Here is a 247,135-nt window from a genome sequence, read left to right on the forward strand (position 1 = left end):
CGCCCGGCTTATTCCTGTATTTTTTGTAGAGACGAGGTCTCACCACGTTACCCGGGCTGGTCTCGAATTTCAAGCCGCAGTTTCTTTATATGCAAAACAGAGAAAACAGGAGTCTGGTAATGTCTGAATGAGATTGTGACCGGCTCGCCACAGGCCCTCAATTAGTGAGCAGTATTATTATTTTTATTTATTTATTTATTCATTTATTTATTTTTGAGCCAGAGTCTCGCTCTGTCGCCCAGGCTGGTGTGCAGTGGTGCGATCTCCGCTCACATCACCCTTCGCCTCCCCAATTCAAGCGATTCTCCTGCCTCAGCTTCCCGAGTAGCTGGGATTACAGGCACCTCCCATCATGCCCAGCTAATTTTTGTATTTTTATTAGAGACAGAGTTTCACCATGTTGGCCAGGCTGGTCTCAAACTCCTGACCTCAGGTGATCCGCCCGCCTCGGCCTCCCAAAGTGCTGGGATGACAGGCGTGAGCCGCCTCACCCGGCCTGGTGAGCATTATTAATGTCAGTATTCCCTCCTCACCTCCCTAACCCTGAAGCCTCAAGGGTGCAGGGATTCCACTGGCTGCACCCACGCATCCAGCCCCCAGGAGTGCTCACACCACCGCTTGCACAGACAGGGCCGTGCACTCCGTGTCTCTGAGGTGACTCGACCTCCCTGGGAACTGCTGGCCGCCTGAGAAAGATGCACAGGCTGACCTGTGGGGCCCCACAAACCCCATGCCCCTAGCCTTCTATTCCTCCATGATTAAAGCTTTCAAGGAACACGTGCTGCACCATTCCTGTGTGCCAGCTCTGGCCAGACACAATTCGCACTTTCTGCACGCTTGCCTCACTTAACCCTCATTTTCCCAGGTCTTACCACATGAGGTTCCAATGACAGGAACAAAAAACACCTTTATCTGTCTGTGTCCTGGGGCTGTCTAACCAGAGAACACAGGTGCAGCCTCCTGGCTAGTCAAGAAGCCAGTCCCTTCTCTCCTGCTCCAGCGTTTGTCCCCTTGTCCCACAAGGCAGCACACTCCAGACTGTTCACTTCCCTCCCACAGACCCAGTGTGAGACAGCCTCATCCTCTCCCGGGGACTCCTGCATGCTCACTGCAGAGGTGAGCACCCCACCCGAGACCTGGCACCAGGATGCACAGCCTCTCTCGCCACATATGTGTGCCCATCCTAGATCAGGCACCAGGCTGCACAGCCCCTCATGCCAATGTCACGGGGAGGGGGGCTCGTGATGCAGCCCTTTTACTTAGTGATAACTCCTCTTCCCATAGTCTAGGCAAGAGCCTCATTCTCTGTCTACTCAGTGACATTCAAAGTGGTCTCGTCTCTTCTGTTTTTGCTCCTTGGTCCAAACAAGCTCATATCTTCTTTCTTCAAATGAATTATACAGGGATTACTAATAGAGAGACATACAGACCCAACGATTATCTAAATAAGGTGGTCTTCATTTAGCTAACAGACTCCTTTGCCTCCAAGGAGCTTGCTGTCTAGAGAGGGGGGCAGATTTCAAACGAATAAACGAACACTTCTGGGCACTCCCTGTTGTCTCAGACGCCACCAACCGAGTAAATTATAAAGAAAGTGTTTTCAGTTCACAGTTCTGGAGGCTGGGAAGTCCAAGAGCGGGGTGCCAGCGTTTGGCGAGGGCGGGTCATCTCGGCAGAAGTTAGACAGCAAAAGCAAGTGTGCCCGACAGAGAGTGAGTCACCAGCATCAGACTCACTTGACAACATGCTCTCACGAGACCAGATTCACTGATGTAGGGTCACAGCCCTACAGGGTCGTGGGTTGTCCCCTGTCGCTGTGCTAAGGTGCTGGATCCAAGAAGTTAAAAGACAGGACACAGAAGGACTGGAAAAGACAGCTGGGCTCGGGGGGGGCCACGCCACCTAGGAGCAGAGACAGGCGAGGCCCCGAACGTCCAGAAGCCTCTGAATTTATTAAGTATAGGTCGGCGGGAAAAAGTGAGTGAGGTCATCTTTAAGGACTGATAGGGTCAAGACATTGACATAAGTGATAAGCAAGGGGTCCACCCCATTTGGTCACTGAATCTAGAAGGTGGGCAGTTCTCAGCAAGGGGTCCACCCCCATTAGGTCACTGAGGCTAGGAGGTGGGCAGTTCTCAGCAAGGGGTCCACCCCCATTAGGTCACCAAGGCTAGGAGGTGGGGAGTTCTCAGCAAGGGGTCCACCCCCATTAGGTCACCGAGGCTAGGAGGTGGGCAGTTCTCAGCAAGGGGTCCACCCCATTAGGTCACCGAGGCTAGGAGGTGGGCAGTTCTCAGCAAGGGGTCCACCCCCATTAGGTCACCGAGGCTAGGAGGTGGGCAGTTCTCAGCAAGGGGTCCACCCCATTATGTCACCGAGGCTAGGAGGTGGGGAGTTCTTAGCAAGGGGTCCACCCCACTAGGTCACCGAGGCTAGGAGGTGGCCGTGCACAGTGAAGCGTGCAGTGTGCAATATCTCTTATCTAGGGACAGGCTGCTTCTAAGGAATTCTATAGGAGATGCTTTGAGCAGCAACAGAGCTGACCAGGTCTACAGCCACCTGCCGGCAGCTTCCAGTGATTTCTATAGGAGGATGCTCTGAATCAGCACAGTAGCTAGAAAGCTGACAAGTTAAACAGTCACCAAGGTGCGATTATATCGCAGGAGTTTTAAGCCCTCGGACGCTGGCGGGATTGCCGGTCTGAGGGCAGCCCTCCACAAGAACGACGCAAGGTACTACAACTCCTTTATCAGGAGGAGGGGCTCTTGTTCCAAGCCTGCCACACAGCGAGTATCTTTACAATACTGAACGCGGCCACCTGGGTCAAATATTCTTGTCCTGGTGTAACTGCTTTTCCCTTAAATCATGCTCTGCACCATGTCTGCTCTAGACATTCCTCCGACTATAAGCAAGATATGCTTATATATGTGTAGCTATTTATCCCTTAATTCATGCTCCACGGTGTCTGCTCTAGGCATTCCTCTTCCTCCGACTGTGAACTAAGATATAATTATATATATATATATATATATGGAAATAACTGAGTAGTAAGATATTCTTCAGGCACTAATTCTATAAACTATGATTATATATAAAGGATAAAAGGGAAAACTGAGCAGGAACACTTTAAGATATTCTTCAGGCACTAACTGTGCCGGGAATCTGCTTAGCTCTCCTTCCTCAGTGCCTAGATGGGGGGTTACCCACAACTTCTGCCAAAACAACATTAATCCATTTGAGAGGGCTCTGCCCTCGTGACAGAATCACCTCTGCTCAGGCTCTTATTGACCTTGTACATCCCCCACCACTGTTGCATTCGGCTGCCAACACATAAGCCTTTGGGGACACATTCAAACCCTGGCAGCCCCCGCTGAGATGAAGAGGCAATGAGGACCTTTGCCTCGAAAGAGGAGCTGCCAGACACCCTTCAAGACTTTCCAAGAGGGAACCAAGCTGGTCCTTTGCCCCTCCCCCCGACTGATAGTGGACGACCGTATTCCTTGGGAGGGGAGCTGCCCAGGTGACAGGTCAACAGGTTATGAGAACACAAGCTTGTCTTTAACTCCACCTGTGTTTCCCCCTTCACACCCCACCCCCACCCAGAAGACGCTTCCAAGAAATGGAGGCTGCCTGCAAGACGGCCTCTCTCTCCCCAGCAGCACGCTGGTTGACAGCCCGTAGCTCCAGGAGCAGTGTGTGGGGCTCCGGAGTTTGGGAGCAGGAGCCCTGAGCAGGGTACTCAGCCACAGCGCGACTGACACTTTCAGCCAGGTAGGCTCTAGTGGGTGCGGGATCTGTCCTGTGTACCACAGGATATTTAGCAGCATCCCTGGCCTCTACCCCTAAATCCTAGTAGCACAGATCCAACCCCCAGCTGTGACAATAACAGATATCTTCAGGCATGGCCAAATGTCCTCTGGGGGTCACCCTCCCACCGCCACCCTCCCACACCCACCCCACCCTTAGCCCAAACCACGTGCCCTGAACCTATTGTGTATTTCTAGCCTAGAGAATTAGGGGCAGGGGAAACTGCTCAGTGCTCGCTGTAGTGGCCTAAGCTGGGGAGGGGCAGAGCAGGCCTGCCTTCTCACCCTTTCACCAGGGAAGTTTCCCAAAAGCTAAGCAGACACTGGTAGAAAGCAGGGTTCAGGCAGCCTTGAAGAGACACCAGGGGCAAGGGAACCCCCCACCAGAGGCTGAGATGCACCTCTGGACCGGACACTCAGGGGATTGGTGGTCGGCTGAGGGTGTATTACAAAGGCTCTCCTGGGAAACCCTCCAAGGCCATCTTGAGAGGATTGAAGCCGACGGATGAAGGACAGAGAAGAGAGCCCTCCTTCCACGTGCCAGCACCTGTGCTGCAGGGAAGGGAGAGGGTAGAACTGGAAAAACGAATGAAAGTTGGATTTAGGTCTGGTACAGTGGGTCACGCCTGTAATCCCAGCACTTTGAGAAGCCAAAGCAGGAGGCTCAAAGCTCTCCTGAGTCCATGCATTTGAGACCAGCCTGGAAAACATGGTGAGACCCATGTCTCTACTAAAAATAAAAACATTAGCAGAGTGTGGTGGTGCATGCCTGTACTCCTGGGCCAGGCAGGTTGGGGGCCGGGCAGGTTGGGGCTGAGGTGGGAAGATCATTGAACCTGGGAGGTGGAAGCTGCAGTGAGCCTTGATTGTGACACTCCACTCCAGCCTAGGGGACACAGCAGACTTTGGCTCAGAAAAAAAAAAAAGGAAAGAAAGAAAAAGAGAGAGAGAGAGAACAAGAAAGAAAGAGAGAGAGAAAGAAAAGAAAGAAAGAGAAAAAGAAAAAGGTGGTAAGTGGAGAGAGAGAGAAAGAAAGATGGAAGGAAGGGAGGGAGGGAGGGAGAAAGTTGGATTTATACACCTTGTACGTTGAACGATGGCCTGAAAAATATATGCCGGCATCCTAACTCCCAGAGCCTGTGACTGTGCCTTTATTTGGAAATGGTCTTTGAAGACATAATTGAGTTGAGGCTCTCATGATGAGATCATCCTGGACATCTAGCAGGCCCTAAATCCATGACATGCATCATTGTAAGATGTATATAGAGACTAGAAGGTGGCCCTGGGAGGATGGATGCAGCAGGGATTGGAGTGATGCAGCCACAAGCCCAGGACACCTGGAGCCCCCAGGAGCTGGAGGAGGAAAGGAAGGTTCTCCCCTGGAGCCCCCAGGAGCTGGAGGAAGAAAGGAAAGTTCTCCCCTGGAGCCCCCAGGAGCTGGAGGAAGAAAGGAAGGTTCTCCCCTGGAGCCCCCAGGAGCTGGAGGAAGAAAGGAAGGTTCTCCCCTGGAGCCCCCAGGAGCTGGAGGAAGAAAGGAAGGTTCTCCCCTGGAGCCTCCAGGAGCTGGAGGAAGAAAGGAAGGTTCTCCCCTGGAGCCTCCAGCGGGCGCACCGCCCTGCTGACACCTTGATTTCAGCCTTACGGCTGCCAGAACTGTGAAAGAATGCATTTATTTTGTTTTAAGTCAGCCAGTTTGTGGTCATTTACTAGGGCAGCCCCAGGAAAGGAAGGCAATAGGAAACTAGAATTTGCTCTAGAGTGGAGACAGTCTTCAGCAGAGTCTACTTTTCATTCTGACACTTTTTTGATTTTTGAAACAGACTCGCTCTGTCGCCCGGGCTGGAGTGCAGTGGCATGATCTTGGCTCACTGCAACCTCCGCGCCCCCCCCCCAGGTTCAAGTGATTCTTTTGCCTCAGCCTTCCAAGTAGCTGGGATTACAAGCACATGCCACTATGCCTGGCTAATTTTTGTATTTTAGTAGAGATGGGGTTTCGCCATGTTGGCCAGGTTGGTCTTGAACTCGTGGCCTCAAGTGATCTACCCGCCTCTGCCTCCCAAAGTGCTGGGACTACAGGCGTGAACCACCACACCTGGCCACAGACTGCTTTATCTTCTATACGCTCACTGAACAATCAACAACACAGAAGACTTTGGGGACCAAATGTTGGTGGGGCGGGGCGGGGCAGGGTGCGGCTGTGGCAGGTGCATTTCCACACACACAGATTAATGATTTCTGCAGCAGATGAATTGATTGACAGGTTCAGTTCTGACACTATCTGGAGAAGGAATCAGATCCCAGAGGCTGAGTGCCGTCTCCAAGCCTTTCCCCCACTTCAGACACCAATCACAAGCCTTGTTCCACCTGTGCATCTGATGACCGGCTATAAATGGGGGTTCGGTGAATTAGAAAGAGTGGCTCACAGAACTCAGGGAAGCACCTACATTTGCCTGTTTATCATAAAGGATATTACAAAGGATACGAAAGATGGACAGGGTGAGGTATGGGAGACGGGGCACAGAGCTTGCATCCTCTCTGGGGGCACCTTTCTCCAGGAACCTCCACATGCTCCGCTATCTAGAAGCTCTCCAAGCCCTGTCCTTTTGGATTTTTATGAAAACGTCATTACACAGGCATGATTGATTAAACCATTGGCCTTTGGTGATCAACCAGATCTTTCGCCCTGATCCCGCCCTGGAGGTTGTGGGGGCGGGGGCTGAAACTTCATTACATAGCCGTGATTGATTAAACCATTAGCAACTGGCGATCAACCTGAACTTCTGCCCCATTCCCTCCCTGGAGGTTGGGGAGGAGCTGAAAGTCGCACCCCCTCTCATCACAGCTTGGTCTTTTGTGACCAGCTCCCATCCCTAGGAGCTGGGATTACAGGCTTGAGCCACCGTGCCCACCCCTCAACCGCTTTAAAAAATTTTTCCTTCTGTTGATGAATCTGTGAAACTTAAAAAAAAAAATTTCAGGCTGGATGTGGTGGCTCACATCTGTAATCCCAGGACTTTGGGAGGTTGAGGTGGGTGGATCACTTGAGGTCAGGAGCTCAAGACTGGCCTGGCCAATATAGTGAAATTCGTCTCTACTAAAATACAAAAATGAGTCGGGTGTGGTGGCGCACACCTGTAATCCCAGCTACTTTGGAGGCAGAGGCAGGAGAATCGCTTGAACCTGGGATGCAGCAGTTGCAGTGAGGCAGAGGCAGGCAATCGCTTGAACCCAGGAGGTGGTGGTTGCAGTGAGCTGAGATTGCACCACTGCACTCCAGCCTGGGCATGGCAGCAAGATTCTGTCTCAAAAAAAATAAAAGATTCAAAATAAGTGTTACATGCATGTGGCAACAAAGCCAAGCATCAGGAAAGAACACGTAGTGAAAACTGTCTTTTCCTCTCCCTTGAAACAATCATTTTGCCCATTTCTTATGTATCTTTTAGCAGTATTCCAGACACAGAGATACATGCAGAGATGGCACGTTTTTATACGCATGTGTTTATTTGGTATTTATTGAGTGCCTGCTGTATGCCAGGCACTACTTTAGGTGTTGGGGGTATAGCTGTGAACAAAGTTTCCAGCTTTACGGTTTCTAGTATAGAGAAATACGGTACACAAATAAGCAACCAGCTGTACAGTCACGCAGTGATACATGCTGTGGAGGGGAATAAGGACAGCAAAGGGACATGGGGGATGGTCAGGAACAGCTTCTCTGATGAGGTGACATGCGAACAAAGCAAGGACCGCTAGGGTTAGAGTGTTCCAGTGCCAGGGAGCAGCAGGTGCCGGAGAAGGGCAAGGAAGTCCCAGGCTGGGGTGAAGCACCGGTTGGGGAGCAGATGTCAGCAAACCCCATGCCATGCCTGCTGGCTGAACTTCCTCTCCGGGAGCCATCGGGACTTTGTTCCATATCAGCCTCAAGTGAGCTGCCTCGTTCTTCCTTAGATGTGGCCAAGGAGTCCGCCATATGGATGTAGTGCAATTACAGAGTCTCTTTTCCTTTTTTTTTTTAAGGAAAAACTAGTCACAGAGTCTTTCTTTTCCTTTTTTTTCAGGTATGAAGTGAAAATCAGGAAGCGGTTGGAGTGAGTTCTCAAAGGAGGAAAAGGGAAGTGCAGGCCTGCTGGTTGTAAGGTTTGTTCTTGCCGAGTTTAAAAGGAAGAAACTGAGGCCAACGCAAGAAGATCCAATATGAAGGGTTTATTCAGGCTCCTGGGCGAGGTTCTGCGGTCCGACAGGAGGGGCCGGAGAAGTCGCACAGACTCCTCTCAGACGTGGGGTTTTATAGGGAGTGAAGTAGCTTGATTGGTTGTGGGAGAGCAGGACTACTATTGGGTAAGGTTACAAGCCTTTGTTTGCATACAGGACTTGGCTGCTATTGGTTAGAATTATTTGGCTACTATTGGCTAGAAAGACTTGGCTGCTATTGGCTAGGAAGACTTGGCTGCTATTGGCTAGAATAGACCCCGCTTGCATACTGGGTTCTTTAAGGGAAAGCCAGGCTGTGCGAGAAGGGGAGAAGGGAACATGCCAGAGCATGTCCGAGCTTTCGGGGGAAAAAAGGGGGGGTGGTGTGCATCTGAGCTCCCGGCGAGGCAACCGGCCTTACGCTGGTCACAGCCGCAAAGCCTGGGACCAGAGCAGACGTCGCGGCCCATGTACCTCAAGTCTAAATATTGTTACCCGTTCAGTAACTTTTTTTTTTTTTTTTTTTTTTTTTGAGACGGAGTCTTGCTCTATCACCAGGCTGGAGTGCAGTGGCGCAATCTCGGCTCACTGCAACCTCCACCTCCTGGATTCAAGCAATTCTTCCACCTCAGCCTCCCAAGTAGCTGGGACCACAAGCACGTGCCACCATGCCTGGCTATTTTTTGTATTTTTAGTAGAGACGGGGTTTCACCATGTTGGCCAATATGGTCTCGATCTCTTGACCTCATGATCCGCCCGCTTCAGCCTCCCAAAGCGCATTCAGTAACTTTTAATAAAACCGTTAGGTAAAATATGTACTGTTCTCCTACCCTGACGAATAGACCTTCCTAACAACCTGGAAGATCAGATTTAAATTTAGAATGTTAGATTCTTTGGGCTTCTGCGGCCCACCCCCCGGCCTGCACCTCCCCTCCTGCTTCCAGCTCCAGCTCTGAGATGGTCCTGTGAGCACATGGTGTGGGTGCCTCAGCCCACTCACACAGTCTCCATCCACGCTGCCCTTGGGCCGGGGGGTGCTCAGGAGGAAAGGCTCAGGCAAGAGGCCCACACAGGCCTTACATGCAGGCTGGGCTATTTGAGCAAGAAACTCCAAGATCCCAGGTACTTGGACTGTGGGCTGGAAGAAGGGAGGCAGGATAGGCTCTAGGTGGGTAAGACCCCTCGATTCCACGTGATTCCTGCCTCCCAGGGAGGATGCAGCTGGAGTGGAGTCGGAGCAGGATCCAGTGAAGCACAAGACTCAGGGTATCTTTAAATTATCACAGGAGCGCAGCATGGGTCACAGTTAACTTTACACAGTCAGATTTAACACTGTATCTTTAAATTATCACAGGAGCGCAGCACGGGTCACGGTTAACTTTACACAGTCAGATTTAACACTGCATCTTTATCACAGGAGCGCAGCACGGGTCACAGTTAACTTTATACAGTCAGATTTAACACTCATCCTTAATTAAATCCGTTTACATTTCTCTTGACTGCATGCGTGGTCTGTAAGTGTATAGATTAAGTTTTTACACATTTTAACTTTTTAAAGTAGATTTGTGTACATTTCATGGTGGTAAGTTATTTTTAAAAACTAGCATTGGGCTAGGTGCAGTAGTTCATGCCCATAATCCTAGTGGCTGGGGAGGCCAAGGCAGGAGGATTGTTTGAGGTGTTCAAGACCAGCCTGGGAAACATAGCAAGACAGTCTCTTGTAGAGAAAACTTTCTAGAATTTTCCTTGATACGAACATTCCTGACAGCTCCTGGTGCCCGTGCTGTGGGAGCACAGTTCATTCTTTCACTGATGTTTGATATCCCATGTGTGAATATATTGCTTGTTTCTTTTTTTTTTTTTTTTGAGATGAAGTCTCAACATAGACCTGTCTGTACAAAAATAAAATAAAAGATGTAAAAATTAGCCAGGTGTGGGGCAACAAGCAAGACCCTATCTCTGAAAATAATAGACTAGTACTACATATATTTTATGCATTCATGACCTACCTTTTTAATTTTTTTAAATATTTCCAGGCTATGCAGCTCATCTTCTAGTTTTTTCAAATTGTTATAAATCTCCAAAGAATGTTCCAATATATGTGTTGAAAAAATCCACATATAAGTGGACCCAAACACTTCAAACCCATGTTGTTCGAGGTCAAATATATTCCATAAATGCTGAAATTAAGTTGCTGATAAATGCAAAGGTGGTTAATACCCTTAGCATCCTACAATGCATTAAAATGTAATGTTTTAGATTATCTTTTCTTCAGGATAGAAATTAATTGTATCTTTGCCAGACAAAATTCATTTGTATTCTTGTAGGTAAGAGTCACTTGCATTACTGCAAGTTTTTTACAGCTTAGCTTTTATCCCTATGGAGTTGTAGAATAGCCTAGTTATTAGAAAGATAAGTAAAAGTGCACCCCATAGAATCATAATCCCCAGGAGTTAAGAGGACGGCACCTGGCGTTCCACAGAAAGGACACACAGCATTTTCTTTTGCCTATTTCCAAACCTTGGACAATATTGCCCTTGACAGTGTTGGTGACCTTCTTTTGTTTCTTTGGAGATAGAATCTCACTCTGTCACCCAGGCTGGAGTGCAGTGGTGCAATCACAGCTCACTGCAGCCTCCACCTCCTACGGTCAAACCATCCTCCCACCTCAGCCTCCCAGGCAGCTGGGACCAGAGGCACATGCCATGACTCCCAGCTTATTTGTGGTGTTTTGGTATTTTTTTTTTTTTTAATGACAGAGCCTCGCCTCTGTCACCCAGTCTGGAGTGCAGTGGCGCAATCTCAGCTCACTGTAACCTCCACCTCCTGTGTTCAAGCCATTCTCCTGCCTCAGCCTCCTGAGTAGCTGGGACTACAGGCATGCACCACAACACCACGCTTATTTATGTATTTTTAGTAGAGATGGGGTTTCACCATATTGGTCAGGCTTGTCTTGAACTCCTGGCCTCAGGTGATCTGTCTGCCTCAGACTCCCAAAGGGCAGGGAATACAGGTGTGAGCCACCACGCCCGGCTGAGCTAATTTTATTTTATTTTTGTAGAGACAGGGTCTCACTATGTTGTCCAGGCTGGTCTCAAACTCCTGGGCTCAAGTGATCCTCTGTTTTTGACTCCCAAAAGGCCAGGGTTATAGGCATGAGCGACCAAGTCCGGCCCTATCTGTAACCTTCTGAAGCAGCTCGGCTCTCTTGCAGGATTCATATTTTTGTTCACTGCTGAGGGAATGTCACCCCTTCTGACTACACTTCATTTGGTCGCTGAAGGGTCTCTGAATCTTTCTCAGCTTTGGGTCTGGTTCCTAGATCACCATCTTCTTTAATGAGTCTCTCCCATTCATCCTCCACGCTCAGCTCAGGCATCACCTTCTCTGACCTGGATCATGGATTCTCCCAGAAAGGAAAGGAATTCTCGTTCTTCTGAGGCTGGACCAGCTCTATGGTAACAAACATAAGCTCAGGCTAAGGCCTAGGGATTCAAACAGATTGCTCCTACAGATAATTTGTTTTTTTTTTTTAGCCTATAGACGGTGGTGCTACAGCAAGGCAGGCCCAGAGCTATCAGGCCAAGGACCCCCTGCAAAAAATGAAACAGTTCAGATCAGAGAAGAAATCATGAGGTCAGTGAGACCGGCCATCACTCCCCTTTTCCGTTCCTGTAAAAATGTTCTACAAAACAGCTGGGGCATGCATGAGTCAACCAGAATCTTCAGGTGAGAGAAGGCTTTCATGGAAAACTGAGCGCTAAAGAATGAATAGGAATGAGGCCGGGAGCGGTGGCTCACGCTTGTCATCCCAGCACTTTGGGAGGCCGAGGTGGGTGGATCACCTGAGGTCAGGAGATGGAGACCATCCTGGCTAACACAGTGAAACCCTATCTCTAGTAAAAACACAAAAAAATTAGCCGGGCACAGTGGCACCCACCTGTAGTCCCAGCTACTTGGGAGGCTGAGGCAGGAGAATTGCTTGAACCCAGGAGGCAGAGGTTGCAGTGAGCTGAGATTGTGCCACTGCACTCCAGCCTCGGCAACAGAGCATCTAAAAAAAAAAAAAAAGAAAGGAAAGAATGAATAGGACTTAATGAAAATTAATTAGAAGGGAGTAACGCTCATGCAAGCAGGCACTGGAATAGGAGGGAAACTAAGCCCAGTTCCTGCCTTTCTCTAGCAGAAGTAGGAATTCCAATCTGGAAAAGCTCATCTCATCAACTACACAGACTGGTTTGGAGGGAGCCGGAGGAGAGGGCTTAGAGACAACACTACACCTCACTGCGGCTACGTGGTTGAGAGATCACGGTAGTGCCACCCTGCAGATTGCTGTGGATGTGGAGGAAACAGAATGGATGCCTGAAATGTTCAGTTGGTAAAACACAGAAACTGACAAAGTCGGCCAGCGCAGTGGCTCACACCTGTAATCTCAGCACTTTGGGAGGCCGAGGCCGGTGGATCACCTGAGGGCAGGAGTTTAAGACCAGGCCTGGCCAACGTGGTGAAACCCCATCTCTACCAAAAATACAAAAATTAGCCAGGTGCAATGGCACCTACCTGTAATCCCAGCTACTGAGGAGGCAGGAGACTCTCTTGAACCTGGGAGGTAGAAGTTGCAGTGAGCCAAGATCATGCCACTTCACTCCAGCCTGGGCCTTAAAAAAAAAAAAAAAAAAAAAAAAAAAAACAGGATATTTTTTTCTTTCTTTCATCTTTCCTTAAACAAGCATGAACCCACCATCCAAACCAAGACATTGGACAAAACCATCTCATCGTCCTGTGTGCTCCTCCCTTCCCCCTTCCCCCGTTCCCTGGCCCCCACCAAGAGGTCTCCACTGTCCCCGTCCTAAAGTTCACACTTTTTATCACATTGTAAAATGTTGCAGTATCATAAATACATGTATGTTAAACAGACTTTCTTTATTTTTTTTTGGAGACGGAGTTTCGCTCTGGCACCCAGGCTGGAGTGAGTGGCACAATCTCTGTTCACTGCAACCTCCACCACCCAGGTTCAAGCAATTCTCCTGCCTTAGTCTCCCGAATAGCTGGGATTACAGGCACACGCTGCCCCGCCCAGTTAAAATTTTGTATTTTCGTAGAGATGGGGTTTCACTGTGTTGCCCAGGCTGGTCTTGAACTCCTGAGCTCAGGCAATCCACCCACCTCAACCTCCCAAAGTGCTGGGATTACACGCTGAGCCACTGCGCCTGGTCCTTTTTTAAATTTAATATTGCTTCCTAGGTCATCTATGTTGTGGTGGCATAGTCCATCCTTTCCCTGATGTATAATATTCCACGTGTGACTACAACACTGAGTCGTTCTGGCTTTTTGCTACTATGAGCTTTGCTGACATGAACATTCTAGTCAGCTTCTCATGCCCATATGTGAGAATTTCACTTAGGTGGATGGGTGGGTGTGGGTGTGTGTGTTTAAATATATTTTCTTTTTCTTAAACATTCAGTTGGTACCAAGCTTGGGTATATCTTAAGGACTGGGAGTCCCAAAGATTCTCCCATCCTCAGTACCTTGGCCTTGCCTTCCAGTCAGCTCCTGTCACTGTAGCACGATGTTTGCCGCAGACCCCAGCAGCATCCGAATGCAATGGTGCCCAGCAGCAGGAGAGGAAAATGTCTCCTCTTCCCTTTACCACAGAGCAAACCTTCCCCAGGAGGCTCCAGGAGATGTTCTCGAACACTCATTGGCCAGGAGTAGGTAACAGGTTCCTTCTCAAACACATCACTCACACAGAGATGGGATGACCATAATGGCTCAGACCAATAGAGATTCTCTCGAGAGGTCAGCGGGCAGGCTGTAGGTAGGCACAGGGACCAGAACAAGACCAGAGCTCTGCAGGAAGGGGGCAAACGGTGGGTGGGCACCTGCAGCCACTGGTGTCTACTCCATCTCCATGCCCCGCCATTCACCTCCACATGCAGAAACCTTTTTCCTGCAAACACCTGTGACCCTGCATTCACCTCCACATGCAGAAAGCTTCCTCCTGCAAACACCTGTGACCCTGCATTCACGCCACATGCAGAGAGCTTCCTCCTCCAAACACCTGTGACCCTGCATTCACCTCCACATGCAGAAAGCTTCCTCCTGCAAACACCTGTGACCCTGCATTCACCTCCACATGCAGAGAGCTTCCTCCTGCAAACACCTGTGACCCTGCATTCACCTCCACATGCAGCGAGCTTCCTCCTGCAAACACCTGTGACTCTACATTCACCTCCTCATGCGGAAAGCTTCCTCCTGCAAACACTTGTGACTCTGCATTCACCTCCACATGCAGCGAGCTTCCTCCTGCAAACACCTGTGACTCTACATTCACCTCCTCATGCGGAAAGCTTCCTCCTGCAAACACTTGTGACTCTGCATTCACCTCCTCATGCAGAAAGCTTCCTCCTCCAAACACCTGTGACTCTGCCATTCACCTCCACATGCAGAAAGCTTCCTCCTCCAAGCACCTGTGACCCTGCATTCACCTCCACATGCAGAAAGCTTCCTCCTCCAAGCACCTGTGACCCTGCATTCACCTCCACATGCAGAAAGCTTCCTCCTCCAAACACCTGTGACCCTGCATTCACCTCCTCATGCAGAAAGCTTCCTCCTGCAAACACCTGTGACTGCCTGAGGCTTTACTCCGGTTGCATTTTTGGCCCAGATAAAACAAGTCAGAAGTGCCGCAGAGTCAGTGCCTCCAGAAGGCACCTTTTCTGAGAGGTGATGGATAACACCAGCTTCAGCACCTCTCCCTTGGGATCACTGACATGTTCTTCACCATCTCCCAGAGTTCTCCCAGAGGACTGAGCTGTGGCTGCACACAGAGGGAGCTGGCAGGATCATGAAAACTGTATTAACTGTCCTGCCTTCCCCACCTCACATATCTACTCCTCCACCCACGTTCCTAAGATCCTCTCCCAAATAAACTCTTCGCACTCAATTCCTAGTCTTGGAGTGTGCATTCGAGGGAGGCTGAACAAACACAGCCCACACAGCAGCCAGCAGTCTCTGCTTCAGGTGGGTCTGAGCAAGACGGGAGGCTGGGCTGGATGTTGGAAGATTTTGGGTATAGGATGTGATTGCGGCTGTGAGTGTAGATGAGAATACCTTAAGAAAACATACAGACAGAGCTTCAAGAACAGAGTCCTTAGGCCAGCTCGGAAGAAGCCCAATGTTCCGTGGCTGAGAAAGTAGGATTTACCTGCAAAGGAGACGGAATGACCAGAGAGTCATGAGTTTGATGTCCCAAAAGCCAAGCAGAGGCAACATTTCAAGGTGAAGCAGCAGTCAGGAGTGTCAAATGTTGCTGGCAGGTCAGGTACAACAAGGACAAATGCTGTCCATTGGACTCGGTGACTTGAAAGAACAGTGGTGACACTGTAAAGCGGCCCTGGTAGCGCAATGGTGCAAGAATTACAATTGTAGTGGGCTGAGGAGGGATGGGTCAGTCAGAAGTCAGAGACAGCAAAGGAGGCCAGATGGAATCATGTACAATTAAAACCCCTGTAAACATTTACATAAGCTTTCCTCGCATGGGCGGTTTATGATTATTTATAAATAAAATGCATTCATAAAACGCCTCTCTTTGCTTGAGGTGACTTTTCTCTTTCATAGCTCACTGGCTGGCTCAACACAGCCTCGACACAACCTTCACTCAACTCAGACGAGAAATGATCCCACTGTCTCCTGCCAGCTAAGCATTCAGGCAAGAAGGACCAGCTGAGAGCAAAGATGGGCAAGAGGGCTGCCAGCCTTTCCAGCCACCTGTCTGCAAGTATCAGGGTGAGTATGAAAGAGCATCTGGAATGCAAACCCCAGACACCCCAAGGCAGCTGGTCACCCGCACAAAGGACTTCTGCCATAGACCTTTCACTTCGCTCCTAAAGACTAAAGCAGACAGGCCAGAGGCAGACACTGCACAGTCGCTGCATGCTGAGCTGAGCTGGACACGTCGGGGAGCTTGCCAGGAGATGGGAAGACCGAGGACACACATCCAAACTCACAGAAGAGCCCCTGATAAAGCAAGGCGTCCACACACACCAACGACTGTCATTTACTCAGTGCTGACTGAGAGTATAGATTTGATGTAATCCCCATCAAAATCTCAAAGGCGATTTTAAGAAATAAACAAGAAGATTTGAAAATGTACATGGAAAAGCAAAGGCTCTCGAATAGTCCAAACGATCTTCGAAAAGAGCACAGCTGGAAGACTTGTACTATGTGATACCAGGATTCACCACAGGCTGAGTGTGGTGGCTCACACCTGTAACCCCAGCACACTGGAAGGCAAAGACGGGAGGTAACTTGAGCTCAGGAGTTTGAGACCAGCCTGGGCAACATTGGGAATCCACTTCTATTTTTTATTTTTATTTTTTTAAAAAAGATTTACCATAAAGCTACGAGACAATAAGTCAAGATAATGTGATATTGGTCCAAGGATAGACAGAACAATAGAACAAAACAGAGTCCAGAAATAGATTCACAAACATAAAGTTAACTGATTTTCTACAAAAGTATAAAGTCAGGCCAGGTATGGTTGCTCATGACTGTAATCCCAGCACTCTGGGAGGCCGAGGCAGGTGGATCACTTGAGGTTAGGAGTTCGAGACCAGCCTGGCCAACATGGTAAAACCTCATCTCTACTAAAAATACAAAAAAAAAAAATTAGCTGGGTGTGGTGGCGGGCACCTGTAGTCCCAGCTACTCAGGAGGCTGAGGCAGGAGAATCGCTTGAAGCTGGCAGGTGGAGGTTGCAGTGAGCTGAGATTGCACCACGGCACTCCAGCCTAGGTGACAAGAACAAAACTGCATCTCAAAAAAAAATAAAAATTTGAGGTAGATGATGAACCTAACATAAAACCAGAAGCATAAAAGCTTCCAGAAGACAACACAGCACACTGCCTTTGCAATACGGGGTAGGCAAAGATTCCTTGGACAGTATCCAAAAAAAAAAAGAAATGGTAAAATGAATGGAAAATTGAGAAAATCTTTATCAGAATCTTAAATTACTGCTTATCCAATGATACCATTCAGAAAATGGATAAGTTACAGACCTGGAAACACATCTTTGTAGCTATGTATCTGCACCTGTATCCAAGTTATATACAGACAACAACAAATCAACAGTAAACAACCACATTACAAAATGGCCAGAAGACTTCAATAGACACCTAAAGATATGCAAATGACAGTCTGGGCGCGGTGGCTCACGCCTACAATCCCAGCACTTTGGGAGGCTGAGGCGGGTGGCTTGCCTGAAGTCAGGAGTTCGAGAGCAGCCTGGCCAACGTGGAAAAACCCCATCTCTACTAAAAATACAAAAATTAGTCGGACATGGTGGTGCACACCTGTGATCCCAGCTACTTGGGAGGCTGAGGCAAGAGAATAATTTAAACCTGGGAGGCAGAGACTGCAGTGAGTGAAGATCGCGCCACTGCACTCCAGCCTGGGTGACAGAGCGAGACTCCATCTCAAAAAAAAAAAAAAAAAAAAGATACAAATGGCCAGAAAGCACATTAAAGAGTGCTTGACTTCATTCACCATCAAGGAAATTCAACTTAAAACCACAGAGAAATACAATTTTGTACCCACTAGAATGGCTAAAATAAAAGACTGATTTTTCAATGGGTACTGGAGGACTACTGAAGGGAGAAGGGGATGGGAGGTGTGGCCTGAGAAACTCCCTACTGGGTGCTGTGCTCCCTACCTGGGTGATGGGACCACCCATTCCCCAAACCTTCAGCATCATGCATCATACCCACGTAACAAACTTGCACATGTACTCCTGGAATCTAAAAGTTGAAATTAAATAAAAGATAAAATAAGTACCATTCCATATCTTTAAAAACACACACACATCTCAGTTATCTACTGCTGCATAACATATCACTGCAAACCTTTGTAACTTAAATAACTACAACCATGGTATTATCTCACAGCTTCTTTGGGTCAGGAATTCAGGAAAGGCTTGTCTGCGTGGGTCTGGCCTGGGTTCTCTCCTGCTGCTGCTCTGCAACTACAGCTGGATGGGAGAAGTGGGGGCTAGAGGAGCTGAGGCGTTGTCCGCTCCCTTCACACATCTTGGAGACCCTCCACGTGGTCTAGTTGGGGATTTCTCAAGGTTTGGCAGCCTCGGGGTCCTCAGATGACTCAGTGGGAGGCTCAGGACTCCTACAGAAAGCAAGTCATGGGCTAACAAGGTGGATGGATGCCGCCTTTCCTTTATGACCTAGACTGAGAAGTCACACTGGGGCACTTCTGCGACAGACTATTGGTTACAAGCAAGTCAACAAGCCTGTTAGATTGAAGGAGAGTGGACTTAGATGCTGTGTCTTGCTGTGGGAATGGCAAGATTCTTGAAGAGTATGTGGGACAAGAGATATTATATTACTGCAGTCATTTTTATGTTATTATTTTGAGATGGAGTCTTGCTTTGTCACCCAGGGCGGAGTGCGGTGGCGCAATTTTGGTCCACCACAGCCTCCGCCTCCCGGGTTCAATCGATTCTCCTGCCTTAGCCTCCCAAGTAGCTGGAATTACACGTGCATGCCACCATGCCCAGCTAATTTTTGTATTTTTAGTAGAGACGGAGTTTCACCATGTTGGCCAGGCTGGTCTCAAACTCCTGACCGCAAGGGATCCAGCCACCTCGGCCTCCCAAAGTGCTGGGATTACAGACGTGAGCCACCCTGCCCAACCTCTGCAGCCATTTTCAAATAATATAATCTGTGGGGGATAAACCTGGAAAGAAAAGCAGGTGACACATCATACCAGGACCTGTAAGCCACGCCTTTTTTTCTAAGAGAGAGAGTCTTGCTTTGTTACCCAGGCTGGAGAGCAGTGGTGCGATCATGGCCCACTGCAGGCTCGAGTTCCTCCACAGGTGTGCCTCAGCACAGATGGTTAATACTTGTAGAGATGCGGTCTCACTATGTTGCTCGGGCTGGGCTCAGGCCATCCACCCATCTTGGCCTCCCCAGGGGCTGGGATTACAGGCAGGAGCCACACAAATTTAGATCTTGACATGAACTGTGATGAGGAACCTCTGGAAGACGTTTTATGTTTTGTTTTTCGTCACTGGAGAGTTTTAAGCAAGAGAGTCAATTGTCTGGTTGTCTTTAAAAGTTTGTTCTAGCAGCCGTGTGGATGGAGTTCGTGGGGAGGGGTCTGTTCTAGCAGCCGTGTGGATGGAGTTCATGGGGAGGGGTCTGTTCTAGCAGCCGTGTGGACGGAGTTCGTGGGAAGGGGTCTGTTCTAGCAGCCGTGTGGATGGAGTTTGTGGGGAGGGATCTGTTCTAGCAGCTGTGTGGACAGAGTTTATGGCAATAGGTCTGTTCTAGCAGCCATGTGGATGGAGTTCGTGGGGAGGGGTCTGTTCTAGCAGCCGTGTGGATGGAGTTCGTGGGGAGGGGTCTGTTCTAGCAGCCATGTGGATGGAGTTCGTGGGGAGGGGTCTATTCTAGCAGCCGTGTGGATGGAGTTTGTGGGGAGGGATCTGTTCTAGCAGCTGTGTGGACAGAGTTTATGGCAATAGGTCTGTTCTAGCAGCCATGTGGATGGAGTTCGTGGGGAGGGGTCTGTTCTAGCAGCCATGTGGATGGAGTTCGTGGGGAGGGGTCTGTTCTAGCAGCCGTGTGGATGGAGTTCGTGGGGAGGGGTCTGTTCTAGCAGCCGTGTGGATGGAGTTCGTGGGGAGGGGTCTGTTCTAGCAGCCATGTGGATGGAGTTCGTGGGGAGGGGTCTGTTCTAGCAGCCGTGTGGATGGAGTTCGTGGGGAGGGGTCTGTTCTAGCAGCCATGTGGATGGAGTTCGTGGGGAGGGGTCTATTCTAGCAGCCGTGTGGATGGAGTTTGTGGGGAGGGATCTGTTCTAGCAGCTGTGTGGACAGAGTTTATGGCAATAGGTCTGTTCTAGCAGCCATGTGGATGGAGTTCGTGGGGAGGGGTCTGTTCTAGCAGCCGTGTGGATGGAGTTCGTGGGGAGGGGTCTGTTCTAGCAGCCATGTGGATGGAGTTCGTGGGGAGGGGTCTATTCTAGCAGCCGTGTGGATGGAGTTTGTGGGGAGGGATCTGTTCTAGCAGCTGTGTGGACAGAGTTTATGGCAATAGGTCTGTTCTAGCAGCCATGTGGATGGAGTTCGTGGGGAGGGGTCTGTTCTAGCAGCCATGTGGATGGAGTTCGTGGGGAGGGGTCTGTTCTAGCAGCCGTGTGGATGGAGTTCGTGGGGAGGGGTCTGTTCTAGCAGCCGTGTGGATGGAGTTCGTGGGGAGGGGTCTGTTCTAGCAGCCATGTGGATGGAGTTCGTGGGGAGGGGTCTGTTCTAGCAGCCGTGTGGATGGAGTTCGTGGGGAGGGGTCTGTTCTAGCAGCCATGTGGATGGAGTTCGTGGGGAGGGGTCTATTCTAGCAGCCGTGTGGATGGAGTTTGTGGGGAGGGATCTGTTCTAGCAGCTGTGTGGATGGAGTTCACGGGAATAGGTCTGTTCTAGCAGTCATGTGGATGGAGTTCATGGGGAGGGGTCTGTTCTAGCAGCTGTGTGGACAGAGTTCGTGGGGAGGGGTCTGTTCTAGCAGCTGTGTGGACAGAGTTCGTGGGGAGGGGTCTGTTCTAGCAGCTGTGTGGACAGAGTTCGTGGGGAGGGGTCTGTTCTAGCAGCTGTGTGGACAGAGTTCGTGGGGAGGGGTCTGTTCTAGCAGCCGTGTGGCTAGAGTTCATGGGAAGGGGTCTGTTCTAGCAGCCATGTGGACAGAGTTCATGGGGAGGGGTCTGTTCTAGCAGCTGTGTGGATGGAGTTCGTGGGGAGGGATCTGTTCTAGCAGCCGTGTGGACAGAGTTTGTGGAGAGGCTTTGAAAGCACAGACCATTCAGGAGAGGACCCAGAAGACCCAGGGCCAGAACTGGCAGTTGGCCTCAGCCTGGGTAAGTGTAAGGAATAGAGAAGTTCTTCAAAGTTTTTATCTTAAGCCTTAAAGAGTAACAAATTCTTACTCTAAAGTCCCAATCCATGATTAGCCCCTGTATTCCAGCCCAGCTGCTCTGACTCTCTTGGGCATGCAAGTCCCAGCCCACTGTTCATGCCATTCCTTATTTGGAGCCGCTTCCTTGACCATCTGGTGAGCATCTTCCTCTTTTCTTTGTTCTCTCCCCCTTTGTCTATTTAGGAAAGTTTTAAGTTATTAGCCAATTGAATAAAGTATAGAATGTGAGGTCCTGCTCCAGCCAGTGGAGGCCGGATACAGTAGCAGGGAGGACGTGTCAGGTTATAAATAGTGCTGTCTCCTTTGTTGTGTGCACTCTCATGACCAGACTACTGGAGAGCAGTGCCTTTTCTGCAGAAAGTAAAAGAAAGCCTTGCTGAGAAGCCTTTTGTCTGAATGCTGATTCTTCCCTGCAACATCGGAAGATAAGCACTTACTCCCAACAGTAAGGGACGAGGGAGAGGGTGGGGGACATGGAAGGCCGCCAGGTTTCCGGCCAGTCCAGCAGTTTTGTTCACTGAGATGGAAAACCATGGAGAAGTAAGTTTGTCTGGGACACACTGGCTTTGAGAGTCCAGGGTAGATGCATGAGACTGAAACTTAGGTGATAAAAATTGAGGTGAGAATACACAGCATTTACAAAGGTACAGGAGGCCGGGCGTGGGAGCTCATGCTTGTGATCCCAGGGCTCTGGGAGGCCGAGGTGGGAACATCAATGGAGCCCAGGAGTTCGAGACCAGACTAAAACCAAACACCAAAATTCTTAGCCAGGCTTGGGGGTGGGAGGCCCAGGTGGGAGGATAGTTGAAGCCTGGGAGGTGGAGGTTCCTGTGAGCCATGATAGCGCCACTGCACTCCAGCCTGGGCAACCAAGCAGGACCCTGTCTTAAAAACTAACAATTAGGGCCGGGCGCGGTGGCTCACGCCTGTAATCCCAGCACTTTGGGAGGCCGAGGCAGGTGGATCACGAGGTCGAGAGATCGAGACCATCCTGGTCAACATGGTGAAACCCCGTCTCTACTAAAAATACAAAAAATTAGCTGGGCATGGTGGCGCATGCCTGTAATCCTACTGACTCAGGAGGCTGAGGCAGGAGAATTGCTTGAACCCAGGAGGTGAAGGTTGCGGTGAGCCGAGATCGCGCCATTGCACTCCAGACTGGGTAACAAGAGCGAAACTCCATCTTAAAAAAAAAAAAAACTAACAATTAAAAATAAAATTTTTAAAAGGCAGTCGGGTGTGGCGGCTCACACCTGTAATCCTAGCACTTTGGGAGGCCGAGGCGGGCGGGTAAGTTGAGGTTGGGTGTTCGAGACCAGCCTGGCCAACATGGCAAAATCCCATCTCTACTAAAAATACAAAAATGAGCTGGGAATTGCCTGAACCCAGAGGCAGAAGCTGCCATGAGCCACAACTGCACTACCGAACTCCAGCCTAAGCGACTGAGCAGGACCCTGTCTCAAAAAATAGCAATTAAAACTAAAATGTTGAAAAAGCACAGTACTAGACCACAGGCGTATCAGCCCAGAATTTAAAATCTCCCTGCCCACCACCCCTCTGCGCGGTCAACTGCCCGAGGTTTCCAACACAGAAGCACGCATGCGCACACCACTGTGCCAGAGGCGGCCCACAGAAGTACGCACGCGCACACTAGGTGCCGAGGGCTCCGACAGAAGCACGCATGCGCACACCACTGTGTGCCGAGGTTATCAACACACAGAAGCACGCAATCGCACACCTCTGTGGCTGAGGTTTCCTACAGACAGAAGCACGCACACGCATACCGCTGTGTGCCGAGGACTCTGACAAAGCACGCATGCGCACACCGCTGTGGCCGAGGTTTCCGACAGAAGCACGCATGCGCACACTGCTGTGTGCCAAGGTAGCTGAAAGAAGCACGCATGCACACAATGCTATGTGCCGAGGTCTCCGACAGCACACATATGCACACCACTGTGTGCCAAGGTTGCCAACACAGAAGCACGCATGCGCACACCGCTGTGTGCCGCGATCTCCGACAGAACACTTCTAGGTGCCGAGGGCGCCAACAGAAGCACGCATGCATGCGCACACCACGGTCTGCGGGGCTCCAGGCAGAAGTGTCCTGACTGCGCAGGCGCGGCAGGGGCGGTCGCCATAGAGACGCGTGGCCCTAGCCCGGCCGTTCGAACGCAGAGCCGCCCACCCGTTGGCAGCTGGTCTCGGGAGTCCCCAGGGCGGGTCGCGGCCCAGCGGGCTGATGGACCGCTGCGGTAGGGTGGGGGCGTCGGGGTATGAAGACGGAGAGGATGACGATGGCGAGGAGGAGGAGCGGGAGGGCGGCGCTGCGGAACCCCGGCGGTCTAGACTGCCCCCCATCACAGGCGGTGCCTCCGAGCTGGCCAAACGGAAGGTGAAGAAGAAGAAAAAGAGGAAGAAGATCAAGGGTTCTGGCAAGGGGGACGGTAAGAGGAGCAGCTGGTACCGCTGCGTCAGCTCTAGTACTGGAGATTCTTCCGGGACCCTCCACTCCCAGGGACCCCCATTTATCTGGAGACCCGTCAGACCGGAAACAAAAGCTCAGCGGTCCCAGACAGAGGTCCTCCTGCTCTCCACACATGCCTGTCAGCAGCACAGCGATGCCCCAGCTGCACCCATGGAGACCATCCACCAACTTTGCAGTCCCTTAGCCCCACACAGAGAATCCCACAGACATCCACCATTCCTAAGAGCCTGCCAGTCCCACACAAAGACACCCTCTCAACTTCCTAATCCCTCAGCCAAAACTGGCAATCTTAAATGTCTGCACCTTCCCCACAGAGGCCCTCCTCACAAGACACTGACGCTACATGAAAGAACCTCACTCTAGTGTACAGAGAAACGCAGACTCCTGCCTCTCCTCCTCACACCTCGTGCGTGAAGGCTACTGCCTCTGGATGTGCTGTAGGCCCCCACACCCACAGATGTGTGTATAAAATGTCCTCATGCACGGACTCCACCCCACACCCACCAAGGGACTGCACAAACCCCATTACACCAGTCATTGTGACATCCTCCTATACTCCCGAAACCCTCGACAATTCCCCCGTTCATATCAATGTAACACCATCACAGGAAACTAAAGGGTAAACTTTGGGAGGCTGAGGTGGGAGGATCACTTGAACCCAGGACCTCCAGGCTGCAGTGAGCTATGATCACACCCCCGCACTCCAGCCTGGGCAACAGTCGAGACCCTGTCTCTCTAAACAAACAAAAACAAGAAAAACTAAAGCATGAGTCCCTGTCGTGTACACACATTCACACTCTACACTCTACACACACACAGACTGTTCATATGTTACGCATTCACCGTCATGCACACGCATTCACACTCTACAGCCTGCACAGACTGTTTATACATTATGCATTCAACCTGTCATGCACACACATTCACACTCTAGTCTACACACACAGACTGTTCATGTGTTATGCATTCACTGTCATGCACACACATTCACACTCAGTCCACACAGACTGTTCATATATTACGCATTCACCATCAGGTACACACATTTACACTCTACAGCCTACACACACACACACAGACTGTTCATGTTATGCATTCACCCTATCAGGCACACACATTCACACTCTACAGTCTACACACAAACACAGACTGTTTATATGTTATGCATTCAACCTGTCATGCACACATTCACACTCTACAGTCTATACACACACAGACTGTTCTGTGTTACACATTCACTGTCAGGCACACACATTCACACTCTACAGTCTACACACACACACACACACTGTTCCGTGTTATGCATTCACCCTGTCAGGCACACACATTCACACTACAGTCTACACACACACAGACTGCTCATGTGTTATGCATTCACCTGGTCGTGCACACACATTCACACTCTACACACACACACATACAGAGACTGTTCTGTGTTACGCATTCACCCTGTCAGGCACACACATTCACACTACAGTCTACACACACACACAGACTGCTCATGTGTTATGGATTCACCCTGTCAGGCACACACATTCACACTACAGTCTACACACACACACAGACTGCTCATGTGTTATGCATTCACCCGGTCGTGCACACACATTCACACTCTACAGTCTACACACACACACAGACTGCTCATGTGTTATGGATTCACCCTGTCGGGCACACACATTCACACTCTACAGTCTACACACACACACACACACACACTGTTCATACGTTATACATTCACATGCGCGGTCGTATGCAGGCAGGAATTGCAGTGTCTCTCAGAGACACATTCACAAACACACAGCACCTGCTACAAACCCCCCATCCCTACATCTCACCAAGCTCTTCTTGTAGAACCCCTAGATATCTTGACAAGGGGACTAAGCACCCACTTTGAGGAGAGAGAGTGCAGCAGTGACAGAGAATGCAGGTGCTCGTGAGTGCTGTGAGTCCACTGTTACCCGTCTGTTCCACCTCAGTGGCTTTGGCTGTCAGGGAGATGGCCCTAAGCTTCAGTTCTGGCCTGGCCCTCTGTGGCAGAGCGGGCACCAAGACAAGCAGGAAGCAGGAGTGGCAGCCTTGCCCACATCCACCATGCAGTGTGGGAAGGGAGCAATAAGAAGATAAGTAGTTCTCAGGGAGAAAATTCTGCAGTTCAGGTCAAGAAGCCCTATATGGCTGGGCGCAGTGGCTCACGCCTGTAATCCCAGCACTTTGGGAGGCTGAGGCAGGTGGATCATGAGGTCAGGAGTTCAACACCAGCCTGGCCAACATGGTGAACCACTTGTCTCTACTAAAAATACAAAAATTAGCCGGGTGTGGTAGTGTGCATCTGTAATTCCAGCTACTTGGGAGGTTGAGGAAGGAGAATCGCTTGAACCTGGGAAGTGGAGATTGCAGTGAGCCGAGATCATGCCACTGCACTCTAGCCTGGGAGACAGAGCGAGATTCCATCTCAAAAAAAAAAAAAAAAATGCTGGGCGCGGTGGCTCAAGCCTATAATTCCAGCACTTTGGGAGGCCAAGGCAGGTGGATCATGAGGTCAAGAGATCGAGACCATCCTGGTCAACATGGTGAAACCCGATCTGTACTAATACAAAAAAAAAGTTAGCTGGGCATGGTGGCACGTGCCTGTAATCCCAGCTACTCAGGAGGCTGAGGCAGGAGAATTGCCTGAACCCAAGAGGCAGAGGTTGCGGTGAGCCGAGATTGCGCCATTGCACTCCAGCCTGGGTAACAAGAGCGAAACTCCGTCTCAAAAAAAAAAAAAAAAAAACCATGTGTATCTGCAAAAAGAAATTTAGCAGTTCAGTGTCCTTCTGGTGTAGCTTTTCACTGTAGAAATTACAGTGGCATGGCCGGGCGCGGTGGCTCACACCAGTAATCCCAGCATTTAGGGAGGCTGATGTGGGCGCATCAGAGTGTTAGGAGATTGAGACCATCCTGGCCAACATGGTGAAACCCCGTCTCTACTAAAAATACAAAAATTAGCTGGATGTGGTGGCGGGCACCTGTAGTCCCAGCTTCTCAGGAGGCTGAGGCCGGATAATCGCTTGAACCTGGGAGGCAGAGGTTGCAGTGAGCTGAGGTTGTACCACAGCATTCCAGTCTGGGCAACAGAGCAAGACCGCATCTCAAAAAAAATAAGAAAGAAATTACAGTGGCATGTACCTCATACCGTCAGCAGGGGACACTAGATAGTTTTTAGGGAATAGAAAGGTAGGGAGACGTCAAAAGATCATTTTTTCTTTTCTTTTTTTCTTGGGGAAGGAGATATTTCTCTCTCCCCTAAAACACAAGGATGAGCTGATGAAAGAACCACAATTTGTAGCATTTTATGTGCATGTTAAATAATTCTGTCATGCTATTGATGTAAAAAAAAATAAATAAATAACAGTACAAGCCACACGACAGAAGCATTTCTGGCTTGGCATAGTGTTGCTTTCATCAGTCAAATTTAGGAGGCTTTTCTGTTCTCCGTTTCTCCCATCATAGACTGTCTAGACGAGGGCACAGTCACAGACTCCCAGACCTGGGAAACAGCCGTGGGGAGCACGCGGTGAGGGTGGGTGGGAGCAGCACAGCTGGTGGAAAAACAGGGCACTGGGGCCAGCCCACACTGATCCCAGCTCTGCTGTTCGCTCAGAACGTTGGCAGGTTCCTGGAGTTTCCTCACCCGAGCAACAGGGCCTAGAGCCTTTACCCAGAGGGCCTGGCTCAGTGTCTGCTCAGTGAACTGTTCCTCCCACCCCAGAATGACTTGAGCAGAAGCACACAGGAAATGGGTGGGCATGAGGCCGGTGGGCTTGGCAGCCTGAGCCCTGGGTAGAGGCCCCCCCTTCCATCTTTGGTGATTTGGGCACCATCCCAGCAGGCTAAGAGCAGACCTCGCCCCACCACTAACCTCCTCGTCTCCTCAGCAGACAAACATCAGAGCCAGAGCCCGAAGAGCCGGCCGCTCTCCCCATCCTTTCACGACATCTTAAGTCCCGGTGAAGACCGTGGCCGGAGACCAGAGCACAGACAGAGCAAGGTAGAAAGCAGGCACCTGCCTCCCGACTCCTCCACCGTCAGCCTCTCCGACTTCGCTGAAGTAGCAGAGAACCTTTCGAACCGGATCAATGAGAGTCTGCGCTGGGATGGAATTCTTGCCGACCCAGAGGCAGAGAAAGAGAGAATTCGCATCTACAAGCTCAACAGGAGAAAGCGCTACCGGTGCCTGGCCAAGGGTTTCCACTCCAACCCCAACGCCGAGGAGACCCCCGAGACCCTGCCCCACCTCTCCAACAGAGACGGCAGCTGAAAGCCAAGCCCCCAAGCTCCACTTCGAAGGAAATGTTACCCCACAGCTTCTACACTCTCTTCAGCTCCCACTCTGCTGAAGTCAAATTCCACCCACGACCCTGACAAGCTTGTAATTTCTCCTTACCACAAGTTTATTATGTAAAAAAGTCATCCTAGGAGGAAATGAGACCTGTATCTGAAGGAAGCCGACGTTTGGTGTGTGGATGAGGCCGACTCTCCCGTCACCAAGATGCCCTCGGGTGCCCCGGGAAGCCGCCGTTCCTTGAGAACAAAAGCAACTTAGTGAACAGAGTCCTTTCCAGAATTCCCTTTTTCTTAAATAAGCTGACATCTGTTGTTTAATTCCTCACCACAGCTGGATGTCTTATCGTCTGCCCCAAAAAGACAAGAAAGTGTGTAGATATTTACATCTTGAGTCTCAAACTCACGGTGAAACTCCTCACACGGCGCCTGCTTCCGTAGGCCCAGGACAATGCCCTGAGCCTCTTGGAGCCTTTTCTGTTTTAATTAAATACACGGCCTGGCTTTATCTGGCCTCAAAATAAGTGGGTTCCAGAACTTCATCCCTGGAAAGTTACTATGGGAAGTCCCAAAAGGAATACCGCTTCTCTTATAAACATGGTCCTCTCTTAACCCCCATTATAAAAAGCCTCACTACCCTGCTTCTCCTAAATACACATTCCTCCTGCTGCAAATACCCAGTGAGGGAGGGCCGTGTGTTCTCTTAGTTTGTGTTCTCCCAGAAGCAGACCTGGAGATGAGGATTCAAATGCAAGTAGATTATCCGGGAGGTGAAGAAAAGGTGAGAGGGTGAGAGAGAGAAGGGAGACGGCCAATCCTGGGACTTTTCTTTTTAGACAGGATCCCACTCTGCTGCCCCTGCTGGAGTGCAGTGGTGTGATCACAGCTCCCACTGCAGTCCGCCTTCTGGGCTCAGGCGATCCTCCCATCTCAGCCCCTTGAGTAGCAAGAACTACTGGCAAGTGCCAACACAGCTAATTTTTAAAATTCTTTGTAGAGATGGCAGGGGGTGTCTCACTATGTTGCCCAGGCTAGTCTCGAACTCCTGGCCTCAAGCAATCCTCCCACCTTGGCCTTCCAAAATACTGGGATAATAGGCATGAGCCACTGTGCCTGGCCCCCACTTCCAGGGACTATGAGGCCAGCTTTCATACTGGGCAACTAGAGCTTAGTTCCATAGGGAAACCCACTTCTAGAATTATCCCACCTGAGGGTGAGGAAGCTGGGGGGTATTTATACTCCCCCAAAGGCACTGGCTGAGGGCTGGTCGTGTGTGTGTGTGTGTGTGTGTGTGTGTGTGTGTGTGTGTGTGAAAGAGAGAGAGGGAGAGAGAGAGAGAGAGAGAATATCCTGGCATTTCTAGCTGAAAGGTCCAAAGAAAGAGGGTGGTCTCTGGGGAAGTCTCAGCTACCTCAGCAGCACCATGGGTCTGAAAGGGATAACATGGAGAGCTAAGATGAGATCCCTGACCTTCAAGAGGTTACAGTGTTTTGGGGTAGACAACAAATGAGTGTACAGTATACACAGGAGAAATTAAAAGCTGATACAAATGTCACAGAATGCTCATTTGAAAGTTAAGTGAAAATGGCCGGGCACAGTGGCTCAGGCTTGTAATCCCAACACTGGGAGGCTGGGACACATGAGCACCTGAGGTCAGGAGTTCGAGACCAGCCTAGCTAATGTGGTGAAATCCTGTCTGCTAAAAATACAAAATTAGCTGGGTATGGTTGCAGATGCCTGTAGTCCCAGCTACTCGGGAGGCTGAGGCAGGAGAATCCCTTGAACCCAGGAGGCAGAACTTGCAGTGAGCTGAGATCTCAACACTGCACTCCAGCCTGGGCAATAGAGCGACTCCGTTTAAAAAAAAAAAATAGTTAAGTCAAAGAGGACATCTTGGTCCTTGCTGGCCCTGGGCTGGCAGAGCAGCCCTCTTCTCACCCTTCCTTAAAAGGTCAGTTACAGAGTTTCCACATTTGCCCTCGTGCCCTGTCCAAATACACTGAAGAAACGTTTGGAAGAGTCCTCTCCTGCCATGGAGAAGGGTTAGCAAACAGGAACAGCCCTCCCCTGTGCTGAAGCCAGGCCTGTCTTCCCTGCTGTCCATGGAGAGGAGCAGACAGGAAATACTCCAGTGCCAGCCATGGGACCTTACTGGTGCCCCAGGGTGTCAGGGTAAAGGCAGAGAGAGAACAGGGGGCAGCCCTGGGGCGGGCATCTCATGTGCCCCCCAGTTCCACCATAGCAGCTGCAGCACAGGCCACGAAGGAGCATGAGCAGGCCCTGGGCTCAGACGGTCGCTTAGCAGCGCCTTCCATGATGGTGAGAGGCAGGGACGGAGTCCGTGGTCGTCTCCCAGCCATGAGGTAACATTCTGGGAAGGTAGCTAAGATGGTGAGCTTTGAATTAATCAGAGCTGAATTAATCTCTTTCCCACCACCTGCTGGCGTTGTGCCCCAGAGAGCGGCTTCATCTCTCTTGGCCTTAGTTTCCTCATCTCAAAACAGGAAGGCAAATACCTACCTTAGTGCTGTGAGAATCAAATGCAGGGAAGCATCTCACCCGGCGCCTGGCACGCAGGAAACAACTCTCAGAGTTTTCATCAGTGGTATTTCAGGCTGGTGTGGCCACGTGGCTGCTAGAGAGACTGCCTGGTGTCATGGTGGAGACCATCCTCCTGGAAGGGTGAGCTTCATGAGAGAAATCTGGCTTCAGAGGCTGGCAAGAGATAGAATTCACACAAACCACAGGAAGAATGATGGGTCCGAAGCAGGAGAAAGTGGAGCAGGAAGGAGCAGGCCCGAAGGCCGGCGCTTAGTGTGTAAAGCTAGAATGCAGCTGGGACGGAGGCTCCTGGGAGCACAGAAGCCGCTTCAACTTAAAACACTTGAGGTTAGAAGTTTTCAGGCTCTCTCTCACACCCAGGCTGTGGCAGTGAGGACTCCTTCAGGGCGAGAAACAAAAAACAGTGAAAACTGCCTTACAGACCAAGGGGACTCACTGACTTCAATGTGTGTGTGTGTGAGACAGTCTTACTCTGTTGCCCAGGCTGGAGTGCAGTGGCGCGGTCTCGACTCACTGAACCTCCACCTCTCAGGTTCAAGCCATTCTCCTGCCTTAGCCTCCCAAGTAGCTGTGATTACAGGCACCACCACAATGCCCAACTAATTTTGTTTTTGTTTTTTTTGAGATGGCGTATTGCTCTTGTTGCCCAGGCTGGAGTGCAATGGCGGGTTCTCAGCTCACTGCAACCTCTGCCCCCCAGGTTCAAGCAATTCTCCTGCTTCAGCCTCCCAAGTATCTGGGACTACAGGTGCCCACCACCACACCCAGCTAATTATTTGTATTTTTAGTAGAGACAAGGTTTCACCATGTTAGCCAGGAATGGTCTTGATCTTCTGACCTCATGATCTGCCTGCCTTGGCCTCCCAAAGTACTGGGATTACAGGCGTGAGCCACCATACCTGGCCAATTTTTGTATTTTTAGTAGAGATGGGATTTCACCATGTTGGCCAGGCTGGTCTCGAACTCCTGACCTCAAGTGGTCCAACCCAGCTGGAATGGTTGATCTATAAAGCCAACAGTCCAGGGTTGGCTGTGGCTTCAGGCATGGCTGGATCCAGGAGATCGCACTGTGTCATCAACATGTCTCTCTCTCTCCGTATTTCACCTCTGCCTCCTCCATATCAGCTTTATGTTCAGGCAGGTTCTGATCACAGAATGGCAAAGACGGCCACTGACATCCTTATAATTTTGTAATGAAAAGAGAGTTACTCCTCTGTCCCTATCCAGTGTCCATATCAATCCCAAGGTCTCTGGCCTGGCAGAGGTCATATGTCCATCACTGGACTAATCACAGCAGCCAGACGAATGCAGTGTGTGATGGCTACAGAGACCTCGAATGCAGAGCAGGGCAAGGCAGCCCAACAGGAAGCGTCAGCTAAACAGATTGTTACAGAAGCTATCCTGAACCTAGCCAGGCACAGTGGCTCATGCCTGTAATCCCAGCACCTTGGGAGGCCGAGGCCGGCGGATCACTTGAGGTTAGATGTTCGAAACCAGCCTGGCCAACATGGCAAAACACCGTCCTACTAAAAATATAAAAATTAGCCAGGCGCAGTGGCACACACCTGTAGTCTCAGGTACTTGGGAGGCTGAGGTGAGAGAATCACTTGAACTTGGGAGGTAGAGGCTGATCGCGCCACTACACTCCAGCCTGGGCAACAGAGCAAGATTCCATCACAAAAAAAAAAAAAAAAAAAAAAGAATCTATTCAGAATGTCTCTGTCCCTCTCTCTCCTCTCTTTGAGATGGGGTATGGTTCTGTCACACAGGCTGGAGTGCAGTGGCACGATCTCGGCTCACTGCCAACCTCCACCCCCTAAGCTCAAGTGATCCTCCCACCTCAGCCTCCTGAATAGCTGGGACTACAGGCACACACCACTATGCCTGGTTAATTTTTGCATTTTTTGGTAGAGACTGGATTTTGCCAAGTTTCCAAGGCTAGTCTCAAACTCCTGAGCTCAAGCAATCAGCCTGCCTCAGCCTTCCAAAGTGCTGGGATTACAGGCATGAGCCCTGGCGCCTGGCCAATCCAGAGTCTGTATAGAATACAGAGTGATTTTTCCAGCCTCAGCAACCAGAGTGAAACTCCATCTCAGGAAAAAAGAAATAGAGTGATTCCCCGGAGAAATGACAACTAGACGAGACTTGTCCATTGCCTTCCGAATGAAGAATGATCCATTTTAATTTTTACTTTTTAATTTTTTATGACCCATCCAATGACCTATCAAGAATTACTCATTTTTATTTATTTATTTTCTTTTTTTATGCCCCATCCAGTGACCTACCAAGAATGATTTGTTTTTGGTGAGGCGCTGTGGCTCCCGCCTGCAATCCCAGCACCTTGGGAGGCCGAGGCAAGTGGATTGCTCAAGTCCAGGAGTTTGAGACCAGATGGGTGACACAGCAAAACCCCATTTCTACAAAACGTACAAAAATTAGCAGGACATGGTGGCACACACCTGTAGTCCCAGCTACTTGGGAGCCTGTGGTAAGAGGATCACTTGAGGCAGAGGTTGCAGTGAGCTGAGATTGAAAAAAGATGTATTTTTAAAAGCCTCTGACCAAGGGCCATGGGAGTGGCTTGTGTAGCATGAGTCCTTCTCAATTGAGCTGGATTCCCTACATGTTTATCTCCAAGCTACAGCCCTTGGCCCATGCTAGGGACTCTATAAAGAGCATTCTGTAACTGTGGGCCCATGAGCTGTTTTGAAGCAGAATGTGTCAGCCCATCAGCACTGTTCAGTAATAACATCTGGGTTTATGATTTGCACCTGAGTTCCCCATTAACGCAAGTCATGTAGCTAGAATGTGCCCACATGACTCCCAGCATGAGAAGCCTCTGCGTGTCCTGGGACTGAGATGCTTCACACACACACAGGTAGCGCTTTGAGACTCAGGCACAAAGTGCTCCTGTGTAAGCTAACGAACATCCACGTGGGTCCCACGGGAAGACACGCATGGGGACGTGACTGTCTTTCTGCGGGTTGGCATGGAAAATGTCCCCCAGGGATCTCCGCCCCCTGGAATTCATGCTCATCTCTTGAATGTTGGGTTGAAACTATTGGCCTTTCTAGCGAACAGAATATGGCAAAAGTGATGGGATGTCACTTCCAAGAGGAAGTTAGAAAAAGAGGTTGTGTTTAGGAGGAAGAGGAGCGATAGGTGGGTGCAGCACAGGACTTTAGGGCTCTGAGACTATTCCGCATGATACCATGATGGGAGTTACGTGTCGTTATACAGTTGTCCAGATCCTTAAAATGTACACCAAGAGTGAACCCTCTTGGTCTGTAAACTACGTACTTGAGTTTATAATAAGGAACCAAGGCCAGGCGCGGTGGCTCACGCCTGTAATCCCAACACTTCGGGAGGCTGAGGCGTGAGGATCACTTGAGCCCAGGAGTCCAAGACCAGCCTGGGCAACATAGTGAGACCCTGTCTCTACAAAAAATAGTTGTGCATGGCGGTGTGTGCCTGGAGTCCCAATTACTTGGGAGGCTGAGGCGGGAGGATTATCTGAGCCTGTAGGTCAAGGCTGCGGTGAGCCATGATCCCGCCACTGCTCTCCAGCCTGGGCAACAGAGTGAACTCTGTTTCAAAAATACAAAAATAAAGTCTATTTATTAGCAAGAGACAGAAAGAGAAAGAGGGAATGGGAGGCTCTGGTTTCCAAGTGACGCATTTTTTTCTTTTTGAGACACGGTCTCACTCTGTTGCCCAGGATGGAGTTCAGTGGCACAGTCACAGTTCCCTGTGGCCTCAACTTCCCCAGGCTCATGTGATCCTCCTACCTCAGCCTCCTGAGTAGCTGGGGCCACAGACACACACCACCACACCTGGCTAAGTTTTGTATTTTTGGTACAGACATGGTCTCACCATGCTGCCCAAGCTGGTCTCAAACTCCTGGGCTCAGGCAATCCTCCTGCCTCAGCCTCCCAAAGTGCTGGGATTTACAGACCATGCCCGGCCTGACACACTCTATCTCCTTCCTTCTCTCAGGGCTCTTGGTCTGGGGAAAGCCAGCTGTGGTGCTGTGAGCAGCCTGAGGAAAGGTGCCCCCATGGAAAGACACAAGGTCTCCACCCAGCAGCGTGGTGGGCCTGAGGCCACAGGAGCCACCTGCAAGCCACTGGAGCCCAGCTGAGCCTTGAGATGCCTGCTTCTGTGAGAGACCCCGAGCCAGAGGCAGCCAGATTCCTGCTCCACAGAAACTGAGATAACGTTGTTTAAAGCCACTGCGTTTGGAGGTAATCCTGTTACACAGCAGTAACTAACACAGGTGGGCTCCTCCATCAGTCATGATTCTCACTGAGTTGTCTCGCCCTTAAGCTGAGGGCTGGAAAGCCCAAAACCCAACATTGTCGTAAGAAACAGTGTGTTACCTTGGCACCCAAAGACTCCCACTGCCAATGCTCAGAAACGATGCTGTGTCCCACAAGGGTGAGGTCACTGCTGTGGGAGTTAAGAGCCAGGTAAGATTGAATGGCCCTGGCCAGGCGCAGTGGCTCATGCCTGTAATCCCAGCATTTTGGGAGGCTGAGGCAGGCGGATCACTTGAGGTCAGAAGTTCGAGACCAGCTTGGCCAAGAGCCAACATGGTGAAACCCCATCTCTACTAAAAATACAAAATTAGCCGGGTGTGGTGGTGCATGCCTGTAATCCCAACTGCTTGGGAGGCTGAGAAAGAAGAATTGCTCGAACCCAGGAGGCAGAGCTGACATGGCGCCATTGCACTCCAGCCTGGGCGATAGAGCAAGACTCAGTCTCAAAAAAAAAAAAAAAAAAAAGCACTGAATGGCCCCTTTAGCTTCATTATTTTTGTCAATGACACGTCAGTAAAGCTGGGGGGGAAGAATGATGGGGTCCGCTTCCTATGTTAACACCCGGAGTCATATGTAGCTATTTGTATTATGGGTTGTTTTTCTGTTTGTTTTTGAGACGGAGTCTCACTCCGTTGCTCTGGATGGAGTTCAACAGTGTGGTCTTGGTTCAGTACAACCTCCACCTCCTAGGTTCAAGCGATTCTCCTACCTCAGCCTGCCAAGTAGCTGGGATTACAGGCGCCCACCACCATACCTGGTTAATTTTTGAATTATTAGTAGAGATGGGGTTTCACCGTGTTGGCCAGGCTGGTCTCGAACTCCTGACCTCAGGTATCCACCTGCCTTGGCCTCCCAAAGTGCTGAGATTACAGGCGTGAGCCACCGTGCCTGGCCTGTGTTATGTTTTTATGGCATGTGTTCTGTGTCTTGCCTCCACCTTTAATTGTAGCTATGATATTTTATGGCATTTTATAGTTTATAAGTTCTTGTATCTCATTTGCTCCCTTTGCAGTAGAAATTGTTATTTCCATTTCACAGCTGAGGCTTAGGAAGGAGGTGATTGCTGGAACTACACAGCTGAATTGCTGTAAGGTCTCCAGTTCTCTTTTAGGAAATACATATCAAGCAGCTGCTAAATATGCTGTTCTCTGCTGGTTGCTGCCAAAATACTGACCAGAGCAGCTCCTGTCTGTGTGGTACCTCCCCTGCCCAGGCCTGGTGCTGGCCGCTGAACACATGACTTTATCTCAGCCCCATGACAATGCTGGATGTGCAAGATGCTGTGATTCCCGTCACACCCAAAGAAATGGGCATAGACTGGGGAGTGCCCTGCCCAGGGTCACCGGCAGTAAGAGGAGGAGCTGGGGTGTCACACCCAGGCAGCTAGTTCCAAAGTCCCTGCTCTTAATGACTGCACGGTGGTGTCTCAGACCTCAGCAGGTGGGAGCCAAGCCACACAACCCCCACCGCAGGGGTCAACAGCAACGGGGGGGAAAGACCGCAGCGGCACTGTGGCTCATCAGTGGGGTCACGGGAACCAAAGCAGTGGTGCTGGGAGAGAGAAGGGCTCCTGGGAACTGTGGCTGGAAGGGGATGTGGGACCTGGGGCCACAGAAACCTCCACCATGCCGGCACCCGAGGCCCCCAGAGTGACAGGGAACATTCTCTCAGACCTCCTGGCCACACTGTGTGTGTGTCCATGCTCTCTAAGCTGGCCTCTGACACCAGTAACACCCGCTCTGACCACCACTGGACAGGCCTGTACCCTGCTGCACTGTCCCCGAGCCATGCTCCCAGGCTCTGCTGCACAGCCTCAGCCTGCAGCTCCTGCTGGGCCTGCCATTGAGGATGGGAGTTGAAGCCTGCGCTGTACAAGACGTGGGCCTGGGACCAGAAGAGCCAGCACAATGGGGGCTGGTTAGAAATTCCCTGGTCAGGCTGGGCACGGTGGCTCAGGCCTGTAGTCCCAGCACACTGGAAGGCTGAAAGGGAGGATCACTTGAGGCCACGAGTTAGAGAGCAGCCTGGGCAACACAGCAAGAACCTAACTCTACAAAAAAAAAAAATTAGTTGGACCTCTCAGCTACTCAGGAAGTTAAGGCAGGAGCATCAACTGAGCCCAGGAGTTCAAGGTTGCAGTGAGCCAGGATCACGCCACTGCACTCCAGCCTAGGCGACAGAGCGAGACCCCGTTTCTAAAAAATAATAAATGTTCTTTTGTTTTTGTTTTTCAGATGGAACTCCTCTCTGTCACCCAGGCTGGAGTGCAGTGGCGTGATTCTGGCTCACTGCAACCTCCACCTCCTGGGTTGAAGCAATTCTCCTGCCTCAGTCTCCGAGTAGCTGGGATTACAGGTACATGCCACCATGAACAGCTAATTTTTGTATTTTCAGTAGAGACGGGGTTTCACCATGTTGGCCAGGCTGGTCTCAAACTCCTGATCTCAGGTGATCCACCCACTTTGGCCTCCCAAAGTGCTGGAATTACAGACGGGAACCACTGAGTTTATAATAAGGTACCAAGGGCAGGCACGGTGGCTCACGCCTGTCATCCCAACACTTCAGGAGGCTGAGGCATGAGGATCACTTGAGCCCAGGAGTTCAAGACCAGCCTGGGCAACATAGTGAGACCCTGTCTCTACAAAAAATACAAAAATTAGTTGTGCATGGTGGTGTGTGCCTGGAGTCCCAATTAACATCTTTTTAAAAGAGGCTGGGCACGGTGGCTCACACCTATAATCCCAGCACTTTGGGAGGCCAAAGTGGGTGGATCCCTTGAGTCCAGAAGTTCAAAACTGGCCTGGGCAACATAGTGAGACCCTGTCTCTACAAAAAATAAAATTAGCCAGGTGTGATGGCACATCCTATGGTCTTAGCTACTTGGGCGGCTAAGGTGGGAGTATGGCTTGAGCCTGGGAAGTCAAGGCTGCAGTGAGCCAAGATCACACCACTGCACTCCAGCTTGGGCAACAGAGCAAGACTCTCTCAAAAAAATAAATAAAATCAACAAAATTTTTAAAAAAGAGGTGGGTCGTAGTGGCTCACACCTGTAATCCCAGCACTTTGGGAGGCCAAGGCAGGCAGATCACAAGGTCAGGAGTTCGAGACCAGCCTGACCAATACGGTGAAACCCCATCTCTCCTAAAAATACAAAAATTTGCCAGGTGTAGTGGTGCGTGCCTGTAGTCCCAGCTACTCAGGAGGCTGAGGCAGAAGAATCGCTTGAACCCAGGAGGCAGAGGTTACAGTGAGCTGAGATCAGTCCACTGCACTCCAGCCTGGTGACAGAGTGAGACTCCATCTCAAAAAAAAAAAAAAAAGAAACTCCCTTGTTAGTGGATTCTCAAGTCCTCCCTGCAGACCAGATCTACTGTAAGAGAACCTGTGGTTTAACAAAGTCCCCAGGGAACTCCATGCACATGAAACGTGAGGGCTCCAGTTACTGGGAGACAATTCCCCACTTGGAATTCTTGCCCTACTCCGTTTCTGTCACCACAGACTCCCTGTGATTCCAACTCTCCTTTACACGATGAATAGCCTTGGAAGACAGAGATCACGTCTCCCTTCAGAGCAAAAGGCAGATTTGCTCCAATTTTTACAGAAGATTTCGGCTCCTCTGTGTAACCTAAGCCCTTATGTCCTGACGTTACCTAGAGCCTCTTCGTGTCACCTTGTGGGAAATGATTCTGAGGAAATTAGCACAATTGCAAACACCTGGTTACCGCTGCTGCTGTGACTAGTAAACATCCTTTGTCTCCGGTCCCAGAGTCTCCTGTCTTTAGCTAACATCCATGAAACTGTGGCAGGCGGCCGGGTGCGGTGGCTCATGCCTGTAATCCCAGCACTGTGGGAGGCCGAGGTGGGCAGATCACCTGAGGTCAGGAGTTCGAGACCAGCCTGGCCAACATGGTGAAACCCCATCTCTACTAAAAATACAAAAATTAGTGAGGCGTGGTGGCGGGCACCTGTAGTCCCAGCTACTTGGGAGGCTGAGGCAGAATTGTTTGAACCCAGGAAATGGAGGTTGCAGTGAGCCGAGGCTGCGCCACTGCACTCCAGCCTAGGTGACAGAGTGAGACTTTGTCTCAAAAAAAAAAAAAGTTTTAAAAACACTGACTAGTCCCTCATTAGGAGAGACATAGCCTCATCTGTTTGGTATTCATCCTTCCAGTCTTTCTCTATTAATGTATCTACATACAGGAAAACAAAATTGCCAGGTGTGTTGGCTCATGTCTGTAACCCCAGCACTTTGGGAGGCTGATGTGTGAGGATCAGTTGAGGCCAGGAGTTCAAGATTGTAGTTAAGATAACTGCACCCTGCACTGCAGCCTGGGTAACAGAACGAGACTAGAGCTCAAAAAAAACCCCAAAATGCCAGGCATGGTGGCTCAACCCCAGCACTCCTTGGGAGGCCAAGACAGGAGGATTTCTTGAGGCCAGGAGTTCAAGACCAGCCTGGGCAACAAAAATGAGACCCTGTCTCTACAGAACATTAAAAAAATGAAAATTAAAATTAATAGAAAAACTACATATATATATATATTTATATTTAAATACTTTTCTTAAAAATATGGCTTGGTGTCCAGGTGTGGTGGCTCACACCTGCAATCCCAGCACTTTGGGAGGTCAAGGCAGGTGGATCACTTGAGGTCAGGAGTTCAAGACCAGCCTGGCCAACATGGTAAAAATATGTCTCTACTAAAAATACAAAAAAATTAGCCGGGTGTGGTGATACACAGCGGTAGTCCCAGCTACTCAGGAGGCTGAGGCAGGAGAATTGCTTGAACCTGGGAGGCAGAAGTTGCAGTGGGCTGAGATCGCAGCACTGTACTCCAGCCTGGGCCACAGAGCAAGACTCCATCTCAAAGAAAAATAAAATAAAATAAAATAAAAACATATATATATATATATATATATATATATATATATATATATATATATGTATGGCATGGACATCTTTCCAGATCACTAAACTGACATCCACATCATACTCTGTAATGTTTGCCTAGCATTCCACTGTATGAACTATGTATTCAATTCTCTATCTGTGGACATCTAATTTCTTTTTTCTTTTTTTTTTTGATCACTCTAAATGACTTTGCAATGAATATCCTTATATGCACATTTTAGTGCAATTTTCTAGTGTTTCAGATATGTTTTAAGGAGTGAAATTATAAGCCTAAAGACAATTAAAACAATAAACACTCACATAGCTTTAACTCACGCCAGGTGCTGTTCGAAGCACTTTGCGTATATCAACTCATTTAATCCTCACAACATCTGCAGAGAAACAAACTCTCCTCATCCCATTCTACAAGGAGTTTAAGCTTGCCCAAGGTCACACAGCCAGTAAGTGGTGAAGCTGGGATTTGAACCAGGCATTCTGGCTCAAAGTCTGTGTGCACTCACTCTACTATGGGTTACTCCCAGTTTTAAATGCCCTCTTTGCCTTTCCTAAGAGCCAAATGGTATCGGGGCCAGGCGCAGTGGCTCATGCCTATAACCCTAGCACCTTGGGAGGCCAAGGCAGGCAGATCACTTGAAGTCAGGAGTTTAAGAACAACCTGGCCAACATCGTGAAACCCCGTCTCTACTAAAAATACAAAAATGAGTCAGGCATGGTGGCACATGCCTGTAATTCCAGCTACTTGGGAGGCTGAGGCAGGAGAATCGTTTGAAACCAGGAGGTGGAGGTTGCAGTGAGCCAAGATCGCGCCACTACACTCCAGCCTGGGTGACAGAGCAAGACTGTCTCAATTAAAAAGAAAAAGAAGAAAGAAATGGCACTGAGACAATGTGAGGATCTTTGATTTTGTGTCCCCTATGTAGATACAAGTGGTAGTAACATCCTCTTGCAGTTTAGTGCTGAGAAAAAAACCTGTCTTTTTTGTTTTGAAATGGAGTTTCATTCTTGTTTCCCTGGCTGGAGTGCAGTGGCGCAATCTCGGCTCACTGAAACCTCCACCTCCCAGGTTCAAGTGATTCTCCTGCCCCAGCTTCCCGAGTAGCTGGGATTACAGGCGTCACTTCCTCACACTAATGTAAAAAGTTTACAGGAGACCCTTGTTTTGGACTAAGCTCCTCCACTAGGCCCAACAGGCCAGACCGGCCAAAATGAAGTCACTCGTGGTAGGTACCCCGTAATCACCCTGAACTTTAAAATGCGTCAGTTTTCCAGGAAACAGGAGATTCACAGCAACCGACAGAAAGGGTTTCAGTGCCTCTATCACATAGGTGTCTTGTATTAATTACCCCGTCTCCTTCTGAAAGTAAATGGATATAAATTAACACAGGAATAAAACGAAGGAAACATTTACACTAGCTTTTTGGACGCTTCTTGCTTTGTAAGAACTCTTGGGGTCGGGAAGGTGGTGTGCTGGCATCGGGAACACCCTGTGAATTGTCTTGCCAGCTTAATTACCTAAACAAAACCCAAAGGCTTTTGGAGAAAAGGAGTAATTTGTAATTACCAGCAATTGGTTTGACACACCCGAGGCCCCTGTTCTCATTCTGAAAAGGAAGCCAGCAAACATAAAGAACAAAAACCTCCCACTTAAAAAAAGCTCTTCACGCTCTAATGACTTGATTCAACAACTACACCATTGTGAGCTCCAAAACGGTGCTTAGTCTAACAGCCACATGTTCCCTCACACCGCCATTCTCACCACCACCAAAGCCTACAGTTCTCCAAAAAATTACCAATGGCTGGGGACGATGTGAATGATGTTTATTTTTGCTGATATGAATTTATTTTATTTATTTTTTGAGACAGAGTCTCATTCCGTCACCTAGGCTGGAGTTCAGTAGTGTGATCTCAGCTCACTGCAACCTCCACCTCCTGGGTTCAAGTGATTCTCCTGTCTCAGCCTCCCGAGTAGCTGGGACTACAGGCACATGCCACCACACCCGGCTAATTTTTTGTATTTTTAGTAGAGACTGGGTTTCACCGTGTTAGCCAGGATAGTCTCCGTCTCCAGACCTCAGGTGATCCGCCCACCTCGGCCTCCCAAAGTGCTGGAATGACAGGCGTGAGCCACCATACCATGCCCAGCCGAATTTTTAAAATTTTTTTAAAGGAGCACTTTCAGGCTGGGCATGGTGGCTCACACCTATAATCCCAACACTCTGGAGACCGAGGCCAATGAATCGCTTGAACCCAAGAGTTCAAGACCAGCCTGGGCAACATGGTAAAACCCCGTCTCTACAAAAAATACCGAAATGACCCAGGTGTGGTGGTGCGCACCTATAAGCCCAGCTACTCAGGAGGCAGAGGGTCCGATAAGCTGAGATTGAACCACTTCACTCTAGCCTGGGCAACAGACCAAGACCCTGTCTCCAACAAGCAAGCAAACAATGCACCAAAGATGTGGACAGCCCCTTCCCCGGACAAACCACTACATTCCATATTTTCTATCAGCAACTTTGCTTTAGAAATAACAGGCATTTGGCCAGGTGCAGGGGCTCACGTCTGTAATCTCAGCCCTTTGGGAGGTCGAGGCAAGCAGATCCCCTGAGGTTGGGAGTTCAAGACCAGCCTGAACAACATGGAGAAATCCCGACCCTACTACAAGTACAAAATTAGCCGGGCGTGGTGGCGCATGCCTGTCATCCCAGCTACTCGGAAGACTGAAGCATCACTCGAACCCAGGAGGCGGAGGTTGCGGGGAGCCGAGACTGCACCACTGCACCCCAGCCTGGGCGACAGAGCGAGACTCCGTCTTAACAAAAACAGGCATTTCACATCTTCTGTCAACAGCCGAAGAGGTGTGTTTTCTGTTTTCACACAGCTGTGAAGAACTGCCGAGACGGGTAATTTATAAAGGAACGAGTGTAACTGACTCACAGTTCCGCACGGCCGGGGAGGCCTCAGGAAAGGTACAGTCACTGCAGAAGGCGAAGGGAAAGCACCGACCTCCTCCAGGAGCAGCCGGAAGAACGAATGCGGAGACGAGGGAAAAAGCCCCTTAAAAAAACTCATCCGATCTCGCGAGAACTTGCTCACCATCGCGAGAGCAGCCTGGGGAACCGCCCGCACTATCAGATCACGCCGCCTGGTCTCTCCTTTGACACGTGGGATTGTGAGGGTCACAATTCAAGATAAGATTTGGGTGGAGACAAGCCTAACCATACCAGATTGTTATCATCTTTGCCTCAACCAAATTCCTCCTGTATGTAGCTAACCTCTACCCATGGACACACCCCATCGTGATCTAAAACATTTCCGTTTCCGTTGAAGGTATCCTCATGTTCCTTCCCAGCATCACCAGCCATCATACACACAGATCTCGGCAATCATTATTCTAATTTGTTTAACCTTTTGCCTGTTTTAGAACGTCCTAAGTGGAACCACACTACATGCACTACATGCATCATGTCTAGGAGAGTCATCTGCAATATTACATGAATCAGCAATTTGTTCCTTTTCATTGTTAAGTACTATGCTATTATACATATATATATTTTTGAGATGGAGTTTTGCTCTTGTTGCACAGGCTGGAGTGCAATGGTGTGATCTAAGCTCACTGCATCCTCCACCTCCCGGGTTCAAGTGATTCTCCTACCTCAGCCTCCAAGTAGCTGGGATTACAGGCGTGCACCACCACACCCGGCTAATTTTTGTATTTTTAGTAGAGACGGGGTTTCACCATGTTGGCCAGGCTGATCTCGAACTCCTGACCTCATGATCTACCCACCTCGGCCTCCAAAAGTGCTGAGATTACAGGCATGAGCCACCGTGCCTGGCCATTCACTTCCTTAATTTCCAGACTATACCAAAAAGGGTTGAGATTCATCATATTATTAATTATTATTATTATTGTTAATTGTACTTACTACTTTTCCTCTTGGGAGCACCAGCTTAATCTGAGATACTTAGAAATGCTGGGGACATTCCTTAGTTTCAACATCTTTTTCACCATTCCTCTACACATACCACACCCGCACACCCCTATAGACTTAATCTTTTGTGCTTTAAATATTTCCCCCTCAAAACCTTGGAACTGCTGATTAGTCAATTCATTTTATGGAACATTTACACCAGGCCTAATTGGCAAAATTAGCCCTGGTTGTTACTCTAATCAGTCAAATCAGACATAATTTCTATTAAAAGGGGGCTGGAAGAAATTATAGAAATTACACTCTGTGTTTGTTTTGCAATGGGCAGACCATACAAATCCACTCTGGAGGTTCAGGGAAGCTGAGAGGCTGAAGAAAGAGGCTGACAAATTTAGTTCCTCTGAAAGAAACACTGAAGCTGGCACAGTGGCTCTCGCTTGTAATCCCAAAACTTTGGGAGGCTGAGAGACAGGAAGATTGCTTGAGCACAGGCGTTCGAAACCAGCCTGGGCAACGTAGCAAAACCCTGTCTCTACAAAAAAATTTAAAAATTAGCCGATGTGGTGGCGCGTGCCTGTAGTCCCAGCTACTCTGGAGGCTGAGGTGGGCAGGTTGCTGTGTCCAGAGATTCTTGGGCAGCAGGGAGCTACGATTGTGCCACTGCGCCCCAGTCTGGAAGACAGAGGGAGACCCTGTCTCAATAAAACAAAACAGAAAAAAACATCTAGTAGAGACTCATGGGCAGAAGCCTTGATGTCCTGGGCAGCAGCAGGAGGAGATGGTGGATCCCCGTGCCCTCACCCCCAGACCCAGGCCTTGTCCACCACAGGGGAGCATTGTGTGGGACACCTGCAGGGAAAGGCAAGAACCCCACGTGAACCTGTCTCTGTGGGATTTGTGGTGAGTATGTGTTCTGGGACAAGGAACCACAGATAACAGAAATCTTAGAGGCAGCCTGGAACTGGGGTGAATCACAGGTCAACATTGCAGATCAGCTCCAAGATGGCAGCCTCCAGCATCCAAGATGGCGGCTTCCAGCATCCAAGATGGCCTCCACCTTGGATGGAGCAGCATCTCTGGGACATAATTACTTCCCAGTCATCACTCAAAGACAGATACACACAAAGCCTAGCCATGAATTGGATGCCTGAATGAAATATGGGGCCTCCCTCCATTTTCAATGTTTCTTGTTGACTCTCTGCTTTGCCCAAAGGGACTGACGGTGTGCAGGAAATGCCACCCCAAAATCCGGTACCTTGGCATGCTGTGTTTTAAGCTCCAGGAAATCGAGAAAACAGCAGAGGCAAAGGGCTCTCTGGCCTTCCCTCACCCTTTTCTCCCCTGAAGCAAGACACAGAAATTATTTATTTTTATTATTTTATTTATTTAGTTAGTTAGTTTTGAGATGGAGTCTTGCTCCATCGCCCAGGCTGGAGTGCAGTGGTGCCATCTCGGCTCACTGCAACCTCTGCCTGCCGGGTTCAAGCGATTCTCCTGCCTTAGCCTCCCAAGTAGCTGGTATTACAGGCACCTGCCACCACGCTGCCTAATTTTGGTATTTTTAGTAGAGATGGGGTTTCACCATATTGGTCAGGTTGGTCTTGAACTCTTTACCTCAGGTAATCCACCTGCCTCAGCCTCCCAAAGTGCTGGGATTACAGATGTGAGCCACCACAACTGGCCCCTTTCCTCTTTTTAATTTTTGTAAAGATGAGGTCATGCTACATTGCCAAGGCCGATCTCGAACTCCTGGCCTCCAGAGAGCCTCCAGCCTTGGTCTTGTGACGCGCTGGGATTATAGGTGGGAGCCCACGTGCTCAGCCGCCCTTGGAAAATCTTATACTTGTAGATTTATATTGTTAAATATAATCACGTCTTAAAATTTCTCAAGATGAGGAGCTGTTTTTCTCATTTTGCTTAACGAAACATAATTTTACTTAAAAATAAGCATCTCTCGAAGTTTTGTTTTTCAGATAATTTATTGTTAAATGGAGAAGTCGCAAAGCGAAAGGGAGAGCAACAGGTGTCAAAGGTCAACTGAAAACATCGCGTCTGTCAAACGCTTTCTGGTTTCCTAAGGTCAGAAACAGGGGAAGTGTCAAATAGAAAGGTATTCGCTCAAATTGAAGGCTTTTTAAAAGGTCTGTGGTTTGAAGGGAAAACAACTTTTCGCTAAAGGTATCCTTATTACCTGAAAGCCATGATTTAAGAGACCGAGAAAAAAGCTTTTTAATTAACAAATAAACAGTGTCTCTCACATACACTTAGGAATGTGTGTTTTTAATCAGTGGGTCTGAAAGCTCACTGCTTCCACCTTGCAAACGAACAGTGAACAGACGCCTCCGACCCACCCTGAGAGGTTCCATTTTCCTCACACGCTTCCTTTTCTGCAGCTGTCAGCAAAGCAGGTTTGGAGAGAAAGAGGGTTGGAAATAACTATAGCTGCTCCCTAGTGAATAACTTAACACAGTAACACCTGGTTTTCCATTTGCATTACACATTCACAATTGCTCACTCCCACTTACTTTACTGATGAATTTCAGACTGTCTCCACCCCTAGCGTGATTTGCCTGAACTTAACAGTCCCCTAAGACAAAAGAAAAAAAAGTCTCCTAAGGACACCGGAGAACATGTGACTCCCACGCCTGCCGCGCAGCGGGTCCTATTTCCACTAAGTGGAAACGGGGCAGAGCAAGGCCTTGAGGACCCTGTAACATTACCTAAAAATTACACTGACCACTTCACAGCATGAAATCAGACAAAAATCCACTGTTATAGTGGCACTTGCTCTATCAACCACAGGAAGCATTTTTCACTCTGCACGTGATTATGAGGAGACGCTGGGGCACCGAGTGCCCCTCACTGGGTCCCAGCTGAGCTTCACCCCGGAAGCTGGAGCCACCAGGGAGGCCGCAGGCCTTGTCCACGGCGCCGTCACGTCTGTTAGGGGCACAGCAGACTGGGCGCTGCTGTCCAAAGAGGACAGCGTGGCTCTCCGCCTCCACCACCGCAGACGAGGCATTATCCCTGCAGAGTCCCCGCCGTGGCTCCGGGCACCGAGTCGGGGCAGATGGAAGCCGTCCACGGAAACCGGAGCCACGGCGGAGGCTGAGCTCACGGCGCTCGGCAGGCCTCGGGCACTTGACATAATCTGGGTGGATTCAAAGGAAGTATCTAGTTTGTTCTTTCCAATATTGGAAGAAAAAAGACCGTCCGCCACTTTCCTTACTCAAACACCGCAGGGATGGGCGGAAGGTTCTAAGGAGCAGGGGCCGGGGAGCGCGGGCGGCCGGAGGCAGGGCCGGGGCCTCGAACCCTGGTCCCCGCCCCGCCGCTGGGCCGGGTCAGCCGAATTCACACCGACCTTGGGAACATCTTCAGTTGACTCCAGCTCCCCTACTGTCGCTTCCACTCGAACAGTGGCATAAGAGGGGCGCAGGTCACCGCGACAGCGGCCAGGTTTGGGCGCCATTCCCTACTCCAATTCAGCTTAGCTTGGCTGGTGTCGGGGGTCGGGGACACAGATGTCCTCGCCTTTTTTTCTTTTAGAGATGGAAGCTCACTATGTTGCCCAGACTGGTCTCGAATTCTCGGGCTCAAGAGCGCCCCCTGCCTCAGTTTCCCAAGTAGCTGTGACTACAGGCACGAGCCACCACACGGGCCTTCACTGCTTTTTGCATTAGTCCTAAGGCACTGGCAGAATCCCGCCAATGCTCACGCCATCGAAGTCCTAAGAATGAGTCAAGCCCGGCCCCTCTCAGGATAACCTGGTCTTCATCCGCCTCTGCCTCCTCCGGTCAGAGCCACCGGTTCCTGCCCCGGGTGTCCTCTCCCCTCATGAACTCTCAAAAGGTGTGTTTTCCAAGCATACTCTTAGAACGCTGTTTCTCTCAAAAAAAAAAAAAAAAAAAAGCCCTCCACTCCGTTTTGCCTTGTGAGAAAATTGGAAAGTATTCTGAAACCCCAAAACATCAGGAGAGCCTCAGAAGCCTGCGGAGACGGTCACCAGATGCCAAGGGTTCCAGGGGTTTTGCCAAAGCCCACGCTTGGAACTGACCACGAGGAAGCAACCGGACCAAAGCCACCGCTCCCAAACCTGCCGTCCATCGGCCTGGCCTTCCCCAAGCAGGCGACAACAGGGCCAACCTTTTTTTTTTTTTTTTTTTTTTAAGGCATCTTATATTGTGGTTTGGGTTTTTTTGTTGTTGTGGTTGTTATCTTGAAAAAGATTTAGGGAATTACAAGAGTTCAGGTAACAGGAAACACGAAAGGAGGTGGGAATTTAAACACACAGGACGGAGCTCAGCTCTCCACGGACTGGACCCCACGGCGCCACCGTTTACTGAATTAGCACCACTTTTGTGCGGTGAAGACCCCGCGGCTGAAATTCCTTAAATCTCACTTTCCATCCTCATCCCTGAGGAACTGACCAGTGGACGGGGAGCATCCCTCCCTCCCATCCCAGACTGCTGCTGCTTTCCGGCCGTCCTCATGGCCTTTTTATCGCCTCATCAGATGGAGACTTTGAGGAAACACCACAGCAGCAAAGCAGGACAAACACTCCTTTCAAAACCAGCTTGAAATTAAAACACAAAGATCTCAGTCATTATGAGATGCAGTGATTTGTTTTCTTCCCCGGACTTGGAGGTATCTCTAGGTTAGACTTCTCTGGGGCTAGAATGACATGAAGGGCAAGGCCACTGGGCTTGGCCAGGGTAGCTGGGGGCAGTGGAAGAGTCGTCCAACCCCAGCGCAGCCTGCCAAGTCATCTGTGAGGTCAGGGGCAGCGGAAGAGCCGGTCCCCCATGCCTAACCCTAACCCCAGCCCGGCCTGGAGAGATCGGGGGCAGGGCAGCGGAAGAGCCGGTCCCCCTATCCCTAACCCTAACCCTAACCCCAGCCCAGCCTGAAGAGGTCAGGGCAGGGCAGCGGAAAAGCCGGTCCCCCAACCCTAACCCCGACCCCAGCCCAGCCTGGAGAGGTAGGGGCAGGGCAGCGGAAGAGCCGGTCCCCCAACCCTAACCCCGACCCCAGCCCAGCCTGGAGAGGTCGGGACAGGGCAGCAGAAGAGCCGGTCCCCCATTCCTAACCCTAACCCCAGCCCGGCCTGGAGAGGTCGGGGTAGGGCAACGGAAGAGCCAGTCCCCCTATTCCTAACCCTAACTCCAGCCCCAGCCCAGCCTGGAGAGGTCAGAGCAGGGCAGCAGAAGAGCCGGTACCCCCAACTCTAACCCTAACCCTAACCCCAGCCCGGCCTGGAGAGGTCAGGGCAGGGCAGCAGAAGAGCCGGTCCCCCCAACCCTAACCCTAACCCTAACCCCAGCCCAGCCTGGAGAGGTCGGGGCAGGGCAGCAGAAGAGCCGGTCCCCCCAACCCTAACCCTAACCCTAACCCCAGCCCAGCCTGGAGAGGTCGGGGCAGGGCAGCAGAAGAGCCGCCCAGCCCCAGCCCAGCCTGCCGAGTCAGCATTCATCCGAGAGGTCGTCGCTGCCCAGGAGCTCCGCGGCTTCAAGCTCCACGCTGGACAGAAACCGCCTCAGCGTCTTGCGGCAGTTGTAATCCAAGGTGGTGGTGTAGACGGTCTTGGGGTATTTGCCGTAGATGATGGTGGTGCTGAGGAAGCGTGCGGGCTTGTGGCGCGGCTCCAAGCGCACCTCAGCCTTGTAGTTGCGCCACGTGCAGTTGGGGAGGCAGGTGACCGTCTGGCTGCAGGAGGCCATGGCCAGGCCCAGGGGCAGCTGCACGCCATCCACGAAGTGCCGCTCCGAGTCGTACGTGACCGAGGATGTGTACCTGGCGGGAGACACAAGGCCGCGTGAAGCCGCTCCTCTAGCCAGGGGCTCGAGGTCCCTACCGTGACCTGGAGTCATCTGTGGCTGCACATGCAGAAACGTGGCCGCTCCAGGGAGCAGCAGCACAGGGTCATAGGGTCTAGAAAACACTTACTGTGTGCCAGGAACTCTTCCAAGTACTTTCCAATTTAATCTTCCCAACAAGCCTGAGAGAGGAACCGAGGTGCGGAGGTGAAGGTCAAGGTGCTACTGAGTGGTGGCGCCGGGATTCAAACGCAGGGTGCAGGCTTCCAAAGCCCACCCCGCATCCCTTCAGCCACTGCGGGCAGCAGCCCTGGGTCCCGCTCCCACTCACATAAGCTAAGACCTCTGCCAAGTCACTGCACTCCCCCAGCCTCCGTTTCCTTTCCGTAAAGGAGGCCTGATAATAAACGGGTGGAGCGTTCCACAGAGCAAGGCAAGTGCTGTCACTGTAACTATTATGTAACGAGGTGGATTCCACTGCTCCATGGGGTGGGGGCCGCTTTCTGTCTCCTCCAGGGATCAATCAGCTCTTATCTATCCATCTATCTATCTGTCTATCATCTATTTTTTGAGATGGAGTCCTGCTCTGTTGGTGGGAGTGCAATGGTGAGATCTCGGCTCACTCCAACCTCCGCCTCCCGGGTTCAAGCCATTCTCCTGCCTCAGCCTCCCAAGCAGCTGGGACTACAGGCACACACCACCACACCCAGCTAATTCTTGTATTTTTTTAAGTAGAGATGGAGTTACACCATCTTGGCCAGGTTGATCTTGAACTCCTAGCCTCAGGTGATCCGCCCACCTCAGCCTCCCAAAGTGCTGGGATTACAGGCGGGAGCCATCGTGACCAGCCTTATTTTTTCTTTTTCTTTTTTGTTGTTGTTGTAGGTAAGGCTGCTAAATTTTTTCTTTTTTAAAAAAGAGAGGTTCTCACTCTGTTGCCCAGGTTGGAGTGCAGTGGCATAATCGATTCACTGTAGCCTCAACCTCCCAGGCTCAAGCAATCTTCCCACCTCAGCCTCCTGAGTAGCTGGGACTACAGGTGTGCACCACCCAGGGAATTTTTGTATTTTGTGTAGAGACGGGTTTCACTATTGTAGCCTGGGCTGGTCTGGAACCATCCTCCTGCTACAGTCCCCCAGAATGCCGGGATTACAGGCGTGAGCCACCGTGCCTGGCCCGGAAGTTAGTTTTCTTTTCTTCCTTTGAGCTGGAGTCTCACTATGTTGCCCAGGCTGGAGTGCAGTGGTGAAGTCTAAGCTCACTGCAACCCCCACCTCCCGAGTTCAAGCGATTCTTCTGCCTCAGCCTCCCGCGTAGCTGGGACTACAGGCGTGAGCCACCATGTCTGGCTAATTTTTGTATTTTTACTAGACAGGGTTTCACAATGTTGGCCAGGATGGCCTCGATCTCCGGACCTCGTGATCTGCCTGCCTTAGCCTCCCAAAGTGCTGGATTACAGGAGTGAGCTGCTGCACCCGGCTCAGAAGTTAGTTTTCCTATAGAAGCAAACTTTCATGCATTTTACTGAATTATTATGGCTTTGTAGATACCAAACTGTGTAGAAGCGTCACACACAGACACATCTAACAGCACTGCCCCCAAGCAGCCCCTACCCATGGCCGGGTGAGTAAGAATTAGAATTCTTTTGTGATTCGGATGGAAAAGTCTCGCCTCCTCAGGTAAGTAGTGAAGGGCCGGTGGGAGCAGACGTCATGAAGTCACGGCCCCATTTTCTTCAGAATTCAAGCCTCACAGACACAGAAGGCTCAGCCGCTCACCTCCAAGCGGACGAACCTCTGCTTTGTTCCATGTCAAAGGGCCTTTGTGTTAATGCAACTGAAACTCCAGCTATGAAACCACCAGGTACCAAAAGTAAAACTGCTGTCTCTAAAGAGGCCTGTCCTTAACTGAGCCTCTGAATGCGTCTTTGCCCCCAGGTACTCCTGAATGAGACGATTCCCAGGGGAAGATTGGCACTTGCCTAGTGAAACTGTACCATGGGACAAGGTTGAACTACCTCACAGAGGGGTTTGCAGGTCAGGGAGTCGGGGGCAGCAGCTTCTGGAAAGAATTCATTTCTGACAGAAATGTAAGCCTCTGATGGCCACGGTATGTGACGTGCAGAATAGAAGCTGCACAGCTTTACACATAACACGATCTCATATAGTGCACTGGTTAGAATGCCGGGAAAAAAGAGGGCCCATCAAACTATTAATCGCCTTTGGCGTACTTCTGCAATTAACTGTTTTTAATAACAAGCATTAATATCTCGAATGAAAAATGAACTCTTAAGAACAGAGTGAAAGTGGGGCCTGCGGTATTTCTATATTTACCTTACTTCCTTTGGTGGTAAGGGGTCAAACTCCACTCCTTCGCCAAAGGACAGGGGGCACAGCCTCAGTGCACAGCCGGGAGGCAGAGGCAGAGATGCTGGATTCTTAAGGACAGAGAAGAACGCAGTTAGAGCTCTTGTAGGCCATTTCTTTCTTTCTTTCTTTCTTTTTCTTGAGATGGAGTCTCACTCCATTGCCCAGGCTGGAGTGCAGTGGTATGATCTTGGCTCACTGCAGCCTCTGCCACCCAGGTTCAAACGATTCTCCTGCCTCAGCCTCCTCAGTAGCTGGCATTACAGGCATGCATCACCATGCCTGGCCAATTTTTTTGTATTTTTAGTGGAGGCGGGGTTTTGTCATGTTGGCCCGGCTGGTCTCGAACTCCTGACCTCAGGTGACCCACCCACCTCAGCCTCCCAAAGTGCTAGGATTACAGGTGTGAGCCACCGGGCCTGGCCCCCGAAGGCCATTTCGAAGCATGGCCAACAGGAGGCTGTGGCTCTGAGCCTTCAGCTGATGGGCCTGGCTGGGATCTGTGTCCCCCCTGCTGGGCACACCAGAGAAGCACTGGGCAGGGAGCCAAGAGGTCTGGGTTCAAATACCAGGCTGACCACGACTGTGCTGTGTGCCTCAGAGGAGTCACATCGCATGCCCTGTGACTGTATCAGCACAGCAAGGCGACGCCCCCTTCCCCTGCTGAGGTTGTGGGAAAGGAAAGGAGCTTCAGCCAGCCGCCACCCCCGGCCACGCGGTGGGAAACCTTGGTGAGCTGAGGCTCACCTCGCCAGAACCCTCCATTCCATAGCGCTCCGTCTCAGCAACACTCTAGGAAAGGTCAAAACAAAAAATATGCAACCAGGGAACTTTACGTTTTTCAACTAAAGATTCAATCTGGCCAAGTGCAGTGGCTCACACCTGTAATCCCAGCACTTTGGGAGGCGGAGGTGGGAGGATCCCTTGAGCCCAGGAGTTTGAGACCAGCCTGGCCAACATGGTGAAACCCCATCTCTACTAAAAATACAATAATTAGCCAGGCGTGGTGGCAGATGCCTGAAGTCCCAGCTGCTCGGGAGGCTGAGGCACGAGCATCACTTGAACTGAGGACGCAGAGGTTGTAGCAAGCTGAGATTGTGCCCCTGTTCTCCAGGCTGGGTGACTGAGACTGTGTCAAAAAAGAAAAAAGACAGACACCAAATGTTCTCCCTGTCACCCTCCACCATCCAGCACGCTCAGCGAAGCAGAGCACAGCAGCACTTCCGGCCGGGTCACTGCGTGGGACTCTGATTAACCAGGAAGGTTCTAGAAGGCGGTGCTGGCTTTCACCAGGTTGCAGGAATCCGGGCCTCCGTGTTAAGCGGGCAAAGTTAAACACGGTGCAGAGTCTGAGCCCAGAAGCCCTTTGTCAACCAGGGCTCTCTCATTTTCTTTACCTAATTTGAGAGAAGGATGTGCATTTGGGCCAGTGCGTCTCCCAGGACAGAGGAGGAGGCAAACGTTTCTAGAAGGCTAGAAGGTTGGCTCTGAGACCAGGACTAGGTGTTAAGAGTGGGGCGGGAATGTGAAAGCCAAAGGGGCCCAGGATGGGAGAGGCAGAGGATCCTGAGGGTCCAGATCCTGGGCCTGGGTGGAGGAGGGGCTGTGGGTGGGAACCAAGGTCAGTGAATTGTGTGTGTGTAGGGGGGTGAATCGTGTGTGGGAGGGTGAATTGTGCGTCGGGGGGTGAATTGTGTGGGAAGGTGAATTGTGTGTGGGGGGATGAATCGTGTGTGGAAGGGTGAATCGTGGGTGGGGGGTGAATCCTGTGTGTAGGGGGGTGAATTGTATGTCGGGGGATGAATTGTGTAGGAGGGTGAATTGTGTGTCAGGGGGTGAATTGTGTGGGAGGGTGAATTGTGTGTCAGGAGGTGAATCGTGTGTGGAAGGGTGAATCGTGGGTGGGGGGTGAATCCTGTGTGTAGGGGGATGAATTGTGTGGGAGGGTGAATTGTGTGTCAGGGGGTGAATCGTGTGTGGAAGGGTGAATCGTGGGTGGGGGGTGAATCCTGTGTGTAGGGGGATGAATTGTGTGGGTGGGTGAATTGTGTGGGGGGGTTGAATTTGTGTGTGGGGTGAACTGTGGGGGGGTGAATTGTACGGGGGTGAATCGTGTGTGTGTGGGTGCATCTTGGGAGTGTGAATTGTGTGGGTGTGTGAGTGAATCGTCTGTGGGGGTGTTAATCGTGTGTGGGGATGAATCGTGTGTGGGGGGGTGAATCATGTGTGGAGGGGTGAATCGTGTATTGGGTGAACTGTGTGTGGGGGTGAATCGTGTGTGGGGGTGAATCGTGTGTGGGGGTGAATTGTGTGTGTGGGTGAATTGTGAGGGGGGGAATTGTAGGGGGGTGAATCGTGCGTGGGGGTGAATTGTGGGAGGGTGAATTGTGTGGGGGGGAATTGTGTGTGTGGGTGAATTGTGTGGGGGGGAATTGTAGGGGGGTGAATCGTGCGTGGGGGTGAATTGTGGGAGGGTGAATTGTAGGGGGGTGAATCGTGTGTGGGGGTGAATTGTGGAGGGGTGAATCGTGTGTGGGGGTGAATTGTGGGGGGGTGAATTGTAGGGGGGTGAATCGTGCGTGGGGGTGAATTGTGGGAGGGTGAATTGTAGGGGGGTGAATCGTGTGTGGGGGTGAATTGTGGGGGGGTGAATCGTGTGTGGGGGTGAATTGTGTGGCGGTGAATTGTGTGTGGGGGGAATTGTAGGGATGGGCTGAATCGTGTGGGGAGTGAATTGTGTGTGCGGGTGAATTGTGGGGTGAATTGTAGGGGGTGAATCGTGTGTGGGGGTGAATTGTGGGGGGGTGAATTGTAGGGGGGTGAATCGTGTGTGGGGGTAAATTGTAGGGGGCTGAATTGTGTGTGGGGGTGAATTGTATGGGGGATGAATTGTGGGGAGGTACATAAGGTGTCAGCATTAGCTTCTGCAAACAGTCCCCACATAGTGACAGCCGGCCCTGCTCCCCCCGCCAGCTCTCTGGCTGCCAGACTCTCCCCAACAGAAGCGGGCACCTCCCAGGTGTCCCCATGAGAAGGTGGGTGCTTCTGTGAACCCAGCACCGCCTTCCAGGCAACCCTAGGGCGCTCGGTTCTCTCGCCTTCTCTGCTTCCTTCCATCCCTGCCCACCCTGAGCACTGCCTTTGCTCCAGGCTGGGGCTGGGGTGACGCGGGGCGCGGGGGTCGGAGAGAGGGCAGCAGACACATGAACGAACAGTCACTGTGGGAGGGGGACGCAGCCGTGGACGCTGGCGAGGCCTGGGGAGCGTCAAGGAAGGCGGAGGTGACGCGAGCAGGGCACTGAGGGACCAGCACGACTCCTCCGGGGAGAGGCGAGAGGCCCTGGGCGCGCGGGCGGAGGGCGCAGCGGAAACGCGGGGGGTGCGCGTCCTGTGGCCGGGACAGGTAGACGACGAGGCCAGACGCGGCGGGACGGGAGGGCACTGAGGGCCGAGATGAAGCAGCCCCGTCTGGGAATGGACGTGAGGACCCCGCCCTGATGCCCAGCCAGAGTCAGGGTGGAGCGCGACACCACCAGCACCGGGGAGCCCCCACGGGGTCCCCAGGAACAGCGGCGCGCCGCCGACCTCACCCGGGGAGGGCTGACATCCCACCCGTGGCTGCAGCCCCCTTGGGGCGTCGCTGAGACCGTGGGCAGGATATGGGTTCCGCAGCGACATCGGCGTCCGAGCGACTCCCAGGACTACAGATTAGGGGGAGCTTTTTCCTTCCATGAAAACTTTAAAGTAAAATAAAAGGTTCCACCGCCCAGAGGCCTCCCAGCCATCAATTTCCCAGGGTTCCGGCAAAGAGGGGCCTCGAGGCCGCAGCTGGGGCGGGACCTTTCTGGGAAGGTCGGGGAGGCGGCCTTCGCTCTGGGGTGGGGATCGCGGGGCGCAAGCGCTGCGGGGGGGCCGGGAGGAGGCAGGAGCCCAAACCGCGGGGTGTCTGCCAGGGTCGGGGCGGGCCAGGGTTCCCTCCAGGCGCCCCCCGCAACCCGGCAGCCCGGGGGCCGCCACCGAAGAGAGGAGATGGCTCTGCGCTCCCGGGGCTCCCGTGCCTCCCGGGCGACGACAACTTTCCAGCCACCGTCTCCAGCTGGCTCCCGCCCCGGGCTCCCTGCAAGGAACGCGCTACCGACAAAGCTCCGAGGGACCCACAGAGCTCCGAGACCGGGGTTCCCGGGGACCCACAGAGCTCCGAGACCGGGGATCCCGGGGACCCACAGAGCTCCGAGACCGGGGATCCCGGGCCTCACAGCCGCCGCGTTCGGGGAGCAGGAGCCTGCGAGGGCCACTCACCGGAGCCGTGGGGGTCGCCGCCACGTCGGGCTCCAGCGCCCCCGGGGCGGGAGCGCGCTCCCCGCCGCCTCCGCCGCCCGCGGCCGCCGCGAGCCCCCAGTGGCTGGGGCTGGGGCTGGGGGGGAGCCCCGAGTCCGGGCTGTCCAGGACGCCGTCGCCCTTCTTCCTCGCGTCCACGAGCTCCGGCACATCCTGCAGGCTCAGCCGGCCCACCATGGCGGCGCGCGACGGGGTCCGAGGCACAGAAGCCAGGGTCTTGGGCGAGCGAGGGGCGCAGACGCGGGCCGGGGCCGCCGCCCGCCCGGCCGCCCTCCCGCCCTCCCTGCCCCGCTGCCCGCGCGCCGCCCGCGCGCCGCCTGGGTCTTGCCGCTGCCAGGCCCGCCCTCGGCCCCGCCCCGCCGGCTCTATCCCGCCCTCTGCCACGCCCCTCCGGCTCCGCCCCGCCCTCGACCACGCCCTAACCGGTGGGTGGGAAAGACCCCCAGCCCGGCCTGGCCCTCCACCTGCTACAGGTGAAAGCGGGGACTCTATCGCGCCGGGTCCCTGGGGGCACGTTGACCCCTCGCTCTGTCCCAGCGGGACCCAGGAGGCGCTAATAGCTTCAGACCCGACGGTCAGGGGGCGGGGGGAGCAGGAGCCTGCTGAGGTGCAGAGGCCCGGGGAGCCCGCAAAGCAACAACTGGAAACTATTAATCGTTAATGCGCTTCGTATGGCCGCAGCCGCTTGTTGGCTCAGCAGGGCGGGTTCTGGCGCTCATGCCTGTCCCGGAGGAAGGGGGCCTTCGCGGGTCCTCAGGGGGCTCCGCAGGCCCCAGTCACCCCCTGGCCTGGGCGCTCAGCTGGACACCCTGCGGCTGGCGCAGACCCCGCCTCCAGTGGACAAGTGGACACGCCTACAGTGTCCACCTGCATGTGGACAAGCCAGCAGGTTGACCGCGGGCTGCTTTTAGGGCCACGGGCCGCCCAGTGGGGACCACAGCTTTTTACTCACGGGCCAACCGCTCTGCCACCGCCCCCCGCCCCCACCAGGAGAATCCCTTCTGAAAAAGAGACAGGACTTCTCCTCTCCCCTTGGGTTTGACCACGAAGCCTCATTCCCAGTGGGAACTCTTCTCCGTAGCTGCGGGTGTAGGGCTGTAGGTTTTCTCACAGATCTCCAAGGTCTGCAGCAAGTGCAGGGAGGCCCCACTCCCACCGGCCACCCTCCTCTGGGGTTCTGATGGGTGTAAGCTGAGGGCCTGGAGCTGGAGCCTCATCCAGACCCACAGGGCAGATCCGAGGAGGCGGCACGCCCTGGATGTCCCTGGCTAAGACAGTGGAAGCCCAGTCCACATCCTCGCAAAGATAAGGGATATTTGTCCTACTTAAATTCAGAGACTCAGAGCAGGTAGATCTTAGAGACTGACTGGCAAAGTTCCGTCCTCTTACCTCCCTTACTGTCACTTTCACATAAGGAAACAGGGATTTCACTTGTCCCAAGTCACACAAGTGATCCAAGACAGCTTGCTGCAAACAGAAAGCCAGCATCATCCCTCCACGAAGGGAAAACCTGGCACCTGCCTGTGTGCTGGGAGGTGGTCTATTCATTCAGGGTCTGAGGGATAGATGACAAAATCCATAATGCACAGTCCTGGTTAAACCGTCCGTGCAAGTGTTACCAGGAAGGGGTCCCGATCCAGACCCCTGAGAGGATTCTTGGATCTCTAGCAAGAAAGAATTCAGGGCAAGTCCATAAAGTGAAAGCAAGTTTATTAGGAAGGTAAAGGAACAAAAGAATGGCTAACAGACCCAGCAGCCCCGAGGAGTGGGTTATTTATGCCTCCCCTTTTCAGAGCATAGAGGGTGACTTCCTGACATTGCCATGGCATTTGTAACTGTCACGGCGCTGCGGGAATGTAGCAGTGAGAATGACCAGAGGTCACGCTCGTTTCCATTTTGGTTTTGGTGGGTTTTAGCCAGCTTCTTTACTGTCAAACTACGATGAGGAGGGAGCCAGTCATGGTGGCTCACACCTATAATCCCAGCACTTCAGGAGGCCGAGGCAGGTGGATCACTTCAGGTCAGGAGTTCAAGACCAGCCTGGCCAATGTGGTGAAACTCTGTCTCTACTAAAAATATAAAAATTAGCCAGGCGTGGTGGCACACACCCATAGTCCCAGCTACTCGGGAGCCTGAGGCAGGAGAATCACTTGAACCTGGGAGGCAGAGGTTGCAGTGAGCAGAGATCCAGCCACTGCACTCCAGCATGAGCAACAAGAATGAGACTATCTCAAAAGATATATACACATAATGAGGAGGGACATCAGGTTTGTCCGCTTTTGTCCAGTCTGTCCGACTGGGGGCCACATGGTGCCGAGGGGAACCCAGAGAGCACCTGTGGCCTGGCCAAGGCACCTCCTTGAACTCACGGCGTTTCAGCCCGCCCAAGCCCTTCTGGGTGGGAGGGACAGCGATGCTCTCTGTCCCCAAGTAAGAACCGTGCATCTCAGACCCTGGAAGCCAGGACTGCATCCACAGTCCTCAGCGGCGAGTTCACACGACTCATCTACTTTGGATTTTCTGAACGGCCTTTCTCCTGGGCCCATCATCATCCTGTGTCTTATCTAGATGTTTTCCAAAGGAAATTGCTTAAAGAAACTCAAGTCAAATCCTGAGAAAGGGCCCATTCTACCTTTACCACCTGTGAAGACAGGACTTGTCTTGAATGACAGCTGAGGTGCACCTAGAAAGCAGGGGTGAGTCGGGAGGAAGGAGTAAGCCCCAAGGAGACCAGAGGCCTGAGCCAGGCAGGCCTCTTCTCAAAGCTGTCCTTCCAGAGCGGGGCACCAGCACCCCACCCCCGCCTGGGTCCCAGATATGCAGTGTCCTCAGAGGACTTGGCTTCTGGCTGGAGCCCCCTCCCCGCGGGGTCTGAGAAACAAATGGTGCCACACAATGAATGTCAATCCCGCAGCTTTGTCTTTTCTGCATCGAATGCAGCCGATGCCCAAATGGGAGGTAAGCCAGACCGGAACAGCGCAGGCCCCCACACTGCTGCTGCGCGTTCTTCAGTTAGAAGAACAGCCTGTCTTCAGACAGCGGATCAAACACACTGGCCCCGTGTGCTGGCTGTGCCCCATGCCTGTCTTCAGTGAGCCCCGCCAGACGGTGGATTAAAGAAACACCTGCGCCCCCGCACGGTGGCTGCGCCCCAGGTCTTGGGTTGTTCTGTGGCTGGAGTAAAGTGGTGTGGTCTTAGCTCACTGCAACCTCCACCTCCCGGGTTCAAGCGATTCTCCTGCCTCAGCCTCCCGAATAGCTGAGATTACAGGTGCCCACCACCACCATGCCCAGCTACTTTTTGTATTTTTAGTGGAGATGGGTTTTCACCATGTTGGCCAGGCTGGTCTCCAACACCTGACCTCAGGTGATCTGCCTGCTCTGGCCTCCCAGAGTGCTGGGACTGTAGGTGTGAGCCACCGCGCCCGGCTGGCTTCTTCCCAGATCTCTCAGTTGGGAGACCACCAGTTTGTTGGAGACATGGGGTCTGGTCAACCCCAGGTGAGGACACAAACTCAGATGGCAAGTGCAGTTGGCATCAGTCAGCCCAACATGCCCTGTGTGGGCATCCCCCGATGCCAGTCAAAGGCGGCTCCACTCTGGAGGCCTCCTCTTTGTGAGCTAAGAGCTGATTCTCCAAATGCTCCCTAGTAACACAGAAAAGGACCTTCCTTGTCTTCTGCAAAATAAAATCCAGATGGGATTTTGCAAAGAGCCGGGCACATGGCCTCCTTGGAACTGCACCAATGCACTTGTGCTCCTGGCTCTGTTCTGTGTATTCACACTGGACGAGGACTTGCAGGCCAGAAAAACAGCCCTTGGTGAGCAACTGAAGGGACGACCCTTGGCTCCTGGGCCGAGAGATGTGCTGGAAGGTGTGCTGTCAACATCTCTGGGAGCAAATGTTGGCCCGTGTGGCCCCACTCCACAGGCAGGTGCGGGTCCCCACGGTACTTTAGGACGCCTTGAGAGTTCAGGTCTGTGGGGGCTGCCCGGGAAGGGATGGAGACCAAGGGCCTTTGGAGGCAGCCAGTTTGCTCCACACAATGACAGGTGACCAGCTGTGCTCTTCCCGGGAGCCACAGGGCTTAACGCATCCCTCTTCCAGCCCCAATTCAGTGCAGAGTACACGCAGGCTGGAGGCAGCTGTGGTTTGCAGCCCACTACTTGCTGCGGACATTTACCCACTTTGAAGAAACATGTTTCAGTTTCGAGTCTTTACTGAGAATCAGCCAGGGGTGGGGAAGAACTTGGGGTGAGGGGAGGGTCTTCTCTCTTCCCCGGCCACATCGGCCTGGGGTCCACTGGGGCTGCGTGGATGCCTCTCTCCCCACTCCCCTGTCGGACCCCCACCCCGCCCCCAACCGCTGACAAGTACTTCTGGAAGTCCCCGAAGGTGCCTTCACATGCTCATGAATAAACCTGGTCACACACATGGAATGCCTGCTGTTAGTTTTCTTTTCTCTTTCTAGCCCTCCCTGCCTGGCCTCTGGTTCTGCTAACGTGTGTGACAGTGGACCTCCACCGGCCTCCAGTAGGGTGCCCTGCTGAGAGCACCGTCAGCCCCTGCGGCTGCTAGAGAGAGGGCAGCCCTTTGCCAGGCAGCGCACAGAGCCCTTGCACTGCGGCCAGTGCCGGTGGTGGTACAGCTCACAGGCGCAGACTGCGGGTGTTCTGCTGCAAAGTGCCTCTCGCGCCTCCGGGTTACAAGGACGGGTGGTCCTGAAGCACCGTGGCTTCCTTTATGTCTGCCTTCTGCTGTAGGAGTCAAACTTGAGCCCTGCAGGCCTAGATCAAGACACAAAGATTGATTTTTAAAAACACCCCTTGGAGGGCCGGGCGTGGTGGCTCATGCCTGTAATCCCAGCACTTTGGGAGGTTGAGGCGGAAGAATCACCTGAGGTCAGGAGTCTGAGACCAGCCTGGCCAACATGGTGAAACCTTGTCTCTAGTAAACATACAAAACTTAGCCTGGCGTGGTGGCACGTGCCTGCAGTCCCAGCTACTCGGGAGGCTGAGGCGGGAGGATTGCTTGAGCTCAGGGGAGACCAGCATAGGCAACACGGTGAAACACCATCCCTACAAAAAATACAAAAGCTAGCCTGGTGTGGTGGGGAGCACCTGTAGTCCCAACTGCTCAGGAGGCTGAGGTGGGAGGATCGCTGGAGGCTGGGAGGTGGAGGCTACAGTGAACCAAGATCACACCAGTGCACTCCAGCCTAGGTGGCAGAGAGAGACCTGTTTCAAAAAAAAAAAAAAAAAAGAAAGAAAGAAAGAAAATAAAAAGAGGTGGGAAGAGAAAGAGAGACAGAGAGAAAGGCAGGCAAAGAGGGGAGGGGAGCTTGGCCCAGGCAGGAGGCACCGCACACCAGGCGTGGGAGCTCTGCTGGCCCCTTGGCTCATCACTGAGGAGCAGACCACACCTTCTCCGTACCAAATACCACCTGCTTCCTGGTCAACCTCGAGAGCTCTTTGGCGGCTGCACACAGACCGCCTCTGCCTGCCTAACCCGGTGGAATAAAGGCAGGGTGGAATCCAGGCGTGTTTCCTTGAGTTCACCGAACACTCTTGGGTCAGACCGTAAAGGAACCCTCATGGCAGAGCTTGTGAGGTCATCTTTTCCCCCTGACTTAGCTTCCCTGGGTAGAAAGCACTGCAGGCTTGGCCAGGGGCCCAAGCTCAGTCCCTTCTGGGGCCCGTCAGCTCCATTCCTGGACATGCAGGTTGTGAAGGTGCTGCGTTGGTGATGAGGGCAGGTGGGAGTGGGTGGCGGGCTCAGTCCTGCAGTGTTCCTGGCGGGAAACGCCATGCCAGGCACACAGGCGCGAGCTCGTGGGTCTCCTTTCACACCGCAATGGGTATTGTTTGCTGACTATATATCCTGGCAGAAAAAAGTTTAACTTGTTTTTAGTTTTTAAAAATGAGCTCGCTTCAGCTCCCAGACCCCCAGTTTCTCGCAAGATTGAAAGACTGTCTTCTAGCTCCGTGGCTTCTTATCTTCTGGATGATGACTCCGTGGCTCTAGCTTCCTGTCCTTCCCGATTGCCTGGGGGCACCTGGGAGGCTCATTGAGCATCATGGTGGCGAGGCTGGGAGGCTGGCGGTGAGGGCCCAGCCATGGTCACCGCCCCACCTCCCTGGCCTCTACTGAGGTCCAACTTGTTCTGCTTGGCCATTGAGTGACTCTGCTCTTGTTCTTTAAGACAGAGTCTCCGTGGCCCAGGCTAGAGTGCAATGGTACCATCTCAGCTCACTGCAGCCTCTGCCTCCCGGATTCAAGAAATTCTCTTGTCTCAGCCTCCAGAGTAGCTGGGATTACAGGCGCCCACCACCACACCCAGCTAAGTTTTGTATTTTCAGTAGAGATGGGGTTTCACCCTGTTGGCCAGGCTGGTCTCTAACTCCTGACCTCAGGTGATCTGCTCACCTCAGCCTCCCTAAGTGTTGGGATTACAGGCATGAACCACCACGCCCGGCCATTCCCAGCAATTTAATTTAATTTTGAGACAGAGTCTTGTTCTGTCACCCAAGCTGGAGTACAGTGGCATGATCTCAGCTCACTGCAACAAATGATTCTCCTGCCTCAGCCTTCCAAGAAGCTGGGATTACAGATGTGCACCACCACACCCGGCTAATTTATTTAGTAGAGACAGGGTTTTGTCATGTTGGCTGGATTGGTCTTGAACTCCTGACCTCAGGTGATCCACCTGCCTCAACCTGCCACAGTGCTGGGACTACAGGAGTGAGCCACCGTACCTGGCCACACTCTCTGCTCTGGTGTCCACTGCATTCTGGTTGTCCCAAATCAAGGTATCTTCCAAGGTGCTGGTCCTTTCGCTACTTCTGGGAGCTTGGGAGCTCTTAGCAGCCATCACCTGCCCATGATGGGGTGGGAGGGACTCTGTGTGGTACACAGAAGCCTCCACCTTAGGCCTCTCTGGCTGGCAGCACCCTCAGGCCCTCGTTCTCTGCCTCCTGGTGCCTTACTGAGCACAGAGCTCCATGGGGGCTTCAGTCTCCAGGGTAATTGCTGGAAGCTAGGCAGTGGCTACTCCTCAAACGGATGGGGGTTCCCCTCCCACTGGGGCTCAGCCCAGCGTGCTGGGCTCCAGCTTTCTTCTCGGGGACCCACCAGCCTTTAAGCCACTCTGGCTTTTGTCACCTGTGGGGCAAAATCCACTTTCTTTCTTTTGAGATGGAAACAAATGTTGGTGTCCAGATGCCGCTTCCCCATGATGAGTGTGGATTGTGTGCAAAATCCTCTAGGATTCTGGTTCTTAACATTTAAAGGCACACTTTCAGAATAAGAAACCAATGAAAACAGCATTCCAACATTCTTGCATGGATAGCATGGATTCCAAGACTTTTGTCTGTACTGCAGAACTACAGAGGTCTGTACAAGAATTCAAGGTACTCTCCAGATGCTGTCTGCACCTGAGCACGGTGCATAGCAGATGCTCACCTGCTGCTGCAGAAAGGGGCAAAGAACATAAAACAACCACTTAACAGCAAAACGTGACCTCACTACCTGCACAAAGGATGCTCGCTGGTGTCCGGAGCAAACCCATAAATCGCGAGGGAGGGAGGCACGAGGGCTTCGCTCAACAGACCTTGAACACAAACACTTTCTTGCAAGACACAGTTGGGTCACAGCTGGTCTTGTGCAATGAAAACCAGAGAGGAACTTCTTACTGGGTTTCTACAGATAGAGACGAAAACTACATCCTCCATCTCAGGAAGCAGGAAAACACCGGGGTGAGTGAGGCTGTGCGCTGGGCCCCACACACAGCCCACGGGAGTGTGCACAAACCGCAGCAGGCTTTCTGGCAAGAGCTAGCGACATATGTACGTGTCCTCTAATCAGATTTCTCTTCTTTTTCGAAACGGGGCCTCCCTTTGTCACCCAGGCTGGAGTGCAGCGGTGCGGTCACAGCTCACTGCAGCCTTGACATCCCGGGGTTCAAGGGATCCTCCCGCATTAGCCTCTCAAGTAGCTGGGACTACAGGAATGCACCACCACACCCGGGAATTTTTTTGTAGAGACAGGGTTTCACCATGTTGCCCAGGTCAGTCTCAAACTCTTGGGCTCAAGTGATCTGCCTGCCTTGGTCTTCCAAAGTGCTGGGATTATAGGCGTGAACCACTATCCCTGGCCTTAATCATTTTAAGTAGAAATGTAACCCTTTTAGGATAATGTCCTACAAAAATGTGAGTACAAGCAAGCAAAGACTTTTACAGAAAGATTTTCACAGATGATGCGATCCTAATAGCCAAAAGAACTAAACACGGCCTGTTGGCTCTATTGCTAGAAGACTGGCTGTCTCAGTCTGTTCGCGCTGCTGTAATAAAATGCCATGTATGAATTTATAGAGCCATCCCTTACAGTTCTGCAGGCTGGAAGTCCACACAGACTAATTTATAAATAAGAGAGAGTTGTCCCTTACAGTTCTGGAGGCTGAAAGTCCACACAGACTAATTTATAAATAAGAGAGTTGTCCCTCTTCCCTCTGGAAGTCCAAGACCAGGTGTGACACTCAGTGCCCAGTGAGGGTTGCTCTTTGTTCCAAGATGGCACCACGTTGCTTGCTACACAGCAGAAGGCGGAAAGCCACAGGGAGTCAAGCAGCTCCTCTGCACCTATCTTATAAGGTCGTAACTCCGTTCGTGAGGGCTCCTCCTTCATGATTGAATCACTTCCTGAAGGCCCCGCTTCTTAATACTATCACACTGGGGATTCAGTTTCAACATAAGAATTTTGGAGGGACATATATATTCAAACCGTAGCACTGATGAAATAAACAATGGGGCTGGGCACGGTGGCTCACACCTGTAATCCCAACACTTTGGGAAGCTGAGGTGGGCAGATCATTTGGGGTTGGGAGTTCGAGACCATCCTGGCCTGCATGGTGAAACCCCGTCTCTACTAAAAATACAAAAATTAGCCTGGCGTGGTGGTGGGCACCTGCAATCCTGGCTACTCAGGAGGCTGAGGCAGGAGAGTCACTTGAACCTGGGAGGTGGAGGTTATAGTGAGCTGAGATTGCACCACTGCACTCCAGCCTGGGCGACAGAGCGAGACTCTGTCTTTAAAAAAAAAAAAAAGAAAAGAAAATGATGGCGTAGCTGAGCCATAAAACACCACACAGCCTCTAAAAAGAATGGTAGATGTACATGTGGCCAGGGAAAGGCCAAGAGACACGGGCAGCCTCCGCACCTGCCAGTTCTGCAGCTACAGATTCAACCAACTGCAACTGAAAAGACAGAATTCCTAGGGTGCTGAGGAGTCAACAGCCACATTTTTGCATCCATGGGTTCCACAGGCGGATTTGGGCTCTGGGACCTGAGCACCCAGGATTTTGTTATCTGGCAGGTGTGGGGAAGTCCTGGAGCCAATCCCCCGTGGATACTGAGGGACAAGGGTATTGTTAAGCTGTAGAAAAATATGCTTCAGATTGATTTTTTTTTTTTTTTTTTTTTTTGGCAAAGTGTCCCCTTCCTCTTCCCCCATAAAGATACAGATAAATCTTCAAAGGAGAGTAGGGCTTTTGATATATTTACATATAGGTTTTTTTTTTTTGAGACAGTCTCCCTCTGTCGTCCAGGTTGGAGTGCAGTGGCACAATCTCAGCTCACTGCAACCTCCACCTCCCAGGTTCAAGCGAATCTTCTGCCTCAGCCCCCGAGTAGCTGGGATTACAGGCACGTGCCACCATGCCCGGCTAATTTTGTATTTTTAGTAGAGACGGGTTTTTGCCATGTTGGCCAGGCTGGTCTCAAACTCCGGACCTCAGGTCATCTGCCCACCTTGGCCTCCCAAAGTGCTGGGATTACAGGGGTGAGCTACCACACCTGGTCCAGTGAACTTTACAAATGAGTATTACTATTGCAGTGTTTTCCAGGGTAAATAGCAGCACAGGGCATACTCTGAGGCATCCATGTCCTCGGTTTTGGGAGGAGCCAGGCTGGAGCCAGGCTCTTCTCTGCTCCTTCTGAGAAACCCTTGGGAAAGAAGCATTTGGCAGGCCCGCCGGGAGACCAGGGAGCACGGTGTCCACACACTGAGACCCACCTCGCATGGCTTCCTGGGACTTCCATTCTTCACTTGTTGGGGCAAGATTTTCTTCTGATTTCTGTGACTGTTGTCTGTGTGATCATTAAGAAAACATTTTATATAAACTAACTATATTGGCTGACAGCGAGAGTTATTAGGGGTGACTAAGCTGTTGAGATTGAAGCCCTAGAAAGGGAAGGTGGCCCCATTTAGGGGTGCTGTGGCTCACGCCTGTGATCCCAGCACTTTGGGAGGCTGAGGTGGGAGGACTGCTTGAGCCCAGGACTTTGAGACCAGCCTGGGCAACAGAATAAGACCCTCTCTGAGAAAAAGTAAAAATAAAAAAGAAAGAAAAGTGGGGGATTTGGGAAGGAAGCTGAGCTTACTCAAGATGGTGCATATAAGCTAAAGATGGGAGTAGCTGGAAGACACGAGCTAAGAGTTGGGGAGGGTGCTCCGAAGGTGTGGCTGGGGTTTGCATCTGTGATGGCAGTAAGTCCTCTGAAGGGGACTGGCATGAAACAGGGGGCCAAGATCTTAAGACCTGGCCACTGTCAAGGCTCAGAAGGAAAGGGGAGCTGGCGAAGGGGACCAAGAGGTCCCGGAGCCAGTAAAGCAAGAAGGTGTTGAAGGGGTTAGGGGAGAATCCCGGGGGAGAGGAGGACTCACCCACAGATGCTCCTCCACTTATGATGGGCTACATCCCAATAACCCCACTGTAAGCTAGACAAATTGCTAAGTCACAACTGCATGTGACACACCTAACCTGTCCTGTGTCATAGCTTAGCCCACCTTAAACGTGCTCAGGACACTTACGTGACCCTGCAGTCGCAGCACGGTGTAGCCGAGGCCGATTTTACAAGGAAGTGTTGACTAGCTCATGTGATTCAGCGTATCTGTTTCTACTGAAGGTGAAAACACTGGCTGTGTGGGTGCACGGACCACGTCTCACTTCTGCACCACCATAAAGTAGAAAAATTGTTAGGCAGAACCATTGTTCGCTGGGACAATCTGCACGCAGAGAATGAAGGCTGTGAGCTGAGTTCCAGGAAAGTGTTTGAGACGGAAGCTGACTTGCTAAGCAGGAAGGCATGAGAGGATGGGGGCCGTGGACTCCCTGCAAAGTGGTAATAAAGTCGACAGGCTGCGGGGGCAGTGGGATCAGGAAAAGCAGGGGGACCCCTGTTCACTTCTGCAAGCAGAGGGTGCAGGTGGGAGAGCCCCAGGGCTGGACAGCTCAGGAGAGTGGTGTGGCGAGTTGTGAGCCGGGTACTGAGCGGCAGGTACCCGTGTGGCAGAGCTTCTGCCACTCCTCTTCCATGGCAGGAGTAAGCCAGTGATTGAAACTCTCCAGATCTCAGTATCCCATCTACAAAGAGAGGGACTGTGACAAAGCCCCCAGCAAGTGAACAAACATGCCACCCAACCCTGATGCTCTAATTCCAACCTCCAAGCTCCAGTCCTACTGCAGTGGTACCCAGCAAATGCCATACACTGATCGCTATGGAGGGAGGGCGGGAGGGAGGGTCCTGAAGCAGTCAGGGTCCCCGGCCCGGCACTTCCTCCTCTGTTGACTGGCCCTGGAGTGACTGCTGGAGCCTGAGGCAGCAGGAGTACTTGTCATTTGTTTCAAGTCCTGAAAAGGTGGGAGAGCACTGCCTACATGGTCATAGGGGGTCTCAAGTACAAGATCTGGGGCTTTGGGGAGGACCAGGTACTTTCAGGTGCTGCCCACCTCCCTCTGACCAAGCCTCTTCTCCACCCCATTACACAGTTTTGTTCTTAGAACACGGGTGCCTTGCACCAGGGGTTACTCAGAGGCCCCTCAGATGTTCTTTCCAAAGGCCACGAGGCCTCAGCTCCACTGTGCCCTACAGGCTGACAGGTCCAGCATCTGAAATCCAAAATCCAAAATGCTTCAAAATCCAAAACATTTTGAATGCCGACACGACACTCAAAGGAACTGCTCACTGACGCGGTCTGGATTTGGGATTTTCCGATTAGGAAGGCTGAACTGGTATGTATATAAATACACATATTCCAGAATCCAAAACACTTCTGGGCCCAGGTGTGTCAGGTAAGGGTTATTCAACCTGTATTTGCACAGAATTTGGGAGACAGTTCAGGTGCTGCTGTTGAAGGGATGGCCACCTCCAAGTGAAACGGGCTCTTTCCTGCACTCGGTGACACGCCAAGCCTCCTTCCCCTCTAAGGGCAGAGAAACAATCAGCAGCGTGTGTCAAGGAGGCAGCAGCTTCCAGACGGACACCTGCAGAACGCTGACATCTTCTGTGATGTTTGGTGGGGTGAGAACCTCTGCACTTAGTGTCAGTTCTACAAGCTAAACATCAAAAATGGTAATAGTACAACGCGCATCCTGGGCAGATACGAGACGGTGGAGGCCCTGGCGTGCGGTGCCCTCTTGCCGCTGTGGAGACGTGGGAGACAGAGCCTCGTGCCACCTGTTTAACTGAAGAGTCTCTACCACTTGAAGAAGGGCTGTTTCAAACAAAACAAAACCGATACTATTTGCAAATTATTGGCTGGATTAAATCAAGAGTTCTCTATTCTGTGCAACCAAGCAAAACACACAAGTAAACTGGATGCTGAGGTTGACATACATAAATTTTCATCCATAACCTTGGTTTGAAATGCTTCCTATTTACTGGAATCGTTTCAATGCTTTTACTGATTTCCTTTGAAAAATATTTTAACTCATAACATATAAAGTACTTCCATCTGTTTTGTATAGTGGGACTCCAGTGTAAATTTCTGTCCCATACATTTGAAAACCACTGGTGAAGTACAAGGGCATGGATGCTGGGACGAAGGCTGGAGCCAAATTCTGGCTGGCCTCATCCATACCGGCCGTATCTCCCTGGGCCCGTCCTTCAACCCCCTCAGCCTCCAAGTCCCATCCACTAAACAGAACTAAACTGAGCAGGGATTTGATCTGATGAGACATCAGCACGCAGTTACCTTCCCACCCCCATCAACATGTACAAACAGCACTCAATCACCCAGACTCTCTCGTGACCAAAGGTGCTATATGCAGGCCAGACGGCAGCCGGGCTGTGCCGCCAAGGCCCAAGGCTGCCCTGACTGGGACCTTCCTCCCTTCAGCACCTCCTCAACCTCTGAGCTAGCCAGCTCCTGAAGGGCAGTGTGAGACCGTGACGGGCACGGGTATGAGGCTGTGGGGGGACTCTGTGCGAGTAAACTGATGTCTTCTCTACACAGCAGACCAATTTTTCCCATTTGCCTGCCTCTTCAGTGGCTGCTGTGGTTGGTCCACGCAGTGCTTGACTTCGCGAAGCACCCTGTGGAATGTGGTCTCTTTGGCGGCCGAGACAGGCCTTCATTTTCCATCAGCACAAAGCACACACGTGGAAGCTGCGAGGATTTCTTGCCCCCATTTCACTCGAGACCCCTGAACGCGGCAGCGCACTCTGCAAATACCTTTCTTGGTCACGGGGATAGAGGGAAGTTTGTTGAGAAGCGGTTCTTAGTTTCTCACTTGTTGAAGAATTACCCAAAACAGAAGAAGGCAACACAGTTGTGCGAATTCCATGTGATGGCTGAGCAGACACTCACAGAGCCTCGATGAAGTGGGAAGGTTCCCAGGGTTGAGGCGCTGGCTAACATCTCGTATCGCCCCAGGTCCTCTGAGTCAACATCCCAAAGGGGACTGAGAGAGCCAGAGATTACAGGGACTGGCTGGCCTTGGGAAACGTCTAACCACCTTTGAAACTTTGCAAAGTAACCCCTCAGCCGGTGAGGCTCAGGCTTCCCAGTTATAACTGCCCGTCCCAAGTAAATCTTGCTTAGTTTTTTGAGCATCATAGCAAAAAAAAAAAAGGCAAGAATAAGTAAAAGAAAAGGCAGGCAGGCAAGAATGTTTGTCCCTGTTGGGAGAAGTGCCTGGTCTGTGGACACCAGACACCATACCCAAAGACATTTCTGGAACGGAGCCTTTAGCAACCCTTACAGTTTTCATTCAGAGGAAATGTGCCCTATTTTCCACAACAGGCAGCCTCGCCACCAGCCCCAGGAGGGAGGAAGCTCTCTCCAGCGTCTGCAGGTTTATCCCGAAATTCTACAGAAACAGCAGCTGCCAGGGGAAGGGAATACGGCTCCATCTTTTAAAACTATCGTGTAAGCTGAGTATCGCAGTCATGACCTAAAAAAGACCAGATACGCTGAGCCCGCTGTGGAAGCAGCCTGCACACGGCCAGAGTATGTCACCACTCAGCCATCTTTAACACAGCCAGGCCAGTCGGGGTGGCCACAAACACACTTCACACTGCCCGGGGCCCGCAGAGCAACTGCATATAACCTGGTCTTGTGTGCCTGCACAGCCAACATCTATGAAAATCCCCTTCACCAATATTGAGGACTGACGCCCGCCCAGCACCTCGGTGCCGGCCCAGATCCAGACCTGCAGATCAGGTCTTCTGCAGAGTCCTCCAATCCCAGGCTGCTTTCGCTGCAAACCGACACAGCCCTCACGTCCTATGGATCCACGCCTCGCTGGCCTCTTCCCACCTGTTGATGCAGGTGAGAAAGAGAGCTTTTAGGCAACGCCCTTCCAGGTGGGCTACAGGGAGTGTTTCCTTTCTCATTAGGTGGAGCCCTTGGCTTCCCTAATAAAGTGGGAGCTGTTGAAAACGTAACGGAAACGAGAGAATGATCCTGAAGCCAGAGTGATGGAAGTGCCACGGCAGATCTTCCACTGCTGAAGGGAACTTCGGAATTCCCAGAGTGTTTACTGCAAAACCCCCATCCAGCTATGAAGGAAACAGGACTGACCACGTGCAGGATAGACATCGCTCGGCAGTCACTGGAAAAGCAGGCTGTGGTTGCAACGGTAAGGATGGAGAAGGGAACGGTAACAGGATAGAAATTCACAGTGCGAGAAGGGTTCCAGGTCAGCAGCAGACGCTAAACACATCCCAGGGGCTTCACCGCGACCGGACAGGCAGGCCTGGGCTGGGCCGACCATGTTCCGCTCCGGCGCTTCGCTCCCTCAGACTGTCCAGGAAGGGGCACATCCTCCAGGGAGAAGGGCAGCCGCTGGGGGGGCCAGGGTCACAGGCTCGCTAATTCTTTCCTAGAGTCTGCTCTGTTTTCTGTCAGCAGTAAAGAAATACATCGAGCAAATGATATCCAGTCAGGCTTTAATTAACTGCAGCCTTCTGTACTCCACCACACAGGGAGAAATCACTTCCAGATGGGGAAAATGAAAGCTATTTACACAAAAAAGCAATCCCTTTATTTTAAGGAAATTTCTCTCTCCCAAAGGTGTAGAACTCTGACGGTCCAAGAGGCTATTCTGGGAATTCTTATTTAACAGATAAAATGCAACCGTACTCTTCACATAGGCCAGCGTTTCACATGTCCATGTTTCTAAGGCTATTTTATTTTTAGGAATCTGACTTGGAGTAGACAAGAGTGTGAAACACTTGCCGTCACCCTCAAGCAGGCAGGTTATTCCAAGTGCTCTTCAGCATTTCCCCTGACCTTCCGCAAACAGGGAACCAGGTCTCCTCATCCGATGGCAGTTCAGGAAGGCTCAGTGTGCCGTCCCCTGTTCCAGGCAGCAGCCTCAGACACGCCCCATCGCTCTGCGTGCCCCGTAACCATCTCGCTGGTCTCGGCTTGTCTGCTTAGAGAAGCAACCCTAGACATGAGAAACCAGGCACCCTTCTCGGGGTGGGCAGAGTCCTGGGTGCTGGTTCTTTGTTCTGGAGATAGGAAGGGGTGGCAGTAGTTAGCTTCGATCCTGAGCTGGATTTGAAGATCGGAACACCTTGCCTACCGCGGCTCCTCTTTCACGGTCAGTCCACACAGAATGTTCTTCAGCCTGCGCACCTCTCACCCAGCTATCAGAGAGGTCTCCGTAAGAAGAGCACAGTGAATGCTTTAATGATAATACAAATGACCAAAGTGACTTCAAAGTTGCTTGTTTTTTTGTTCTTAAAGGGTCTAAGAGAAAAGGGACTGAGGGGAAGGAATGGGCACATCTTGGCTTAGCTGAATCACAGAGCTGTTAGATGCTGTTTTTATCCAGGAGTGCTCCTTTTACTTTATTATTAGTATTTACTATTATTTTTTGAGATGGAGTCTTGCTCTGTCACCCAGGTTGGAGTAGAATGGCACGATCTCAGCTCACTGCAACTTCCGCCTCCCGGGTTCAGGCAATTCACCTGCCTCAGCCTCCCAAGCAGCTGGGACTACAGGTACCCACCACCACACCCAGCTAATTTTTGTATTTTTAGTAGAGATGGGGTTTCACCAGGTTGGCCAGGCTGGTCTCGAACTCTTGACCTCGTGATCCGCCCACCTCGGCCTCCCAAAGTACTGGGATGACAGGTGTGGGCCGCATTTGTACTTTTTTAAAGGCCCAGGGTGGTTCTGATGTGCACCCCCAGTAGGGAACGCAGCATCTTCACACAGCCCTCCATCCTGTCAAGGAGACATTTAACATAACTCCTGCCGGCATCTGTGGGCTCCCTGGGGATTACTGACAATGCCATAAATCAAGAAAGCAGCTTCCCTGCCTGTGACCACCAACAGTGAAACAGCAGCTTGACATCTCAATGCTGTGACGGGCTGTCCCGAAAACAACTCCTCACCAACCAGCCAAAGAGAGGAGTGGGGATCTGTGAACACACACCAGGAGTGACAAGAACCAGGTGCAGCAGTCCCTGGCTTCCCAGCATTCCCAGGTCGAGGACAGACGGCTGAACCAGCTGTGCCACCTGGAGATGGGCCCACCGCTCCTTTTTGACTATACAGCTCAGGCTGCACAACCTCACCAGAGCAACCCCAGGGGCTGGGGGGGCATCTTCTACTGGGCTTCCGGGGGCTCTCCCGACCCCCTCCCCGGCCCTTCCTGGGCTTCCGGGGAGCTCTCCCGACCCCCTCCCTGCCCTTTCTGGGCTTCCGGGGAGCTCTCCCGACCCCCTCTCTGCCCTTACTGGGCTTTCCGGGAGCTCTCCCGACCCCCTCCCCGCCCTTGTCTTCTTTGGAATCTTTTCTTAATAGACCTTAGCGAAAGGCCGCACCTCCTTGATCACTCATTGTCTTCTCCCTGTCCTGGAATTTGAGACACTTGTACGAGTCATACCAACTAGCAGGGAAGCCTGGAAACTGATGAAGAAATGAGGCTCAGGATCAGAGCTGGACGGCGTCGGGAGAAAGGCCAGCAGAGACGCAGGGCACAGAGCAGGTGGTTATGTTGGGAACCAAGGTGGGAACGAGAAAATCGGGTTTCCAGGCCGGTTTCCAAACCTTAACGTTTCCTGCTGCATGGCTGTTACAAGTTTTATGGATTCTCAGGAAATTCCCTCTCCTGAAAACGTTTTGAGACAGGGTCTCGCTCTGTTGCCCAGGCTGGAGTGCAGTGGTGTGATCTCGGCTCACTGCAACCTCCAGCTCCCAGATTAAAGTGATTCTCCTGCCGCAGCCTCCCCAGTAGCTGGGATTACAGGTATGCGCCACCACACTCAACTAATTTTTGTCTTTTTAGTAGAGACGAGGTTTCACCCTGTTGGCCAGGTTGGTCTCAAACTCCTGACCTCAGGTGATCCACCCGCCTCAAACTCCCAAAGTGCTGGGATTCCAGGCGTGGGTCACTGTGCCCGGCCAATTTTTTATATTTTTGGTTTCACCATGTTGCCCAGGCTGGTCTCAAACTCCTAAGCTCAAGCAATCTGCCCACCTCAGCCTCCCAAGCAGTTGAGACTAGAGGTGCATGCCACCATGCCTTGCAAATTTTTATTTTTGTATACATCTCTATGTTGCCCAGGCTGGTCTCGAACTCTCCGGCTCAAGCGATCCTCCTGCCTTGGCCTCCCAAAGTGTTGGGGCTACAGGTGCGAGCCGCTGTGCCTGGCAAGGTACCATTCTTGAACAGAAGCGGCAGGAACAATAGCAGTTTGCCTATAGCTGTGGTCATGGCTAACTGAGGCGTGGTTTTAGGGAAGCCGTGGGCATCAGAGGCTGCCTGCTCTCCGGATGCAGGAGGGCGCCAGAGGCCAGAAGACCTGCCACAGAGAGCACATGGGGGACAGGAAGGGCAGGTGGGGGCAGCTGCCTTCCAGGCCAGGCCAGGTTCTCAGCGTGGTGTGTAAGGTCAACATTCTGTTCCTGAGGCATCCCAAGCCCCCAGCTCCTTCTCATCACACAGGAACAGGTCACTGGGACACTGCACACCACCTTTGCTATTTCAGACGACACTGGAAAGTACTGTGGACCTGAAGATGAGCCGGCACAAAGGGACTCGAGGATACGGGCTTCCCGGATGTTCCCACGGCTTCATCTGATGAGAAAGCCTAGGAAACATATTCCAAGTAAACTTCCTGGTTTCCCTTCCTTAAAAGCCAGGAGCAGAGTGGGAGTAAAGAAATGAAGGAAAGGGCCGGGCGCGGTGGCTCACACCTGTAATCCTAGCACTTTGGGAGCCTGAAAAGGGTAGACTGCTTGAGGCCAGGAGTTCAAAACCAGCCTGGCCAACACGGTGAAACCCCACCTCTACTAAAAATACAAAAAATTAGCCAGGTGCGGTGGCAGGTGCCTGTAGTCCCAGTGACTTGGGAGCCTGAGGCAGGAGAATCACTTCAACCCGGGGAGGCAGAGGTTGCAGTGAGCCAAGATCATGCCACTGCACTCCAACCTGGGCGACAGAGTGAGACTGCATCTCAAAAAAAAGAAAGAAAGAAAGAAATGGAGGAAGAATCTGCTCACATAACCTGGTGAGTGTGCCAGACAGAGCCGTCTGTCAGATCTGGGTCTGCCCACACCCTGGTCAGGAGCCCCAGGGCAGACAGGACACCTGCTTGAAGGCCTGGCGCATGCGACCTTCCCGGTAACAGACACAAAGGACACTCTCCTTTGGAGATGACTGCAAAATGGGGGAACACAGGGATAACTTAGTCAAGTAAAGTCATAACAAGTACCAGAAACAAAATATGGGCCAGGAAACTGGGATTTCCGTGGGAATATGCCTGCTTCCACTGCCTCCATAAAGAACCTGTAATCTGCCACTCTGGCCGTAGGGACAAACCCAGAGACAGGAAAGGAAACTCAGCTCTGGCTGAAGGGGAAACCTCAAACAGCCATGGAAGGAGGGAAGGAGGGAGGGAGGGAGGGAGGGAGAGGAGGAGGGGGGGAGAGGAGGAGGGGAGAGGGAGGGAGAGGAGGAGGGGAAGTGAGGGAGAGGAAGAGGAGGGAGGGAGGGAGAGAGGGAGAAGAGGAGGAGGAGGGAGGGAGGGAAAGGAGGAGATGGGGAGGAGGGGGGAAGGGATGGAGGGAGGGCTGAGATCCAGGCTTCCTCATACAAGTTGCCTGGATGGGGAGGTTCGCGGTGGACCCAGTGTCAGAGGGTATGACAGCTGTGCTGAGGCTACACGAGTCAACGGCAATTCTGCTAGTCAGGGGCAGCTCAGGGACAGCAAGTGAACCCCAGGGACCTTCCCCTGCTGCTGCCTCTGCTTTGGGAACCAGAGATCATCTAAATGGCCTTCTCAGAACCCAGCCCTTACTCAGCATCTCTGATGAAGGCAGGAAGTAAGACAGAGCATGGAAGAGACTCAGTAACAACCCAGATGTCCCAGAAAGCCTGGAGACTGATGATGTGAGTGTCCCGGGGAGCACAGGAGACATCAGGGGCTTCCGGGGAATGTGGTGCTAAGGGGCCGGCCAGGAGCAAAGTGCCTGTTGCTGCTGCTACAGTCTCTTTTTAATGAGTTTCTCGAGTTTGCGGATGCGAGAAGACTCCTGCTCTGGTGTTGGCGCCATTAGGGACAGGGAGCTGGCACTTTCCGCCCCCGAGGGTGGTGCAGGGAGCCGCTGGCGCAGGAGTTCCAGCATGCTGCTCTGCTCACTCCTCTTCAGCCCCTGGAGTTGAGAGAGAAGAACCGTCAGGAAGGCTGGGCCAGAACGGCCCACGGGGAGAGCGCAGCATTGGGTATGGGGGTCAGCAGAGACTCTGCAGACAGCAGAGTCACTCCAGGCTGAGGATGACCGCTTTCCTCAGAGAATTAATCGCCAGCCCTGGGTAGTGGCCTGGGAGGAAAACAGAGAGGAAGAAAGGGCCATGGAAGAGAAAGAAGGGGCTGAGAGAGAAGGGCAGGTCCAGGAGGTCGGGGAGGAAACCCTTCTGTCCTCATCCTCCGCCCTCCTCCCCTGCGCAGGGGCCTATGAATCCTCGAGAGCACACGCCCACAACCACCTCCTCCAAAGGCTTCTCCGAATCTGGTTAGCTCCCTGGAGCCCGGCAAAGCATTTTGAGAAAATCCCCCAAGAACCTATATCCCACCCCCAGTTAAGAACCAAGTGTGAGGAGGATGGCAAGCGTGGACAAATCCGGAGCCTGCACTCACCTTCATGTCCAGGATCTTCTGGAAGGTTTCCGTGTTGCAGTCTGTGAGAAGTTTGATGTAGTTGTCGACGAACACCACCAGCGGTTCATGAGGGGCCATCACCACCTGCCAGGAGGAGATGGGCAGACCCGTGAGGAAAGCTCACAGCAGCGCAGGGCTCTCCCTCACTGCCTGCCGAGCGCAAAATGCATCCTGTGAGGTCTCCTTCTCATCCTCAGGCCCCATCTCATCTTCACATTCAACTAGAGCAGCGTGTCCTCAATTTGCTGAATCCCAAATATCAACTGCACGGCTTTGTAAAGCACAGGTTCCCAAGCCCTTCCTTTAAATAGTCTAATTCAGCAGCCCTGGTGGAGTCCCAGGTGACTGTCAAAACATCGGGACCCTTTGGGAAACACTGCGTGAGAGGGTCTCCTGTTAGACGTTTCATAGGTACACGGTACCCACTCCTTCTGCCCCGACGTACTATGACTTCTGAGAAATGGGTGGCAAAAGGCACTGGTGTAAGTGGATTTCTGCAAAAACAAAAATGCCAAAGCTGCCTCACTTTTCTAAAGACTTAAAATCTGGACTTCGTGCAACTACTAACTGAAAGTATCAGTTAACACACAAAGGAAAGGAAGGGCACGGTAATCCTCACATTCGTTTCCTTTGGCTCTGGAATGCAGTATCTGACTTTCTTCCTGCATTCCCCAGACTGCCCCAAAGCGTGGCAAGTGGTTCACTCAGGAATCCACTGCAGAGAACTCCCGGACCGCATGCTCTCCTCCACAGCCAGTAACCAGCAGTGGAGGGAAATGAACAGGCTGCTTCCCATGTCCTCAGGCCACAGCTCCAGGTTCAGGCAGGGTCCTCACCTGTTCCAGGTGTCTGAAGCCCTGCTGCTGCTTCCTACTCCTGCCGTCTCTGAGTCATCTGGCTTAGGAACAGCCTGAAGAGCCTAGAGGCCCTGGGCTTTTCAGACACGTCACGACAGGATCATTTGTTCTCCAGCCCTCAACCCCGCTCTCCCAAATGGTGGAAATCAGAGGCAGATGCTCAGGGTTCAGACCTTCATCACCCGAAGTACCAATCCTTTGTTAAATGGGGCTTTAAAAAATCCATTTGCCAATGAGATTCAGATACTACAACATCTGTTCAGAGTTCATGTAAAGTGGAGACAGAGCACAGAAAGCCAAGAAGGCTGAAGTGGAAGGGAGTAACTGAGATGTGGGCCTGGAATTCCTGCTGAGCAGCAGAGATACCTGACCTGACTGACTCACAGCGACAACTCCACCGAACTTCCAAGCTTGGCCACATCTGATTACAAGAGAATCCCATGACAACAAAAAATTCATTTGTCAGGAGGAATTACTGACTCCCAATAACTACTCACAGACTTTCAACAATTTTTGAGGCCAAAAACTCAGTCCAGCCCAAGAATGTGGACCTGCTTTGAGAGCGCTGGGGACAGGACCTACCCGGTGCCTTCAAAACCAAAGCTTCTTGGAAACAGAGATGAAATAAACAACCGACCCTTTTACACAGAATCCCCGAGAAAGGCACAAGCCGTCACCTTGAGGATCATCTCCGCCCGGGTCATGCCTTTGACAACGATCTTAGTGTAGCTGGCGGGCGCCTTCCTCACCACCTGCGAGCCGATGGAGGGGAGATCAAGCAGGACCATCTTCAGGGAGTGGGTGTCCAGCAGCAGCTGTGGAGCAAGGCAGAGTGTGACCGGCCCCTTCCAGCCACCCAGCACCGAGTGGACCCATGCCCAGGAGTAACATTTTTCTGATTATGCGCATGATACATTCTTATTGCAGAAAACTTGGGAAATAGAAATATAAAAGAAAAAAGTTATGTATAATTCCCATCACCTACGAAAAACATCAAGAAGCCAGCTTATGTGTATGTAAGTAAAAAATATATACAATAACCTAGGGGCCAGGAGCAGTGGCTCACGCGTGTGATCCCAGAACTTTAGGAGGCCCAGGCAGCAGGCTCTGTAGGGCTCAGGGGTTTGAGGCCACCCTGGGCAACATGGAAAAACACAAAAATCGGCCAGGCATGGTGGTGCACACCTGTGGTCTCAGCTACTGGGGCGGACTGAGGTGGGAGGGTCACATAAGCCTGAGAGGCTGAGGCTGCAGTGAGTCAAGATCGTGCCACTGCACTCTCCAGCCTGGGTGACAGAGTGAGACCCTGTCTCAAAAACAAACCACAACCCCCGCCATGAAACTAAGTCAGAATTATACTGTATGTATACATAATTTTATAACCTGGTTTTCTCACTTACTATGTAAAATTTTTGTACTGTGTTTTCCCATCTCTGCAGTCATGATTTTTTTTTTTTTTAATTGCATTTTAGGTTTTGAGGTACATGTGAAAAACATGCAAGGTTGTTGCATAGGTGCATACGTGGCAGTGTGATTTGCTGCCTTCCTCCCCTTCACCTATATCTGGCATTTCTCCCCATGCTATCCCTCCCCAACTCCCCACCCATCTCTGTCCCCACCTCCCCCCCAACAGACCCCAGTGTATAGTGCTCCCCTCCCTGTGTCCATGTGTTCTCATTGTTCAACACCCACCTATGAGTGAGAACATGATTTTTAGCTGCACTCTAACGTGGGCCACATGGCGAGACCCTATCCTCTAAAGCAGCAGCATCGTGACTTTTAAAGGCCCTGCAGTACTCTGTGATGTGTGGCAGCATAAACGTCAGGATCTTTCCAATGGAATGGACCCATGTACACCTCTGCCAGCAGTGCAGACTGCACCCTTATTGGCACTGAAAACTCCTAAAATCCTGGTTTTCATTAGGCAAAAGACAGCAACTCATTATTGTTGTTTTTAATTCCTCTGGATGTTAGTGAGGTTGTGGATTTACCCAAATGTAAACATTGTATTTTGGCAATCTACCTTTTCCTCTGTTTGTTCTGGTTCTCTGGGATGCCAATCATCTAGGACACCTACAGTCCCGATGGCCCAGCGCCTGCTGGGAATGACCTGAGGAAGGTTTGTCACATTTGGTCTGCATAAGGCCCTGTTTGCTCTGGGGGTTATCATTCCCATTGTACAGATGAGAAAAAGTTCCAGAAAAAGTTTACCAGCTCGCTAAACTCATCTCGTGCAATGGGATGGGGTTAGACAAAAGGTGGCCAGGAAGCTGGAGTCCCATTTCCGACTGCCCAGGTCAATGTCCCTGGGTGGTTCTGGCGTAGGGCTCACACTGGCTCCTGCTGCCACTGCTCTTGGCAACCAGGGAGCAGAGAAATGGCTGAAGCCAGATGGGTGTACTCTGGCCTGCTGAGATGGCTTGGAGAATGGAACCACATAGCCACCACGCAGACAAGGGCAGGAGTTGGGCGACAGCCCCCAATGCCCCCACTAGACTCGGTTGATGACGGTCAGACTCTTGTTCAGGACAAGGCCTGCTCCATCTGCCACTGCCTGCTTCCTCTGGAAAGCCTTCTGTAATTCCATCAAGCAGGTGAGAAATGGGATCCCTTCAGGCCCAGTCACACTTTGCATCCTCCAATTTCCCATTTACTTTGCTTTGGACAGAAGAATTAATGACTAGAGATTAACTATGTAAGGAGAGACACTATTAACTTAAGGGTTATGGTGATTATAATTTTGACAAAATTAGTAGCGTGTGGGGAGACGTCAGTGTTTTATTTGGAATAATTCAGGTGTAAGAAATGACGCTAAGGTCAGAGTAGTTTCCTGTGGTTCTGTAGCTAGTCAAAGGCCTACGCGTGCAGCTCACTCTACTGTAGCCAGCAAAGTGCCAGAGCATTCTGGACCTTTCTAGATTTCCAGAAATGAACATTCTTCCTCTCCGCTCAGAAGAAAGGGTACACAAGCCTCCTGGAGGGGGAATGGCACAGGCTGCCCAAGGCCCGCAGGAAGAGCCCGGCACTGGCACACTTCCCAGAGCTCCGGCGGAAATGACTGCTGCTCTTCCTCGAAGGAACCTAGCATGAGCCCCTCAAGAACACACATGGTCGGCCGGGTGCGGTAGCTCACGCCTGTCATCCCAGCACTTTGGGAGGCCGAGGCGGGCAGATCACGAGTTCAGGAGACTGAGACCATCCTGGCCAACATGGTGAAACCCCGTGTCTACTAAAAATACAAAAAATTAGCTGGTGTGGTGGTGCACACCCTGTAGTCCCAGCTACTAGGGAGGCTAAGGCAGGAGAATTGCTTGAACCCAGGAGGCGGAGACTGCAATGAGCCCAGATCACACCACTGCACTACAGCCTGGCTACAACACACTACATACACTTTTTGCGAGACTCTGTCTCAATAAAAAAAAAAAAAAAAAAAAAAAAAAAAAGAATACACATGCTCGATTCCAGGTGGATTAAACTCTTCGATATATAAAGAAAAACTTTAAGAAAATACAGACCGGGCACAGTAGCTCGCGCCTATAATCCCAACACTTTGGGAGGCTGAGGTGGGTGGAGAGACCAGCCTGGCTAACATGGTGAGATTCCCATCTCTACTAAAAATACAAAAATTAGCCGGGCGTGGTGCTGCACACCTGTAATCCCAGCTACTTGGGAGGGTGAGGCACAAGAATCGCTTCAACCCAGGAGGTAGAGGTTGCAGTGAGCCCTGATTGTGCCATTGTACTCCAGACTGAGCAACAGAGTGAGACACTGTCTTAAAAAGAAAAAAAAGATGTACAGCAAAGGTGTAAACATGTTACACATTTTGCTGAGCTGAGTGGTTAGCTAGTGTTCTATACATTATTTTCTGTACATTGATTAACTGGAATTTTTGTTTAAAGAATACCATTTGAGGCCTGACAAGGACTCGACTCTGTCTTCCATGTAACAGATTTTGAGAGCCTTGTGAAAATCAAAGCCATGTCTTAGCATACATTTGCTGGTAGGAAAAAGAAAATCAGTCATTATATTTTAAAGCATATGGAGCTATTTCCTACTTTTTCTACTTCCCAGAGATATGTTATATGCATAAATAATTGTATAATCTGAAGTGACAGGAGAGGTTTGAATGAACCAGACCTAATTCTCTAGTGTCCCTCACATACAGGGAGATACAACACTTGCATTCCCTGGCCAGTCACCATAAAATTCTGTCTTTACCAGACAGCTGAGAGGTGAAAATCTGGATCTCAGGTTTTACGTTAAGCAATGAGGTCTGAAAAGGTGGGAATGCGTCTGACAGATTTGCCAGCTGTCTGTGGGAAGTGAAGGTAGAAAGGTCCCATGTATCATGAAGATCTGCTAGTTCTCATCTTTGAAACAGATCTTCCTAGGCATGAGACATTGGGCAAGAGGTGGCTATTGCCAACTTCATTTCTGCCTCAGTGATATTTTCTGGAGGGTGTGGGCTGGCTAAGGTAGTTGAAGGGATGGGGGTGCCAGTGCGGCCAGTATACTATGCCTGTGAACGCTTGTCACTCAGCAATGGAAATCTCTGAGGGGCCCTTTACTTCCTAAAGAGCCTCCCACAATTCTTGGGGTCATGATGACTAGCAGTAGTGATGAAAATTCTGAATAAATTAGATACAGGCCCTAGAAGACAACCATGTGAACAAAACCATATATTGAACCATACTGGCCCAACCATATAAAGTTCTTCAGTGAGGTGGCACCGAGCAGACAGCTCGGGGTATGAGGAGGGTGGACCAAGGTGGGGACATGTTCTGCTTCTTTCAAAAATTTCGGCATGACTTTCATAGAGTACACAAGCGCCACGTGTGCAGCTGGGCCACATCCAGACGTGGCGACACCCTACTGCCTAACGGAAGACAGAGGACATCTCTGGCACCCGAAGGCTCCCTCACCTCTCGTCCAGTCAGTGCACTCCTTTCCCTCCCAGCAAAGGCAACCACTCTCCTGTTCTCCATCACTGGAGCTTACTTTTCTGCTCATAACCTGCTGCGAACATTTGTGCACGTCTGGTGGTCAAAAAGTCCTCGTTTCTCTGGGATGGAAGCTACTCAAGAGGAGGACTGCTGGATCGCTGGGCAGGGACTGTCTGGCCAACTGCCTAGGAGTTTTCCCATGGGGCTGTGCTAACTTCCATTTCTACCAGCACCTATGAAAGTTCCATTGCTCCACATCTTTACCAGCACTTGGTATCATCACTCTTTTAAAATTATTATTATTTTTAGAGACAGGGTCTTACTCTGTCCCCTGGGCTGGAGTGCAGTGGTACAATCAGAGCTCAATGAAACCTCACATTCCTGGGCTTAATTGATCCTCCTGTCTCCCAAGTAGCGAGGACTACAGGCATATGCCACCATGCCTGGCTAATTTTTAAATTATTTTGTAGAGATGGGGTCTCGCCGTGTTGCCCAGGCTGATCTCAAACTGCTAGGCTCAAATAATCTTCCTGCCACAGCCTCCCAAAGTCTTGGGATTACAGGCACAAGCCACCTCACTTGGCCAAGGTATTTTAAGTACTCCAAATAACCAATCCTTTCTTTTAAGGTTAGTGCTTTTAATGTTTTGTTTACGGGATCTCTGCCTAACCCAAGGTCATATTCTCTATATTATCTTCCAGAAGCTTTATTGTCTTATTTTTTAGAGCCATAATCCACCTGGAATTAATTTTCCAAATTTGAGATATAATTCAAAAACCATAAAATGTACCTTTTCGAAGTGTAGAATTCACTGGCTTTTTTTTTTTTTTTTTTTTTTGAGACGGAGTTTCGCTCGTTACCCAGGCTGGAGTGCAATGGTGCGATCTCGGCTCACCGCAACCTCCGCCTCTTGGGTTTAGGCAATTCTCCTGCCTCGGCCTCCTGAGTAGCTGGGATTACAGGCACACACCACCATGCCCAGCTAATTTTTTGTATTTTTAGTAGAGACGGGGTTTCACCATGTTGACCAGGATGGTCTCAATCTCTTGACCTCGTGATCCACCCGCCTCGGCCTCCCAAAGTGCTGGGATTACAGGCTTGAGCCACCGCGCCCGGCCCAAATTCACTGGTTTTTAAAGTATATTCACAAGGTTGTGCAGCTGTCAGCAATACCTGGTTACAGACCACATCACCACCCCATAAAGAAACACCCGTTTCCCCCACCCCACTCACCCTATGCCAACCATTAATCTACTTTGTTTTATGAATTTGCATTTTCTGGACATTTTATAAAAGTAAAGTCACATAATATGTGGCTTTTCATGTCTGGCTTCTTGCATTTAACACAGTTTCAAGGTTCATCCGTATTGTAGCATGAATGAGTATTTCATTCCTTTTAATGGCTGAATAATAGTCCCTTGTATGGATATACCACATTTTGTTTATCTGTTCATCAGCTGATGGACATTTGAGTTGTTTCTGCTTTCTGGCTATTATGAATAGTGCTGCTATGAACATTTGTGTACAAGTTTTTCAGTGAACACATTTTTTTCAATTCTTTTTTTTCTTTGAGACAGTCTCACTCTGTCACCCAATCTGGAGTACAGTGGTGCAATCTCACTCACTGCAACCTCTGCCTCCCAGGTTCAAGTGATTCTCCTGCCTCAGCCTCCCAGGTAGTTGGCATTACAGGCACACACCACCATGCCCGGCTAATTTTTGTACTTTTAGTAGAAACAGGGTTTCACCATCTTGGCCAGACTGGTCTTGAACTCCTGACCTCAGGTGATCTGCCCGCCTCAGCCTCCAAAAGTGCTGGGATTACAGTGTGAGCCACTGCACCTGGCCTTTTTCAACTCTTTTGGGTATATATCTAGGAGTATAATTGCTGGGGCATGTGGTAACTATGTAAATGCCAAACTCTTTTCCTAAATGGCTGCACCATTTTTGCATTACTACCAGGAATGTACACATGTCCTCCTTTCACCAAATCTTCTTTGGAATTGATTTGTATACATGGTGTGTGATAAAGGTCAAGATTTTTTTTTTTCCAATATGGATATCCAATTATCCAGCACTATTTACTGAAAAGACTCTCTTTCCCAAACTGAATTATGCCACTTTTGTCATAAATCAAATGTCTACATATGTGCGGGTCTATTTCTGAACTCAAATCTGTTCTGTCAGCCTACTTGTCCCTGGGGCCAGTGCCGCACTGCTCTAATTACAATACTATTACAATAAGTCTTGATATCCTGAGCTTTACCTCCTCCAGTTCTAAGATTATTTTAGCTGTTGTTTTCTGTATTTTCATCTAACTTTTAAAATCAGCTTATCAGTTCACACACACACACACACACACACACACACACACACACACACACCCTTGCTGGGATTCCACTGTATCTATAGATTAATAGATACAGTAATTGGGATTGAATTGTATCTATAGATTAATTTTGGAATAATTTACCACTTTTTAAATTTTTATTTCTTATTGGGCAGCCTCCTCAGTCACAGTAGGCTCGGAAGACTCCACATTTATTTCTTTATGAGTCTTTTGTATCAATGAACATGAGCTATCTTGTCATTTTAAAGGTCCTTGAGGATTCTGTGTCTTAATATTGTACAGTTTTCTGTGTAGAAGACTTGTACATTTTTGACAGATTTATTCCCAGGTATTTAATGTTTCCTGGTGCTACTGTAAATGATGTCATTTAAGGCTGGGAGTCATGGCTCATGCCTGTAAGCAGGATTTTGGGAGGCTTAGGAGGGTGGATTGCTTAAGGCTAAGAGTTTGAGGTAAGCCTGGGTGACACAGGGAGGGAGACCCTACATCTATGGGAAAAAAAAAAAAAAGGCCAGGCATGGTAGTACATTCCTGTAGTCAAAGCTACTTGGGAAGTTGAGGCAGGAGGATTGCTTGAGCCCAGGAGTTAAGACTGCAGTGAGCTGTGATTGTGCTCACAGTTATACTCACTCCAGCCTGGGCAACAGAGCAAAAAAACAAACAAGTATTTCATTCAAGAGGTTCATTTTTAAATTGTTTGCTGCTGGTATATAAAAATGTATTTTAGGCCAGCGCGGTAGCTCACGCCTGTAATCCCAGCACTTTGGGAGACCAAGGTGGGTGGATCACGAGGTCAGGAGATTGAGACCATCCTGGCCAACATGGTGAAACCCCATCTCTAGTAAAAGACAAAAAAATTAGCCAGGCATGGTGGCGGATGCCTGTAGTCCCAGCTACTTGGGAGGCTGAGGCAGAAGAATCACTTGAACCCAGGAGGAGGAGGATCCAGTGAGCTGAGATCACCCCACTGAACTCCAGCCTGGTGACAGAGCAAGACTCCATCTCAAAAAAAAAAACCAAAACCAAACAAAACAAAAAAGAAAAGAAATATATTTTAAAATACTGACCTATAGCCAGCAACCCTGCTAAATTTATATTCCAATAGTTTATTGGTAGATCCTTTTGGATTTATCACAATTACATTTGCCATGAAAAATGAGTTTAGTTTTCTCCTTTCTAATCTGTATATATTTTGTTTCTTTTAAAAATATTTTATTTTTTGCCTTGTTGTCCTAGCCAGGACTTCAATGACAACATGGGATAGAAACAGTGACGATGGACATTCTTGTCTTATCCCTCATCTCAAGGGAGAGAAAAGCTTTCATAGGTGACCACAGCTGTAAGACTAATTAATGACCCTGCGAATCCCACAAGATTATGTGAGAATCACAGACTAGCAAGAAGCATTATAAATATCGGCATGGGTCAGTTCCTCATGCCCTTGCAATTGCTCAAGAGGACTCTGGGGCCCAAAGATAAATAACTCACTTTATACAGTACTCAGAAGAGAATAAAGAGCAGAAAACGTTTCCTGTCCCATTTTCAGCATAAGTATTAAAGCACAACCTAAATTTAGGATCTAGCACCCTGGCAGCACAGCAGACATGGCTGAGGTTGGGCGGAACCTTAGCTTCCAATGCCACGGCTTTTGTTCCAGTTGGGATGGCAGCCGCTCCGTGACTCAAGGCCACGTCTGTTTCTGTCTGTGAATACTGCTGAGTTAACTGGACTCTGATGGTTCTGCTGCCTAAGTGAACACGCCCACAGCTTCAAGGCCCAGACATCAGGGCAAACACAGGCTAGGCTAAACCTGCACTCATGTGAGAATCCCTCAGGGGCCACGCTGCCCTGCAGTTCCCACCTATGACCTCCCCAGTCTGAGCTTGTCAAGATCCACACTCCCCGACTGCCCACTTGCACTGGCCTGGGGTCTGACTAAGTAAACTTCAGTTCCTGCAGATGGTTTTCTCATCCACACCTCAAAATGGAAGTAAACGTATGATCTGTGGTTTGTTAAAAAAAAAAATGATGGAAGTAAACACTGAATGAATTGATATTTTTCTGAAGATACTGGGTTTAGGTCTGAGTTTATTATAATTGTTAAAATATTCTTTTTTTTGCAGGGGAAATAGAGTCTTCCTCTGTCGCTCAGTCTTCAGTGCAGTGGCACGATCACAGCCCACTGTAACCTCCACCTCCTGGGTTCAAAGAATCCTCCAACCTCAGCCTCCTGAGCAGCTGGGATTTTAAGTGTATACTATTACCGTGCCTAGCTAATATTTTATTTTTTTGAGAGACAGTGGTTTCACTATGATGCCCAGGCTGGTCTTGAACTCCTGGCCTCAATTGATCCTCCCTCATCTCAGCCTCCTGTCACTGGGATTTATTTATTTACTTTACTTTTTTTTTTAAGATGGAGTCTTACTCTGTTGCCCAGGCTGGAGTGCAGTGCCACGATCTCAGCTCACCACAACCTCCACTTCCCAGGTTCAAGCAATTCTGTCTCAGCCTACTGAGTAGCTGGGACTACAGGCATGTACCACCATGCCCGGCTAATTTTTGTATTTTTAATAGAGATGGGGTTTCACCATGTTGGCCAGGCTGCTCTCAAACTCCTGACCTCAAGTGATGCACCTGCCTTGGCCTCCCAACCTTGCTTGGCTAATTTTTGTATGTTTAATAGAAAAGGGGTTTTACGACGTTGGCCAGGCTGGTCTGGAATTCCTGACCTCAGGTGATCTGCCCGCTCTGGCCTCCTGAAGTGCTGGGGTTACAGCATAAGCTGCCCCCATGCCCAGCTACCTTTACTTACTGGAGTGTGAGCACTAGGAAGCAGGGACCTTTCTGTGGTGCTTGTTGTGTTATACTTTGCACCCAGACCTTAGTAGGCATTCAAACAAAATTTTTTAAAATAAACGGAAGAATGAATTAAGAAACCTTCCAGGTCAGTCATCATACTGTCCCCAAACAGGGGAATCATCAATTTTATTCCTCCCAAGGAGATCTGTCCTACACAGATATGTGTTTGATCTTCAACAAAAGCCGTCCGGCAAATGCCGACACCAAATCCATCTCACCTGTTCTGCTCCTACCATGCTAATCGGCTTGCACTTGAAGAGGTGGGTGATGAATTTGGGAATGAAGGAGCTGTGGATAAAAAAGCGACAAATTAGGCTTATCTCTCTCTCTGTTTTGAGACAGAGTTTCACTCTGGAGTGTAGTGGCGCGATCTCGGCTCACTGTAACCTCTGCCTTCCAAGTTCAAGCGATTCTTCTGTCTCAGCCTCCCGGGTAGCTGGGGTTACAGGTGCCCACCACCATACTGACTAATTTTTGTATTTTTAGTAGAGATGGGGTTTCACCATGTTGACCAGGATGGTCTTGATCTCTTGACCTCGTGATCCACCTGTCTCGGCCTCCCAAAGTACTGGGATTACAGGCATGAGCTATTGCTCCGGGCCAAGGCCGGGCTTCCCTGACGCTCCATCCTCTTTCCCCGGCCTCATCCACTGTGCCTGGCCGGGCTTCCCCGACGCTCCATCCTCTGTCCCCAGCCTTATCCACTGCACCTGGCCAGGCTTCCCCGACGCTCCATCCTCTGTCCCCAGCCTCATCCACTGCGCCTGGCCGGGCTTCCCCGACACTTCATTCTCTGTCCCTGGCCTCATCCACTGCGCCTGGCCGGGCTTCCCCGATGCTCCATCTTCTGTACCCAGCCTCATCCTGCTAAGCCCTGGCCTCCCAGTGCTTCAACCCAACTGAGCCCCTTGAGGATCCCATGATTCTGCAGGCACAATGCTCTGTGCCTCCACTGTTCCCTCACTTGGAGTGCCTTTCCTAGAAGGGACTTGGGTCAGTACATACGCACCTCTCAGATCCTGTTTAACATCTCCGGAAAGCCTTTCTTCCGTTGCCTTCGCCATACTCTACATGGAGTCCACAGGCCTCTATCCTAACAGCTAACCCACTTCATTACACTTACTTGCTTATGTGTCTATTTCGCTTCACCTGACTGTTAGGGCATATGAAGATGGGGCCATGTTTACCAAGCCAAAGCACTGAACTCTGGGTCTGAGATACAGGAGATGCTCAAGTGAATGTACATTGAAGAAATCAGTTGTTTTTTTTAGACAGTCTTGCTCTGTTGCCCAGGCTGGAATGCAGTGGTGCAATCTTGGCTCACTGCAACCTCTGCCTCCCGGGTTCAAGTGATTCTCATGCCTCAGCCTCCTGAGTAGCTGGGATCGTAGGCGTGCGCATACTTCACACCCAGCTAAATTTTATATTTTTTCATTTTTATATTTTTTAATTTTCAGTAGAGCCTGTTGGCCAGGCTGGTCTCAAACTCCTGGCCTCAAGTGATCCGCTCACCTCGGCCCCACAAAGCGCTGGGATTGTACAGGCGTGAGCCACGGCACCTGGCCATCTTCCACTTTAATGTCAGCTTGGTATCAGCACTTTACCAGGAAGTTACTATGTGACTTCTCCTTTCATCCTCCCAAGCACTATTACAAGAGCTGTCTGAATGGAGGAGAATTGGCCCAGTGGGTTAGGGAAGTTGCTTGTGGTTCAACTGCAGCTTCACCAGGCTGTGGACTCTGATGTCTCAATAGGAAAGGCAGCTGTTGCTCAAGACAGTAAACAGAGGTAAGAGGAAACACTTATGGGTTTGCGCTGGTGGGGTAGAAAGGAAGTTACAGGAAAGGAAATTGGGGTGCAGAGATCAGATCTGGGAGATGGCTTGCTGATCAGGAAGGAGAGCAAACAAGGGCCTATTTGGAAGAGATTCTTTGGTGCTGTAAACCAGAGCCAGGCAGGAGATGTGAGACTGAATCCATGACCAATTGCAACTGGCTGGTAACCTAAGTTGTTTCACATTAGAATGAGCTTTGGGCTGGGCACAGTGGCTCATGTCTATAATCCCAGCACTCTGAGAGGCCGAGGCAGGCAGACTGCTGGAGTCCAGCAGTTTGAGACCAGCCTGGTCCTACCATGACGAAATCTCATCTCCACAAAAAATACAAAAATTAGCTGTATTGCTTAACTAGGTGTGGTGGTGTGTGGCTGTAATCCTGCTATTTAGGAGGCTGAGGTGGGAGAATCACCTAAGCCCAGGAGACTGGGCTGCAGTGAACTGTGACTGCATCACTGCACTCCAGCCTGGGTAACGGAGTGAAACCCTCTATCAAAAATAAATAAATAAATAATAATAATAATAAAAGACAGCTTTGGCTGTGCCCTTGAACTGGCTCTCTCTGTACCAGTCTACAGGTGGGGGTGGGGGGGATAAAAGGAGCAGACACACATCCTTTGAGGAGAAGACCAAGCAATGTGCTGGGTAACTGCCAAGGGCTCTTCTGCCATCAGGGGGGTGGTGGCCATTGCCTTTGGCCAGGGAAGAGTCTCCTCACAACGCCCACCTCTGTTAAGCAGGATTTTACAAGGATGAGAAGACACCATGGATGAAAACGCAACATCACTTTCTAGATCCCAGGCTGAGCAATTCCAGATGAGATGGGCATCCAATCCCCAGTGCACTCAACCTGGGCTTAGACATGGAATTCAAGGTCTCTGAGAGAATGTGAGGCTGGTGCTGGGAGGTGCTGGGACTGGCTAAGTCAGTGGGCTCCATATTCACTTTAACAAAAGCTCAATCAGACCCCTGAGCAGCCAGCCTGGAGATTTTCAGTCACAGTACACTTTTACAGAGGCGCTGCTTCTACCAGCAGTTATGGGGAGTGTCACAGTGTGATTTATTAGCAGTGCTTTTAACACACTAATGAGCACCCAGGGAGGGAGGGAATTTCAACTCCTGGTCCATCTGCCTTACTGCAGACAGGAATGCCTCCCTGCAGAGTCCACTCTATCCTTTCTTGACAAACTAGAGTAACACTGACACCACAAGCCGCTCCATAGTTGTTAGTCCTGAGGGGATTGTTTGTGAAGTAGATTTGGGGAAGGCAGAAATGGAGTCCTAACTCACCATCTGGGGCCTGGACGAGGAACAACCCAAATACAGTAGCTTGGACTGGGGTGACCCTCCTGAAGCCCTTCCCGAGAAGTTTGCCAAAATGCCTGCTTGATAACTGGTCAGGGGAGATGCTGACCCTCGACACTGCCTGCTATCACAGGAAATGGGGCTACAGCCAGGTGGCAATCAGCAGAGGACCAAACTATTTCCCTTGCCTCAAAACTCAGGCCAGAAATGGCCACATACGAGGATACAGCAGAAAGACACTGGCTCAGGTGCTCTGCCCACCTTGGCCATGCAGGAAGACACTGGCTCAGGTGCACTCCGCCCGCCTTGGCCATGGCAGGAAGACACTGGCTCAGGTGCTCTGCCAGCCTTGGCCATGGCAGGAAGACACTGGCTCAGGTGCACTCCGCCCGCCTTGGCCATAGAGCTCCATGACTTGCTCGTCCCAATTTCTAGTACCTTCCTTGGACCAAGCACGTGTACAAGTATTAATAGATAAATTCTAGCAGCCATGATAAAAAAATGCCAGGGGAGGGAGGACAAGAAGGCTGGAAAGAAACAGAACTGATGGCTCCTACCCTTGAAAGGCTCATAAGCCAGCCAGAGACAAAATGTATCTATGAAATCCCTGAAAAGGCACTGTAATTATCCAAACTCGGGCAAGGGGGGTGACGCCTGCACATTTCAAACAGTAGGCCCCATTCATTTCCGTGTGCCATGACCTGGCTGGGGGCTGCACTGCTGTTACTGTTGCCTATGACTTTATGTGGACAATTTGATTTTATTATGATGCTTCTTTTGCATACAAATTAAAATTAGTACTGCAGGCACCAGAATGAACCCCAGCTGGATGCTTGGGACACCCAAACTGTGGGGATGCTGGTGGGAACTATGGTTTTAAAAACAATGCAGCTGAGTGTGACACTGGAGTGGTGGCCGCATGTCACCCTATGTTTGTCCAAACCCATGGAGTGTACAGCTCCAAGAATGACCCAGGTAAACCATGAAGTCCGGTGACAATGATGTGTCAGTGCAGGCTTATCAGCTGTAACACGTTGTGTGTGTGTGTGTGTGTATGTGTGTCGGGGGGTATCGGTAATGGAAGACTGTGCATGTGTGGGGTTGGATACTGCTTTGTGTGTGTGTGGGGGTTATCGGTAATGGAAGACTGTGCATGTGTGGGGTTGGATACTGCTTTGTGTGTGTGGGGGGGGTATCGGTAATGGAAGACTGTGCATGTGTGGGGTTGGATACTGCTTTGTGTGTGTGGTGGGGGTATCGGCAATGGAAGACTGTGCATGGGTGGGGTCAGGTACCACTGTGTGTGTGTGTGTGTGTGTGTGTGTGTATGTGTGTGTGTGTGAGAGAGAGAAGGTATTGGTAATGGAAGACTGTGCACGTGTGGGGTCGGGTACACAGGAAATCTCTGTACTCTACCCCATTTGGCTGTGAATGCTGAAACTGTTCTAAAACATAAAGTCTATTAAAAAAAAAAACAGAGATGAGAAGATCTCAGGACTTACTTTGCAAATTTAATGCAGAATTGAGTGAAGTACTTCCGTGTGGAAGCCAGGTTGTCACGGATGATGGGCACGTTCTGCTTGATGTGAAGGATGACAGAAGTGACGTAGGGGCTCTGGTCACCGACATGCTCTACATTCTGCCACTGCATCTGAAATGGAGACAGGACAACGTGTTGGATCTTCACAGGACAGTGTCACCTGTTACTGGGGAAGGGAAGGGCTGCAGTGGAAATCAGGTCGCAGCTCCGTATCACAGCAATCAGACCCTTTTGTCTTGAGAATTTGTCTTATCATTCTGTTGGGACTGATACTCAAGATAAAGATGAGTGTGCCCAGCTGACCCCGACAGTGAAGTGAACCTAGGACAGAAACAAGCGTGCCCAGCTGACCCTGAGAGTGAAGTGCACCCAGGCCCTCTCCTTTTCCTGCCTTGTCCTCAGCATGCCTGATACAGCCCCCCTCCCCAGCAAAGCTGCCCTCCTGCGACGGATCCTGCTGCCCTGCCTGCCAAGTGCCCACTGCAGGGACTGCAGCGGAGCGGGGAGGGACCTCGACTCCTGAGCTGACCGGCAGCCTGGGAGAGCAGAGTGGTGGCTGGTAGCCGATGAGAAGCCTGGAGAGGAATTAAGACACCCTTCTCTTCAGTAAACTGGGAGGAGTCTGGGATTCTTTAAAATAGAAAACTGGAAATGATAGGGTATGTGGGGATGTTGCTTCAGAATCATATGAGATTACTGGGAAGAGTTGTAGATGAAATAAGATCATGAAGCTGAGGGACAGGTACGTGAGGCCGACCATACTGTTTCCTCTACTTTTGAATATGTTTAAATATTTTCATAATAAAACATTTAAAGAGGTATGCATGTAGAATCTTACAATCCTAAAAACCTTTGGGATTGTGTCAGGATTTTAATAAAGGGAAGGCAAAGAGAATCTCTGGTAGGGTAGAGAGAGGGTACAATGGAGATGTGGGTAACAGGGCCCGAGCCGGGTGCAGGGAGAGAATGTTGCTGAGGGCACTGATGTGGTCCCTGGCCAGGCAGCGAACAAAAGTGACAGAGCTGCTTCAACCCAAGCACTAACCACACACTCTGAAGACACCTAAAGCTGCTGGATTCCTGGACCACGTGGCTCTAACCACAGGCTCTGCAGACACCTCAGTAAAGAGGCTGGATTCCTAGACTACGTGGCACTAACCACACACTCTGAAGGCACCTCAGTAAGGTGGCTGGATTCCCACGTGGCTCTAACCACAGACTCTGCAGACACCTCAGTAAAGGGGCTGGATTCCTGGACTATGTGGCACTAACCACACACTCTGAAGACACCTCAGTAAAGTGGCTGGATTTTTGGATTACGTGGCACTAACCACACACTCTGAAGACACCTCAGTAAAGTGGCTGGATTTTTGGATTACGTGGCACTAACCACACGCTCTGAAGACTCTTCAGTAAAGCAGCTGGATTCCTGGACTATGTGGCTCTGACCACATGCTCTAGAAGACGCCTCAGTAAAGCAGCTGGATTTCTGGACTATGTGGCTCTAACCACACACTCTGGAAGATGCCTCAGTAAAGTGGCTAAATTCCTGGCCTACCGTGGCTCTAACCACACGGTCTGCAAGACATCTCAGTAAAGTGGCTGGATTCCTGGACTACGTGGCACTAACCACACGTGCTGGAAGACACCTCAGTAAAGCGGCTGGATTCCTGGAGTACGTGGCACTAACCACACGCTCTGGAAGACACCTCAGTAAAGCGGCTGGATTCCTGGACTACGTGGCACTAACCACACGCTCTGCAAGACATCTCAGTAAAGTGGCTGGATTCCTGGACTACGTGGCACTAACCACATGCTCTGAAGATACCTCAGTAAAGCGGCTGGATTCCTGGACTACGTGGCACTAACCACCCGCTCTGGAAGACACCTCAGTAAAGCAGCTAGATTCCTGGACTATGTGGCACTAACCACACACTCTGGAAGACACCTCAGTAAAGCAGCTGGATTCCTGGACTACGTGGCTCTAACCACACGTGCTGGAAGACACCTCAGTAAAGTGGCTGGATTCCTGGACTACGTGGCATTAACCACACGCTCTGGAAGACACCTCAGTAAAGCGGCTGGATTCCTGGACTACGTGGCACTAACCACACGCTCTGACGCCTCAGTAAAGTGGCTGGATTCCTGGACTACATGGCTCTAACTACATGCTCTGGAGACATCTCAGTAAAGTGGCTGGATTCCCAGACTACATGGCTCTAACCACATGCTCTGGAGACACCTCAGTAACGTGGCTGGATTCCTGGACTATATGACTCTAACTACATGCTCTGGAGACACCTCAGTAAAGTGGCTGGACTCCTGGACTACGTGGCTCTAACTACATGCTCTGGAGACATCTCAGTAAAGTGGCTGGATTCCTGGACTATGTGGCTCTAACCACACGCTCTGGAAGACACCTCAGTAAAGTGGCTGGATTCCTGGACTATGTGGCTCTAGCTACATGCTCTGGAGACATCTCAGTAAAGTGGCTGGATTCCTGGACTATGTGGCTCTAACTACATGCTCTGGAGACACTTCAGTAAAGTGGCTGGATTCCCGGACTATGTGGCTCTAACTACATGCTCTGGAGACACCTCAGTAAAGTGGCTGGATTCCTGGACTACGTGGCACTAACCACACACTCTGGAAGACACCTCAGTAAAGCAGCTGGATTCCTGTACTACGTGGCACTAACCACACGTGCTGGAAGACACCTCAGTAAAGTGGCTGGATTCCTGGACTACGTGGCACTAACCACACGTGCTGGAAGACACCTCAGTAAAGCGGCTGGATTCCTGGACTACATGGCACTAACCACATGCGCTGGAAGACACCTCAGTAAAGCGGCTGGATTCCTGGACTACATGGCTCTAACCATACGCTCTGGAAGACGCCTCAGTAACGTGGCTGGATTCCTGGATTACGTGGCTCTAACTACATGCTCTGGAGACACCTCAGTAAAGTGGCTGGATTCCTGGACTATGTGGCTCTAACTACATGCTCTGGAGACACCTCAGTAAAGTGGCTGGACTCCTGGACTACGTGGCTCTAACTACATGCTCTGGAGCCATCTCAGTAAAGTGGCTGGATTCCTGGACTACGTGGCTCTAACCACACACTCTGGAAGACATCTCAGTAAAGTGGCTGGATTCCCAGACTACATGGCTCTAACCACATGCTCTGGAGACACCTCAGTAAAGTGGCTGGATTCCTGGACTATGTGGCTCTAACTACATGCTCTGGAGACACCTCAGTAAAGTGGCTGGACTCCTGGACTACGTGGCTCTAACTACATGCTCTGGAGCCATCTCAGTAAAGTGGCTGGATTCCTGGACTACGTGGCTCTAACCACACACTCTGGAAGACATCTCAGTAAAGTGGCTGGATTCCTGGACTATGTGGCTCTAGCTACATGCTCTGGAGACATCTTAGTAAAGTGGCTGGATTCCCAGACTACATGGCTCTAACCACATGCTCTGGAGACACCTCAGTAAAGTGGCTGGATTCCTGGACTATGTGGCTCTAACTACATGCTCTGGAGACACCTCAGTAAAGTGGCTGGATTTCTGGACTATGAGGCACTAACCACACGCTCTGGAAGACACCTCAGTAAAGTGGCTGGATTCCTGGACTACGTAGCTCTAACCATGTGCTCTGGAGACACCTCAGTAAAGTGGCTGGATTCCTGGACTACGTGGCTCTAACCACACACTCTGGAAGACACCTCAGTAAAGTGGCTGGATTCCTGGACTACGTGGCACTCGGCAGCACTCACTCGTGGGAACTTAGGCGACAATGCTGCAGTGTGACATCTCCCAAGGGCATAGCAGGAGACAGGCACAGTACCAGCTCCCAGCCTGTCCCGGGGCTGCAGGGAAGGGCACTCTAATCTCTAACCCTGAAGAGCAGGCACATGCTGGAGGGGTTCTGCTGAGTCAGCCTCTCACAGCAGAGTTGGATGGTCTGTTAAAAAGATCCTAAGCCAAACACAAGCCATATAATATGTTCATAGAAGGAGGTCAGTAGTTCTGAGGTCTTGCTGTCTCTGGCAAGAAACCACTATTTTTATAGAGCTCTTGGGGAAAGGAAAAATTCAATATCAAGAGAACTTGTTTAAAAGAATCACACTGTACAGGGATGATTCCCGGGCCGTGGGAAGCTCAAATGACTCCTAATGTTTCTTCAAATCAGCAGATAGTGTATGCTAAACGCTTGAAGGATGTGCACACACAGAACCACAGAAAAGCAGGAAGGGACCTGCATCTTCATTTCAGAGATAAGAAAACCAAGGCCCAGCAACACGAAGACTCCCATGCAAGGTTTCCTGACCAGGCTCCACACAGGAAAAAGAACTCTAATTTATTACCAGGAAAACCAGAAACAAACCAGGAAGAAACAGTAGAGAGGTCTAATATGGACTGACTTAATACTCTAATGCTCTGGTTATGTGAAATGTTTTCTTCATTACCTTTTATCTTACTTAAGAGGCTTCTTTCTCCATTTGATTTGGAAGATGTGACTCATCCAATGAGCATCCTAGGTGATTTTCAATGAGCTCATCGGGTGAGGCCAAACTGGATAGGTGCCGTTAAGTCATCAGCTATTCCTCAGCTCTGCAGCAAGATTTGGAGCAGAATGTTCAGGGTAGACACTGTGAACCAGGCAGGGCTTGATGCTCCCAGCGCCAATTGACATGAACCTCTCCCATGGTGATGACTATTACTTTCTAAGCTGGCAGCTTTGTATATTTCATAATCTCAAAACAGCTTATAAGCAATTATCTCAACATGACAGCTCTCCATTAAAGAAGGAGGCCATAGAAAGAGGCAGTGACATGCCCTGTCACCAGTTACAAAGCAGCTCAAAGCAAGACTGAGCAAAGGGCCTGGGATTTCCTCGCATTCTCATTGGTTATTCTGCACGTGTCACCTAACTACTCCTGAGAATCACTGGTTATTACACATGTGCGTCACCTAACCCCTCCTCAGAATCACTGGTTATTACACAGGCGCATCACCTAACCCTTCCTGAGAATCACTGGTTATTACACACGTGCGTCATCTAACCCCTCCTGAGAATCACTGGTTATTACACACGCGCATCACCTAACTCCTCCTGAGAATCACTGGTTATTCCATATGCCTGTCACCTAACTCCTCCTGAGAATCACTGGTTATTACACACGCGCGTCACCTAACTCCTCCTGAGAATCACTGGTTATTACACACGCGCATCACCTAACTCCTCCTGAGAATCACTGGTTATTCCATATGCCTGTCACCTAACTCCTCCTGAGAATCACTGGTTATTACACACGCGCGTCACGTAACTCCTCCTGAGAATCACTGGTTATTACACACGCGCATCACCTAACCCCTCCTGAGAATCACTGGTTATTCCATATGCCTGTCACCTAACTCCTCCTGAGAATCACTGGTTATTACACACGCGCGTCACCTAACTCCTCCTGAGAATCACTGGTTATTACACACGCGCATCACCTAACTCCTCCTGAGAATCACTGGTTATTCCATATGCCTGTCACCTAACTCCTCCTGAGAATCACTGGTTATTACACACGTGCGTCACCTAACTCCTCCTGAGAATCACTGGTTATTACACACGCGCATCACCTAACTCCTCCTGAGAATCACTGGTTATGACACACGCGCGTCACCTAACTCCTCCTGAGAATCACTGGTTATTACACACGCGCGTCACCGAGCTCCTCCTGAGAATCACTGGTTATTCCTCATGCGCATCACCTAGCTCCTCCTGAGAATCACTGGTTATTACACACGCGCGTCACCTAACTCCTCCTGAGAATCACTGGTTATTACACACGCGCATCACCTAGCCTCCTGAGAATCACTGGTTATTCCATATGCCTGTCACCTAACTCCTCCTGAGAATCACTGGTTATTCCATATGCCTGTCACCTAACTCCTCCTGAGAATCACTGGTTATTACACACGCGCATCACCTAACTCCTCCTGAGAATCACTGGTTATGACACACGTGCGTCACCTAACTCCTCCTGAGAATCACTGGTTATTACACACGCGCGTCACCGAGCTCCTCCTGAGAATCACTGGTTATTCCTCATGCGCATCACCTAGCTCCTCCTGAGAATCACTGGTTATTACACACGTGCGTCACCGAGCTCCTCCTGAGAATCACTGGTTATTACACATGCGCATCACCTAGCCTCCTGAGAATCACTGGTTATCACACACCCGTGTCACCTAACTCCTCCTGAGAATCACTGGTTATTACACATGCATATCACCTCACTCCTCCTGAGAATCACTGGTTATTACACACAAGCGCATCACCTAACTCCTCCTGAGAATCACTGGTTATTACACACGCGCATCACCTAGCCTCCTGAGAATCACTGGTTATTACACACGCGCATCACCTAGCCTCCTGAGAATCACTGGTTATTACACACACGCATCACCTAGCTCCTCCTGAGAATCACTGGTTATTCTGCACGTGTCACCTAACCCCTCCTGAGAATCACTGGATATTACACACGCACATCACCTAACCCCTCCTGAGAATCACTGGTTATTACACACGCACCTCACCTAACCCCTCCTGAGAATCACTGGTTATCACCCACGCGTGTCACCTAACTCCTCCTGAGAATCACTGGTTATTACACACGCGCGTCACCTAACTCCTCCTTAGAATCACTGGTTATTACACACGCGCATCACCTAGCCTCCTAGAATCACTGGTTATTACACACGCGCATCACCTAGCCTCCTGAGAATCACTGGTTATTACACACGCGCATCACCTAGCCTCCTGAGAATCACTGGTTATTACACACGCGCATCACCTAGCTCCTCCTGAGAATCACTGGTTATTCTGCACGTGTCACCTAACTCCTCCTGAGAATCACTGGTTATTACACATGCGCGTCACCTAACTCCTCCTGAGAATCACTGGTTATTACACACGCGCATCACCTAGCCTCCTGAGAATCACTGGTTATTACACACGCACATCACCTAGCCTCCTGAGAATCACTGGTTATTACACACGCGCATCACCTAGCTCCTCCTGAGAATCACTGGTTATTCTGCACGTGTCACCTAACCCCTCCTGAGAATCACTGGTTATTACACATGCGCGTCACCTAACTCCTCCTGAGAATCACTGGTTATTACACACACGCGTCACCTAACTCCTCCTGAGAATCACTGGTTATTACACATGCGCGTCACCTAGCCTCCTGAGAATCACTGGTTATTCGTCACATGTCACCTAACCCCTCCTGAGAATCACTGGTTATTACACACACGCGCATCACCTAACTCCTCCTGAGAATCACTGGTTATTACACACGCGCATCACCTAACCCCTCCTGAGAATCACTGGTTATTACAGACACGCGTCACCTAACCCCTCCTGTGAATCACTGGTTATTCCATATGCCTGTCACCTAACTCCTCCTGAGAATCACTGGCCAAGTTAATATGTGTCCACATTTGGAATATATGTGAAAAGAACTGATTTGCTTGAATAAATTGGCTGGGCACTATTCCATTGGTCAAGTTAAAAGAAGCAATTAGCAAAGGCTAAGTGGAAGCATGATTTTAAATTTAAGTCAGCTTAGTGAACTAAGAAAATGATTTAAGTACTAGAAAACAGTAAAAGTTGACCTTGCCTGGAGTATTTTTTAAAAATGTAGCACACTCCTATAGTCTCAGCTGAGGGAGGCTGAGGCAGGAGGATCACTGGAGCCCAGAAGGTTGAGGCGGCTGGGAGCTGTGATTATACCACTGCCCTCCAGCCTCAGATGGCTAACGCTTGCCAGCATTCACCACAGATGTGCGAAGGTTTGGGTCATACCCTGAATTGGCCAAGATGTCTACATTAAGGCCTAACTTCGCTGGTCACTTTGCCTGGCTCTAAACATGTATCATCTCATTTACTATTCACACATGATCTCACTTAGTTCTCTCAACAATGAGATGAGGAAGTTCAAAAGCTCAAAGAGATTAGGTATCTTGCACAACAGTTCATAGCTGGTAATGATAGAGCTGGGACGACCAGGTTTATCTGAAGCCCAAACACCACACCAAGATGCTTGCTGAGTGCTGGGATGACCAGGTCTATCCAAAGGCGAAACACTACACCAAGGTGCTTGGTAGACAACTTCCCCCTGGACCCCCCAACCCCAACACAAGAAAATAATAAAATCACTTAACTAGGAGAAGCTAATGAAACATACAGTGATCAAGCAAAGGACTCTTTATATATTTTTTTTGAGACAGTCTCACTCTGTTGCCCAGGCTGGAGTGCAGTGGTGCAATCAAAGCTCACTGCAGCCTTGACTTCCTGGGCTCCAGTGATCCTCCCAGCTCAGCCTCCCAAGTAGCTGGGACCACAGGTGTACACTACCATGCCCAGCTAATTTAAAAACTTTTTTTTTTTTTTTACTTTTTGAAGAGATGGGACCTCCCCGTGTTGCCCTGACTTGTCTTAAACTCCTGGGTTCAAGCAATCCTCCTACCTCAGCCTCCCAAAGTGCTGGGATTACAGGCATGAGTGACCGTGCCTGGCCCAAAGAACTCTCAAAAAAGGAAAGAAACAGTGCCTTGCATTGGAAGAGAAACATCATGAAAAGCCATCAGCAGAAATGGGACTTCAACTCTTCCAGGTGAACTTTTCATTTCACATTTAGGAGTTACCCCTCCATACTTACCATTGTTTCTTGTTGTGCTTTTTGTTCTGGGGGCTTGGGTAGAGTTGAATACCAATGGTGTCAACTGGTACTATCTAAACAAGACCCGGTTCGAAGACAGTAAGAATGATGAGGGCGTCCGGGACGCAGTCTAACCACCACAGGAAAAGGTTGCGGGGCCCAGAGTATGCCAGTGCCTTGGTTCCGCGGCCTGGGCAGGAAGCGTGTGCCCTGACACTCCACAGCAGGGCTGGGGGGCCAGCACTCTTTCTAGACAAAGCCTATGGAAGCAGGGAACGTGGATCAGAGAACAGCGCTCCACAACTAGCGCCAATAGATCCTGCTTCTTCCTGTTGCTATAGGAAGCTTGGAAAGAGGGTTCTTGAAAAACTGAATACTGAAATTCCTACATCCTCGCTGAATTAGAGAGACAGAGCACAGACTCAGACACTGGGCTCTGGGAGCATTTCAGACAACTCCAGTCTCACGTGGTAATTCCGGCTGCTGCGGTGTTCACCTCAAGCAGTACTTACTCAGGCATGCAGGCACACGCTCACTCTCACTCTGAGGCTTGGGGGCTCCTTCAATCACACAGCATCTGCTGTGTTTATGGGTGCCTTCTGCAACGCAGCAGGGCACCGAGCATCAGGTGGGGAACCAAGAGGTGCAGGAACGCTTATCAAACACCTACCATGCACCAGGCACTGTGCCTGACATTTTCACATGAACTGGGAGGTGTTACTACTCCTGCTTTATGAGTGACAATAAATGATGACGAGACAGGCTTGAGGACAGTGAGCGACCCGCCTAATGAAGCGTAACTGCTAAGCCAGCAGGAAAGGTAATTAGGACGGTACTTAAGAGGCTGAAATTGAGTCAGCCAGTCTGCTGTGACACTGGGCAACCTTCTCATGTGTGACTTGGACAAGCCACCTGATTGCTCTGAGCCTCAGTTTCCTCATCTATAAAACGGGGATGATGATAACATCTATAATCGATTACTGAAAGACAATGCATGGAATGCTCTTAACACAGTGTCTCACACATATTAATTCCACAGTAAATTCTACATACTGTTATAATTTTAAGAATACTTGCACTAGCACTAAAAATCACTAAATTTGGATAACTGAAAATTATCAATTAATTCAGAAATTTATCAATTAATTGAAATTATGGTGATTTAAATTTCATTTTTTCAAAAAAAAATCTGGTGGGGCGTGGTGGCTTTCATCTGTAATCTAAGCACTTTGGGAGGCCAAAGCAGGTGGATCACTTGAGGTCAGGAGTTCAAGACCAGCCTGGCCAACACGGTGAAACCCTATCTCTACTAAAAATACAGCGTGGTGGCAGGTGCCTGTAATTCCAGCTACTCAGGAGGTTGAGGCAGGAGAATCGCTTGAACCCAGGAGCCAGAAGTTGCAATGAGCATAGATTGCACCACTGCACTGCAGTCTGGGTGACAAAGCAAGACTCTGTCTCAGAAAAAAAAAAAATCTGTATTTTCTAAAATGGAAGTGATTTAGTTTTATCATAATGGAAAAACACCTATTTTATGAAAAAGCTGTGTCTTGATTCTAAGCAGAAGTGTACTTGAGGATTTCTTAGCTGTGGCTTTCCCTGGGTCTTCTGAAACATATCTGCATTTTAATGACTGAGGAAAATGAGAAGAGACTTGAGAACTGTTCTAACTGTTTCCAAATGTCTTTAGGGGATCGTAATGCAGCCTCTTAAATGAATACATGTTCACAATCCTGAAACCTAATATAAATTATGTGCCAGATGGTAAGAAAATTTAATTTATTCTGTTTCTGTTTTTTCCTAAAACTACCATTAATGGGCAAAAAACTAAGTGTGTTTGCTTCTGAACAGAGACTTAGATTCTTTCAACTGAGGGATGTGAGCAGCCCTAGGAAAAAGCACGTGGTGAGGAGGTGGCCATGGGACCAGTAGCCCCACTCAGGACCCACAGTTCTTTAGACAATGTACAGAGGCATATTCAGACATACTCATTTCTAAGGATTTGTGGGATTTAAATCTAACAGATAGAACCCTTTGTATTTCCACCAAAACACTCCAAATAACCTTTTCCAGAATCAGGAGAACCGGTTTTACTTCTATTTTCACTATTATAAGCTATATGGCTTTGGGCATAATATGAAAAAGAAAGAAAAAAACAAATATACCAGAAGAAAAGTTCATTCTTTTTCAGGGAAAAATATTCAAAACAGATTGGAATACATAGGCTGGGTGCTCAACACATTTTCTTCCCGGTAGAGAAGTCCTGGTGCCGGACGGGCGTGGAGGCTCACACCTGTAATCCCAGCACTCTGGGAGGCCAAGGTGGGAGGATCACTACAGCTCAGGAGCTTGAGACTGGCCTGCGCAACACAGCAAGACCTCATCTCTACTAAAAATCAAGAAAACTAGCTAGGTGTGGTGCTGTGCGCCAGTAGTACCAGCTACTTGGGAGGCTGGGGCGGGAGGCTCGCTGGAGCCCAGGAGGTCAAGGCTGCAGTGAGCTATGATTGTGCCATTGCACACCAGCCTGGGCAACAGAGTGAGAAATGTTTTAACAAAAGAAAATAACAATATGGAAAGGAAAAGTGGTCTGAAAGTTAACTTTGCTGTGACTCATGAGCAACACTAGGTTCATCTCAAAGTCGGCATTTCGAAGGGACCCCTTGACTTCTATGGTATTTTCCTTCCCCTTCTTGGGCCTGGCTGGGAAGGCTGCACCTGCATGTGTTTCTACCAGACTCTGCTGCTATCCCCTCCCCTTGTCTAGCAGCAGGGCTCTGGGCCACACCCATGGGAGCTCATACTCCTTCATTCCATTTCTTCAGTCAGCTCCAGAACGCCACCTGCTGAAGTAAGAAGCCCTGCGAGGTACCACTGAGGAGCAGCACTTGCTCCTCAACAGCACTTGTGTGACCTAAAGATTTCAGGGATTCTGTGACCCCACCATCTCCTGCAAAGATGTCCAAGTTTCCTGCTGTGCACAGACCAGCTCCACCCAGCTCCATCTGCTCGGCAGATTTCTCTCTGTCTACATCTCACTTGTTTACCAATCTTTGGTCACAGGGGTGTTTGTGGTCCTTCGGTTCTTTTTCTCACTTGGCTTCTTTACCTTCAAAGTCACTCAGGGAGTATGACAGTTCAGCAAATACTGTGGTATGCCATGGGTTTCCAAAACAGACGTGTTGGACACAGCCCTCAAGCGGTTCAAAGTTTAACAGGGAAGACAAAGACCAAAAAATGATTACATAACAAAGCAGAAAGGTAGTCTAGGTACTGTGGTATCTTGAAGGGGAAAGAGGAATGCTCTGGCTGAGGCAAGAAAAACTGATGTTGTAAAGGACCTAGAAGAACCAAAACAATGTAGAAAAAGAACACAGTGGGAAGACTCATACTTCTTGATTTCAAAGATGACTACAAAGCTATTATAACTAAACAGTGTAGTACTGGCCTGAGGATGGACATACAGATGGATGGAATAGAACTGAGAGTCCATAAATTATCCCACACATCTATGGTTAACTGATTTTTCACAAGGGTGTCAAGATCATCTAATGTGAAAACAATAGTCTTTTCGACAAATGGTGCTGGGAAAGCTGAGCATCCTTTCAGCAAAAGAATACTGCCAAATCTTTGCCTCACACTATATACAAAAATTAACTCAACATGGAATGAAGACCTACATTTTTTCCCTTTTTTTCCTATTTTTTGTGAAGACCTAAATTTAAGAACAAAAAGTAAAATTTTTAGAAGAAACCACACAGTAAATCTTTATGATTTGGGGTCAAGCAGTGGTATCTAAGATCTCTCTCTCTCTCTCTCTCTCACACACACACAGACACACACACACACACGACTCCAGAAAATCAAGGACATTATCAAGAAAGTGAAAAGACAATCTACCCATAGAATGTGAGAGAATATTTACAAATTTCATATTTGACAAGGGATCTAGTATCAAGATATAAAAAGAACTTTTACAATTCAACAACAGAAAGACAACCCAACATTAAAATAGGCAAAAGATGTAACTGACATTTCTTCAAAGAGAATATACAAATCACCAGGAGCACCTGAGAAGATGCTCAGATGCTCAACCTCTTAGTCATCAGAGAAATGCAAACTGAAACCTCAATGAGATACCACTTCACACCCATAAAAATGGCTATAACAAAAAAAAAAAGGAAAATAAGTTTTGGGGAAGATATGGAGAAACTGAATCCCTTACACTTTGCTGGTGGAAATGTACGATGGCATAGTCATTTTAGAAAACCATTTGCCAGTTTCTCAGACTGTTAAACATAAATTAACCACACGGCTCTTGCAGTTCCATTCCTTACGTACATGTTTTTTGTTTTCTTTGAGACAGAGTCTCCCTCTGTTGCCCAGGCTGGAGTACAGTGGCATGATCTCGGTTCAATGCAACCTCTGCCTCCTGGGTTCAAGTAATTCTCCTGTCTCAGCCTCCAAAGTAGCTGGGATTACAGGTGTGTGCTACCACGCCCGGCTAATTTTTGTATTTTTAGTAAAGACAGGGTTTCACCATATTGGCCAGGCTGGTCTTGAACTCCTGACCTCAGGTGATCTGCCCACCTAGGCCTCCCAAAGTGCTGGGATTACAGGCGTGAGACAGCACACCCGGCCTTTAGGTACATATTGAAGAGAACTTAAAACATATTCACACAAAAACTTTTACATGAATGTTAACAGCATTATTCAAAATTAGAAAGAAGTAACTCAAACGTCCAACTGATGAATAAATAAACAAAATGTGGTCTATCCACGTGACGGCATGTTATTCAGTGACAAAAGGAATGAAGTGCTGACACATGCTCCACCATGAATGTTCCCTGAAAACACGACGCTGAGCAGAGAGAGCCAGGCACAAGACGCCACACGCCGTGTGAGTCTACGATGTGAAATGTCTGGAGGAGGTAAACCCAGAGACAGGAAGTAGACTAATGGTGCTGGGGGAATGGAGGACTGCTGACAGGCATGGGGTTTCTTTCTGGGGTGATGAAGATGTTCTGAAACTAGATGGTGGTGGTAGTTTCATGACATTGTGAATATACTAAAAACAACTACACTGTACATTTTATTTATTTATTTATGAGACGACGTCTCGCTCTGTCGCCAGGTTGAAATGCAACAATGCAATCTCGGCTCAGCGCAAACGCTCCCTCCCAGATTCAAGTGATTCTCTTACCTCAGCCTCCTGAGTAGCTGGGACTACAGGCATGCACCACCACACCCAGCAATTTTTTTGTATTTTTAATAGAGACAGGGTCTCCCCAAGCTGGCCAGGCTGGTCTCAAACTCCCGACCTCGAATGATATGCCCTCCTCATCCTCCCAAAGTGCTGGGATTATAGGTGTAAGCTACTGCACCTGGCCAACTGTACACTTCAAAAGGGTGAATTCTGTGGTTTTTAAACAGGGGCAGATATTTGAACTCGATCTTAACAGATGTGCTCCTTGGGTAGACCATAGCAGGAAGAAAATTCTGGGCAGAAAGAATAAAATGAGGAAAGGCACGGAAGCCACAAAAGAGCAATGCACATTCAGGGAAGTGAACATGGCTATGGCTGTAGAAGAGGGCATATACTCAGGAGTGAGTGGCAGCAACGGGCCTGGCAATGCAGTGAAGAGGCAGAGAGTGAACGTGCTATATGCCAGCCAAGGAGGACGCCATGGGGTGCCTTCCGTGAATGAGCCTCCCAGGAGAATATCAACAAGTTGCCTGGCCTGATCCATCTTGTCAGAGAAGCCTCCTTCCGTCAACTCAGAATCATCCAACAACTGCACTCCACAGTGGCAAGCCAACAGTCCTTTTTACATTTATAAGATACATTTATTTACAGTACTGGTTGTTCTCAGTTTTCTTCCCAGCAGGGTCTAGACTCCGTGAGGGCAGCCCCATTTCCAATCTTAACTGTGTCAGTCGAAGTACAGGAGGAGCAGCCTGAGGAACCCCCTATGAGAATAACAGTTTCAACCAAATGCTTTCGTTCTCCTGACTTCACAGAACTTTGCTCATGTTTTCACTCTGTGTGAAATGCCCTCGTAATCACAGATTCATTCAAAACTTCACCCTGATCTGTTTCAAACACAGCTTCCTTGTGAAGGCCTTCCTTGCCTCCTACCTGGATGTGAACTCCTCCTTCTTTACAGAGGGTATGTTTTGTACTTTTCTTATGGTATGATTTCCTCATCTCTTCTATTAAAGTTACTGGGCGCTGCTCTCATCTTACACATCCCTTGCCCCTCATCTACTGGAATCCAAACACCTTGCAAAAGGTTTACGCCTTTCTGAGCCTCGCAGATCCCAGCACTGTGCTGGGCAGTCTGAACTGAACTGTTCAACCAGCAGCAAAAATGATACAATCAGAGACAGAAATAACCATGCTCACAAAGTTTCTAAAAATCCGAGAAGAAACTATACAAAACAGGATGCAGGTACTAATAACAGAGAGTGTGTTGAATCGATTTGTGACGACTTGGCTTGTTTATTTCCATCACATGGATTTCATTTTGCTAGAACCCCAGAAGACTCAGACAAAAAGTAATGGCCTCCCAGCTGCGGCATTCCCAAATCTGTGGTTTTCCTGTGATATAAACAAAGGACTCTGGAGACACAGTCTCTGTTACTGTTTGCTGGTGTGGGTATGGGGAGGAGGGGAGGGTGGGACGGGGAAGGGTTTGAGGGAAATCCACCGAATGAACTGACAGTTCCTATACAACACCTGCAGTGTTAAACCCCTTCCAACTGTGATTTTATTGAGAAAAAAATTCCACTCTTCCTTTGCTAAGTGTAAAAATTCTTTTACCAGCTGCGTTCCAATCTAAAGTGTGTGGCAGTTCAGGAGAGATGGCAGCTGGAACAGATCACATTCAGGATGCAGAGAGCGCTCACCAGCAGCGAGGGGACAATGAGAGCCTGCAAACGCATCCTCAGAGCCTGTTCTTCCAAAGAGGGTTGACCTCAATCTGCCTGCTCAGAGTGTCCTCCTCTGAACACTGAGAATACTGGACGTACCTGTCAGGACCGGACTGGTGAAAAGATCAGCTTTTGGAATAAAACTGTGACATCAGCTATTTTAGGATTGCCACTTCAGTTCATAAAATCCTAAAGCCTACATTTTGGTTAAATATTTACAATCTACTGCAAAACCAAATTCAGACCAAATGTCTGCTTACACAACCTTGTAACATGGTCAGGCCTCCTGATGAGTGGGAGAGGGAGCTAGCATTTAATGAAAACTCACTACGTGCCTGGGGCTGGGCCAGGAAGAAGCACTCACTATGTACCTGCGTCTAGATCAGGAATAAGCACTCACTATGTATCTGGGGCTAAACCAGGAATGAGCACTCACTATGTGCCTGAGGCTACACCAGGAAGGAGCACTCACTACGTGCCTGGGACTACACCAGGAATGAGCACTCACTACGTGCCTGGGGCTAGACCAGGAATGAACACTCACTACGTGCCTGGGGCTACGCCAGGAATGAGTACTCACTACGTGCCTGGGGCTACGCCAGGAATGAACACTCACTATGTGCCTGGGGCTACGCCAGGAATGAACACTCACTATGTGCCTGGGACTACACCAGGAATGAGTACTCACTACGTGCCTGGGGCTATGCTAGGAATGAGCACTCACTATGTGCCTGGGGCTAGACTAGCAATGAGCACTCACTACGTGCCTGGGGCTACACCAGGAATGAGCACTCACTACGTGCCTGGGGCTACACCAGGAATGAGCACTCACTACGTGCCTGGGGCTGGGCGAATCTGATCCATGTTCTGTCCTCACAGGGATTCTAGGATGCAAAGATCCACAGTCTACACAGGGCTGTGGGCCCAAGTGATGTCATGTTGGCCCACACAGGTGAAGTGATTTGCTCAACGCCCACAGGAAACACAGGAAGAGATCGGTCTGTCTGACTCCAAACTGAGTGTTCCTCCCACTGCCCTCTGCTACTGGCCAGTACAACCCCAAGAAATTCCTTCTCCAGAATTTCCAAGAATGCTACAAGAGCCTATGACTCTACAGCAGACACTGGCAAACACTTTCTACAAAGGGTCAGAAAGTAAATGTCTTACTTTTCTTTTTAGCTTTGTGGGCTATACAGTCTCCATTGCAATGACTCAATTCTACCAGTGTATTGCAAAAAGGCAGCCATTAAGTAAATAAGGGAACATGGCTGTACTCCAATAAAACTTTATTTTCACAAACGAGCAGTGGACAAGATTTGGTTCCCAGGCCCTAGTCTGCTGACCCCTCCTCTACAAAGTTCTAGAGTAGCAGCTTCCTGTGATTTGGGTTTGCCATAAAAAAGGTCCATTTCCAACTTCAACAAAAGTGAGTGTCCCATATTCAAGCCTACATGAGAGATAAAAGAGTGGTAAAAGCCATGGTCTAGGCTGCGTGTGGTGGCTCATGCCTGTTATTCCAGCACTTTAGGAGGTCGAGGTGGGCAGATCACCTGAGGTCAGGAGTTTGAGACTAGCCTGGCTAACATGGAAAAATTCCGTTTATACTAAAAATACAAAAATTAGCTGGGCCTGGTGTTGGCGCATGCCTGTAATCCCAGCTACTCGGGAGGCTGAGGCAGGAGAATTGCTTGAACACAGGAGGCGAGGTTGCAGTGAGCCAAGATCACGCCACTGTACTCCAGCCTGGGCAACAAGAGTGAAACTACGTCTCAAAAAAAAAAAAAAAGAAAAGAAAAGAAAACAGAAAGACATGGTCTGTGCACTTACAGAATTTACATTTATTTGGGAAAAGGCACAGGCACATAAAAGCCAAAAATAGGAACATGAGGTAGCACTTGGTAAGTGTCAAAGGAGGGGACTTTGAGGGCCAGAGGCTGACTGATGGGCCACCATGGTATTAGAAAACCAGAGTTCACAACCTGATCAAATAATCTTGCATTGGCACCAGAACTCAGAAACAGTCGGAAAAACCTCTCAGTAGGCAAGAATGAATGAGTCAGAAGTTACTGCTCTAAGCACTACCGCAAACACCCATTCTGGTGAGACCACACCAAGGTTTTCAGCATGTGTCAGATGCTAATCAAAGACATCTCAGCTGGGAACAGTGGGTCATGTCTTTAATCAGAGCACTTTGGGAGGCCTCGGCAGGATGAATGCTTGAAGCCAGGAGCTCAAGACCAGCTTGGGCAACACAGCAAGACTCTTTGCTCTACAAAAAATTTAGAAAGTAGATGGATGCAGTGGCATGCGCCTGTGGTCTCTGCTACCTGGGAGCTGAGGCAGGAGGACTGATGATTCGAGGGTCGAGGCTTCAGTGAGCCATGATGGCACCACTGCCCTCCAGCCTGAGTGACAAAGAGACTTTGTCTCTGAAAAATAAAAATAAACCACAGACAGCATCTCCTTTAGACTCATCAAACACATTCACTTCATCTCTCTTTTTTTTTTTTTCCATCTTCCAATACTGTGATGCTTTGTCTCATTCTAAAAGGACAAGCAACTGACCACATTCAGGGAGCAGCATAAAGTGAGTGCTTTAAGGAACTCGTGGGGCCTTTCCATCCTCCTCCCAGCCAATACTTTAAGCTCTGATGAGCCTGGAGAAGCTACAGACCTTGGGCTGCTCCTGAAATTTTTAAGATACCGTTTCCCAGGACCTTACCTTGCTCATGGCGGTCAGGGCAGGATCACAGGCAGCATCCAGATCCTGAACCAGCAGCTGAATACTACTGGAGATGACGCTGCAAATCAAACAAATCACTGTGGTCACCCTTCAAACACAGCCGTCTGAATGACTGACACAGCCCCTTCCAAATGTTTAGGGCCTGTGTAAAAATCAGATTCATCATTTCATCAGAGAAGTCTGAGCTTTAATGAATGACAGTGGAGGAGCAGTCCGGCTCTTTCTTCATGTCCTGGTTTTACCTGGGTGTGTCCTCACCCTGTCGGGACACAGGGTTCCTGGCCAGTCTCCCCAGTCACCACTCCCACTATCCCTGCTCACATCTTCCTCCAAAAGAACTGAAGAAAATAAAAAGTTAAGAGAAGTGGGGGAAATAAACTAAGAAGAGAATTTTTATTTTCCTCAGTAAGTGGCTGATGTGAAAGCTGAGGCTTGGCCCATGCCTGTCTCGTTTAATGGCAGTGGAACAGCAAATGACCACAACGAAAATGCCACGTGGTCCTATCAGGGAAAGGAAGCTGTACTGCTTGAACTTCCCGGATGGAGCCCCCACCACCCCACACTCTCACACCCTCAGTAGCTAAAATCAAGCCCTTTCTACTTTACACTTTAAAACACTGAAGGTAGGCCTGGCCTTCTGCGGGTTTAGGCAGGAGCAGATCAGGGATGGCCAAGGGAGAATGTCTTCTCTGCGGTTCTTCTTCACAGTGAGACAATAAAGGCCCCATAAGCTAAAAGGGCAACTGCATTTGAGGAGGCACATGGCAGAGGCACCAGTTCTGAAGCTGCTTCTTAGTGCCCTGTAGGGACAAATTCTGACCCGACAGAAACCTCTTAGGTTCTGCAGTGACTGAAGCCAACAGCCTGAGGCATGCTGCTGGGTAGCAGAGAAAGGGCAGGTGGCGATAAAGTGTGTGCGAGAAAGTGTGTGCAAGGTATGTACGCGTGCGAGGTATATACACGTGTGAGGTATGTACACGTGCGAGGTACGTACGTGCTGAATGTGTCCATCTCTCCAGTCAGATTGATTCACTCAGTCAGACTCAGACATGCTGCTGGGTAGCAGAGAGAGGGCAGGTGGTGAGCAAGCGTGTGCAAGGTACATACGTGTGCAAGGTATGTACGTGTGCAAGGTACATGTGTGTGAGGCATGTATGTGTGCGAGGTACGTACATGTGCAAGGTACATACATGTGAGAGGTACGTACGTGCTAAATGTGTCCATCTCTCCAGTCAGATTGATTCGCTCAATCAGACTTATATCCACTTTTTCTTTGAGTTTTTCTTCCAGCTGTTGGAAAATGAGAGAAAAAGACGCACGGTTAATGATTATCCAAAGAAGTATCACAATCATAAAGTTAACATTTACTGAGTTTGATGATTCAGGCATAATTCCAGACACTTTTAATTCTTACGAGGAAGATTCTATTATCATCCTCGTTTCCCAGATGAGAACATAGAGAAGGGGCCTACCCAAGACAGAAGTAGGAGGGCCAGGAATCAAACCTCCTCTAGAGTCCGTGCCCTTCAGCATGGTGCTGTACTTGTTTCTTATGACACATCAATAATTCACATCAATTCATTCTGAAAAGACTCTGATTTAAGATACTCTCTGCCCCATGAAATACAGACTTACCCACTCACACTGGAAACCTTTGGTGATGAGCAGCAGTAAAACCAGACAAAGTAGTCAGTGGATGCTATGGGCTGAGAACCTCATTAAGGCGTTGGAGATACAGTGGTAAACAAAAGAAACGCAGTCCCTGCCGCCATCAGCCTACAGCCTGGGACAGAGACGCAGTCCCTGCCGTCATCAGCCTACAGCCTGGGACGGAGACGTGGTCCCTGCTGTCATCAGCCTACAGCCTGAGACGGAGACGTGGTCCCTGCCGTCATCAGCCTACAGCCTGGGACGGAGACGCTGACCCTGCTGTCATCAGCCTACAGCCTGAGACGGAGACGCGGTCCTGCCGTCATCAGCCTACAGCCTGGGATGGAGACGCGGTCCTTGCTGTCATCAGCCTACAGCCTGGGACAGAAACGGTCAACATGCTCCTGAGCTCAAAGGAAAATACAACCAGACATGGACTTGTAAATCCTTGAAAACATCCCTGGGAGTTGATTAATCTAGCACTGTAAGCCTATTACACAAACTCTAAGAATAGTTAATGTTTTATCTTTTTTTTTTTTTTTTGAGATGGAGTTTCCTTCTTGTTGCCAAGGCTGCAGTGCAGTGGCATGATCCTGGTTCACTGCAACCTCTGCTTCCCAGATCCAAGCATTCTTCTGCCTCAGCGCCCTGAGTAGCTGGGATTACCAGAATGCACCACCATGCATGGCTAACCTTGTATTTTTAGTAGAGATGGGGTTTCACCATGTTGGTCAGGCTGGTCTCAAACTTCTGACCTCAGGTGATCCACGCACCTTGGCCTCCCAAAGTGCTGGGATTACAGGTGTGAGCCACGGCACCCAGCCAGGATAACTAACATTTTGTCTTAAATGTGAAAATGCTGTTGGGGAGCATAAATTAGTATAACCTTTTTCGAAGGCAATTTATTCAAAAAGCAGAATTGTAAATACATATACTGCCTAAACCAGCAATTTCACAACTAGAAATGCATTTCAATGAAATAAAGGGAATAATGTATAAAGATATGCAAGTATTTTTGCAGTATTCATTAATTCAACCAATATTTACTGAAAGCCCACTTTTTCAGGCTGTGTAACAGAATAAGAGAGTTACTCAGTGAGCAAAACGGATCAATACTGTTCTCATAAAGCCTACTTTCTGGTGTGGTTTTATATTACTGAAAAGCTGGAAACAATCTACGTATATATTTACAAGGGATTGATAAAACAAATTATGGCACAAGGGTATAATGCTTTAACTCTTCAGCAGCCTCTTCCTATGACACCGAAAATAAAATCCAAACTTCTGACTGTGAACTGGGTCCTGCCAGCTGTCTGGCCCCGTCTTGCTACTTTACACTTTCCCTGCTAGGCCTGTTATGCTGGCCTTTTAAACTTCTGGGACACACCAGGGTCCTTTGCCCTCAGGACCTTCGTACCTCACACTTCCTTCTTCGTCGCCCTGCTTGGCCCTGCTGACCCACTCCCCTGCTTTGCTGCACCCCCCCTTTCCAAGCCCTGCAGGCTCCTCACATGGCAGTCTCCTTCCCTCGGCCCTGGGTCCCTGCCTCAATCTCACCTCCTCAGAGAGGCCCTCTGTGACTACCCACTTCAGTAGGCAACTCCCTCATTCTAGCACTGCCAAGCATGTTTCTTTCCTAATACCACAAAACTGAAGTTACATCTCAGCTGGCTGGCTTCCTTATTACCTGGCTCCCCCATTAGGCTTAAGTTCCATGCCAGAAAGAAACTGCTCTGTTCACCTCTGTTAATTAGTACCAAATATGGTGCTTGGTGCACGGTAAGTTCTTAATGAAGATGTCTTGAAGGAAAAGAAGAATGAATGGAACAACCTTGCAGGTGTTAAAAAGGCTGAGGCAATACTGACATGGAAAGATGTCCGGATTGAGGTAAAAACAAAACAATGCTGCTTTATTGTGGAACCATATGCAGAGCACGGGCCCATTTTATTTAAAAAGATACAACCAAAAACTGTTTGAAAGCTTATACAGTAAATGGTGATTACTCTGAAGGGTGAGACGATGGGGAATTTCATCCCATATGTGTGTTCCTATGACATTTGAAATTTTTTTAGGAGTGCATATCACTTAAACTATTTAATAGGAAAAATTTCAAACATCTACGAAAATACAGAGAACAGTAACATGTGCCAAGGCCAGCATCACCAACTGTCACGACACAGCCAGTCTTGTCTGATTTACACCCTCACATATTCCCCCATCCCTGCAATTACTTTGAAGCAAATCCTAGAATTCTATCATTTCATCTGTAAATGTTTCAATATGCATCTCTGAAAGATAAGCACTCCTGAAAAAAAATAAGCTCAAATATCTATCCAGTCAGTAACCACAGTTCCCTCATCCTCTTACCATTTTTAAAATGGTTATTTTGGCTGGGCACAGTGGCTCATCCCTATAGTCCTAGAATTTTGGGAGGTCGAGGTGAGAAGATTGCCTGAGGCCAGAAGTTGGAGGCCAGACCGGGCAACACACAGAGACCCTGTCTTTACAAAAGCAAACGCACAAACAAACAAAACTAGCTGGGCTCGGTGAAGGCTGAGGCAGGAGGATTGCTTGAGCCCAGGGGATCAAGGCCACAGTGAGCTATAACGACACCACTGGACTCCAGCCTGGATGACTGAGTGAGACCCTATCTCAAAAAGTCTGTTTTCATCAAGATCCAAATAAAGATCACATATAGCAATTGGCTAATATGTCTCTCAAGTCACTCTCTGTTTTTTTGAGACGGAGTCTCGCTCTGTCACCCAGGCTGGAGTGCAGTGGCACAGTCTTGGCTCACTGCAACCTCTCCCTCCTGGGTTCAAGCAATTCTCTTGCCTCAGCCTCCTGAGTAGCTGGAATTATAGGTGTCCGCCACCACACCTGGCAAATTTTTGTATTTGTAGTAGAGATGAGGTTTCACTGTGTTGGCCAGGCTGGTCCTGAACTCCTAACCTTGTGATCCACCCGCCTCAGCCCCCAACATGCTGGGATTACAGGTTTCAGCCACCATGCCCAGTCTCTTAAGTCTCTTTTAAAAATATATATAATTAACACGTGGAAAACATACATATCTCTAGTGTTTAGTTGGATAAGTTTGACAGTCATACACACCCATGTACTCACCAATAATAACAAGATATTGAACATTTCCATTCTCCCAGAAAGTTATCTCATGCTCCTCTGCCCCTTTCAAATCAACCCTACCCTCATCCTCACTATCTGATTTCTATTACCACAGATTAGTTTTGCCTGTATAGTATTTGAATCTTATATATAGTAGCCCCTGCCTTATGTGGTTTTGCTTTGTACAGTTTCAGTTATGTACAATCAACCACAGTCCAAATATATTAAATGGAAAAATTCCAGAAATAAGCAATCTATACACGTTAAATTGCAAGCCATCCTGAGTATCGCAATGAACTCTTGTGCCATCCTGCTCTGTCCCGCTTGGGAGGTGAATCCTCCCTGTGTCCAGCTATCTGTGTTGTTCACACTCCTCACCTGTTACCATACAGGAAAAACTGTGTACCATGTACAGGGTTTGGTACCATCTGTGCTTTCAGGCACCCACTTTGGGGCTTGGAATGCATCTCCCACAGATAAGGGGGACTAATGTAAATGGGATTAGATGGCATATACTCTTGATGTGAGGCTTCTTTCAGCATTATTTCTGAGACTCATCCTATTGGTGTGTATATGAGCAGTTCATCCGTTTTATTGCTAAGTAGTGGTCCATTGTACGGACACCACAACTTGCCATCCATTCTCTTGCCGAAGGACATTTAGGTTGCTATCAATTTTAGGCCACTATGAATGGGGCTACTATAAATTTCCTTGCATATCTCTTATGTTTTCATTTTTCTTGGGTAAATACCTGGGAATTTGATCCTGCCATCGCTGGATCATAAGGTTTTATAAGAAACTGCCAAGCTGCTTTTGAAAAATGAGTATCCTGGCTTATATTCTCATCATCAATATGTCAGAATTCCAGATGTTCCACATCCTCGCTGATCCTCGTCATTGTCAGCATTCCAGATGTTTCACATCCTCGCTGATCCTTGTCATTGTCAGCATTCCAGATGTTTCACATCCTCACTGATACATGTTGTCATCCTGTCAGAATTCCAGATGTTCCACATTCTCACTGATTCTTAATGTTGTCATTCTTTTTTTGTTTTCATTTTTGTGTGTCATTCTTTATGTCAGAATTCCAGATGTTCCACATCCTCGCTGATACGTGATGCTGTCATTCTTATGTAAGCATTCCAGATGTTCCACATCCTCACCGATACGTGATGCTGTCATTCTGTCAGCATTCCAGATGTTCCACATCCTCACTGATACTTGTCATTCTTGTCAGCATTCCAGATGTTCCACATCCTCACTGATGTGATGCTGTCATGTCAGAATTCCAGATGTTCCACATCCTCATCGATACTTAATGTTATTCTTTTTGTTTTCGTTTTTGTGTGTGTGTCATTCTTTATCTCACAATTCCCTATGTTCCACATCCTCACTGATACATCATATTGTCATTATGTCAGAATTCCAGATGTTCCACATCCTCGCCGATATGTGATGCTGTCCTTATGTCAGAATTCCCGATGTTCTACATCCTCGCAGATACGTGATGTCATTGTTATGTCAGAATTCCTGATGTTCCACATCTTCGCTGATACGTGTTGTCATTCTTATGTCAGAATTCCAGATGTTCCACATCCTCGCTGATATGTCATGTTATTATGTCAGAATTCCCGATGTTACACATCCTCGCTAATATGTGATGTCATTCTTATGTCAGAATTCCCGATGTTCCACATCTTCGCCGATATGTGATGCTGTAATTCTGTCAGAATTCCAGGTGTTCCACATTCTCACCAACACGTGATGCTCACATTCTTACGTTAGAATTCCTGATGTTCCACATCCTCACCAATATGTCATGTTGTCATTCTGTCAGAATTCCAGATGTTCCACATCCTCACCAATACTTAATGTTGTCATTCTTTTGTTTTCGATTTTTTGTGTCATTCTTTATGTTAGAATTCCCGATGTTCCACGTCCTTGCCAATACATGATGTCATCATGTGAGAATTCCAGATGTTCCACATCCTCGCCGATACGTGATGTCATTCTTATGTCAGAATTCCAGATGTTCTACATCCTTGCCAATATGTGATGCCATTCTTATGTCAGAATTCCCAATGTTCCACATCCTCGCCAATACATGATGTTGTCATTCTGTCAGAATTCCAGATGTTCCGCATCCTGATACTTTTCATTCTTATGTCAGAATTCCAGATGTTACACATCCTCGCTGATACTTGTCATTCTTATGTCAGAATTCCAGATGTTCCACATCCTCGCTGATAGTTGTCATTCATGTGAGAATCCCAGATGGTCCACATCCTCACCGATATGTAATGCTGTCGTTCTTATGTCACAATTCCCGATGTTCCACATCTTCGCCGATATGTGATGCTGTAATTCTTATGTCAGAATTCCAGATGTTCCACACCCTTGCTGATATTTGATGCCGTCATTCTTTTGACTTAATAGCCATTCCTGTCTCCCAAGTTTAATCTACGTTTCCCTGGTGACTAATGATAATGAGCACCTTTTCCTTCACTGATTAAACATCTGTATATATATATATATATATATATATATGTATTTTTTTGAGGCAGGGTCTCATTCTGTCACCTAGACTGGAGTGGAGTGGTGCCATCATAGCTTACTGCAACCTCCAACTCCTGGGATCATGCAATTCTCCTGCTCAGCTTCCCAAGTGGCTGGGATTAGAGGCATGTGTCACCATGCCCAGCTAATTTAAAGAGTTTAAGCATTTTTTGTGGGGGTAGAGATGGGGCCTTCTTGTGTTGCCCAGGCTGGTTTTGAACTCCTGGGCTCAACTGATCCTCCTGCCTCAGCCTCCCAAAATGTGTCTTATCGCCTTCTGTGAAATGCCTGTTCAAGCGTTTTGCCCATTTTCAGTTGGAATGATTGCCTTTTTAGGATTATTAGGGGTTCCTATGTATCCTGGATACAAGTCCTTTATCAGTTTTATGTGATACAAATATTTTTCCTCAGTCTGTAGCTTATCAATTTTCTTAATGTAGTCTTCTGATGAACAGAAAATATTACTTTTGATGAAGGCCAATTTATTTATTTTTTTTCCTTTTATGGATAGTACTTGTATCTTGACCAAGGAATCTCTGTCTACTAAAGGTTATGAGAATCTTTTCCTGTTTTTCTTCTAAAAGCCTTATGGCTCTGGGATTTACATTTAAGTCTCTGATCACCTTGAATTCATTTTTGTGTATGATATGAGTCAGGGGTTGAGGCTGTTTTCCATGTGTATAATCAGCTGGTACAGCCATGATCATTAGGTTTCTTTTCTCTCTTTAATTGGCTTGGTATCTCTGTGGAAAAATCAATCGACCACATACACATGGGTGTTTTTCTAGACTCCTTACTCCACTCCATTAATTTGTCTGTGATTACTACAGCTTTACTGTGAGTTTCAAAATCAGGTAGTGTAAATCATCTAAGCTTTTTTTTTCTTTTTCAATATTGTTTGGTTACTAGATCCTCTGAATTTCTCTGTAAATTTTTCTTGTCTCTTTCTTCAAAATAGCCTGCTGGAATTCTGATAAAGAATTGTGTTGAGTCTATATATCATTTCACAGAGAAGGAACATCTTAACAAAGAGTCTTCAATCTACGAACATGGCATAACTCTTCACTTATTCATGACTTTGGTTTCACTCAGCAATGCTGTGTTGTTTAAAAGGTGGAGGTCTCATGCCTACCTGAGTCCACTCTGTTAGTCCATTCTTGCATTCCTAGAAATACCTGAGGCGACCTAATTTATAGAGAAAAGTGGGTTATTCTGGCTCACGGTTCTGCAGGCTGTACAAGAAGCATGGGGCCAGCATCTGCTTCTGGTGAGGGCTTCCGGAAGTTTACAATCATGGCAGAAGGCAAAGGGGAAGCCAGCACATCATATAGGTAAGTGAGGGAGCACAAGAGAGAGACAAGGAAGAGTTATCAGACTCTTAACCAGATCACTGGCCAGGTGCAGTAGCTCACACCTGTAATCCCAGCACTTTTGCTGGCCAAGGTGGGTGGATCATCTGAGGTCAGAAGTTCAAGACCAGCCTGGGCAATATGGTGAAACCCTGTCTCTGTTAAAAAAAAAAAAAAAATAGCCGGGTGTGGTAGCACATGCCTGTAATCCCAGCTACTCGGGAGGCTGAGGCAGGAGAATTGTTTGAATCTGGGAGGTGGAGGCTGCAATGAGCTGAGATTTTGCCACTGCACTCCAGCTTGGGTGTCAGAGCAAGACTCCATCTGAAAAAAACAAAAAACAAACAAAAAAAACCCCAGATTACATGAGAATTCATTTATCATAAAGGATGTGTTAAACCATTCATGAGGGACCCACCGATCCAATCACTCCCATCAGGCCCCACCTCCAACACTGGGAATCACATTTCAGCATGAGATTTGGAGGGTCTCCATTCTGTACTGCTGTAACAGAATGCCTGAGACTAGGTAATTTACAAAGAGAAAAAGGTTTATTTAGCTCATGGTTCTGAGAAGTTCAAGACTGGGAGAGCTACATGACACATGAAAACATGGTGGGGAAACGGAAGGGGAATTAGGAGTGTATGGAAACTGCAAACATGAGAGGCAGCCTCACTTCATGAAAACTCACTCGCATTGGTCTGTGAAAACCACTCTATTCTGACCCAGTCTCATAAGGAAAACATTTATCCATCTTAACAATCTAATTACCTCTTAAAGGCACCACTTTCCACATTGCTATATTGGTGAACAAGCCTCAGCATGAAATTTGCTGGGGCAAACCATAGTAATGTCTTTCATCAGAAGTATTTCTAGGTATCTGATGTCTTAGTTTTGTATTGCTAAAACAGAATACCACAGACTGCAGAAACTTATTTCTCATAGTTCTGGAGGCTGAAAGGCTAATATTAAGGTGCCAGCAACTGGTGAAGGCCTTCTTATTATGTCATCCGCTGGCAGAAGGCAAGAGGGTGAGAGACGGCAAGAGAGAGGAGAGGGGTAAACTCACCCTTCTATCAGGAACCCACTCCCGTTATGACGAACCCACTCCTGAGATAATGGCATTAATTCATTCTTGAGGACAGAGCCCTCATCACCTAATATCTCTTAAAGGTCCCACCTCTCAACACTGTTGCGTTATGTTTCTAACATAATGGGGATTACGTTTCTATCACATAAACTCTGGAGAACACACTCAAACCACAGAATGATGTTATAAACTGCTATTGTAAATGGTATTTTAAAAATAAACTACACTTTTCAGGAAAGCTTTAGATTTACAGGAAAATTGCGAAGATCGTTTCCATGGCTCCCAGACACGACTTACCCAGTTTCCCATTTTATTAACGTTAATATATTTGTTACAATTAATGAATTAATAATAAGGTATTATTGGCATTGTTTAATTTTATTTTCCAATTCCTTGTTGCTCAGATTTTCTTTGTTCAATATGGGGTCTCAATCTGTTGCCCAGGCTGGAGTACACTAGTATGATCACAGCTCACTGCAACCTAGAACAAAAGCGATCCTCTCACCTCAGCCTCCCAAGTGGCTGGGACTACAGGCACCTGCCACCATGCCTGGCTACTATTTTTTATTTTTTTGTAGAGATTGGATCTCACAATGTTGCTCAGGCTGGTCTTAAACTCCTGGGCTCAAGTGATCCTCCTGCCTCAGCCCCCAAAGTGTTGGGATTACCAGTGTAAGCCACTGCGCCCAGCCTGCTCAGATAATATTAAGTCTCTGGTTTCTTCTTCCATTTCTCTTTGCCCCCTCTGTAATCTTTTCTTAAAGAAACTGGGTTATTCTCCCTGTAGATTTTCCCAAGGTTTGGATTTTGCTGACTGCACCCACAAGTATCAAAGGACATTTTCCTGTCTCCTGTATTTTCCACAAATTGGTAGTTAGATGTAGAAGCCTGAGCTGATTCAGGTTTGTTTTGTTTTGTTTTTCAGAAAACTACTCTTCAAAATGATGTATTGTACGGCTACCATCAAGATATATAATGTTTGGTTGCTCTTTGTGTGATGTCAAAGAGCCACTGATGCTCAAAGCCCAGATCCCATTATTCCATTAAGAGGTATAAAGAATGATACTCTAGCAGGTGCAGGGGCTTACGCCTGTAATCCCAGCGCTTTGGGAGGCTGAGGCAGGCAGATCACCTGAGGTCAGGAGTTCGAGACCAGCCTGGCCAACATGGTGAAACCCTGTCTCTACTAAAAATATGCAATTAGCTAGGCATGGCATGCCTGTAATCCCAGCTCCTCCAGAGGGTAAGGCAGGAGAATCACTTGAACCTGGGAGGTGGAGGTTGCAGTGAGCTGAGATCATGTCACTGCACTCCAGCCTGGGCGACAGAGCAAGCCTCCATCTCAAAAAAAAAAAAAAAAAATCTGGGCATGGTGGTGAGCACCTATAATCCCGGCTACTCAAGAGGCTGAGGCAGGAGAATCGCTTGAACCTGGAGGTGGAGGTTCCAGTGAGCCAAGATCATGCCACTGTACTCCAGCTTGGGTGACAGAGCAAAACTCCATCTCAAAAAAAAAAAAAAAAAAAAATTATAATTCTGTCTTTTCTTCTTCATTTATTAGCTAAACTTCTGCTATAAAGAGATACTTCCCATTGTTGATGATTTGATTCTCCTGAGGGACATGTCACATAGGAAAGGCAAGCTAAAGGCTTTTTATTTACCAGTATTCAACTCCTACCAGTGATTCCTTAGCATTTTCAAAAGCGGTAAGTGAATTAAGAAAAATCATTACAACCAAATGGATCTAAACACATTTGGTGTTTTCCATACACTGTAGCTAACACTTGCATTAATATAAACTGATATTTTTCAATACGCAGTAGCTAACACTCTCACTGAAACACACTGATGTTTTCCATACACTGCAGCTAACACTCTCACTGATACACACTAGTGATTTCCATACACTGCAGTTAACACTATCACTGATACACACTGGTGTTTTCCATACACTGTAGCTAATACTCTCTCACTGATACACACTGGCGTTTTCCATACACTGTAGCTAACACTCTCACTGAAACACACTGATGTTTTCCATACACTAGCTAACACTCTCACTGAAACACACTAGTGTTTTCCATACACTGTAGCTAACACTCTCACTGAAACACACTGGTGTTTTCCATACACTGTAGCTAACACTCTCACTGAAACACACTGATGTTTTCCATACACTAGCTAACACTCTCACTGAAACACACTGGTGTTTTCCATACACTGTAGCTAACACTCTCACTGAAACACACTGGTGTTTTCCATACACTGTAGCTAACACTCTCACTGAAACACACTGATGTTTTCCATACACTAGCTAACACTCTCACTGAAACACACTGGTGTTTTCCATACACTGTAGCTAACACTCTCACTGAAACACACTGGCGTTTTCCATACACTGTAGCTAACACTCTCACTGATACACACTGGTGTTTTCCATACACTGTAGCTAACACTCTCACTGATACACATTGGAGTTTTCCATACACTGTAGCTAACACTCTCACTGATACACACTGATGTTTTCCATACACTAACACTCTCACTGAAACACACTGGTGTTTTTCATACACTGTAGCTAACACTCTCACTGACACACTAGCGTTTTCCATACACTGTAGCTAACACTCTCACTGAAACACACTGATGTTTTCCATACACTGTAGCTAACACTCTCTCACTGATACAACTGATGTTTTCCATATACTGTAGCTAACACTTTCACTGATACACACTGGCGTTTTCCATACAGTGCAGCTAACACTTTCACTGATACACACTGGCGTTTTCCATACACTGCAGCTAACACTCTCACTAAAACACAGTAGTGTTTTCCATACACTGTAGCTAACACTCTCACTGATATACACTGATGTTTATGTGTGCCATCATTTTTTTTTTTTTTTTTTGAGACCAAGTCTCACTCTGTCACCCAGGCTGGGGTTGACTGGTGCAATCTTGGCTCACTGCAACCTCCATCTTTTGGGTTCAAGTGATTCTCTCGCCTCAGCCTCCCAAGTAGCTGGGATTACAGGTGCCCGCCTCCATGCCTGGCTACACTTTGTATTTTTAGTAGAGACAGGTTTCACCATATTGGTCAGGCTGGTCTCACTCAAACTCCTGACCTCATGATCTGCCCTCCTCAACCCCCACAGTGCTGGGATTACAGGCTGAGCTCCCCGCCCAGCCTGTTTGTCCCATTTTTGGCCAGTGCAGCACAGTGAGGTTGGCTCCTATATTAGCTTCCCAGGGCTGCTGTAACAAATCATCACAAACTTGGTGGCTAAAAAGAACCGAAACATTCTCTCACAATTCTGGAGGCCAGAAGTCCAACATCAAGGTGTTGGCAGGGTTGGCTGGTTTGTTGTTTTAAGAGATAGTATCTCACTTCATTGCCCAGGCTGGAGTGCAATGGCGCCATCTCGGCTCACTGCAACTTCCACCTCCATCTCAAGTGCTTCTCCTGCCTCAGCCTCCTGAGTAGCTGGGACTAAAGGTGTGCACCACCACACTCAGTTAATTTTTGTATTCTTTTAGTAGAGACAGGATTTCACCATGTTGGCCAGGCTGGTCTCAAACTCCTGACCTCAAGTGATCCACTCCCCCTTGGCCTCCCAAAGAGCTGGGATGACAGGTGTGAGCCACTGTGCCCTGCCTCTTCTGGAGGTTCTGAGGAAGAAACTGTTCCACACCTCTCTTCTAGCTTCGGGTGTTTGCTGGCAATCCTTGATGTTCCTTGGCTTGTAGAAGCACGACTCCAGCCTCTGCCTGCTTCACATGGCCTCCTTCCCTGTGTCTCTGTGTGCTAAATCTCTCGCTCCTAAGGACAACAGTCATTAGATAAGCCCCCCTACAACCCTTAATCCAGGACGATCTCATCTTGAGATACTTAATTACATTCACAAAGACTAGGCCACACTTACAGGTCCCAAGGCCTAGGACTTGGACATACTTTGGGGTCAGGGGAACATTTCAGCCCACTGTATCTCCCTGGGTCCTTGTGAGATGACACTATAATAGTCTGATATTCTTCTTGCTTTTTGTATAACATGATGTTCTAGGTTCATCTTGTACCTTTCCTGCCCTTTACCTGGAAATAGTCGTCTCTCCAGGAATCTCTGGTTTCTTTTAGTGGAAAATTGTATTTAGAGATCACAAAATAGATGCCAAGATTGTATTACTTTTGTAATCAATAAAAACAATTTTCACTAAATAAAAAATAATTGGCTACTTGTATCATCAGTCATCAAAATGGTCTTCAACTTATTTCTAGAACTTCCGAGAGTCTGTTCTAGAAAACTAACGCAAAACGTTTAAGATGCTATATTCAGAAAGACATTCTTTGTAAGGATTAACTTTTTTTTTTCAATTACAGACAGGGTCTCACTCTGTCACCCAGGCTGGAGTGCAGTGGTGTGATCATGGCTCACTCTTTGTAAGGATTATAGGTTTTTTTAATTAGAGACAGGGTCTCACTCTGTCACCCAGGCTGGAGTGCAGTGGTGTGATCATGGCTCACTCTCTGTAAGGATTATTGGTTTTTTAAATTAGAGACAGGGTCTCACTCTGTCACCCAGGCTGGAGTGCAGTGGTGTGATCATGGCTGACTGCAGCTTTGACCTCCCAGGTTCAAGCAATTCTCCCACCTCAGCTTCTCAAGTAGCTGAGACCACAGGCACGTGCCACCACACTCAATTAATTTTTAAACTTTTTGTAAAGACCAGGTCTCGGTCTGTTGCCCAGGCTAGTCTTGGACTCTTGGCTCCAAGCAAGCCTTCAGCCCTGGCCTCTCACAATGCTACTAGGATTACAAGCGTGAGCCACTGTGTCCTACCAGGATCATCTATAAAAGTGAAATCTGAGGCAGCATAAACAATGGCCATGAGGACACTATAATGATAGTTATACTGATTACTGATGTCATTCTAACAACAGTAATGACAGTAGAAATGCTCATGCTATGTACTACACTAACAATAAAAGGATATAACAACAAATTAAGATTATAACGTACAAAACTATGTCTATGAAAACCGATTGAAAAAGTACCCCAAATTGCTAATATGATTATTTGAGGATGATGCGATTATGAGCGATCATTTTTATTTATACTATGGTTATTTTTACCTTCAAAACTGTGTATTTACATGTATGTATTTCTTTCTGCATACACATGTAATAGTTAAACAGTGTATATCATGAAAGAACTCTGAAACCCCTGCCTTGGAGTTCCTTACATACAGTGCCATCTCACCCTGGGAGTGGCTCGGGGCTCAACGGATTGTTCTCAGGCTCCAAGGCCAAACCTTGGCAGGTGATCACCTGTGCAACTCAACATGACCAGGGCCCCAGGCAGAGGGTGCAGCCATCCCTGCCTCTGGCTGGCTGATGCACAACTCAGGAGACTTTGTGGACACACTTCCTGTTTGACCTGCAGTATTTTTGCTCTGGCTCCAAGGAACTCCCCACTGTACTGTCTGAACTACCACGTACAACTGTCTTCCTGTGATCTAGACATCAGTAAATAATAAACACAAAGCGGGGAGAAGAGCAGACGTTCTCAAATTATTTTCTTTCTCTTGGCCTTAGGGGAATCCCAGACTAAATGTGAAAAGGAATTTCTAATCCCGTGGTTAAGGCTGAATAAAAAGTTCTCCTGGGTCTTCCTTCTGCTAAATCAGTTTGCTGAACTACTGCCATCTGGGGGCTGCAGGAGAGGCATCACCCTTTCCTGCCTCCCAGTTCCCGAACGTCAGCATCTCAAACAATGGTTGTTTGTTTAGGCAGACTGAAAATGCTATGTAAATTTCAGAAGACACATAAAAGCCCAGAGGCTTCTGCTTAGCTTAGTAACACTTCTGGGCACGGAACAACTGGCTGTGACTCATCCTCACCAAAGGCTGAGTCCTCCTACAGACAAGTCTGTTACTGCTTTTCTCATAGGGAGACAGTGCTACTGACCTACTTTTAACAGGTCATGCCCTTTGAGCAGCTCACACAACTCCAGGGAGGAGACCAGCCATATTTTTTTGCCCAGTCTCCTTTTCACAAGGCCCTTCTGTAAGGCGGCTGCCTGCGCAGCCACGGCTGGACAGTGAACTTTTCTCTGTGGCAGGCCAACTGGTCTGACCTACGGTTGTCTATGGCCTTGTCAGGGCTTATCTTCTTATTCACTGAGCTCCTCAGCCTACAGAGTTCAGAGAAAGGAGGTGGTGAGTGGGCAGCCAGGACAGCTCACCTGCTGAGTGGTGGCCAGACAATACTCTGCTGTGCTCAGGATGCTGCAGATGAGGCAGAGCTCCTCCAGAGTGAACTTGGCTACTTCTGAGCCCTCCTTTTCCTTGAGGAGGCTGCTGATGGTCAGCCCTCCACTGCTGGTTGTGGTTCTGAGGAAAAGGAACAGGAACTAGTCAGCCTGGAATTTCTAATTTGTTTCCTGAACTGGAAACTGCATATTTTAAGACAAAGTAAAGGGGGAAGTAAAGGCTGGACACAGCCCCAATCAATCCACATACAGTGAGTTCTTTTCCTACTGACCTTACCTTGACTATCATCTGTTTAGACTCTCTCCCCATCAGAAAGAGGAAGAGATGATTCCTATTTTAGTTGACCTTAGTTAACCATCAGCCAGTTGTCAGTCATATTAACTAAGATGGTTTAATATTCAAAGGGAAGGCTGCTGAGCTGCCCCTCTCTTTAGCTTGGAACCTCCTGATATGCAGAACTGACTTAGGACCATCTGGAGCACAAAAGCTCATTGCTCACCCTGACTCTTTCAGTTAAAAAAAGTCTGCACTGGAATTTATGTGTGCTTGTGGAGGAGTACATAAGTGAATTAAAAGACGCGCTTCCTGCCCAAGGCCCTAATGTCTAAAGAGACCAAAACCCATCTCACATCCTTCTGTGACTACGGGTTTTTGGGGCAGCCCCGGCTCCTCAGTAAGTTCTATGGTAGTAACAACTACCCACTCATATCTGGATGCTTCGGAATCCTCTGTGGGTTCCTTTCACCTTGCCCCCACTTCTGTGAAGTCTCTGTACTGACAAAATCCCAGCTGGGTATGCCATTTTCTTCCTGTTGAGACGTGGGAAATGCTCCCAGGATGATGTTAAAAACAGTAGCAGAAGGGAACAAAGCTACAAGCAGCGCAGCCCAATCGCGCCAAACAAGCAAACAAGAGCAGCAGAGCACACACGTTACGTATCTATCGGGAACAGAAAAACATATACCAGAAAGTTAAGTCTTCTCTGGGTAGTGAGATTATATATATATTTTTTTTCTTTAGACAAGTCTCCCTGCGATGCCCATGCTGGAGGGCAGTGGTGCAATCTCGGCTCGCTGCAACCTCTGCCTCCCGGGTTCAAGCGATTCTCCTGCCTCAGCCTTCTGAGTAGCTGGGTTTAGAGGCACGCGCCATCATGGCCCAGCTGATTTTTGCATTTTTAGTAGAAACAAGGTTTCATCATGTTGACCAGGCTTGTCTCAAACTCCTGATGTCAAGTGATCCTCCTGCCTCAGCCTCCCAAAATGCTGGGATTACAGGCGTAAGCCACTGCAGCTGGCCAATTTTTGTTTTTTTCTTCACGCTTTTTTATGTTTTGTAAGCTATGATGAACTTGTGTTATCTTGATAATCAGAACAAAAGTTATTAAAATTTTAAAATAATTTTTATCATAGTCAAAGAAGTTCTCACCAGTAAAACATACCTGTCACTTCACATATCCTGTAGAGCACGGGATTTTATTCTCTTTCTTCCAAGTAACATGAAACTCCCATATGTGACACATTTTAGTGATGATGACAGAAACTAATTCCAAAATTGTTAAATTTAGCCATGGGGGTGATTTGCAAATACTAAATTCAGAAGCATCACTTTAGGTCATATTCTATTACAGCAAAACCTACCATATAATCAAAACATCTCTAAAATCCTAGTTGAATGATCCACTTATTTCAATAGTAAGCAATACGACAATATTCTAAGCCCCAGGATGACACAACAGTCACCATAACCAGAAGCTACGCACCAGCCGCCCCGCAATCCTACCCCATCTTGAAACACTAGGCTCTGTCCAGCATGGCAAGAAGTTTGTACCACAAGAGGGACTTGGAGCCTACTTGGAATGAGGAAAGAGCAGGTTCATTCCCCTCACCCTCACTCCGGGGCATAATCTCACCGAAGGAGGCTTCAGTGAAACCAGTTATGCTTTTAACAGTTATTCGCACCACAACCTCACTTTTTCTGTGTGTGCCAAGTATCTATAGTTAAATCCATGGAAATTAAATACATGTACAATGGGACTGGTTCCCCTTTGTCCACCGGGGCAAGATTGGCCCACATGGACAGCCAGTGTGGACATTCCCTCTCACGGTCTTCATCAGCTGTGGAATGTCAGAGAGGAAATCACTTCAGACCCTCAGGAACTCAGTAAGAGTGCTTTCTTCCTTGACACTCTCAGTGGTTCGGTAAACAACTTCGGAGTGGATTTCCTTAAAGATTCCCATATTTAGGTATATTTGCATCTCACTTCACCACTCACACTATGATGAACAGGACTCACTTGGGCAGGTTGCCAGAGAGGATTTTCCAGGCATATTCTCGGAGGTACTTCTGGAAAATGGTGGTCAGGGCGATCATCGGCTCCCCAGTGCTGAGCTGGGAGCACTGCACCATGCACTTCTTGTAGTAGACAAAGAGGTCGGCACAGCTGGGGAGCACAGCACCCCCTTCATCAGTGTTGGGCTTAGGGGGCCCCTGGGCTTTAAAATCAGCCACAAACCGATCTATCAGCTCTCCAAGGTTCCTAGGAGGGGAAAAAAACTAAAATGTTACTTTATTTCAAGAAAAAGCAAATGTGCTTGTTGGTAATGGACATAAACTACCGCCAAAGGTAATCATTCCTGCTGCTTTTAAAATTAAAATTGGATCAATTTTAATGAATATCATCATTCACTACCACCACCACTCCTACAATAACAGCAGTAATACAATGTAACATCTGTGTGTTGCTTTGCACTTCTCAAGGCATTTCATTTTCACATTTGATCTAAGTAAGACAGGGCATTACTGGTCCCTAAAAGATGAGAAAATTAAGGCCTAGAATCTAGTGCAGAGCTGAGCCTGGACCTCAATACTCAAGTAAGAATACGGACCCTACCACCATAGCAGTACTGTTTCCCCTTTCCACAAACAAAACCCTCAATAGTGACAGTGATCATCTTCTCAACACTTAGGATGCACCAGGTATCACATCCATGCTTTATAAGCATCATCTCACTTCATTTTTTTTCTTTGTTTTGAGATAGCGTCTTGCTCTGTCAGCCCAGGCTGGAGTGCAGCAGTGCGATCTCAGCTCACTGCAACCTCTGCCTCCAGGGTTCAAGCGATTCTCCTGCCTCAGCCTCCCAAGTAGCTGGGACTATAGGTGCATGCCACAACGCCCAGCTAATTTTTTTATTTTTAGTAGAGATGGGGTTTCGTCATGTTTGGCCAGGCTGGTCTCAAACTCCTGACCTCAAGTGATCCATCTGCCTTGGCCTCCCAAAGTGCTTGGATTACAGGTGTAAGCCACCATGCCCAGCTCACTTACTTTTTACTATAAACTTACATAGCATGTATTATTACTATCCTCATTTTCAAAGAGCTGAGTACAGAAAGGCAGAGTACCTTGTCCACGTTAATAGAGCAAGAAAACAGGAGAGCCAGGATTCAAAACTAAGCAGCCTGGCTCCAAGCTCCATGCCTCTAAGCACTCTACTTCCTAAAACACAAAAAGATTATGATGTCAGCAGATATTTAGACATGATGAACCTAAATGTGTCCAAGAGATAGATGACTAACAAAGAGAAACTGTAAAATATATACTAATGGTTTCCTTCTCCTTCAATGTAGTTTTTTCTTAGAACTTCCAGAATCAAAAGTGTAAAAAAATCTTAGGAAAACAAAGGGTATAGGCAGAGCATGGTAGCTCACACCTGTAATCCCGGCACCTTGGGAGGCCAAGGCAGGTGGATCACTTGAGGCCAGGAGTTTGAGACTAGCCTGACCAACATGGCAAAACCCCAACTCTACTAAAAATACAAAACAGCTGGGTGTGGTGGCAGGCGCCTGTAACCCCAGCTACTTGGAAGGCTGAGGCAGGAGAATCACTTGAACCCGAGAGGCAGAGGTTGCAGTGAGCCGAGATCACACCACTGCACTCCAGCCTGGGCGACAGAGCAAGAAGACTCTTTCTGGGAAAAAAAAAAAAAGAGGGCATGAGCAGCTCCAGACTTGCCTCCAGCCACATGGGGAAGAGAGTTGCGATTTTTCTCCCATTGCCCATTGAAACATCCCTGTAATTGTCTGGCATATTGTGCCATCACTAGTGAGAATCCAGCACAGCTGCAGTAACTGCTGGCTGCACAGCTGTGCTGTATGAAAAATGGGAGGGTTCCCATCTCTCCTGACATGTTGCATCTTTTTAGGTTGCTGTTTAAGGCTACAGGAATCCAGCTGTCTTTTAAAATGTATTTATAAAATGGTCAGAAAGAAAAAGACAAGAACCACATATACCATTAATTAGCAGGAATAGGAGAAAACTGACATTTTACTCAAGTGCTATTGGTACTGAAAGTTGATGATATCCAGGTGCATCCACTCTGCCCTCAAGGAACTTCAGGCTAGGCTAGGTCTGTGGTGACAGTCAGAGGGCAGGAAGGATCTCGTCAGCTGACCTTGGAAAGCTTCACGGCCTCCACCTTCATTCCTCACAACCTCTCTTGCCCTACCTTTCCATTTAATCTCCCACCTCTCCGTTTCTTGCAATGGCTCCCCTGCTCGCCCACCCCGGTCACCAGGTCTGTGCCTACATGACGGCTGAGCCAACACACTCCCCCACCACCCGTCTACTCCCGCTTCAACCTCAGTCCAGGTCTCACTCACACCAGCTGCAATTTCTATTACCTGTCACCCACCAACACTTTATTTACCACTCTACAGTGTAAGGATGCCGCATATTCAAGAAATAACCTGTCTTCTCCCATCCTGGGCCACAGCAGGCACTACTAGTCAACAAGGAGCCCCCTTTCCACTAATATTTCTTGTGATTCCACATTCTTCTTGAGGCAGCACTCCAGCCAGTCACCTCTATAAACTGAAGTTGGCACAAAAGGTGAAGGAGGCAGAATCACCTGTGTCGTGCCCTCCCTGAGAGGAGCAATGACGTGCATGCTAGCGCATGCTGCTGCCCCGGCCCCCAGTCATGCTGATGTGTGGAACGAATCTTCATGCTGGTGCTCGATAAGGACTTAGCTCATCAACCTCCACACTCTGTTCCTAGGGGATGGGGATGGAGACTGGCACACTGGAGGAGAGCATGGAACTGAAGGCAAGAGTCCCCTGGGGTCTTCTTAGGAGAGATTCTAATCTCTAAACAGATGGCGCCAACCAAATCAGGGATCAGCGCTCCGACGTGCTTTTTGTTTTTGAGACAGAGTCTCACTCTGTTGCCCAGGCTGGAAGTGCAGTGGTGCAATCTTGGCTTACTGCAACCTCCGCCTTCGAGGTTCAAGCGATTCTCCTGCCTCAGCTTCCCGAGTAGCTGGGACTACAGGTATGTGCCACCATGCCTGGCTAATTTGTATAAATTTTTTTAGTAGAGGTGGGGTTTCACCATATTGGCCAGGCTGGTGTTGAACTCCTGACCTTGTGATCCACCCTCCCAAAGCGCTGGAATGACAGCTGTGAGCCACCGTGCCTGTACTCCCACATCTGATGTGCTTTTACTTTCATCACTCACCTGTTACCCTAGAAGACAGACACTTACTTACTTGTTTCCTATTTCAGAGCCAACCCAATGAGTAAGATTATAAATTAATTATGATCACACAGCATAAAGAAAATTTCACTTCAAAAAACTCTAAAGATCTATACTCTGTAGAACATCTACAGAATGCCTACTCAGTTACTTTTGACATTGTTCTTTGGAGGAGATGAGAAATAAACCAGTTGGGGAAAGCCTCCCCTCCCTTCCATCTTTCACTCTGCATCAGCATGCTTTGATGCCACGTGAGACATTAGAAACTCAGTAGTCAGTATTTCACACAAGAGAAGAATATAAGTTACCCAAATGGGAATGAGTAAGGCTCATTAGTTTTGAATAGATGATCCAATCTGATCACATTTTTTTGTTTTTTCAAGACAAGGTATTGCTTTATTACCCAGGACAAAGCACAGTAGCATGATCATGGCTGACTGCAGCCTCAACCTCCCAGGCTCAAGCAATTCTCCTGCCTCAGCCTCCCAAGCAGCTGGGATGATAGGCATGCATCACCATGCCTGGCTAGGAGGAGGCCAGGGGTTTGAGACTAGTGTGGGCAACAAAGTGAGATCCCTAGCTCTTAAAAAAAGGAAACAAATCAGCTAGGCATGGTGTATGTGCTTGTAGTCCCAGCTACTTGGGAGGCTGAGGCAAGAGGATCACTTGAGCCCAGGAGTTTGAGGTTACAGTGAGCTATAATGTCACCACTGCACTGCAGCCTGGACAACAGAGCAAGACACTGTTGGAAGGGAAGAAAGGAAGGGAAGGAAGGAAGGGAAGGAAGGGAAGGAAGGGAAGGAAGGGAGGGAGAGAGGGAGGGAAGGAGGGAAGGGAAGGAAGGGAAGGAAGGGAAGGAAGGGAGGGAAGGAAGGAAGAGAAGGAATGGAGGGAAGGAAGGAAGGGAGAGAAGCAAGGGAGGGAGGGAAGGAAGGGAAGGGAGGAAAGGAAAGGAGGAAGGGAAGGGAGGGAGGAAAAGAAGGGAGGGAAGGGAGGGGGGAGGGAGGGAGGGAAAGAAGGGAAGAAAGGGAGGAAAGGAAGGGAGGGAGGGAAGGGAGGGAGGAAAAGAAGGGAAGAAAGGGAGGAAAGGAAGGGAGGGAGGGAAGGGAGGGAGGGAAGGGAGGGAGGGAAAGAAGGGAAGGAAGGGAGGAAAGGAAGGAAGGGAAGGAAGGGAGAGGGGGAAAGAAGTGAAGGAAGGGAGGAAAGGAAGGAAGGGAAGGAAGGGAGAGGGGGAAAGAAGGGAAGGAAGGAAGGAAAGGAAGGGAGGAAATGAAGGGAGGGAGGGAAGGAAGGGGGGAGGGAAGGGAAAGGAGGGAGAGGAGGGGGGAGGAAGGAAGGGAGGGAGAGGAGGGGGAGGGAGAAGAGGGAGGGCGGAATGGAGAAAGGAAGGAAGGAAAGAAGGAAGGAAGGAAGGAAAGAAGGAAAGAAATACCTCTTTCCCTAAATACTGCTGGGAGTTCCACTGATAAATTACATGCCCTAGCAATGAAGACTGCTGTAGAGAGGTATAGTAGAGGGAAAAACTAAAGTGAGAAGAAAAAACACACCATTGCAGACCAGGTTTAACCCTGGATGATCAAGGCAGTGTCTCTGGTGGACCTGCAGTCGGCATTCACAGAAACAAAATAACTGGAGTGTAAAGAGTGACGCACAAGGAGAAAAAGACAGTAGTCAGAAAAGGGCAAGGCAGGTGAGCAAGGCCAAAGTAGTTGAAGATCCCCAGAAAGTGAGATCACTTCTGTTTTGTTTTGGAGACAGGGTCACCCAGGCTGGAGTGCAGTGGCACAACCACAGCTTACTGCAACCTCTGCCTCCCAGGCTCCAGCGATCCTCCCACCTCAGCCTTCTGAGTAGCTGGGACTACAGGTGCACGCCACCAGACCTGGCTAATTTTTGGGGGCTTTTCTTTTTGTAGAGACAGGGCTTTGTCACGTCACCCAGGCTGGTCTCAAACTCCTGAGCTTAAACCATCCACCTGCCTCAGCCTCCCAAAGTTCTGGGATTACAGGCATCAGCAACCACGCCCAGGCCTAGAACTTGTTAATTCAAGGGTACTCACACTAATTTGCACCCCTTCCTCTTCCCTTCTGTTGGGCTGAGGATATGGAGCTCTGGTGTGGCCGGTGGGGCTGGGAAGCTAAGGTGTGGCCTGAGCACAGCTGGGAGGGAACAAGGAAGTGAATATACCGAGCATGCAAGGATCCACATTTCTCACTGCTATAGAAGGTAGTTACCAACATTGAAAGGCAGAGGCTAAGATAAACCCTGTGCTGTTAGCTTAGATTTGGAGGTATCAGCATAAAATGCACAGGTTCTAATACAGAAACACATGGCCGGATGCGGTGGCTCACGCCTGTAATCCCAGCACTTTGGGAGGCCGAGGCGGGTGGATTATGAGGTCAAGAGATGGTGACCATCCTGGCCAACATGGTGAAATCCCATCTCTACTAAAAAATACAAAAATTAGCTGGGCGTGGTGGCGCGCGCCTGTAGTCCCAACTACTTGGGAGGCTGAGGCAGGAGAATTGCTTGAACCCGGGAGGCGGAGGTTGCAGTGAGCCGAGCTTGCGCCACTGCACTCCAGCCTAGCGCCTGGCGACAGCAAGACTCTGTCTCAAAAAAAAAAAAAAAAAGAAACAGGTATGCACATAGATAGAGATGTATGTGTGTATACACGTATGTTTATACACACATATATTTCTCAGCTCTCTCACCAAGGGGACCTGGAAGCAATGACCCCGAGCAGCAATGTGCATACTTGATTTCTAAACATCATTCTCCACCAAAGGAACAAGAAATCCCTGGGAAAATGGATGACTCCAGGGCTGGGATATGAACATACAGGATAAGCCTAGTATAGTTTGTTGTGCCAGAAAGAAAGGAGGTGCTCAAAAAATGATAGTGGCAGCCAGACACAGTGGCTCACGCCGGTAAGCCCAACACTTTGGGAGGCCAAGGCGGGCGGATCACCTGAGGTCAGGAGTTTGAGACCAGCCTGGCCAACATGGTGAAACTCTGTCCCTACTAGAAAATACAAAAAATTAGCCGGGCATGATGGCAGGTGCCTGTAATCCCAGCTACTTGGGAGGCTGAGGCAGGAGAATCACTTGAACCCCAGAGGCGGAAGTTGCAGTGAGTGGAGATCATGCCATTGCACATCAGCCTGGGTGACAGAGAGAGACTCTGCCTCAAAAAAAAAAAAAAATGATAGCAGCATATAAAAAGGATAAAGAGCCATCTTGAAGAGGTTCCCACTGGCCAAGTCAGAAACAATTTGAGCACTAAAATAATAGTGATGAATCCTGGAAGGAAAAACAGACACTAATGAAAAAAACTGGCAAAATTCAAATGCAGTGTGCAGATGATTAAACAGTATTATACCAATGTTAACTTGCCAGTTCTGACAGCTCTGCTGCATAAGATGTTAACATCAGGGAAGCTGGGTGAAGGGAACATGAGAAATCTGTACTATTTGTGGAATTTTCCTGTAGGTGTACACTTATTCCAAAGTAAAGTAAAAATAAAAGAGACAGTGATGCCTATAACCTATTGAATAAAATATAAAAATCCATGAGTCCATGCTGACTTAGATATGTGGGGGAGAAGTGAAAGCTTTTCTTAAAGTAGAATGCCAACTGATAAACACAGAAGAAATGATGAAGTTAGAAAAATCACCATTTGGCCAGTCATGGTGGCTCATGCCTGTAATCCCAGCACTTTGGGAGGTTGAGGTAGATGGATCACTTGAGGTCAGGAGTTTGAAACCAGCCTGGTCAACATGGTAAAATCCCATCTCTACTAAAAATATAAAAAAATTAGCTGCGTGTGGTGGCGAAACAGCAACTCAGGAGGCTGAGGCAGGAGAATCACTTGAACCTGGGAGGTGGAGGTTGCAGGGAGCCAAGATTGTGTCACTGCACACCAGCCTGGGCGACAGAGCAAAACTCTCTCTCAAAAAAAAGGAAAATCATTTGTCAATCATCTTAATAATAAACGATTGGGTCAAGGATGTTGATGCATGGGAAAGTAAGTGAAAGATGAGAAAAAGGATATTGATAAGGTTTCTCTCAACGCTTATTAATAAACCGAAATACCCACTAGAGACAACATCTACGCCAAGTAATAAAAATGAACATCACAGGCCGGGCACAGTGACTCACGCCTGTAATCCCAGCACTTTGGGAGGCCAAGGCAGGCGGATCACCTGAGGTCAGGAATTCAAGACTAGCCCGGCCAACATGGCAAAACCCCATCTCTACTAAAAAAAAAAATACAAAAATTAGCCAGGTGTGGTGGTGGGCACCTGTAATCCCAGCTACTCAGTGGGCTGAGGTAGGAGAATCACTTGAGCCTGGGAGGTGGAAGCTGCTGTGAGTGGAGATGGCACCACTGCTGCACTCCAGCCTGGGCAATAGAGCGAGACTGTGTCAAAAAAAAAAAAAAAAAAGAACATCACAAGTTATGGGACAAACTGGTATTCTGTGCCTTGTGATATGAATTCCTAAAAACACAGGACCACTTCTGCATAAATCACAAATCATGAGAAAACATCAAACAAACCCAAACTGAGGGAAATTCTACAAAGTACTTGGCCAATACTCTTAAAAAATGTCAAGGTCATGAAAGACAAAGACTGAATCAGTCTTCTGGGTGAGATCCTAGAGCTATTCAAACAAACAAACAAACAAGATTGGGACAACTGGTGAAATGTCAGGAGACCATGGATGAAGCAGTAATACTGTATCAGTGTGGATTTCCGGATGCTGACAGTTGTACTGTGGTTAAGTGATGAGGAGGAGACCGTGGATGAAGCAGTAATACTGTATCAGTGTGGATTTCCAGATGCTGACAGTTGTACTGTGGTTAGTGATGAGGAGGAGACCGTGGATGAAGCAGTAATACTGTGTGAGTGTGGATTTCCGGATGCTGACAGTTGTACTGTGGTTACGTGATGAGGAGGAGGCCGTGGATGAAGCAGTAATACTGTGTGAGTGTGGATTTCCGGATGCTGACAGTTGTACTGTGGTTAAGTGATGAGGAGGAGACCGTGGATGAAGCAGTAATACTGTATCAGTGTGGATTTCCGGATGCTGACAGTTGTACTGTGGTTACGTGATGAGGAGGAGGCCATGGATGAAGCAGTAATACTGTGTGAGTGTGGATTTCCGGATGCTGACAGTTGTACTGTGGTTACGTGATGAGGAGGAGGCCATGGATGCAGCAATAATACTGTATCAGTGTGGATTTCCGGATGCTGACAGTTGTACTGTGGTTACGTGATGAGGAGGAGGCCGTGGATGAAGCAGTAATACTGTGTGAGTGTGGATTTCCGGATGCTGACAGTTGTACTGTGGTTACGTGATGAGGAGGAGGCCGTGGATGAAGCAGTAATACTGTGTGAGTGTGGATTTCCGGATGCTGACAGTTGTACTGTGGTTATGTGATGAGGAGGAGGCCGTGGATGAAGCAGTAACACTGTGTGAGTGTGGATTTCCGGATGCTGACAGTTGTACTGTGGTTACGTGATGAGGAGGAGGCCATGGATGCAGCAATAATACTGTATCAGTGTGGATTTCCGGATGCTGACAGTTGTACTGTGGTTACGTGATGAGGAGGAGACCGTGGATGAAGCAGTAATACTGTATCAGTGTGGATTTCCGGATGCTGACAGTTGTACTGTGGTTACGTGACGAGGAGGAGGCCATGGATGAAGCAGTAATACTGTGTGAGTGTGGATTTCCGGATGCTGACAGTTGTACTGTGGTTACATGATGAAGAGGAGGCCATGGATGAAGCAGTAATACTGCATCAACGTTCGTTTTCTGATGTTCATAGTTGTACTGGGGTTATGTAGAAACCTTGCTTCTAAGAAATATGTATTGAGTATTAAGGAGTAGTGGGGCATCTTGTCTGCAACTTGAGAATTCAAAGGTTCAGGAAAAAGTACAGATTGGGTGCAGTGGTTCACGTCTATAATCCCTACACTTTGGGAGGCGGCTTGAGCCCAGGAGGTGAGACCAGCCCAAGCAACATGGTGAGACCCTGTCTCTAAAAGAACAAAAATTAGCCAGACATGGTAACCTGCACCTGTAGTCTCAGTTACTCTAGAGACTGAAGTAGGAGGATCACCTGAGCCCAGGAGGGGGAGGCTACAGTGAGCTGAGATCATGCCATTGCACTCCAGCCTGGGCAACACAGTGAGACCCCTGTCCAAAAGAAAAGGGGAAGGGAAGGGGAAGGGGAAAGGGTAAGGTTGGGGGGGCAGGGGGAAGGGAGGGAGTGGAGGGGAAGGGTGGGGAGGGGAGGGAAGGGAAACGAAAAGGGAAGGAGAAGGGAAGGGGAAGGGGAAGGGGAAGGGAGCAGGAAGGGGAAAAGGAGGGGAAGGGGAAGGGAAGGGGAAGAAGAAGGGAAGGGAAGGGAAGGAAAGGGGAAGGGAAAGGGAAGGGGAAGGGGAAGGGGAGGGGAAGGGGAAGGGGAGGGGAAGGAGAAGGGAAGGGGAAGGGAAAGGAAGGGGAAGGGAAAGGAAAGGGAAGGGAAGGGGAAGAGGAAGGAAGGGGAAGGGAAGGGAAGGGGAAGAGGAAGGAAGGGGAAGGGAAGGGAAGGGGAAGGGAAGGGAAGGGGAAGGGAAAGGAAAAAAGAAAAGAAAAAAGCATGTAGGGTTTGTGCATTATGTGGGTGTCAGGGGAGATAACTATTAATGAGGAATCTGGATCAAGGCTATACAAGGGCTGTATGTATAATTCTTATAATTCTTCTGTAAGCTTGAAATTAATTCAAAATAAACAATGATAGCTCATTTACAGACAGATGCTAGGCTCTAGAAAAGTACAGGTTCTATCCTAACAAAAGTTATTAGAGGGAACTTAGGAGAATGGGCAGATAGGGAGTCACCAGTAGCTTCCTTGATGGAGGGCCACAGAATGGAGTGCAGAAAGTGCCTATGCAGTCATCTCTTTTGCAAGCGTCAGCTGAAGGAAATCACTACGTCCCAAGAGTAGAGGACAGACTAACCTCCTCTTTGCACATAAGTAACAAGAGAAAGCCATTTAGAGCACGTAAGGACATCTTCGCCCAACCTGCTCCTGCCTCCCTCCAACCTGTTAGTGACCACCCCACCTCCTCCCTCCTCCCTCCTCCTTCCTCCCCGAAAAACCTGCTAGTATCACCCCACCTTCTGCCTCCTCCCCCCAAAACCTGCTAGTGACCACGCCACCTCCTGCCTCCTCCCCCATGGAGTTCTTTAAACTCTATTTTCTATTTCCAGTCCTTGCTGTTTATTCTGGAGCAGCAGCAGCACGGCCTGTGCAGTTTCTGCTACTTCCCTAGAGCTGCGGAAACATCCTAGTGAGGTCAAACAGCAGAAGCGGCCAGCACTTCATTTTTCAAAGGAAAATGGAGAGTCCCCAAGGAAGGGAGGTCTGGTTCTTTGCCAAAAGTATCCTGAACAATGAGTGTATTTTATATAAATCAAGGCCATGTGAAGAGTGGAAGCCAGAATTACAATAATTCAGAAAAATGACCCTTTAGACCAGGTGGGTTTTGGGAAAGGATGTGGCTATCTCAGACATGTGCTTTAAACCCTGGACCTTGACTGGACATGGTGGCTCACGCCTGTAATCCCAGCACATTGGGAGGTGGAGGTGGGCAGATTGCTTGAGTCCAGGAGCTCAAGACCAGCCTGGGTAACATGGTGAAACTGCATTTCTACAAAAAATACAAAAATTAGCCAGGTGTGGTAATGTGTGCCTCTGGTCCCAGCTACTTGAGAGGCTGAGGTGGAAGGATTGCTGAAACCTGGCAGGTTGAGGCTACAGTAAGTCCTGATCATGCCTCTCTGTACTCCATCCTGGGTGACAGAGTGAGACCCTGTCTCAAAAATAAATAAATAAAAATGAATAAACCCTGGACCCAGTAACTTTTAAGCCTTTCTTTTTCTTTTGAGACAGAGTATCTCTCTGTCACCCAGTCTGGAGTGCAGTGGTGCGACCTCGGCTCACTGCAACCTCCACCTCCCGGGTTCAAGTAATTCTCCTGCCTCAGCCTCCCAAGAAGCTGGGACTGTGGGCGTGTCCCACCACACCTGGCTAATTTTTTGTGTTTTTAGTAGAGATGGGGTTTCACCGTGTCAGCCAAGATGGTCTCGACTTCTTGACCTCATAATCGTCTGCCTCGGCCTGTAATCCCAAAGTGCTGGGATTACGGGCGTGAGCCAATGCACCCGGCCTTTTAAGCCTTTTAAAACTAAAAACTTGGGTTAAGAGAAATGGGGCTTTGGCTGAAAACAGTCATCTGGGGGTGTTGCTCAAAGCCCTGTGACTCCAATAGGCAGATAATCAATCCTTGTTCCTGCTCCTCAGGGGTGTCTCAGTAACTTCCTGGAGGGAAACTTTGTGAGTGCAGAGGGCAGGGTGCTCTCAGGGACAGAGCGGTGGCAGGAGTCACCTCTGTCCCTCCGTGTGCCTGCTGGACACGAGCCCACTGGGTGGAGAGCGGCGCCACTGGGCCTCTGCAAGGCAAACGATGGCAAGGCAACTTTTTCTGGGGGGATGGTGGGGAGACTTTCATCTGACGATGGAGAAGCTACTGGGCAAGTTCGTCTTCTGCAATTTTAATATGAAGCACTTTCTAATTGGGCATGAAAAGCACAGAAGCAGTATATACAATCAAGCAGGTGAATCATATTGTTCCATGTGGTGTTTCTACCTGAAACATTCTCTTAATCTTATGGTTTACCCCTGAAACATGTTTGAAAATAAGAATCTGCTAACCCATGACAGAAGCATTATAAAGGTTGGGGGGAATGCAATCAGGACCCAAATGCATTTCCAGAGAAATTCCCTCAGGACGTTCCCACAGCTCTGCGGTGCTCCCCGGGTGAGCCACCTTCTGTTCCCTCCCAAGTGCATTCTTTAGACTACGAGGTCTGGGAGCCCATGCGAGTCTGTCTCCAGACACCTTGGCCTGCTCCAGAATTCTGACCTTTCCAAAACCTGCCTTCCAACATGGAAGGGCCTTCAAGAGTGACTCTGGTTGTGGACAAAGACTCAGGGATGAGGAGGAGCCTTCCTCCTTGGCGAAGGCCCCTCATGCAAACAACGGACACTGGAACACAAACACACTCTTCAGCTGTTAGTCTGGAGTCTTTAGGATTTTTTAAAAAAAGAGGGTGGGAGGGAAGAAACCTGGCTGCAGCGAGATGCTTCATGAAAATGTTTGCAGGCTACAAGCTTGTAAAAAGCATACACTATATTTTGCTAGTTATTGATTGATTGATTGATTGATTGAGACAAGGCCTCTGTCCCCCAGGCTGGAGTGCAGTGGAGCAGTAATGGCTCATTGCAGCCTCCTCCTCCTGGGCTCCAGTGCTTTTCCCACCTCAGCCTCTCAAGTAGCTGGGACTACAGGTACGCACCACCACACATGGCTAATTTAAAAAGTTATTTATAGAGATGGGGTTTCACTATGCTCCCCAGGCTGGTCTCCAAATCCTGGGCTCAAGAGCTCCTCCTACCTTGGCCTCCCAAAGTGCTGGGATTACAGGTGTGGCCCACCGCACCCAGCCATGTGAAAAGCAATATAGTATAGATAATATATCATACTATATAGCTGATCCATAAAATAAAATCAGAATCCACGAGTTCATACTGATATAATAAACAAATGAGGAAGAGGAAAAATTCTTCCATATAGTAGAACTCCAATTAGTAAGTGTAAAAGAAATGATGAAAATAGACAATCAACATTTGGCAAATGTCACAGAAACGATGCTTCAGGCCGGAATGAATCATCTAGGGATGCGAATGAGTGGGCAAAAGTTTGATGAGAGCAGGATATGCACACAGTATCATCCCATAACATACTTATTAATTACCAGGAGAAAAACCATAACTTCACAGTGAAGGAAGTTGGCAGGTACCACCTAAAGCAAGTAATCAAAGCAACAATGGGACAAATCAATGTGATGTGCCTCCTGACACAATGCACTGAGGATACAATGCCACTTTCATGGTATTCTTGACCAAAATGGATTTAATCAAGAAAAAACAAAAACAGAGGACACTGTACAAAATACCTGGCCAGTATGCACTGAGGTCATGAAAGACAAAGAAAAGATGATGAATGGCCAGGCGGGGTGGCTCATGCCTGTGACCCCAGCACTCTGGGAGGCTGAGGTGGGTGGATCATTTGAGACCATCCTGGCCAACACAGGGAGACCTCAACTCTGCTAAAAATAGAAATATTAACCAGGCGTGGCAGTGTGCACCTGTAGTCCCAACTACCTGGGAGACAGGTGGGAGGACTGCTTGAGTCCAGAGATGGAGGATGCAGTAAGTCATGATCTCACCACTCACCACTCACCACTGCACTCCAGCCTTGGGGACAGAGTGAGACCCTGTCTCAAAAAAAAAGGAAGAGAAAAGAAGAAAAGAGAAGAAAAAGGAAAGGGAAGAAAAAAAAGAAAAGATGAGGAACTACTCAAGATTAAAGGAGATAAGACCAAAGAGATCTGACAACTAAATGCATGATTATGGGGTCCTGGACCAGAAAAAGGGACCTCAATGGGACAGTGTTACCTTCTTGATTTGGGTACCTGTGGTTGTTAGGTAAGATATTAACATTCTCTGCGGAGGGCACGTGAGAATTTTTTGTCCTGTTTTGGTAACTTTTTCTAAGGCTAAATTACACTTGAAAACATAAATATTAGGGATTAGGCTTTCTTCCAATACCCAGTGCCTGACACTGTAAAGCTCTGTAGGCTGACGTATGTCAGGGCTCCACACCCACGTGGGAAGGGGGTGTTGGGACCCATAGGGACCTTATCAGGGGCAAACTCAGGCCCTGAGGTTTAGACACAATTCATAATAACCTTCAAAAGATGTAAAAATATCCCAAATGGGTTTCTGGGGAGGGTCACAGGCATGCCATGTCCCTCCTCCTTCAGCCTCTGGAAGGAGCTGTGCGCTTCTAAGACCCAGTTATGACCTGGGAGTGAGAAATGCAGGCAGAAAACAGCGCATGTCCCTCACTTACTTGTCCTGGGATTCGATGTACACGTAGAGATGAGGCTCAAAGCACTTGGAAACGATGCCATGAAATGGATTGTCTGGGGCTTTGGGCTTCTTTGGCTGTAAAAACAAAGAAAAATAAACCCTACACTTGAGTGGTCTTTGCAAATGTTCAAGAATTTTTTTAAAAAACATCATTTCAAAGTTCACAATACGAAAGTACTCGACGTAATTAAAGTGGGAAAACATCAGCTTCACGATTCACCCCAGTAGGTGAACAAAACGCCAGCTCTGTTAGCATCACTGGCTTGCTGTGGATGTTGGAAGACTTACTGTTACTCTGCTAACATACGCGTTTTGAATCTGGAAGCTAGTCATCATCTATCTGACTGGTGTTTTCCAGAATTTACATCCTGGCTAATAACAGCACCTTGTACTTGTACACTGCTTTAGAATTATAAAGTGCTTTCACACAATCCAATTTTTGACAGCCTCCATTTACTGATTGTTACTATAGGCCAACCACTTTGATACCAACGAATACGTCACCTGTTCCTCACAATAACCCTTCACATAGGTATCCCTACTACCTATACCACAAGAAATGAGGACTCAGAGGCTCTCCAACCTGCCCCAAGACTTTCTATTGTATCATTATTTTCCTGCAATGGTTCCCAGGTTTTGAATTTCATCAGTAAGAAAATGTAACAAAAAGAAGGGTGGAGAACCAATACAGAGTTGTTACTTTTATTTTGCTACTTTCTATTCTTACCACAAGTTCCTAAAAAATATATAGGTTTTTTTTTTTTTGAGACAGAGTCTCCTTCTGTTGCCCAGGCTAAAAGTCCAGTGGCGCTATCTCAGCTCACTGCAACCTGTGCCTCCTGGACTTAAGTGATTCTTGTGTCTCAGCCTCCTAAGTAGCTGGGATTACTGGTACATGCCACTACGGCCAGCTAACTTTGGTCTTTTAAGTAGAGATGGGTTTTGCCATGTTGGTCAGGCTGGTCTCGAACCCCTGGCCTCAAGTGATCCACCTGCCTTGGCCTCCCAAAGTGCTGGGATTACAGGCATGAGGCACCGTGCCCAGCCAGAAAAAAATATTTTATGCCCCAAATCTTATAAGAATAAAATAGCAGCATATAGGCAGTACTTTCTGAGAAAGGACAGAAAGAGAAGGGGGAGAGAGAGAGAAAGCGAGAGAGACACACACAGAGGGAGGGAAGCAGGCAGGCAGACTATACTGTCTATTTTTTTTGCTTTAGGCCACTGTAACACTAGACCAGCACTGGTTCCCAGACTGTTACTTGGAAGCCACTGATAAAGAAGTCATATGACAGCCAAGTATTTTAAAACTATATTTGCTACTTAATTCCTTTCCAAATTAAAATGTAAGCAAAGATTTTCCTACATGTTACTTTCTATTCCTAAAAAATGTCAATTCTGTCTATTGCCAAATGGCCATGGAATGACCCTGAGGCAAACACACCTTGCTGGGGCTGGTACTAAAATATAGTGTGTATGTAAACTGCACCCACAACATACTGGTTAAATTGAACTGCTCAGATGTTATTTTTTTAACCCCACATTACTAAGGTATGACTGACATTTTAAAAGGCCGACATATTTAATGTATACATCCTGACGAGTTTGAGAATAAGTAAACACCCATGAACCCCTCACCACCACCAAGGACATGTGTATCCACCACCTCCCCAAGCTCCCTCCCATCCCTGTAGTTGTTGTTATTATTACTTGTGGTAAAAATACTTAACATAAGATCTACCCTCTTGAACTGCTTATATATTTTAATACATACTGGAAGAGCCAAGCCCCAATGACAGGCAAAAATGGTAATTACCTATTTCTGTTTTTTAAAATAACACACTGCAATAGCCAAAAACAACTGTAAAAACTGATCTGTAAAAAAATGATCACCAAAAATTAAATGTCAACTTTAGACACACTCACTCTATCTAGTACTTAGCCCTCCTCCATTTCCACCTTCCAAGAGTTTGACGTCTTTAATTTTTTACAAGGTTTCTAGAAACTCTGGTCCTTCCTAAGAATAAATACCATCTCTACTGTTTACTCTTATCATCTGGAAGCCACTGCCACAGTCAGGGCTCAGAGTAAGACCCCCCACAGGGCCTCAGGGGCCACGCAAGACTGGCTGACTGGGCTTGAATCTGCTGGATCTAGAATTCCACGCTAGTGCAGATGTCCTGGGAGTTTTTCTGCACTTCCATTAGTTTGAGATGAAGGCTCTATGATGGAGGATGAGGACTGTGAGGGGTGGTCCTCACCTATTTGTCTTTTTTTTTCCAAGTCAGTATCTATTTTTTATTACTGATTCCAAAAGATGATTTAAGTGAATAGAAAAATGTGATTTAATTTGTCTGATTCTGTAAGACTAGATATCATGGTTTTAGATTTGGAAAACACGGCTACTACAACCAGGTATCTTTTTATTAATTAAATAATAATCATAGGTATTATAGTTATTTTTTAATTTTTTTCTTCTTTTGAAGAAAATTCACATTCTGCAGGATAACTTCTGGTAATTACTGTAAGGCCGGCTGCCTCACCGGGAGTTAAATGGACACACTTATCTCTCCCCGTGCCAGCCTCTCCATGCTGACACACTTATCTCTCCTCATGCTGGCCTCTCTATGCTGGCTCCCCACACCCACTCCTGCATTCCTCACTCAACCCCTTCAAAATTTAAAAAGCCCACCAAAGATTTGTCCAACGGCAGCTTAACATTAACCTCCCCAGCCGGTCAGCCCACCAGTAGTCCCGCCTGGCAACCAATGGCAGCTCGCCCCATCAGCACCTTGACTTCCCCTCACCAATGAAACTCTCTGCTCTTTGTTTCCCTAGTAATCAATCAAACCCCCTCACCAACGAAACTCACCAATGAAACTGTCTTCTCTTTGTTTCCCTAATAATCAATCAATCCTCCTCACCAATGAAACTGTCTGCTCTTTGTTTCCCTAAAGACCAATCAATTACCTCCACTCCCTATAAAACCCCACACCCTGAGAAGCCCAGTGCGACTTCTCTGGCCCCTTCCCGGACCACAGAACCTCACCCAGGAGCTGAATAAATTGGATTCTCATTTTCTCACACTGGCCTCAGTTTCCTCATTTTAACTTGGCAATATACCTTACAATTACACATGGAAATTTACATAATACAGAATGTTGTCATTTAAAAAAATCAATATATATTATTTTCTGCTTTTGTTTTTTCTTTTGAACAGGTATATTTTGTATTCAGTTTTACTGACTTACTAATTTATGCATACTTTCCCAACTATGGACAATATTTTATCACTTTGAAATGGCTACATTATGAAAAATGACTAAAAAAGTCTATAGATTAGATAATATTGCTGTACTGATGTTAAATTTTCTGATTTTGATCTATGGTAAATGAGTGAACTTACAAATTGTTCTAAAGGTAGGGGGAGTAGGGAGGAAATGATAGTTACATAGGAAAATGTTAACAATTGCTGAATCCAGAAGAAAGATATTTACGAGCACCTTGTAACTTTTCTCTTCATTTGATATTATTAACTGTCCCCTGGAGGAAGCTGGGAGATGGGAAGGGGTCTGGATCCACTTCTTGGTTTGATGCACTATAGTATGTTAACTTTCCCCCTGGAGGAAGCTGGGAGATGGAAGGGTTGGATCTACTTCCTGGTTTGATGATGCACTATAGTATGCTAATTGTCCCCTTGGAGGAAACTGGGAGATGGGAAGGTGTCTGGATCCACTTCCTGGTTGGATGATGCACTATAGTATGTTAACTGTCTCCCTGGAGGAAGCTGGGAGATGGGAAGGTGTCTGGATCCACTTCCTGGTTTGGTGATGCACTATAGTATGTTAACTGTCCCCTGGAGGAAGCTGGGAGATGGAAAAGGTTGGATCCACTTCCTGGTTTGATGATGCACTATATGGTATGTTAACTGTCTCCCTGGAGGAAGCTGGGAGATGGGAAGGTGTCTGGATCCACTTTCTGGTTTGGTGATGCACTGTAGTACGTTAACTGTCTCCCTGGAGGAAGCTGGGAGACGGGAAGGTGTCTGGATTGATTGATTCCCTGTTTTTGATGATGCACTATCATATCTTAGCTGTCCCTCTGGAGAAAGCTGGGAGATTGGTACATGGTACCTCGCTGTAGTAGGTTTATAATTTATGAACCCATAATTATTTCAAAATATAAAGTTTTAAAAAAAGTGGTTCAGAAGATGTGGGCCCTGCATGTGAAGAAGTTTTAGAAATATCTTAATCTATTTATTTTCCTTATACTTTCCTTTTACATATGCACAAAAGTGACGTATGATTTGAAAGAAACTATTTGGAATGAGTCTCAAGAGCTCATTTGATAAGTATCTAAGTGAGAAAAGAAAACAGCTATATTAATTCCAAGGCACTCATCTTGATCCGTCTGCCACAGGTCCTGCCGTGATAAGGCCCCACAGGACATTCAGGCTGCATGACCAGGCAGTGCCAGGGTTGCACCCCTACCTGCAGATGACGCAGCCCTGCCCTGCCCCTGCCACCACAGCACCCAGATCCTCTTGCAGCATTTTTAGTGCGAGCTGAAGTAAGAGAGGAATAACGGGAGGGACTGCCTCAAATTTCCTTTCTTCTTACTTTTTTCCTGCAGGGCTGTCTCCTGCCTACGGCTGCGTTGTGAATGTGCTCAGTTTAGATTGGAGGTGCTGGAATTTTGGCTCTAACTGGCATCTCCCTTTGCACCAGGCAGCTCCCTAGAGGGTTGATTCTCAGCTTCAACACGACGCTAAGTCGTTTAGCAGTAGGTTGAGGCCGCATTTCTGAGTGTGTGAATTCTGTCCAAAAGTTGCAGATGTTTAAGCTATTTCCTCCCGGAGTTTGATGGAATAATAAAAGGATACTGTTGTCACAGTGAGGAGGTCTGCAGCTGCTCCCATTTCCTTTTATTGCTACCCAATGTAAACAGATTAAATCTAACTGTGCGGATCACCAGAAGGGTACATTTTAAAACCAGAAATCTGTTATTTCTTCTCCTTTCTTTTATACTTTCAGTACCCCTCAGTCCCCTTTCAGATGTCATTTTTTATCACCGGGAATATCCTGGCAACTGATTACTCAGGGCCTTTTGTAAATTAAATAGCTTTTTTCAAGTTCACTCTCTCTTCTCAGCAGCCAGGCGTAAACTGCAGTGGTGAGCAGGGAGTGACCCTTACCTTGAGGGCCAAATGCTACTGACTGCAGCAATGTAATGGGTCAGGTCACCCACGAACTGGTAGGGACTTTCCCTCTAATCACCTCTGGCTGATTTCACCACTAACACCTGGTGGGTCCCTCCCCCACCCCACGGGGCTCTTGCTCTTGTTGTCCACCCCACTCTGAGAAGAGGGAGACCCTGGGGGCCTACCTCAGCCATAAGCAAGGCCAGGCCGGTGAGGCAGCAGGAGGTCAGGGATGGCATGGGTGGAGGCATTAGTCACTGGTGTGTAAGTTTTATTACTAATGAGTAATAGCCCATGAAATGGTGGGTGGATCAGCTAGATCAGGGGTTCAGTTTTTTTTTTTTTTTTTGAGATGGAGTCTCACTCTGTCTTCCAGGCTGGAGTGCAGTGGCGCAATCTCGGCTCACTGCAACCTCCGCCTCCCGGGTTCAAGTGATTCTCCTGCCTCAGCCTCCTGAGTAGCTGGGATTACAGGCATGCGCCACCCCACCCGCTTAATTTTGCATTTTTTGTAGAGATGGGGTTTTACCATATTGGCCAGGCTGGTCGCGAACTCCTGATCTCAAGTGATTTGCCCACCTCGGCCTCCTAAAGTACTGGGGTTACGGGCATGAGCCACCAGGCCAGGCCATTTTTTTTTTTTAATGACATAAAAGCCCTGGTTGAAAAGAAATTTTATCTGAAAGCCCACAATACAAAACGACTCAAAATAAAACTGTTCTGATCTCAGGGACCTAGGTCCCTGATCTCCTCCTAGCTTCACAGCGACACCTGATGGGCACCGAGGAACACAGTTTGAAAACCATGAGCTCTGACTAAAGACCAACTAGGGAAGTCTAAAGAGAGAAAATAACCAGCCTGAAGTCACATGGTCGGTCAGTTAACAGCCGACCAGAGTCCGGCATTTTCCCAGCACATGGCTCTGCTTTACCGCACTTATCTGTCAGATGTCAGGCTTCTGTGTTCTCAGAATGAGCAGGTCTTGGTCCTCACAACAGTAACGTCGAGCTTCCATATGAGGAAAAAGTTACAAGAAAAAAGAAAATCATACTTCACCTGGCAAAACTGATTTTGTAAGGAATGGGGCCTCTCTATCTTAATCCAATTTAATAACATCCAGAGATGACTAACAAAAGGAATAACTCTTCCTGGCAACACTACAAGTATCTGAGCATTTAACTGCACCATTTTGGACACGACCATGGCAGCTGCTAGCACTGGTGAGACATCAGGGCTCTGCAAACCGCTCTCCTGCACAAACAATGCTCACAGGTGCAGCTGGCCCAGTGTGGGAGGAGGACATGGCAGAAGAATGAGCTCTACACCCAGATCCTTCTTCCCACCCTAGTCCCTGCTCCCAGAAATGTGAGAACTGCATTTAATTAGTTAGAGGAAATGTCTGTTTTCTCCCATCCAATCAATACTATGATGGCTTTAAATCAACTGCACCTACTTCTATATACACATCTCTGGGATGAAGCCTCCTTAAGATGCCCCATCAGTTTTGTTCATTTACTTCTATTCCTGAGATTCATTTCTATATCCTCCACTACTGAATGAGACATGAGTCATAAACAAAATAGCACTGGGAAAGGAATTCGAGTTTCTGACACTGAGGCCTGGCTTCCAGTTTAAGCTCCTCCACTTCTAAATTATGCAACCCTGGGTCAATCACTTAACCTCTCTGAGGTGAAGTTTCATCACCTATAAAGTGAGAGGCAAGAATTGTGAAGATGAAACAAGGCATGTAAAAGAATTTAAAACTGCAAAGCACTATAAAAGCATGAGGTGTTCCTTTCATTGCGATCATTCAATTGATGGACCAGACACTGTATTGCATCATTTCAGAGCGGCTCCTGGAGGTCTGCTCTCCTGGCTCCTGCCCTCACCGTGCTGGGAATGAATGCGGGGCGAGCTGCTAAGTGTATGGGTACAGGTTTCCCAGAGCTGGTCCTCCCAGCCAGCTTCCCTTTTGGTGGTGTCTGGAGCAAAACAATACCATAAAATAATCCACCAGCAGCCAAGTGTAGAAAATTAAAAAGAGGGATCACTAATCCAGAAAAGAAAAGTTCTGATTTATTGCTCTAACCTCCCTTGTCATAAAATGGCAGTGAAACAAAAACAGCACTCTGTAGGATGAAGGGAGAGGAAATTTAGACTTGGACAGAAACATCCAAAGGAAATGAAAGTGCTAGTATGCTCTGAAAAGTAGCTCTCCAAATATGCCACTGGTCATCTTGTATTTCCAACCCTCAAGTGATCGGCTTACACTGCATGGATGCCTCTCCCAGCCGATGGTGCCGCTAGCTTCCTGGGAATCACTCAGACTCTCACATCATCACTATACCAGACAAGAGTAAAACACAAAACCAAGCTCACAAGCTCAGGAGACGCTGAATGAGGCAGAGCGGAACTCTTCCCGCCCCACCGCAGTGGCTCATGAAGCTTGTGTGTGTCCTGGCAGCGGGCTCTTCAGGAGCAGAGCTGTGGGGCAGGAAAGTCTGCCCTTTCGCGGAGTTTTCTAAACGCATTTTCAGATAAGGGTCTTCTATAAAGACCACCAGAGCTGTCATCTCTGAATGTGGCCAGGAGCCAAAGGATCATATCTGGAGCAAGCGGACCCATTTTCAGAAGCACACATCAGGTAGGTTACCCATGGTGACGCAAACCAGACTTACTTGATCTAAATCTCCTTTCTCCGTTGCCAGTTCCTCCATCTCTGGTGTTGGCTCATCTTCCAGGAAGGGATTGGTAGAAGTGGGTGGAGACTCAAGCTTTTTCTGTTAGGTAGATATAAGAAAGAGAAGTATTTTCTGAGCATATTCAATAGCCTTTGCCATTGAGCCACTTTTTCCAGGTGTCTTCTTCAACAGCTAAGTCATGAACTCTGATCCAATAAAGAACTGAGGCAACACAGACCACATGCTTACCCCCAGGCCTTCACACTGCCCTTCTGTCTTCCTGAAACCTCCCTCACCACCCTGCCCCAACTCTAATCTTACGCATCCTTCAGTCTTCAAATTAGAAGCCCCTTCTGCTGGGGAACCTTTCCCATCTGTCACATTTGGGTTAGATGTCCCTGACATGTTCCCAAACCGTGCTACGTGTCCCCTACCCAGGCATTTATTAAAATACTGCAATTGCCCATTTGTCTTTTTCTTTCTGCCTCCATGATGGCAGAGATTATGTCTATCTTGTTCCCCATCCTATCCTGGTGCCTAGCATGTAACAGGTCCTCAATAAATAGAAATGAATCAAAGTGCCAGATGGATTTGAATGCAAGAACAAACTACAAAGCTAATCTCACGCATTCTAGATTAACAGACGACTCTTCCCAAGTAAGCCCTATTACAACAACCACAACTCCTTGAGAAAATCTACTTCTCAGCTTCCAAATATGACCACTGTTTGAAAACACAGCCCTGAGTGGAACCAGGGCTCATGGGACAGCTGGAGGAGGAGACGTGGCTGTGGCTGTGGCCTTGGTGTAGCTCTGACTGTGCTGCACTGGCCGTATCATAGCTATTTGAAAACATGGTCCTGAGTGGAACCAGGGCTCATGGGGCAGCTGGAGGAGGAGACGTGGCTGTGGCCGTGGCCTTGGTGTAGCTCTGACTGTGCTGCACTGGCCGTATCATAGCTATTTGAAAACATGGTCCTGAGTGGAACCAGGGCTCATGGGGCAGCTGGAGGAGGAGACGTGGCTGTGGCCGTGGCCTTGGTGTAGCTCTGACTGTGCTGCACTGGCCGTATCATAGCTATTTGAAAACATGGCCCTGAGTGGAACCAGGGCTCATGGGGCAGCTGGAGGAGGAGACGTGGCCATGGCTTTGGTGTAGCTCTGACTGTGCTGCACTGGCCGTATCATAGCTATTTGAAAACAGCCCTGAGTGGAACCAGGGCTCATGGGGCAGCTGGAGGAGGAGACGTGGCCGTGGTCATGGCCTTGGTGTAGCTCCGACTGTGCTGCACTGGCCATATTACCCAGCTTCTCTGAGCCACAGTGACTTCATCTGCTGAATGAGGGTATAGTCACAGGACTATCTGAAGGCTCAAATGTGAAACCCTAGAAGCAGCACATGATACACACAAGGGTCGCTGATGATGTTAACTCCAGTACAACTACAGAATCAAGGTGGCTCTCTGGAATTTCTTTACCATTTTCACCTAGAGATGTTGTTTATGCCTGGGAGCTGAAGGCTTTAGCAGAAAAGAGGCCAACTGCACAAACAGAAAAGAGGAATTCTTGGTGCTGAGGATGAGGGAATGGGGCAAGGCATGGCTCTCCAGAGACAAGAAGTTAAGTGGAGAGGGAGTTTCAAAATGTACTTGATATTTTAGCCAATACCGTGGGTCGACCTGAATTAATCTCTAAGCCAAAAGGGACAGCAGATGGACTATAGTGTGAATGACTTTGCCAAGTGCCAGGACATCATCTAAAGATATTACAAACAAAAAAACGAAAACAAAACTTATACAAAGGCTGGGCATGGTGGCTCATGCCTGTAATCCCAGCACTTTGGGAGGCCAAGGCAGGCACATCACTTGAGGTCAGGAGTTTGAGACCAGCCTGGCCAATATGGTAAAACCCCATCTCTACTAAAAATACCAAAACTAGCAGCACGGTGGTGGGTGCCTGCAATCCTTGCTACTCAGGAGGCTGAGACAGGAGAATCACTTGAACCTGGGAGGTGGAGGGTGCACTGAGTGGAGATGGTACCACTGCACTCCAGTCTGGGTGATAGAGCAAGACTTTCTTTCAAAAAATAAATTAAAAAATTAAGCAAATAAATAAAAAAACCTTAGACAAAAACACTACACCTGCATCTGGTTTTTGTTTTAACACAATTCTGCTTATAGTCTTTTAAACTACTTGTTTGTGGGCCAAAACACCTGGATGCAATTTATGTGGATGGACACAGCCTCAGTGCATGACGGAGCCTTGTGATGACTGCATTAGCTCGAGGCAATCATTAGTAAGATGATGACTGTTGTGGTATCCTGGTGAGAAACAATATGGTCTAACACCCAAGCAAGTATTTCAAATTTGCACATTCCAAGCTCTGGCTTCTTTACCTGATATGAGAGAAAAAACATCCTTATAAACTTACAGCTCTTTTTAGAAAGCAGTATATCTAAGCTTGAGTTGTCTTCTTAAGGGCTGCTGATATTTTAGAGAGAATAGTAAGAAAAGGAATCTACCAAGCTCAATCTTCAACAACCATAAAAAAAAAATAAATTAGTTAATAGCATTAGATTCCTGACTCCACTGGCTTAACAGTGGGCTCTGGGATTATGCTGTTGAGCTGAGTCACCATGACTCTCTAAGTCTTCTGGTCCTTGGTAGATGTGAAAAACAAGTCAGCTAATCGAAGTTAAAAGCTTTGTTCAAAATCATTCAGTGGCAGACACAGAATTTGGATTTTTGAGCTAAATATTCCTCATCTATTGCTGAGTCTATTGGGTTGATAAGAGCACCTCACAATTACGTAAGGTGGGCCTCATTTTAAAACATAACGTGTCACTGGAAATCATGGCAGAAAACAGATGTCAGTGAAGCGGGCTGAGGATGTTCCTGGGCTCTACTCCCACTGGTGCAAGGCATCAAGAAAATGGACCAAGAGGAAGAAGCAGAGCATATCGGGCACCATCGGAGGCCGTGTGAGTGCGGGGCTCGCTCAGTGTCACGGGGCCAGAAGCCTCCCAAGCTCTCCTCCCTATTTCAACAGTCTGTCTCTATTGACGTTGTTTTTTTTTTTGTTTCATTTTTTAGACAAAGTCCCACTCTGTCGCCCAACCTGAACTGCAGCAGTGTGAGCACAGCTCACTGCAGCTTTGACCTCCCAGGCTCAAGGGATCCTGCCAACCTCAGCCTCCCCGAGTAGCTGGGACTACAGGCTCATCACTACACCCAACTAATTTTTGTATTTTTTGTAGAGATGGATTTTGCAATGTTGCCGGGATTGGTCTCAAACTCTTGACCTGAAGCAATCCATCTGTCTCAGCCTCTCAAAACGCTGGGATTATAGGCAAGAGCCATCATGCCAACCTCTATTAACATTCTGATGAAATGAGGGGAGTCGTGGACCCCCAAGGAGCTCCTAGCTCACTCATTTATGGCACACACATTCCACGTGTGGACCAAGTTAGTACAGGAAAAGTGATTCATCCCTCCACTCATCGATTCAACAAACGGCTGTGCTGGGCCCTAGGAGCAGAGCAGTGAGCAAGACATGCAGCCTCAGTCTCATGGAGATCAGAGTCTGCTGGGGAGACAGCCTTCAATCCAAGTCACACAAAAAGGTGAGACGAGCCAGGGAGGAAAAGTAGTTGTTACAGAAACACGCAACAGAGGGCCATGAAGACTTCCCTAAAGAAAGAACATGAGCCAGAGCTGAAGGATGCCTCTGAGTTCAATGTGTGAGGGGAGGAGGAGAGTAGGGTGGACAGATCTCTCTAGGTGGAGGGAAGAGCACGTGTCTGTGCTCACTGAGCAATGATGTTCTGAGCATCTACTCTGTAACATCTGAGGGAGGAGGGAGGAGGGTGGACAGATCTCTCTAGGTGCAGGGAACAGCACGCATCTGTGCTCACTGAGCAATGATGTTCTGAGCATCTACTCTGTAACATCTGAGGGAGGAGGGAGAAGGGAGGAGGGAGGAGGGTGGACAGATCTCTCTAGGTGCAGGGAACAGCACGCATCTGTGCTCACTGAGCAATGATGTTCTGAGCATCTACTCTGTAACATCTGAGGGAGGAGGGAGGAGGGTGGACAGATCTCTGTAGGTGCAGGGAACAGCATGTGTCTGTGCTCACTCAGCGATGATGTTCTGAGCATCTACTCTGTTCCAGGCACCCTCGGGTGCACCAGGGACGCAGGTGAGTAAGGTGGATTGGACAGGAGGCACTGCAGTGGTGACAGGAAAACTCAGGGAGTAGGATGAGCTGGGGATGAGGGTGGGAAAGTGCTTCTACATATGGGGTAGTCAGAAAAGGCCTCTGAGGAGGTGATGGCTGAGCTGAAGAAGGAGCTGCTCAGGCAAAACCCAAGGAAGAATATTCTCAATGCGAGGACCCAGCGGGTCGCTGCAAAGAGCGTGGTGAGTCTGAGGGACAGAAGGGAAGATGGGGGCATGAGGTAAGATGGGTGGCAGGAGCCCAACCGCATCACCTTTTGTGGGCCATGGTAAAGGTCCATTTTCTACTCATTCCAACTTGATAGTCACTGGTGGTTTTAAACAGGGAAGTGATGTGATCTAATTTGGATTTTAAGAATATTCCACTGCTGTGGGAGAATGGATTACAATGACAGAAGACAACCAATTTAAGAGGCTGCTACAGTGTTCCAGGAAAGGGCTGATGGGGACCCAGACTAAGCTGGTGGTGTAGGATAGAAAAAAGTGTCTATCTGATTTGGGGCATAGTTGGAGGCAGAGCCAACAAGAGGGTTTGATGGGAGAGTGAGAACGAGGGCAAAGGAATGAAAGGAGTGAAGGAACACTCACTCTATGGCCCAAGCAACTGCGTGGCTGAAGTTGCCCTGAACTGAGATGGGGCACCCTCGTGGAGTGGCAAGGGCACAGGTTCCGGACGCGATAGACCTAGGTTCGAGTCCACCCTGAACTGAGATGGAGCATACTCGTGGAGTGGCACAGGCTCCAAATCTGGCAGATCTGGGTCCAGGTTCCACCACAGGGGTGCCTTGGTTCTCCTGTGTACAATGTGAAGGGACAGGAATGCCCTCCTGGTCTGGCTGGCATGAGGATGAGATGACGGCATGCATGTCCAGCATGAGGCACGCAGTCATGCGCCACATCATGACGTTTCCATCCATGATAGGCCACATGTACAACGGCAGTTCCACTAGATTATACTGGAGCCATACGATGGAGCAGGCCAAGGTCCCCCACCCCTAGGCCACCAGTCCGTGGCGTGTTAGTAACCAGGCCGCACAGCATGAGATGAGCAGCAGGTGAGCGAGCCTGACTACCTGAGCTCTGCATTACAGTCTCACAGGAGGGCAAACCCTGTTGTGAACTGTTCACATGAGGAATCTAGGCGGTGCACTCCTATGAGAATCCAGTGCCTGATGATCTGAGGTAGGACAGTCTCATCTTGTGCGCGTGAGGGATTCAGGTTGCACACTCCCATGAGAATCCAGTGCCCGAGGATCTGAGGTAGAAGTTTCATCTGGAAACCATCCCCCTAGCTCCACCCCCTGCACTCCCACCTATGGAAAAATTGTTCCACGAAACCAGTCCCTGGTGCCAAAAAGGTTGGGGATGGCTGGAGTAGGTTCTAGCACCTAATTCTGTGCAGGTGCACTCTGTGATGTCTGCATATGATGAAACTGACTAATGATGTATTTCTCAGAGCACACTCCTGTCCTTAAGCAATGCGTGACTGCCTATATAAACAGCTTAACACACTGTCAGGCACAGAGGGCATGGCTCAGTAAGGAGAAGCTTTCAGCCATAGTTAATAGAGGTGAGCTACGAAACGCAGCGAAACTGTTGTGCCTGTCTTAATAAAGCCACTCACCAAAGGGAAAGACGTGGGCATATGAGGTTAAAAGTTTTGTCAAAAGAATTTCTGTTAACTATAAGTAGAACCTTGTCCCAACTATTTTGTCTCTTTGAGATCTCTCTAAGAAATGAAAGCAGAGAGTCCATCAACTTTGCACTTTGTAAGCAGAAAGGACATTGAGCTGCTCCCTCCTTCCCCATCTACACCGAAGCCCTCAAAGTACTGCTCAGATCCACCACCTCCCGGCTGATGAGTGTCCTAAAACCCTGGGGTGTGGATATGCAATCCCGCCAGTGAGAGGGCTACATTACTGCTCAGATTAACTTGCTAAGATGAAAGAACAAGTCTTTGTGGGGAGTGGTCACTGGCGTGGTGCGGCCTTCTGTGCTAAGAGCCATACAGATCACGCATATCAGTCTTGCTTCACAGCTGTCACAGGCCTTAGAGAATTAGATTTTCGGTAACTCAAGATGACATATTTCATGAACTCTGAGGCTGCTAAATAAAGCCAAAAATTTTCCAAGAATTGAATGACTTCCCAATTTTGAAAGAACTCATTCTTTTTGCTAGGATGACAGTTGATTTCAAGCCGATAGAGGAAGGCAAAATTCTTCATAGAACAACTTAATTCCTACTGATAAAATCACAGGGGTTCCCAGTACCTTCAAAACAATACACGCCACATGACAGTTAGACTGTCTAAATCGCTGTCAGGAGGGAAAGCCTGGCTTCAGTCAGCAGTACATCCGTATCTCAGTCTGCCTACACAAATCCCTGTGTGAGGCCCCAGCTGGACACATCAAATTCTCAAAGAAGGAAATCTGAAATGTAAGATTCTCTTCCTTTCCCTGGAGGAGAGAGCGTTCGGTTGTGAGATGAAAGCTCTGCAGTGTCCACGCTTCTCGTCCCATGAATGCTTTACTCCAGTCCATTCCTCACGTGTCCTTACAGAGGTGGCTGGGGGGCTTCAATGAGCAGCCAAGCTTGCAAGCACAGGGGTGCACACACCTGTTGTTCATCGTTTCTGGGACTATCTCTTGCTACCGCCATGTTCACTTCACATATTGTGACAGTGATGTACATTTTTCTTTCTCCTACTAGATCATCAGTGCCTTCCTGATTCAATTTCCCATCTTTTCCAGAGTCCTGTACAAACAGGGAGCTTGAAAACTATCTGTGGGTAAATGCTGATCAGATGAAAAGCCCTAAATAAAATCTTCTTCAGAAACATGGGCAACACTTCTATTTTCTGTAAACAAAACAAAAAGCCTGGGTATATGTGTGCAAGCATGCTTTTAAAAGAGTCAAAAATATACCCTGAAGTATTAAACAGTGTGGATACCTCTAGGGGGAGGGATGGATATACAATAGTTAAGAAGAGATTTTTTTTTTTTAAATATTTTTTTCTGTTTGAGTTTTTAACAGACATGTGTAACCCTTTTTTTTCTTTTCTTTTTTTTTTTTTTGAGACAAAGTTTCACTCGTTCACCTCAGCGTCCATGAAGTGCAGTGGTGCAATCATAGCTCACTGCAGACTTGAACTCCTGAATTTAGGTGACCCTTGCACCTCAGCCTCCCGAGTAGCTAAGATTAGAGGTGCACACCACCATGCCCAGCTCATTTTAATTTTTTTTTTTTTTTTTTTTGTAGAGACAGGGTCTTCATTGCTCAGTCTGGTTTTGTCCCTAAGAGATCATCCTGCCTTGGCCTCCCAAAATGCTGGGATTTTAGGCCTGAGACTATGCCCGGCCCACTGCTCCTTTTTTTTTTTTTTTTTTTTTTTAGACAGAATATTTATCTGAAGAGTAGAGATAACTTATAACTCAACTCATACACTATTTTCTAAAGCCCTTAATTCTAAATTGTGATGTAATTTATATAACATAAAATTCAACATTTTAAAGTGATTTACTATTCAGTGGTGCTTGGTATATTCACAAGGTTGTGCAACCATCACTAATTCCAGGACTTTTTTCACCCCCAAAAGAAACTCCTGCCCACTAGCTGTTACTTCCCAGTCTTCCCCTTCCCCATCCCACTTGTCTCTATGGATCTGTCTACTTTGGATATTTGTGTCTGGCTGCTTTCACTTCAGTGTTTTCCAGGTTCATCCACGTGCTGGCATGTATCAGCACTTCATTCCTTTTCACGACTGGATAATATCCCACTGCAGGGACAGACCACGTCTTGGCTATTCCTTGTCTACTGATATTTCTACCTTTTGGCTATTGTGAATAGTGCTGCTATGAACATTTGTGTAGGATATAAGAACATATGTTTTTAATTCCCTTGGGCATATATGTAGGAGCAGAAATGTGTAATTAAGAAAAGATGTAGATTGATGTGCTTTTTCTATTTGGCAGAGTTACCTTCATGTCAGGCACATTAACACTGGGAGATGCACTAAAACAAGGAGGGACTTCTAAATCTCAGCTGCATTTAAAAGAACAGAAAGGAAGCCAGGAGGAAGTTTAGAGCAGAGGCTACTTGGAATTTGAAAATGCTCAATTTGACTCTGTAATTCTACTAGTATAGTAAGAAAATAACCTCAATCCTTTGGGTAAGAGACAGGTAAGAAAGAAAAGAAAAGAAGAGAGAAAAGCAAAGAAAAGAAAAAGAGAAGAGAAGGAAAGAAAGGAAGAAAACAATCTCAAATGTATAGAAAATTAGACACAAATGTTCATTATAGCCTTATTTATAAAAGTGAGAAAAAAACTAAGTATCCTACGAGGAAAGAATAATTGGGGAAATCACTGAGTATCTATTGAATAAAATCTTTCTGTAGTAACTGAGAGAGAACTACTTAAGCTGTGACATATGAACCACACCTTCTATGTTTATTTGAGTTAATATAGAAATTAACTCAAAATGGATCAGAGATATAAACATATGAGCTAAAACTATAAAACTCTTAGGAGGAAACATAGGCAAGTCTTTGTAACCTTGGATGACATAACAGTTTCTTAGGTATGACATTAAAACAGAAGCAAGAACAAAAAGATAAATTAAACTTCATCAAAATTGAAATCCTGTGAAATGACTATAAAGAGAGTGAAAACAACCCACAGATGGAAGAAAATATTTGCAAATCATCTGTCCATGATAGAATATTTAAAAAAGTTATAAAGGCCGGGTGCGGTGGCTCATGCCTATAATACCAGCACTATGGGAGGCCAAGGTGGGTGGATCACTTGAGGCCAGAAGTTCAAGACAAGCCTGGCCAACATGGCAAAATCTCGTCTCTATTAAAAAAATAAAAATAAAAAATACAAAATACAAAACTTAGCCTGGCATGGTGACACACTCCTGTGATCCAAGCTACCCAGGAGACTGAGGTATAAGAATCACTTGAACTCAGGAGGTAGAGGTTGCACTGAGCCAAGATCATGCCACTGCACTCCAGCCTGGGCAAGAGAGTAAGACTCTGTCTCAAAAAAAAAAAAAGTTACAGAATATATCTAGAATATGTAAAGAACTCTTACAACTCAACAATAAAAACAATCCAACTAAAAAATGTGAATAGACGTTTCTTTTTTTCTTTTTTTTAATTTTAAACAGAGTTTCACTCTGTTGCCCAGGCTGGAGTGCAGTGGCGTGATCTCAGCTCACTGCAACCTCTGCCTTCTGGGTTAAAGTGATTCTCCTTCCTTGGCCTCCTGAGTAGCTGGGATAACAGGCACCCACCACCATGCCTGGCTAATTTTTGTATTTTTAGTAGAGATGGGGTTTCACCATGTTGGCCATGCTCGTCTCAAACTCCTGACCTCAAGTGATCCACCCGCCTCAGCCTCCCAAAGTGCTGGGATTACAGACATGAGCCACTGTGTCCGGCCAAAGAGACATTTCTTTAAAGCTGTGCAATGTCACTAGCCATTGGGAAAAAGCAAATGAAAACCACAATGAGACACTCCTCTATACCCATGAGAATGGCTATAATTGGAAGGAAAAGGACGTGGAGAAACCGGAAGCCTCCTACGTTGCAGTTGGAAATGTAAAATGCTGTGGCTGCCTGGAAAACAGTTCACAGTTCTTCAAAAAGTTAAACAGAGTTATCACGTGACCTAGCAACTCCACTCAGGTATGTCCTCACAAGAACAGAAAACATGTTGACACAAAGACCTGTACACAAGGATTCGCAGCACCACTCATCTAATTAAAAACTGGAAATGACCCCAGTGTCCGCCCGTTGATGAAGAGACAAACAACACGTGGCATCACCCATACAACGGTGCATGAGTCAGCCATGCACTGAAGCACTGGTACATGCTCTGCCTGGGTGAGCCTCGCAAACACTGTCCAGAGCCAGGGAGAGTGGGCAGACACAAAGACCATGACAGTAGACTCCTTGTAGAGAAGTGTCCACAATAGGCATCCATAAAGAGAAAAAGTAGATTCCTAACTGCCCAGGGCTGGGGGAAAGAGAACTTAAAGGTACTGCCTACTAAGGACGGATTTCTTCTTGAGGTAACAGAAATGTCCTAAAATTCCACAGTTGGAATAGTGGCATAATCTTGTGAATATATTAAAAACAACTGAACTGTATACTTTAAATGATAACTTTCATGTGAAATTTCATTACATGAGTCGTATCTCAATTTTAAAAATAAAGTAAGCAGAGAAAAATGTATTTACAGTATACAATATCGGCTGGGTGTGGTGGCTCACGCCTGAAATCCTAGCGCTTTGGGAGGCCAAAGCAGGTGAATCAGGAGGTCAGGAGTTTGAGACCAGCCCAGCCGACATGGTGAAACTCTGTCTCTACTAAAAATACAAAAAATTGCCAGGCGTAGTGGCTAACACCTGCAATCCCAGCACTTTGGGAAGCCAAGGTGGGTGAATCACCTGATGTCGGAAGTTCAAGACCTGCCTGGCCAACGTGGTGGAACTCCGTCTCTACTAAAAATACAAAAAATTAGCTGGGCATGGTGGCGCGTGCCTGTAATTCCAGCTAGGAATTCCAGGAGGCTGAGGCAGGAGAATCGCTTGAACCCAAGAGGCGGAGGTTGCGGTGAGCTGAGATCGTGCCATTGCACTCCAGCCTGGGCAACAAGAGCGAGACTCTGTCTCAAAAAAAAAAAAAATTAGCTGGGCATAGTGGCACACCCCTGTAATCCCAGCTACTCGGAAGGCTGAGGAAGGAGAATCACTTGAACCCAGGAGGCAGAGGTTGCAGTGAGCTGAGATTGTGCCACTGCATCCAGCCCGGGTGACAGAGTGAGACTCTGTCTCAAAAAAACCCCCAAAAAAACAAACAAACAAAAAAACAATTTCAACTGTGTAAAATGTATAGAAAGAACATACCTAAATCCTCATCTCTGATTTGGATGACTTTTTTTTCCTGCTTCTCTATTCTTGCCTATAATTTCTAAATTTTCTATCCTGACCATCTCTTATTCTCTTCTCAGAAACAAAAGTTAATCATCCTTTGGGATATTATTCAAATGGAAGAATACATTTCTTTAGCACCAAGAAAGCATCCATAAAATATTTTCAAATGCTGAAAGGGGCTCATCAGGTGAGGGAAAGCTATGTCCTGTTCAAGACAGAAGTCCTCATGCTGTGGCAGAGCTGGGAACCTGCCCCTCTTCCTCTTACACAGTCTCCCTAACGCAGGTGTTAAGCTGCTGGAAGACCAAGGTGTAGAGTGTGGCATTCTGGGTGGGCTTTCATGAGTAGTGAGCCTTTTGCAAACGCTCTTATGTTCAAATTGCAGGGTTGACAATTATACCTATATCACTTCTATCTTTACAATGTAATTCTAAAAACTGGGTCAGGGTACCTGCATATTAAAATGACCCCTATATGCCAAAGGAAAATTCTATTTCAAAAGGCAACTTATGTAATGGTCAAGAGGAAGGGAAATCTAGCTGCATAAAATGAGAACTTTTTTTATTAAAGAAAAAAAAAACCTCCAAGTCAGTGAAGCAGTTATAAAAACCTAATCTGATCTACTCTGCTTTCAGCGGAAGCCTGAATGTATTTGTTCACCTTGACTCTAATCATCAAGTCACTAGTAATGCATACAGATACAGTTACATCATATTCAGGCATTCACTTTTAATTTCAAGGCATTTTAATTTACAGACTATCTTGAATTCCTCCTAAAGGGTCAGAAGTTGAGACAACTGGAAAAAGCATGGGTAGCTCACCTCCTCAAGTAACGGTTACAGCACAGGGCATCCTCAAACTAGTAGGATAAGCAACAGTTAAAGCACAGGGCGTCGTAAACTGGTAGGACAAGTAACAGTTACAGCACAGGGTATCATAAACTGGTAGGATAAGTACTGGTAAAAGCAACAAGCCCTGTCTCTGAGGTTCTTTCAGTCTAAAGTTCTATCGGACGTTGGAAAAGAGCAAAGGATGGGGTATCCCGCTGATTGGTCAGGAGGAGCTGAGCTGTGGCAGGCCCTCCTGGCGAGCTAGTCACACTCTCAAGCTTACCCTCACTATTTCACTGTCAGTCACCAAGGACTTGAGAGGTTCTGAATGATACTGAAGGCAGTGGTGGGGTAGGGTGGGGATGAGGTGGGGCCTAGGGAGGGGCAGCAAGGGAGAATCTCCGGACAAACTGGTCCTTGACTGACATCTTCCCTGTTTCACGACACCTTTCTGAGGAATTCAGTAACTTTCTATAAAATTTGGCATATATGAAAGAGTATCAAGATACACCTTGGTTCATTTCACAATTTATTTTATTCTTTATCATTTTTATTTTGTTACTTTTTTTCTTTTTTTTATCATTTCACAATTTATTCTGGTATTTTGAAACAAAATGGTAGCCAAAAAGGAACTTCAAAAGTGCATCCTGAAAGCAAGGCAGCATGGGGAAGTGGCTAGGGGCCAGGGAGCAGCAAATCTGCAGGCAGGGAAGGGTACTCAGCAGCCAGACGGGGTCAGGACAGCTGCGCCTCCTGGCCTCATCAAGGCAGGCCCTTCCCGGTGCTCTGTGCTGGGAGCACATCGGCAGGCTGGTACCCAGGATGAATTCACCAGCGTCCCTGCCACTGAGGGTTGCAGAATAAAGGTGAAGAAGGCCCCACGTGGCCCACAATGAGGTGACAGCGGGGACCAGTTCAGTGTGAGCACCTGCCACTGAGGGTTGCAGATTAAAGGTGAAGGCCGGCCTCACGTGGCCTACGGTGAGGTGACGGTAGGGACCAGCTCAGTGTGAGCATCACCTACAGTTGGAGCCTTCACGTCTCCCATAGCAAAGCTGCAGTGGACTGATTCTTCAAGACCCCGCCTACCTGGTTAACGCAGCTGTAAGGCCTCTGTTGCCTTTCTAGAAACTTATCTTTAAGGGAAAATCCTTGAAGGATATCGGACAGCCACTGTCAGGATTTGGAATGCAGAATAACTGCCAGGTCGTGATAACCAGCACAAAGAATAGGGTCTGGAGGCCAAGGCTGAACTAAAGAAGCTGAAGGATTTAGAGAAGCCTGTGGAGAAGACAGCCAACTACACAGAGAGGGAAAGAGAGAACTCATGGTGTTCATCAGGCTTTTCTAGCCAAGGACTTACCATCTCAAACTCTCTGCAAACTTGATAGGAGAGGAAAGCAACAGCTGAACAGTTAAGAGGGGATGATTTACAGACCAGTTCTGCCCCAAAATTTCAAATATGAAAACCAAAAAGGAAGGAACTGGGAAAAAAAGCTCAAGCATTCCTAGCTGACCACCAATCACCACCACAGAGCGCAGCATCTGCCAGGAGATACAGGGGCTCCAGTCCAGGAGCTCGGCCCTGGCTATGAGTTAGGACAGAAAGGGGCTGCGCTGCCCTGAGCAACAAGGACCTCCAGCCGTGTCCTCCACGGGACAGAGGCGCTGACAGTTGGCCAACTGCCACTCTGACAGTCCTATACCTGCATTTTACAAACAAGCATTGTCTTTGCAAACTTAAGAAAGCTCCTGACAGTTTTTCGTGGTCTCCACGTGGTTACCTAGTCTAGCAGCCTCAGCTTGTCCAGAAGGGCCTTCCCTGTCCTCGTTCCCTTAGCACTTCTGGCCTTCGGGGGATTTCCCTCGACAGGTGAGAACTCCATTGCGTCCTGGGACAGACCCAGTTTCACAGGCTACCCTGGTCCTCAGATACAATGGGGCCATTTGTTCCTCCGTATCCTACAGCCCCCTAAACGTAAAAGAAAAATCACCAGGATGTAGAGCCCAGCCAGCAAGGGTGAAGAATGGCTCAAAACAAGGGCTTGGCAATCATGTCCTTCAAGCACCCTTCACTGGGACCTATTTCCCATCCACTTAGCTGGATTAGCAGCTCACAGAGCCCGTCCTAATGCTCTCCTGACCCTGCCCAGTCAGAGGCCATGGGAGCTCAGGGGGCTACTCCAGGGTGGGGCCTATGCTCAAGGCGAAAGCTCATGCTCATCCCCAGGCAGATCCCTGTCGGGCTGAACCCAGTGCTGCACTACGTCTGCTTGAAACCAGGCAGAAGTATGGCCTGGGAAGGTCAGAGAGGAGAGCCAGCAAGAGGAATCAGGTTGCTAAAGCCAATCTCATACTTCTCAGGAGAAATGCTTGATTCCTTCAGTGGAATTTCTGTTCCCTATTTCCTTTTCTTTTTCTTTTTTTTTTTTTAAAATGGTCTTACTTTGTCACCCAGGCCAGAGTGCAGTGGTGCAATTGCAGTTCACTGCAACCTCTGCCTCCCAGGCTCAAGCGATCCTCCTGCCTTAGCCTCGCGGGTAGCTGGGACTACAGGCATGCACCACCATGCCTGCTAAGATTTCCTTTTCTGACTTGCACTTTCTTTAAGGCTATTTTTATCTGTTTTGTGGACTGTTTTTTCCCTCGTTACTAAAAAGAAATCAATATTGAACATGAGTTAGCAAGCAGGAGTATACATACTTTTGATTTGCCAGGTAGGAAAAAAGTGTTTTGTGATTTCAGTTGTCCTTTATTTCAGTAAAGTCTTGAGTGAGCCCAAGTAGGCAGGACCTTGTGGTCTGGCCTCAAAATTGGGCTGCGCCACCACTGCCCTGCAGTCCAGTGCCTGAAAGACCAGCCCGATTCACCCGCTTCACCAACTCTGAGGCTGGCCTCATGGGACAAAGAGGGAATTCCACTGAAGTCTCAGGGTTTTAAGACGAGGAGGGTAGAAGCCAGAGAAGGTGGCGGAGGTGAAGTATGAACAAGTGAGCAGGATTCCAGGTCCAAGTCCCAGCCTGACTCCCCACTTCAGTCACAGTAGCTCAGTTTCATGTTTTTACACATTAGCTCTGTGACCTCGCATACATTTCAAATGAGTATAGCACCTACTTCCTGTGGTTGACGAAGCAGACTGACTGACTGCAGGTAATCGCACCTGTTACAGTGAGGGTCACCAAGCAGATGTTCAAAGCATGTTACCTATCGTTGTGTTCGGATTCTACATTCAATTTTCTTTCTCTTTGAGATGGAGTCTCGCTCTGTCGCCTAGGCTGGAGTGCAGTGGCACAATCTCGGCAGGTACCCACCACCACACTCGGCCAATTGTTTGTATTGTTAGTAGTGACAGAGTTTTGCCATGATAGCCAGGCTGGTCTCAAAGTCCTGACCTCAAGTGATCCTCCCACCTCAGCCTCTCAAAGTGCTGGGATTATAGATGAGCCATCGCACCCAGCCTCTACATTAGATTTTGTCAGAAGAAAGGATTTGGAAATCACTGATTTGGCCATCTTTCTCATTTTAAAACAATTGAAAAGTAACTTTGCTAAAGTACACAAAAAGTATGTAAATGCATTTGTATAAGAACGTTTCCGAAAAACTATGCTTCTCTACCTACTCTCACTCCAACTTCCTTCCTAGAGACTGCTACTGTTATTTCCGGATCTCTTTCTGACACATTTATGTACATAAACATGCTTTTCATTTTTTCCATAAAAAAATTATACCATATGTACCATAAAAGAAATTATATCTCCCAAAGTGCTGGGATAACAGGCATGAGCTACCATGTCCGGCCCCCATTCTGTCACCTTTAAATTGCTGTATAGTATCTCACAGTAGGGATATGCCACAATTTAAGAGGGAAGGCAGTTCACCACGTTACAGCAGAATCGGAACAAGACCACAAGTCTTCTCTCTTGACTGCTGGTCCAAGGGTTCTGCTACTAAATCACTCTGCTTCTCTATTGTTACCAGTAGTTTTTAAAAAAACCCAAATCTAGTTTTAAAGAAAATTCAAAGGTATGATTCTCTCAACTTGGATTTCTTCTTCCCTCCCTCCTTTCTTCCTTCCCTTTCCATTCCGGCCTGCATGAGTTCTGTATATACTTTGCATGACTTGAGGAGACAGATGAATCAGCTACAATTCCTGCATTCAAGGAACTCAAAGCCTGTGCATATGTAATGATGCAAACAGAAATTACTATAAAATAGTCACTTGGTTTTCCTGTGGAAAGGAAATCTAAAGAAAGCATACTGATGTGTTAGCAGAGATCCTGGGCCTCCAGAAAGAAGAGGTTTATTCCTTTCTGTTTCTTTTCTTTTTTTTAGAGATAGGGTATCACTCTGTCACCCATCATAGCTCACTGCAGCCTCAACTCCTGAGCTTAAGTGGTCCTCCTGCCTCAGCCTCCAAGTAGTTAGGACTACATGTGTGCGCCATCATGCCTGACTAATTATTTTTTTAAGTTTTTTATAGAGATGAGGTTGCTATATTGCCCAGGCTGGTCTTGAACTCCTGGTCTCAAGCAATCCTGCCTCGGCTCCCCCAAAGTGCTGGGATTACAGGTGTGAGCCACTGCATTGGGCCAAAAGGAGGAGGTTTCCAGAGAGAAATTTTGGACCTGGTCTCTGACTACACAGAGATGAAACATTTAACCAGCAGTAATATGTTCCACCTTTCCAATGGAGGCACACAGTTCCCAGACCTGTATACCTGGCTTTGGGGTTTTCAGAGACTCTCTGACCTAATTTGCTCACCAGAGATGTTAAAAGGCAAACCCTAAAGTAAAAATATATCCCAATTGTAACCAAATCTGATAGCTGATAAAGTAATAAGGTATTTCTGACTCAGTAAGGACTCTGACTCACAAAACTACTAGTCTGTAAAATGGGATCAATACTTAGAAAAAATGATGACAGGGCATTCTAAAAACATGAAGTACTGCATAACAAATAATAACTCCATTCAGAGTGATCTGTACCATCACTTTTCCTATCAATTCAGTGAAATCACTGGAAAGAGGGATTAGGCACTGAAGCCAATGGATAGAATTGCCATACAGTGAATGGGTGGAGTCGCCATACAGTGAAGCGCTGAAGGGAATATTAAACACTGAAGCCAATGGATAGAACTGTCATACAGTGAACAGGTGGAGTCACCATACAGTGAAGCACTGACATGAATCCCAACCACCCAACCCACTGACTTCATGTCGCAGCCTCCCTTTGGAAGGTCTTACCAGGGACCCATCTGTCAGGGTGCAGCCGGAGAAGCGTTTTGCAAGAAACCCCTCAAAGTTAGTTGTTCTCTGAATAGCAAAAAGAAGTAACTTCACTTCAATCTCCTTTGCTCTGGTCCGCATAATCTTGGCAAGTTCTGTCCTTCAAAACAAAGAGATAAGAATACTACCAAATAAGCCGATCATTCATTCGAGATAAGATAAAGTAAATGGCCTTGGCTTATATTCAGACGAAAAAAATGTATGTGGTCATCTGGAACCCTGAGGTCTGTTACCAGCTTAGTCTAAAACCTGGGGAATAGAAATATGTGTTCTAAACAAGAATTTTAAGGTGAAATCAAATCAGGGGTTATGAATGCTATTTTTTTTTTTTTGAGATGGGGTCTCCCTGTTGCCCAGGCTGGAGTGCAGTGGCATGATCATTGCAACATCTACCTCCTGGGTTCAAATGATTCTCCTGTCTCAGCCTCCCAAGTAGCTGGGATTACACCACACCTGACTATTTTTTTTGTATTTTTAGTAGAGACGGGGTTTCACCATGTTGGCTAGACTGGTCTCAAACTCCTGACCTCAAGCGATCCACCCACCTTGGCCTCCCAAAGTGCTGGGATTACAGGTGTGAGCCACCGCTAATCTGTTTCCATGGTTACTACATTGCCTGTATCTTTAACCTGTTCGATAATTGGATAATAATACATATGGAGCACCTAATTTTTTATTAGTGTATATAGCCTAGATAATTTCACAAGTCATGAATTACTGAATAACAAAGCCCTCCCTCCTCCTGAGAGCCCAAAAATCATCTCTTCAACTAGACAGCAAGAGCCCTGGAAATGTACACCAGGGACAGGAATTCCCATGAGAAAGTGCCAGCAGGCTTAGCTGGCCCCTGCCTGAGGCACTCATGTGCAGCTCTCTCAAGTATTACGTTTCAGAAGGTCAGCTGCTAGTGAACAGCGACATGTGAGTTCTTAATAAGGACTAGGCTATCATCATCTTCCCACAAAAATACATGACAAAATCAAACCAAGGGTCTCTGAGTTTGAGAATGATGTATCTGTAGGATTTTAGCCAAAATTCTAACAATAGAAGCTTGGCAGCAACATTGCATTAGCTGAGACAACAAGAGCAGGTACCGGTGCTCACAGAGACGGTGGGCTCTAGCATACGCCCAGTGTCTTTCAAGCTTCATTCCTCACAGAGCTGTTTTTCAAGTCTGCTGAACTGTGGGCTAAAAAGAATTAGCTAACAGTTTCTCAAGGAACTCACTCTTTATTTTGCTAACTGGGATTCAGAAGGTGACAATCTCAACTGATCCTAAACCAGTGCTAAAAGGTTCTCTAAAACTACAGGAGTCAATGTGTTTCTTTTTCTTTCTCTTTCTTTTCTTTTCCTTTTTCCTTCCTTCCTTCCCTCCTTCCCCCCCACCAACTTTCTTTTTTTGAGAAGGGTCTAACTCTGTCTCCCAAGCTCGAGTACAATGGCATGATAATGGTTTACTGCACCCTTGACCTCCTGGACTCAAGCAATCCTCCCATCTCAGCCTCTCTAGTAGCTGGGATTACAGGTGCTTGGCAACATGAACAGCTAATTTTTGTATTTTCTGTAGAGATGGGATTTTGCCACGTTGCCCAGGCTGGTCTCAAACTCCTAGGCTCACATGATCCACCTGCCTTGGCCTCCCAAAGTACTAGGATTATAGGCATGAACTGCCGAGTCTGGCCCAATATGCTTCTTATAAAAAGAGCCACAAAAAACGGAGCTGAGTGCACCTGCAGTTGCAGCTGCTAGGGTGGCTGAAGCAGGCAGATTGCTTGAACCCAGGAGTTCAAGGCTGTAGTGCGCAATTACCACGCCTGTGAGCAGCCACTGTACGCCAGTGTGGGCAACACTGCGAGACGCCCCGAAAGCCACAGACTGTATGCTAACACCAAGCATGAACATTGGCATGAACTGCGGACCATCGCTCTGGGCAGACTGTGTGCTGACACCAAGCATGAACATTGGCATGAACTATGGACCATCGCTCTGGGTGATGATGGTGTGTCAGTGCAGCTTTGCCAGCTGTGACAGACGCACTACTCTGGTGAAAGGTGCCAACCACAGAGGGACTAGGCAAGGGGCAGGAACACATGGGACTCTCTATCTGCTGCTCCACTCTGCTGCGAACCTAAAACTACTCTAAAAATAAAATCTACTTTTAAAAAAGCCAGTATCCCTTAAAACACTTTTTCCCCACAATGTGTTTACAACATGCAATTTGACTGTACTTTCCACGATTTTAATTAAACAGACCACCATGAATTATGGTAAGATGGTTGAGTTATGCTTAGATATGGGCTTTTTTCCTCTTACTAACCTGGAGTTAAATGTAACTGTGTACTACTGGGAGGAAATAAATAACTAGTAAGGACCAGTTACCAACACTGTTGTAGTATAGCTAGAAATAAAGAATAATAAAGTTCAAGACCAGTCTGAACAACATAGCAAAACTCTGTCTCTACAAAAAATACACACATAAAAATTAGCTGGTGTGGTGGCACACACCTGTATTCTCAGCTACTTGGGAGGCAGAGGTAGGAAGATCACTTGAGGCTGGGACGTCAAGGCTGCTGTGAGCCACGATCATGCCACTGCACTCCAGTCTGGGTGGTAGAGTGAGACCTGGCTCAAAAAAAAAAGTCTGACTCTGGCTTTAGCTTTGAGCTTTGTCATGGATACACGGATCTGATCTTCCTGGGCTTTAGTTTTTTTAATATAAAGCAACTATCTGTCCTTGGACTACACTCATGGATACTGTAGAGACGATGAATGAAAGAAGGTCATTAAAATGCTTGGAAAGCTCCGACACAGGCTGGGTGCGGTGGCTCACGCCTGTAATCCCAACACTTTGGGAGGCCGAGATGGGCAGGAAGATCACCTGAGGTCAGGAGTTCAAGACCAGCCTGGCCAACATGGTGAAACCCCATCTCTACTAAAAATACAAAAATTAGCCAGATGTGGTTACACACACCTGTAATCCCTGCTACTTGGGAGGCTGAGGCATGAGAATCACTTGAACCCAGTAAACGGAGGTTGCAGCGAGCCAGGATTGTGCCACTGCAGCACTCCAGCCTGGGTGATAGAGTGAGACTCTGTCTCAAAAAAAAGCTCTATTAACTATCCAGAGGCTATACACACTGTATTAGGAATGGGAAATTCATTCAACAAATGTTTCCTCAGTGTCTGCTGTATCATTAAAGTAAATACTACCCCTGACTCAAAGGAACTATTTATCTAGCAAGTCAGAAAATAAAAATGATGATGGGATATATACACAGCACACTGATACATGCGAAACCGGTTAGGGGAAAACATGGGGTAGAAGAATCACTGTAGGTCAATCCAGTTGATTAGCCTTCAGTTGGTGGAGAAGATAGACTGAGGCAAGAATCACACCAAAGGAAAGTCCCAGAGCAAAGACGGGAGCAGAGTGGAGCAGCCAAGGGGCCACAGTTGGGTATGATGATGGTATCAATCATCTGGTGAGGTCTGGAAGTGGCACTGAATCCACAGGACAACATGGAACCATTAGAGTCTGGGGGACTGATGGTGAAAATTCCATTAACAACAGAACCAGTAGAGAATTGGCATCTACCTTGTCACATGGCAAAATTCTACTGCAATCCTCTCAGCCATGTACCACTCACGTGGAAACATGCGACCGTATTTCTCCTCATAGTCCACAAGCTGGCGTTTTATCCAGGCGTAGCGTCTGTCGATTTTGTCCAGCCAGGCAACCTGGTGAAGGTGGGGAACAGAAACCACCCCATGGTTAGAAGCAGAACTGGAAGTTTAAGGAAACAAGCAAACACAGAGCCAAGCAAAAGAGAACCAATCACCGTATTTCTCATGGTTTTAAAGAATCTGGGCTACCTTTTTTACTTGATTTTTAACTTCAAAATCCAGAGGTTTTTAACCTAGGGTCATGATTGGGCTTCAGGGGTCTATACATTTCCAAACACTATCTGCAGAGCTTTATGCACAGGTGCATGTTTCTGAATTTCTCCAAAGGGTCAGTGACCTCGGATTAAGAACTATCAAGTCAGCCCCTAGGGCTCACGGCTCAACAGTCAACACTGTGAGACAGGAAAGATAACATAAAGTCTAAATCAGTAGGCTTGACAGCATTCATTTCTCAATAAAATTCAAATATTACATCTGATTTAATTTGGTCAATACTTACATCTTGGTTTTCCTGAAAAAGTACTAGATACTCTGACAGATGCTGTTTAATAAACTTTTTCATGATCTCCTGCTTGATTCTGGGGTCCAGAATATTAGCAACCAGACACGCATCTCGTAGAACATTGCTGGGTCCTCCCGGTCTCTAGTAAAACAAACAACATGTGCCAGCTTAAAAGCCAGAAACACCCTTTAACCCTCACGGCTTCTCAGAGTCGCTACTTCCTGTGTCTACATATTGTTGGTCTTACTCCTACTCCCCTGACACTCATTCTTCTACTGTGGATGGATATGTCAGTTGCTTGTTCCTCGATGAAGGAATCATTACACTAGCTTTACAGCAGCCGACATAAAACTACCCTGTGAATCTTCAATGAGATATTTTGGACAACAGGACTAGCAATGATCATGGGAAATTTCATTTTCTGCATGCCAAAACTGAAAGAGACCTAAAAGTTAGAATGCCACCAGTTTCTGACGTTGGAAGACGCCGCTGAAGAGGCCTAAGAGCTGGAATGCCCCTGTCTCACTCCACATGTACCACCTTTCCCTGATTCCAACCTCTGGAATTCATGTTCTTAAAGTGTTATATTTTCCCCAAATAGTGTGGTCGCCTTTAACATATAACACCAGGTTCCAAGCTACTACACTTGTTTCACTGATAGTGAACCACCTAGAAAGGCAGCCAGAGAGCAAATCCTGTGAAATTGGCCTCCTGACCTGAAAGAACACTGAAAAGATACCAGGGGCTGAACTGATACTTCATGGTGGGAAGGTCTTTGTTACCAAAGGCAATTCAGTGACCAAAGTTATGCTGAGACTTTCTTTATGGTACATCACTGAATGATCGTGACTAGCTAAGTCGACTACAATAAAAAGAACACTTGGAACCTACTCTTAACCTGGCTAAAAAGCCATACATGTAGCTTTGGCACACTTACTCGACCTCATCTGAAAAATAATAGACCTGTAGCACCTGTAGTCCCAGCTACTCGGGAGGCTGAGGCAGGAGAATCACTCGAACCCGGGAAGCGGAGATTGTAGTGAGCTGAGATCACACCATTGCACTCCAGCCTGGCGATGAAGCAACATTCTATCTCAAAAAAAAAACCACTCAGGCGTAGTGGCAGGCACCTGTAATCCCAGCTACTCGGGAGGCTGAGCAGGAGAAACGCTTAAACCGGGGCAGGGGTAGGGGGCCAGAGGTTGCAGTCAGCCAAGATCATGCAACTTCACCCCAGCCTGGGTGAAAGAGCAAAACTCCATCGCAAAAAGAAAAAAAAACACTGAAATGGACAGCTGAGTACACGTGAAGCTAACCCTGTCCTAACAAGAGCCCCCTGCATCTCTTTTTTGAGACGGAGTTTTGCTCTGTCACCCAGGCTGGAGTACAGTGGCACGATCTTGGCTCGCTGCAACCTCCGCCTTCCAGGTTCAAGCGATTCTCCTGCCTCAGCCTCCCAAGTAGCTGGGATTACAGATATGTGCCACCATACCCGGCTAATTTTGTATTTTTAGTAGAGATGGGGTTTCTCCATGTTGGTGAGGCTGGTGTCGAACTCCTGTGAATATCCCCACCATCCCTTTTTACATGACCTTCATTTTCCTCATGTAGGAAATAGGATAAATGGCTTTCCGAGATCTACTCCCTCCCTGCAGTTATATCAGATGACTAAGGTATGCGAGGTTCTCAAGGAAAAATGCTTTACAAATAAGCATCTGATCACCAACAGACAACTGCAGAGTGTGAAGACATTCAAATCAGGAGCGGGCTTCCTAGAGAAAGTGATTTGCAAAGGCTGAGACAGCTACTCCCATCTGCTTCCTATGTTTCTTTCATGGAGCACAAAGGAAAAAGGATTCAGAATTTCCAGTTACTGAATTACAGAGCAGATGCAGGAAACGTTCCTTGGATCAGTAAATGAACGTATATCCCCATCTCCACCTGCCAAGGAGGGTGAGGAAAGCTCCTTGCCCCTGTGTGCTTCAGTGTATTTCTGCCTTGAACAATTCTCTCTCTATAGCTCAAATGACAGAGAAGAAAGCCTGTATGGGTTCTTACCTGTCCGACACATGCTAGGCATTAAGATGGCATCTGCTACAGTTAGAAAGGTGGAACTAAAAGCAGTTACCCAAGCATGATGACAGCCGAGTGAGAGAAAGCTGGGTACGTGAGAAGTGCAACCAAGCGCTCACAAGAGAAATGCTGTGGGCTCTGCAGACACCATGCAAACAGCTCTGCTACCAGTGAGAGCTCAAGGGCACTAATTCCAAAGAACAGGCTTATGATCATTAACAGTGAGGCCCCTAACCATGTCACTCCCAGAGTTACATAAGCCGGTGGATGCTCCTCCCAGTTGTCTTTTCACCAGACCAAAACCAATAAGTTATGTAACAATCCTAAAAAACACTGCGGCATGAAGATTTCTAAAAAATACAGCCATGAGAAAAAGGAATTGACAGGGCAGACACGACAGAAGGTTTAACGTGCATTAAATTAAGCCCAAACAAATCTTCACTTTTTGATGCTGGCAGGAAACAGACGACGAACGGCCACCACTTTGGGACATTTAAAATCAAGGATGGTCTCATTGCCCTGAATCTGCAGCAGAAAGCTCTGCAGCTGCCAGCAAACACTACGGGAATGAAACCGCATGTGACTGTGGGAGTGTGAACATGGCAAGGGCAGTGATCATCTCTGAAGACTAGGGGAAATGCAAAGCCGTACCTTACTGCCCTGGGAAGGAAATGCTTCTTCAAAATCGGCCAGGATTTGCTGTCCTAACTCAGTCTGCGCAGCCTTCACTCTGTGAGGGAGAGAGAACATATCATCACCTGGCATGATATCCTGAAGTAACTGTGCACTGATCCACAGGGTAGAACAGCTAAAGTCTTTAGAGAGAGGCCACGAAGGGTACAGAGATGTGCACAAGGTGAGAGCTCACACGCTAGCTGAGTGAGAGGTTAGAGAAAGGCCAGGAAGGGTACAGAGACGTGCACGAGGTGAGAGGTCGCACGCTACCGAGTGGCAGGTTGATGAGCAGACTCAGGCATCCAAGGTATTCTCCAAGGTATTTTCAGGGTGAGTTTTCTACATCTCCAAAATTCTTCTAGGCCAACCATTTACCCGAGGTTGTGTTAATTTTTCTACAATTCTATTAGGGGGTAGTTATGCTGTGGGAAAATGTTACAGAATCACATCCAAATCAAATATAAATCTAGCTGGGCGCAGTGGCTCATGCCTGGAATCCCAGCATGTGGGAGGCTGAGGTGAGAGGATCGCATGAGGTCAGGACTTCAAGACCAGCCTGGGCAACACAGAGAGATCTAGTCTCTACAAAAAACAAACAAAAATAAAAAGTCCCCAGATGTGGCAGCACACACCTGTACTCGGGAGACTGAGGTGGGGGCATCTCTGGAGCCCAGGACTTTGAAGATACACTGAGCTATGATCACACCACAGCACTCCAGCCTGGGTGACAGAGCAAGACCCTGGCTCTAAAACAAAACAAAACGCTAACAAATGACAAAAAAATATAAATCCATTTTGGATTGCTAGTATAACTGTTCTCCTACTCCTTGGAGTACAGAATGGGAAGAGGGCTCCATGGTGTTTTAGGGTGTTTTTTAAAAAATTATGTCTGAGGTACGTTAAGTGACCAAAAAAAATTGTTATGGGTATGTAATCACTGTATATATTTATGGGGTACCTGTGAAGTTTTGATATAGGCATATGACATATAATGATCAAATCAGGGTAATGGGTATCCATCAGCCCAAGTTATGTGTTACTTCTCTGTGTTAGGAACATTCCAATTCCAATCTTTTAGTTATTTTTAAATATACGATAAATGACTGTTAACTCTAGTCACCGCACTGTTCTACCAAATCCCAGCTCTCATCATTCTAACTGCATGTGTACCCACCAGCCATCCCCACTGTGTCCCCAGCTCTCATCATTCTAACGGCATGTGTACACACCAGCCATCCCCACTGTGTCCCCAGCTCCCAGCTGCACCTCCCAGCCGTGGCGACCACTATTCCACTGTCTATCTCCAATGAGCTGACTTTTTCAATGTTTGGCTCCCACAGATAAGTGAGAACAGGAGACATTTGTCTTCTTGTGTCTGGCTTATTTCACTCAACATAGTGTCCTCCAGTTCCATCCACGTTGTTGCAGTGTTTGGGGTTTTTGTTAACCCAGAAACCTACAAGCTCATAAGTTTTTAAACAAATGAGTGAAAAGAATGTTTTCTATAGCAAAAACAAAGAGCCAAAAGCCAAATTCAGTGAGGGCCACTGAATGACAATTCAGGTTCAGAAGTTTGTGAATATGAAAACGGAACTGCAAGGAAAACAAGTTAGAAAGGGGAGGCTCAGGCCTAGTGGCTGCGTGTACACTAGGAGCTCAAGAACTGTTTGTCGACTGGAATGCAAGAGCAGAAAGAAGCGGCCAGGATCCCGCCCCGCAGTCGATCCTGCCCCACAATTGACTCCGCCCTGCAGTCAATCCCACCCTCTCTGTGTCCCCCACCAGCTGCCCAACGTAGGTGGCTGCCCTGCACCACCAGGCCAGCCTTGCAGAGCTGGAGTGGCACAAGACTCACAGGCCCCACTGGACTTCCTGAGCCTGAGGCAAATAACTGTCTGGTTGCTAAAAGTACCACAGAAGAGCACATTTCCATTCTTGGTCTCTACCCTGTTCCTTTGGAACTAACGTTAGTTTCTAGAAAGAGCGAACAGCTCAAAACCACAATTTCTTTGGCTACTAAGGAGTGTCTGGCAACTGCTGAGATGCTTTTTTCGAATGAGGGGATAGGCATGACCCAAAAAAGTCTGTTTTTCTGTGGCATGGTTATAATTACACCTTACTCCAAATACTTTCCAAGGTTTTTCCAGTATCTTCAGAACTTTGTAAACCACTCTTATAGGTGGGTTTGTAGCCTTCTTAGTCAGTTCTCAAGGGGGCCAGAAATGGCCCAGATGAGGCTATTACTGGAACTGCCCCCACCTCCATTCAGAACCAGGGCCATTCATCTAGAGCTGTCCCCCAGCCAATGGGAAACATTCCCCGAGTGTGAACTTTGACATGGGAGAAAAGAATAAAATGGCACCTCGGAGCATCCTGTGACTCCCACGTCATGAGCCAGCACACAGCCTCCTGTGGTGCCAGGTCCCAAGACAGCTTCCAGAGGCTCACCGGCTACGTTACAGAGAGCTAGGTAATCCCAAATTACTTCCTCTCTGTGGGTCACAACTTGCAACAGATGTGAAATAAGAAGGTGGGGTTGGTGGCCCGTACAAGATGATTCTGTACCCTCACCAGTACTGATTATTCCACAACACCCATCTTACAGTGTTAGCTGACTTTACAGGTGGCTCTGGGTTACAGATATGCTTAATCCTGGAGCAGAAGGATATGCCTCTGCATAAAAATGTCAATGTTTCCAACAGCAGTTTTTGAAGTGGCTATCAATGACCCGGATGAAAGGTCCAACCATTCCCTTACAGACATCACTGATGGTCTCTATAGACCCAAACCTCAATCCCATGCATTTTTAGGGTGAGATGCGAATTGTAGTCCTTATAATCAACTGCTTCAACAGGACGCTAGAAAGAAGTCAACAGACTTAAAAGACTGTAACTTTAGCTTCATTCCTTTAAACTCCGTCTTCTTCTAAACATGAAAAGTTCCTACTATAAAGAGGTAGCTCAACTGATAACCGTCAGCAGAGCAAATATATGTGCTGAACCACCAAGATTTCCTAGTAAATAAATAGAGGAATGACTAGGAACCTGGAGGTTGAGGCTGCAGTGAGCCTTGACTGCACCACTGTACGCAGATTGGAGTACAGTGGTGTAATCAAGGCTCACTGCAGCCTCAACCTCCAGGGCTCAAGCGATCCTCCCTTCTCTCAGCCTCCTGAGTAGCTGGGACTATAGGTGTGCACCTCCACGCCCAGCTAATTCTTGTATTTTTTGTACAGATGGAGTTTTTTGCCACGTTGCCCAGGCTAGTCTCAAACTCCTGGACTCATGCGATCTGCCCATTTCGGCCTCCCAAAGTTCTAGAATCATAGGCGTGAGCCACCATGCCCAGCTGATTTCCTAGTCATTCTTGTGAAAGTCAGCCTACAACCCACAGAGAACAGGGAAACAAAGATTCCTCCTGGCATCCAAATAAGTTCAGCCTGTTGCATGGTGGAACCCAAAACTGGTCATTCTTCAGAAACAAGAGTCACTGTGCTGCCCAGGAAGGAAAGTAAACCCAATGGCTTCTAGCATCCTCCATGCCACATGACTGCAGAGCTGTTCAAAGGCGCCTTTTCCTAAAGGTGTTCTCAGCTTTTCCCAAGGGGCAGCAGCAGACAAACAGCAAATTATCAACATTGCTTAGGTATCTGTGGATAAAGTAACTCTGACACTTTAGTACCTCAAACTTTTAGTACCTCTTGAAAAAATAATTCTAGTCAAGCACTGAAAACAAGAAGCTGTGTCCTCTTCTGCTCTTTTTAGTGTTACTCTTTTTGGTTACCTTGTGAGTGACAGTCCCAAAGAAAACATCCCAAATAGTTCCCAAATCAATATACTGACCTCCCAAAAACACAGTCTCTTCTAAACAGCAGGGTTAATGAGGCAGATGCTACAGCTCTACAAGGGCACCATAAAGAATCTCAGCCTAGCATCTTCAGTGAGCCAGTGAGACACTGTGGAATCACCGGGGACGGCACTCACACTGGGAAACTGAGATCACCAGGGACGGCACTCACACTGGGAAACTGAGGTCGCCGGGGACGGCGCTCACACTGAGAAACTGAGGTCACCGGGGACGGCGCTCACAGTGGGAAACTGAGGTCACCGGGGCTGGCGCTCACACTGGGAAACTCAGGTCACCAGGGCCGGCGCTCACACTGGGAAACTGAGGTCACCGGGGCCGGCGCTCACACTGGGAAACGGAAAACGGAGGTCACTGGGGCCGGCGCCCACACTGGGAAACGGAAGTCACTGGGGCCAGTGCCCACACTGGGAAACGGAAAACGGAGGTCACTGGGGCCGGCGTCCACACTGGGAAACTCAGGTCACAGGGGCCGGTGCCCACACTGGAAAACTCACGTCACCGGGGCCGGCGCCCACACTGGGAAACTCAGGTCACCGGGGCCGGCGACCACACTGGGAAACTCAGGTCACCGGGGCCAGCACCCACACTGGGAAAACTGCAGGTCACCGGGAACGGCGCTCACGCTGGGAAACTCAGGTCACCGGGGAAGGTGCTCACGCTGGGTAACTGAGGTCACCAGGGATGGCGCTCACACTGGGAAACTCAGATCACCAGGGACGGTGCTCACACTGGGAAAGGAGGAGGCCCAGAAAGAGCTCACTGAAGTCATCAAACTCGGCAGCCTGTCCAGTCCCAGGTGGAGTTCTTTTTTCACTGCACCATGAGACCTGTCAAGCCTTTCTCACATTTACAAGAGGTTACACATTTTAGTTCAAGAGTTTCATGGTTTTCAAGAGAATGTCACTATCTTCCATTCTTTGTAGGGAAATATTAACTGATGACTAAAAACATTCACTTTCACGGACATGCTTAGGCCAGGAGGATATGAAACATAAAGATACTAAAGAAAAAAATCTTTCCTTCAATGCTACATTAAGCATGTAAGCATTTGCCAGAAGGCTAGTTGGAAGAATGAGCTATGTTCAAATCAAGGCTCATGAACTTCATATTTCAAATGTACAGGCGAAGATTTCAGAACACAACTTTTCCCATGACTTCTACAATTCATAGACAGCAAGACAGTAAATCAGAGAAACTGAAGCAATGCAAAGGGAAGTAACTCGTCTGCCATCTCCTGCCCCTCAAAACAAATAGCTAGTTCTATCATTTCCAGATGGTTCTACCATCACCCCGTAAACATAAGGGAAGAAAATCCACCAGAAAGGATGCTAAAAATAAGAAGTCTGGACTTTTCTCAAACTTTTAGTACCTCTTGAAAAAATAATTCTAGTCAAGCACTGAAAACAAGAAGCTGTGTCCTCTTCTGCTCTTTTTAGTGTTACTTCTTTTTTTTTTTTCTGAGATGAGTCTGCTCTCTTGCCCAGGCTAGAGTGCAGTAGTGTAATCTCAGCTCACTGCATCCTCCACTTCTGGAGCTCAAGCAATCCTCTCACTTCAGCCTCCCAAGTAAGTAGAACCACACACACACACCACCATGCCTGGCTCACTTTTTGTATTTTTGTTAGAGACAGGGTTTCACCATGTTGCCCAGGCTGGTCTCGAACTCCTGAGCTCAAGCTATCCACCTGCCTCAGCCTCCCAAAGTGCTGGGATTACAGGCATGAATTACCATCCCGGGTTTTTAGTGTTACCTAATAACACATATTTTGTATTAACATACAGAAAATTATTGCAAATAGAGACTGTGAAATGAACTAAAAGAAAAGTAAATCCTCTTGTGTTTGCAGCAACCCTACATGATAATGAATGTTTGGAACACTGAAATCTATTCATAGAATGTTGGATTTTCTCTTTTTAAGGGAATGTGATTATAAAGTTCCTTCAGATTTTTAAAACTACCTCTTTGGAAACATGTTGAAGAGTGAAGAGCCCACCAAAAGTACAGGCAGCAAAAGCGAAAATAAACAAGTGGGACTACATCAAACTAAACCGCCCACTGGAGAAACCAAGTCAAACCCACAGTGCAGTATCACCTCACGCCCTCACGGGGCAGTATCGCCTCACGCCCTCACAGGGCATCTTTTCATGTTTACTGGCGATTGATGTACCTTCTTTAGAGAAATGCTTATTCAAGTCCTTTGCTCATTTTTTAAGTGAGTTGTTTGGCTTTTTGTTGTTGATTTTTAGCAATTATTTATATAGTCTAGATTTACCCTGCTGATAGTGTCTTTTGATGCACAATTTTTCATAAAGTCCAATTTATCTATTTTTTTCTTTTGTTGCCTAGGACTTTGGTGTCATATCCAAGAAACTGCTGCCAAGTTCAGTGCTGTGAAGATTTGCTGTTTTCTTCCAAGAGTTTTAGAATTAGGTCTCACACATAGGTTATTAACAAATCTCTACACTGGTTTCTACCAAATAAAATGGAGTTCTGTCGTTTTCCTGCCAGGCATAACACCCTCCTTTGCCAGCAACATGTGACCAGCTCCCACACGCAACTGTGACCGCATGGCCACTGCCTTATAAGGGTCTCATCTTTTCTAATCCAGAATATACTCCTAATATCCAGTCTCTTGTACCTCTATAATCCACCAGACTTTTACAAAATACAAGTGAGATCATGCCCCTCCCTGCTTAAAATCTTTCACTGTCCACAAAATAAAGACTAAGTTCCCCAGCAAGTCATGTAAATCCGACCCTATCTAGCTGTGCAGGCTTATCTCCCTCTGCTGCCTCCAAATTCCGTGAGACTCATGAGATGCCCTCTTCCTTTTCCCCGTTTACTGTCACCCTAGTAAGATCCCACTCATTCTTTTAACATTCAGATTGAAAGTGAATTTGTCCATTACCCCTACCCTCAGCCCACGCTTCAGCCTATCAGTTCCTCTCCTGAGATCCTGCTACACCTTGCACAGCATACACCAGTCTTGTTGCATCTATATTATGCTGAAACTTTCTTTGGCAGTCTTTCTTCTCCATACAAAAAATACTGAACTCTCTGAAGGCAGAGAGTGTGTATTTCTTATCTTTGTGCCTTTGGTGCCCTAGCAAAGGGCCTAGGATATAGGCAGAGTAAATATCTATCATGTAAATGAAAAAAGAACAAATGAATGTGAAAAAGAGATCAACTCTGAATCATCCTGAGAGTAGGAGCAGGAGGTACTGCCTTCCTCATCCTCCTCCCCCATCCGCTGACAGCAAATCTGCCTGCTCCATCCAAGCTCCTTCCTTCTCACAGCTCCTGAAGTCCTGCTCGTCGGCCTTCTTGGCTGCTTCACAGCCCGGTCTGATAAGGCCATCAGCCAGCTCTAGGTGTGAGGGTCAGAAAGGACGAGGAAAAGGTGGCGACTTCCCCAGCACTCTGCCAAGCTGTGCTCCAACATTTCCAAATGGTTCTTTGGCACTTCCACTACAAGATGGCACATGCAGCACATGCTGCAACCTTCCATTCCTACCCCAGAGTCCTAGAAATAATAAAAATAAAATCCAAATCCAGGCAAGAAAAGTGATAGACTAGAAGCTTGAGCACTTCCTGGTATGAAGGATTAAAGAAAATCACTGCCCAAAAATGCCTCTCAGAAATGAAAGACATGATGATGGCAGATACAGGAGCAGGATGGGCCCCTGGGTCCACTGCCGGCGGGCCACGCTGACCCCTGCAATAGGAGTAAGTCAGCGGCGTGTGTGTCTGCGTCCTCACTGTGAATGTTCAGGTGAGGCGGCCAGTGGGGCACACTGTCCCCTGCAGCAGGAGTAAGTCAGCGGCGTGTGTGTCCGCGTCCTCACTGTGAATGTTCAGGTGAGGCAGCAGTGTGGGCCTCAGGGTTTGAGAACTTCAGCAGTCGCCAGAGGGGCGGCCAACATCCAAGAAGACCAGGGAGCCTTGAAACCTAGATCAGTCGCTGGGACACCCACCTGGCAGGTTTCCCCAGGTCTTGCCCCCTTCACCGGGGAAGAGCCGTCTGTGATACACTTAGCCAAGCAGAACTTCCCACTACTTGTCCACCAGCACGTGGCAGTAAAAGAGCATTCTTGATCAGACTAAAAGAGAATGTCAGAAATAAAAATGAGGCCGGACATGGTGGCTCACACCTGTCACCCCAGCACTTTTGGAGGCGGAGGCGAGTGGATCACTTGACATCAGGAGTTCCAGATCGGCCTGGCCAACATGGTGAAACCCCATCTCTACTAAAAATACAAAAATTAGCTGGGTGTGGTGGTGGCACCTGTAATCCCAGCTACTAGAAGGCTAAGGCAGGAGAATCGCTTGAACCCAGAGGTTGCAGTGAGCCAAGATCGCATCACTGCACTCCAGCCTGGGTGATGGAGTGAGACTTGGTCTCAAAAAATAAATTAAAAAATAAATGAGCTTTCAGCTAAGAATCAACAAACATTTGAGGAATACTAAAGAGAGAGAGTTGCTACGCTGAGGAAACTGAAGACCTTACACTGGAGGACAGACAAACGGAACAGGCAACCCAGAGCTATATACACGTAATTTCTATTCCGTGGGAGATATATGAGAACATTATGCCCAAGAAAAAAGAAAAAAGAACCAGCTAGATATGCTAGAAATTAAAAGGCTGGACTGTCAAAATAAAAATTCAACAGGTGGGCCAAATAGCAGAATGGACGCAAGTGAAAAATAAATTTAAAAAGGAAGATTGGGTCAAGGAATTCTTTCAGAAAGCAGTTCAAAAGGACAGACGGAAAGCATGAAAGAAAAATTAAGAGACATAGGAGCAGATCTAGAAGTTCCAATGTTCATGTAACAAGAATTCCACAAGGAGAGAATGCACAGACCAAGCTGTAGAGACTATTCAAAGGAATAAGAGAATAGTTTCTTAGAATATAAGAAACTCATGAGTCTTTAAGAATACAACTGTGGGGCCGGGCGCGGTGGCTCATGCCTATAATCCCAGCACTTTGGGAAGCCGAGGCAGGTGGATCACGAAGTCAAGAGATTGAGACCATCCTGGTCAACAAGGTGAAACCCCGTCTCTACTAAAAATACAAAAATTAGCTGGGCATGGTGGCGCGTGCCTGTAGTCCCAGCTACTCAGGAGGCTGAGGCAGGAGAATTGCTTGAACCCAGGAGGCGGAGGTTGCGGTGAGCTGAGATCGCACCATTGCACTCCAGCCTGGGTAACAAGAGCGAAACTCCATCTCAAAAAAAAAAAAAAAAAAAAAATAGAATACAACTCGGGGTAGGTACAGTGGCTCATGCTGATAATCCCAGCACTTTGGGAAGATGAGGTAGAAGGAGTGCTTGAGTCCAGGAGTTTAAGACCTTGGCAATGTAGGAAAACCCCGCTTCTACAAAAAAGTTTTAAAAATTAGCCAGGCATGGTGGTATTTACCTGTGGTCCCACCTACTCAGAAGGTGAAGGCAGGAGGACTGCTGGAGCTCAGGAGTTCCAGGTTGCAGGGAGCTATGATCGCGCCACTGCACAGATCCAGCCTGGGCAACAGAGCAAGACTCTCCCTCAAAAAAAAAACAAAAAACTGATTTTACTAATCTAGTTTTACTAATCTACAAGGGAAATGAAAATCAAAGAAACTGGATACCATTTTCAACCATCAGATAGATAAAAATGAAGAACAGTACCAAGTGTTGTTGAGGGTATGGGGAAATGGTACTCCCATACTACAAGTATATAAAGCTTTGCTGGAGGGCAAATGGGCAGTAGTTACTAAAATTTTAAGTGTATATAAACCTGGAATCTGTCCTAGAGAAATACTTGCATATGTGCAAAAGGGGGCATATTTTAAAAATCACAAACAAATGCTATCAAAATGGTTCAATATTCTCTGCTATGTTATTCTATGGGATTCTATCTAACAGAATGGTTCAATAATCTGTGCTATGTTATTCTAAGGGATTCTACCTATCAAAATGGTTCAGTAATCTGTGCTATGTTATTCTATGGGATTCTATCTAGCAAAATGGTTCAATAATCTGTGGTATGTTATTCTATGGGATTCTGTGCATCAGCTCCAGAGAATGAAGCAGGTCTATACATTACTGATATGAAAAAAAAAAGCATCTAAAATACATGTTGAAAAAGCAGTTTTTAGAACAAAGTATAAGGTAAGAAACCATTTACTTAAAACAAAGCAAAACAAAACTATTAACTGAAACTACAGATTTATGTAAATACACCCATAAAAATTTGGAGCAATATCCATTAAACTGGTAACACTTAAAACCCCTGGGGAGAACAGTGGGATTCTGAGGTCTAGCTAAAGGGAACTAGGATTCATCTGTATATGTATTTGACCTTTTTAAACAAGAGAAAACATGGAGCCAGGTGCAGTGGCTCATGCCCGTAACCCCAGTGCTCTGGGAGCCCAAGACCAGCCTGGGTACAGAGAGAGACTCTGTCTCTACAAAAAGGTAACAGAATTAGTCAGATGTGGTACTGTGTGCCTGTAGTCCCAGCTACTTGAGAACTGTGGCGGGAGGATCAGTTAAGCCCAGGAGCTCTCCAAGCTGCAGTGAGCAATAACTGTGCCACTACACTCCATCCTGAGTGATAGAGTGAGACCCTGTCTTTATTTTTAAAAAGTTTATGTGTATTACTTACATAATTACAGATGGGAAACTTAAGGAAAACAAAGAAGCCTGTAGCAGTCAGACCTTATTAAAAAGGCATCAAAAATGATGGCTGCTGCTAAGTAACAACCCCTTCATTTCTTCTTTGCTGCAAGGTTAGCTGCAACTGTGATGGTCTCTGCCTTCTCAGTGTTCTACCTGTCCCTACTTCCAATAGAAAAGGCACTGAGTCAACTACTCATCCTCCTTTAGAATCCTCATCTTCCTTCTCTCTGAGTAACTACATTCCTTTTCACTGGATCTGAATCTGGGATTAAAACTCAACAGCAATAAGGAAAGAATAAGGTTGGAGAGAAAAGTCATCTTTTTATCATCTCTGAAGTTTCAGTGGCTCACTATATTTTCTTTCTTTTTTTTTTTTTTCAGATGGAGTCTCGCTCTGTCACCCAGGCTGGAGTGCAATGGCACGATCTCGGCTCACCGCAACCTCCGCCTCCCAGGTTCAAGCAATTCTCCTGTCTCAGCCTCCCTCCCAAGTAGCTGGGATTACAGGCACACACCACCATGCCCAGCTAATTTTTTGTATTTTCAGTAGAAACGGGGTTTCACCATGTTAGCCAGGCTGGTCTCAAACTCCAGACCTCAGGTGATCCACCTGCCTCAGCCTCCCAAAGTGCTAGGATTACAGGCATAAGCCACTGTATTTTCTAAAGACTGCCACAGCAATCTACCCCATCCCACATGCTTTTTGTAACAATGTGACTTTGACATTCCTCCCGTTAGTGGGGTGGGAGAAGACTATGTTCCTTCCTCTTGAATCTTAGCAGGCTTGTGACCATGGCAGAAATGATGCTATGAAATTTCCAAGGCTTGGTTCTCTTGGGATGCTCATTCTTGGAACCAGCTACCTTACCATGAGGAAGTCTAAGCAGCCCATGGAAGACAACAACGGATCCCAGCCCACAGCCTGGCTGAGCTCCCAGCTGAGAGCAAGCACCAACCTGCCAGCCATGAGAGCCCACAGCCTGGCTGAGCTCCCAGCTGACAGCAAGCACCAACCTGCCAGCCATGAGAGCCCACAGCCTGGTTCAGCTCCCAGCTGACAGCAAGCACCAACCTGCCAGCCGTGAGAGTCAGCCAGTGCATTCTCCAGTTCCCCTCTTGAGCTGCCTCAGCTCTGCATAGAGCAGAGATGAGCTGGTCCCCTGAGCCAGGCCAAATTATATGTGCAAAACAATTAATGTTTTAAGCTACTAAGTTTTGTGCTGGTTTGTCACAAAGAAATAGATATCTGGAACAGTTTCTCTCACAAATGGGGACAACTGTAACTCTCTAACATAGGCAGCTGCAGAAGACATGGTGAGGGGTATTGTTGGGGGACACGTGCACCACACAGAGTTAGATCAGGCAGCATCTGAGGTTCCTTCATACAGTAAGATTCTGCAATGAACACGCTGAGCTAAGTGCTTAAGCAATTCAGAGCTCCAGGTCCTTTTCTGACAGCGAGATCATTTCCTCCAGTGACAGCTTACCTTTCAGAAAGCTGCCGGATCTGTGGAATCCCCATGTACTTGTGGAAGTGCTCCAGGACATTCATTACACCCTGAAGGAGATTAGCAACTTCTCCATATTGTCTTCGCCTGGTCATGGCTCTGCAAGGAAAAATACGTTTAAAGGTCTAGAAAAACACTAAGGACACAAGATACAGATACAGAACAACCTACTCTAGCTCTAAAACAGACATCAACTCAGTTTAATCAACATTCACTGAGCACTGAATACATAAGGTGCTGTGCGCTGGGGGAGGAAAAGTATAGGATCTGGTCCAAATCCTCAAGGTGACATCACATAGTAAGGAAGAGAGTCAAGTACACATCTAACTAGTATCAAATAGGATGAACCATGTTCTAAACAGAGTGACAAGTTATGTGCTATTGTGGATACAAAGGAATCCATGAGTGATGAATTATCATTAGGTGTGGGGAGGGGAATCTGTGAAGACTATAGATTTAGAATTTGGGCTGGATATTATGGGACTAGCAAGCTTTGGAGAGAGAAGAGGGGTAGGGATGTTACTATCTGAGGATTACAGCCTATGAGCAAACCAAACTCATCTGGGCAGGCACGGTGGCTCACGCCTGTAATCCCAGCACTTTGGGAGGCCGAGGCAGGCAAATCACAAGGTCAGGAGTTCAAGACCAGCCTGGCAAACATGGTGAAACCCCCATCTCTAATAAAATTCAAAAATCAGCTGGGCATGGTGGCATGTGCCTGTAATCCCAGCTACTCAGGAGGCTGTGGCAGGAGAATCACTTGAACTCAGAAGGCGGAGGCTGCAGCGAGCCTAGATAGCGCCACTGCACTCCAGCCTAGTCGACACTGTGAGACTCCACCCCTCCCACCCCCGCAAAAAAAGGGCATGCCTTTACCTATTAACTCCAGTCTGTAGGTTCTGAGGCATCTCTGTGTCACAGACCTCTGCTTTCCCTACTGCTAAGGTTAATGAAGCTTAAATAAAAGGATGCTGATAAAATCAAGTAACACAAAGGGAGGAAGTATAAACTATCAGATCTAAATTTTTCATCAGGGTTGGGCTGTTTAATTAAATTTGTAATTTATTATTTTCCTTAAGAGGTACTGAAAAAGGATCCAGTTTGAGCCAAGGTGTTAGGGTGCTACCACTGCCTGGTCCAATGGTTTGGTGGACAATGCAGACCACTTGAGGAAGGAACAAATGAGACTGCCCCCCTGGTTTCCCTCTGGCTGCTGCTCTCACTGCTCACAGGAGGGTGGACCAGGGTCCCTGGAACTCATACAATGCCTAGCAGAGGTCAGGAAGGGGCCTGCCCCTCCTCCTCTTTCCCTCAAGGCACTCTCCCACTCCCTGCACCCAGGATGAATGACAGTTTCTATGAAGACATGCTTTCCCCGTACACACATGGAATCACCCTGAGGCCAGAGAGGTGAGCTGGGGTGGTAGAATCTTGCTAGTAAGGAGGCTTTAGATTGCTTCTTTGTAGTAAATAATCAACTCTTCCTATGGTTCTCATGTACCATTCCCTCTACAAGCCAAACAGAACGCTACTTTTCAAAAAGTAGATGAAAAAAAAGAAGTGATTTCAACGATTCAAAGTTCTGTCTCATATGGTCTCTTCGATGACAGTGCAACTCAGCCCAACACAAGCAGGAAGGCTGCTGAGGCAGAAGCCACAGGGAGTGATGACGGGCCTGAGTCACTGTCTGCCCTGATGGTACAGAGCGAGAACCTGAAGATGAGCCACACTCCTGGAGTCATTCTGAATGCCTTCCTGGGTCCCCTTCAGACTGGCTGCCAGCCTTTGTTAGGTTTTGAACACCAGAGGGCACAAAGCAAAAATGGTGACTGAACACTTGAAGCCAATTTGCAGAAAGTGGGGCACGGTGGTGAGACTTTCCTATCTGAGAAGTCAGTGAGACCACAGTACATGCTCTCTCTGTGATACATTTCCCGTGGCCCCAGCAGAGGAAGCTGGCATTGCTTACTCGAGGGAATCGACGCCTCCTGCCAACATGTGCAGGTGGTTCAGTGTTGTGATCGAGGTGGTCAGGTGGCGTTTCGCATGATCTAACTGCTTAATATCACGGGTGATTTCTTTCACCTAAACATTGGAAAACCACAAGAAAGGAAGAAGATTAAGAAAGATGTAAACACTTTTGCAAGTAGCTCCATAAGAAACTAATGCAGACGAAGCAGGGAAAAATCTCAGGTTAGCAAACATTCTCACAATACAAAATCAAAACGATTTCCAAGCAGGCATTTAAATGTAATATGGCATCTCTCTGGACTTTGCTCAGGGTTGTAAAACCTTTAGTTGTGAGCATGAAATAAACTTTATTTTTTACCCCAAATGAAATGATCCAAACAGCAACTCAGTACTGAACATACAGGACAGAGGCGGCAAGCACGGCGCATTTCCTCCTGAGCGAGGTGAGAAGAGGCTGCCTTCTGGTGCTGAAGCTGCGCATCAGTCAGTACACTGTACTCAGACGGTCTTTATTAATGGAACTAGAGCCTATTGCCTGGTTCCAGCAAAGAAAAGACTTACTCTCAAATCTCAAAACAACTGAAATATAACCCCAGTAACACATGCTTAACATGTAAGGTACCAAGAGGGCAGAGCAGACTTCAGGGGGTGAGAAGGCAATTTGGGGAACAAGGTCCTGACAGTGTTGTTTCAGCAGGTCCAAGAGAAGAGACACTATCTCTGGGGATGCAAGTGTATTTCAGGCACTAGGAAAGCATATTCAACAGACAAGTGGGAAACCCACCACTTTACCAAATACTTGAATTTGGGGGAAAAAAAAACATCTAGGAGTGGTATAATAAACTAGATATAGAAGACAGAAGACCGGCCCTGTAATCTCATCACCCAATTCCAACTCTGAGATCATCATCCTATTTCCTACAAAAACATCTCTGTACCTCTTTCTGGGTTTCTTAGCTTCAGTTCTAATATCAGGGGTGTTTATTTATTTATTTTTTTTGCGATGGAGTCTCGCTCTGTCACCCAGGTTGAAGTGCAGTGATGTGATCTAGGCTTACTGCAGCCTCCACCTCCCAGGCAAGCAATTCTCTGCCTCAGTCTCCAGAGTACCTGGGATTACAGGCATGCACCACGATGCCTGGCTAATTTTTGGATTTTACCATGTTGGCCAGGCTGGTCTTAAACTCCTGGCCTCAAGTGATCCACACCCCCTGCCTCCCAAAGTGCTGGAATGACAGGCGTGAGCCACCATGCCCGGCTGCATCAGGGGTCTTTAACCACTGTGTTCGAAGTCACAGTCATCTATCTATGACTCTTCCTAGTCCCCACATCAGTAAGTCATTAAGTCCTAAAAACTCTTCCTCTGTGTCATTTCCTATTGCCTTTCTTTCTCTTCCTTGTTCAGTCCCTCACTGCTCTGCACTGCAGCTGATTGGTCTCTTTGTTCCCAGGATCTCCCATCACTCCCCGTCCCACAGCCTGTGCTTCTCTAGGCAAACCGAACTACTTATTTTTCCCTAAACAAAGCCTTCAAAGGCAGGGCACGCAAGGGGTACTCAGGTCAAACTACAAGAGACCATGTGCAAAACAGAATGCTATAGCTGATTCACCTCAACTGTTGCCCATGAGCAGCCGAGAAAGAACAGAACACGAAATGGCAGGTTTGAGAGTCAGACAGGTCAGGGACTGAGTTCCAGCTCTACCACTCACCAGCTCTGCATCCTACGACAGGTTTCTCAGCCTCACCAAGTCTGTTTTCTCATCTATAAAATGGGTACTTGCAAAGATAATAATGATCATAAAACTTAGTTCATAAGGTTGTTATGAGGGCTACCTTAGGGTGCCGGTACAAAGAAACCAGCGCAGCGCTGGCACACTAAAAGAGCTCAGCAAAGATCACTTCTCCCCTCACGCCAACGTCTCCTCTCTTCAGCAAAGCACTGTCCAGAAAAGCAAACTGCCTTAAAAGAGACATCTAATAACTAGGGAGCAAACTGCCACTGCAAAGCCCCTTGGCTGGAAGAGGAAGGAAGTCCAGAACACAGACTAGCATCATAAGGACATCAGCAAATGCAATAAACTCCATCGAAAGCAGCATTGGACACTGTCACTGAAACACGCTTCGAGGACGCCTGGGTGCTGCTGAGTTTAGTGCATCCTTGGGGAAGGACCACAGAATCAGGTCGCTAGGACTACTAGGCTCAGTGCTCTCCGTACCTTTAATTCTCACAACAACCCTGTGAAGCAAGTGCCATTGTTCTCATTTTACAGTTAAAGACATTGGACTTCTGAGACAACTGAGAGACAAGACATTACTTAGTCAGATTGTGAACTCTGGATCCAGCACTTCCCAGTGCCTCCCATGGGGGAGGAAAGGGTGAATGCTGGGTTCTCATAATTCAAGGCAAGCGTTTGAGCACAGCACTGGGGGACACAAATTAGTCAAGGGAGAATTCCACCAAAACCACACACAAGGATCACGGGAGATATCCCTCCTCCCAGATCCGGGAGCATATTCTCTGTGTGCCACACACACGGATCACGGGCAGGAGACATCCCTCCTCCCATATCCGGGAGTGTATTCTCCGTGTTCCACACACACGGATCACAGGAGACATCCCTCCTCCCAGATCCGGGAGCGTATTCTCCACGTTTACACACACGGATCACAGGCAGGAGACTTCGCTCCTCACAGATCCAGGAGCGTATTCTCCGTGTTTACACACATGGATCATGGGCAGGAGACATCCCTCCTCACAGATCCAGGAGCATATTCTCCGTGTTTACACACATGGATCACAGGCAGGAGACATCCCTCCTCACAGATCCAGGAGCGTATTCTCTGTGTGCCACACACATGGATCACAGGCAGGAGACTTCTCACAGATCGAGGAGTGTATTCTCCATGTTTACACACATGGATCACGGGCAGGAGACTTCCCTCCTCACAGATCCAGGAGCGTATTCTCCGTGTGCCACACACATGATCACAGGCAGGAGACTTCCCTCCTCATAGATCCAGAAGCGTATTCTCCGTGTTTACACACATGGATCACGGGCAGGAGACTTCCCTCCTCACAGATCCAGGAGCATATTCTGCGTGTTTACACACATGGATCACGGGCAGGAGACTTCCCTCCTCACAGTTCCAGGAGCGTATTCTCCGTGTGCCACACACAGGGATCACGAGCAGGAGACATCCCTCCTCCCAGATCCGGGAGCTATTCTCCGTGTTTACACACATGGATCACAGGCAGGAGACATCCCTCCTCACAGATCCAGGAGTGTATTCTCCATGTTCCACACACATGGATGACCGGCAGGAGACATCCCTCCTCCCAGATCCAGGAGTGTATTCTCCGTGTTTATACACAGGGATCATGGGCAGCAGACATCCCTCCTCACAGATCCAGGAGCATATTCTCCGTGTGCCACACACATGGATCACGGGCAGGAGACATCCCTCCTCCCAGATCTGGGAGCATATTCTCCGTGTGCCACATACATGGATCACAGGAGACATCCCTCCTCCCAGATCTAGGACCACATTCTCTGTGTGCTACCAAGCAACATACTGTATACCTTGACTGAGAAATACATGATATGAACAAATGTTAGAGAAAGGAATCCACTCCAGAGGGATAGCTTGAAAATTTTTTTAAAAAGAGAAAGGAATCCACAATGACTAGGAAACTATTTCTGAGAAAGGAGAGAAAAAACCAAAACATTTGCCTATTTAAAACCAGGGCTGCCAGGGCAGGGCAGCAGAGATGGTGAGTCACTGCTGTCCAGCAAGCAGCTCCCCTTGAATTGATCTGAACACATTGACAGGAGCTTGCTTCAGAGATGCAGATGACCGTGGCTGCAGGAGTGGGAGAAAAAGCCCATTATTAGAATGCCTGGATGAGAAGCTCACTTCTCTCTTTCGTTGCGAAAAAGTTAGGAAGAAACCAGAACTCACCATTTGCTCTGATTTTTCAGCTTTGTCTTTGATATCTTTGATTTTGCCGAAGAGTTGCTGGATAGCTTTCTGAGCCTCTTCAAGTGCCTAGAGTAAGAGAAATACATGAAAAACAAAAACCAACTTGAGACAGCTGAACCGTAATCAATTCCAGGCACAAAAGAAAATTTCCATAAAGCTCTCTTGATTTATCGTACTTAGGCCAACATTGTGTTTCCTTGCATACAGGCAATCGAAACTCTTAGCAATGTGCTTCACAAAGTTTTAATTTAAAACTAAATGATTCCCCTCTATCTCAGTGACTACTGTACATGTTATTGACAACAATAGGACATGTAAATCTCTGTGTGTGGCTGTGGGTGTGTACAAGCACACATGTGCAGTTACCTTCAAAACCTCATACAGAGGGACAGAGATAGCTCTAAATTGGGGCAAGGGGAAGCTCTGGACTTGGAAGTTCCAGAATACTGTGCATTCAAAACACCTGGACAGTGAACGGGGACTCCAGAACTGCAACAAATCTTAAAAACATTTACAGTACCCCATTTGAAAACCAATGCAACGGAGTTAGAAAGGAATGTTTAAAGCTAACAGTGGCTCAGACCTATAATCCCAGCACTTCAGAGGCTGATAATGGAGGATGACTTGAACCCAGGAGTTCAAGACTAGCCTGGACAACATGGAGAGACTCGGTCTCTGCAAAAAAAAAAAAAAAAAAAAGTTAGCCAGGCATGGTGGTGCATGCCTGTAGTTCTAGCCACTCAGGAGGCTGAGGTGGGAAGATTACTTGAGCCTGGGAGGTCAAGGCTGCAGTGAACCGTGATCATGCCACTGCACTCCAGCCTGGTGACTGAGCAAGACCCTATCTCAAAAAAAAGAACAGAAAGCTAATAGTGAGCCCAGTATTTCCACTGAAATAAAAACCTACAAAGATGGATGCTACGCAATAGAAGTATTACAACCCCGCTGCAGCTTCTGCCAGGAGGGGAAGCAGTGAGCACAGTTGTAAGAGAGCGACAGGCCACATACGTGTAGACCACATGTACCTGACTGTCCCGTGACTAAAGACTACCTATAGCTAAAGTGCTACTGTGAATTCCTGCAGCAGTTACAGTACGAGGCACGAGTCAGCATCTCCTTAATTCACTCTTCAATCATTCAGTGAGTATTTACTGAATGCCTCCCACACACCGCGCATGACTCTAACCACTGGGAATCCAATGGTAGACAAGACAGTATGGTGTCTCTCTCTGTCCTCAAGGAATGAACTGTCTTTGAAAAGTAAGTAAAGGGAGGAGATCCTGGAAAAACAACAAAACAAAGAAACAAGAAAATTCCCAAGTGTGACAGGTGATGAGAATAAGGGAGATGGTGGTCATGGAAGGTCTCCTGAAAAAGGGCATATGAACCAGGACCCGCAGGACAAGGTGGTGTCAGAATTTGTCAATTTGGAGTAAGAGGATTTTCAGTAGAGAAAACAGCAAATGCAAAGACCCTGATAGAGAAAAGACCTCAGTGTTCCGGCCCAAAAAGGAAGACAGCAGGTGGTAGTGTAAAATCGCAGTGGGAAGTGTCTAGAAACAATCTGGAGCGGTAAGCAGCAACCAGAGCATGGAGGGCCTCTGGTCTAAGTACAAATGAGAAGCCACTGAAGGTTTTACACAGGGACGGACGGTTTACTCGTATGAAAGACTGTCCTGGCTGCTCTGTGGTGAAGGGGCTGTGCAGAGGCAGGAGGGAAAGACCTGTGACAAAGCTGCTGCAGCTGTCCACATGAGCCAGTGGAGGTCTAGATGAGGCAGCCGGTGGTGGTGGGAAGACGTGGAGGGATTCAGGGTTTCCAGGAAGGTATAATGCACAGGACTCACTGACGGACTGCGTGTGGGTGATGACGGAGAGGGAAGAACCAAGCACACTATTCCTGGGGTTTAGTTTGAAAAGCCAGGGACAGGGTGCACTGACTGAACGAAGGAAGACAGGATGATGTCGGGCTTGACAGGCAGGTGTGTGTGGCACGGCTGGAATGAAGAGTCCGTCTGCAATGCATTAAGGGTGCGTGGCCTGTGCTAGGGCTGGAATGAAGAGTCCATGTGCAATGCATTAAGGGTGCACGGCCTGTGCTATGGCTAGAATGAAGAGTCCTGTCTGTAATGCGTTAAGGGTGGGTGGCCTGTGCTAGGGCTGGAATGAAGAGTCCATCTGCAATGCGTTAAGGGTGCGTGGCCTGTGCTACGGCTGGAAAGCGTCCCCAAAGTTCATGTGTTGAAAACTTAATCCCCAATGCATCAGCGTTGACTGGGGGCTGTTAAGAGGTTATTGGGTCACAGGGGTTTGCCCTGGTGAGTGAGTGAATGGCATCATCTCAGGAGTGGGTTCTTGAGAGAAGGGCCTGTTCAGCCACTTTCTCAAGCATGTGCACACTTTCTTGCCCCTCCACCTCTGCCATGGGATGCTACAGTAAGAAGGCCCTTGCCAGATGTGGTCCCTTGACCTTGGACTTCCCAGCCTCCAGAACTCTAAGAAACAAATATTTTCTTTATAAATGATTCAGTGTGTACTATTCAGTGTGTATTGTGATGGTGACAACACAGACTAAGAAAACTGGTATCAAGAAGTGGGCTACTGCTATAATAAATACCCGAAAACGTGGCTTTGGAACTGGGTAATGAATAGATGCTGGAATAGTTTTGAAGTGAATCCTGGAAAAGTCTGTACTGCTGTAAACAGAGTGCTAAGGGTGATTCTGCTAAGGGCTCAGAAGAAGAAATGGAGAGAAAGTCTGGAACTTCTTAGAAATTACTTAGTGGTTGGGACCAGAGTGTTGGCAGAAACAGAGACAGTAGGCTGGGCTGGGGGCTCACGCCTGTAATCCCAGCACTTTGGGAGGCTGAGGCGGGCGGATCAACTGAGGCCAGGAGTTCGAGACCAACCTGGCCAACATGGTGAAACCTTATCTCTACTAAAAATACAAAAATTAGCTGGGTGTGGTGGCATGCGCCTGCAATCCCAGCTACTTGGGAGGCTGACACAGTAGAATCGCTTGAACCTGGGAGGTGGAGGCTGCACTGAGCTGAGATAGCACCATTGTACTCCAGCCTGGATGACAAGAGCAAAACTCTGTCACCCTCGCAAAAAAAGATACCTTACTTGAGATCAAGTAGAGATATTAAATTGGACTTAAGAGTCTGGAGCTTCGAAGAGAGGTAATAGGTTGGGGTTTAAATTTAAAAGTCATTACTTTAGAGATGATATTTCAGGCTGTAAGATTAGAAGAAGTCATATAGGAAGAGAGAATAGACAGAGAAGAGAAGACAGCATGAGGCTAACCCTTGGGCACTCCAATATTCAGAAGGCTAAAATGAAAAAGAGAAGCAGAGATGCGGAGAAAAACCATCAGTGACATGAGCAAAAATCAGGGACTATGGCTGTTACAGAAGCCAAACAAAAGTGTTTGGAGGAGGAGGAGGAAAAGAATGATTGTTTTCTGTTGTTAAAAACTCATATAAGGCCGGGCATGGCAGCTCACGCCTGTAATCCCGGCACTCTGGGAGGCCAAAGTGAGCAGATGGCAAGGTCAGGAGTTGCCTGGCCAATATGGTGAAACCCCGTTTCTACTAAAAATACAAAAATTAGCTGGGCGTGGTACTGTGCACCTATAATCCGAGCTACTCAGAAGGCTCAGGCAGGAGAATAGCTTATACCTGGGAGGCGGAGGTTGCAGTGAGCCAAAATCACACCACTGCACTCCAGCCTAGGCGACAGAGTAAGGCTCCGCCTCAAAAAAATAAAAACCCATATAAGACAAAGACAGAGAACTGCTACAATTTTGACAACAGACAAGTTGTTGGTGACCTTGACAAGAGCAGTCTCAGTGGAGTCATGGGAACGAACAGCGATGACGTGACGAAGGAGAGGCCATGGTAATGAGCAGGCGCCAGCAAATGATGGCCTGTGGGCTGAAGCCAGTCTGCCACCTGTTTTTGTAAATAATGTTTTTTTGGAACACAGCCAAACCCATTTGTTTAAATATTGTTTATGGTGACTTTTGCCACACAATGGCAGAGAAATAGTTGGAACAGAGACCATATGGTCAGTAAAGGCTAAAATATTTATTATCCAGCCCCTAACAGAAAGCTTACTGACCTTGGTATAGACATTTCAGGAAATGTTTTCTATAAGAAGAGAAGAAAAATGGGGCAATAGGTGGGATAAAGGGAGCAATTTTTAAAGATGAGAAATGCTTGCACACATCTGTTTGGGAATGATATGGGAGAAGGGAAATTTATTTGGGGGTAATGGGTTAATTACAGAGAGGATTTTTTTAAACATGATGTTCTCGAATTGTTTAGGGCAGGGTCCCCAGGCCCTGGGCGATGGGCCAGTACGGGTCCCTGGCGTGTTAGGAACTGGGCTGCAGAGCAGGAGTGAGCGGCAGGCAAGTGAGTGAACATGACTGCCCGAGGTCTGCCTCCTGTCAGTCAGTGGCGGCATTCAATTCTCATGGGAGCCTGAACCCTACTGTGAACTGCACACACAAGGGATCTAGGTTGTGTGCTCCTTAACAGAATGTAACCAATGCCTGATTATCCGAGTTAGAACACTTTCATCCTGAAACACTGTCCCTCTCCCTGGTCCATGAAAAAGTGTCTTCCAAAAAACTGGTCTCTGGTGCCAAAAAGGTCAGGGACCACTGGTTTAGTGTATAAGTACTAGCCCTTTAGCAGGTTATAAGTATCTTCTAGAATGGGGACCAAGGATATGAACAGCATTCCTGTATGTCCCATAGCTAAGCCAATCCTCCACTTGGTTTACCCGGGACAGGCTGAGTTTATGATCCGGTATAATTATTAAGAGCTCCCTCTCCTTCTCAAAGTGACCCTGGTGATAAATTATATGGTCACCTTACCTACAGAATCTAACCGATGCTATAGCACAGTGGGAACCTGGTAAATACTGCCTGTGATTCAAAGTACCACGGCGCACCTGCAGGAGTGACAGTGCTGAGGCCACTGCTCTCAATGAAGCAGCTGATAATCATTCCCCTACCTTCAGGCACAGTCATGAGCAATGGTTCAAAATCACAGCTTCATGCTTTCTGTAACTATTATCTATTTGGCTTATACACAGTCTAATGTCCAAGATGCTACATGGGATCGGTAAATTCTAGCCCCACTGAAGCCTTCTAAAAAAGGCTGGATCATGGAGTAAAAAGTGTGACTGAGGCTTCTGCAGGCAACTGACCACTAGAAGGACTCATCTTTTTGGGCACAGCCTGCACGGAATTCTGTGATACTGTGGGCCATGTCATGTCATGGTGATGTGCTAATAGGATGATAGCCACGGTTTTCTAGCCAAACACCCTAAATATACGACATTCAGCTAAGAAAGGCAAACAAGGGGCCAAGGTATACACCTAGGTCTCACATCTGAAGAAGTCCACGTGATCCTATCTCAAAGAAAGGGTTTCTATCCCTGTCTCTCTTATTTTAAACCTGGCATCCTACCAGAACTGTCTCTGCTGAAGATATCACTTTTTTATTCCAGCAAACAAATAAGACTCACACAATCTTACATGTCATAGTCTACAAGAAAGATAAAACTATCTGCCAGATTTTTTTCTGGCTGGAATACTTTTGCTTATTATAATAATGTACTAAAATTGGAAAAATGTAGTATAAGTCATTTTGCAGAGTCTAAAAAGCTTCTCTGGGTTGGGCGCAGTGGCTCACGCCTTTAATCCCAGTACTTTGGAAGGCCAAGGTGGGCGGATCACGAGGTCAAGAGATAGAGACCATCCTGGCCAACATGGTGAAACCCCGTCTCTACTAAAAATACAAAAATTAGCCAGGCGTGGTGGCACATGTCTGTGGTCCCAGCTACTCGGGAGGCTGAGGACGAAGAATCGCTTGAACCCAGGAGGCATAGGTTGCAGTGAGCTGAGACTGCGCCACTGCACTCCAGCCTGGTGACAGAGCAAGACTCTGTCTCCAAAAAAAAAAAAAAGCTTCTCTGAAGTAGTCACGCTATCAAGCAAGTCCATTCTCAACACATACCCTAATACTTAACATCTAACCTCCAATACAGAAAAAAGATTGTTTTGTAACTGGAAGAATCATAAGACCTACAAGAAGTTAAGGTTTTTTTAAAAAATGCCAAAATACCTTTACTACCTGGCTAATCAGAAACGTGCTTAAAGAATGATTCTGGCACTGTCCCTAGACACTTTTTAAAATAAAAAGGTGGTTGACAGGGAGGCAGCAGCTCACACCTATAATCCCAGCACTTTGGGAGGCTGAGGGCAGATCACTTTAGGCCAGAAGTTCGAGCCAGTCTGACAAACATGGCAAAACCCTGTCTCTACTAAAAATACCAAAAAAATTAGCTGGGTGTGCTAGTGTACACCTATAGTTTCAGCTACTCAGGAGGCTGAGGCACAAGAATCACTTGAGCCCTGGAGGCGGAGGCTGCAGTGAGCTGAGACTGCGCCACTGAACTCCAGCCTGGGTGACAGAGACAGGCTCTGTCTCAAAAAAAGAAAGAAAAAAAAATAGTACGCTGTGTGCAGTAATCCCAACACTTCAGGAGGCCAAGGCAGGTGGATCATGAGGTCAGGACATCAAGACCATCCTGGCCAACATGGTGAAACCCCATCTCTACTAAAAATACAAAAAACTAGCTGAGTGTGGTGGCGCGTGCCTGTAATCCCACCTCTTCAGGAGGCTGAAACAGGAGAATCCCTTAAACTCGGGATGTGGAGGCTGCAGTGAGCCAAGGTCGCACCACTGCACTCCAGCCTGGGCAAGAGAGCAAGACTCCGTCTCAAAAATAATAATAAAATAAAATAAAAAGGTGGCTACTTTTCCATTTCAAGCTGTACGTGGATTAAAAACAGAACTAATCACTCCCAAGATGGGACCTCACTGGACCAGAGTTTTCCTGTGATTTTTACAGAATTAGAATGGGGAAAAAGAGTTTATCTCTTGCAGGTGGTGGGAGCCCCAAGATGTGAAACTGAGTTAGAGAGCAGCTAGGTTCCCCAGGAAGGGGAAGAGGCTGGACTACAGGTAGAGATGTCGGAAGAATGGCTCACGGATTAAGAGGATGGAATCTTCAAACCATGTTGAAAATGAGACATTCTCCAGGAAAAAATCTAAGTCTTTTATTCATTCATTCAATTAAAAAGTGAATGCCTATTACATGTACTGTGCTAGATACTGAGGGAAAAAAGGTCACTAGATAGGGGATGTGTCTTTCAACAGCTTTTGAGGAATACATGTCTGAAATATAAACACCTGTCAGATAAAAATGATACAAAGAGTGAAGAAGAAAGAAAGGCAGCATCATCTGGAAAGCAAGGGGCTCCTCTAGAGAGCAGGAACACTGCAGGAACACTGAAGAGTGCTGCCACATCTGATAAGCCCTAAATGAAAGCCCTCACGATATCTACTGCAGTGGACACCAAGGGTTAGGTAGCCTCTGTTTGGAGAAAGTCTCTTCTTCTGTTACTGCTGACCACCTGCCACCACTGAGAGTTGCTGCTATGGAAACAGGGCATCCCCAGCAGAAACAGAGACGCTTCACGCAGCCTCAGCAATAGTCACAGTGCAGCCCGCTCCCCACAACAGTGCTCAACAGTAGCAGACGCTGCAGACTCTCACGGCACGTCTACAGCTCCGTGCTTCCCTACGCATCTGAGAACACAACCAGGACCACCCTGGTCAAACGCCAGATGGCACCCATCAGATGAGAATCACTGATGTTTACACAAAGTCTTCCACAGCCCATTCAGAAACCTGGAGGATAAAAAGACTGTATTTAAAGCACAGATTTATTTCCAAGTTTGTGAAGCAAAACCAAAGGACTATAAAGAGCAAAGGGAGTCATTCTCACCCTATTTGTTAAAATGTTCTGTTCCATGCAAGTTACTTTTATTTACGATTTCTGCAAACCAGATCCACTGAAAACGTGAACTAAAGAGCTCATTTTTACTTTTAGGAGACAAGCCAGAAGCTAAAATTACAAGATGAGACTGGAAAACAAATTCAGCAGTGCCCAATAAGACTAAACATTTACATTTTAAAGTTCTGCCTATATCTGTTATCACCCCTAACTTAAAACAAGTTAGCCCTGAAATAGTTGAGAGGCAAATGTGTTCACGCACAGCTTCCTCTGATGAAAGGTAACCCCTGAGGATGAGAGCATTTCAAGCAACAACTCCAAGTGGCCAAAGAAAAGGAAATGTTTAAGCAAAAGTTTCTGCTGCTTTTGTTGAATGAAAGGTAAAGAAATTCAGTATTTTTGGAAATGCGGCACATTAAAAGGAACAGCTTGTCCAAGTTGAACAAAGGACTACTTTTACCAAATAGTCAAGACTTCCAGTTGCCAAGTCTGAGGTTACTGGCTTCATTCTAATTCCCCCTATCTTATTATTACTTCTAATTTTAGTCACTTAATAACTCTCATCTATATTACAAGTCTTCATTCAGGAGAAAACACCCTTTTGCAATGACATCTGGCTGTTCCCTCAGCTGACTTTTTGAGATACCTTCTGTACCAAATGCCCTTCAGGCTGTGGGGACTCATCTGCCTGATTTTTCTCTCTTCCTGGTTCACTTCTTCTCTTCAGGGCCTCATTGGTTTCTATATTTTCAGCAGCACGGGTGCAGTACATGCAGAGCTCTCTTCAATCTTGAGTTCTTCTCTCAGTCTGGTTTCTTCACCACACTGAGAGGAACCAAGCTGGCTAATGACACCATGGTCACTGCCATTATTCAGATTTCCTGATGAGTCAGTTAACTTTCCAGGCTCCACAGAAAAACAAGTGGCTCCCAAATCTGCTTTTAAGTGTTTGTCACTGTTTAAAGAGAATGTAGCATGGACAAGTGAGCAGCACACTGCGAATGAGAACATCTGGATCGGTGTTTGACTCACTTGGTGTGATGCTGGGCAAGCCAAGAACTTACGTGAGCCCCTCTCTTCATCTGTCAAGTGAGGAGAAAGCATCTACATGGACCAACTTACATGTCTTTGTAAAGACGTGAATCAAGCAAAGCAATATATGCAGCACTATTTTGCAAGGTAAACATAGTGTGATAAAATTAAACAGATCAAGACAAATGACTCAAATGTTACGTTCTGCAAAAGCAACTCAAAATGTGTCTTTGCTTATAGTGAACGGATCAAGAAAGACAGATCATCCTTGCAAAAGTATATTCTTAATTACAGAGATCTGGAAAATTTCACGGCTGACAAACGGTCCTAGAACCTGCCCACAAGACACTACTTCAGTTACCAGAAATCTCTAAAGACTAGAATCTCCAAGTTTCAATGGAAAAAAAGTGTAAATATCTGACTTATTAGAAGTAGCACTTGGCCAAGAAAAAACAAACAAAAAAAAAGAAGTAGCACTCGGCCTAACCCATAATAACACTGTTACCACAGGAACAAGAGTATCTGTCTGCCTGACCGTTTCCTTGTGACTAGAAACAAGAAAAGCTCAAGTGTAACAAGGAGACAGGAGTTAATAATTTGGTCTGAGATGGGGTAAAGACCCCTCAGAATTCACCTCTTCTCCTGCTTTAAAGACAGCATTTGAATCATCAAATTTACTTGGGGCTGGGCGCAGTGGCTCATGTCTATAATGACAGCACTTTGGGAGGCCGAGCCAGACGGATCACCTCAGGTTGGGTGTTCAAGACCAGCCTGGTCAACAGGGTGAAACCCTTTCTCTATCAAACATACAAAAATTAGCTGGGTGTGATGGCGGGCACTTGTAATCCCAGCCACTGAGGAGGCTGAGGCATCAGAATCACTTGAACCTGGGAGGCGGAGGTTGCAGTGAGCTAAGATCGCACTTCCATCTTGGGCAACAGAGCGAGACTCCATCTCAAAAAAAAAAAAAAAAGAAAAACTTTACTTGGTACTAAGTGTATCTCTGTAAGAAATGACCCCCTCCAAATTGGGGTCATTATGAAAGTGGCACTATTATTTTGCCTAACATCCATATTCCAGGTATCACATACAATACCTAGAAATGAACACAGCATCTGTTCAGAGAGTCTACAATACTATATGGAAACGGAAATTAGAAACCTTGGCATGGGATCCAATAATATATGGAGGTCAACAAGTTTCTTATGTATTTTAGAGCTTTAATCCAGACAACTACAAAACACCAAGCCAAGACAGATGAATTATCTTCGGTTTTACAAAACTAATCTCCTTCTAGAGGAGACCTTGGAGTCCAAGTTGGAGCAAAGGAAACTTTCTAGTTATAATACAGACTCTAGAAAAAGGAGAGTTACACATGGAAATGCTGATGGAACAACCACACACTGAATCTGTGCTCTTCTATATACTGTTTCCACGGATGGAAGAGGGAAGAGGAAAAAGGAGGTCAAGTCCTTACAGGAAGACAGAATTTCTAATTCCCATCCACCGCATAAACATATCTGAGGAACTTCTTGTATCACAGCCCTGAGATCCAGCAGGCTTTGATCTGTCGACAGTAATACTGCAATTCTTCTAATGCACAATCTCAAACTGAGGATGGAATTTTCCTTATACAATTTCTAACTACCAGCAATCAAAAGCAAGAGTGACCTGGGTACTAGCCAGAGCAGTTACAGTAGTGATAAATGGCATTTTCCTCTGGAGATGTAGAGAGTCTAGTTTAAACTTGTGACAGCCTCTAACATGGAAATTAGCAGATGGCAAGTTATGCTTGACCTTCCTTCTTGGCTCCTGAAGACTGCCATTTATACAGAGATGGCTCAGAAGAAGAATCACCTTCAATGTTCCTTCTTGGCACATTATTTTTCTAAAACTATTTTCAATAATCATGTTGTAGTAAAGTGGGACCTGGCATTTCTAAGGTCAGGAAGGAAGCAGTCCAGCTGCTGGACTAGTTAACCAAATAGAAGAAAAAAACCAGGGTGGTTTTATTTCTGCAGGAGAGAACATCTCCGTTGTTAGGCAGTGCATACAAAAGCTTAAGATTCACTAGCTAATCAGAAACACACTGTCTATATTAATTAAATGAAGACAAAACAGAAAGAACACTTGGGTTAATGCACCTGAGTCTATGGAAAAAATGAATCTACATTAAGTTCAGAACAATATGGAAAAATGTTTCTAAAGAATTAAATATTCAAATGATTAAAAATTGCCATGTGACCCAGCAATTCCACTCCTAGGAACACACCAACAGGAACTGAAGCAGATAACTAAAACAGGTATTTATATGCCAGTACTCACAGCAGCACTGTTCACAACGGCCAAACGGTGGGAACAATCCAAGTGTCCGTGGATACATACAACATGGTCTCCCTGCACCACCGGGTATTACTCAGATGGAAAAGGGAAGAAAGTTCTGATACATGCCACAATACACATGAACCCTGAAGACAACACAAGTGAAATACACCAGATACAAAAGGTTCAATACAGTACTCAGAATAGGCAAATTCAGAGACAGAAAGTAAAATAGAGGTTATAGGAGGTTGAGGAAAGTGAGCAGGGAAAGTAACTACTTAATGGTTACAGAGTTTCTATTTGGGGTAATGAATACATTTCAGAAATTTATAGAAATAGTGGTGGTTGTACAACATTATGAATGTAATTAATACCACTAATTATATACTTAAAAATGTTAAAATAGGCCAGGCGAGGTGGCTCACGCCTGTAATCACAGCACTTTAGGAGGCTGAGGTGGGTGGATCATGAGGTCAGGAGATCAAGACCATCCTGGCTTAACAGGTTGAAACCCCATCTCTACTAAAAACACAAAATATTAGCTGGGTGTGGTGGTGGGCACCTGTAGTCTCAGCTACTCAGGAGGCTGAGGCAGAAGAATCACTTGAACCTGGGAGGCGAAGGTTGCAGTAAGCCGAGATCACGCCACTGTACTCCAGCCTGTGTGACAAAGTGAGACTCCGTCTCAAAATAATAAAAAAAAGTTAAAATGTATATTTTATATATATAGTTACACAATTTTTAAAAATGTAGTATCAAAAACCACTGAACAATATACTTTAAACAAATGAATCATATGTGAATTATATAGCTCACTAATGCTGTTAAAATATAGTTATATAAAATAATCAAAAAAGGTTATATTTACTAAAATGAAATTTAATAAAATTTTTAAAAGAATCATCAATTACATCAAGCTACTTGCCGGGGGAAAAAAAAAAAAACAGGCCAGGTATGGTGGCTCACACCTGTAATCCCAACTTTTGAAAGGCTGAGGCAGGAGGATTGCTTGAACCCAGGAGTTCAAGACCAGTCTGGGCAACACAGCAAAACCACATTTCTACAAAAAATACAAAAAAAATTAGCCAGGCGTGGTGTCACACCTCTGTAGTCCAAACTACTCAGGAGACTGAGGTGGGAGGATTACTTTAGCCTGGGAGGTCAAGGCTGCAGTGAGCCATGATTTCTTCACTGCACTCAAGCCTAGGTGACAGAGCAAGACCCTGTCTCAAAAAAGAAAAAAAAACAGATGCAGTGGTTCACACCTGTAATCCCAGCACTTTGAGAGGCTGAATGAGACAGGCTGATTACCTGAGGTCAGGAGTTTGAGACTAGCCTGGCCAACATAGCAAAACCCCATCTTTACTAAAAATAAAAAAATTAGCTGGGTGAGGTGGCACACACCTGTAATCCCAGCTACTTGGGAGGCTGAGGGAGGAGAATCGCGTGAACCCGGGAGGCGGAGGTTGCAGTGAGCCGAGATTGTGCCACTGCAGAAGGGTAAGAACAGGAAAGGATGGGAAAGGGAAGAGAAAGGAAGGGAAGGGGTAAAAGAAAGAAAGAAAGAGAGACAGAGAGAGAGAAGGGAAGGAAGGAAGGAAGGGAGGGAGAGGAGAGAGGCAGGGAGGGAGGGAGGGGAAAGAAAAAAGGCAAGAAGGAAGGGAGGGAGGGAGGAAGGGGAAAGGAAGGAAGAAAGAGAGAGAAAGAAAAAAAAATCAGTATTAACTCTTTGGTCTTAGGTGAAATAAAACTTAGTTCAAAGACTGTTTTAAGCTGGGTACAGTGGCTCATGCCTGTAATCCCCACACTTTGGGAGGCCAAGGCGAGAGAACTGCTTGAGTTCAAGAGTTTGAGACCAGCCTGAGCAACATAGTGAGACCTCCATCTTTGCCAAAAAAAAAAAAAAATTTAAGACAATTTAAAAAATAACAACAACAGCTGGGCACAGTGGCTCACTCCTGTAATCCTAGCACTTTGGGAGGCTGAGGCAGGTAGATCACTTGAGGTCAGGAGTTCCAGACCAGCCTAGCCAACATAGTGAAATCCTGTCTCTACTAAAAATACAAAAATTAGCCAGGAGTGGTGACATATGCCTATAATCCCAGCTACTCAGAAGGCTGAGGTAGAAGAACCACTTGAACCCGAGAGGTGGAGGTTGTAGTGAGCCAAGATCACGCCACTGCACTCCAGTCTGGGTGACAGAGTGAGACTCTGTCTCAAAAAAAAAAAAAAGAAAAGGAAAGAAAAAAAAGAGAAGAGAAAAGAAAAAGAAAAACCCCTAATAATTTTTTTTTTTTTTTTTTTAGACAGAATCTTGCTCTTTTGCCCAGGCTGGAGTGCAGTGGTGCCATCTCAGCTCACTGCAACCTCTGCTGCCCAGGCTCAAGTGATTCTCCCGACTCAGCCTCCCTGGGATCTGGGATTACAAACGCCCGCCACCATGCTGGGCTAATTTTTGTATTTTTATTAGAGACAGGTTTTCACCACGTTGGCCAGGCTGGTCTCAAACTCCTGACCTCAGGTGATCTGCCTGCCTCGGCCTCCCAAAGCGCTGGTATTACAGGTGTGAGCCACCACACCTGGCTATTAAAAATTCATTTTTAATACTCAGGAGATATGGCCAAAGTAACATTCAGAGAAAAGACAAACCTGTAAGTGCTCTTCTTACATAATGAGAAGTAAAAGAAACGTAAAGACAACAGAGATGGAAGAAGAGCGTAATGAACTGAAATGGGAAAAGAGTAGAACTGATGAATAAATCTAAGTGCAAGTCCTCTGAGAAGGCCTAAAGAAATTCTGGCTAGTTTAATCTGGGATTGGGGTTGGGGGAAGAGAAAATACAACATTAAGAACGGAAGGAGAATATAAACAGAGAATTGGAAAGGATGAAAAAACTTAAAACATCAGAGTGGGCCGGGCGCGGTGGCTCAAGCCTGTAATCCCAGCCCTTTGGGAGGCTGAGGCGGGTGGATCACAAGGTCAAGAGATCGAGACCATCCTGGTGAACATGGTGAAACCCCGTCTCTACTAAAAATACAAAAAATTAGCTGGGCATGGTGGCGCATGCCTGTAATCCCAGCTACTCAGGAGGCTGAGGCAGGAGAATTGCCTGAACCCAGGAGGCGGAGGTTGCGGTGAGCCGAGATCGCGCCATTGCACTCCAGCCTGGGTAACAAGAGCGAAATTCTGTCTCCAAAAAAAAAAAAAAAAAAAAATCAGAGTAAAATTATTTTCAAGAATAAGTACTTACTAAAATCAACTCAGAAGAAGTGAAATATATAAATATACCATAGAAATAACAGAAAAGGCTGCCAAGGAGCAAGTCTCCCAAAAGGTACTTGACTTTGATAATGCATAAATTGTTTGGGAGACTTCAGGGTAAGATGTCAGGGTATATTATCTACAGCCTGAAGTCTCAGAAACAATTTACTATTTAAACGGTCTCTGTGGGCTGCAAAAAATGGGAAGCATCTCAGTTTGTTTTATAAAGCTGACATAAACCCAATGCAAAATCTAACAATGACAACCAAAAAGAAGAAAATGTCAAACTAATTTCATTTTTTAACATGAACCAAAATCCCAGATAAAAATACCAGAATTTAACAACATATTACAAAGACAATACAGGATGACCCAGCAGGCATTTAAGAAAGGTTAAATATTTTAAAAAGGACAAAAACCTGAAGCAAATCAACAAAATGATAAAGCCCTATGACCATATTCAGTAGATGCTGAGAAGGCATATGATAAAATTCAACATCTATTTTCTGGCAAAAGTGTTTAGTGACCAAGATTGTGATTATTACACCTTGACAGTCAAAGAATCGGGAAACAAGACAACGTTACACTTGGTGTCCACTCTGGGAGAGAAAGCTCTTCTGCTTTGCTCACCGTGTTATTTCAAATGCTTACAACAGTGTCCAGCACACAGCAGGCACTCGCTAAATACGCACTGAGTGAGCAAACGAACAAACCTACTACAAAAAGTGGCTGTCACTAAAATCAAGAACAAATTGCCTGCCATCTCCACTCTTACCTGATACTAAACATTACTCAAGAGCATTTCTAAACCTTTTTAATCTCAGAATCTGTTCATACCCTTGGAAATTTACTGAAAGGGTTTATGTGGATTGTATCTACTGATGTATACCAATGTTGAATATTAAAACTGAGAAGTTTAAATAAAAAATGTGTATCTATTAATCCACTTTCAAATGACAATTACATGTTAGCATCAATAACATGTTTTTTGAAAAGTAACTATCTTTCCCCCAGACAAAACCAATTTCTTGAGAAGAATGGCACTGCTGGTGTGTCTCTGCAAGTATCTCTAGTGTCTGCTTGATAAACACCAGCTGGACTCTCATACGTGCTTCTGTATTGAGTCTGTTGTAATATGTTGTTTTGGTTGAAAATACGGAGAAAATCTGGCTTTACATAGATATATGTAGTTAGAAAAGAAAGAAATATTTTTATACCCAAGATGTGGTGCCTGATGAGGGCACAGACGGCATCTTCTGTGTGTTCTCACATGGAGAAGGGGCCAACAGTCATCCTTCAAAAGTCTCTTATAAGGACCCTAATCTCACCGATGAGGATAGACCCCTTCATCACCTCCCAAAGGCCCCACTTCTAAATACTATCACAATAGGGATTAAGTTCCAACGTAGGAATTGTGGGGAGACACCCACAGTCCTATATTGTGATATGTTGTTTTGGTTGCAAATATGAAGAAACTCTGGCTTCACATAGATATACATAATTAGAAAATGAAAAAATATTTTCATACCCATCTCTTAGTCTATTCAGGTATTATTAATATAACAAAATAAACACAGCAGCCCTTTTCAGGTACTTCCTGATAATCCTTTTTTTTTTTTTTTGAGATGAAGTCTTGCTCTGTCGCCCAGGCTGTAGTGCAGTGAGGCAATCTCGGCTCACTGCAATCTCCACCTCCAGGGTTTAAGCAATTCTCTCGCCTCAGCCTCCCAAGTAGCTGGGACTACAGGCATGCACCACCACGCCCAGCTAATTTTTTTGTATTTTTAGTAGAGACAGGGGTTTCACCATGTTGGCCATGATGGTCTTGATCTCCTGACCTCATGATACGCCCGCCTCGGCCAACCTAAGTGCTGGGATTACAGGCATGAGCCACCGCACATGGCTGATAATCCTCTTTAAACTACACTAAAACTAAGAAAGGGTAGGATCTTGAAGATTAGTTGCGATGAAGAATTTGAAATTTCCTTAATGAACTTGTCATACTAGCTGCATTAAAACCCACTGATCAGCTGTGTTTCTGCCTAGGATGAAGGAAGCCAGAAAGAATGTTGCTCTTACACTAACAATGAGGAAAAACGAAACTAAAAACCACAACTTTTCTTAAACCCAGCAGAGAGCTAAAGACAACCAAGTATCCTGAATTCCAAGAAGGAACGCGCTCCTCAAGGAAAGAGAGGCTAGAACTGTCTCACAAGTAGAAGGATATATAGGGAAGACAGGGATGCCACATGAGCCAGTGAGAAGGGCTTCACTGAAGTGTTGAACAAGTTACCAAAGGCCCAGTGTGGGCTAGGGCAACAGTGTAGAAGCCCTGGGAAGCATAAACACAGGCGGTCTGCACCCACTCTCAGGCCCTCTTCCAAGACCTTCACTGGATGTACACAAGAAAAAAATGGGGACACTCTCTCTCCTCTTCTACACAAAATGTCTGGCATTCAATAAAAAACTTTAAGACACATATATGCCAAAAAAGAAAAGTAGAAAAGGAAGAAAGGAAAAACAACCCACGGTTAAGAGACAAAGCAATCAACAGAACCTGTCTCGAAGAAGAGCCATTTGTTATAACTACTGGATAGGTTACAGAGGAGGGGATTTTAGAGTATCAATGAATAATATGTTAAAGAATCTGGCAGAAAATGTGTTTTACATGCATGAGCAGAGGAGGAATTGCAGCAGAGAGCAGGAAATTCTTAAGAAAGAGTCAAATGGAAATGCTAGAAAAAAAGACACAGCGTCAGAGCTGAAGAATTCCTTCAACAGCCTCATCACACTTGACACAGCAAAAAAAGGAAAAGGATCAGTGAACTTAAGGTCAATAGAAAGTCCCCAACTGAAACATAAAGAGAAAAAAAGAAAAGAAACCCCAACACCTGCAGGACAGAATTACAAGTTCTAAAAGATGTGTCAGTAGAGTTCCAGGAACAAGGGAGAACAGAGTAGAAACATCTGAAGAGACAATGACTGAGAATTTTTTTTTAAGTGAAAGGCATTAAACCACTGACCCAAGTGCTGAGATCCCAAGCAGAATAACTTCAAAAAAACGAAGACAACACCAGACACCAGACACATCATAGTAAAATTGCTAGAAACAAAATGAAAGATACAGTCTTGAATACAGCCAGGGTACGGATGACACACATTAAACACAGAGGAGAAAGATAAAAATGACGACAGACTGGGGCCGGGCCGGTGGCTCACACCTGTAATCCGAGCACTTTGGGAGGGCGAGGAGGGTGGATCACCTGAGGTCAGGCATCTGAGACCACCCTGGCCAACATGGTGAAGCCCTACCTCTACTAAAATTACAAAAATTAGCTGGGTGTCTTGGCGTGTGCCTGTAATCTCAGCTACTCAGGAGGCTGAGGCAGGAGAATTGCTTGAACCTGGGAAGCACAGGTGGCAGTGGGCTGAGATCCCACCACTGGACTCCAGCGTGGGTGACAGAGCGAGACTCTGTCTCAAAAAATAAATAAATACATAAAAATAAATTAAAAAAAAAATAAAAATGACTACAGACTTGACGTCTCCTCAGAAACAAGGCAAGCTAGAAGGCAGACATTTTTAAAGTACTAAAAACATAATAAAACAACAAAACTGCCGATCTAGAGTCCTATACAAAACAAAAATATTTTTAAAAAATAAAAGCAAACTTAAAACTTTTCAAGCAAAGAAAAGCTGAGAGCATTTACTGCCAGCAGACCTGTGCTGTAAGAAATACTAAAGGAAGTGCATCAGGCAGAAGGAATATGGTACAGAAAAAACTTGGATCTAAGGAGATAAAAATGGTAACTATGTGAGGTAACAAATACATGAATTTGCTTCTCTGTAGACCATTTTACTGTCTATACATATCCTATAATAAGTGATACACCTTAAATATACACAATACAATTTATTTCCTAAAATATAAAATAAAATAGCTGGGTGTGGTGCCACACACCAGTAGTCTCAGCCACTCAGCAGGCTGAGGCAGGAAGATCCCTTGAGCCAAGGAGTTTGAGGCCAGCTTGGGCAACACGGTAAGACCCCATCTCTAAAAAATATAAAATAAATTTAGAAATTTGAAAAATGACAAACAATAAAAGTAAATATCAAAATTTTCTGACTTTTAATCACTCTAAAAAGCAAAACTAGAAAGAGTGATGGTGTTCATATTATCTAAAAAGAAGACACAGGACGTGGCAGAATGGACAAAGCATGAGAGGAAGGAACTGGAAGTCTACTCTAAGACTCTTACCTGGGAAGTGACATAATCTTGTCACTGTGATATTAGTGACAACAGCACTGTCATAAAGATGCATACTGTGAACCTACGACAACCACTTAAAAAAACAGAAAAATCTAACAAGGAAGTACAACGACAAACAGAAAATTAGCAAGATGGTAGCTTTAAAGACAACTCTATCACGGAAACAAAGCAAAATAGTCACTCTCGCCAATTTTATTCCATATCATACTGTTGGTCCTATCTAGAGTAATAAGGCAAAAAGTAAAACTGTCTTTATTCAGAGGTAAGATGATTATCTACTTCTTAAAAATCCCAAAAGCCTACAAAACAAAAATTCCTGAAACTAACAAGTGAGTTCAGCAAAGCTGCACAATTTAAGGTCAATAAATAAAAATAGGCCGGGTGTGGGGCTCACACCTGAAACTCCAGCACTTTGGGGAGGCCAAGGCGGGCGGATCATGAGGTCAGAAGATCGAGACCATCCTGGCCATGGTAAAACCCTGTCCCTACTAAAAATACAAAAAATTAGCCAGGCACATGCCGGTAATCCCAGCTACTCAAGAGGCTGAGGCAGGGGAATTGCTTGAATCAGGGAGATGGAGGTTGCAGTGAGCCGAGATCATGCCACTGTACTCCAATCTGACAAAAGAGCAAGATTCTGTCTCAAAAATATAAAAATAAATAAATAAATATCAATTACATTTCTATAACTAGCAAGGGACAAATGGAAATTTTAAGTTTTTAAGAGATACTATTTATAATAACACCAAAAAACATAAAATATTTAGTATAAATCTAGCAAAATATGAGCCCGATCTATATACTAAAAACTAAAACACACTGTTGAGAGAAACTAAAGACTTAAATATACGAAGAAAGATTCCATGTTCACAGATTGGAAGATTTAATATTGTAAAGATGTGAATTCTCCCTGAATTGATCTACAGATTCAACGCAATCCCAATCAAAGTCCCAGAGATTTTTTTTTTTTTTTAATCAACAAGTTGGCCAGGTGCAGTGGCTCACGCCTGTAATCCCAGTGCTTTGGGAGGCCAAGGCAGGCAGATCACCTGAGGTCAGGAGTTCCAGACCAGCCTGGCCAACATGGTAAAACCCTGTCCCTACTAAAAAATACAAAAAACTAGCTGGGTGCGGTGGCGAGTGCCTGTAATCCTAGCCATTCGGGAGGCTGAGGCAGGAGAATCGCTTGAACCCAGCAGGCAGAGGTTACAGTGAGGTGAGATTACACCATTACACTCCAGCTTGGCAACAAGAGCAAAACTCCATCTAAATAAATAAATATAAATAAAATTAAAATCAACAAGTTGACCCTATGCTTTATATGGAAAAGGCAAAGAAATTAGAATATCTAAAACAATTTTGAAAAAGGACAATCTTAGAAGACTCTAATTACATGATTTCAAGACTTACTATAAAGCTACAACAGTCAAGACCATGTGGTATTGGCAAAGGATAAACACATGAATCGATGAAATGGAAAAGAAAGTCCAGAAAGAGAACCATATATATCCCCAGCCTCTCAAGTATCCAGGACTACAGGCATGTGCCACCATGCCCAGCTGATTTCTAAAACTTTGTTTTTAGAGATGGGGTTTCACTGTGTTGTTCAGGCTGGTCTCAAACTCCTGGCCTCAAGTGATCCTCCCACGTAAGCCTCCCAAGGTATTGGGATTACAGACATGTATCACCATGGCTAGCTATGGTTAAATGATACTTCACAAAGGTGCCAAGAAAATTCAATGTGGAAAAGATTGTGTTTTCAACATATGAGACTGGAATAAGAATCTCAACTTATATTTTGTACCATATAAAAAAATCTACTTGAAATGGATCACAGAAATAAACATAAAACCTAAACAATAAAACTTCTAAAATAAAACACAGAAGAAAATGTTTTGTGGCCAGGCATGGTGGCTCATGCCTGTAATTCCAGCACTTTGGCCAAGGTGGGCAATCACCTGAGGTCGTGAGTTTGAGACCAGCCTGGCCAACGTGGTGAAACCTCATCTCTACTAAAAATACAAAAATTAGCTGGGTGTATCGCTTCTCAGCCTTTTGGCTAGGATCAAGTGTAAAAATTAGCTGGGCATGGTGGCGGGCACCTGTAATCCCAGCTACTTGGGAGGCTGAGGCAGGAGAACAGCTTGAACCGGGAGGAGGAGGTTGCAGTGAGCCAAGATCGTACCATTGCACTCCAGCCTGGGCAACAGAGCAAGTCTCTACCTCAAAAAAAAAAAAAAAGGGTTTTGTGATCTTGGATTAGACAAAGAATTTTTATCAAAAGTACAAATCGTAAAGGAAAATTAACCAATAAACTGTACTTCACTGAAGTTAAAAACCAGCTCAAGAGACTGCTAAAAAATAAAAAGACAAACCACAGACTGTCTGAAAACATTTACGAAATATGCATCTGACACATTATGGGCACTGTACTAACTTCCACTCCATCAGCAGGGTGAAGGACGGCATACTTTCCAAATTTATTGCGTCTTAACCCATTTCTCAAGAAAAGACTGATAACAAAGGAAGGCCCAGAGTGGTGGCACATACCTGTAATCCTAGCACTTTGGGAGGCCACGGTGGAAGGATCACTGAGGCCATGAGTTCAAGATTAGCTTGGGCAACATAGTGAGACCCTGCTTCTACCAAAAAAAAAAAAAAAAAAAAAAATAGTTGAGTACACTGGCACATACCCATAGTCCCAGCTCCTTGGGAGGGTGAGGTGGGAGGACTGCTTGAGCCTGGGAGTTTGAGGCTGCAGTGAGCTATGATCCCACTACTGCACTCCAGCCTGGACAACAGAGTGAGACCCTGTCTCTCAAGAAAAAAAAAAGGAAGGCCGGGCGTGGTGGCTCATACCTGTAATCCCAGCACTTTGGGAGGCTGAGGTGGGTGGATCACAAGGTCAAGAGATAGAGACTATCCTGGGCAACATGGTGAAACCCTGTCTCTACTAAAAATACAAAAATTAGCTGGGCGTGGTGGCACACGCCTGTAGTCCCAGCTACTCAGGAGGCTGAGGCAGGAGAATTGCTTGAACCCGGGAGGTGGAGGTTGCAGTGAGCCGAGGTTGTGCCACTGCATTCCAGCCTGGCGCCTGGCGACGAAGCAAGACTCTGTCTCAAAAAAAAAAAAAAAAAAAAAGGAAAAAAAAGGAAAACAAAAGACTAATAAAGGAAAACAGATCCCAATACCTATATGTATATAAACAGAGAGGGCCTGATGATCTTGGGGTAAAAACTGCCTTGTTTTAAGGATGGGATGAGAGACAGAGGAAACAAAAAGACAGATGTGCTTATCACAAACAGCTGGAGTGGAGAAGGGAGCACGGCTTTGAGTCTCAGAGCCAAGAAGACTGAAGGTCCAAGAGCCTGGGTCTGGAAACCAGAGCTGAACAGGCAGCAACGGCTCCCTGCAGTGACTCACGGATCAGTTCCCTCTGTTCATTACAGCATGGCATCCAAAAAACACTTTTCTTTTAAGATAATATACCGACAGCCCCCTAACTTGGGATTGTTCAACCTAGAATTTTCTTATATACAATGGTGAGACACAGTCTGTAGAAATCATAGTTTGCGTATCCACGCAACCATTCTGTTTTTCACTTTCTGTACCATATTCAGTAAGTTACATGAGTTAATCAACACTTTATTAGAAACTGGGCTCAGTGTTAGAGGATTTGCCTGACTGCAGCCTAATGTAAACGTTCTGAGCACATTTAAGGCACAGGAGGCTAAGCTAAGTGTTCAGTAAATTACATGTATTAATACATTTTCAACTTACGATATTTTCACCTTATGCTGGGTTTATCAGAATAAGAATTTATTCTTAATTATAAGTTAAGAAGCATGTCTATTACTGAGAAAAATTTGGAAACAGGTACAGTGGCTTGCACCTGTAATTCTAGCCACTCGAGAGGCTAAGGCAGGAGGATCACTTGAGGCAAAGAGTTCAAGACCAGCTGGAGCAACGAAGGAGCACCCTATCACTACAAAAATATATACATATTTAATTTTAAAATCAGCCAGGTATGGTGACATGCACTTATAGTCTTGGCTACTTGGAAGTCTGAGGTGGGAGGATCGTCTGAGGCCAGGAGTTTGAGACAGTAAGCTACACACTCCACACTCCAGCCTGGATGACCCTGGAGCGAGACCGTGTGTCAAAAAAAAAAAAAAAAAAAAAAAGAGAGAGAGAGAGAAGAGAAATGGCTGGCTACAGTGACTCGGGCCTGTAATTCCAGCACTCCAGGAAGTGGAGGTGGGAGGATCACTTGAAGCCAGGAGTTCAAAAACAGCCTGGGCAACACAGTGAGATTCCATCACTACAAAAAATGTTTTAAATCAGCCAGGCATAGTGGTGTGCACCTGAAGTCCTAGCTACTTGAGGTGGAAAGATTGTGTGAGCCCAGGAGTTCAAGGCTAGAGTGAGCTATGATCCTGCCACTACATTCCAGACTGTATGACAGAGCGAGATCCCATCTCTAAGAAGAAAACAAAAAAAAGGATTTGGAAATTATAAAAACTGGAAATGCAAAAAAAAACCCTGCAGTCTCAAATTTCAAAAACCATACAAATAATGAATTCTGTTGTCATGTGGAATATTTGTTTAACTCGGGTGATACTGCACGTCACACTTGGCAAATGTCTAATGGAGTTCTTAAAGACAGGACAAGAGAATTGAACCTTTACCACCACTATTGCCACAACAAATATTCTGGACCATCAGTAAGCTGTGCTGCCATTTCTATTCATGGAGAATGGCACACTGAAGGTAGCAAGGGGCCTCTGATAATACAGAGCAAGTAAACCTGGAATTGGTTTAAAGCAGAGCAGTGGGGATGGAAAGGAGCTGACAGAAAAGCCACAGGAACCTGACAAATACCTAGATGCACATAACCAGGAACACTGAATTCCAGCGGATGATACAATAGCAGCACTGGTCTCACCACCATCACTAAACATGAGTGAGCCCAACAAACACTTAATTCCAGTGGATGATACAATACTCAGCAGCACTGGCCTCACTGTCATTTTAACTAAACATGAGTGAGCCCAACAAACACTCAATTCCAGTGGATGATACAATACTCAGCAGCACTGGTGTTAACGCAATTTACTAAACATGAGTGAGCCCAACATGGTGCAAGGTGTTTTAAAATCCCAGTACTTTGGGAGGCTGAGGCAGAAGGATTGCTTGAGGCCAGGAGTTTGAGATTAGCCTGGGCAACATAGAGAAACCTCATCTATAAACATTTAAAAATTAGATTGGCTGGGCGCGGTGACTCATGCCTGTAATCTCAGCACTTTGGGATGCCAAGGTGGGCAGATCACCTAAAATCAGGAGTTCAAGACCAATTTGGCCAAAATGGTGAAACCCCATCTCTACTAAAAATATAAAAAATTAGCCAGGCATGGTAGTGGGTGTCTGTAATCCCAGCTACTCGGGAGGCTGAGGCAAGGAGAATCGCTCGCACCCCCAGAAGGTGAAGGTTGCAGTAAGCCGAGATCGTGCCACTGCACTCCAGCCTGGGTGATACAGCAAGACTCTGTATCAAAAAAAAAAAAAAATTAGATGGGCATGGTGGCATGTGCCTATGGTCCCAGCTACTTGGGAGGCTGAAGCAAGAGGACCATTTGAGCTCAGGAGGTTGAGGCTGCAGCAAGCTGTGATTGCACCACTGCACTCTAGCCTGGGCAACAAAATAAGACTCTGTCTCAAAAACAAATAAATAAGTAGATAAATAAAATAAAGTATATTAATTCTAACCACCCCCCCCAACAACCCTGAGGTAGGTATTATTATCTCCATGTCACAGATCAAAAGTATCTTGTCCAAGGTCACACAGACAACAGCAGAGACAAAATTTATATTCAAAGCTCAAGTTTTTTTCACTTGATCAGGCTACCATCCAATCTTACATTACTGAAAACATCTAATTATCCCAATCCTTAGAGAATTCAAATAAAATGCCAGTCCTTCATTGTACATACAGTGGGGAAAAGACAGCTATTTGGATTCCTTAAAGATTTTCTAAAAATGAGGGATTTTAGAGGACACGTGGCAAAGAGTTCCAAATATGCCACAGACTTGTCTCCCTGCCAAAAAAGCACTATCACAGTGATGTGGTTTGGCTGTGCCCCACCCGAATCTCATCTTGAATTGTAGTTCCCATAACCCCACATGTCATAGGAGGGACCTGGTGGGAAGTAACTGAATCGTGGGTGGTTTCTCCCATGCTATTCTCGTGACATTAAGTTCTCACAAGATCTGATGGTATACAAGAGGCTTCACCGTTCGCTCAGCTCTCATTCTTCTCTCTCTGGCCACCTTGTGAAGAAGGAAGGGTTTGCTTCTCCTTCCACCATGACTGTAAGTTTCTTCAGGTCTCCCCAGCCCTGCAAAACTGTGAGTCAATTAAACCTCCTTCCTTTATAAATTACCCAGTCTCGGGTATTTCTTCACAGCAGCCTGAGAGCAGACTAACACACAAGGCTTGTGTGCAATAAACAGGATGAAGAATGGTAGTGAGACTAAATCCAGTCGCACTACATTGTTAAACAATTAATGGACATTCGATGAGTCCCCACCTCAACTACAATCAACAGCACTCTAGAAGTAGGCAAAACAAACAGTCATTGGATTCAACTTGACAAAGGCAAGCCAACCATGACCTCTGTACTAGATGTAAGAAATCCTGGTTGGGAAATAACTGTGAGCCGGAATCAAAACTCTGCCCCTAGAAAAGGCTGACCTAACAACCCGACTCCAGGGCTACCCCCCAGATCCCGACTGCACTCCCAGACCTCAGCAATTCCTGAAGTTTAGTGTTATTTGCAGATACACTGAAAAGTACAGTGCAAAAAAAAATAACTACAAAGAAACAAAAAATGTCCAGCCATAATTGGCCACTAATGGGAAACTTTGAGGCCATACTTTAAAAGCTCAGCCGCTTTAGTTGGTATGTTTTAGTAGGAAGAACCAAGTAGCAATTGCCATTTTTTTTCCCCAAACTATTTGTGGTCCCTTTAATACTAATACCATTTATTTTCTTCAATTTTTATCAATGGGCTTCATTTTCCTCCCAAAAGAGAATGAGAGAAAGGATAAATTTAAGGCTGGGCGCTGTGGCTCACACCTGCAATCCCAGCACTTTGGGAGGCTGAGGTGGGTAGGTCTCAAAGTCAGGAGATCGAGACCAGCCTGGCCAAGGTGGAGAAACCCCATCTCTACTAAAAATACAAAAATTAGTCGGACATGGTGGCACATGCTTATAATCCCAGCTATTTGGGAGGCTGAGGCAGGAGAGTCACTTGAACCCAGGAGGCAGAGGTTGCAATGAGCTGAGACTGTGCCACTGCACTGCAGCCTGGGTGACAGTGCAAGACCCTGTCTCCAAAAAAAAAAAAAAAAAAGAATAAATTTAAAGTGATGGAGGATAAGAACATAAACTCTCCTTCTAGTGAGCCGACAAGACAAATTCAAAATTCTACATAATGAAGATCAATGCTATGCTGTGAAGTCCTACCACGTAAGTCTTGGAGAGCACAGTTATTTTTGTTTTTTGGTTTTTTTCACTTGAGACAGGGTCCCCAGGCTGGAGTGCAGTGGCGTCGTCACAGATCACTGTAACCTCAAACTCCTGGGTTCACGCAATCCTCCTATCTCAAACTCCTGCGTAGCCAGGACTATAGGTTTGTGCCACCGTGTAGGACTAATTTTTTCTTCTTTTTTTTTTTTTTTTCTTGAGATGGAGTCTCACTCTGCCACATAAGCTGGAGTGCAGTGGTGCCATCTCAGCTCACTGCAACCTCCACCTCCCAGGTTCAAGCAATTCTCTGGCCTCAGCTTCCTATCTGGGACTATAGGCATATGCCACCACATCTGGCTAATTTTTGTATTTTTAGTAGAGCCCAGGTTTCACCATGTTGGCCAGGCTGATCTTGAACTCCTGACCTCAGGTGATCTGCCCTCCTCTGCCTTCCAAAGTGCTGGGATTACAGACATGAGGCAACATGCCTGGCTAGACTAATTTTTTTTTTAATTTTTAGCACAGATGGAATCTTGCTATGTTGCCCAGGCTTATCTCAAACTCCTGGCCTCCCAAAGTTCTTCGATTACAGGCGTAAGTTACAAAGCCCATCCTATGTTTGCTCTAGTGCTTGAATTGGATCATACGCCAATTTTGAGGGGCAAAAGCAAGGAAACACTTTCTCCTTGAAAGGCAATGTACTTTCCTGATTTAGTTCATAAATCTTTATGATATCTCTAAGTAAAAGTGAAGAAGCCAAGTACCAAGAATCTCCTTTTTCGATGAAAATCAAGACATGAAAAGATTAAGACATACAGCCCCGGATGACACCCAAGGACAAGTAGAAATCTTTGTTTTTTTGGGTCTGGAACTATGCACTGAAGTGAGGAGGAAGAACAGGAAGCCTCTGATGGCATGTCACGTGGCTCTGAATCCACCCCATTCTGCCTTTTCATCACAACCTGAATGAAGACACAGAAAGCATGTCCGGCAAATCTGCTCATGATAAAATGGGGAGGTCATCAAAACTCCCAAATGTCTTGATGGGATAAACAATCAAGCAGAACTAGTAACATGAAACGAAAGCTGAGACATACACAGTCTGACAATTTCAAAGAATCTCTTGCATAAACAGAGGTGGAGAACGTTTAAATGAAGTTCGTATGAAAAGAGACCTGGGACAGCACTGGCCCACAGATGTGTTTTGTTTGGCCTTCACAGTGTTTGTGAAAAACACTAAGCCAACAGTTAAAAATTGTGAGAGTCACATAAAAATCTGGATTTCCGGCTTCTCTTGAAAAACTGATAGATCTGGCAATTCCAGGTCTGCATTCAGATGTGACAACTGGTTAGAATTAATTTGTGGCTATCCCCTTACGACAGGGCATTCACTCCCCTGGCAAATGTATTTGGATGCATACTAGCCTGCTTAAGCCATTTAGGTGACTTTCTTAGTTCTGTGGCCATCTGTTTGCAACTTTTGACCTGGGGGTTTCAGGTGACTGCCAACTCAATAGAAGCCAACGATGTAATATGGCTGCCAAAAATCTCACCAAATCCAAGGTAATGGAAGAATAGTGTCTAAAATCGGTGGCCCTTAACTTTGGAAGAGTCACAGACTCCTTAGGAAATCTAGAAAAATCAGTAAGTTTTCCTCCCAGAAATACGTCTAGATGTACAAAAATTTATGGTTAATTTCAGGGAGTTGACAGACACTCCGAACCCCAGCCTCTAAGTTAATGGCCTCCGCCTAGAACAAGGAAGTAAACTGTCTCAGTGCATGTTCACACAGAAGGTCTACTCCTGGGAATCACATTCCAAGAGGGATGCTGACAAACAGCTATCAAGAGCAAGGATGACAACGGGTCTGGAAATTACATTACAAAGATGAAGAAACTAAGAATGGTTAGCCTAGAAAACGGAAAACTTAGGAATATAGTATCCATTTTCAATTTCAGAAGCTGTAATAAGGAAAAGGGATTAGGTTTACACCCCTCCAGCTGGCAGAACTAAGACCAACGAGAAGTTACAATGAAGTCTATTTCACTATTTCAGTTCAGTCTAAGAAAGAAGTTTCTCACAACCAAAGCTACAGAAAACCCAATTAGTCTGTCCTGTGGACCAATACAATAGTCAGCTGCACATCACTGAAAGGATCCAAGCTTCTGCAGGATAATGAAATGTCAGAGACGGAATACAAAGGATTCCTGAACTGGGTGGAAGATTTTACTCTAATTATATAAACCTTCTTCCAAACTGAAGGAGTGAGCAGAGCTGGAGATGGCAATACAGCACCCCCTCCTTATCAGCAGTTTCATTTTCTGAGGTTTTAGTTACCTGTGGTCCAAAAATATTAAATGGAAAATTCCAGAAATAGACAATTAGTCAATTTTAGATTATGCACCATTCTGACTAGTGTGGTGAAATCTTGCACTACCCAATGCTGTCCTGACCAGGTCGTGGGTCATCCTTCACCCAGTGTGGCCACGCTGAATATAGCGCCCATCTCAGTCACTCAGCAGCCATCTCAGCTACTGGATTCAGCTCCAATCGCAAAAGCGGTAATGCTGGCATACTGTCATCATCGTACTACTTTGCTTTTAGTTATTGTGGTTAATCTCCTACTGTGCCTGATGTGTATGCTAAAATGTATCACAGGTATGGACATATAGGAAAAAATACAGCATATACAGTGCTTGCTCCTCTCTAGGTTTCAGGCATCCACTGGGGGTTTTGAAATGTATCCCCCCAGGTAAGAGGGGATGACTTGTAATAATTCTCTTCTCCCAAACCTTACTCATGTTCTGATCAAAGAAAGTTATGCCGCAGCCCTCCACTCAAGAGACAGAAACTTGGTAGCTGACCTCTCCTATGATTCTGAGAGCTTACTGACAACTGGTCAACATTTGGCCATGCTTGAAATTTCATATTGCCAGCTTTTTCTTCCTCTAACCTGCTCCTGTATTCACCTCTCTTTCTACCCACATTCAAACCATCCAATTTAATTCCTGGGAAGTTGCATAAATTTCATAGCATATCACATCATGTACTTGTTGAACTGACTCACCCACAAAATTTCAAACATGTGGGCATTTAATTAAAGCTTCTTACTGATGATTTCAACAGAGAAAAATGGACAGGATTCAGTGCCATGTAAACTTTGTAAGAGCATCACCGTCTGGTTAGAAGAGGTTACAGACTAGACCAGTTCAAGCTGGTCCACACAGGAGGTGGTCAAAAAGTAAAGACTCTCCAGACATTTAGCAGAATGTTAACCAAGCTGCCGGTATTTCAGAAACTTCAAGCTCAAGAAATGACCTATATAATTATGTTTTCAATATTTAAATCATTCCTTATCTCCAAATAATTTTTGAGTCAAAAACACTGCTTTTCCAAAAGAACTTTTCTGCTAAAAATGTCATTTAAGACACCATGAATATGAAGTAAACACTTTCCCCTTATTTACAGATTAAGAAGCACATCTATGCTGGGCACAGTGGCTCATATCTCAGCACTTTGTGAGGCCGAGGCAGGAGGATCACTTGAGGCCAGAAGTTCAAGACCAGCCTGGGCAACACAGCAAGAACCCATCTCTACAAAAAATAAAAAATAACTGTGTGTGGTGGCCCACGCCTGTAGTCCTAGCTACCTGGGAGGCTAAGGTGGGAGGATCGCTTGGGCCCAGGAGTTCAAGGTTACAGTGAACAATGATTGCACCACTGCACTCCAGAGCAACAGAGCAAGACCCTGTCCCTAAAAAAAAATAATAAAATTAAAAAGCAGCACATCAGTTCTGATTACACATAATCAAGATTAAATCTGTAAAAGGAAAACTCCTTCTGTCCATATTGCCATTCCCTTCTGAGTGTGCTTCAGAAGCTCAGGAAACGAGTTCTGAAAGCAAACTTTTCTTCTGTTCCAGGGAGGACAGGAACATGGGGCCTCTTGACCTATAAAACTCAATATTTTGGAACATCCGTAATTCTACCAAGTCTATGCCAGTCTAATAGACTCCTTTTAGCAAACCACCAGCCAGCCAGGGCTGGAGAGCAAGGCTTTCATCCCTAGGAGTTGACAAGGACAGGACCCAAGAGCTCCCTCGGAGCGGGGAAAAAAAGCCTCTACTTCAGTTTGCATTACAAACTGCTGGAAAAGACAGATGGAGGCATGACAGGAAAAGCAATTATTTCTTCTGGGCTTCCTTTCTGTCTGGATTCTAAGGAGACGAATACAAAATTCCATCACAGATTGAAATGCTATCTAAACATTCTTGAAAATGTGGTCTTGCTCTCTGAAATATGACCTGCTGGGCTGCGGCAACCTGTAACCTATTAATACGGGATGGTGGAGAATGCTGACTGTCCAGCAGGTTGTCTAATTCTGGGTCCGACTCTGCAATACTGCTAGTTTGCAAGAGTCCAGAACTACAGGTTGAAACATAAATAACTACAAGACATACATCTATTATACACAGCATGATCCAATAAAAAATGCTGATGAATCATTCACTATTTTCACATTCTTGAAATTTTAAATATCTAAGACTCCTGTATTTTAAGATTACTAGTGAGCCATTCCAAATGTAGGCTGAATCACACTGAACAGTAGTGTTGTTATTCCAAATAGTAGTAAGTTGGGACTATTCAGGAAAAAAACAAATTTTAAATCACTTTTAAGGAACACCCAGTTGCTGATCAAAATGTTTTTATGATAAAATGTTGTTTATTTATAATTAGTAAACAATCTTAAGCAGACAAAATATTCAATACAGTTGAATAAAATGTTGTGGGGTTTTGCTGTTGCTTTTGGAGATGGGGTCTCACTCTGTCACCCGGGTCAGAGTACAGTGTCACCATTACAGCTCACTGAAGCTTGTACCACCATACCCAGCTTATTCTTTTACCTTTTCATAGAGACGGGTATCACTATGTTGCCCAGGCTGGTCTCAATCTCCTGACCTCAAGCAATCCTCCCATCTAGTCTTCCCAAAGTGTTGGGATTACAAGCATGAGCCATTGCACCCAGCTCAGTTGAATAAAATGTTGTTGCATGTGGACTACGTGTAGTGAAATATAAAGATAACAAAGGTATAGTTCTCACCTTCACGGAGCTTATACACATCAAAGGGATGAGACTTGTTCTCTAGAAAGTCAAGGGAGACCCCAAAAGCCAAATGAAAAGTACAAGAAGGGCTGGGCACGGTGGCTCACGCCTGTAATCCCAGCACTTTGGGAGGCCGAGGTGGGTGGATCACGAGATCGAGATCATCCTGGTCAACATGGTGAAACCCCGTCTCTACTAAAAATATAAAGAATTAGCTGGGCATGGTGGCGCGTGCCTGTAATCCCAGCTACTCAGGAGGCTGTGGCAGGAGAATTGCCTGAACCCAGGAGGCGGAGGTTGCGGTGAGCCGAGATCACGCCATTGCACTCCAGCCTGGGTAACAAGAGCGAAACTCTGTCTCAAAAAAAAAAAGAAAAGTACAAGAATAGGGCTGTGGGATTTATGAGAGAAAGGATATCAAGTGATACTGGAATCCATTTTCTCCTCTGTAAAACAAGGGGTGTGGCCCAGATGAGTTTCAAATCCTTTCTAGTTCAAAATTCTGATTCCTTGGTGCATTCAGATGAGGTAAACAGAAAATATCATCAAGAAACTAGTATCTGAGCTGGCCCTTCGATGGGTAAGATTTGGAAATGCAGCTGCTGAAAGAAAATAGGAGAAAAAGCATGTCAAGCACAAAGCAGTACAGAAGCACAGGTCCAGAGAGCACAGGCATGCTGGTAGAGCACGACGTCTTCAGCATAGACAGAACACAATAGACAGGCATTGCTGTAGAGCACGACGTCTTCAGCACAGATAGAACACAACAGACAGGCATGCTGGTAGAGCACAGCCGTCAGCACAGACAGAACACAATGGACAGGCATGCTGGTAGAGCGCGAAGTCTTCAGTATAGACAGAACACAATGGACAGGCATTATTGTAGAGCACGACGTCTTCAGTATAGACAGAACATAACGGACAGACATGCTGGTAGAGCATGATGTCTTCAGTACAGACAGAACACAACGGGAGACAAAACCAGAAATGGAGACCAAAATTTTAAATGCCAAGCAAAGGAATCAGGATTTCTTTCTTTTCTTTTCTTTTTCTGAAACAGGGTCTCACTGTGATTCCCAGGCTGGAGTGTAGTGGTGCAATCATGGTTCACTGCAGCCACGAATTCCTCAATTCCGTTGATCTTCCCACCTCGGCCTCCTAGTAGCTGGGACTACAGGCACACACAGGCCACCACCATGCCCAGCTAATTTTGTAGTTTTTGTAGAGGTGGGGTTTTGTCATGTTGCCCAGGCTGGTCCTGAACTCCTGGGATCAAGTGATCTTCCTGCCTTGGCCTCTCAAAGTGTTGGGATTGCAGGTGTGAGCCACCGCGCCTGGCCTTGGATTTCATTTGGTAGCCAGAGCTGATGAGGTGTGTGAAGAGGCAGACAACACAATCAAACATCTATCAGGAAACTGAAGCGGCAGAATGCAGCTAGAATGCTTGAGGCTACCCTGTCACTCATTATGACCCCTCTGAAGATCCCATTACATGGGGCTCATCTGCCAAAGAAGCCAAGCTTCATGAAGCATACCTCAACAGACAAAAACAAGGAAATGAGGACTAAAACCCACGCCAGAGTCCAGAAAACAGGAAGAGTTTCAGGAACCTAATGTGCCTACACACAGCTTCTGAAGATGACAAGAAGGCCAACTCCTTACAAACAGGCCAAAGGAAACTGGCTATCAAATGGAAAGAGACGATAAAGTGGAAAAAGAAAATGCTATAACGTAGCAAAAACAGACAGATGGGTAAAACTAAAAATGCAAAAGAGACTCCTAACATCTGTAAGCCACTAGCAGAGGAAACAGAAATATCAGAGATCTGGAAATTTCAACAGAGGATTATACCCTCCTCTCACAAATCTGGGCAGCATCATGAGCATTTTTAGAAATTAACTGTCCTAAAAAATGTCCAAGAGGAGAAATAACAGAACTGAAGCGACTGTAAAGGTGCACTCCTGACCTAACTGAATTATCACTGAAAAGGGAGGACTGGACATGGTAAGAGAGGAAGACTAGAAAGGCATGAGCAGCGTTTCTACGACGACAGCGATTTCTGAAATACAATGCCTCCACAGTACAACAGAATCAAGGAAAAAAGAAAATGGCTGACAGATAACATCTGGCCCCTCAATGATTGAAGACTATCTCCTCCCTAAACACTTGCTTCCCTTCAAACAGCCCTCCTTAACTAGATCCAGTAAGACTTACAAAACTTTTTTTTTTTGAGACAGAGTCTCACTCTATCATCCAGGCTGGAGTGTAGTGGTGCAATCTTGGCTCACTGTAACCTCTCTGACCCAGGTTCAAGTGACTCTCATACCTCAGCATCCCAAGTAGCCGGGATTACAGGAGCGCACAACCACACCCGGCTAATTTTTGTATTTTTAGTAGAGACAGAGTTTTGCCATGTCAGCCAGGCTGGTCTCGAACTCCTGGCCTCAACTGATCCACCTGCTTCAGCCTCCCAAAGTGCTGGGATTACAGGAGTGAGCCACTGTGCCAGGTCAACTTGTAAAATTTTTTAATGATTCTTGAGTTAACTGCCTGCTGGCAAAGTGAGGTACAAGGAATCATAACTATGTCGGGTTACTATCTTTTGCAGCCACAAAAGTAATATCTAAATGCTAACAACTTAGCTGACAAATGCAGCAACCTCATTTAGCCACAGCCCACAAAATAAAGGAGCTATCCGGCACTAAGGAGAAAGACGAGGAAACTCCAGGGTTCTCATTTGGCCTGCAGGCCCCTGGCCCTGAGTGAGCTGTGCCACAGTATGCGATCCTGGTCCAGTGGACACTAAGTGACAGCACAGGGCTGCTCTGGGCACCTGCTTGCCTGTCCTGTCCTGCAGCGTGTGTGTGAAACCATCAATCAGAAAGCGCGCTGCAAGAAGGCACATCAACGTTTTGGTCATCTGGCTGCTGGGAGAGTACAGGTAATACGGAGGAATAAGTTACTTACTTGCCGTCCATCCTGCCCCACGTTCGTCTGACCTCTTACAACAGTTCGAATATTGTCATCCAGTCTCCTGGCAAAAAAGTTCAAGGATACAGTCATTCAAATAATCTTTACTCTAGGCTAACCAAAAGAAAAAAAAAAAACAAAATTTATCCACCAGCTTCTGCAGACTGTACCTAATTGTCCGAAAACCAAACGTGTGAGTGTTATCAGGAAGGAGGAGGGCAGCAACAGCAGTGCGGGAAGCCAAGTCTAGCGCACGTGAATGCTTCGGCTTGTTTTTTTTTTTTTTTTCCGCAACCTCCACCTCCTGGGTCCAAGCAATTCTCCTGCCTCAGCCTCCCAAGTAGCTGGGACTACAGGCGCCCCCCACCACGCCTGGCTAATTTTTTTGTATTTTTAGTAGAGACAGGGTTTCACCATGTTAGCCAGGATAGTCTTAAACTCCTGACCTCGTGATCTGCCCGCCTCGGCCTCCCAAAATGCTGGGATTACAGGCATGAGCCACCACATCCGGCTGCTTCACCTTGTTTTTAAAAATGGCTTCTTTTACTTAATATTCAGAGCTCTCTGAAAGGACTCATAAAACTTGCAGTATTTTTCATGGAGTAAATCAGGAATGACAAAGTTCCTGAGCCTTTACGTGAACACGCCAGAGAACTTAAATTACCTCACACAAAATCCGTTCCTCAGTTCTCATAAGGCAGAAAGGGCCAGGGTGATAGAGGGAATCTTCCCGCTCTGGGCCCTGGTCATGCAATCTATGTCTGAGACAGATCTACGGCTCCCAACTTCTCTTCTCCCATGGCTCACAATGTTTAATCACGGGCCACCACCAAACCCACCAGCAGACCTGACATTGCTAGCTGTTATGTGACCAAAGGATACACATATAAGGCCATCTTCATCTCTAAGCCTTGGGAATACAAAAACAGGGAAATAAATCCATTGAAAATCTAGTAGAAGGTCGGGCGTGGTGGCTCACGTCTGTAAAACCAGTACTTTGGGAGGCCAAGGCAGGTGGATGACTTGAGGCCAGGAGTTCTCAAGACCAGCCTGGCCAACACAATGAAACCCTGTCTCTATTAAAAATACAAAAATCAGCCGGGCATGGTGCTACATGCTTGTAATTCCAGCTACTTGGGTGGCTGAGGCACAAAAATTGCTTGAACCTGGGAGGCGGAGGTTACAGTGAGCCGAGATCATGCCACTGCCCTCTAGCCTGGGTGACAGAGCCAGATTCCATCTCAAAAAAAAAAAAAAAAAATCTAGTAGATGTGGGAGACTGAGGCAGGCAGATCGCTTGAGCTTGGAAGCTCAAGACCAGCCTAGCCAACAAGGCAAAACCCCATCTCTACAAAAAATACAAAAATTAGCCGGGTGTGGTCTTGTACAACCGTAGTCCCAGCTATTCAGGAAGCTGAGGTGGGAGGATCACTTGAGCCCAAGAGTTTGACACTACACTCAGCTGTAACTGTACCACTGCACTTCAGCCTAGGACACAAAGTAAGACCTTGTCTCAAAAAAATAAAGAAAATCTATTAGAAAGCTTTTGCCTTCTTCTATAATTACAAAAGCTGTTTTGAATAGACTCTGTCACAGCTCCCTTCCTTTTGTATGAATAACTGAATGAAGACAGGCCAAAGAATTGAGTTCCTTACCACAAAGTTCATACAGATAAAAGAATCATACGGCCATGCGAGGTGGCTCACTCCTGTAATCTCAGCACCTTGGGAGGCCAAGGTGGGTGGATCACTTGAGGTCAGGAGTTCGGGACCAGCCTGGCCAACATGATGAAACCCCATCTCTACTAAAAATACAAAATTTGCCAGGCATGGTGGCTCACACCTGTAATCCCAGCTACTTGGGTGGCTGAGGCAGGAGAATCACTTGAATCCAGGAGGTTGAGGTTGCAGTGAGCCAAGATCACACCATTGCACTCCAGCCTGGGCAATGAGCAAAACTTCGTCTCAAAAAACTAAATAAATAAATATAAATAAAATTTTTAAAAATTATATTACCATCTATGGCAAACTTGAGATTTCAGTGCTCTCACGGTATACTTTTCATTAATTAACAATCATACAATGTTACTCACCTTATTTTCAGCCTAATTTTGTTCACGACTTCGTCTATGTTTGCCAGAGACTACAATAAAGAAGAAAGAGTACCCAGCTGTTAGTTTACTTCCTGGAATTCCTCTTTCACAGGAAAATGATAAGCTGCAACCACTACTTATGAAATCTCAAGAAATGTAATCCCATAGTATGACTTTCGCTTTAAAAAAAAAAAAAAAAAGTAAAGCAGTAGTTGGAAGCTACTGCCAAATCCAGACTAGCCCCTATTTTTTGTAAATAAAGTTTTATTGGAACACAGCCATGCCCATTTCCTTACATATTGTCTATGGCTGCTTTTGAACTACAATGGCAGAGTTAGGTAGTTGTGAAAGGCACTGTATAGGCCACAAAGCCTAAAATATTTACTATCTGCACCTTTAGGGAAAAGTTTGCTGACCCATGGTATGTATGATTGTGACAAAGTCATATAACAAAATACAGCAACAAAAATGAATGAACTATCATAGCATGCAACAACATGGATAAACATTACTAACATGATGGGGCACGAAGAAAGCCAGATGCAAGAATATATAGGATACAATTTCACTTACATAATAGGAAACCAGGTGAAATTTTTCTCTTGTCTTAGAAGCTGGGACAGTGGTTATCTCTGGGGGAAGGTAGTGACAGTAAAGAGGCAGGAAAGGCCTTCAATTTTTTTTTTTTTTTGAGATGGAGTCTCGCTCTGTAACCGAGGCTGGAGCGCAGTGGTGTGATCTCGGCTCAATGCAACTTCTGCCTACTTCAAGCAATTCTCCTGCCTCAGCCTCCGGAGTAGCTGGGATTACAGGCACATGCCACCATGCCCAGCTAATTTTATATTTTCAGTAGAGACACGGTTTCACCATGTTGGCCAGGCTAGTCTTGAACTACCGACCTCGTGATCCACCCACCTCAGCCTCCCAAAGTACTGGGATTACAGGCATGAGCCATCGTGCCTGGCCAGATTTTTTTAAATGGTTCATTTCTTGATCTGGGTGGTAGTTACCGGCTGTATTTATTTTGTGAAAATTCATCAAGTTGTACACTTAAGATTGGTGTACTCCTCTGTATTATGTTATACTTCAATAAATACACAAATTTATTTTTTAGGATATAGAGCCATTAGAAAAAAGTCTAGAAGGATACATATTAGTTGTAATCTATTAGTAGCTGCAACATTAGTAGCTATAATCAACTCTGTATTGCACTAAGAAAAGGGATTTCAAATTTTTCTTCTTTCTACCTGTATTTTATAATTATTGACTATGCACTACTACTGTGATTATAATAAAGTATTTTTATTATAATGACAAAGGGATCACTTCTGACCTTAGAGATAAGAAACTGTGAGGAAATGGTGCCCCCTACTGGATGAGAGGAGGTACAATTTTATAGTACCATTTTAATTCAAGTTTTCAAAATACAATTTAATAAATCCTCTTTCTCTCTCCCTTAACAGATATTTTATCTCAGAAGGAATTGAGGATAGTGCAGGAAATACTCTTATAAATTGCTCCTGGCTACCTCTGCTGGGAGGAGAAGGCCAGGTGCCTTCCAGAGGCAGATCTGGTAAGAGAAACGGGCCATGAGTGTTTGAGACATCCGACTGGGTTGTCACAGCTCATGTTACTGTTCTGACCAAGCCAACAGTTACTCAAAATTTTCAGAAATCCAAGAACAGCTTGAGGTTAAAATGAATCTCAGGCTGGGCGTGATGGCTCATGTCTGTAATCCTAGCACTTTGGGAAGTTAAGGTGGGAGGATCACTTAAATCCAGGAATTCAAGACCAGCCTGGACAAAACTTTGAGACGTTATCTCTCCAAAAAATAAAAAAGTTAGCCAGGTACAGTGGCATGTGCCTGTAGTCCCAGATACTCAGGAGGCTGAGGTGGAAGGATCACTTAAGCCCAGAAGGTCGAGGCTGCAGTGAGCAATGATTGCACCACTGCGCTCTCGCCTGGCCAAAACAGCAAGACCCTAACTCAACAAAAAAACAAAACAAAACAAAAAAAAACATGAATCCCAGAAAAGAGAAATTACTTTAATTGAGGAATCTAATTCAGTTGAACTCAATCTAATCCAATTCTGTCAAGTCTATTACTTCAAAAAAAAAAAAAACTGGGTATAACATAAATCTCCACTGTGTTAATAGTAACTTAGCTGTCCCTGTGTTAACAGTAGCTGAAGTCTGGCCCAATCCTGCCACTACTAACTTGCTGGAAGGCAAGCTGATGTACCTCTCTGAGTTTCTGTTTCCTCATATGCAAAATGGCATAGTAGTAGCTCCTGCCTTACCCGTCTCTGCTGGAACCCACACTTTAGAAAAAAAAAAATTTTTCTTTTGGTATTAAAAAAAACACCATTCAAAAATTTATCAGGAAACCTGGGTGAAGGATAGCCATGAATTTTTTTGTACTATTCTTGTACCTTTTCGGAAAACAGCAGATTATACCAAAAATTTTAAAAATCTGTATTCAATTTAAAATGGGTAAAACATGTACATGACCAAAAATCTGGATAAAGGAAGGTATGGTGAAAAGCGGGGCTTCCTCTCGCCCTGTCCTGTCCGTTCCCACAGCTCTCTTTCCCAGAGGCAGTGGCTCTGAGCCACTTTCTTCTCTACCTTCTGGTAGGTAATCTGTGTATTAAAAGCACAACCAAAACATTCCATAGCATGCTTTCTTCACTGAACAATGTAACTTGGAGGTCATACCACATGAGCAAATACTGATTTTTGGTGGGACAGTAACCATTTCTTAAATGTAATAATCCTCAGACATGAAGGTCTTAAGCCGTAACAATTTTTCTAAGAATAATCTAAAATATTTATGCAGTCAGATGTTCAACTGCAATGACAGGGCAAAAACTTGGAATGGACCTAATTGCCTATCAACAGGAAAGTCAAATAAATCAGGCCATATTTATTTGATAGAACTTTATGCCACCACAAGAGATGCTGGTCAGGCAGGCTATGAAATAACAAAGATTGCTTATGATACCGTGCTAACGAGAAGAAAGTATTTTTATTATCATTTTATGATAGCAAATATTTTTATAATATCAAATGGCCTACCTTTAAGACGGCAGCTGACTCTGTCACCTAGGCTGGAGTGCAGTGGTGCAATCATAGCTCACTATAATCTCAAACACCTAGGCTCAAGCAATCCTCTCACCCCAGCCTCCTGAACACAGGTATGTACTAATTTTGTTATTTGTGTCTGGTTAATTTTATTATTTTTTTATAGAGACAGGGTCTTGCTATGTTGCCCAAGCTGATCTTGAATTCCTGGACTCAAGCAATGCCCCCACTTTGGCCTCTCAAAGTACTGGGATTACAGGTATGAGGCAGCGCACCTGGCGCCATAATATCATTTTCATAATATCATGAATACAGCTATTATAAAGAACAAAGGCCAGGTGTGGAGGCTTACATCTGTCTTTTGGAAGGCTGAGGTGGGGGGACTGCTTGAGCCCAAGAGTTAGAGACCAATCTGGGCAACATGGTGAAACTCCTTCTCTACAAAAAAATAGAAAAATTAGCCAGATGTGGTGGCACACACCTGTAGTACAAGCTACTTATGAGGCTGAGGTGAGAAGATCGATTGAGCCTGGGAATTCCAGGGTACAGTGAGCTGTGATGGTGCCACTGCACTGCACCCTAGGTGACAGAGTGAGAATCTCAAAAAAAAAAAAAAAAGAAGAGAAAGAAATATCCTAAAGTTATAATATTTGATTGTTAGGTGGCCCCTGGGTGACTGTTTTCCCTTTATTTCCAGACCTGTTGGGAAGGCAAAAGGGAAAGCATGCTAGCATTTAATGTGGGTCTCTTAGGCAACAATTCTAGCACTTTTCCGAAATTATTTCCCTTAATCCCCTCTGCCATGTGAGGCACACTATTCTCCTGTTCAATGTTATGATTGGGAAGTATGGCTGGGCACGGTGGCTCATGCCTGAAATCCCAGTACTTTGGGAGGGCTGAGGTGGGCAGATCACGAGGTCAGGAGTTCGAGACCAGCCTGACCAAAATGGTAAAATTGTCTCTACTAAAAATACAAAAATTAGCCAGGCATGGTGGCGTGCACCCGTAATCTCAGCTACTCAGGAGGCTGAGACAGGAGAATTGAGAACGGTGGTGTGAGCCAAGATCACATCACTGCACTCCAGCCTGGGTGACAGGGAGACTCTATCTCAAAAAAAAAAATGGGAAATATGTAGGCTCACACCTGTAATCCCAACACTTTGGGAGGCCAAGGTGGGTGGGTCACCTAAGCTCAGGAGTTCAAGACCAGCCTGGGCAACATGGCAAAACCCTGTCTCTACCAAAAATACAAAAAAATTAGCTGAGTGTGGTAGCGCACACCTGTGGTCCCAGGTACTCAGGAAGCTGAGGTAGGAGAATCACTTGAGCCTGGGAGGCAGAGGTCGCAGTGAGCCGAGATCATGCCCTTGCATTCCAACCTGGGTGACAGAGTGGGAACCTGTCTCAAATTAAAAAAAAAAAAAAAACCAGACTGGGAAATACTCTGAAAGGACAGGTGCTTTGCCGGAAGCTGAAGAGACAAGTCATTCTTTCTTCTCCATCATTTGCCTCTAACGCAATGGTTCCCAACCTCATTTTCCCCCACCCCAAACACCTGACACCCACTCCCTCACAGCTCAGTGTCTCACTACGGCAGCAATCCTCACCAGGGTTGAGGGCCAATCCTGGAGTTGGGAAAAGCCCCATGGGAATCCACACTGACTGGACAGTGGGGTTTATCCCGCTTTGAGAATCACTCATTGGGCTTAGTTATAATGTGGTTGTACAGTTTTAGCTGTATAATTTTTAAATGTTTTAGTTATTGAAAAATATTTCCTTGGGAGGCCGAGGCGGGTGGATCACAAGGTCAAGAGATCGAGACCATCCTGGTCAACATGGTGAAACCCCGTCTCTACTAAAAATACAAAAAATTAGCTGGGCATGGTGGCGCGTGCCTGTAATCCCAGCTACTCAGGAGGCTGAGGCAGGAGAACTGCCTGAACCCAGGAGGCGGAGGTTGCGGTGAGCCGAGATAGTGCCATTGCACTCCAGCCTGGGTAACAAGAGTGAAACTCTGTCTCCAAAAGAGAGAAAAAAAAAAAAAGAAAAATATTTCCTGATTATAATGGTAATTCTTCACAAGTACAGTGAGTGAGCTGTAACTGAAAATAAGTCATCCGTACATCCAGGAGAGTATGACCACAGTCAGAATTCTTGCATATTGCCTTCTACTGTTTTATGAAAATATATTGCTATACAAAAATGAAGTGGGAAAAGCAATTTGGCATCTTTTCTATCATTTTCATTTTTTTAAAACAGGATCTCATTCTGTCACCCAGGTTGGAGGGCAGTAGCATGATCTCAGCTGACTGCAACTTCCACCTCCCAGGCTCAAGCGATCCTCCTGCCTCAGTGATCTACCCACCTTGGTCTCCCAAAGTGCTGGGATGAGAGCTTACAGCCGTGAGCCATCATGACTCAACTTGTGTTTTTTGGTTTTTTTTTCCTCTTAACAATACAGATCCAGAGCATTTTGGAAGTCACTAAAAACTCTTTAGAAACATCCCCATATAACTCTTTTCTCAAACTTCCTAATTATGTTAGTTTTATATTAGTTTTTTATAAATTTCACTTAGTTTCCTCTAATCAAACTTCCAAATGATAAGACTTCAGTTTACTATTAGGAGATATAAAAAGTTTTCCTATTTTTTTTTTAGACAGAGTCTCGCTCTGTCACCCAGGACTGGAGTGCAATGGTATGATCTCAGCTCACTGCAACCTCCGCCTCCTGGGTTCATACAATTCTCTTGCCTGAGCTTCCTGAGTAGCTGTAATTACAGACCACAGCGGCTGATTTTTTGTATTTTTAGTAGAGACGGGGTTTCACTATGTTGGCCAGACTGCTCTCAAAATCCTAACCTAGTGATCCGTCCACCTCGGCCTCCCAAAGTGCTGAGATAGTGCCATTGCACTCCAGCCTGGGTAACAAGAGCGAAACTCCGTCTCAAAAAAAAAAAAAAATCAGTATGTCCATTTAAAAAAGTTTGGAAGGATACACCAAGATATTAACAATGATGGGGATTATGAGCTCCACACTCAAATACCCAACTACTTTTTCCACCTGGGTGACCTGAGAATGTCTAATATTGGGCTCACCCTTACACTCCACTGCAGCCCTACTTGCCACTGAAACCTGCTCTTTCTCCTTACGCTCAGTATTGGGTAAAGCTTAAAGCTGCCAGTGCTCACCCAGTCAGCCAAATCTGGCTACCTAGAAACCAAAGTTCAAAATCCTTAACTTACAGCCAGACACAGTGGCTCAAATCTGTAATCCCAACACTCTGATAGGCTGAGGCAGGAGGGTGGCTTGGGCCAAGAGTTCGAGACCAGCCTGGGCAACGCAGCAAGGACCGGTCTATACAAAAAATTTAAAAATCAGCCAGGTGTGGTAACATACCTGTAGTGCCAGCTACTGAGGAGGGTGAAGTGGGAGGACTGCTTGAATCCAAGAATCTGAGGCTGCAGTGAGCTATGATTGTGCCACTGCACTCCAGCCTGGGCAAGAGAGCGAAACCCCCCTCTCGAAAAAAAAGAAAAAAAATAGTAACTTGGCCTATAATGCCCAAGCTAAACACCATTTCCTCAAGGGAGTAAGCCTTTCTAATTGTCACGCCCAAATAAGGCCCTGGGTTCAGCTGTCACTGTATGTGGCATGCTTCCTTCATGGTAATGCTACCACATTTAAGCTGAGTGTTCTTATCTTTCTGTGTCTCGCTATTCTCATTGTAAAACAAGAACGGTAACAAGGTGGAGAGTGTATCACTGTTTAGTGCCTAGAATAGTGCCAGATACACAGGAAGCATCTAGTTAAGATTATGTAAGACTAAGTAACAAATAATAATTAAAAATTATACAAATAAGGCATTGGAACATTATAATTTACCTATAATCTGTTAACTGTGTGATTGACGATTAAGAGAGACCCGTGGAGTCTATGTCGGTAGAGACCATATCTGTCTTGCTCACTGCTCTACCCCAAATTTCTTATAAAGCTAGGTAGAGTAGGTGTTTTTGTAACTGAATGAATCAATGAGTGAATTCTGGATTCTCCACGAGCCACCACCTTCATCCCCTCAAGTACCAAACTGCATGACCTAGGTCCCCTCAGTAGCTCTCAGATCTGGTTCTCTCCACCCCACAGCTTTCTTCGGGCCTCGTCATCTCTTTCCGGTCACCTCTGCATGGGTCTCCCTCCTGCAGTCTCTCCCCACCTCCATGCCTTGCTCATCCTCCAAACGGCTGCCAGATGAAATTTTAAAATGTGAATGTGCTCCAGTCATTATCCTGTCAAAAGTCCTTCAATGAATACGCACTGCCTACAGCATCAATCTCCAGAGAGGGTGCCTGCATCCCCAAGGGGGCTGCCATACTATCCCTTGGGGTGTGAGAAGAAAATAATGAAGCCCCTATGTTTTTTTTTTACCTATATAGCAAATACTACTGAAGCCTAATTTATTTAAGATTGGTATTAGACAATGTATATAATATTCTGGGGATACAAGCTTAAAAATTATCACAGTGAAAATCAATTCTGTGAAAAATTAGGTGCAGTGGTTCATGCCTATAATCCCAGCACTTTGAGAGGCCAAGGTGGGAGGATCACATTAGCTCAGGAGTTTGAGACCAGCCTGGGCTACATAGAGAGATCTCGTCTCTACTAAAAAATAAAAAAAAAAAATTAGCTGCATGTGGTGACACGCATCAGTAGTCCTAGCTACTCAGAAGGCCGATATGGGAGGAAAGCTAGAGCTCAGGAGTTCAAGGCTGCAGTGAGCTGTGATTGTGCCACTGCACTCCAGGCTGGGCAAAAGAGTTAAGACCCTGTTTCAAAAAGGAAGAAAGAAAAAAAGTATTTCACTGAGAGGCATGTGGTAAGCCTAGAGGACCCAGATCCTCCAGCGTCCTGCTCCTCCACTCAGCCTCACCCCTGTGAGTCTCTGTTCACTGAGCACATCTTGTGTTTCCTGCTGTGGGCCTCGGTCCTATGATTGGAAGGGCCATCCTTCCCTCACCATCCTGGAAGACTTACCTGGCTGCCTGCTCTGCCTAGAACACCGTTCTGCCAGACTGCTGCAAGCTTGACCCCTTCGTGCCCACCAGGTCTCAGCTTAGAGGGCACCACTCACAGAGAGCTTCCCGCTAAGCTCCTGTATTTAAAGGACCCTGCCCAGGCATCATGCTCTATCCAGAACCTGCTTGGTGTCAGAGCCACCATATTTAACCATTTCTTGTATATTTGTTGATAGATTTCTTGTCTTTCTCCCTACACTAGACTCCATGAGACCAGGACAGTATTGGTCATGTTTACACTTATCTCTGGTTTCTAAAAATAGTACCTGACACTCAGTAGATATTTAATAAATGACTGCTAAGTTTTACTAAATGAATACGTGAATGAATCCCTCTAAGTTTTACTAAATGAATACGTGAATGAATCCCTCGAGCTTGGCAGAGGCCACCTCCACCTCCTCTCTGAAGTTTTGATTTTCCCTGGAAGAACTGGTCTTTCTTTCCTTACCATACTGCCCCATCCTCACGGCATTCACCCGCGTCACCCATCCCTTGAGGGCATGGACTGGATCTTACTCATCTCTGTATCCTCAGCACCTGGCACAGGGACTGAGAACACGGGACAGGCACCTACTCACAACTGCTGACTGAATACACAAAAACTAAGTGGGACTCTTGCTGCCCTTCTCCCAACTTGGCTACTTCCAATTCAGGTCTACTTCTCACCCAACACCCAGAAACCAAAGTTGTAAGATAATCCATCTATACAGGCAAATCACCAGACAAAAAAAGTAAAACGTAAAGTCTAAAAATTTATACCTTGAGGCTGAGGGTGGTGGCTCACCCTGTAATACTAGCACTTTGGGAGGCTGAGGCGGGTGAATCACCTGAGGTCAGGAGTTCAAGGCCAGTGTGACCAACATAGCAAAACCCCATCTCTACTAAAAATACAAAAATTATCTGGGCATGGTGGCGGGTGCCTGTAATCCCAGCTACTCAGGAGGCAGAGGCAGGAGAATAGCCTGAACCTGGGCATCAGAGGTTACAGTGAGCTAAGACTGCGCCATTGCACTGCAGTCTGAGCAACAAGAGTGAAACTCTGTCTCAAAAAAAAAATAAACAAATAAAAATTAAAATTAACACCTTGAAATGGAGGTGAAAGTGATTTTATGATTCTGGGCTTATCCTGCCTGCCTCACTCCCTCTTTTCCCCACTACATTAAAAATCCTTTCCCCTTTACAACAGATTGGGGGGACTCTCGCAACATGAGAGTACAGTTATTAATAGTGTGCTCACTATACAAAGAATTTCATTCTAACAGTTTAACTCACTGCCCCAGGTGGTGATGATGGAGTATGATCTGAATTTAACTCTGCCTTGTTTACCAAGGGCCTTTAGACGATCTAGTATAACACACCAAGCATAATACTCAAGATGAGCCAGAAGTCACTGAAATGAAGAAAACCTGAAACTGTACTTACTTGCTCTGTTGGGAACAGGGTATTGATATACTCAACAGCATTGAAATCGGCTCGATCTAGAGGGTCCTGGCTTGGAAATACCTACATAGAAAAAGAGAATTGTATATAAAAACATGTTGTATACCATAAATATATATAATTTTGTCAATTAAAAGGAAAATAAAGGGCAGGGCACGGTGGCTCACACCTGTAATCCCAGGACTCTTGGAGGCCGAGGCGGATGGATCACCTGAGGCCAGGTCTCTACTTAAAATACAAAAATTAGCTGGGCATGGTGGCAGGTGCCTATAATCCCAGCTACTCAGGAGACTGAAGCAGGAGAATCACTTGAACCCAGAAAGTGGAGGCTGCAGTGAGCTGAGATCATGCCACTGCACTCCAGTATGGGTGACAGAGCAAGACTCTATCTCTAAATAAATAAATATAAATATAAATAAATATAAATGTATGTATGTATGTATGTCTGGGCGGATCACTCGAGCTCAGGAGTTGGCCTGGGCAACATGGCGAAACCACATCTTTACAAAAACAATCAGCTGGGCACAATGGCACATGCCTATTGTAGTCCCGGCTACCTGGGAGGCTGAGGTGGGAGAAGCACCAGAGCCTAGGACGTTGAGGCTGCAGTGAGCCGAGATTGTACCACTGAACTCCAGGATGGGTGACAGAGTGAGGCCATGTCTCAAAAAAGAGTCCACTTCTGAGAAATACAGCTAACTCCCTAACAACCTGAAGAACATGCAACAAGGTGGATGACACAAGCAGTCAAATGACCCACCGGATACTGGGTCTCACCAGCTCAAGAGAGTTATAACTGTGGGAAGCAACTTCATCTTGAAGAAGCCTTCCAAAGAAATGTAGTGTCAAAGAATCAAAACGTCTTCTAAGACAACTGTAAGAAAAGTTTAAACCTTCTACCACATCAAGAGGAGATGGATGAGAAGTGAAGATGCTTTCTTTTTAAAATGCTTAGCATTGCTGTTTCCAAAATACACGTATACATGTTATTTACACCATCTCAATGACATGTGCTCACCAGAGGGAATGTACACTCGGTTGAGAGCATGACATAAGAGACATGAACTGTCTATTTCCTCAAGTTGGTCTCGGTTTCTGTATTCCTCTCACCCTGCTTGGTTTTAGTGCTGCCCTAGGTTTTAAAATGTTTGCATGTAACAAGGCCCCTCACAGATGCCAACTACTTCATTCAGTATTAACTGAAAAAAAGTGTCTGGTTCCAGTGCTAGAGGAAGAAAACCAACAGCCCTAGAGCATCAAAGAGATGCACACACTGTACTTTGAGGGCAATTTAAGGAACCTCAGGGCACAGTGACTGATTTTCAGCTTAGGCAATGACTCTGGGACTTAAGCTTGAAGCAAAATGTGATTCCACTATATTAGGCCTTCCTGACTCCTCACACTTCGCTACTCTTTACAAGTATGCTACTACAGAATTTCATTCAATCAGACAGCTAAAGAAAAAATTCTGGCCCAGCATGGTGGCTCACGCCTACAATCCCAGCACTTTGGGAGGCTAAGGTGGGCGGATCACAAGGTCAGGAGTTCAAGACCAGCCTGACCAACACGGTGAAACCCCATCTCTACTAAAAATACAAAGTATTAGCTGGGCATGGTGGTGAATGTCTGTAACCCAGCTACTTGGGAGGCAGGAAAATCGACTGAACTTGAGAGGTGGAGGTTGCAGTGAGCTGAGATCTCGCCATTGCACTCCAGCCTGGGCAATAAGAGCGAAATTCCGTCTCGAAAAAAAAAAGAAAAAAGAAAAGAAAAGAAAAAATTCTGGGCCAGGCATGGTGGCTCACATCTCTCATCCCAGCACTCTGGGAGGCCAAGGTGGGCAGATCACCTGAGGTCAGGAGATCGAGACCAGCCTGGCCAATATGGTGAAACTCATCTCTACTAAAAATACAAAAAAATTAGCCAGGCATGGTGGTGGGCACCTGTAGTCCCAGCTACTGGAGGATGAGGCAGAACTGACTGAACCCAAGAGACGGAGGTTACAGTGAGCTGAGACGGTGCCACTGCACTCCAGCCTGAGACAGAGTGAGACTCTGTCTAAAAAATAAAAAAAAAACAAAGAAAATTCTGAATTCATCTTGACATAAAGATGTCTGCTTAATAGATAAACCTATACTATCACTCAAACTTATTCTTACAAAATAGGAAAAATGTTCAAAAATTCACTGCTATATAATTCATCCATGTAATCAAAAACCACTTGTACCCCAAAAGCTATTGAAATAAACAAATAAAAGAAATAGCAAAAATGTGCTTTTCTGATACCTGTCCGTCAAACAATAACTGACTGCATTGTTCATTTCTTCCATTAGAGCCCACTAGCCGTAAGAGCAACGGAAATGGATGTCTTTTTCTGGCAAAAGGAGGTCAGTGGTGGAGCACTGTGGCCTGAACACTAAAAGCTTTGCCCAGTGGTTTGGCATCCTCAGGCTGTGACAAATGTGTTTGTATAAGTAACTCAACCACTACTAGAAAAAGCACACATCCAAAGGTCTATCAATGCCCCTGTAGTCCCAGTTATTCGGGAGGTTGAGGCAGGAGGATCGCTTGAGCCCCAGGAGTTCCAGGCTGCAGTGAGCTATGATTATGCCACTGCACTCCAGTCTGGGGAAAGAGCAAGATCCCATCTTCAAAAAAAAAAAAAAAAAAAAACTCCATAAATGGGACAATATATTACTTACTATAATGGCAGACCCATGGCAAATATTAATAGTCAAGATATGCCAACTACTGGCACTAGCAGAAGTAATGTTTTACTTAGAAAAGCTTCCCAGGGGTCATTAAATAAGACATAATGGAATTGTCCATTTTCTCAATCATAAACCCCTTTCCTAAATCGTAACTCCACAATTCCTTTAAGGGACATTTTCTCCCTTTATCAGGAGCAATACTCTGCAGTATTTTTTCTTTTTTTTCTTTGGAGAGGGAGTTTTGCTTTTGTTGCCCAGGCTAGAGTCCAACGCCGCGATCTCGGCTCACCACAACCTCCGTCTCCCGGATTCAAGGAATTCTTCTGCCTCAGCCTCCCGAGTAGCGGGGATTACAGGCACAAGCCACCACACCCGGCTAATTTTTGTATTTTTAGCAGAGACGGGGTTTCTCCATGTTGGTCAGGCTGCTCTCGAACTCCTGACCTCAGGTGATCCGCCCTCCTCGGCCTCCCAAAGTGCTGGGACGACAGGCGTGGGTCACCGCGCCCGGCCTGCCCTGCAGTATTAGAAATCACTTTCTGGCCGGGCGCGGTGGAGCACGCCTGTAGTCCCAGCTACTCGGGAGGCTGAGGCAGGAGAATTCCTTGAACCCGGGAGGCGGACGTTGCGGTGAGCCGAGTCGCGCCATTGCACTCCAGCCTGGGCGACAGAGTGAGCCTCCGTTAAAAAAAAAAAAAAAAGTTCCTTCAGGGAAAAGAGGCCCCTTGGGAGTATTCTCCAAGCTAACCCGAACTACTCCACAGCAGGAATTCTCGACCTTTTAAGAATAGGAATCTGTCATTTTTCAGTATTTTCTCTATGCTCTGCCATCCTACGTTTTCCAATCCCCAGCTCCTCCCGCGGGGCAGGCCGAGACACCGGGGCGTCGGCGCGACTATGCTCAATGAATGAAGCCCCGCAATCCGCAGACTCTGAGGCCGCCATGCACGGCCTGCACCCTTCTAGGTCTGTCCTCTCCGAGCGCGTCTACTATGCTCAAAACCACCAGGACCCCCGCCCCTCGCCACAGACACTGAAGCCTAGAAAAGGCTCCTTCCTTCTCATTCAGAAACGCCCTCACCCAGGCCATCTCGCGGCCTTCCCTCAGCGCCGCCCAAGGGGCTGGACGCTCACCTGCTCGATGGCCAGCTGCACCTCGGGCGTGAGCTGCAGAACCGCTTCCAGCTCCTCCACGAACTCCAGCTCCTCCTCCTCCATCATTCCGCCGCCGAGCCCCTGCGACCCCCGCAGGGCCCCACTCAGGCCCCCAGCCGCCACCCAGCCACAGCACCGCAACCCTCCCGCGGCAGCGGCACCCCGGCAACCCCGGCTCCGTCAGCCGCTCCGGCACTTCCAGGAGGCCGCGGCACTTCCGGGATCGGGGACCTGTGGGATCGTGGCGGACTGAGCCTGGCGGCGTTCCGGTCACGTGCCGGATCTCCCAGGCGGCTCCGCGTGCCCTCAGCGCTCCCTTAGGATGGCGGGGCCTCTTCCTTAGCCCAGGGCGCCGACGCTGAGGGCCCCGAGGCTGGGGCAGGGCCTGGCCCCCAGTCGGACGCCCGGAGGACAGCCAGCTCCGCGTGTCCCCTGCCATGGGGGCGACGTGGGCCCAGCTGGCAAGTGGCGGCGTTGCCACGGACATTCGCGGGGCGGGACGGCGTCCGCTCGGTGGAGAGAAATTCTCTGTGCGCCGGGCTCTGCGCGGAGGCTTTTCGGGGCTACCGCAGCCTCCTTAGCGAGAGAAACGCCTTTTTTTTTTTTTTTTTTTTTTGAGATGGGGTCTGGCTCTGTCGCCCAGGCTGGAGTGCAGTGGTGCGATCTCGGCTCACTGCAGCCTCCACCTCCCGGGTTCAAGCGATTCTCCTGCCTCAGCCTCCCGAGTAGCTGGGATTACTGGCGTGCGCCACTACACCCAGCTAATTTTGTACTTTTAGTAGAGACGGGGTTTCGCCATGGTGGGCAGGATGGTCATGAACTCCTGACCTCGTGATCCGCCCGCCTCGGTCTCCCAAAGTGCTGCGATTACAGGCATGAGCCACCGCGCCCTACCTGAAACGTCTTTTTAAAAGTAAGGTGAGGTAGCGCCCAGGAGGTGGAGAGGCGTTTCCTGAGGCTGAATATCCCGAGTATTCCACCACTGAGAAGCTGTGTGATCTGAAACAAATGACTGCTACGCCTGGATATGGACAGAATTAAACATTAACAGCGAGATGCAAATTCAAGCTGGTAATACAGGAGATAGTGGGGTGCCCAGCCCTTTCCCCCACAAAGAACAAAGAAGCCAGGTCACCCTGTAAAACCACTTTTCCTGCAGACACACTGAAAACAGCGAGGGAATCGCCGCCAAAGGAGGACTCGCTTCACCAGGTGAACCGGGAAACTCCAAGCACGTTGGCCCCACTCAACTTTTTTTTTTAAATCTTATCAGAGTTATTCATAGTAAAAAATAGAAGCACTTTCATTTTTTCTTTTAATTCACAAATAATAATTACATGAACAATATAATTTGTAACAACAAAGGAATGCTAAAAAATACAAATAGAAAAAACGACATATATTGAGCCTGGCGCGGTGGCACAGGCCTGCAGCCCCAGCTACTCGGGAGTCTGAGGCAGGGAATTATTTACTTTCTGAGACAGAATGTCAGCGGTCTAGGTCTCCCACCACTGAAGATCCCTTGACCCCAGGAGTTCGAGGCTGCAGTAAGCTACAATTGCTTTGCGCCACTGCACTCCAGCCTGGGCAACACAGTGAGACTCTGTCTCTTGAATAAACATAGAATATTATTGACTCATAAAATCATGATTTGGAAAATTAATGACATGAAAAATGTGCACAATATATTTCAGAAAGCAAAACGTATAATTTCATAAAAATGCACAGCCTAGTCCCAGCTTTGTGTGTGTGTTGTGTGTATTCTGTGCCAATAAAACTGACAGCAAGAAAATATGACTTTTCTGCATGTGATGAATGTATATCGTTTGTACATTTTCCCAAATGTCTCCAATGAGCCTGTAGTACTTTCAGGCTCAGAAAATATAAATGCCTTTTTCTGAAAAGAAAAGGTAATTATAGCTACTTGTTTTGCACATTTTTTCATTTTAAAAATTAAGATATTTACATACAGTAACATTTACTCTTGCAATTTATGATGCGATGAGTTTTGATAAGTGCATATAACCGGCTGGGTGCGGTGGCTCACGCCTGTAATACCAGCACTTGGGGAAGCCGAGGCTGGCAGATCACTTGAGGTTAGGGGTTCAAGACCAGCCTGGCCAACATGGTAAAACATGTCTCTACTAAAAATATAAAAATTAGCTGGACATGGTGGTGCACAGAATCGCTTGGTGGTGCACAGAATCGCTTGAACCCGGGAGGTGGAGGTTGTAGTGTGCCAAGATTGAGCCACTGCACTCCAGCCTGGGTGACAGAGCAAGACTCCATCTCAAATAAATGAATGAATGCATGCATGCATGCATATGCATATAACCATGTACCTACTACCACAATCTAGTTATAGGACAATTCCATTATTCCCCCAAATTCCCTCTTGCCCCACCTCATCCACTGTCTAACACTGACTTGATTTCTGTATGTTTTTTTTTTCCTTGAGATGGAGTCTCGTTCTATTGCCAAGGCTGGAGGGCAGTGGCACAATCTCGGCTCACTGCAACCTCCGCCTCCTGGGTTCAAGCAATTCTCCTGCCTCAGCCTCCTGAGTAGCTGGGATTACAGGTGCACAGCACCATGCCTGGGTAATTTTTGTATTTTTAGTAGACAGGGGTTTTGCCATGCTGGCCAGGCTGGTCTCGAACTACTGACCTCAAGTGATCTGCCGGTATCAGCCTCTCAAAGTGCTGGGTTACAGGTGTGAGCCACTGTGCCCAGCCTGTCCCTATAGTTTTGATGTTTCCAGAATATCATATAGATGGAATCACACAGTATGACCCCTGTGCAGTCTGGTTTTCTCCCCTAACATAAAGGATTTATGGATTACCCACTCACGTTGTTGCAAGTATCCGTTAATTCATGTCTTCTCGCTGAGTGGTATTCCACTGTATGAATGCAACCACAATTTTTCAAGTCCCTGGTTGAATGACATATGGGTTTTTCCAGTTTTTGGCAATTATGAATAAAGCTGCTATAAACATTCATATACAGATTTTTGTGTGAACATAAGTTTTCATGTCACTTGGGTAATACCTAGACATGGGATTGCTGAGTTATATGATATGTCTGTGTTTAACTTTCTAAGAAACTGGTAAACTGTTTTCCAGAGTGGCTGTATCACTTTCACATTCTTACCAGCAAGGTATGAGAGTCCGTTTGCTCACAGAGCTTATTTTTAATGATGGTAATAGTAAGGAACATTTCTCAGCCCTTACTATGACAGGCACCATGCGAAGCACGTTACATGCGTTGCTTGTTTAATTCACACAGCAATTCTGAGGTTGTTAGTTTTTATTATTATCCCCATCTATCAGATAAGGAGATGAAGATCTAGAAAAACAACAAACAACAAAATAAAAACTTGCCTAAGACCTAGAGCTAAATCTTCCCACGGTTCATTAATCTATTCAGGACGTTTATTGAATGACTGTTCCTGCTGGTGACAGGTAGTCAAGCTAGGTGCTGGGAATTCAGCAGTGAGCAAAATAGACCACACTGCCACTCTAAGAGCTGCTTCTATGTATAAAAAGGGTGTTGGTACAAATAAACAGAATTGTGATAGACTCGATCAAAGAGAAGAAAAGCACATGTTGAGAGATTATGGATGGAGAGTTCTGATTGGATTAGGGGTCAGGAAAGCCTCTCCTTTTGTTTTTGTTTTGTTTTGTTTTGTTTTGTTTTGTTTTGTTTTTGGAGACAGAGTCTCACTCTGTTGCCCAGACTGGAGTGCAGTGGTGTGATCTCGGCTCACTGCAACCTCCGCCTCCCGAGTTCCAGCGATTCTCCTGCCATAGCCCCCTGAGTAGCTGGGATTACAGGCACCTGCCACCTTGCCCAGCTAATTTTTGTATTTTTAGTAGAGACGTGGTTTCACCACGTTGGCCAGGCTGGTCTCGAACTCCAAACTCCTAACCTCAGGTGAT

General features: G+C 47.1%; 3 protein-coding genes across 5 annotated transcripts; 1 reads left to right on the forward strand and 2 right to left on the reverse strand.

Annotated features, from left to right (window-relative positions):
• The first annotated feature begins 22,963 nt into the window (after positions 1-22,963).
• On the forward strand, positions 22,964-28,910 carry LIAT1 (ligand of ATE1). Its single transcript, XM_064378001.1, is given in 3 exon segments — positions 22,964-23,199; positions 23,201-23,421; positions 27,383-28,910. Coding segments are annotated over 3 exon segments (837 nt in total). The 3' UTR covers positions 27,763-28,910.
• Positions 28,911-45,760: 16,850 nt separating this feature from the next.
• On the reverse strand, positions 45,761-56,198 carry RFLNB (refilin B). Its single transcript, XM_012461737.3, has 3 exons — positions 55,983-56,198; positions 51,651-51,754; positions 45,761-49,294 (listed from the first exon to the last, which is right to left on the reverse strand). The coding sequence occupies exons 1-3, from the start codon at positions 56,196-56,198 to the stop codon at positions 48,964-48,966; spliced, it is 651 nt and encodes a 216-aa protein (XP_012317160.3). The 3' UTR covers positions 45,761-48,963.
• A 15,034-nt stretch (positions 56,199-71,232) lies between these two features.
• On the reverse strand, positions 71,233-243,312 carry VPS53 (VPS53 subunit of GARP complex). 3 transcript variants are annotated; one of them, XM_021667278.2, is made up of 22 exons: positions 243,177-243,312; positions 239,314-239,394; positions 229,738-229,787; positions 227,643-227,709; positions 193,258-193,344; positions 189,295-189,410; positions 187,305-187,424; positions 175,266-175,344; positions 172,539-172,682; positions 171,951-172,093; positions 168,314-168,455; positions 151,065-151,166; positions 143,167-143,261; positions 128,899-129,141; positions 126,575-126,722; positions 111,775-111,857; positions 110,547-110,625; positions 92,129-92,277; positions 87,706-87,775; positions 78,013-78,150; positions 76,458-76,562; positions 71,233-75,972 (listed from the first exon to the last, which is right to left on the reverse strand). In XM_021667278.2, exons 1-22 carry the CDS (start codon positions 243,261-243,263, stop codon positions 75,802-75,804), a joined length of 2,499 nt encoding a protein of 832 aa, XP_021522953.2. In that variant the 5' UTR covers positions 243,264-243,312; the 3' UTR covers positions 71,233-75,801. The 3 variants fall into 3 exon arrangements, with proteins under 3 accessions (XP_021522953.2, XP_012317201.2, XP_064234220.1); XM_012461778.2 differs by lacking the exon at positions 239,314-239,394; XM_064378150.1 differs by lacking the exons at positions 71,233-75,972; positions 76,458-76,562; positions 78,013-78,150; ... (2 more) ...; positions 110,547-110,625; positions 111,775-111,857 and adding an exon at positions 115,824-119,570.
• Positions 243,313-247,135: the final 3,823 nt, after the last annotated feature.

Source organism: Aotus nancymaae, unplaced genomic scaffold, assembly GCF_030222135.1.
Source record: "Aotus nancymaae isolate 86718 unplaced genomic scaffold, 86718_ANA_hifiasm-v0.15.2.pri h1tg000018l, whole genome shotgun sequence".
In the NCBI taxonomy this organism is placed as follows: Eukaryota; Metazoa; Chordata; class Mammalia; order Primates; family Aotidae; genus Aotus; species Aotus nancymaae.

What these genes read in the sequence shown, in the direction of transcription:
- RFLNB (XM_012461737.3), bottom strand. Translation starts at nt 56,198, where the DNA reads ATGGTGGGCCGGCTGAGCCTGCAGGATGTGCCGGAGCTCGTGGACGCG. An exon ending in CGGCGACCCCCACGGCTCCG is followed by an intron (nt 51,755 to 55,982) that starts GTGAGTGGCCCT and finishes TCTGTCCTTAAG; the next exon opens with AATCCAGCATCTCTGCCTCT. An exon ending in TTACCACCAAAGGAAGTAAG is followed by an intron (nt 49,295 to 51,650) that starts GTAAATATAGAA and finishes GTCTCCCGCCAG; the next exon opens with GTACACATCCTCGGTCACGT.
- VPS53 (XM_021667278.2), bottom strand. Translation starts at nt 243,263, where the DNA reads ATGATGGAGGAGGAGGAGCTGGAGTTCGTGGAGGAGCTGGAAGCGGTT. An exon ending in ATCCGGCAGCTTTCTGAAAG is followed by an intron (nt 175,345 to 187,304) that starts GTAAGCTGTCAC and finishes TCTCCCTCACAG; the next exon opens with AGTGAAGGCTGCGCAGACTG. An exon ending in AGAAAGGAGATTTAGATCAA is followed by an intron (nt 143,262 to 151,064) that starts GTAAGTCTGGTT and finishes TTGTTTTTACAG; the next exon opens with CCAAAGAAGCCCAAAGCCCC.